Raw genomic sequence first — 288358 nt, forward strand, 5'->3', positions numbered from 1 at the left:
TTGAGTAAGAGCTGGCAGGTTTAGATGTGGAAGGGGATGTAGAATATGCTGCTCTATTTGTGTAGGAAAGTTTTGCTCGTTTAGACTCGCTGTCTTGGGATGTGCCAAGAAGTCCACAGTATGTTCCCGGTCTTCTCTCAGAGTCGGTCTAAAATGCAAACACACAAACAGATGCAGTCAGATGTCATGCATTTCTGGGTTGGTTACTAAACGGACTCCAAGATTCTTGGACTGTTCACATTGCAAAGATCTTTCAAATCGGATTTTTTGATAAAGTTGTTACATAAATATCAATGTATGAAAACATCACAACAAATGTCATACTTAATACACAATTATGTTGTGCTACTTTATAAAACTAAAAGAACATTGGACATCCAATCTTATATCTATGCTGTAGCATTAGACTTTCTCATGGTTTAAAATATACGTTATGCAATGTAATTATTATTATTATTTTTATAATAAAACCTCTTTATATAATTTACATATACATATAAAATTTATACACAAAATATTTACAAGTCTGCCTCGGTCCACACTGGCAGATTCTGTCCATGTTCGATCACAGGAAGATGACGAAGACAGAGAGACAGGAGTAGAGAGCTTCCAGTTGGAGTGACGACTTTCAGTTGAATTGTAACCTCTTGGCGAGCTCAGCAGACGGGAGCTCTAGAACAGACAGGAAACATGAGAAATGAACACAACCTGTGAACGTTAGAACATGGGACAGGAAGAGACGCAACAATTATGGAGTCATTCAACTACTGTTTGTTCTACATCATTAAAGAGATACATGGGCCAATATTCAGACTTAAACAGCCAAGCACAAAGCCTCTGCTAAAAGTTTTCTTCCTTCCTAAAGCATATGGGTGGTTTGCTGCATTGTTATGTTGAGAAAACCCCTGTGGCAAACTATATACAGATGAGCTGATGGTGGCTAACACGGTTTAATGTGCACCTCAACACTGACTAATGTGCACTTCAACACTGACTAATGTAGAGATGTAGCCAAGTTCTTAGATCTTCAAAACACACTCTGGGAGTCAAAAACAACACTGGAAGTTTCAGTAATTTTATCTAGCGAGACAGACCTTGACATGTTGATGAGATACACCAGGGCCAGGACTTTAGTGTGCACTATAAAAAGCCCAGTGAACCAAAGTAGTGTAACATGAAGACCTTTCCAGAGCCCCAGCAGTGCTGTGGAATATGAGATGCTAATAGAGATAGCACACTGATCTCCATAGTGCCTCTCTCATGCATCGAGAATCTTCATGAAGTTTTACTGACTGAAGGGGTGGAGAAAATCAACTTAGAGTAATGAGAGGAAGAGAAAGAGGAAAAAAGAAGGAAAGAAATCCCTCGGGTAAATATTTTACTGTATAATGAAATAAAATAAAACTATTACAATAATTAATAACACTAAATATTAAAATCAATATTATTATTGATAACCCCCAGAGACCCAGCATAACAGAACTGTAATTGCATAAAGCAATCAAATACCTAATTTTCACTAAATATGGGTAAAAAAAATGAATGTAACAGTAGCTGACACGCTGAAATGTATCTACAGTTCTGGTGGTGGTGGGGGGGGGGGGTTTGCATATTAACTCTTAGCTTACTAAATATTAAATCTCAGTCTGATAAAACAAAACAAAAAAACAAAAACAACAACAACAACACTGTTGGTGTGGGTTAAACGTTTGAAATATTACACAAATTATATAACCTGTATAAAACAGAAACTATAATGCATAAGTGACTGTAAAATATGCATCTGAGTGCAAGAGCAGCATTTTGAGATTTGCTACCGGCTACTGTTTTTGCTTGACCATCTGTCTATTTTAGTTTTTACACAAACCTGGCAACACTGACATTAGGCAAAAAGCCAGCCTACTCAATAACTGGTCCAAAAATAATCAGAATCTTTTCCAGCAATGACCATTTTGTCAAAGTCTCATTAATATTTTCTCATTCAACTAAAAAAAAAAAAAAAAAAAAAAAAAAAAAAAAACACACCACATTATATTTAAAATATGCTTGTTATAAAAATTACAGTATTTGATTAAGCTCAAAAAATGTACCTTCATTATTTTTCATGACTGTATCATTACTGGTTAAAATATTCAATTTTTCAAATATATGCGTGTTCTGAATTATTGTGAACAGACAACTGAGGTGACATTTTTGTATTTTGCAATGTTTTTCAAACTGTGTATCCAAATTTTGCCAAAACAGTTTTTAGAACTAATGGCTTCATAAAGACCGAGGCAGGAAAATTAATATCGATGCTTAGGTTTCTTATGGATACATATCATTGCCCCACATGCTTCCATTTCTAAAGGAAAGAGTCAAAGACATTTTCTGAGGTAATCAATACTAAACCACAGATGCTGATGACAGAGCTACAAAACCTGTACTGAACCCCAAACAGTCCTTTAACTATGCTGGGTTACATAGAAAAATAATGTGGATTTCTGAGTGATGGGTTGAACAGAAGGGGCTAACGATTCAGACATGGCAGTCCTCTACCGAGAGAGTCTTAAGCTGCACTACCTGTGGATGTGAATGCAAACACTGCGGAAATGAATGCATCACTGTAATACCTGATAGTCTGCGTCTAATTTGACGGACGCTTCTCTGCTAAAGCGATCTCTTCCCAAGACACTCCCTCTGCCATAGAGCCGACTCGCACTGAGCGCTGAAGATGAGGAGGAGAGGGAGGTGGATGATGACAGTGAGGAAGAGCTGGAGACTGCAAACGGAAACCGACGAGACTTCGAATCCATCTCTAAACTGCACCCTGAGAGACAGAGAGACACACACACAACGTTACAGCCGCACACCCATGACAGAACACCGCTAAATTCCATTTAAAAACAGGACTGGTAATGAGATGTTTCAGGTGTGTCCTTAGTCAAGCATTACAAGTAGCCTCCAGCAGTATGATGGTTTTAGAGACATAGTTCACCAAAAAATGAATGATTGTGTCATGTACTCACCGTCGCATTGTTCTAAACCTGTATGACCTACTTTCTTACTCCTTCAGACGCCATTCATCATAATTATGTTAAAGAACTATTAGCACATTTTTAAAGTTAAAGTTCATGCAGAAATTAACATTGTCATCATTTACTCACACAAATGATGCTCCCAAAGCCTGTAAGCCTTTTGTCAAGCTTTATATATTAAAAATATATTTTTAATATTAATAAATAGCTTACAGCACTCTCTTTATTTGAGGAACAGATTTGAATTTAGGCTTTTATTTACATATAAACACTGATCAACGCATTGAGCACACATCAAATATGGTAATGGTATGGTTGATGTGCATTAAGCAATGTCTATAAGTAAAAACCAAAATTATGTCTGTTCTTCAAAATGACTGGGTCTTTTGAAAAGACTTACACCGCTCAATTCATTTGGATTAGTTCTACAATCTCCATGTACTTTATTAAGTGAGCACATTTTGGTTGCAGGCTTTCAATGGATGGACCACAATTATGTATCACTTAAAAATAATTAATTATGGATTTAATGGGTTTAAAGGGATACTCCACCCCAAAATTAAAATTGTGTCATCAAGCACTTATCCCCATGTCATTACAAACTCATAAAAGCTCCGTTTGTCTTCGGGAACGCAATTAAAGATTTTTTTGGATGAAAACCGGGAGGCCTGTGACTGTCGCATAGACTGCCAAGTAAATAACAGTGTCAAGGTCCATAACAGGTATGAAAGTCGTCTTCAGAATACTCCATCTGCCATCAGACGTGCAATCTGAGTTATATGAAGTGAAGGGTACACATTTTGTAAGCAAAGAAAAAAAAAATAAAGAATTAATTAATTAGTTTGTCAACAGTCTCCTCTGTGTCTCCCCATATCACTGTATGCTGTGTATGATCTTCTGTATCATCTGTTCCACCTGTGTCTCTATGGAGAGACACACAGGTGACTGTTGACCCAACAAATTAAATGAAGTTATTGTTTTTTTCCCGTCACTTCATATAACCCAGATTGCACGTCTGATGGCAGATGGAGTATTCTGACGATGACTTTCATACCTTTTATGGACCTTGACACTTATTTACTTGGCAGTCTATGGGACAGTCACAGGCCTCACGATTTTCATTCAAAATTTCTTAAATTGTGTTCCGAAGGCGAACAGAGCTTTTATGGGTTTGGAACGACATGGGGGTAAGTGATTAATGACGACCAAAAAAAAAAAAAAAAAGGATTTTGGGGTGGAGTATCCTTTTAATGACATGGTGGTGAGTAAATGATGACATTTTAATTTTTGGGCAAATGATTCCACTTAAATAAGAAACTTTATCCTCCTGCGTTTCGTAAAAGAAAAGTCATAGGTTTTAAACATCATGAGGGTGAGTAAAAAGTCTACTTTTTTCCCCAATGACTTAACCTTCAAAATACTACAAGTATATATGAAAATGGCAAAAATGTGAATCTGAACTATGTTTTACAGCCATCAAGTGTAGAGGAAATGCACTGAAGAAAATGTCTTAAATGCCTGACATTACCAATAATCACTAACCCTTGGCATCCCAAAAGCCACTGGCACTGACACACAGACAGTATGGACCACCTCAACCTGTCGTTTTATATCATAACACACTTTCCTCCCCTCACAGCTTCCTAAACATCTTCCTACATGCACCCTTCATCAAGTCCTCTATAAATACCCACCCCTCTACAGTAGAGGATCAAAATAGCCCCTTCCTGCAATGAAAGCTCTCTGCTGTATGTCAAACTTTTTCCAAATCACATTTGCCAAGGTGAGAACACTGCTAAACTTAACCTGAAAGGCACCAAAGCCACTGCTTCGTTAGGTGTCAGACAGAAAAGGCGCAAATGAGAGAGAGGGGCTATTGCAGGCTTAAGCCTGTACTTGAAATATTACTAGTTTAGATACAGAATGTTGTTGAAACACATATATATAGTAGGCCTCAAAGTTTTTTTAGATGCATAAAGCAACAATTTTATTGCATCATATCATATGAAGTGTTGGCTTGCTGCATCTCTTGCATCATTTTAAACTTTCTTCTTGAATATCTGTTGCTGCTCTCTTCCATACAACAAACAGTGACGAGACCAAAAAAAAAACAAAAACAAAAACAGCACAGACTAACAACTTCTGCATTATGGCTCCAAAATATCTGGAATATATGACAGCTTTGTTTGAGGATGAGACCAAAATTTTGCCATGGCCACTTTTCATATTCATTTTATGAAAATGAAATGCGAAGAAGTGCTAGTGAACTTCTCCTTTTCTGTGTTTGACAGAAGTAAGAAAACTCATGGGTTTTCGAAAGACATGACTGAGGAAATAAGCATCCATTTTCTTTCAGGGGATTTTTTCATAGATAAACATTTGCAAAAGGTTCTTCTGCAAAGATGAATGACAAGCAAACAGAATGAGAAATACATGTAACATAGGGGGCGTGTATGTAACAAGGGGCAGACAACAAAAACACCCGTGTGAAACCCTGTGGCTTGATTTTGTTTCCCGATTATGCAACCAGTGCTGGAACATTTTGTTTTAAACCCAGGCTTGTACACTCAACAAAAATCACAAAACAGCACACTAATAAAATTAGACATTTTAAGTTAATGCCTCTCTGCAGCTTCCTCATCTTATGGTTTCTACATGTGTTGAGCACATATGTGCTCTTCCTTGATTCCATGTGCATCAGTTAGTACTTTCAAATATTTTAAGTGATTTGGTACAAAAGGGGTGCAAATTTTGACTATTTTGAAATAGTTTCGAGATTACACTTATGGTCCAAATTTTAGATAATAACAAATGACCTAATAAATGTCTCTCTGGCCTCCAGGCCACAGTGTCCAAGTCCTTTCTGTTGAAACTTGACAGGACACAAACAGCACAAAATTTCGACTGTAAAACCACAGCTGATGCATATCAACAAACGTGTGCGTTGTCAGTGATTTGCATGCTTTAGCTCAGCACAGCTCTCGGGTTACAAGCAGGTACAAAAAAACAAATGGCTCGCAGAGGAAGTAAACAATGAGTTATTTATCCTGTACAAACTCTTTTTTGCTCCAATGAAATCAGACGGATTTAACTCAATGCATTCAGAAAACCCCCGATCCCCCCCCCAAAGCATGGCCCAATGGCATTTCATGACACGCGCCACTGACCCGTTAAACTAGACGCTCTAGGTTTCATGTTGATCCCCAGGAGTCAGTCGCATTAATAAACCAGCACTCTGCCAGATGTCTAGGCCTTGTTTTTGTTAGCCAGGACACTTCGTAACCTACAACAGAATAAAGCTCGCTGGATAACAGAATGCAATTAAATCGTAAAGCGTTTTGTATTAACTCTCAGCAAACGCTTGCCGTTAAAACACACCAATGTTAAAATACTCCGATTAACATCACCCCAGTGTGAACTCACCTCTGATTTTCCGTCTCTCTGATTTTAATATTAATGGCGTCCGTGTGTTGATATAGAGGGTCACGTGGTTTAAAGTGTAAGCGGACACCCGCAGGAAACGCGTACGGTTGCGGCTGATTGTCAGCTGCTCCAGCCAATGAATGACAGTGTTACGAAATACGCCCCTCCCTCTTTTCTCTTTACCATTGATATGTTGCACGTAAATTACATAGATTATTGTCCATGGTAAATTATAGGTTGTAAAATTAGAGGTGCCTCTCGGACATCTCAGTTGGTATTATCCAGCAAGTTAGTATTTGCAGATGATGGAAAATATATAAATACAAATTAACTTCCATGAAACAGTTTACGTTTATTTTTACGTTTTAGTTAACTCATTTTGGTGTAGTATACAGAAATCTGTTAAAATAAGTGTTCAAGACCTATTTTAATATTTGTGAAAAAAATGTATTTCTTTGATGCACAAATGATCTTGGGGGAGATAATGTAGGCTAGCCTATAATTTGAAAACCCATTACATTTAAACTTATATCAAAACAAAATACAATAATATATATATATTAAATTCCATGTATATAAAGGTAGTCAAAATTTACTAATACTGAAAAAACAACTTCGGTGAAACCAGACACTACAGTACATTGACAGCATCAATAGACTGGTTAAAAAATAAAACATCTAGACTGGAAATATTAGTAAGCTTTATTTTTTTTAATTGTTTACACTTTACTCAGAATTTTGTCTACAGTCGTGGCCAAAAGTTTGAGAATTACATTAAATACAGGTCCTTCTCAAACAAATTAGCATATTGTGAAAATGTTCATTATTTTCCATAATGGAATGATAAAAATTTAACTTTCCATATATTTTAGCATTCAGTTGCACACCAACTGAAATATTTCAGGTCTTCTATTGTGTTTAATACTGATGATTTTGGCACACAGCTCATGGAAAACCCAAAATTCCTATCTCAAAAAATTAGCATATCCTGAAAAAGGTTCTCTAAACGAGCTATTAACTTAATCATTTGAATCAACTAACTAATTAAAAACACCTGCAAAAGATTCCTGAGGCTTGTTAAAAACTCCCAGCCTTGGTTCATTACTCCAAAACCGCAATCAGGGTAAGACTGCCTTCCGACCTGACTGACCTGTCCAGAAGGCCATCATTGACACCCTCAAGCGAGAGGGTAAGACACAGAAAGACATTTCTGAACGAATAGGCTGTTCCCAGAGTGCTGTATTCAAGGCACCTCAGTGGGAAGTCTGTGGGAAGGAAAAAGTGTGGCAAAAAATGCTGCCAACGAGAAGAGGTGATCCGGGGGACCCTGAGGAAGATTGTGGAGAAGGACCAATTTCCAGACCTTGGGGGACCTGCGGAAGCAGTGGACTGAGTCTGGGAGTAGAAACATCCAAAGCCACCGTGCACAGGCGTGTGGTTTTCAACCAAAAACAGCGGCAGAATCGCCTGACCTGGGCTACAGAGAAGCAGCACTGGACTGTTGCTCCAGTGGTACTCCAAAATACTTTTTGCGGATGGAAGCAAATTTTGCATGTCATTCGGAAATCAAGGTGCCAGAGTCTGGAGGAAGAAGACTGGGGAGAAGGAAATGCCAAAATGCCTGAAGTCCCGTGTCAAGTACCCACAGTCAGTGATGGTCTGGGGTGCCATGTCAGCTGCTGGTGTTGGTCCCACTGTGTTTTTATCAAGGGCACGGGTCAATGCAGCTAGCTATCAGGAGATTTTGGAGCACTTCATGCTTCCATCTGCTGAAAAGCTTTATGGAGATGAAGATTTCGTTTTTTAAGGCACGACCTGGCACCTTCTCACAGTGCCAAAACCACTGGTAAATGGTTTACTTACCATGGTATTACTGTGCTCAATTGGACTGCCAACTCTCCTGACCTGAACCCCATAGAGAATCTGTGGGATATGTGAAGAGAAAGTTGAGAGACGCAAGACCCAACACTCTGGATGTGAAGAGAAAGTTGAGAGACGCAAGTCCTGGGCCTCCATAACACCTCAGCAGTGCCACAGGCTGATTGCCTCCATGCCACGCCGCATTGAAGCAGTCATTTCTGCACAAAGGATTCCCGACCAAGTATTGAGTGCAATAACTGAACATAATATTTGAACGGTTGACTTTTTTTGTATTAAAAACACTTTTCTTTTATTGGTCGGATGAAATATGCTAATTTTTTTGAGATAGGAATTTTGGGTTTTCATGAGCTGTATGCCAAAATCATCATTTTAAAACAATAAAAGGACCTGAAATATTTCAGTTGGTGTGCAATGGAATCTAAAATATATGAAAGTTAATTTTTATCATACATTATGGAAATAATGAACTTTTTCACAATATGCTAATTTTTTGAGAAGGGCCTGTATTAGTTTTTGAAAAAGTTTTGCTGCTAAACTGCTTTTAGATCTTTGTTTCAGGTTGTTTCTTTCTGTGGTGTAATGAAATATAATTACAAGCACTTCATACGTTTCAAAGGCTTTTTATCGACAATTACATGACATTTATGCAAAGAGTACAGTATTTGCAGTGTTGGCCCTTTTTTTCAGGACCTCTGCAATTCGACTGGGCATGCTCTCAATCAACTTCTGGGCCAAATCCTGACTGATGGCAACCCATTATTTAATAATAACTTCTTGGAGTTTGTCAGAATTAGTTGGTTTTTGTTTGTCCACCTGCCTCTTGAGGATTGACCACAAGTTCTGCAATGGGATTAAGATCTGGGGAGTTTCCAGGCCATGGACCCAAAATTTCAACATTCTGGTCCCCGAGCCACTTAGTTATCACGTTTGCCTTATGGCACGCGTGCTCCCTCGTGCTGGAAAATGCATTGTTCTTCACACCAAACTGTTGTTGGAAGAAGTTGCTGTTGGAGGGTGTTTTGGTACCATTCTTTATTCATGGCTGTGGTTTTTGTGCAGAATTGTGAGTGAGCCCACTCCCTTGGATGAGAAGCAACCCCCACACATGAATGGTGTCAGGATGTTTTACCTGTTGGCATGACACAGGACTGATTGGTAGCGCGCTCACCTTTTCTTCTCCGGACAAGCCTTTTTTTCCAGATGCCCCCAAACAATCGGAAAGGGGCTTCAATCGGAGACTATGACTTTGCCCCAGTCCTCAGCATCCATTCACTATACTTTCTGCAGAAGATCAATCGTCCCTGATGTTGTTTTTTGGAGAGAAGTTGCTTCTTTGCTGCCCTTCTTGACACCAGGCCATCTTCCAAAAGTCTTCGCCTCACTGTGTGTGCAGATGCGCTCACACCTGCCTGCTGCCATTCCTGAGCAAGCTCGTGCACTGGTGGCACTCCGATCCCGCAGCTGAATCCTCTTTAGGAGACGATCCTGGCGCTTGCTGGACTTTCTTGGACGCCCTGAAGCCGTTCTCTTTACAAGAATTGAACCTCTTTCCCCTTGAAGTTTCTTGATGAACCTATAAATTGTTGATTTAGGGTGCAATCTTAGTAGCCACAATATCCTTGCCTGTGAAGCCTTTTTATGCAACACAATGATGGCTGCACGCATTTCTTTGCAGGTCAACCTGGTTAACAATGGAAGAACAATGATTTCAAAGCATCACCCTCCTTTTTAACATGTCAAGTCTGCCATTCTAACCCAATCAGCCTGACATAATGATCTCCAGCCTTGTGCTCGTCAACAATTCTCACCTGAGTTAACAAGATGATTACTGAAATGATCTCAGCAGGTCCTTTAATGACAGCACATGAAATGCTGTGGAAAGGTTTTTTTTGGATTAAGTTAATTTTCATGGCAAAGAAGGACTATGCAATTTCATCTGATCACTCTTCATAAACATTCTGGAGTATATGCAAATTGCTATTATAAAAACGTAAGCAGCAACTTTTCCAATTTCCAATATTTATGTAATTCTCACAAACTTTTGGCCACGACTGTTTATTTTTTTTAATTGTTTACACTTTACTCAGAATTTTGTTTTATGTTTTTCTGTTATTTATTAGTCATAGTGTTGTATAATGTTGTTCACTGAATAATTAATTTTATGTTGTAAAATAAGATAACTGCACTTTTTCTAGCAGCATTAAAATGTAAATAAAATTAAAATATCAATCCATTTAAACTGTACAATTTGAAACAAAATGGCATTTGTGATTAAAACCATTTAATTGTGGTTTTTATAATAGCTGCTTTCCGGCTGTTTTGTGTTTAATTGTCCAGTATTTGTTTTAGGAGACGGCATAATGCAGTCTGATACAGTAATAACCGCACCGTGTTCACTTGTGTTTGCTCACAGCCACATGGCATTTGTTTTATCACTGTGGTAATTAAAATATTGCGAAGTGTGATAATAAGACATTAATTTGAACAGCGCAAACAAAAATGTGTTGCTTTTACGAGTTGCAATGTCTTAAAATTTTACACTAACTATATTCATAAAGCTATTTGATTAACTGAGGCAAACACTTTGTCATTATGCACACAAGTTAGAAAGAAGCAAAAAAAAAATCAATTTCTGAGTCTGGGAAGACTATGATAGCTGATTACAAAATTGCGTTTCAATTGCATCCTCTTTTTGATTGAACAGTTTAAATTAATTAAACAGCATGCGGCTTTTGACTTTATTTCTTGAGAATATTACATTTAATTCTTTAATAATTGGGTCATTGATCATGGCCAGAGATAAGCTACTTAAGAACTACTTTATTTAATAACTGGTTTACTTTACAGAAGTCCCACCACTGTGTACTCAAATCCATTTTTAAAGAGCAGGATTGAGAGGAAACATCTTTAAAACAAATATAGAAAGATCTCTGCCACATCATGATTCGCACATATGGGAAGAGCGTTTTTTAGGAGAACAGATTTTACCCCTGCCTAACAGAGGAAGCGCTCTTCTTTCACTCTTAATCCTTACATGTGACAAAGGGCCCATAATGAAGAGGTCACCATCAGAACAAAGGACTGAAACACAAGCAACCACCCCCCCACCCGTGTTTGCCTTGTCCGTCTTGCTGTCATTTTGTTCGGCCTCCCACCAGTGGATGACTTGATTAAGGAAGGCTTTCTGACGGGTTTATGTTTGTGGAAAGAGGGAAGGAAGCACTGCCACAATGGGTGCCCGGCTGGTTGAAATCTTCGTATCTCTATCTTGTTTTAGAGCAAGGACACCAGCTTTCCGCCTCCCTGCTTTGATTTTTTTTGGTACTTTTAATCAAGCACAATAAATTTAAAGGGGCTGTTTCAGACTCCGCCATGCTTCTGTATTAAGGAAACGGAGTCTGCAGTCCACCAAATAAAACGTTCACAAGCTGAGTTTTCTTTTGTTTTACTCGGATAAGAAAAAACAACAGCGAAGTGATCACGGTGTAGAAGTCAGCAGCTTCAGACATGGGGCCCTGAAAGAAATGTCTGCCTCTCTTCCCCTCCCAGTATGTGTAATCACAAAGGACTGCCTGCAGACTCGTCTGCTTTTCCACCGTCCTCCGTTTCGCTCATCTCTAGTAGTCGCTTTCCCCCCCCCCCCACGCCTTCCCCCTGGTCCTCCAGCTCCTTTGCTTTTTGTTCCTTCCCCTACCAAGGTTCACAACACATGAACGCACCTCCAAGGGTGCATATGCTTTCACAACAGGACACAATGCCCACTTTCCAGAGTCAGCAAAGCAGCGCACAGACCCCAAAATAGAATTGGTTTGTGAGCAGAGTAGTTTTGTCTTGTCCTCCCCCATTCATGTTGACTGTCATACTCACTCACACGTACTTGTCCCTCAACATCTGACAAGAGACCTCGCTCTATTCTGAGCATCTGTTTTGGGTGCATTTTCACATCCGAACATGTCAGTCCTGTGAAATTAGTACGAGTTTCAGGGAGCCACTTTTGTTTTGCTCTAGCGTGATTGGCAATTTGGGATAATCAGAAGTGTCGCAATCCAAAACCGGCAAAAACACATGGTGTAGTTTTACTTTCGGTTTTGGAAAGAGTCACTGACGTTGAATATCCAGCACAAGTGCAATAATGTGGTGTATTCGCAGCTAATTTTTTCTCTTGATTAATGTAACATTGCTGGTGTAAACGATTCCTCATTCCTCCTTTTTTCCTTTTTTTTTCAAACTCTCGGCCTTTCCCATCGGAGTGCCTTGCGAAGATCATAGAGCTGACGGGAAAACTCCCTGTTCATTTGTTTATTATTTTCCCAATTCCTCCAGGTGTATAGTGGACTGCCTGTGATTATCCATTGCTCCACCCAAAACCACCCTGCTTGAGTGGGAGATGGATGGCTCATGGGGGATAAAAACCACACGGCTAAACACACACTCGCTGCATGTTGCTGGGGTGTTGAGAACGTGGCTATTATCGTGGTGTTGCTGATGGCCTAGTTTCGCATCATACTAAAAAGGAGGCTCCTCCGAATGTCTGACCGCCCCGCTTGTGCTCCTTAGAGCACAGACAGCAGTGAGGCGAATGACTAATTAAGCAGAACGTTGTTTTTGCATAACGTCAATGGTTGAATTCATAAACTGACAGTTGGGCGTGAAATTTAAAAATAGATGTCCCTGAGAAGGGAAAGAGTAGAACAAATGCAAGCGTTCAGTTGTCATTATTCAATTTTGGCGGTTTACCCGACAGACATAGAGGGGTAGGTCCCGCAGGAAGATTTTTGAACATGAGATCATTTAAAGAGTTTTTGTAGAAGGTGAAGAAGCCTGGGGACTGCCATTACAGCTTTGTTTCTTCTTCTGCTTCTCTTCGTTGGGGTTTTTCAGATGTCTGTCTTTGAAGGCGCACAACAAAAGCCCAATGCTATCGTTTTTTTTTCAAGTGATCTATCGTCACGACTGCTCCTTTTGCACATCTAAATTGATTCAATACACATTCCCTGTTTTCTATGCCCTTGCACACCGATGCTTGTGGCCATTAATAGGCTTTCCAATGACATTCGTAACAGCGCTATCCAGATGCGATATAAAAGCGCCGTGCTAGCATCATTCCATTGTTCCAGTTGAGCAGAATGTGTAAATTGAGAATCGCGAGTCACGGCCATGGGGAGAATCATTTAGGCACACTCCTTTAATTTCAGAATAATTTTCTTACAACTGTGTTGTCAGGGAAGGAGGCGTCATTTTTTCAAAAGGGAATTTAAAATTTTATGTTAAATATTTCCATTTAGCGCTTTGCACTGAAGGGCAGTATGAATCATTTAAATCGTCACCCCAAAAGGGTATTAAATAATATTAGATATCTTTACAAATGGAAGCGGGAACAGCCCGCTGAAAGCTAATCTATGGAAAATTGGATCAGCCGCAACAGGCTTCGTCCTCACCTGGTTTTTTCCCTCCTTTTTTTTTTTCCTTCCTTCCATCCATGAAAATGTACCTCTGTCGTTTTTTTTTTTTCACAGGATGGGAGTGTTGCAAAGGGTTGCTGACAGATCCTAGTTTTACTGATCCTGGTGATGCTCAATCGCCCCCCAAGCCCATTTTTCCCCCCCCCCCCCCCCTTTTTATTATCCTCCTAATGTTTTTTCCTCCTCTCTCCTTCCCTCTCCCCCAGGCGGCTGATGCACTGAGTTGATATATCATTGCTGAAGGAGCGAGGGGAAAATGTCAATTACGACTGTTTAAAAGTTGAACATTTAACTACTTGTACGGAATGTTGGAAAACCACTGCTGTAGTTTTATAACAGGGCCTGGTTGCGCTGAAGAGAACGAAAAGCGGATAATTTTTCCTCGGTTTTTTATTGGTCAGGTTAAGTTGAAACCCTGCTACAACTAACTAGAGCCACTCTCAAAATAAAATCTAAAAAGTACCCTTTCCCCTGCCAAACCAGCAGTGGCTTTAAAGAAAATGATAAAATGATGTATTTGTCTCCTAAATGGAGGAATTAAAAGCTTCTTTGTGCTGTTTCTCTTCCTCCTGACTCAGAACCCGTTAGGAATGATTGCATCTCTATGAGAATATACTCCCCATTTTTAAAGCCATGACTGGATTTGTTTTTTTTTCCCTCACCATTAATGACCCCTTCCTGGAAATGATGTGTGTGTGTGGCGAAGAGAGAGATGGGGAGCGCGAGCGAGCAAGAGAACAAGGCTGATGTCAGTGGTCTGTCACCCCCTGCAGTGTGGTTATCGCCCCGTGTGGTCTGCCACTCCATCACTTTCCTATCTGTTTACCTCATCGCCGCCATATTAAGACTTCCCCACACAGGGATGAATGCACCCTACAGTAAACAGCGGCAAAAATTAGTTAGCATCTGTTCGCATTCCTTTGCAGAAACTCTTACATCCATAGGGTCAAAAGGTGTGAAGAGGCATGTGCCGCCATTAGGGATAATGATGCTATACGCAACTAATAATCATGACTGGGGTGCAAAATTAATAGAAAATACTTTTTGCTGACATCGAAACCGCCTCTTGCAACATTAGTTGTTTATTTATTTACTTTTTAAATTAATAAAATACGTGGCTTCCATTTATCCCTTTTATACTGTCCTGTTTTATTGTGTTGCAGCTGTCAACTGCACCCGTCACCAAAAGTGATTTTCTTGACGTATTTTGTTGTTTCTGAGCGACTAATGCAGGGAATATTTCCACATGGGATTAGAGGACAGGAAAAAAAAACGTCTTCAATCCTAATAAATTTTCCACTAATGTAAAATGACTCCTCGAGTTATTTTTCTTCAGCAGACGGAAGCGTTTCATTTGAATCACCACACTTACAATAGAGCAAGGTCCAGACTAACATTCAGAACCATGTCAATTTCAACCAGGTAATGTTGCAGTTTCTGATAAATTAACCAGCAACTACAGAGTCAGATTTGGTTTCATTTTAGATCCTGGTTATGAATGATGTAATAATTTTGTAACCTGCTGAGGCTGCAGCACTGTAACATTAAGATGTTTATTTTAAAAGCCAAAATTACAGTTTATGTCTTCTGAAATATCACTAAACACACTTTCCATTGTTAATTAAAACTAAAACTGCTCCTCGCCTCTCTCTAAATATAGCGCTTAATCCTCGAGTAGGTTAGAAGAGACAGCCTCTGGCCCCCAGTTAAATATGAAAAATGGTTTTCATTGCTGACTGTCACATACAGGTGTGTGTGTATAATATCACACGAGACAGCCTGTATTTTAACTCGACTATGAACCCCATAATCAAGCAGCTGCTCGCTCTCTCATTTGGAGTCAGATATATTAAGAATGTTATGGCTGTATAAATTATAGTAAACATTTTAAAGGTCCAGTCTTTTATTTCATGGATACAACAGCAGCGCTGACAGAGGAACAACCGCTTGAATACCTAACAGAAAACATTTCTGGTTCACATCGGTGTTTGGCGAAGTGATTCTAGTCTAATATCAGTTTTCCTGACGTGAGCATCAGTTCCTGCAAAGTCAGTCGGGAGAAAAATGCTCTTTACTCTTTTTTTAAAACTGCTAATAGGCAAAAAAGCGAAGAAACTATTGTCTCTTTTGCACTGATTAGCTCTTTGCCTAGCGATTTTGATGCAAGACTAAGTGAGAGGATCACAATTCAATTAGTCCAGAAAGCAAAACCTTAAGGCCACCAATTGCGTAAAGACCCTATTTGAGTGTCTGGAGAGAAATTTGTGTCATTGGAAATTAAATGCTTTTGTGGCGCAGGAAAGTTAGTGTTGTTAATGGTAATTATGGAATGGGGTGTTCTGAATGATTAAGAATCTGTGTTGGAGAGAGAAAGAGAGGGGTGAGGAAGAAAAGAGGAGGGAAAAAAAAATCAATAGCTGGGCAGCACAGCTCCCCCGCTTTAGATGGACATCTCCTGTCTTTAATGCACCCTAATAGAAAAATAACATTAAATCAAATCGCCACATTAATTTGTATCCATGCATTTCTCGGGGGAGATCATTACTTTACCAATTATTTATCACTATAGGTTATTAATATCTTCTATCAAGCCTCTTAAGAAAAAAAAACAGTCCCATTGAAGAGACAGGCTGATGTTCCCTTACCACTTTCCCGACCCCCCGTCCCCTCCCCCTGCTGGCTTGCATTGCACTCATTGTACTTGTGCTTATTATGTTTCAAATGACCGAGGTAACGACTGACATTCTGGCTGCATGCAGAGAAGGCCCATCCTCTGGTTAATGACGCAAGCTCATAGTCCTAAGAGCCTCAGCTCCTCACCCACCCACCCCCCCGCCCCAACCCCCAACACACACACACAACACGAACACACAGGCTCTAATGAAGAACCACCAACACAATTACAAACCCCCATTGTGCCCGTACTTGCTGGAAGAGGGGAGGAGGTTAGACACATAGTCACGTCAAAGGGAGGATATTGTCCATCATGTGTGCGACACCACACACAAATATCACACAATTACTGTTTTCTTACTGTGGCCTGGGCGGGGTGTCTGATGATCACGATAAACATGGAACCGTATGCACACATGTTCAGACACCACGACTTGCACACCCATCGTCTCATCTTGTCCCTCCCACTCGACCTCTTCCTGGATCGCTGATCCCTGGAGGTCTGCCTGCCTGTCCGTGTCCCTCCATAAGCATCCCTTTGCCAGGCTTCATCTCGTACATGGTGAGTGAGGGGGTCAGAGAGGATCAATGAACTCATGCATAAATTGGTAAATGAATGTGTGTCCTCTGTACGCTCTGTTGCTTCCAAAAAGACCAGATGGTTGGGTTCCTCCTTTGAACAATTTCAAATTTAGTTTCAATTTACGCACATTAAAAATGACAGCAGTGTTTTTAGGCATAAAGTCACAAACGCTCTGCAATCCTAATCGGGAGTAGCTCATCAGTTTTAGTTACATGACTATAACACTAGTACTTTCTGACAACAGAGTAAGATTCCAATTATTAAAATGAAATGGCCCCTGACAAGAAGTGTTGCAATATACAACACGAGTGTTACATGTATAAACGTTAGATTTTCCAATGATTTTTTCTCCTCTTTAGTGTTTCAACTGTTTGTATATCCCTCATTATTAGGGTTATTATATAGATTAAGTTATCTAAAATTGTAAAGAGCAAAACAGTAAAATCAATTATTTTTTTTTTTCCAGGATAGTTGTCAAAGACCAACATTTTTATTGTTATTTTTAGGTTGACTTCCATGTATTAAAACAGACTACAACCCTTAAATAAAAGGGATAAAAGCTAAATAGATATAAACAAATAAAAAACGTGACTTAAAAAACATCAGATAAAACTAAAATGAAAATGCAAAACATAATGAAATCTAAAATATTAGAATAAAATAATATAGTTTCTATTATACTACAATAACACGATATTTTTATTGTAGTGAAATTACATAAACAAATAATATATATATAAAAAACAAAAATAAATAAAAAACAATGATTATATACAAAAATTTCGCGTAATTAAAATTTTGAAATGAAAATTAAGTGTGCACATAAACAGAAAACACAGTCTTAACATATATCTAGCATACATATCTTGTGACTCAGTAGAGAGTAGAAAACAGAGCTTTTCGCTTTATCACAAAAAGTAAAACCTCAATGCACGCAAGTCTAAACAAACATAAATCTGAAGCAAATGACGCTAAACTCCGAAGAGTTGCCCCACTCATTGCTCCTCTCTCAAAAAAAAATCCCCTCTGTTACCCCCCCTCTCCCACTAAGGAGTGGCGAGCAAGTCCCTCCTCGACCCCCCTTGTTGTTTGTTTTCTTGCTCAATGAAATAATGTGTCTCCCACCCCCCTTCATCCCTCCCCCCCCCATGCCACCCCCCAAGCCCCAGTCTAGGTCAGTATGGGCCCCCCCCTCAGGCCTGTTGCTGATTGTGTAGTGCAGCGGCAGGGACAAAAAGCACCACCATTAGGGCACAGATGGCTTTGTGCCTCGTGGTGCCCAGCTCGGCCTCCCGCTGCAAAGGGCCCATTCTGTCCGCAAAAAAAGCCTCTCACATCGCCCGCAAGTGTAATTTAAATGAGAGATCAATGAGCGTCATAAAGTAACAGTTTCCATATTATTCTGCCTTTTATTTTCTGTTCCTCCTGAGCATACTGGGGGCAGATCCATGGTTTTCTCTTTTCACCGTGAGCACAACATCGGCTCAAATGATGCCACTATCTTTTGGATTACAGGAATTCTGTTGTTCAAATCGTGAAATGTTATCACCTTAGTCTCACAAGAATCCTCCCTGATGATCTGAGGGGAAATAGGGTCATGATTAGCCGGTGTAATCCATACATCCACTGAAGTTAGTAGCTATTGAGTGGTAAACTGGAGACAAAGCAATCAAGTTTGATCAAGTAACTGTATCTTAAATTTTTTTCCATTTCACTGGACACCATATTATCAGATTTTCCACAGGCTATTGGTACATGATACATGTCTTTCACATTCATTTGCAAGCACAATCTCATTGACACGTGCAGCGTTGTTAACTTTTATCACACTCACGTGCCAATTTTGATAATTGATCACAAATCCTTGATTAAAAAAAAAAAATTCAGGCGAGTTTTCACAAAACACCTGTTGACTCTCATGCTCCTGATGCAAATATGGCTGTAATAATATCAATACAGACGAACTGAATGCACATTTCTAAAGTATCGTCTTTTTAAAAAAAAAAAACATAAGAGTAAGAGAGCAGAGGAGATGACATAACATAAAACACAACCTAAAGCGTTAAAAAAAACAACAGCCTTACACAAGCGTTTTCGGGCTCTCTTCGTCATTGACATGTTTTTTGTAAACAGTAGCGACAAGCAACGCTAAAAAAAAAAATACAGAGTGCAATGTGCATAAATCGGGGCACCTACACTCTTTTGCCGTGTTTCACGGCGAATAAAGTTTTATTATCGTTTAAGTATTGTTCAGCTAACGTCACCTTTGATTCCTTGAAGTGAGTGAGCAGAATAAACCCTGAAGGGAGCGCTCTCTTCAATCTGCTGTTCGTAACTAACTACACGGTACACACAAAACACACGCAGGTCGCACGTCACTCCGCTCACGGTCACTCACACACACCGAGACTTCAATTACTCGCCCAATTCACCGCCCTTCCCTCTCTTATCAATCTCCTTCTACACCGGCTCTCTCCAAAAGCAAATTTTGCACGATAAACCGTGGGGGGGGCAAACAAAAGAGCAACGTTACCTGAAGTGATACTTCGAACCCAAATTTCGAGGCGGTAATACGCGAAGTGTCAAGAACTACGGGTAAGTTTTGAATTTATTGCGAGCTGGATCAGTTATTTCATTTGGCGAATCAATGTGTTGTCGCGGGCTGGCTTGATTTCCTTAGCCGCGAGGGCATCGTAACTCGATAGTTTCTTTTCTTTAGGTTCGGAGCTACGCGTGGTCCCGCGATGCGTAAAAAGCGTTAAAAAAAACTTGTCAAAAGCATTTCAACGGCGTTGTTCGTGAAAAGCCGATCGAGAGAAATATTCCGATGCGACTGTGCGAAGTAGCGTCAGAAACTTTACCGAGTGGAACACAATGTTGGCGCGCGGGTGGGGTTGTGTACATTCATAATAGGAATCTGCCGTGGTGCGCCCTCTCCCACACGGTTCTGCATTAACGGATACGTTTTTTTAAGTAAACTGTTAGGGTGAACACTCCTTAAATTTTTCCAGACATTTCAAAAGAGCAAGCGCTTCCCCCTCGTTCGTTTTGGGTAGGTAAAAAATGGAATATTTTGATTTTGATAGGGCTTATTTTTAGAGGGCGATGCGGGAGAGGCAATTGGAGGAGCTTACGCTAACCTTTGGTTCTGGGTTAAAATGGTGCGGCTCTCCTATGAATGGCAAAAGCTAAACATCTACTTCATTGAGACAACATGATAAAAGCCAGTTTAATTTACCAAATCCTTTTATGAGGTAAAGCTGTTAAACGGCAGACGGATTTAGTATTTTCGATGGGAAATCGCCTGCTCGGGTCGGAGCGGGGCACGCTTGTGTTTGTAGGTTGGGAGCTTACGACGGTGCTCTTCTCTTGTTGTTGCTTCCCTAAAGAGCAGCAGCTGCCGACTGGCCCGAGTTGTTGAAATTTATCCTTTGGGGATATTACAATAATCCTCCATTTTTTTCTGCCCTCGAAACAACAAAGCCCGCGACACGCCATCTTGGTTAATGTGAACTGGCGGATCCGAGGGTTCTTAGGACTCGAGCCGGCACAGGTCGTGAAGGTAGCAGAAAGGGTTAGAAATGTCGTATGTGGTGGGCCCGGGTGACGTCATGTGAAGTTTAAGGTAAAATGTGAGGTATTCGCTACGAAGGCGTCCTAATTTATGGTTTCAACGTCGCTTGAACATTGCGTGGGCAAGTACCTGCTGCTTCGGTGAGTTTTTTGCTCTGTGGAATGACAACCGGATGATATGAATACATACAACACATTTGTACTGTATCGGTTTTGAGAATGGTTACAGCGCATGTATTACTGGATTCCGGTGTATGTAGCCGTGGAATGAATGGACAATCAGCGCGTAAAATGCTGTCATTTAGTGAGGCGAAACGCTTTATTTGGTCTTTTCTTTGTCTAAAATTAATATATATATTTTTAAGTTTAAAGTATTTCACAATTGACAGGAAAGCATTCTTATAGAATGTGATGTGATGATGAATCAGTTGAACTATGGTAGTTATCCCATCCATTTCAGAGATTTTTTTTTTTTTCCCTCGACATGACCCAGAATCGTATTTTGATCCTTTCAGACATATGCTACTTTGAGTTTGTCACATGAATTTATGGCCCACGTTAATAATTATGGTCTCACTGTAGGCATACAGTCATTTCCTCATTTAAAGACTTCAGATGTTGTATTTAGATTATGATAGGCAGATGTACTTTTTGTATAGAGCCTGTGTTTTATTTGTGCATGTACACACACAACACACAGTGTGGAGCTAAAGATCCTCAGTAAATTTGTAGTGGTTTGTGAATTGAACAGGTCCTCTCCACCGTATCAAAAAAAGCAAGTGTTACTTGATATTTGAAAGTTTCTTCTGTTATGCAAGTCAAGTAACTTTTTACAATTATTGGTCAGCCATGCAAAAAACCCACAGGCTCGCCATAGGGTTGGTTAAATGGCTGGACTGTGTCTAGTTTTTGTATCAGTAGTAGGCTCTGTCCTTCATCTAGTCCCAGTGCCCTATCCCCATTATGCATGGAGCAGGCTGTTGTTTTTACCGAATGCCTATCAGATGGGAGAAAGAAGTCAGTGTTTCCACCTCCCATCTCGTTGTCCTGAGTAGTGCTTCTGCTAAAGCTCATGAGGAGCAGGGGAGCAGATAATTTAGCCAAACATCCTGACGCGAGTGCTTTTCTCTTGTGGGAATGCCGGGCCTCTTCCTCCCTGTTCCCGATGCATCGCCTTGAGCAGCCTGTTTGTTTCATTGAACCGCTAAGAAGCCATTAGCGGTATCAGTGAATTGAAACTGAACAGTCTCACCCCACTCTTTTCTTCCATTATAAATGACTATTGTTGGATGTTTTTTTTTTTTCCTTTCTTTGTGAGCGTGTGTGTGTTTGTGTTTATTATAAGAACACAGAAGATCTCTTATATACTTGTGCTGTTTTTCTCTTTACCACGAATTAGAGAGAGCAAATCTGTCAGGGCCTGTTTGGGCTGTTTGGGGTTTGAAAGGATCTCACACTGTGCTCTCTCAAGCACACACCCAGAACGCTGGATGTCTGTAGTCTGCGAAGACAGAAAAAAAAACAGAACTTTGCTCGGGGTTAAAGTGTCAGCCCACACGTTTCTCTGTCCAGGATGTTTGTTGTTTTTCCGACAGGATATGGGTTAGGCTTGTGAGAAGATGTTCGTATCTAGGAATTAGTTTCATTTGGGATCTTTAGAAAGATCTAGTTTAAGCTCTGTTTGCATGTCTTTGTTGTGCGTACAAACAACAAATTATTGTGGTGTAATGAGCTGATTACGAGAAAATGGGGCTGTAAGAATGGGTCTCGACGTGCAGAAGCTGTCGAATGCAAGTTTAACTCAGGCCAATCCCAAATGCACATGAGTTTTGGGTTTATAATCACACTTCCTACAAAACCGGGTTGCTGATCAGTGTGGTTCATTTAAAGATGATTTGAATTTATTGGATGTTCCACTCATGCTGTTACATATGAATGACTGGAGAGCAGGTTAACACGCACAGCCCTGCCTGTGTCTCATAGTCTAAATGGCTCTATGGGGTTTCATGCTACATCTTATTGGATTAGATGATATTATAGTCAACTGCAGTGTATAACATTGTGCTTTCACTTTAACAACTTACTTGACACCTCTTTCTTGAAGATTACTTAGGCCTCGGTGTATGTTTTGGTAAATGAACCCTCGTATTTTTAGCATTGAATAAAACCCAAGTTCAGATTATTAAAACCTTTTTCTGATGATTTAAAGTTATAATGATAATACTAATATATATACGATATATATATATAGATATAATCTATAGTAATAATATATATCTGATATATATATATAATAGATATGGATATATATAGGATTTTGTATTGGCACACAAACACACAGCAAGGTGGACCATTTAAAAACATAGTTCTTTCCCTCAGCGTCATTCTAGGATACAGACACATTTGCAGATTGTTTTTCTTCTTTAGTGACAACCCATTGATTTAGGTTTTTAAACCTGCATCAATCATTGCGCCGTTAATGGCAAATTGATTTCAGTGAACGTTCCGGAGCACCCCCCCCCCCACCCCCCCCCTCGCCTCAGCCTAGAGTTTCTGGACAGTCCCGTTTGGATTTAACCGTTCTATAAAAAGTCAGAAGCAGCGGAGAAGTTCTCACCTGAATCAAAACACCTATCATTTAAAGGCTAGAATGGAAGCATGGGCTTGATTATACAAGTCTGTGGTGTGCCACGTGTGTGGCCCAGTAACTGGCCAAATGAATCAGCCCCGAATACTCTCTGCTGGAAGGTCAGCGGGGGGTGATGATTTGTTTTCCGAGCAGGTTGCGTCCTTGCACTCATAACGACTTGGCAAATCACCTTGTAAATACTGTACAGATACACTTCCCCGTGCTGCTTTGTGAGAAGACAGTTGGCATGCGCTAAACGTAACATGGATAAGTGCATCTCTATGCTGTGACTTACTGTAGGCTAATGATTTATTTTGTCGTTAGCAAACAGCTTTGATTGTAGAATTCCTCTCAAACAGTTGGCTCTTACATAATAGCGGGTTATGTGGGTTGGCTGTTTAGCATGAACATTAGCGCTTGGGAGACAACTTTTTGTGTCAGCAGAAGCGCAAGGTCAGTCGCGGCAGACGTGATAATTGTGTTCGCAAACATGATCTTCTTTACCTTTAGCCTGCTGTCCGTGGTAACGAGGCAGAGGAAGCCGGAGATTCGCGTTTCTGCAGGACAGTTTAAATGAATGGGGCCTTTTCTACCAGCAGCTGAAGGGGGTCCTACCAAACTGACTTTTGTTTTTCAGATAAACACAGAGAGGACGCAGGGCCCGAATTTCAGAGGCAGGCAATTAGCTGCTTTTTGGTTCAGCGTCCCTAGTGCCTCTGTTTATCATTCAATGTGAGAATATCCCTGATGAAACTCAAGGTTATTTTGTTGGGGCTGTCTGAGCGCTTGTTTTTCACAGACAAGGTGAAAGGGTTGATTTTTTTCCCTCAAGAAATGGCTTCATATTGAGACTTGAGAAAGAAAAAAATCTCCCTTGCTGTAACTTCACAGTAAGGGATTAAGCTTCGGGAAGTGTACGTTCATAATACATGTGTATCTTTTTCTGCCAGCACTCTTGCTGGTGTCATTAATCAACGAGGCTGCATCTTGTTGCTCGACACAGAGGGAAGGTGTCGTCCATTCTGCCACACACACGCCTGCTCTGTGCCCTATCTGTGGCCGTTGTTCTGCTTTCCATCTGCCCCCTTCTCTTTTTCTTTCAGATCTATCTCTCTCAGCTCCTCAATGAGGGTTTGAGTGCATTAGTGTTTCCCGGCAGAGGAGTATTCTGGAGAGATTGAGGGCTGTTTTTTTCACCCTGCGCCGCTTGTGTCTCCAAGTGTTGTTTGCCCTCCAGGAGACTGTCATGTTGCCTGTGTGCCGTGGGTTGCCACTGCGTGCTCCCAAGTTTTCCCCCCGCTGAGATAATGGAGCCCGCATTTGAAATGCCTAGTACGTTTGGCCCTATTTGGTTCTAGTACTTATCGCTATATATTTGAATCCAGAGTAGAAATAGCCATGATTTCAGGAATGGCTGGAATGACTGCTTCTCTTGTGGGAGAGGGCAGAAGGGAGGCTGGGTGGGATGTGGCGAGGAGCTGTGGGATGGGAGAGAATCTACTGCACTGTGACAGCTGCCTGCCGGACCACATGCAGTAATTTGACCCTCGCACACACATACTACGCACTCAAAGACATTCAGAGATTGTGCTCAAGCAGCCCCCTCTTATTTATTGATCTTGCTGCATTTAAAATCTGGTCACTGCAACCACAAAGCCTTTTCATATTGTAGCTGCGCTGGCAAAGAGCACCTCGGCACAGCAAGAATTTCGAAAATTTTAATTTGCGCAGAAAAGGCCCACGTAAATGACAAGGAATGAGATGGAGAGGAGACGAGAGACGACAGCAAAAGGATTATGAACAAATACGACATCGGTTTGAAACTCGTACACTGTGTACATGTGCTTTATAGAAAACCGAAGCCCCTTTTGGCTTTTGCCTAAGTTTGCTTGCTCTCACATTTTACATAATCTTTTTATTTAAGCTCTTTTAAGACATCAACATGGTTAGTAGCAGGCAGTGTTAGTGGTAGGACGACCAGCATTTAACCCTGACATGATGACACATGAAGAAGTAAGTTTTTGTTTTTAATTAAATAATCTAGCCTGGTGTTAAACTAGGTCTTGAACAGTATGACACAAACCACTGTTGGATTATCTGAGAGGTTTTTATAAAAAAGATCTCCAGATTGAGAGAGCTGATTAAGGGTTCTAATCTGCGATCGCTGTGAAGGTGCATCATGGTGTGTTCCTGGAAGTCGTACAGACATGGGATAAGGCACTGTTCAGCAGGCCTCATGCTCGCCGATCCGCAAACAAATGTGTGTGCGTGGTGTGTTTTGAGGGGGGGCGTCTGTCTCGTTCATTATCGAAATTAGGCTGAGGCTGCTTGTGTTTAAGGTTTGGAACGGACGGGTAATTCTTTGTTTAAATGAATGCAATCAGTTGAAGAGATAAGGTTAAGGACTGCAGGTTGATTTTAGGTAGCCAAAAGAGTGTTTGTGTCAGCAGATTGTTTCAGGTGAAAAAACAGGTCTGTGGTGCGGTTTTGTTTCACATGACACTCAAAAAATAGAGGAAAACACTGCATCTGCTTCTCTTTCTCTCAGTTTCTATCTCTCTGTATTATCTCGTTAGATGGGTAAAAAGCTGTGAAACCCGTTCTGTAATATGAGCATCAGTAAACTTGGCAATAGCAATAGAAGAAGCCTGATCCGAGGCCATGAAGAGCCTCTTGTTGAGTCCTTTGAGTGCTAGTGTGTGTATGATTGCGTTGAATGAACCTTTATGTTTGTGTCTGATGGCAAAGGATCATATTTGACGCATTTCTAGGCCGAAAGATGAAATGAACAGTAGAGTGAGCAGTGCATCCTTTTTTTGACCACGGTGTATGTGTGCAAGTGCTCTCTGTAAACACCGAAAGCCTTGTTTTGGCTCTTAGGGTTTTATCTGAGTGTGTGGGCGGTGGGTGTGCACATGCATACGGGTGACTTGTTCATCTATGTGTGTTTGTGTGTGTTGTAGAGATGGAAATATCCTTTGCTCCTGCAGGCTAGAATAAATCCTGTGTGAGAGCTGCCCTGGTGTTATCCAAACACTGCAGCTAATTAAGCGTGCAGCAGAGCAACAGCAATCTTTCATGAAAACAATGCCTTCAGTCTAGAGCTCATCTCACATTCCTTCAGTCATCTATCCAGCCATCACATTGACTTCAACGTTTACAGCTTCAAAACAATAACCCAACCTTCTCTCACATACTATTCCCACAATCCAAAATTACAGGCCCAACACTACACCTCAACATGCCACTTTTTACTGAACATCCCTACACAATGCTCAGTTTCACCACCTATAACCACATACACTTTAGCTCATTGGAGACAACAACGGAACACAGGCCCAACACATCACCAGATGGATCCAAACCCAACACTTGTCAACATGCCCACTTGAACAGAACATTCCCAACACAATGCTCAGTGCACCACCATAACCCCCAAAACAAATACAAACCACCACACAACCCTATACTTTAGCTCAAGGTCACTACCACCCAACACTACAGCTAAATATTGCTACCGGATGACCTGAACTAAACAGCCCAATACACCACTTGACTGAACATCCCAACAACATCTGAAACACACTATCACAACTCACACACCATTGCCCAACTTGCACCAGAGGCCAGTTGCATCAACTTAGCCACCACTTTTAAGACTGTGTTTTAAAGAAGTAGTTTTGACCAACAGACATTTTACCAAGGGGTTAATCAGTCTTACTTTGTCAATACAAATACGACCAATCTACCTTTTCATAACTGATTAGAAAAGTTATGACCAGTCTTGAAGAAAAATAATTAGATGACTAACTTTTTAAGACTAGCTAAACGGTTTTTTATGCAACTGGCCCCCTGATGATCCAACATGGCACTTGGACTGAAACATTCCACACAATGCTTAAAGCCCTATTTATTCTTCTGCGTCGAACCTACGCTGTAGCTACGCCGTATTGCTATGCTGTAGATGACGGCGTAGCCTGATGCACACCTCTCCAAAAATCTAACAGGCGTCAATGCTACGCAGACCGCTAGCGCTGTGATTGGTCTGCTAGAACCCCTCCCTCCATATGTACTTGAGTTTTATGTGTGTTTATGTGCACTTTAATATATTTTAATGTTACAAAACCTTCTTATATTAAATAAAACAAAGCAAAGCACAAGTGTCCTTATCTTTTATTATACTACATAGCATTATACATCAACTTTTTGTCCGTCACCAACAATGGTTGAATCTGCCCATGGTACAAGTCCTTGTGATGAAGTGAACAGAATGGCCATCCTTCTCTTGTTCAGTTGTTGTCTCCTTTTGTAGTTTAAATAATAATTTTTTGATAATTTTGTTTTATTGCATAATTTTGGCAGCCCACATGTTAGCTATAATGCGTCTCTGAGTAGGGCAGCTTCTCTCTTGGGCTTTTGTGGTGGGTACTGCGGGTTACACCAGCAACATGACCGTGGACACTGCATACTAGCGGTTTGCGTGTGTTACGGCATGTCGATGTGGAACGAGACGCAGAAGTATAAATGAAAACTTGACGCCATGAAACGAAGGCAGGAAGTATAAATCAACCTTAACACACCACCATAAACTTACAAACTTGCCCACCCAGATAGACCACTACCAAGATGACCTAATACTGCAGATCAACACACGTCCCCCCCACCTAAACACTTAAGCCCACACATACCACCCGGTGACCCAAAATAACAGCTCCATTCCACCACTTGACTGAACATCCCAACAAACACTGCTCAACACAAGCACCAACACAGCTCAACACTAATCTCTCACACAATCTCAGAAAAAACCAAATTACAACCCACCAAATGAGTCAACGTAACACAAACACTTGGACTAAACATCCAAGCACCATTACTTAAAGAATACATCTGAACTCCACACTGATTACCCTCCGCAACTACTCAATTCCTCACTCTTTTGTGAACATACCAAAAAGGCAGGTATCTAAAGCACACCCACGTACCACGCCAACACTCATAAACCCTATAGTAAAGCACCATGACCTTAAGCAACAGCTTAAGCCACTTCCCAAAACCCACACTACAGTTCAACACGCTGCTTGAATTGAACATCCCAGCTCCACCCTAACCAAACACTACACATCCAAACAGACCACTACATGACCCAGAACAACCAAGCTCAAAGTGCCATTTATAAACATACTCCAACACAATAGGCTCAAAAAGACTCTACCATAACCCATGACCCAAACAACCACAACTCAATCCCCACACATGACCCCAAATTATACCCTAGGCACTAAAGCCCAAGGAATAGGCCACCACAAAAAAGGAAAACTTTGTTCATTATTTACTAATCCCTCATGTTGTTCCACAACTGTATGACTTACTGTCTTGCTTTCGGAAAAATGTTGGGAAAACCAAATATTATATTGGTAGGACACTGGGGTGGGCGGCCACTGGCTACAATCATTTCTCATGAACTATGGGATCCACAGAAGAAGATTACAAGTCACACAGTCCCTTTAAAGTAACATTGCGGGTGAGGTAAATGATGACAGAAGATTACCCAGAAACAACAAACAGCAATCACCTTCTCAGCATATCAGACCATCATGTCACTAATTTTGTAAACGTTTGTTGTGACCAATATGTGTGTATATTGTTACTCGTGCCTATTACCCCTGGGGACCATCGTCAAAGTCACTGCATCTGTTTGGGACCAGCCATGCGTCCCCCTTGCAAAAAAAGTGCGTAGCCCCTAGCTCTTCTGCACCGACTCTCTTCCCATGTCATTACATGTAACATAACAGAGTACAGATACCTACCATGGGTGCATGTACAAAGTAGTGCGAGCCTTATGTTTGAATAGGGGGGCGGCTGGCTAAACATCATGCTGGCACAACCTAATAACGTTTCTTGTGTTGTTAGGAATAGTTCAAGAGTTTTGGACTGCATGTCATTTGTGATAAGATGCTACGCCGACACTTGGTTTCAGGTGTAAGTACATCCAGTGACTGATAGTAAAACACACACACACACCAAAATTATAGTGACCTGTTGTTCAAGAAACTGTGTCGAATCAAAGAAACTGCTGTTTTTGCTTCCCTTTTCCATTCACCGTGTGGTAATGTGCCAGTTTTTACTATTGTCATGTTTTGTAGTGTCATGTTTCAGAGGTTTATGATGACTATTGTACACCATTAAACAATTCCACTCCCACTTCGACCAACTGACTAGGGTGCTTGTGTGAATGTACAGGGTTCGCTTCATAGTCTCATTAAGTTTTTTTTTCTTCACGCTTCTATATTTGTACATTAGTCAAACATATTTTTCTGGGTTGTGAGATCTTTCACGGTGTGAATAGTGCATGAGTCTGTACAGCCAGTTTCTTCCAAACACTGGTACTATAATTGCTTGTAAAACCAAACAAACAATCATAAAATGTCTGTGTCACTATGTTCACTAATGCACTCTATTGTGACATTCACCATGTTTTGCTCACATATTTATGTGAACATACTGCGCTATTATCCCATCCTCATTAGTCATAGCAGAAGAAACATATTCCACAGGTTTGGTGTGGGAGTGCCAGTGTGGGGCGACGCTGGCCTTGGGGTGGTGCTGTCGCCCATGCTGTTGTAGCTGTGTGGTGTTGCGCGATGATTTGTACGACTGTGTAGTATTTGTCGCTAGACATTCCTCCAATCATTAGTCATCATCAACTCGCCCCCCCGCTGTTAGACGCAGTTTTAGTTGGCCCTTTCATATCGCACAGCTTCGTTGGGATTTATGGGGCTCTTATTCTTTTTCTGAACACTCGTGAACAATTCATTTCAAAGTGCATTGTTCTCTGAAAGCTTCTTGGTAAGGCTTGCATTTTTACAGGATTTTCACTCTTAAAACAACGCCTAACCTAATGTCAATACGCCTCTGATCATTTTCATCATTCATGCACTTGTGGTTTGTTTTTCGTGGTGCTACGGAGTGCCTAAAACATGTTTTCTGTTCCTGCCGTGTCTGGCACGATGACTGCAGAGCTTTCAGAAACTTTCGACCACATGTTCTACCTTTGTTTAAAAGCGCAACCATTTTCATGTGGAGACACCATGAGTGTTTCTCTCTCTCGTCTTTCTGTGCGCTCACTCTTGTTCTTGCCTTTTGCTTCCTCTGGTCTTCATTTCCAACCAGACTTCAAAGGTGAAGGAAATCGAGGATAGGAACCATGGGTTTTTGAATATTTAATTTGGCCTTATTGTCACGGAGTTGTGTTCATTGCACAGCATGATCCTGTGTTTACCACAAATGTAAAGCCAAATTACCGCAGTGTTTAGCAATCTGTTTTTCAAAGACGCATTGCTGTCCCGTCATTCTTGTGTTCCGAGAGAGCAAACTCTTTGTGTGTGTGTGCGTTGTGAAGCACGGTTCTTCCATATTAGCGTGTGAGTGGAGACCTCCCGCTCTGCCGGCGGCAGTTTAAGTTATAGCGCAACCCCACCTCTCTCTCAGATGGAGCTAATTGTCTTCTCCTGGTGGCCAGTTTCATGAGGAAGTGTTTACAGTCTAGAGGGGGTTTTTTTTTTTTTTTTTTTGCCCTCTGGATGGCCTAATGTTCTTTTTTTTTTCCCTCTGTATTTATCTTTTTCCTGCAATCCCTTCTCCTGGATAAACTCCAATCGGCCCTAATGGATGAAGAATAAGATTAATCAACAAGAGAGACAAGAGATCTGGTCCAAAGCGTTTTTTTTTTTTTTTTTTCAGTCACAGAACTCACACACAGATTCCATTTGTCAGCTTTCAGACTGGGCAGTGTAATATAGCGATAAAAGACTCGGCCCTGCAGCCACACTGAATCACAGCACAGAGATCACAGCTGAGGCAGAGAGATCAAGAGTAAGAGTCGAGAAAGCGAGAGAAAAGGAAAGAGAGAGTCTCGGTTGTGCTGTGTGTGTGCTCTCATATTGTTATGAAAAAGATGAATCTACTTCTATTTAGGACTCGAGTTTCCTGAAAATGGACGGGTGAGGACGATTCCACGGGGAGATAGATTGTCGGGGACTTGCCTGTGTTTTTCTGAAGGGCTGGAGCTAAAACGTCTGCAGTCGTGGTAAGCGTGCCTCCCTAAAGGACCGGTCTCCTCAGACAGGAAGTATCAACCTGGAGCAGAGGAAGAACAAAAAGGAACAAAAACCCTCCCCAATCTCGTCTTTTCTCCTTGCACACCATCCTCACACTGCGCACAGTTTGCAGGTCTATCCGAAGGGGGGTGCGTTATCATACATTCATCTAAATTCCTCCCCCTAGGCAAGTCAATAAAAATATGTAGCGTCAAGACGTTTTTTGATAGCTGGTCTACTCAGGATGGATGAAGTGTTGGGCTTTTGAGAGCTCAGGCTTTGAGCTACTATGCACAAATTCCGGCCTTCTTTGGGTTAAGTAGCGCTGTGTTATTGTGGGTAATGATCAGGCCGACGTATCATGTAGGAAACGATCAACCCCAACCAGTGCGCTCCTCCATTATCTCAAGACTTCGTCTCTCCGAGATGTCATTAGGGCTGAACTCCCCCCAACGTGTCCTTGGCCACTGCGGGGATGGAGCGCCTATCCAACTGTAGATGGATGAGTCGGATTTTGATTGCGGGACTGTGCGGGATGTGCTTGTCACAGCACAAGCCTGGCTCAAATGTGTAGCAAACAGTGGTAAACTGTTCCAGAGATCTAACTCTGCCCAGATGGAAATGTTTTTAAAGAACTAAAAAGAGGAACTAACTGCCCAGCCACAGATTAACTACTCGGAGTGCCGTCTTGCTGTTCGTTTGTGGTGGTAACTTTGTTTTAGTTTTTTTTTTCCTCATTTGTGCATGGTGGTTTTTTGTTTCTGAGGCAGTTGTGTGTATGTGCAACTTCTTATCTGTGCAGATTGGGGAGATTGGTCAAACCGAATCTGATTTGTGTGTCTGTTTCACCTTTGTGTCTCACTGCTGTGATGTTCCTGATAATACTTCTGCACACACACACCACACACACACACACACACACACACCACACACACACAACACACACACCACACCACACACACACACACACAAACAGACAGACACGCACACAAAAATGCTGTGAGACAAACTGGTAGCAGGCTGGTTTTATGCACAAAGACAGCATGTGTGCTTGGAAAAACGTACCCCACACACCCTGGGTTTTTAAAGCCTGTAATTCCAACAGGTTTAGCATAGAAAAAAAAAACGATGAACCGGGTGCGGGTATTGAGCATTCACACATTCATGTGTTTTTGCTTTGTTACTGTGTGGGCATGTGAAAAGGGGTTGTCAGTGTTTTTTGTGTATGTATGTGAGTGTTTTTCTAAGTTTTCCTAAAAACCTTATTGGAAAACCATCAGCAGCACAGGTTTGGGTGTACCACCATCACACCTAAAACAACACTGTATTACAAAAGCCGAAGCCGCTCATCGCTGAAACCTCAGTGAGCCATTGACTTTTCCCAAGTTGAGGCCGAAGCTTTATTATTAAGTGTAATTTAGGACAGTTTAACCTAACCTCAGATTTTTTTTTTTTTTTTTGCTTCTGTTTAGTGACCCCAATGTGCCCTTAAAAACACTTTACCTTTCTGTTTCTTTTTTCCCGGGTCTCATACAGGTGGACAAGCAGTGATGTCACACAGCTGAGGACAATTCCCACTCAGTGAGTATTTGTTCCATAATTCTTAGCAACCAGTTGGTCATCAAATTTTTTTTTTTTTAAAACCTTTGACTTTGCAGTTTGTTGCAAGACCAGTTTTCCAGTTTTGAAGTCATTTGTCACGGTTATGCACCTCTGTGTTTGTTTTTGGGTAATTGGATGCTGTACCACCGAAAAGGGTGGAACACAGATTCAGCCGATTTTAAACCTAATTTAATATCCATTCTTTAGGATGTGAGCCCCTCTTTCTCACCCCTACTCCTACCCAATTAGCTGAAACAAAGCTCTCCTAAGGCAGTTGTTAGGTTGACATTTCTTAAGTGTGCTTTGTTTTTTTGTAAAGATCTTTAATTTAGCAATTCATTTTCACAGCCCGAGGTCTCTCGAACGAACGGAACCGCAGCCGTGGAGAGAGTTTGTGCTTTGGAAACAAACAAATCAGCCGGGGTCTCTCTAATCTCCCTGTGTGGGCTCAGGCTAATTGGTATAGCGCGGATGCTGGTCGCTTAGGGTGTTTAGCGGTGATGCTAGGCAGGCGGGCAGGCCTCTCAGGGCTCTCTGCTCGGCTGAATCGTTTCATTCCCCAGCTCTCTGGTGGTTTCAGAGAGTGACAGAAATACAGGACGTTTCTTTCCACTCTCTCGCTGTCTCTCTTCACTCCCTCTCAATTCTCCTCTGTCTATACCACTAAACCAGTGACAAATGTAGAGTTTGAGTTCTGGAGGTGCTTAAAGACTGAGAGACGGACTTGCAGCTGGCCTCAGGTGAACATGCAGCTGTGTGTAGACCAAGTGCTTCCTCAGATGTGTTTTGTGTGTGTGAGAGGAGAGGGGGTGTGTGTCTGTGTGGTGGCTTACAGATGACTTTTATTAGAAAAGCGCTCCATTCACACTCCATAGGAAGCAATATTATATGGAAAAGAAATACAAGAATGGCAAGAAAGAGAGAATGGGATAGGGAAAAACAGAGAAAGACAGAGACAGACAGAAAGACGGGGCCATCTTAGCTCCTCAGGCAAAACCTACACATCACACTGCGGCCTCTCGCATTGGCAGCAGTCACTGCCCACCTAGCCTCAGCCATCAATAATGGTAATGGAAGCTCCATCCCGAGGTATTGATCTTCTGTGGAATTGTATGATGAAGGCGTGAAGGGTTCATCGCGTGCTCAACGGCTCTGCTCGTTTAGTGAAGGCGAAGAGAAGGGTCAGGATTTTAGCATGATCACACTAACATTCCTGTAGGTCGGACCTGTACAAGGCCATCCTGCTTTGAGGCACGCACCACCGGCATGTCCATTTAATGCCAGGCAATGGCCCCCTGGAGAAAAGAATTTGGAGAAAAGAAAACACTTGTTTTTGGGGCTGTCCAGTTTAACTACCTTCATTTACTACACATTAATTACAAAAAATAAGGTGTGTAAAAGAATTCGAGCACATTTTAATCATGCCCTCTAACTTACAGCAGCGTGCTTCATCATCAAACCGCATTAGCAGGCGGCAAAAAGAACAACAACTACTGTATGAAAACAGAGATGGCGTCTATAGTAGTGTTGTTTACTATAGTCGTAAGTTATAGCGTAAAATTGATTACAAAAAATAATAAATAAAATATAAAGAGATGAAACCTTACATTAATACAATAAGTATAATTTGAACTCCCTATTTTGCTTACATTTTTATGAAACCTAAAAAATAATAATGAATTAAAGCTAAACACCTTTTAGTTAATTGTGACTTATTTAGAACTGTGACAGATTTATAATTTACATAACATGCAACTACAATTCACTTACGATATTTTTTTTAATGATGTTGATGTGTTTTTGTTTTTTCACAGTGTTTATATCCAGGATGGCAAATTAAGGATATACTGGTTAAAAATTTTGAGATTCAAGAAAAGATGTCAAATAAGTTGCTTAAGAAAGTCTCTGCCAAGTTCATAAAAGTAATATAGTGTTTAACTGATAGTAGAAACTAAACAAAGGCATACTGAAGCCCTGCAAGAGTATCGTTTTGTATAGGTGATGCAAATTTTCCTTCTCATGGAAAAAAGAAAGGAACAAAAACAACACACGCTTGGACACCCAGAGGGAATTACAAAAGTTTTACTAGAGATGGAGAGAAATATCAACCAGTCTCTTTGGAGATGTTAAAATTGTAAAGTAAAAATCAGGTCTGTCAGGACACCCTATTGAGGGGAAAACACACACTTGCAAATCCTCTCCTTTTGTTCTGAAATGGAGGTATATAAGTTTGTAGTCACTGAAAATGCTGGAGGACTATAGTGGAAGTAGAGAGAACTGGCTCTTGCAATCTTGCCCCCCGGGGCAAACCAGCTATTTATTAGCCCACATGTTTACAAAAACCCTCTCTCTTCAAAGCAAACTTTCCTCCCATCCCAGTCCCACAGAGGGGGAAAAGTAGAATAAATAAAGCAGAGGAAATGTACATTTCTCTGCACAAAGTGGATATGAGTGCTGTTCAGTGTAACCAACTACTCTTTAGTATGAGTCGAGTTAGAGAAGAAGAAACCAAAAAAAGAAGCAATAAAAGCAAAGTAAGACAAAAAAGAGGGTGGTGAAGAAAGGGCAAAAAGAGGCAAGAGCGTGTGTGTGTAGAAAATACTATGATAGCATAGCAACTATCTTGACCAGGATCTGGCAGTGTCAGGGCTCACCTGGCATCATCTCTTTCTCTTTGTCCTGCGTCCCTAAGGGTATGGCTCATAGCTCATCACTTCCTGCTGGAGAGTTTCTTGAGCAGAAATCTATGTGTAGAGGGGGGTCTGGTTTTCATTGCGCTGGTGTTGTGCAAGTAGGAGTGTGGTCTGTAGCTTAATGCCTCAGCAGGCAAAACATGACCGGTTGTTTTGGTACAAATAATGCAGGCCTGCTTCGGATTCTGTGAATCGCGCGTGGTGTCGGTGAAAGGGTGTAATGTGACGGCCCCTGCCTGAACAGCTGCTGGGAACCCTCCAGATCCCTAGTTGAGAAGAGTTATACCTCATTGTACCAAAATTCTGGTACACAACACAACAGTAAAGGAGGAGAGTTTGAAATGGGGAAAACGGGTGCAAAAATCCAAGTGGTCTGTCAATTGGCCCCCTGTTTTGTTTTCGCTCGCTCATCTCTCTCCTCTCATCCGTCATCATGATTGTCCCGTCTGCTTGCCACTTGCAAGTTTACTGTTCCTTCTTGCCTTAAATATTTATGCTCGGTCAGGGATAACGTACAGCCGTCTGGCTGATTCGAACTGTCTCTTGAGGATACAGCACATAAAGACCCGAATTCTTCCATAAGGATGAGCGAAATAACATAGGACAGATCTGAGGCAGTTAAGTCATCAACGGTACCATCATAAAACTTAAGCTCCTATTATCTTGCATTACGTCGGTTGCCCTAAGTGTATTGTCATCTATGGCGTTTCATACACATACACACACAATACACATATGCAGGTTCTATGCAAGTGTGATAGACACTATTACATTGCTGTTTGTCATTGTGTTGAAATGTGGCATGTGCAATGACGTCCCATTAGCCCAAAAATAACAGGATAGAGAACATGTATGACGCTCTGTATCCATCCACTACTAGAAAGATAGATAAATGAATACAGAAACATAAAGATGGGCTTGAGAGAAGTGGGAGGAAACAGAGAGACGAAAAGGACTAAAAGAAGATCTTCCAGAAGGTCAGCATGCAACCGGGTGGCCATCTAAGGGAACGACATGGAGAGATCCGATTGAGTTTCACCCGCACACCGTTCCAGTGTAGAGTCCATTCCAATAATAACCACCCGATCCACAGCAGAAGCACTAAGACACTACACCGACAACCAGACTGACAAATAGTTGCACTGACTAAACTGAAGACAGCCACCAGAGGGCAGCACGAGGCCTCAATCTGATAGCAAATGTTTCTCGCTCACATTCTCCAGGATGATCCACTATTATCTTTCCTTGCCAGCACGCACTAATAGTATTTAACTTTTGGCGCCAACCCTAAGGCAGGTTTGTGCCTTTTGAATATAATGAAACTAACATACCTATTTGTTGATTGTTGGTGTGTAGACTCAACACGGTGGAACCATGTGGGAGTGTCACTTGTTGTGGTTACCATGTTTGTTGGAACTGCGGATAACTCAAAAACCCAAAACCTATCCAGATTTGCCGGTACCTGATGTTGCCGTAACACCTTCTGCCTAAAACAAGACAACGACAGTAAATTAATCTAAGAATCATAACCAGGCACTAAGCCTTTGAGGCCCTTCAGCGCAACTCGGCATAAAAGGAAAAGGGGAACCCCAGCGCTTTATCTGCACATGCTGCTTACATGAACACTATCTGTGAAACGGCTCGAAATTAACCAGCAGAGATCACCCTTCAGGCTCGGCTCCAACGCTCGGCCACTTAGGCCAATTCTAGAGCAAGTAACAGTTGAGTGATATAAACATACCACAGCAATTTGACATAATTTTCTTCTCCCTCATCGAGCTGTGGTAAACATGACCAACTGGTGCTTGCCGAGGACCATTGACTGGTCTTCCCTGAGATCGGCTTGTTCTCCCTGTAGAATCTCAATAGATAAACATGAAATGTCATTATTTAAATAATAGTTTTTTCAGTCATTCACCCCTATCCCCTAAAGATAAGCTGTGGTGGGGAGAGCCCGAAGGAAAACTTACGAAAAACTATCAGCGTTGAAATTGGCAGGATCACTCATATCCGCGCTGGAGATGCTATACTTACTACCACTGAATGTTGTAAGGTTATGTTTTTTTCAGGCACCTCTTCCAAAATTTTATCCAACGTTAAATACAATCTTCTCATGAACAATACACAATCGAAAAGTCATTAGACAATAATACATTTTAAAATGACACTCAACACTAGACCCTCAGAGACCTAAAGAGAGCCTATTACCGAAACCAGTTCCAGTTTAGACCCCTCTACAACCAGATTAAAAAAATAGGGGCCCATGAGATTCATGGCAAAAACAATATAATCAATGATCATCAAAAAAAAAAAAAGAAAACAAAATGCTAGAATCATCTGCACAGCTTAGGAATGTCTGGGACTTTTCCACAAATAAGGTTTATTTTAAGGGTAAATGGTGATGGAGGTTAACTTCAGAAAGTGAAATGTAATCACTCTTTTTTTCCAAGCGTTCGCGGTCTAAAACATTATCTGAGTTTGTTCATATTCTTTCTTATCATTATTGTAGAGGGTGTTGCAGTTTTTTTTACACCACAAGCTTCTTTCGCGCAGGACCACGTTGTAAACATCACAAACCCAGATAAAGGTAAAATTTTAATGTGAGGAAATAATGTTTTTTAAAACAACACAAAGCAATGAAACCACATTAGAGCTGCACACCCCATAAACACAATCAAGACTAGAAAAAAAAACTGTAAAAACCCCGGTTCATGGGAACACTGCAGACAGACTTATGTCTTTTTGAAAGGAGACTGAGACCAAAGGGGCTCAAGACCAAGTAGCCTTACAAGGCCCCAACTATAATATCTTTACATTTGTAAGTTAAGTGATTCTACAACTGGAGTTATTCCTCAGAACGTCTGACTTGTCGCCACGTTAGCCGTCATGTAATAGTCTAGGTGAATTATTTCCTAAACAGTAAGTAGGGTTTATTGTGTCATTGGGAAGACAAGAGGGGACGCTAAAAGCGGTGTGAGGACGGATGCGGAAGGAGTGAGCGCTGGATACTAATGACAAACAGAAGAAAGGCTGTGTGCTCCCGTACTACCTCTCTGCAGGGGGCTCACTCGCTCCTCTCTTTCGCGTTCTCTCCTTCATCTGCACCCTCTCGCTCACACAAGGATAAACTGTGTCAATGATGGACATTTTACACCGCAGTTGCACGCAAGGGAGTGTTGTGTGTGTGTGTGTGTGTATGAGCCCTCTTCATTCCTCTCCCCATCTCTGATTTTTTTTCCCTGCTCTCTTCCTTCATTTCTGCTCTGTGCTCATCTTCACTCCATCTCTCCTTCTCTCCGCTGTGTGTGGTTCAGCACAGATGCACCACCTCAAGGGAGCACACACACACAGAGGCCATTATTTATGCCTTTTTTTTGAAGGGCAAATATAAAAAGGAGTGGCTGTTGCTTTTCTGCCACAAATTTGACGTGCTGGCTGTGGTTCCAACACACACTTACGACTCTCTTACTGAACAGTAGCCATAAACTGTGTGTGTGTGTGTGGTGTGTGTTCAAGGCAAAAGCAGCATCACTGACCTGTTACATGGTTTACTCTGTAGGGTTTATGTTCCATTTAGAGTGTAAAAATGTGTGTGTACGAGGTGCGATTGAGGGGGTGTGTGTTTTTCGGAGGTCGGCTCGGGCGGGTGTTTTATCTCCTTCTCTCAGAGGAATCGAGCGGGCGGTTAAGGGCAGTTAGAGGGGCTCTTGGGGAGGTCGGGGGCCCTCAAAGAAGGTTAAAGAGATTCTATTGAATCTAACTGCCCCCCTTTTTCACACACCAAGATTTGATCCCTCATAAACACACCTTTTACACCAACCACACACTTTCTCACACCTATCTCATTCACACTCCTAGACATAAACTCACACACACACACACCCCATCCTAGAATAGCAGCCACCCGGGGGTCTCTCTCACCTCGACCCAGGGTATTTAGAGAGGAAACCCATGGAAGGCCCTGAGCTCAGAAACAGGTGCTGGGACAATCTGGATCCAAGGTGGTCCGGGGAGATTCTCAGAGCATATCAGGGGCTTTTTGTATTCTGGGTGTCCAGGGAGAGCTCATTACGCTGGGTGTGCGTTCACAGAACCTGCCTCACCTCTTGGAAATAGAGAGAGAGCTGTGATTCTGGACCTCAGGGAGGTCATTACAGAAAGAGAAGCTGAGATAGAGAAAAAAAAAAACAGGGAGAGAGGTGGGTATGGATGTCTTAGAAACATAAGCGATGAAGTTTGCTGATTCGTGCCTAGGGTGGAGGTCCTCGGAATGCGATTTTTGCAGCTTTTGTTTATAGTGATAGTGGAGAAAGGATGCACAGAAAGAAAGGAGCAGGATTGGCAAATGATGCCAGGTAGACTCAAAACCTGCACATCCACATGAGCACCGAAGCTTTATTGCTACATGCACCCAGACAGTAGTCAGATTGATGGCTCAATTTTCATGTTTAAACCCTCAATCAATCCAATTGATCTCAATCTGAATGAAAGGGGTGTTGTATGTCTGAAATATTCCGATCAATTGGAAAAAAAAGAGCATGTAAATGCTTGAATCCGTCTGACTTCTCAATTTGATTTAAAAATACCTTGTCACATTTCTTTTTAGATATGTGATCAAGATTAAAACACGTCAAGTAATTGCATATTTGTGGGACACGTTATCACAACAGCTTTCTTTTTTTTTGCTACACCATGGCACTGACTCGCACGGATGATGGTTTCAGAGCAACTTACAAATATTTGACCACTGGGTGACCAATCAGAATCAAGTATTTCAAACCGTATGATAGCGATAATTTAATGATAGCAAGTGATACACAAATTTGCTGATTTATTTCACACAACATTGACTCCAAAACATAAAAAAGTGCTATTTAGTCAAACTGTCAACAGTTCTTAGAAGTGACACAAGGTAGAACACCAACATGATTATCATTAAGAAATGGCAAATATCATCTGATTTATCTGTCTGTCATTTATCATGGTGGTGGTTTAGAGCGGTTGATACAACAACAGCGTTTCTTCTCCGTCATCCTCTGGTCATATCTATTGTTTACAGCTCACAAGGGTCTTGAGTGTCGGGGGGGGGAGGGACAGACGGTTTGGGGCGTGCAGATGGTCCAGGGAAGAGGGGGCATTGTGTCTGTGTGTGGTTGATGTGCAGGGAGATATTTAGTATTTATTGGTCTGTTCCAGAGGACCCAGCTGCTAGGTCATTCCCTGCTGGCACACTCTGAGAGGGAGAGAGATGGCGAAAGAAAATACAGAGAAAGAGGGGGCATTAGTGTAGATGTCGATGCGAGCAGAGAGGATTTAAAGCACAGAGAAGAGAAGAAAAGTGAAAAATCAGAGCTAGGATATGAGGGAGCGAGATGGAGAGGAAAAAAGGGAGGGAAGGAGTGGGAGAGAAAGGAAAAGAGAGGAGAAAAAAATGAGGGAGGGAAAGAGAGATAAGCAGCGAGCGAGTGAAATGTGTCCGCCGTGATCCATCAGCCCTGCAGCCACACTAATCACAGGTGGAATTCAGCGAGCTCTTTAAAACGCTGCCTCTCATTTCAAACCCTGCCCTCAGGCTCTCTGTGTGTGTGTTTAGAAGTGTGTCAAAATCTCTCCGCTTGCCCTATTTTGTGTCTGTTTGTGTGTGTATTCCACAGCATGTGTGTATGCGTGTTTTAAGAGAAAGACAGGGATCTCACGAGACAGTGCATGTAGGTTTGTGTGTATGCCTGAATATTTCTGCATGTGTGTGCACCTGTTTGTGTGTGTAAATCCCCCAGAGACGATATCTGGCTCAAACGGCTCCAGTGATCACAGATTGTGCCGTTACTCTGTGCGTGTGTGAGAGAGCAGAAAAGAGATGGAGCACAGAGGAGAGAGGTGTGAGTGTGAGTGTGTGTGTGTGGGGGGGGGAGAGAGGGCAGAGCGTCTTTGTGTCTCTACCTATCCCATCATCCCGTTCAGCTCAGCAGAGGTGACACCAAGGTGAGCGTGAGCGCTCTCCTCTCCTTCTCCATCACACCAGCACTGCCTCTTGCCCTCCCTCCCTCCTCTTCTTCTCTCTCTCATCTCCCCCTCTCTCTTGCGCGCTGTGCCTCTCTGCACGGCTCAGTGGCAGATGGAGGCTGTGTCAGCAGGGAGAAATGGCCATTCACACACTCCTTACACACACTCTCTTTCTCTCTTGCTCTATCGGGATACAATTTTTTGGACGATACGGATAGTTGATAATTAACTGATACTGAAAAATCTCTTACATTGGCAGATATTGATATTATCTGTCTCTTTATCCATCTCTCTATCTGTCCATCCATCTGTCTGTCTATCCACTCTCTCTACCTCCATTTATCTGTCTGTCTGTTCATCCGTCCATCTAACTCTATCTGTCTATTAGTGGTTGAACAAGTTTTTTAAAGTCGACTTTTATGTGATGAAAGTCGAGTCGAAGTCGACTAGTCACTGATGACGTCATTAATGAACAAATAATTCTGGAGCTGTGGCAAACACCTTGTGCCCAGCTATGGGATATGACACAGCACTGCCCACATGGCTATTGCTCTTATAACAGCTCATTTTTATCAGTTTCTTTTGTCTTTGGGTCGTTATATTTCTCACAGATTTTTGCTTGTTCTAAATCAGATACAGATAAAGTAGCATTACACTCATATGAATGCATTAGTGAGTAGGCTTCGGAACCAAGAACCGGTTCTTATTCAGAACCGTGAGCAATTTCTAAGTTTCTGTTCTGAAAACGGTTCTGGTGCGACACATGACCAAGCACTGTGAGCAGCCTTGTGCCGGTGTTCTGATGATTCAGCGTTTCCCGTAAAGGATGTCACAAACCAAATAACAGAAATGCCGCCCTGCCTCTTTAATTACTGAGCACATTGTTTCCAATGACGAGCACTCCACAGACTCGCCGCATCGTGTCTTTAACTGCCGAACACGTTTCCCACGACTGTACGCGCACTTGTGCCTTTGATAACTGTGCACATCATTTTGTCTGACTGTACCGGCAGCGCGCAGCACCTGCCTCCACTAAATAACATTATATTTGTCCCATATTGTCATTACTGACTTCAACTTGGACCACTAAATAAATAGACTGCTATTGTTATGTAAGTATGAGGGTTAGATTATTTAGTGTACAGGTCATTTCAAGAGTGATAAACAAAGTGATAGAAAAATATTTATTTTCATGCATTTTAAATGTTTAAAAAACGTGGAAACCACTCATTGCATCACACATCTCTCCTGACTGCATTATTATTTGTAAAAATAAGGGCTTTATGGAGTGTGTGTATACATGGTTATAAGTATAACAGTGTATATTTCATTAATTTAGGGAGATGAGCAAGTGCCTTAGTCCTCAAGGGACCAACCAGCTTATTCCTGCTTGAAAAGCAAAATGTTATTGATAGTGTAAAAAACATCAACTTTGAAGCACATGCTGAATGATAGCCTAGCTAGATAGACTAGCATTACTCAACATTACTTACTACCTTCCAGCAACACTACATTCAATGAAGGTAAAATAGTAAAAAACATAATTCATTTAAATGGAACTGGAATCGGAACCTAAACATTTGTATACTGTAATATATGTTGAATTTTGACATTGCCAACCTTTAAATTAAGTTTACAATAAGTAATAAACAGTATTGAGCATTGAGTAGTTGAGTATTGTGCATTTTTCCTTACCACTATTTTTTAATAGTTGTTTAATGATTTTAATGGAACCGGAACCGGAACCGGAAAATTTCTAACGATTCCCAACCCTATTAGTGAGAGCTATTTATTGCATGTGTGAATTAATTGTAGCTAGCAGCATCTCTCTACTAGTACTGAAGCTGTAGGATTTAGTTTATGAAGAAATATGTGCTTGAACTTTTCAGTTTCTAAGCTATTTTTACTGAGAAATCACAGAACAGTGTTTTAGTAAATAAATTTGATTCTGTGTGCTCGCGATCTGCGCTTGATGTACGCGCTATTGTCTGTAGCCTATGTGTGAGCGTTACAGTGCAGCAGCGCATAAGAACGGCGATTAACTTACCTGTACAATGAGCTGTTTAAAATGTGCATTTTCCCGTTTGATTTCGAGCATCCAGTAATATAATCACACATGTCTTGTGGAGTGCTTTCAGAGTATGCATTTATTTGTCATTTTAACCGTTTGAAAACGAAGCGTAAATGTGGAAGTCCTTCAGAGATTTATTATCCTGTTGCGCCCTCTATAGGGCCAGTGACTACTCGACATCAAGCTTAAAGCGTCATGGCAGAGCATTGAAGTCGACTAGTTGATTAGTTTGTTTTAATAAAATTACTTGTAATTAATAAAGATTATTAATTAAATGTTGTAGCAGATCAGAAATCAACCATTGGATGGATATCTGTTTAGTTCTTCTGAAACCTACAAATAAAGGTTATACTGTTTGAAATGGTAAAAATAAGACCCGACATCATCTGCCTTCAACGTCCAGTCAGACCAGTGCACTATATAGGTGGCTAATATCAATATTTTAACCATTACATATCGGTATCTGTCTTTCTGTTGGCTGCATATAATTAGTTGGTCTTTGTATTAGTTTTTGGCTTCTTTTTGGTTTAGCAAACATTAGTAGATACTGTCACATCTTTCTCAGTTACGTCACTACAGTCACAGCTTATCTGGGTCTGACCTCTTTGCACAGATGTGTGAGTGTGTCGCGCAGGTCAAGGAAGTAGAAATTGTGCGATCATCATTTTGTGTTAATACAGCTATTAAAACTCAAGGTGAGTGCAAGATAGAAAGGTCGGAAAGAGTGGGGGAGAGGGAGACTGAGGAGACGGCAGGAGGAACAAACGATGCACAAAGCGGGTGACAGCGCAAGCTGCTTTAATATGTATGTATTGCAGGTTGATGGTTGATTTCATTAGCAAATCTCATTGTTATGCATGAATTGTTCTCCTGCAGCAAAATGAATATTGCATTCACGCCGCCCGTAGGTTTGGACAAAAACGTTTGGATTTTTAACTGCAGCCTTAAGGAAAAAAACAAAACATGTTTTATGAGGTTTTCCCCTCCGTTTTCTCTCTAGATCCAATTGATGGCAATTAAAAGCATTTAGTGCGTTGTCATTCACTATAGATGAGGCCTTGCGTAGAGAAAGAGGGGTTAATAATGTGTTTGCCCCTGGTTTTGTGTCTCTGACATGTTTAATTTTAACCAAAAGCCCATCTTTGTCTTTCATTGTGCGTGTGTGTGTATGTGTGTGTGTTTTCCTCTTTCAGCTGGGTGTTTCTATGGAGGTAGTGTCTGGTGTATGTGTGTTTGAGATGGTGTGAAATAAGGGGCGTGTGATATTAGAGTGTGTTTTGTGTTAATGACAAGCCTCTATAACCAATCTCAGGTTGTATAACAGAACTTTTGAGCTGTGCTCAGTCTCTGGTGAGTATAGAGGTCTGTGTGTGTGTGTGTGTGTGTGTGTGTGTGTGTGTGTGTGTGTGTGTGTGTGTGTGTGTGTGTCTCAGAGGTATTAATAGCCTGACCAGGCACAGGAAAAAAATACTCATGTTTTTCCATCTGTTTTCACAGGAAACAGTCAGGACGGATTATCTCTTACACACACACACACACAAACTCTCTTTCTCTCTCTTTTTTCTCTTTGGGCTAATGATCTGATGGCTATTGCAGCACATCTCTGTTTTTCTATGTGGATTATGGAATTCAATCAAATATGATCGTTACACTTTCCATTCGGATATTCTGGTTTCTCTGTCATATTCATCAGAGTGATTCAGGGAAAAAATAAAATCATTTCTGGTCTGATATTTTCTGCAAATCTCAGTGAAGCTGATCAAACTGATGGAGGTCTGGAGTTCGTGGATCAAAAGCACATAACGGCCACACACACACACACACACACACACTCAAAACCACCATGTTATTTGCTTTCAGGCAAAACACATTTTTGTTTGAGAAATAAGAGAGAGCTCAGACTCTCGGCCACTCTGACTAAAGGTTAGTCACACACTCGAACAAATTCACAGGTGGGAATACAGAAAGGTGTGTGGAGATGACTGTTCACTGGTTGATTACAGGAAAGCTCAGCGTAAGCACATCCAAACAGACACATGAACAATGTGTGCACAGAAACAAACACACACACACACACACACACACACATGGGCTTCAAAGTCTGAGACCACAAGTAAAATGCTTCTATTTTGCATAAACTTTTTGAATCGAGTGAAAATGTTACTGAAATCACAGTTAATCACATATATCAATATTTACTGAGAACAATATTGATGCAGATTAATGCATTGAAAAGACATTACAAAAAGTGGCTTTAAAATTCATAATATAATTTTTGTTTACATAAGTCAATAACTGGCCCTGCATTCTGTCGTTCATTTTAATTGTTGGTTTTTGTACTTCCTGACGGACACCTTGCCATTTCATCACATCCTGTTGTTTTTAGGGTCTTGAGCAATGATTAACACATTTAAGATTTTTTTTAAAGATTTTAAAATTATATCATCATTATAATAACAAGAGTGAAAAGTTAAATTGTGAGAAAATTAACTGGAGTTTAATGAGAGCAGCACTAAAGCTGATGATCATGATTTGAGAATGATCCAAAGAGCATCTTGAGCTTCAGCGGAATCAAGAACATCTACACAAAGACATCAGTGTCACAAATTTGCTTCATTTTATTAATGATCTAGAAATAGCCTAGTGCAAAATCTAAATCTATCTTCATATGTTGTAATATATATATATATTTCCAGGTTTAAAAAAAATTCTGTATTTTCAGTGTGGTCTCAGACTTTTGGACTCCACTTTAATTACATAGACTCTCATTGGTCTATTGATATTTTTTGCAGAAAAGGCACAGATTGTGTCCAGCCATCTGCTACTGAAAGAGCACATGCTACAGTGTCTGTCAGTGCATGTGTTTTAGAGCTGAGTGGAGAGATAGAGAGAGAGAGACCTGTCACATGCAGCCACATTCAACAAACCCAAACAGTTTTGTTTCATATCATTAGAACAGTTAAGGAGATGATTTTTATTTTTATTTTTTAAAGTGATTGCCTGTTGCTAAATATGGAGTGTGTGTGTGTGTGTGTGTATAACGGTCTGTGCCATTAGTGTGTCTCTGTGTGAACAAATACACACACTTTCTCAGTTTCTCAGTGATTTGCAGCATTGTAGCAGTATACAGGAAGTGCAGAATCGACTTGCGGTCAATAGTGAAAGTAAATGTGTGTGTGTGTGTGTGTGTGTGTGTGTTTCGCAGGGGGTTGCTTTGCTGTACTAAGGGTGAAAAAAAAGCCAAATCAAACAAAACCATACCTTGGGGTAAGCTTAAAGTGACTGATTAGTAATAAATAATAAATTATGGTTACACTTTAGTTTGGGGACCAATTCTCACTATTAACTACTTTTAATGACTTCTGCCTCAATAAACTCCAAATTTGCTGTTTATTAATAGTTTGTAAGGTAGTTAAGTTTAGGTGTGGGGATCTAAAATATGATCATTCAGAATAAGATATTAATATGTGCTTTAAATATGTGCTAAGTATTAATAAACAGCCAATAGTAACATGCATGTTAATAAGCAACTAGTTAATAGTGAGAATTGGTATATGTATGAACAGTTTAAAATATAAAAGTCCTTGTTTAGGTTTGTGTGTGTGTGTGTGTGTGTGTGTGTGTGTACCTACTTAACCATATTTTGCGGACTAAACCTGAAAAATCTCTTTTTGGTCTTCATGTGTAAAAATAAAGTAAATAAAGTTTTTGTTTGTAAGTTGTAAAAATACAGAAAGTTTTCTGTTAGGGTTTGAGGAACGGTTAGGTTACAGTATTTTTAACTAGCTGTGTATAAAAACAATAGAGGTCTATGCAATGTCCCCATTTAGATAGATATGTGAAGGTGTGTGTGTGTGTGTGTGTGTGTGTGTGTGTGTGTGTGTGTGTAGCATTTCAAAGCCAGTCATTTTTTGTCAAATGTACGGAGACTAAACACTGTCACAATCAAAGCAGGAGACATGAATACCGTTGTAAGCTGTGTGTGTGTGTGTGTGTTTTTGTGAGATAGTCATGTGTCATGTTCTCTGATAACGTCTTGAAAGGATCAGCGCAAACAGAATGTTTAAACAGCGAGAGAATATTTACAGGTACATCTGTAAGACACACAGCTGCAACCGCTGTGCGTGTGATGGAGATGTGACTGTTTGGCTGTCAGGTGATTTAGGAGGCCATTAAGGACATAAACCATCAGCTAATTTTACCACCACAGTCTATTATATTCATTAAACTACATCAGGATGATTCAATCAAATGCATCAAACAGGTCCATCTGTGGAGAGGAGTGTGTGTGTTTTCTCTTCCCTCCCGCTGCTGTGGTTTTTCGTGAGGGTATCAGGTAATAGTATACTCTAAACTAACAGCAACCTGCGCTCTTCCCCTGATCTGATCATCTGTAATGGCAGACACACACTCACAGCTCTCAAAGATGGCCGCCTCCACGAGGATGACAGTGCGTTTGTTGTTCTCGCTCCGAGGAGATTGGAATGTCAGGATACGTGAGCCAAGCGAGAGAGAGGGAGAGAGAGACGGCTGTGTTTTCTCTCGCTCTGTATCTCTGCAGGCTGTCTTCCTGGTTGTGAGTGAGGCGTGAAGGATGTGTGCTGCCCCTCCCCTCCTTCTCCTCCTCTTCCTCCCGCCCCACACTCGCCTGATTGGCTAAAGGGACAGAAATGGAAACATTATTCGATTCAGTCTCCTCAGAGGTCAGCGACCTCTCTGAACGCTCTAAAGATTGAGCTCAGCATTTGGCTGTGGAACGGCTCAATGTTAATGAATGTTTAAAGACTAGCTAAAAAGCTCAGAGAGAGAGAGAGAGAGCTAGAGGGAGACAACAGAGTCCATGTTAAGTAAAGTGCAAAGAACCCTGGCTGTGTACGGAATGGAACGCAACCCTGCTGCTTACTAGATAATGCACAGCATACACTGTGTACTGTCTAATAACATTTAAAAAAATATACGAAACAGTAGTATTGTAATATTTATGAGAAATAAATAGCTCTGCTTGACTTTGGGGTGGGGGGGGGGGCTGTGCTGTGCTTTTGTGTAAGGCTACACAATTTGCAAAGTAAATAAATAATATTTGCTAAATAAAAATATTAAACAAAGACATTGAGCATATTGCATTGTAGGAAACAATACTCACTGTACTTTCCTGTATATTAAACATTTTGCCAAAAATATCTGGGTATTTCATGTGTATTTGCATACTATGCATGATATACTTACTGCATCCTGCAGAAATAGTAACGCTGTTCTGAACATGTCGATGTATCCTGTGAGCTTTGCAGGAGTCATGTTTAGTAACAGCTGATTGGAAAAGTACATTGCCTGGTTTAACCCCAGACAAGATGTTACATGTGTTACGTCTTCTAAAAGCAGAATAGAAACAAGCTTAATTCCTAGTACATAACACAGGAGCAGAAAAGTCCTGCTCTGTGGCCGTTTTACCCTTCAGCAAGGATCTTAACCCCAGGTTTCTCCAGTGGGACTGTGGCTGTAATTAGTGTACTGTAAGTCACTCTGGATAAAATAAGTCTGCTAAATACAACAACTTGGTATTTTATGCTTGCCCTTCAGGTTTGCTTCCATACCTCATTGGGGTGATGTGGAGTATAGGTTAAAGATCTGGGCTAGTAACCTAAAAGTCATAGGTTTGAACTCCTCAAGAGGTGATCCATGAGATATTTCCAGTGTAGCATTGGCGCCTAACCTCAGGTTTCTCCAGCGGGACTGTCCTTGTAATATGACTCATATCAACATTGCAAACTCTGCACTCTTTTAAGGTTCTTTATTGACATCTGTGGTTCAAAGGGGAACCTTTAACCTCCATGGAACCTTTACCTTCCACAAACGTTCTTTATAGTAGAAAAAGGTTCTTTAGATTTTTAAAATGTTCTTCACACTAAGAAAATTTTTTTAGGAACTGTTCTTTGGGGAACCAAATATGGATCTTCTGTGGCATCACTGGGAAACCCTTCTTTTGGAACATTTATTTTTCAGAATGTATGGGGTGGTGCCAGTGCAAAATCAAAGAGAAATAATGAGCTGTTTTCCATATAAATAGCAAGATGTGTCTTTTGACTACCATTTTGTCATATGCTGGGCAGTGGGCAAGTCTTTAAGCTATAGGAAAATAAAAAAATAAAACAATAATAGCCTAAATAAAGAGTTTCACTAATGTTCCCACGTCATTTTTATTGTGTATGACAATCAGAAATATTTACCCATTCATAATTCTTCACTAGATTGACTCACATGGTGAACTAATCAAGCGTCAATCAGTCAGTCAGCAGATCCTTGTTCACAAACGAAACGGCCCAGTTCATTCAGACTCGATCAGTGCTGCTCAGAGACAGAATCAAAATGGGCATATTTGTTTAGTAGGTCTAACCAATAAAATGTGCCTTTACAGCCTGTTTGCTAAAGTCAGTCTACATAGGCAAGAAAGCAGGGAGTGAACTAGAATGAATTGTTCACTTAAAAACACTTATTTGTAGGCTGTATAATCTTTTTTTTTTTTTTTTTTAAATTTTTTTTTTTTTTTTTTTTGCACATTAGATGTTCTATGTAAATTAATAAATAATAAAATCATCCTTCGATATACAAAACTTTTCATGTGGAGGGAAAAGTAGAGTATGATCTGAGGTGCATTGGTGTCTTAGACACTTTGGATTATAGTGTCTCCTAAATGGCTACTTTCCTGCAATGTGTCATATTCTGAGCATGTAAGAAAGCTGGCTATGGCTGGCCGGTTTTTTTTTTTGTGTTTTTTTTTTAAACATGGCCAGGGTTTAGAGCTCCTTATAGTCACCTCACATCACCAAGGATTGATTGTGAGCAGGATTTGTTTGGGGCAGGATTCGGTTCAGATTGGATTCATTCATTTGGAAACAGATAAAACAGGCCAATAGTAAGTGCTTGTGGTGCAGTCCACAGCAGAGAACGTCTGTTATGCCTCAAACTGAATTCTAAGTGTCTTGCTATCTCACATAGAGGAGCTTATCAAAACTGTGTAGATGGACACAATGTAAGAACACTGTGTGTGTGAGGGGCAACAATGTGTGTTTTAAAGAGTGTGTGAGCATTTTAGCTATTTGTTGTTTCCATTGTCACACGCAGCTGCTTCAAGGTTTATTCTCTCTTTTTCTCTCTTTCTCTCAAGCTCGAATTGGGTTCAGTGTCCACATCTGTGTGTGGCAGCTGTGAGGGACCTTGATTGGATGAAATGATCAGATGAGAGGGGGAGGACAGGGAAAGAGTATATAGAAGGAGGGATGAGGAGTAATCAGAGGGAACTCTGTCTGTTTCTTTTGATTTGTCTCTCACTGTTTCTCCCTTCAGATGAAGCTCAGTGTAAAATCATTTTTAGATTATACTGACCTCCCCGCCGGTTTATATTTGGCTCTTAAGGCCATTTAAGTTATTTTTCAAAAGAGAGAAACATTGTCAGAGCCATTTATTGGCTAGCATTTCCTGAATCTGTTGCACCTTCAGAGGCCATTTAAACATTGTCAGCACAAAAATGCATAATGTGAACAGTGGAATGAAAAAAAAAATACAGAAAAAGACATGAGATGTAAACACAATGGTCAAATATGTCCATCTACTGCATGCTTATATTAAAAATAATGGAAAATTAATGCAGTGGAATGCGTGTTTTGCATAAATGGCCCTTTATTCACTTTAGGGATGTCAGAAGTACCAGTACTTCTGTATTTTGCCCTAGGCCATGCGATGAGGGTCTTACAGGGCAAGGGAAGAGGAGGCTGACCCTTAATAACTTTTCCAATGTATATTAGTGACAGCTATAACGGATAAACTCAATAAACATTACAAAACTATATTAAAAAGTACAAGAAAAGAGTGCTTCTGTAATTCAGAAGTGGCCGAGTCTGATATGATGGATATGTGTAGGTTAAAGGTTACCAGTTAAAGTGTCACTCCCTCCATTGGTTTTTTTGTAACGAAATAAACTCGATAAACTTCACAACCAAGTCACACAGTCCGCTGTTTGAGCAAGAGTTCCCTGAGGACAATCTCTCTCCCAAGAGAGAGATAGACGGTCGGATTTCCGCTCGAGTTTGTTCAGATGCAGACCTTCACTTGTTAACTCTCTCGTATTTGAGCAGAAACAGCTTTCATGTTATCCCGCTCTGTGGTTTTTAGCTCTCGCAGGAGGACGTGGTGGATGCGGGCAGTGTGTTGCGCGGCCTAGATTTAGCGTGTTTGTGTGTTTACCTCGTCTGTGTGTGTTGTCTTACCTCTCCGTGTTATTGTTGGGGGCTGTGAGTCACTGGATGTTAATCATTTCCCACACGGGCAAAGTACACACACACTCACACAAGCAAACTGGCAGGATCAGCCGTGATTACTCCCTGCTACACAGGGCTAGTTTTATTAAGAGCGTGTTTACAGCCTGACTTTTAGTCATTAGTCTCTGCCTGTAAACACTTCAAAATCTCATAAACAAACAAAGAGTGATTGAACGGCTGTAAATTGTGTTAAAGTAGAAAATCTTTTTTTGGAGGAAGATTTGTAATCGGTCGAGGATTATTTTTAGCTACCATTAAACCAATGAAACAGTGTAATGCTAATGCTACCATGTTAACATTTGGTTAACAAACGTGTACAGGCAAAGAGCAGGTGCCAGTGAACCGGTGAGGGGCGCTTGAAGATCTCTCTCCTCCATGGCCCTCCGAGGGTTTCACACCGGAGGAGCTCCTTGTAATTAAAAGACAATTTTGTGAAATTGATTAGATTATGCTAATCAGGGGAGATAATATCTAGAGAAGACTGCGAGTGTGTTAGTGTGTGTATGAGTGGGTGGATAAGTGTGTGTGTGTGTGGATTTGAGTGATTATGAAGAGATGGCAGTCCGGTCGCCATTTCAAACCCCTGAATCCACCACACTTGTGTGTGTGTGTGTGTGTGTGTGTTTCTGGAGATCACGCTCACGCCGCCATTTCACACAGCTCCGCTTGGCTGTCTCTGCCGCTCCTGAAATGTCAGAGCGATGTTACCCTGGACTAGGCGTGAGGATATGACAGCTGGCTGCTCACCTGCTGCGTGTGTGTCTGCATGCTGGGTGCTTTCAACTGATCCGGTGCCTTTAATGCATTCCATCGCTGATAGATAATCTCTGTCTTGAATAAAAAATAAACAGAATCGGTGTCCAGGACAAATTGTTTGAGATGAGGCAGGTCATTGTTACAGTCTGACAATGGAATGGCCCATTAGATTCAAGCTCCCCAAGCTTACTGTCAGTGACCTTTGACCTACTGGATTCGGAAAAGGAACAGGCATTTTTCGCAGCAGCGGCCTTGATCAAAAAGTATTCATAGTTTTAGAGTTGTGTATAAGTAAACAACAAATAAATAAATAAGCAAAAATCATCTCATTAGATGCACCATGGGTGTCTTTACAACTTCACACACTCATACACTCACACACACACACACACACACACACACAGATTATGACTCATGCATGTTATCATAACGGCCTTGCCTATATTTGGCTGGCAAAGCCACATAAACTTCACATAATTGGCTTTCTGTTGGGAAGGAACGAGCCATGTGGAAGGCACTCGGAGAGAATGCATAAAGCTAAATGAAGACTATCTCTTTAAACGAACGCCTAATTATGCCATTACATTAACTAAAGAAAGAAGCTCTGTTCTAAAAAGAACAAGGAAAAACAAAGACAGCATTTTAGGTGGAGAGAGCGGTGGATGGAAAAGTCTGAGATCGAGAGAGTGAGAGAGATGGTGCCTTCAGGCTTTATTTAGCTGGGACAACTGAACATGAGCTCATTACACACAAATACACTGCGGCTACTACACCTCCAGCACCCAACTACACATTTAATATGATCTCTCTGTCTAGGCTTTTAGACCTTCTCCTTTAGCGTGATCTCTCCATCCAGATCAGCACATCTTCGATGAAGCTTTGAAGTAACTGATCGCCATAGCTCAGTTTTAAAACCCTTTCTGCCTTGCTATTTAATGTCTAAATACGCAGCTGCATTTTAACAGAAATGGAACCTCATAAGTAGCTGATTTGGACAAGTCTGTTCTCTTGGCTGCCATCCACTCTGAGGGAAAGTGTGTAAAAATTGTACCTTAAGGGCATTGCAGCTTGTCACCGAGGCAGTACCCTCTAAAGAACATCTTTGTACCATATTATCCCTGAAAGGTTCATCATGGTAGTAATTTAATACTACTAATATGCACCTTTTAGGGGTAGATAAGGTACAAAGTTGTACCTTTAAGTGTCCTGCAGTGATAAGCTGTTGTACCACTAAAGATACAATTTTAGCATTTTTTTTCTGACAGTGTGAATGGATAGCGCACCTCGGCACACAAATACAGCTAATATCTACTTGAATAGGGTAAGACTGAAATCTCTAAAACTATTTGTCAAATTTACTTATCAGCGATAAAATCATTTAACTGAATCACAAATTTAAATTCTCCAGTTCCAAAAACATAATTAATTAAAAGTACTGAATGTGTTTCAGGCTAGTCATACTAGTTAATGCACATGCACAATCTGTATGCTAGTATGTCTGGATTGTATTTATAACACACCTCGGAATACTTATAGAAAATATCATTTTTTTAACAGTTCTTTATAATATGCACTACAAACAAATTTGTACGCAGCTCTTTTCTTTATTTAGTGTTAGCAGGGTGCTAAGCACACAAACATTGGGTAAAAAGTCAAAGTCAAAATTTCTGTTGACTTATCTGCCATCTTTTTAGTGAACTTGTCACAATCCATCAGATACAGACTTCGGTATCTCGGCGGAAATAGTAGGTTATCAGATTAGGGTTTCCTTTTCACCTCCTGTCGTTTGAATACTATGAATTTTAAAATACTAATTTCACATAGCATTTTTCACCTACTATATGGAAGTAGACATATTTGCACACAAGTCTGTCAAGGCTGCACCTTTGATGCCTTAACATGCTGTCTAGGTAGGCAGCTTACTAGGTTTTGGAACAAAGCCTGTGTGTGTGTCAATGTTTAGGATTGAAAGATTTGGGCCAGTCCAGTCTGCTTTACCTCAACTCGATCCTGCTGTCCCACTCAAACACCCTGCCCACAGAAAAATCATGCAAGGAGCTATTCTCATCTTTTCTCGCTACGTTTCTGTCCTTTCCGCCCCTTCTTGCTCCTCTTTCCACTTTCTTTCCTGTCAGCTTCTCTTTCTTTCTCTGGAGAGAGAGGGGCTGATGCAAACGGGTGGGCTGCGGTGTAATCCAGGGCCTGGGAAGGTCTGCGGATCAAAATCCATGTTCTGTATCCTCCGCGTGTCCCTCGGCCTTGACGCCCCCCCCGACCCGCCTGCTCGCCTGCAGTCCTTGACGATGCCATCATACCCTCATAAATTCCAACTGCATCCTCCCTGACCCCGCGGCTGACTCCTCCCACACGCAGGATGATTGACAGCTCGCGGCAGACCCACTGATTCCATTTAGTCCTCCCAGATTAATCGCACATTCGCCTCGTGTGTACACGGTTTTTTTACATGCGTGTGGGATTCCTCACAGTTTCCACAGCTTAGCCCACCTTTGTTTTAAAGATCAGGCACAGTAACGGCGTAATCCAACGCCTGATTGTCGCCAGAGCTCTTGGTAATCGTAATCGCCTTGAAATATTGTTGCGGTTGTCGCCATGTGTTCATCCTGGCACTTGGAGAATTCTCTGGAAGGCTGCCGGTACAGTCGAACAGGCCCAGACTCTGAGATGGGCGGCAGGGAGTGTGTTTGGGTGCGCAGATGTGGGCCGTTTTTTAGACTGCTCTGTCTGAGGAGGTCACGGCTGAATAAAAGGATCATATGACAGGGGTGTGATGCACAGAGCGGAGGAGGAAACTTCAATGTGCGTTTTAAGCTAAAATTAGGCAGATGGTTAGACAGCTCTGGATTAGGTCTGGACGCCAGAGAGAGAGAAAGAGAGAGACAGGGTGTGAAAGAGAGCATGATAATATTTAAAACAAAAATTGCTCAAGCAGCCATAGTTCTTGTTTAATTTGCAACTCTGTCTGCCTGTCTCTGTGACTGTATTCCTCAATTAACACACACACACACACACACACACACACACACACACACACACACACACACACCCTAGAACAACACAAATGACTTGAGTAAATTGAACTCGACTGGTATTTAATTACATGAAGTGTCACTGTTTGTTTGTGTGTGTGTTTTGAGTTATAGACTAGAGGTTGTACTGAAAGAGTCTTAAGTTCACCTCTAGTTGACGCTTTGAGCCTGTGTTAACTAGTCAGGGCCACATGACCTCAGTGTCAGTTGTTTTATATGGTGACAGCAGGAGGAAAATTCCCCTGTCTGCAAACTTTGTCCCAGTGTTTTTGTGTTTTTATCTTTGTATGGTTACTTGTCCAAAGGTCTGGGACCATATTGAAAATCCAAGAAAAAAAAATTCCATTGCATTTGTTCCCCAATATCTAGATTACATATTTTAGTATTTTGGGGAAAAAAAGAAGAAGAGAAACAGATTTTGCATCAAATTTGTGAAATTTGTGGAAGGTCTGATTTTCTTTTATTGAGCAGGTAATTTTTTATTCAAATTTTTACTCATTGTGAAACTAATATTATAATTTGTAATAACTTTTTAAATTGAATTAGAAAAATGCTAAATCATGTTTTCACTTGTGGTCTGACTGTTGGACTCTACCTTATATGTGGAAAATGTGACAAAGAAGTGGAACTAGAGCAATTCTCATTCATTTTGTATGTTCACATACAAACAAAACTGTAGAGAACTGCTCCAAGATCCCTAACATAAACAAAAATGTCATGCAAAGAAACAGTTTTTAGCATTGTCTGCATTAATTGTACAATACAAATATATGCAAGCTTTCATGGTTCACCTTTCTAACTTTTCTGGATGACTATTGGACTAGTAAAGTCCCACTATTTTGCTCTGTTTTTCATTAATCACTTTGCTATTTTTATAGTGCATATTTTATTTTGTTAATGATACAAACATGGGATTTTATTATTATTATTATTATTATTATTATTATTATGTGTAGTCTACAGAAAAAAGTAAATAAATAAAAAAAACTTTAAAAACCTACGGTATCCTAGATCAGTGGTTCTTTTATGGGCCCACAGCAAACTTCCAAGGGGCCTGCAGAACGACTTAAATTCTAAATATAATATTTTTAGTAGTAGTAGTATTAATATTATTAGTTTTATATTAAAACTTAGTCAAACTTAATAAAAATACACACACACAAAAAAACATACAATTAAGATGTAAAATGAACTAGTATTGCAACCCTCCCAGCATCTGTTAATAAGATATAGTTAATTCTGTCCTAGATAGATACACTTAAAAGATGCTAGGAGATGTGAATGATTTGAGTTGCTCACATCACTCAATCTTTAGAAAGTTTGCAAATTACACCTTTTTATTTATTTATTTTATTTCTTTATTTTTACTCATTTTTGGCACTTGCCGTTTGTTAATGTAAGAGTGTGTAAGTGTGTACTTTGCAAGGACTGGAAACTTTTGGTGTAGTAGGACTGGCGTCTCAATGCATCGCCTCATACTCTCTCTCCCTCTTTCTTTTCTGAAAATGAATCTCTAATTTCACAGTTATCATCATAACCCCACAATGAATAATGCAAAGTTATTCAAAGAACCAATCTATAACTTATTAATTGCTGCCTTTTCTCATTCAATCTTCTCTCTTCCCACACTCTCTCTCTTTACTCCTCTCTCTCTTTACTCCTCTCTCTGTCTCTCTCTCCTTTTGCACACTTTTATTTGAGATGCCACTTCCATCACCCTTTCCATGTAGAAATGTGATGACTCTTGTGTTATAGTATTGACATGCTGATTTTACTCCCTTTTGAATGTTTAAATCATCCCTAGAGCTAGACACTGTCACACACACACACACACACACACACACACACGCGCACACACATAGTCTACAGGGAGAGTTGTTTTCTTAGCTGATGGTTGTTTTGCAGTGATCAATAGAAGATATTTCTGCTCTGTCCGATCTGAAACAGGAGATGGATTTTTCTCATCAGGTTTATGCTTTTGTCAATGTAAACACACACACACATACACATGTACAAACACAGGACATGAGGGGAGGGCAGAATGTGTGTTCCTCTTTTGCGGAGCTGTAAATCATGTTTATGATGGTAATACAGGTATAGATCAGTGTGTTGATGGAGAGAAGAATTGAAGTGATGAAGCTGTATGTAGTGTAATTATGTTTCTGTCTGTTTGTGTGCATATTGTAAATGTGAATGCGAGTGCATATATGAATGCGTTTTTGTCTGTGAAGACTTTTTGTTTGGAACATGTGTAACTTGCTGTGTGTCCATGAATGTGTTTGTGTGAATGTTAATGGAGACGGTACAGGGACATTGAGCATGTCACACACACATACACACATAGCGCTCTCTGTAATGGAGTGTCTAAATATATCCGGTTTTTGCCAGATCCGCTGCCTCCGGAGTGAATAAGAAATGGGCTTCAGTAAAGGACAGAATTTCTCTCTCACTCACACACACACACACACACACATTCACACTCTTTCTCGTCTTTCCCTCTAATGCTGTGTCGTCGGCATATCGCCGCTCACTTGCAGTGTGTGACAAACCTAGATCAGTAGTTTTTGTGAAAACTAAACGATCTAGTTTTGTTGGATCGCTTGTTTGTAGATGGGATGTAAGACACCTTCGCACACATTTATATTACAGCACAAACATATACACACACACATTGAACGTGCTGTGGCAAGCTAAACATCTAATGATCCTCAATGGTCCCACTGGGATCTTGTGGAGGTCAAAGAATGCTGGTGAATCCTGCGAGACTCTTTATGCTCCTCTGAACTGACCAATCAGCATGCACGTCTCATTGGTGGTCAGCCAGCTGATTATTTGTGCGTCAGACTCGTGTTTTGTAACAAGAGGTCATGCAGGAATGGAGCTCATAAATTAACATTGATCTTTTAGTTCATCGCAGACTGTAAATACTTTTTTTGTGTGGTTCCTAAACTTTGCCGATTGTCAAATGACTTGGTATAGAGAGAACAGGAAATGATGGGGTGAAGGGGGCAGATGGCATAGCTGGCTTTTTCAGTGCATCCGTGCAAGTGAGAAAGCGATTATGTACAAGCTCCAGAAATTTGATAAAGCCTGTATCAAGTAGCTGCAAGAGGAAATCGATTGCCTGAAATCGTTCAACATATTTATTTACACACTAATTTAAATGTACATATTTTCTCAGAGCCTTTGAATAGATTATTATAAAAATATATAATCTATTATAAAATAAACGTATAAATTTATTAGAAAAATATAAATGTATTTTCATAAATGTACTTATGTATTGAAAGATAATGCATATAATATTTCATAAAAATATAATTTATAAATAGTACAAAAATTTAAATTTAAAGTTTATATATTTTTCTGAAAGCCTTGCATAATAATATTATTATAAGTATTAGTAGTATTAGTAAATGTGCAGCATATTATATATAATTAAAACATTTAAACATACTTTTTTCATTGTAAAATTCTATTTATTTTAGTTTAAAATAAAATGTATATAATGATTTCTAATATTTGTAATTCAATTTTTCTTAATATATTTCAAAGCTTTTGTTTGCATAGCTGACATAGTAGAAGTGGCATAGAAGTAAACTGAATTCAAACTTCAATCATTCTTATGAGTACCACAGTTCAATGTGACAGCCCATATGTGGCACAACAAAACAGAACCTGTTTATTTGATCGATTTATAAGTTCTTAAACTCATAAATATCGTTTTACAAGGCAGAGGGCAGTGCTGTTATAGTAGTTCAGTGTGTGTGTTTGTGAAAAAAAAATTGAGAGATTGTGTGTGTGAATGGATCCGTCCCTGGCTTAGGGCTAAATGTAGCTGCTTTATATGCACTACAACAACCACAAGTGTGGGCGTGACCAGCAGCTTGTGTTTTGTGTGCGTGTGTGTCAGCACCAGCCGGCCTAAAGGAATGTGTGTGATGCTTTCCAGTTGACTTTGAGAAGACTGAGAGATCATGAGATCAGAACAAAGCATCCGCCATTTCACTGCATGACCGCTATGCTTATGAAGACAAGTTAATTCTTCCTTTAACATACACTTCAGAGTGCAAAATTTTAGGAGATGTTCGCTTGTAGGACAGCGGTGTGCATGCGTGTGTGTGTGTGTATGTGTGTGGACATCAGGTCTCATTTTGCATTGTTTGTGTGGCATTGTTTGGGCAGACGATCTGCTCGGTATATCTGGTGATCTGTGTTGCTGTGGAAGCGGATCTGGTAACTCCTCATTGGACCACAGAACAGCTCACGGATGAAAGGCCGAAGTATCCCAGCATGCAGCTTTCCACCATCTGTCACGGGCCCTTTGTTTGGGTGTGGGTTGAGCTGCTGGTCTCTGGTTACTCATAACACGCAAAGACACACACACATACACATTTTACAGCTTTGAATCACGTTCCCATCCTTTGAATTTCAACTCTCTGATACCGTGTAGCACAAGAGTAATGTTTGTTACGGTAGAAAGGTGCATTGACGTGATCAATGGCATCTGTCTCCTTGCGTTAGAATAAACCGGATGGTTTGGCTCACGATCAGAATTGTAGAATTTCCCGTTTTGCTCGAAAAGACACGGATTCACAGAGCCGTGGAGAAACTCACAGCTTTTAGCACTTGGAAATCAATTTTATCAGTCTGACCCTGCCGTCCTGCTTTTCTTAAAGACCTCTAGATTATTCATCGATGTGGCAGGACACACACACACACTTACACACACATAAAATCTAATACCCTCTCAATCACAACTGAGACGGCAGAAGAAAGAAAGGTGAATCCAGCACCTCTTTGTACAGGCCACCGCCCACATATCATCCACCCTCCCCTCCTTGATTTAGAGACTGGTGTTTTTAACACGACGCCACACATTCTCTCTTTCTCTCTCTCTGTGCATCCTGGGACGCTGACGGTGGTGTGACTGCCAGTGTCACCAAGCAACCGTGTCTTGCGACAGGCGAAGCCATCTCACGCTTCAGGAAAGCTGCTCCAGCCAATGGCGACGCAGCGCTGCGACCAATCAATGAGTCATAAGGGCCGGGGAGATGGATGCATTTGGACACTCGTTAACCACAATCTCACGCCCTTGTGAAAATAGCATGCGTTCCACGTGCTGTGTACTTACTGGTTGTAGGAATGAGCATTTATGCTGCTGCAGCTGGGAATTAGCAGCGATATGAGGTCAAAGGTCACTGTTCCCCCTGCCGCAGGTCAACGGGAAGGTGACGGGCCTGTGCTGAGCGTGCTCTGGTTGAGGAAAATGGAGTCTTTGTGTCGGTGTGGTTGCTGGCGCGCTCTGATTAGCACTGATCCTTGCTGACGACTCTGTTGGCAGATTAGCGTGGCTAGCATTGGCCATCTGTTACTATCGGCCATAACAAGTGAGAAGTGTGGGTCATGTGTGCGTTTGGAGACAGATATGAGGCATTATGAGTAACACACACACACACAGAATCTTAAATCACACACACACACTCTCCCAAACACAGCGACCTCAGCAGTATATTTCACTGCCTCAGGAGTGTATGATTGATTTTCAGGTTAAATTAAATAACACACAGCTTTATGTAGTGTCTCTCTCTGGAAGCACGTTCATGGGAATCTAGTTCGCGTTTCTCCCGGCTGGCTCGAGAACTGAAGGTGTCGTCCATATTGCATGGACTAAATGTATTCCGCAAAGCACCCGGATCGTGATTAGCATATGATTCACTCATTCGCAGGATCCGGGACCTGCTGTTTTTTCCAGCAATCTCATTGGCCGCATGCACCAAGTCAAATTAATTACGCAGCTCACGGAGATTATGATGCCTGCCTTCCAGTGCCACAGTGGAAGATGGCTAATTAGCTATAAAATCAGACTAATTCTGATGCTAAAGCTGTTTTAATTTCTGATAATTAAGTCAGGATTGGATCCTTAAATACCCTGGCATACCATTATTGCAGTAATCATGGTTGTTGTTATGAATTATTTTGAGACCCTCGTCTGTTAACGTTGATGTTTAAGGTAATCACGCTAAGTGAATAGCTGTAGAGAGGTAGATGATATAACCTATATACAGTACCATTCAAAAGTTTGAGGTCTGTAAGATTTTTTTTTTTAAAGAAATTGATGCATTTATTCAGCAAGGATACACTGAATTGATCAAAAGTGACATTAAAGACATTTATAATGCTACAAAATATTTTTTTTTTATTTTTTTTTTATTGCGGTTTTGTTCAAACTTTCTATTAATCAGTGAATCCTGAAAAAAAATCATCATGGTTTCCATAAATATAGTAAATATCACAACTGTTTTCAACAATGATAATAATAAGAAATACTTGAGCAGCAAAGCAGTATATTTAATAATTTTTTAAGTATCACAAGATGCTGAAGACTGAAGTAATGTCTGCTGAAAATTAAACTTTGCATCACAAGAATAAATTTCATTTAAAAAATGATCATAAATAAATAATTACATTAATTAAAATATATATGAAAAAATATGTATTTTAAATTGCAGTGATTTTTTTGCAGTATTACTACTTTCTACTGAAAATTCTGCCATCTCAGGAATAAATTAGTTTACAATATATTAAAATAAAAAACATTTTGAATTACTGATGTATTTTAAATTGTAATGTTATTTCACTATAGTATTGTTTTACTGTATTTTTGATCAAATAAATGCAGCCTTGATTAGCATAGACTTTCAAAAACATTACAAAATCTTACGACTCCAAACTTTTAAACAGTATCGTGCGTAATCTATAAATGTAACATTATTTGATTCAGACATATTACACTCTATTGAATGATACGATTTATTTTAAACATACAATTCAAAATGTATTTATATTTTATATCTTATGTGTGAGACATGGTTGTGCAATTTAGAAAACCTCCCCTTAGTCTTTTTCGCATTTTCTGTATGTGTTTCAGTAAATGAAGTGACTCGCAGTATCTCTTTTCACATTTTTATTACTGTGTCTGTGTTAGAATGTGTTATCTGATTGAATGTTCATTTGTGATTTACTTCTCAGCAGTTTCACCAAGATATATTCAAGCACTGTGTATAATTCAATCGTTGTTTTCCACTGAGCATTGTTTGGGTGTTTTTTTACGGCTGAATTTCAAGCTAGCATTCATTTAGAGTAACCTGCCATGAACTTGAATTGGCAGGGTCATGACCTGGTGACCTTTGACCTTTGGAGGCAAGGTATGAGTGAGGGGAAAATGGTCAGAAAGAGGAGATAGAGGGATGATCCAAAACACGAGGAAGCAACGGACAGGTGGAGCGAAAGAAAGGGGGATAACAACCGCAGTGGCAGATTGTGGCCTCTGCTGCTGTTTACGCCAATATTCAGACACTTTCATTATGTGTGTGTGTTAGTTTCGGCATTGCTCTCGGGCGAGAGTTGTTAGTTGATATTCCGTGGATGCTTCCATCTCTGAGATCTAATCGGTGTGTGTATGCATGTGTGTGTGTGTGTGTGTGTGTGTATGCATGTGTGTGTGTGTGTGTGTGTGTGTGTGTGTGTAGCAGAGATATACAAGAAGGAGAGCCACTCAGGGGACAGGCCACGAGTGTTTATATATAATGACAGAATAACAAAGCCATGTTTGCTACACCTTGGCGCTCTCTGCTGCTTCCCCCATCGAAATCTCCTCTTGACATTAGCATCCATGCGGACATGCGACCAAGCTCAAGATTTCCAAACACATAAAACGTTTAACTTGTCTTCAGCAGTCAGGTATTTTCTGCTTGAACATAGACGGTGTGCTTGAATCACACGCTAACGGCTGCGAATCGTATTTTCATGCATTTAAAGTATCTGCAGATATGGTATGTTTTGAGGAGGGAAAAATACATTCAAGAAGGCTTGTGGGGTTTTGTGTGTGTATACTGTATATGTTGGCTGCGTGTGACTGTCTTTAATATGCCTCTCTCCAAACTGTGAAATCTCCACAGAAACAGTTAAAGGCATAATTTGCCTGTTAAGCACATCAAGTGTGAGAATGCTTGTTTTACGCTGTGTAAAAATGACTGTGAATAGTCTTGTAAATCAGTGCACTGCTCACTTTGTGTGTGTGTGTGAAAGTGTGTGAGCCTGTGTCAGTCTCTCTTCTATCCTATTGAAGGGGGTCTCGACAGTGAATGAATGGTTAACTTGACAAGCCGAACAAACCCTCTGTCCAAACGGGACGTTAATGTGTGGTCCTGTAGAAATATGCTTGTGGGGCTGGTTCGTCTTGCGAGTAGACGTGTGTGTGTGTGTGTGTGTAGGAGACTGACTGGTGTTAAATAGAAATATTGTTCATGGCAAGTGAAATGTGAAAGGAAGAGTGGCAGGCCGTGTGTGCGTGCAAGAGCTTGCTCTAATTATCGATTGGATTGTGCTTGACAGATATGGAGTCTGGAGAACGGCTGGCCTCGCCTTCCACCACCCCGGCCTCCGTCCACACCGCCACCTCTGCATCAACATCTTCCTCCTCTTCCTCTTCCTCATCCACAGCAGCCTCCAATGCCAAGAGCAGCCTGAACCACGGAGCCACGGCCTTGCTTGGCACATGCGGTAAGAACTTGTGCTCGCACACACACACACACACACACTCTTTCATGCCCTGACGCAAGGGTTGCTTATTGTTGCAGTGTGAAAAGTGCTCAGTCAAAACTCACACACAGTCACACACCAGCACATTTCCACACACACCGCCTAGTGTGTCGCACAGGCACGCTTTGAGCCCGTCTCCAAGTTTAGACTGCGTGGTTGGCGGCAGATTGGAGACTGATGTCATCAGGGACCTCTCTTCCTGTTTGATGAAGCATCTTTTTTTCTCTTCTCTGAGTGACATGTGATAAAGCGCAAATCTTCTCTGCTGATTGAGTCTTGTCTGATAAGGCACAAGTGTTCACTTTCTCAGATTTTGTTCTGTTAATGGGATTGCTCTGCCAAAAATGAAAGTTCTGTCATCATTTACTGTTCCTCATGTCGTTCCAAACTCAAATTTATTTATTTTTTCCGGGGAACACAAAAGGAGATTTTTGCAGAGAGTCCAGACTATACTTTTTTTTGTAAATAGGACTGGGGCTGTAAAGAGCCAAACAATAAATAAATAAAAACATAAAAGCACCATAAAGTTAGTAATTATGACTCTATATTAAAAGGTTTGCTTTTAAAAATGTTTGCTTGGTATGTAATCTCAAGCAAGTACAGTTACATTTACAATATGTGATGTTATATATGCTCTATGTGTTATATATGAATAAAATCCTTAATTAATTCTGTTCATTATTAAACCAATTCATTCATTTGGATTACTTTTGCGATGTCTTTATGAACTTTTTGATGACTGAAAGTTATAGTTGTGTGAAATTTAAAGGGATTGACAAAAATGATAATAAAATATCAAAAATACTGTTGATTGAAGATGAACTAAAGCCTCATCGGTTTTGATTGACGTGAGGGTGAGTAAGTGACAGAATTAAATTTTTTAGTGCGCTATCCCTTTAAGTCATTTAAAGCCATACAATAGCTTTATGTGAGCAAGATGTGTGTTGATTTGACATCAGTGATATATTTGTTGTAGTTATGCAATCATGTTTAAATTTGATGTAATCATGAATAAGATTTGAGAGTTATGGTGGTGGAGAAGATTTTCAGCAGTTAATGACTTAAAAATAAGCAGATTTTCAGCAGTTAATGACTTTTCTTGCATTAAGTTAGCGCTAAAGCTGCATGAACATTCTTCAGAACTTTTCCTCTTGTGTTTCAAAATGGAATGAAAGTTATACAGATTTTGGAAATACAGTGTGAATAAATGAGGACAGAATGGACATTTTTTGCATGAAATACCCCTTGAAAGTTAGTGTTACGCAGTAGAGCTATTAGTTGAACAACATTTCTTAGTAACAAAGTGATAGGCTACTACTTTTTAAATAATTTTGCCTTGCATTAAAAAAACTGTTTTAGCAAGCTAGCAACACTGCCATGTTACATTTTATACCTGACATTATTTAAGAAATTGAGTCACATATCTGGTGGCTGTTTTGGATCAGAACTAGCAATGGCTGATTTGTAAATTAATCTCTTTTCAATGAATTGTTGAACAGCTTAACAAAATCGATTCACAATTCAGTCTGCATTGTTCAGCTCACTCACCCACTGAACTGTGAAAGGTTTCTCACTAAATAAATCAGTAATGGGATACAAAAAAACAACAAGAGTGCTGATGTAAAATTAAATGTTTACCCAAAATCAGTTAAAAACCCCATTTTTGGGTTACTTGTGGAGCTTGAAACCTTGCGTTTCACCAAAGAAAGAAAACACAGGTTTGAAATAATATTAGGGTAGGTAAATAAATGATGACGGAATTTTCATTTTTGGATGAACTTGTATATTAATCACTTTTCCAACTGTCCATAGTCTTTCTATCTGATAAAGCATCTCTTCTCCCTCCCTCTTGTGTTTTGTTCATTCTGTGGCGTAGTCAGGACTGAAGAAAGCCACCGACTTGCTCCTGTCGTAATTACCGACTTATTGTTCAGCATGTGAAAACACAGTCCAGGATTTAGCACTCACAGTTTTGGCTGCAAATTGAAAAGCTGCTGCATTAATGAATCTCAACCAATTAACTAGGCCTTTGTTAATACTGCTGTCATCTCACTCTCCACCCCCCTTCACATAAACACACGCACACACGTGAACGCACAGGCACAATAACACTTTCCCTCCATCCTTCCTGACACTCTTAAATATCCTCCTCTCCTCCATAAACTGTGAAGTTTGTAAGGCTCCACTGACTCTTTCCTGTTTGTAATTCGCTCTGTCTGCTCTGGTTTCGTTTTTGGCCCCGTGTCGTTTTCTGACGAGACTCTCATTAACAGTTGATATTCCACATGGCTTTCCACTCTTCTACTTCCTCACCAACCCGACAAGAAGAGTCACGGTGAAGGGAGACCCTTTGTTTTTGCTATTTTTCCCTTCAGAGCTTTGGATTTTTTGAATATGTAATTCCAGCTCCGGCTCATCTCTCTTGGAATTCAAGTACCCAGCAAAATTCGGGTTCAAGTACTCACCAACTCTTTGTTGTTCTGTTTTTACAGAAATAAAATTTAAAGCTCCAGTTTTAGTCAGAGCCGTGGCTTAGTGGTTACTGCAGATACTTCTGACAAGTTGAGCCCTGATGCTCATGTGAATAATGCAGGTTAAATTCTAGCTTCTAACATATAAACACTAAATCCTAAAAAAGTCTGTTTGTTTAGATGTAAACCGGCTTCAAAATAAAAATAAAAAAAACCCTAAAGTCACCATTCTCTGCCATTAAATTGGCAAGTGCGAACAGACATTTTTTGTGTGTGTTTTGAAATAAGTAATAAGCCTTTGGAACAACATTAAGGTTGAATTATAATTTATTGGAGTTTGCAATAAATAAGCAGCAGTCATAATTAAAGTAGTTTAAGGCCCTGTCCACACAAACGTGTTTTTTTTATGCGGTTTGGCCGCAGGTTTTTCTATGCGGTTTGGCCCTTCGTCCACATGCAAATGCAGTGCCGGGTCACTGAAACTGCACATTTTTGAAAACGCCTGCCAGGGTGTACATTTTCAAAAACTCCGGTTGTAGTGTTATCGTGTAGACAGCAAAACCAGAGTTTTTGGCTTGTGATGTCGGAGCCAGCGCTGTTATCTCCTCCTACTGGAAACTTTTTCAGGGTTCTGATTGGCCAACATGGCTTTAACGGTTGAGATTATATCGCCACCTGTTGGCTTGGCATGCTCTTGACAGTGCATCATAGCATGCGTCTGCCTTTTCATGTGGACAGAGATTTTTTTTTAAACGGAAGAAGGAAAAAAGTTTATAAAAATACCCGTGTACGTGTGGACATGGCCAGTTTAAATTATTATTGAGTACTGATTGATGTTCACTTGGATTTTTTCCTTATCGAGGGGAAATAACTTAATACTCTGTCATTTATGTAGTTGTATGGTAAAATGTATATTTTTATTTGTGTAGCGTTATGTTCCAAATAACTACAAAATATCATGGTTTGAAAAAGAAAGAGAACAACAGAATGCGCTGCTTGGTCTCCTCGAGAATCTTTCCGGCACATGCCACAAACATGAGCCACAGCGAATGATTGTCTTTTAAAAGGTTTCATTTAGATTATTTGACGTTAAATGCAACATATAAGTCACTTGGGAATAAATCACAGTAGGCTTATGTATCATGATAAAAAAGTGACTTTACAGTCTGTAATATATGGATGGGTATACCAAATTATTTCGCAGACCCCCTATCAATTTAAGAATCGCTGGTCTACACAGAAGAAAGCCCTGTCTATACTCTGCCCCGGTACGAGTTGTGTCAAGCTATTCATTAGTCTGTTTGTTTGATGAAAAAAGATGAAATGTAGTTGCAATAAATGTATTAACTGCAGCAGCAGAGGACTGTTATTCTGCTGCATGAAAACTGCGGAAGAACTGATGACAGCACGGTTTTGATCTTCAGCTGACCAATCAGCAGAAAGGGGCTATTAATTCCCGCCCAATTGTAGAAATTGAATATTCATGCTGTTTATTCATTTTTGTACGAAAAATGAATGAAAAACGAAACTTTAAGCTGAATTCTTGTTTTTTTTTTTTTTTTTTTACAAAAAACAAAGAACGTTTTCTAATTTTTCTACTTTCCATATTAAATAAAAAAAAAAACGAATGAACGAATGATTAATGGATTATGCAGGACTACTTGACCAGTCATCTAACTATTGATTCAATTGGTGGTGCTGATGTATATATATCATTTTTAAATTTGGATATTTTTAGTACTAACAATGCTTTTAACCATGCTATAAAACTAATTTCTTTTAGATGTTTAGTCTTTAAATTTAAAGCATCACTGCTATAACCAAACATGGATTCAAATATTTTGTTGCTATTTTTGATCATCTTGCAGTAATCTCATTGTTTTTTTGTTGTTGTTTTAAAAAACAGTGTCTAGACAAAATTAAGTTGACATTTTCTCTTTTTTTTTCTGCTTCACTGATGAACCTGAAACCATTATTCTGGGCATTCTAAAGACCCGTTAACAAGCTAGTTTGTCCAGTAACCCACTAAATAATTAAATTTGAAAACATGAAGTTTTCAGTTCCAAGAGTGCTGAGTTTCATAAAATAGGACTGGGACAGTTTGCATCACTCCACTTGTCTGTGATTGCTAGAATTCCAACACTTGATCCCGCTTTGTCCTCCTTTGGGATTATTTTTGTTGGCTGTGCAAAAATAAAATGGCCATATTGTGTCTGGTAGTTTTAGTTTATATAACGGTTTTATATAAAACAATATTTAATAAGCAAGATTGCTGTATTACTGAATATCACTATGGCTGTGATTATCTGTAATATTCGGTACAATAATCATTCCTGCTCATGTGATATAAAACTGGAAGAAATCCGAAAACAAAGAATGATCCATTTTAAAAAAAAAAGTGATTTACTTGGGTTAAACAGACAAGAGAACCTCGGTAATTCAGTCCTAGTTGAGCTGATTAACGTTCAGAATGAGACCATCCCTCGACAGGTTCTCACAGCGCTATCATTGCCGCTTTAAATGCAATTAACACTTTGTCCCACTAAATCACCGGCACACAAGCGTGCCAGAGCGATAGATGATGTTCAGGTCGAGAACGAGGTGCATCTGGGCTTAAACAGAGAATATTTTAACCTCTCACAGAACAAACGGTGGCCACATGTTCGCACTTTTTCTCGCCGTCCCCCACAGACACACAGACAATTAAGTCGGCTGTCAGATCTGTCTGTAGAAATGTGATTGATGCAAACGGAGGGCACATTAATCGGCTTCCGCCGCATCCCACATAAGAGAGCGAACGAGGAGACAGGTGGGGGAGGACAGTGCCGCTTTTCAAGATGGCTCGGTTTGTCAGAAGATGGAGAACATGGGAAGGTGTGTTGGTGGTGGGGTGGGGGACAAGCGAAGAAAGAGAGAGACGGTGAGAGAGAACGAAGGAGAAAGATAAAATAAGAAGGATATCAGGTAATCCGGTAATTCTGCTCTGCTCCTCTCAGAGGCTGATTTAATTATTGCCGGCTGAAAGCGCATTAATATGAAACTGGCGTTTCTGCCACTGTGTGTGTTTGTGTGTGTGTATGTGTGCCAGCAGGAGCGGATGATGGTCTTTGGGGGAATATTTCCTCTCATTTATCTTCACATCCGCCTCTCTCCTTCTCAAGCTTCTTCTTTTCGTCCTTTTTTCCTTCTTTTGACGCCACTGTCTATATCAGGACAAACCCACTTAACATACAGGCTGTACTGGATTTGTGTGTGTGAGAATTAAAAAGGACAGGCCTTAAGCTCGGGAACTGAAAGCTGTCTGTCATATTCTTTCTTCTCTCTTCCATTCTAGAGCCGTATTAAAGATATGTGACATGCTTAAATATTATCAGTGAAATGTAACATACTGTCTGTTAATGTTTGTACCTTGCTTCAAAATCAGTAAAATACCGTAACTAAGGTTTTGGTGGCAATGCTACTGTGCAACTGGCGTTTCATGGAATAGTAACCCAAACTGTCATCGTTTACTCACCCTCATGTCTTGTTTCTTCTGTGGAAGATAAATGGAGAAGTTTTGAGAAATGCTTACACTGGTGACCGGCGTTGTGTCAAGATGAAATGATGGCAAAGAATCATAAATGCAGTTGATATGGCACTATATTCCAAGTCTTTAGGTGCCATCACAGAATTTTGCAGGCAGGAAAAGCTCCATTTGTCTGTTGCCAATTTTTGTCATGTGAAGCACAGCTCACACAAAAGTTACTTTCAAAAAAGCAGCTTTCTGTTGTGCACACAAAATTCACAATTGCGTGAATTCCTAATGAAATGACTGGATTTTGTTCTTGAAAATTTGCAGAACAACAGTAAATATGAATGAAGGAACAGACTGAAATGTATATCAAATAGAGAATATGAGTTTTGACAGACAAGAAAGTAGTTTTTTACAGTACAGTAACAAAAACAGCTCGTTTTTAAGGGTCAGAGAGAGTGGAAAATGGCCATGCAAGACTAAATTATGACTGTTTTCTTGGACTTTTCAAATGGACAAACATTCTAAGTGGACTCCAGGGAAAAATGCTGCAAAAAATCTGCATGCAGCAGACAGTTCCTACAGTCTTCAAACATAAACAAGAGCAAAGGGAAGTCAAGGCCCTCTCCTTCTCTCTGTCTCTCCTGGAGTTATAGCTATCTGCAAAAATCCTGCATTTCCCATCATCACTTTTCTCTGTGTGTGTGTGTGAGAGAGAGCTGGCGCGGTGCTGCGCTGGCGGAACGGTGCGCTCAAGCCTTTCTTCTCTGTGCTCCCTAATGGAAATTGAATTTGCATGAAATATGCGGCTTAGAAATTACATGTGACTCCTGAAGGAGACAATGGGCAGCATCAGCGCTGCCAGAGGAGATCGATCCCAGAAAGGATGCAATCTGGATGATGATGACGACGACAATGATTAATATGAAGAGCTCTGTGTTTACATGTATACCGAGAGCCTATACAATGTCAAACAAGAGATTGAAGTGATTTATCGAACTCAGAGGGTGTTGTGATATCTTATAGAATATTGTGGAGATGCAAGAGCGCTTTGGGCGTCTTCTCTCCCACTTCTTCCTTGTTCTATCAAGCGGAGACTTTCATTTGGTCTGATCATAGTTATTAATCAAATACTGTCAGAAAGCCTGTGATTACATTAACATTAACAGCCATCAAACTGTCTCTCATTGAGTCTCTCACACACATTTACTTAGCGGCCTAAATGAAGACAAAACAGACTGTTGTGGGTTTTTTTGTAAATAATTATATAATTTTAATTTATTATTTAATTATAAATACAATAGACTCTCCCTACCCCTAAAAGAAAACTTTAAGCATTGTAGCTTAAAAAAAAAGATTGACTCATTTTTTAAGATGTCCCCAAATTAACCCAAGGGGAAGTTTTGCCATGTTTAGCTAACTTCTGGGAACATGCAGGGAAACCCCTCCATGTCTGCTCTCATGTAAATTACAGACAAACAATGCACAACAGAAATTGCTCATGCTGTCTCCTTTTTTGGACGTGCAAATATAAACGTCTCAGGCCTTTGTGGCTGAAAATGCAGCTTTATGAGCATTGCTCATAGTCATTTTTAAAATATGTGGCTTCAGGGTCTGAATCTGCACTACGAGGCTATAGGCGCGCACACAGAAAGCCATACACCATCCTGAACCTCTCTTTGATACACACACACAAGCCCACACACCTTGACAAAATGCTTTAAACACTCAGAACACATAGAAGCGCTCACTGAACTCTGAATCACTCAACACTCACTCTCGTTCTCATACAAATAACTTCCGTTCTATTCCTAGAGTGTCACTGGAGGTGGAGAGATTTATATTCTTACTACATTCAATGCAAAAAATAAAAATCTTAACCAGAATTTTTTACAAGTTTATTTTAGAAGCAAACTTTGGTACGATATTAATACTTACTGTATGTCATATAGAATATAATTAGTTTTTTGTTTATTTTTTCCCTACAGTGTGCCAAATATTTTTTTTTTTAAACATTAACTTTTAAAAATATTCTGGTTTGTATGGTTACCTAATTCTAAAAGTGTAATGGTTTTGTGTGTGTTTGATGGGGCAGGTCCTCTGTTTGGGATGACGGGCAGTGACCAGCCCTTCAGTGTCAGCTCAATGACCTCTGTGCCCAGCGCGTATCCGCTCATGGCCCACCCAGCCTTTGGTCTGCTATCACCGGCGACGGCCCGCCCAGAGTTTGGGGGTCTAGGAGGACTGGGGGTCTCTGCTGCCCTCGCAGCTCATCCACAACTAGGAGCCTTCACAGGTATGTGTGTGAACGAAAGCCTGATGACACAAAGTCCTATGTAACCAAATGACACAAAAGTATAAAATAAAAAAGACCATATTTAATAATTTTGGGTTTTTTTTGATTATTAAAGTTTTTTAATATCCAAAATAAAAGTTTTGTTTACATAATATATGTATGTGTACAGGGTATATTTATTATGTATATATAAATACACACACATAAATTATATATTTAGAAAATATTTACATGTATATACATTTATATATTTATATTCTTATATTTTATATTAAATATAAATATATTTAATATATTAAATATATATATTCTTTTTAAATATATACATGCATGTGTGTGTATTTATATATACATAATAAATATACACAGTATACACACATATATTATGTAAACAAAACTTTTATTTTGGATGTGATTAATCGTGATTAATCATTTGACAGCCCTACAAATAATATAATATAATATAATATAATATAATATAATATAATATAATATAATATAATATAATAACAGTATAACCATAATTCTGTAATAGCAACAACAGTAAACCATACGTATAACTATAATTCATAATTGCATTATTATTATTAATAATAATGACAATGTTTGTGGCCGTTTATTCATGACTGAAGCCCTGATGATGCCAAGCCTTATGTACCTAAATGACATAAAAGTGTAATATTCATAAACAATTTTAAGTAAAAAATTATATTCTAATAGTGTATGTAACAGTATAACAATAACTCTAATAATAGTATATTCTAATAAAAGTTATAATAGTAAATATTTATTTCAGTCCTGTCTCCTTTAGATTGTCTAACATAAAATTAGGAGGTGATTTACTCTTTCCTTTCTCAGAATGGTGGAGAGCAGCAGAAGCACATGGACGGAGTCATCCAGCCTTCTTCCCGCCTTTTCTAGGTCTGCCACCTATGTTTGCCCCGCCGCTGCACAACCACGACACCAATCCTTACACATCCAAGACACCCAGCAAGAGCAGTCAGGCCTCCAAAGGTATTACTCTGTAAAACCCTAATCTATATCTGCCTCCTGGAAATGTATGCTATCCCTTGGAGGCAGACTTAAAGTTAAACAAAAGTAATGCAGCAGTAATGTAGCCTTCAGGCTGGTGTGCTCATAGTAATCATCGCCTTGAGCAGTCGCCTCCAGTGCTGAATTCATAAGGAGATCTTCTGCAGTTTAAACTCCAGAAATCCATGACAAAGGCTAGTTGACATAGTATATATGTTGATGGAAATCTGTATTTGTTTCTGTAACTTGTAGCAAGAATTTGCATCGTTTAAAAGCATCTAATTTGGTTTATGTGAACTCTTTTGTGCGCAGGTGTGAACGGAGCTGTGAATGGTCGTTCACTGTCTCCATCTGCGGCTAAAGGAACGGTTTCGGCTTCTGCCTCCCCCTCCCCCGCGCTCCGGCCCCCTGAACACAGCCGGACACTCAACGCCAAAGCCCGCGACCGCAAGGCCAGTCACCATAGCAACAGCACAGGGGAGCTTCAGGAGAAACCCTCACAGAAACCTAAAGAGAAGGTACAACATCATGACATATGAGGGACGGACATGCAGTTTGCAGTCTAAACACACAAACACTTCTTGTACATGAGCAAATATTTAACTGTTTGTTGAATTCAGGAAAATTGACTCATGATTGACGTCTGTGCCAACCCATGCAGAAAGCCCGAAAGAAACAGGTAGAGGGGTCTGGCGTAAGCGAGAGTGAATCTGGATCATCGCTGGATACTGACAGCGATGGCGTGAGCAGCAGCGATATCGATGATCTTGGAGAGGAAGAAGATGATGATGATGAAGACGAAGATGAGCAGAGTAAAGACAGTGAGGAGTCGGACTCAGAAAAGGAGCGGCAGAAAAAAAAGAAAATGAAAGTAAGATGCTGCTCATATTAGCTTGTTACTATTACTGGGCAGGAAACCAAAAGGTTGCAGGTTCAAACCTTACCATTGCACCACTGAGTAAACCACTTAACCCCAGATTGCTCTAATGCATTGGAATGCACTTTTGAAAAAAGTAACATAACAGAGGTCACTCAAAAATATTTAGGCCTAAATTTAAGGTTTGTGGATTTGAATTGAATGTAAAATTTGTATTACATTATTTTAACATAAAATAAAATTTATGTAATGCATATTGGTCAGTCATGCATAAATAAAATGGTTTAAAAACAGGGAACATTTCTGTAATAGTACTAACAAACAGAATGAGTTTTACATAATAACCAGGTTTATATATTTATCATCAATAAATCAAATTTATTTCAATTTCAAACATTTTAACGAAATGAATATTGCTTGTCCAACAGATGGCCATATTTTAACCATGTTAATAATTTAACCACAATTAAGAATTATAATAATAATTTGACTAAATATAAATTGTCATGATTTTATTTGAGTGCAGAAATCTTACTCATTTAATTTATGTATGACTGACAAATATACATAACATTGTTTATATCTTTTTTGAATTTCTATGGAATTTAAAATGCAAGAATCTTAAAATAAGGCCTAAATAATTTTTGAGAGTGTCTTAAAGTTAGAGTAACAAAAACAATCTGTTTAATGCTGAGGGTCCATGAGAGTGACTGTTGACTGTTTTTAGTGTAAAAAACAAACAATAAAAACCTTAATCAACAAATGGCCTTCTCTCTGTCTTGTTTGCCCAGATTGTGACGCCAAACTCTGGGCTCAGTAAGAAGGAAAAGACCAGGCTGTTGGCAGCCAAAGACTTCCACAGAGGCCTGCCGGGCAGTGCACCCTCTCCTCCAGTGCACCTGCATCGCTCTCCACCTCCTCCAGGCCTGTCTCAACCCCCTCTGCTGTCTCTATCGGGCAGAGCCAGAGCCCGAGAAAGACCCCTCCACACCAGCATCATTCAGTCCACAGGCCTGGCTGCAGGCGCTAAACCATTAGCGCTAATCGGACAGTCACGTCGAGACCTTTCTCCTAAACATTCTCCCCAGCATCACACCTCCTCTCCAAAAAACACATCAGCCACTACCAAGCCCCTCACTTCCTCACCTCAGCCCCTCCCACTCTCTTTATGCTCCTCCCCCAAACCACTCTCAGTCCCCTCCCCTCCAAAACCCCTCCCCCTGTCTTCTTCCCCCAAACCTCCCCCTCTCACCCCTTCCCTCAAAGCGCAGTCTCAAGCTTCCTCCCAGAAGCCCCAATCTCCAGCGCTGGACGCTCTGACCAGCAGGAAGATTCTGGAAAGTTCTCTGGCACAAGTCACTGCTGACTACAGGCTGAAACAGGTGAGTAGACAGTCTGCCACGGTCTGGCAGGAGAAATGTGAGACTGTTCATCCTTGAAGTCCATACATTAATCTCGCTTTTCCCTCAAGGCCGGTGTCCACATTTTCATTTTCCAGAAAAGCAAACCAGCTAAAGCAAATTCTCCACAGTTTGTGTCCGTATCTTTTAAGCCAATTTAGGATTATCGCTTTTAGGGTGCTGTTGGTATTCAGGACATGTCTCTCCTTATTGACCAGCCTATTTGAAAAGGTCAGAGTAACGGAGAGGGAATGTGAGGGGGAGAGAGAATTATTTGTGTGTGTGTGTGTTTGTGAGTGTGTTGAAGACAGAAATGCAGAGAGAAGGACAGAAAGGACAGCTCCATTCTCTTATCAGTAGAACTGGCTTCCCTACTGTGTGGCTTTAGTTTGGTAAATGAAAGTGACAATGTGCATCGCTTTATTAGAATTACTGAAGCAAAACCAAAAGGCAATTAACTCCATGACTTCTTAAGGGTCCAGATTTCAGCAAATGAGTGTAATAAATGTGCCTTTTCCTCACCTCTTCTTTTGTTGCCTTGAAATTACTGTTGAACAGGGTTAATATAGTTTTTTCTTCTACTTGTAATTAACCAGAGTGGTTTTATTATTATGTTACAGTGAGGAACAGTTTCATAATATTTTAATTGTAATAGTGGTGCTTACTAAGGCAACTAACGATGTTACTCTTGTTCATACATGAGGATCTGGTGTGTGTGCTGTGTGAATGCTTCCTGAATACATGTGGCTGGTTGAGGTGCTTTTACTTTTCTAAGTGATCAGATTTTTGTCTGGTGGATAATAAAATGGCATTTAAAGAAAGTTCACCAAATTTTTTTTTTCTAAATACACGATTTTAATAATTGAACTGACTATGAAAGAATGGTTCATGATTTATGTATACAATAATTTTTTTTTACTTCATGTATACTTCAGTTTACAAAATGCCACAAGACAGATCTTCTGTGAAACTGCAGACTTCAGCTGCAAGCTTTCATTGATAATCTGACTCCATCCAATCAACAACCAACGGATAGAACCACTTTGATCTGGATCTCACTTTGAGTCCACAATAAGGGAAAAAAAACTTGATCTGTTGTTGTTTCTGTTACATACTTATGGAGTTTATTACAATGCTTCAGAATGCCATAGACACCTGGAGGTGGGCTTCTTGGCAACACTATCTAGAATTCCCAAGCAACCTCATAAAACAGCAGTTTTCTGAAGAAAATGCAAAAATGAAGTTTCAATTTATTATTCCAATACATTCATGTTCATGAGTCTGGAAACTATAATGGTACTATGAAGATTTCAAGTGTTTGTGCTGAGCGGTTGAAGGCAGGCAGAGTTTGAGCATTCCTTCTTTCTTAATGAATGTTGTGAAGCTGATAGAGTCATGGCCGTTCTGTTGTTCTCTGTTTCAGCGAGTCAAAGCAGCATTATGCTTACGCACACTCTTCCTCCACCAGCACTTAAGCCACATGACAACCAGCGCAATTACCACATCTCCACCTCTCCCTCTCTGCTGTTTTTCCCCTCTCTCTTTGTTTGTCAGTCAGTTTGGTGTTTCTTGCTCCTCTCGTCTTTGCTCTTAGTATACATATCTCCCTTTCTCTGAAGATGTGCTTTGTTCAAGGAAATCAAGTCCTGTTTCACTTGGATTCAAAAACAGTGTTCCCCCACAGCAGTACTGGCTGTAATATTGATTTTGAGAAATAGATTAATAGTATAAATAGATATAAAATAAAAGAAATATAAAAGAAATAAAAAGTGTTTTTTATTCACTTATATATCAGATGTACGCATACTCCCATGTGGAATGTTGATTTAAAAAGAAATGTTTGTTCCTCAGTGTTGTTATTGTTATAGCTGAGGTGTGTAGTTCACTATTCTCATTAAATTATATGTGCTAAAACTTTATATTTATAGCTATCATTAAAGTTATCATCATTGCTGTGAACAGCACTTTATATTAAAATAGAGGCATTTCAGTATCATTACTTCATCAGTCTTCAGTGTCACTTGATTAGTCAGAAATCATTATAATATGCTGATTTGGTGCTCAAGAAACATTTCTTATTATTTTTATTGTTGTTGATGTTTGTGTTTGTTTGTGGTTGTGCTTATTAATATTTTTTTGTGGAAACTGTGATGCTCTACCGTTCAGAAGTCTGTGGTAACAAAGATTTAAAAAAGACGAAGAAAAAAAAAGAAATAATTTTGATCAGCAAGAATGCAATAATTTGATCAAAAGTGACAACAAAGACATTTATAATATTACAAAAGATTTCTATTTTGAAATAAATGCTGTTCTTTTTGAACTTCCTATTCATCAAAGAAACTAAAATATTATCTAGCAAAAACTTTTTCAGCTTTGATAATAATAACCATTATTAATAATTCCGCAGCAATAATAACTGAGCACCAAATCTGTATATTTGAAGGATTTCTGTGACACTGAAGATGAAGTAATAGCTGCTGAATATTCAGCTTTCCCATCACAGGCATGATTTACATTTAAAAATATGAAATAATTTAAATTAAAATAAAAAGTTCCTTTAAACTGTAATATTTTACTTTTTTCACTTTCTTAATATTTTTTTATCATATAACTGAAAAATACTTGAATCTTTTCTATTAATGCAACTTAGAAACTTGTGCGCAGCTTTTTAGTGAATGAGACTGGATGAGATATAGACTTGTTTTAGTTTCTTTCCATCATCGTTCCCTTTGTTTTTCCTTCTGCAGTCTTTCCTGTCTCAGGACCAGACGTTTCCTCTCCAGTTAAAGAAACAGCAGAATCCATCTAAGATAAACAAGAAGGCGGAGGCACTCACGTCTTCTTCCTCATCTTCATCCTCCTCCTCCGCACTCCCTCTTAAGCTCAGCTCTAAAGTGTCAGGTAGGACCAAGCCCCCTGCAGTGCAAGGTGTGTCCTCCTCCAGTCTGCCTTTCTCTCATGGCCTGCTGGGTCTGGGCCAGCCTAACGGAGTCATCCAGAGCACCCAGGATGTGCCGTTGGCCCTCACCACCAAACCTTGCTCAGACGTGCCTGTCAATCTCAGTACGGGAGGCCGTAAGAGCCCCGCTTCCGCGTCTCCCACTCCTAACCGCACCCGTGAGCCCCGGAAGAGCAAGACTCCCAAAGCGTTAGAAGCCTGGAGGGGTTTATCCCAGAACCACCTGGTGCAGTCTCTGGTGGACCTGTTTCAACACAGCGGAGCTGATCAGAAGCTGCCCAGCAGCAAAGACTCAGATGACTCTGCTGAGGACGAAGACGATGAGGATGATGATGTGGAGGATGAAGAGGATGATGATGAAGAGGATTCAGATGACAGTCTCTCAGGTGAGATGCCTAAGGAGAGAGGTTTTATAAGTGCATTAAAGTAATAGATTGTTCAGAAATGAAAATTGGTTAATTATTTTCTCCCTCCAAACACATAGACATCCATGGAACACAAAAGAGAATTGTTTTGAGAATATCCTTGCTGCTCTTTTCCATATGATTAAAATGAATGAAAATTTATTTAAAAAAAAGACACCATAAATTATGAAAATAGTTCATGATATATATTCATGATTGTGGATGACAAGAATTTCATTGAATGATCCTGACTAATTCACTATCAAGTCAGAAAAATAAATATTTTATTTTATTTTATTTCATCTAAAATCCTGATGCCTGACAATATTTCATACTGAATATCATTGTGTTTTCACTAGGAAATGCATCAAGTTATGGAAGGATTGTTTTAAAGAATATCCTGCCACTCTTCCATATGATTAAATCAAATGAAAATTTATCAAAAATGACAAAAAATAAAATAAAAAATAAACCTCACCATGAAGTTCTGTGGAAATCGTTCACGGTATACAGTATAGTGGTGGATAATAAGAATTTTAGTTAATAATCCTCATAGTCAATATGAAGTCAGATCATTTTTATTTTATTTTATTTTATTGTGGTAGATAAGTATTTTTGTTAATCCTCATAGTCAGTATAAAGTCAGAAAAATTATATTTTATTTTATTGTGGTGGATAATAAGAATTTAAGTTAATAATCCTCATAGTCAGTATGAAGTCAGAGACATTTAATTTTATTGTGGATAATAAGAATTTTAGTTAATCCTCACAGTCAGTATGAAGTCAGAGAAATTTAATTTGATTTTATTTTATTATGGTGGATAATAATAATGTTAGTTAATGTTCATAGTCAGTATGAAGTCAGAGAAATATTATTTTATTTTATCCTGATCCAAAGAAATATTCCTTAAATTATTTCTTACTGAATATCATTTAATTTTTATTTCAAAATACACCACATTATTGAAATTAAATATGTTGCTATTGTGCTATTTCAGTTTCTCTTTAAAGGAATAGTCCACCTAAAAATGAAAATTCTGTCACCATTTACCCAACTTCCAAACCTGTATGACTTTCTTTTTTCTGCGTAACACAAAAGAAGATATTCTGAAGAATGTTTGTAACCAAACATTTTGTTTCCCAGTTGACTGCCATTGTATTTTTGTCCTTTCAATGTCAAGTCAATACGAACCACTGAAGTTGAGTAAATGATGACAGAATTTTCATTGTTGCGTGAACTATTCCTTTAATTTGGTTCATTGGTGCAGCCAATGACACAAGACGTGTCCTAATGATCAGTGCCATAAACACCGTCTCATGTCCTCTCCTGTCGCCTTTTATTTCTCAGAGTCAGACAGCAATTCAGACAGCGAGATGAACGGCTCAGAGGGTGGTAAAAAGAAGCGCAAGGATGGAGTCATGGAGATGGACACCGATGGAGAGAAGACTCCTCAGAAACTCAGCAAGGGGTTTTCCCATCTGAACTCCTCCACCAATCACGGCCTGTCTGACTGTCTGCCACTAAACCTCCAAGTCATTAAGCCTTCCAGTGTGGCCACGCCCACCGTTGTAAGCAGCTCCGGTGCCTTGACCTATCACAGCTCTCCCTCCTCATCGTACTCTGTTGGCACCTCTCCAGGTAACCACAGGCAACGTCATTACTAAACTACAACTGGATATGCTTGACACCTTCCTTTGGAGCTCTGTCAGTGTCAAAGTGTGCATGGGGTTGAATATGTGTCGTGTGTACGCATATGCCCTTCTGTTTGTGTATTTGTCTGTGTGCAAGCTAGTGTCTATTTTTAGAAAGATAAATGGTGGCGTCTGGCATCACTCGACTCCCTTTGTGCCTGTCTATTTGGGTGTGCGTCCTTGGACCTAGCCATTGTGTCTGAGCTCTGTTTGGCGTGTATTCCAGGAAAAAACCTAAACTGATTTAATATTAAACTCTTTCCACTAATTGTGTGTTTGGTTTATACAGGGTCAGGTTTAGGGTTAGGTAAATGTAGCTGGTAACGAGAGCTCTTTGTGTGGTGTCTGGGTTAACCCCGGTACCCATGTTTGCCTTAACCTGTTAGCTGAGGCACATCAACCACCTCTGTTTGGCTGACTTAATCTGTTTTTTCTTTCTGAAGCTAACAGAGACATTTGTTAAACAAAACACTCACAAATCCAGCAAACATGGCACACAAGTGCATCTGCTCTTGGACGGCGTTCAGCATCCCTCACCGCGATGGAATGAAACACTTTTTCTAATGAAGCCGAAGTGTGTCCGTTGAAAAGCGCGAGGAATCTGTAATAAGCTGAGAGAAGTTACTGTGATGATTTGTTTTTGGAGCATTATTTGAGCTGCTGAGAGATACGTTTAACTCCCGTTTTGTTTGCAGACTTCACTTCTCAAAAGGAGAGAGATGAGGGTGATGATTCTGTTAGTTTCTTCCTGTGGTTTTTGTTAGAAAAAAAATTGCTATTGCTATTACTCATATTTTGAACAACAACCTATCCCTAAGCATTCAGTTTGAGCATGTAGCTTATCTTGCATCGTTTGTGCAACAGACATGAATGATACCTCAAATCACGCCATTAGTTTGCTCTTATTTGATCAGATGTTTACCTGCCTAAAATGCAGGTACCATGTCAATCATTGCCTGTTCTCTCTTTTTAAAAAAAAAAATAATAATAATGGTACTGGTTTTGCGTACACTACTGTTCAAATGTTTTGTGGTTGGTAAGATTTTTATTAAAAGTTTTTGTCTCATACTCTTAAGGCTGCATTTATTTAATCAGAATACAGAAACATAATATTGTGAAGTATTGTAACAAATTAAAATAACTATTTAATGAGAGCTGATCTTATTTTTTTAATGTAATCTTTTCCTAAAGCTGAAAAAAAAATTGTACTAGCCCAAACTTTTAAACAGAAGTTTATGTAATATCGGTCAATAATGTATATTTATTTGTTGATGCACATTTGTCCTATTTCTACATGCAATTTCTTTTACTTTATTTCTTTTAACTCAATAATTTAATAACCATATTAAGCAAATCTTAGAATTATTAACCATTTTTCATACTGTACATTAGAATGATGGCTTAATTTACTTGATTTTAGTTTTTAAATGTTTAAATGTTTATTTATTTGAAAATACTTTATAATTTAAATCATTGCCATTTTTTAAAATCTTCCATTAGCATATGAAAATAATTAGCTTTTTCAGTATCGGCCGGAATTTTAATATCATTGAACCCCTAGTAACCACAATTCAGGATGCCTTAGCTACCTAATTGAAATGCCCTGGCATTTTAGAGGCAAGATTTATGCATGCAGGCACCATCAAAAGCAGAACAATTAAAAATCAAGGTTTATTTAATGTTGTTTGCTCATTATGTGAGTTGTAATTTGTAAGAGATGATGAAACGGTTTGCTTAAAGTTTGTGTGTGTATGTGTGTGTGTTATAATGTGTTTTGTCTGGCTGTTGTCTTGTCTCAGGCTCTGCGAAGAGAAAGCGAGTGATGAATGAAGATGATTTACGGATTCCGCTGGAAATGGGGTACGTTTAAATATGACACACGCTGGTGGCAGCATGACTCAACACCTGTTAACCACAGCTCTGCATTCTGTGCTTCTAAAGCAGCAGAGCACACAGTCTCATGCAAACATCGCATTAAAACTGCAGATGTTTAAATACTCTGCTCAAATCAGAATTCTTTGCTCTGTTATTACAAACCCATTCAAAAAAGTTAAGTAGCGGCAGCATTGCACTGTGATGGTGTAATGGCATTGTACTTACATGCTTTGAATGATTGTCATATTCACATTCATGATTTATATTCAACATATTTGCATGATATCATGGTATTATCAAGGTACGTGTGAATGCCACAGCAAAAAGAAAAAAGGTTTTTAGTCATTTCAAATCTGGGTAGGTGTTGTTTATGTTATTTAACATTTACACCTTATTTAAACTTGAAGAACCAACTTCCTATGATTTTTAAACATAATTTACTTGATTTTTATTATTTAGTTTGTTCTTGCCTGAAAAATAAGCTTCCTGCCTCCATGCCTTTAAATAATCAATCAATCAATCAAAGTACATGTATTACCATGCCCACTATCATATAAAATAAAATCAGTTTTAAAAATGGCATAAACATGAAATTATATTGCATAAAAATAAATGTTTTAGTTCATCAAGCAGTTTTTGAAAGTTTGTGCGAGTGTGTTGTATTATGCACTTCTTCTTCAATGTGTATGTTGTTGTTCTAGCTGGCAAAGAGAGACCAGGATGAAAACAGTGGGGGATCGGCTGCAGGGAGACGTTGCGTATTATGCCCCGTGTGGCAAGCGACTGCGACAGTACCCAGATGTTGTAAAGGTAACCTTTACCCGTCTTCCCTGCTGCCCCATGCTTAGACCCCCCAAAACGCTCAGGAAGCCTCACTCCCCACCCCTTTCCTCTCCCAGTGCACCATTAGCAGTTATTGGTGTAAGATCCAGCAGTTTATTTCAGTGATCTGGTCACTTTTAGCTAGCTGTGCACTGTTATGGCAAGTGTGCTAGGCTGCTTTCAGTTTGGTACCATTATAGTGCTAATGGCTCTCTGGATGTCCTGTCTGACAAAATCACTATTATTCTCTCTTCTGTAGTATCTGTCCAGATACGGAATAACTGACATCACACGTGATAATTTTAGCTTCAGTGCAAAAATAAGGGTTGGTGACTTCTATGAAGCCAGAGAAGGACCCCAGGTGAATGCCTTTGATCTCCTCTTTATCTTTTTTTTTTTCTCTCTCTGTCTCTCATATTCTTTCACTCTCCCTGTATCTCTCTTTCATCTTGAACAGGGCAGGGAATTTGATTGAACCCCGATAGCCTGAATTTCCCCTTTTAAACTAAAGGGAGTCTGTGCAATAATCAGCGCTCGTTGTTTCCACAGGGTGTTACTTCATGTTTTGTCTGTCATGTGTGTTGAAAGAGATTCTTTAGATTAAAGATACAGTGGAGCAAACGTTGGGACATTTTATTGATTAAAATGTAAATTTGACTCTTCTTATTTTTTGAATTTACTTCATTTCATGCTTTTTAATTCATTTGCTTAAATTGGATCTACAGTACATTGAGAATAACATTTCAGAATATTACCAGTTACTGATTATAGAGTTTATAGAGTTACATGATCATTAGTGATGTTAGGGAACCAGACTAAAATAGAAGTTTCTGTGTTTTACTGTCATCTTTATAAATCTGACACTCCTCTGTCCCCTGCTTCCCTCAGGGTCTGCAGTGGACTCTTCTGAAAGAGGAAGAGGTCATCCCCCATATCTTGGCCATGGAAGGTCGGCGAGGCCGTCCACCCAACTCTGAGCGGCAGTCGAGAGGCGGCAGCGAGGTTTCGGGCAGCCGGCGGCGAAAGGGCCGCCCCCCGAATCTAGGAGAGAGCGAATTCCCAAGTCCCTCCGAGGCCAAACTGCTGCGCAAGCTGGAGGCTCAGGGTAAAGTGCTTCTTTTTGACTTGTTCACCTCATTCATAGATATTAATGCATGTATTGATGGAAGAGATTTTTCTGATTTCATTGCAGAAATCGCCCGACAGGCGGCTCAGATGAAGCTCATGAGGAAACTAGAAAAACAGGCACTCGCACGGGCTGCCAAGGAGGCCCGCAAACAGCAAGGTACTCCAGGTTTATGAATATCACTCTATTACTCAGAATGGCATTCAGACAACTTGCTTAAGCCTCGTTCTATCTCTCATTCAGCTATTATGGCTGCAGAGGAGAGGAGGAAGCAAAAGGAACAGTTGAAGATTCTCAAACAGCAGGTGAGTTTGTGAAGGAAACCTGTTTTCAGCCAGTCTGAGGATCACTTGGTATGAGATTATAAGCGTTAATTCAGAACAGAGACGGCCGGTGCTTCTTTAAATGCACAGCAGCGCTTTCAATTAACAGACTTCCTCCTCCTCTCCTACCAGGAAAAGATAAAGCGCATTCAGCAAATCCGTATGGAGAAGGAACTCCGCGCACAGCAGATTCTCGAGGTACGGAGTGACTGCGGAAAGAAAATAATAAATTAAAAGAGTTGAAATAGGCTTAACATTCTTAAAATACACGCCACCCCCTTCAGTTCCTGTTTAACATGGAGCCCGGACCACAGCAGAATCACTCACCAGCATTTTGGGGCTCTGAGTTCTGCATAATTTTTGTCAGGACTAATGCTAAATTGGTTTTGGTGGACAGTTTTTGAATATTAAATTTGCTGCCTCCTGTGTTTCAAACCAGAGGTAAATTAGACCTAAAAGATTTTTTTCCATCAGACAATGGCAGTTCTTGCATAAGTAGCAGGAGGAAGACACTGTTTACTTTACTCTCCCAATTATAGAGGCTTCAAAAGTGTTTTAGCCGGACAAAATCAAATTGGAGCTGACACGCTTGGCAAGCCATTCTGAACAGGATTTCTTGCTGTTTGTAATTACGTATTTAAATTTTCAGCTAATTCGCCTTTGCTTTCTTTTTATATTGCCGTTGTCAGAGGCCGAGGTTTATTGAATAGTTTTGAAGATCTCGGGGATGATTCTGACACGGACTTAAAGAGAAAACATTCTCAGCCACTGACTCAGTGATCTGTAGCTAGAGAAAGCGCAACAATGGCAAGATGTGAGACAGAAGGGCTTTCCTGTTTGTGTGTGTGTGTGTGTGTGAATGTTTCGATGCCAACTCTCGCTTTTCCTCTCGCAGACACATCAATCAAAGTGTTAGTATAAGTTATAAATAAAACAGATGTTGGTTTAGCGTGTTTAATTTAGGTGTATACCCAGCATGGCAGCACTGGTCTGACCCAGACCTGTTTTGCATTGGCAGGCAAAGCGGAAAAAGAGACAGGAGGCTGCCAATGCCAAAATGTTGGAGGCGGAAAAGCGAATAAAGGTCAGTTTGTGAGTGAGAAGAGATGCTACACACCTACTCTTGCGCACTATGAATCATCGCCGTGGAAACTCCCCCCCACCACCACCACCACCCAAGAAAACTTCCCTTGCTCTCACCTACCCCGGCAAACCATTAACATTCCTCGGCCACAACAAAGGAGCAGAGCCTCTGTTTGACTGATGTCTGCCGGCCTGTGGGGGAAAATTAGCTTGACATCTGGATTTTTGCTGTTGTTGTTTAAAATGAAAAATGCACAGTGCATCTTTTTATGTCTTGTACACATGGGGCCCTCACTAGAATACACAACCTGCTCTAAATAGCCTCCCTTATTTAAATGAAGTTTTTTTTTTTTTTTTGTCGAGTGTTATGGCTTTTAGTCACGTCTGTTAACTTTGCAGCAATCTTGAATCAAACGTAGGCTTTTGAAATGCACAGAATTTCTTAGGGCAGTATGATGAAAGTGTTGTGCGATATAAATAATTTTATGTCACAACAGCATACCACGATCTAGTTATTTTGTGGAAAATTGCATAAAAATGGGCAGTGTGTGAGGTCATTTAGTTATTTATTAAGACATAAATGACTTTTAAATACCTTTACATTCTTTAAAAAGTAAATACATTTTTTTCAAAAAATCTAAAAATTAAAAAAACTATTTTTGTCTCTTTTTGGATCAATTGTATGTAGTATTGTAGAGTACTATATATGCCACCATACCACTCTATTCACTAGCACTTTCTAGCACTAGCACTAGTCTTTCTCTTAAGGGAAAATAAAACCAAAGTTAATGACTCATCTTGTTTGCAGGGACATGTAGGATTGTGTAGATGTTTGACTTGTTCTGTAAAACTCTTCATTTGATAACATGTTTAGGTAAAACATCACAGATATCTCGCATGACTTGGGTTACCATTTATATACAGATTACTGCATTCTTAGGCCTCATGGTTAGGACAGAAGACCCAGACAGGGTTCTGATTGATAGTGTCATTTTAGGCAGTCGTAATGAGTGTTTTGGTGTAGCATTGAATCGTTTTTATGTTTTGTGTTTGTAGGAAAAGGAGATGAGACGCCAACAGGCTGTTATTCTGAAGCACCAGGTCAGTCACCACTCTCATAAATAATAGGTCTCATAATGGCCATTTATATAGTAGTAGTAATTTTTGCTACAAAATGCAGGAGAAAGGGAGGCAAAGAGCATGTTTTTCTTGTAGAGTTCACAGTCACCATGTGAAACGCAGTGCATTATGGGTTAAAAAGTATGCTTTAATAGATTTGTTCAGTCTATGCCCATGTAAGAAGTGGCGAGTCTCATGTGGTTCTGTCTTTAACTTTCTGCTGATTCTCTTTGGTTAATTTCCATGCTTTTTGGGAGTGGGATCTGTCTCTTTGGGGTTACAGGCTGAAGTTTTGAGTTTGTTTATTTTTTTCTTTTCTTTTTAAATGACGCTGTGATTTTTTTTCTGTCTCATAATACTCTGCCAACTCTCTCTCTCAGGAGATGGAGAGGCATAGACTAGATATGGTATGGGTATGTTTCATCTTCTGTACATCTAACACTCGCATCGTGAATCCTGGTTGTGATATGATGTCATAGCAGCACATTTTTAAATGTAGCACTGGCTGCTGTCAAAACTACATTTTCCTTCTGCATGGCTTTTCAAGCAAAAAAAGAGAACAAAAGAAAAAACTGCATCGCCTACATCTGCTATGCGTGTCAATGAGAGAAAACCGGCTTTGATGCAGCAGGCCTGTGGCTTGTTTGTGTGTGTGTGTGTGTGTATGTGTGTAAGGTTGAGTGTGTGTGTGTTTGTGTCTGGAGCCTGTTGAGTACATACTCTCATTGGTGGAAAGTGCCACACACCCTCATTCCACATGTAAAGTCACCCCAATATTGTGTAGTATCATCATCGCTGTGAAAATGTGAGTGTTGGTGTGTATGTGTGTGTGTGTATGTATGTTGTGACAGACTCTTTGTCAAGATGTTGCATTTGCACTGAACTGATTGTCCTGCCTGTGAGGTCATCAGTACAGGTCAAAGGTCATTGTGCCTGACCAATGAGAGAATTTGAGGAAACTCACACTTCTCTCTGTTGTACATTCCATGCCATCTATGGGTCAGATATGAAGATTTCACACTAATTGGCTTTGTCCTTAAAGTCAACATGAGAGCATTCACAGCCCATTTTGTTTCCTTAATGTGATATTTTTCAGAGTAAAATATTTAACAAATTTGTGCAGCACTTAATTTTCCACTTCATTCAGTTAGGAATTGATTGGATTGTAAAAAAGACATTCCATACCAGAATGAAGCCAAACTTGAACACAAGTTTACTAAAAAAAAAAAAAAAAAGCAATCAATATTTTGGCTATTAGTTAGAGGTGCCCTCTGTAATTTTTAGGATTTACAGATAAAGAAATTAATAAAGAAATACTTTAAATTATTTTTAGATATATATTTATCAAGTACAATCACATAAGATAAAGGCTCTAGTCATATCAGTAATGCAATAAAACTGAGCCAAATACTGCTCACTTCATCTATGTTAAAGGGATAGTGAAAAAGTGAAAGTTAAGTAACGTTTGGAATTTGTGCTCTGCATTTAACCCATCCAAGTGCACACCAAAAAAAGTAGCGAACGCACACCCGGACATGGTAGGTGGAAGAAAGCGCTGGTTATTCACTCCTCTCACCTACAATTCCTGTCGGACCTGAGACTCGAACCCGCAACCTTTGGGTTACAAGTCCAACTCTTTAACCATTAGGCCCTGACTGCCCCCACACTAAAATAAAAATTCTGTCATTACTCACTCTCATGTTGCTCCAAACCCCTAAGGCCTTTGTTCATCTTTGGAAAACAAATTAAGACATTTTTGATGAAATCCGAGAGCTTTCTGACCCTGCATAGACAACAATGCAACTGACACGTTAAAGGCCCAGAAAGGTAGTAAGGACATCGTTAAAATAGTCCATGTGACATCAGTGGTTCAAGCTTAATTTAATTAAGTTATGAGAATACTTTGTTTTGCGCAAAGAAAACCGAAATAACTACTTGATTCAACAATTTCTTTTGTTCCTTGTCAGTCGAAATTGCAGTTGAACTACTGATGTCACATGGACTATTTTAACAATGTCCTTACTACCTTTCTTGGGCCTTGAACATTTCAGTTGCATTGTTGTCTATGCAGGGTCTGAAAGCTCATCAATAATATATTAATTTGTGATCCGAAGATGAACAAAGTTCTTACAGGTTTGAAACAACATGAGGGTGAGTAATTAATGACAGAATTACTATCCCTTTAGCACCCTTGTTTTTAAACAATTTCATTTGTAGATCTTCTAAGTTTGACTGCAAAGTGGTATCAGTAACTGAATACTCACGTTATGCTACATCCACACCACTAGATGTCAGTATTAATCCAAGACATTGGTAGCGCAACATAAACAACAAATCACTGAGTGCACATTTAACATTATCCAACAGTCTGTGAGTTCTAGGTAATCTCAGCCATAAATTAGTTATTTGCCAGTTTTACATTTTAAAGAAAGATACTAAGTAAGACCTGAAAAGTGTATTAAGAAAGTAAATAGGGTCCATTATGATTTCATGTTGACTTTAAATTCATAATAACAGTGACATAGCAACATGCTTCACTGTAAGGACAGGACATTGAGGCTGAGGGAAATCTGATGTATTTTCCCTTGTTAGCTTGTAACAGTAGCTACGCTAATCTAACTCAAGATGCACCAACAGCTTTCCTCCTCTGACCTGCCCATTACATCTGTGGCTTTTCTTTTCGCTCTTTTGTTCCCGTCTGATCAGCTGTAACACACGTTTTTGTGGCTGCCTCATCCTGGCCATAGCAATGTGTCCGTTTTACACCTACTTTTTTCTTTCTCTCTCTCTTTCTGTGCAACATGCTAAACCACGCTGATCAGTTTTATCGTCTGTCTCTGGCTTTTATATTTTGTTTGTTTTCTCTGTGTGGATCTGTATGCTCTGCTTTCCTCCACTGAACGATGGAATCATTCTGTCTTTTCAGGAGAGGGAGAGGAGAAGACAGCACGTTATGCTAATGAAAGCTGTGGAGGCTCGGAAAAAAGCTGAGGTGTGCAAAACGAAATAAATAAATAAAGGAACACTGTCCTTCACCACTCCGCTCTCCTCTCTGCACCTCAAAGCTTTCTTACATGTCACGTCTACCTGCTCTGCTACATTTCCTGAATGTGTCTCACCAAATAATTTGGATGTAGTTTGATAAATACCCTAAACTTTCCTCATTCTCCAAAAAACAAAGTTTTCTTGTAGAACATAATACCCTAATGTCAAACACGCCTGATGTGGCATCCAACTGGTTAGTAAAGTCTTTCTTCCACCCCGCAGGAGCGCGAACGCCTCAGGCAAGAGAAACGTGATGAGAAACGCCTCAACAAGGAGCGGAAAATGGAGCTCCGGAGGCTGGAGCTGGAGATGATCCGTGAGATGAAGAAACCCAATGAAGATATGTGTTTGACAGATCACAAGGTAATGGAACTGAATATCGTACGAGTTTTGCATCGTTTAAAAGTCAACTTTAACAATCATTTATGAAACCTTTATTTAGAATGCTTGTTTTTCTAAGATTATCTTTTCATTGATTAGCTATTAACATAAAGACTCATCCAATCAGAACTCTCAGAGGTATGATGTCATACACATAGCCTAAGCACTTCACAGTGAATTCACCTGAGACAGAATACTGCCACCTAGTGGTAACAAACATAGCTTTTTGATGAAGGTTAGTAGCTTATGAACTTAAATTTTGTTAATTCTTAAAATATAATGGCTGCTGTATAATTTCATTTATAAAGACCCACATTTACAGTGTGAAAAAATAATTATTGTCATACTGTAAAGACAACATGTTTCCATAATTAAGTGGCTTTTATATTGTAACTGTACTAAAAACAAAACAAATTATTATATCATTATCTAAAGCAGGGGTTTGTGATGGAACTGCAGGGGGTTCATGAGTTGATGAAAACCTTAATTATATCTTATGTAAATTTAAAATAAATAAATGGGGCTGCGCAATAATTGCGATATAACTTAGTGTGATTATAAAGTTAAAGGCTGGAATGTACTTAAATAACTAACAGTAATAATCTGATGTGCTGCGTGTTGCATGTAATGTGCATGTATTTATTATAATTATGAAGGTCAGTTTTTTTTGTTTTTTTTTAACTGTACAATTGTAATTTACAGCAGTAATATATTTTTGACTTCATTTTTTATAATTAGTTACTATTGCTACTGCTACTATGAATTATTATTATTATTATAACACCTAAGATGTGTTATAAGTAAATTGTTATAAGTGAATAGTTTTTATATAAATTTTTATTTATTATATATTTATTGATCTGAGTTAGAAAGGCCACAAACAAACAAATGTATGAATAAATAAAAAAATATTTACATGCTTAGTATGGTGGTTGTAATGGAATGAGAAGGAAATGTTGAATCACATGAACAAAATCATCTTGAAAGACATTTCTTTTGCATGATTTGTGTAAAAGAAGCAGACTTGATACTATTCTTGTCAGATTTCATTGCTCATTCGAAACATGATGTTTACAAACATTTTGTCTCACATGTCTCTCTATATTTCTCTGTCCCTCTATAGCCCCTTCCTGAGATTCCTCGTATCCATGGTCTGGTTCTTCCCGGGAGTGTGTTTGCGGACTGCCTGATGGTGGTGCAGTTCCTGCGGAGCTTTGGGAAGGTGTTGGGCATGGATCCCTCAGAATTGCCCACTCTGGGTATACTGCAGGAGGGACTGCTCAACCTGGGCAACAGCATGGGGCAAGTGCAGGACCTGTTGGTCCGGCTACTCTCTTCTGCTGTGTCCGACCCAGGATTGCCTCAAGGACACAGGGTGAGGAGGAAATGCCTGGAGGTTTCTTCAGTGTGATTGTCACTAGCATTAAGTGTACTTTAAGGCCTGTTTACACCTGCTATTAACATCTGTCTCAAGTGACCCGCTCACAAGTGCTCAGCAGGGACACATTTCTGTTTACATCTGGTATTAACATGCGTCTCCTGTGAGTGCTTGTGATCAAATTTAATCGAGGAAAGGGTCTCTGGTTTAATGAACACATAAATCACTTACTAAGTCAGTGTGCCACTGCATATGAATGATCTGTCGATCTTTGGTTAAAAGGGTTAGCAGAATTGCAACTGTTCCCTTTTCTCCATCAGGCTAAGTCTATATTGGGTGACCACCTGACCAATGTGGGTCTGAATCGGGACAATGTGTCTGAGGTTTTGCAACTGTACATGGAGGCTCACTGCTCTCAGACTGAGCTAGCTGATCTTACTCTGAGTCTGAGGACCAAGGCTTTTCAGGCCCACACGCCGGCTCAGAAAGCCGCTGTCCTGGCCTTCCTGGTACATGAGTTGTCCTGCAGTAAAAGCGTGGTCAGGTAAGAAACAATAAATTCCACTTATGTTTTCAGAGTTCAGCTGCAGTGATTCTTGATGACATGATTGATGTTTACATTGGTACAGAGCACAACTCTTATACAAGATGGCTTTTTTTTAGTTATCACAGTATATACATTACAGCACATTTTTTCAACCTTGATACAATAATACATGAACCATTAACCAATTTTTACGTCAAAAATTCAAAGTTGTTTTTATATATGCATAGACCATTAACTGAATAACATGTTAACAAGACCTTTTAAAATGAGGCAAATAAATATTGTTTACTTCAAACAATATATTTTTTGAGAAATATGTCACATCCCTTTTAACATTAATTCAAAATCAACTAATTGCACCTATGCAAGACATTCTCAAACTCAAATGATTCATGTTTGGACTACAGATTACATTATAAAAGTGATACATGCTTATAATCTGTCAGGCCTGCCTGGGCAATATGAAATATGCATCTTGAAATAATAGGGCATAAAGAGGCAGTGGAGAGGTCACACAGTGTGACGGTCACAGAGCTTTAAAGACTTGATGCATGTGAACACAGGAACCTCAGCTGCTTGAGTTCATCATGTGATATTATTATACATGTATATCTGGAATCTACTTAAACTAATAACAATTGGAAATTAAGTTAAAGCACTAAAATTAGTAACTGGGAATAAAAAGTAAAACTGAAAGAGGAAAAATTAAACCTTAAATTCATTTGAACAATTATTAATTATACTAAATAATTAAATTAATAGTTATAATACTAAAATAACACTGGTATCTACAGCAGTATAAAACTGTTTGTGTGTTTTTGCAGTGAGATTGACAAAAGCCTGGAGCACATGAACGTGCTGAGGAAGGACGAGTGTATTGTGGAGGGCAAATTGAAGAAGTGAGTATCAATACTTATGCCTGATTTATGCAAACATAATGGCTGTATTTCAGGACTTCTCTACCTAGAGACAGCATTTTCAGCTAGATGTTCAAACATTTGAATCTTACTTGGCATTAAACACAACCAATGTTTCCCTTTACTGACTGTAATAGCTGTGCATTGAATCCACATATCTTAGTTTTGTCACTGACTAATCAGAGTTTCTGCATATGTTCATGCAGAATGAAAACAATCTACGCTAAACGGACAGGGAAACGTGAAGCAATCACTGGAGGGGAGGAGCCTCAGGCTGCGGGCGGCTCCGCCATTGGTCACAAGCGCAAGAGGAAGGCTGGGGATAGTGATGACGATGATGATGAAGATGAGGACAGTGAGGATGCAGTGGATGATGATGAAGATGATGAGGAGGAAGAGGCTAAAAAGGGAAAAAAGGTGGAGACGTGTGATGAGGTAAAAGGCTTTCATTTTGAGTGCAGTTTTATACATTACATTTCATTACTTTAACTTTATTTAGCAGATCGAGCCTGAATATGTGTGTGTGTGTGTGTGTGTGTGTGTGTGTGTGTGTGTGTGTGTGTTAGGATGAGGGAGACCCAGCCACAAGTGTTGAAGAGCTGGAGAAACAGATTGAGAAGTTATCAAAGGTAAATTCAGATGTCATCATTTATTGCTGCATGATTTGGGGAATTTTTTTTTCCCTGATAAAATTCGTGATCGCAATTTAATATTTATTGATATATTATAATTTTTTTTTTTTAAAGGTTCAGGTTTACTGTTTACTTGTTTTTAGGGCCATGCAATTTCGTAATTATATATCAATATAACTATAAAATCTAAATAATGAAAATTATATTTTAATTATTATATTTATTATTATCATTATATTATTTATTGTTATTAATGAGAATTTGTTTAATTTTTTTAAACAAGTATTTTAGTTTTCTATAATTATAATGTAAAAATTTTTTTTATAAAAATTGTATTTATATTTTAAAAAACAAGTATATAAGAAAAATAGTACTACTACTAATAATAATGATTATAATTACAAGTAGAAATGTACAACTTATATTTATGTTTTAAACATTAAAGGAAAAAAGTTTTTATTTTGGAAGAAAAACGCAGGGAGCTCGTATAGCTTCTCATTTGCTGAAAACAGTTTATAAGTTTAGAATATGGTTGGCGCATTTTGTGTCTTAAATCTGCATTATAAAGGACCAAACTGAGAGCAGATATGGAAATTAGCCACTTCGAGACACTGTAAACACCAGATCATGAGCTGCTCGCGTGTAAATTAACACAGTGCCAAAATTCACTCTGAAACACGCAGTGCATATATTTATTTAAATAAATTGCAGCCTTTGTGATTTTTTAATTGCACAAATCCATATTGCAATTTCAATTAATTGTGCTGCCCTATTATAATTACATATATGGTCCCATAAAAATTTCTGTGTGAGTACAGCAGCAAAACCTGATCCGTCGGAAGCTGTTTGAGTCGTCTCACGCCCTGCGGTCCATGTCATACGGGCAGGACCGGTACCGCCGCAGATACTGGGTCCTCCCGCAGTGTGGAGGAGTTTACATAGAGGGGTTGGAGAGTGGAGAAGGTGAGTCTGTCTGCCCATCCCTCCATCCAGGAATGCATTTGCATACAGCCACACCATTAATTTTACACTAATTATGTTTTCCTTCTGTCTCTCATATAGGGGTCGAGGAATTGGAGAAAGAGCGTGAAAGGCTGAGAAACTTTCCAGTGCGGGTCAAAGAGGAGCCTAAGGAGGAAGTTCTGCAGCATCATCAGCATGACGAGATACAGGGGGCTGTGAAGGAGGAGGTGAAACAGGAGGAGGAGAAGCCCATCGATCCTGATAACGAGGCAAATAAAGAGATGCGCTCCTCCCCACTAAAAGACCAGCAGGAAACAGAGGTTGCAACCACGCCCCCTCAACCTCCAGAGCTCCACCCCTCACAAAGCCCTCAGTGTCAGGAACTGCCTCGTACACCTGTTGGGGCCAAGGGGCTCTGCCACACCCACAACGGCTGCCCGGCAACAGTCGCTATGGAAACTACATCAGCATCATCTCCAGCTCACTCTCCAACTACCTCCAAACTGACAGAGGCCAGCAGCCCGAGCGCAGAGCACACAATCCCTCCTCCTCTGCAGCTGGGCATCCCTGCGCACATCCTGCAGCCGCAGACTCAGCTCCTGGCCAACGACCAGCTGCTCAAGGTTCTCAGTGAGCGCAGCGGGCACTGGTTTAGCCTGCTGCCTCGCTCGCCCTGTGACGACACCTCCCTCATCCAGCCGTCGGCACACCCGCAGTCCTCACCCAGCAGCAACACCCCCAGCACACGGCCCAAAACGCCACCTCCACCATCTACCTCCTCTTCACACCATCACCTGCTTCCCCTTTCTGCGTCTGCAAGCCCTCTGAACTCCTCACCTGGTGGGATCAGCAACCTCAATTTGCAGGTAATTACCCATCCTACTTGAAATATATATTTCAGATTTACAGTGTCCAACATGATAAAGTGACAAGTCATAAATCTCTTTCAAGTTAATTAGCACTTTTGTCCTAACCAAGATATTTTGTAGTTGTTTGCATTCTATTTCTTTTACTTTAGGTTGCTCCGAGTCCACACACAGTGATATCTCAATGGTTCAAAATCTCGCTTCACATGGCTATATGAAATATGCCTAAGTGTGGTGATGATGTGAATTTTCGAACTTGTTCTGATTGGTTGTGATTGTTTAATGATGCACCAAACTGAAAATCTGGAACCAAAGATTCTGAAACTAAAAATGGCTATCAAATTGATGTTATAATAACATACAGTTAACTGATTGATGTTCTTTCTTTATGTGACTTTCTATAACATACAGACAGAAATGTAATATTGTTTAAATTAATGACTGTATTATAAAAAGTTATGCTTGTGTCACTGATCAAAGTAATGTAGCTTTAAACAAACTCAAGTCAGAATTATTAAATTAGAAAAATTATTAGATATTGAAAACATTATGCACCTGGAAGTAAAAAAAAAAAAAAATGTCTAATATTTATTCTGAATTGTGTGGCTCAAATCTAAATCAATGGATATAAATTTTTTTATGGTTTTTTTTTTGAATTGTGTGTAATCAAAGGCCCCTTGACTTTTCCAGTGGGACCACAGAACCAGTCATAAAGGTAAATTTTTCGAAATTGAGATTCATACATAATCTGAAAGCTGAATAAATAAGCTTTCCATTGATGTATGGTTTGTTAGGATAGGATACAACTATTTGAATATCTGGAATCTGAGGATGCAGAAAAATCTAAATACTGAGAAAATCGCCTTTAAAGTTTTCCAAAGGAAGTTCTTAACAATGCAAATTACTAATCAGAAATTAAGTTTTGATACATTAAGGGTAGGAAATTTACAAAATATCTTCATGAAACATGATCTTTACTTAATATCCTAATCATTTTTGGCATAAAAGAAAAATCAATAATTTTGACCAATACAATGTATTTTTGGCTATTGCTACCAATATACCTGTGCTGCTTATGACTGGTTTTGTGCTCCAGGGTCACAAATACAGGTTTTTCCAAACAGTTGTACAGTAGGTGAATTAAAATAGGAAATATCTTGATTTTAATGTTTGCTTTCTCTAATGTTTGGGAAGTCGTGGCCTAATAGTTAGAAAGTTTGACTCCTAGCCCTAAGGTTGTGGGTTCAAGTCTCGAGCCGGCAATACCACGACTGAGGTGCCCTTGAGAAAGGGTACCGAACCCCCAACTGCTCCCCGGGTGCCGCAGCATAAATGGCTGCCCACTGCTCCGGGTGTGTGTTCACGGTGTGTGTGTTCACTGCTGTGTGTGTGCACACTGGATGGGTTAAATGCAGAGCATGAATTCTGAGTATGGGTCACCATACTTGGCTGTATGTCACGTCACTCACTCACTCTTATTTTAAATCATTTTAAGTCATTTTGACATCCACTTGTAGGTTTGTTGAGGCCCCGTAGTGGGCCCCAGACCCCTAGTTGAGAAGCACTGATCTAAATAACATGGATGCTCATCATATATCTCATGCATTCTCATTATCTCCTCCCAGGTAAAGCCAGGTGGAACTCTGATTGGTTTACCTTTGGGCAATTGGTCCGGTGGGATCATCAGCCCCAATCTCCCCCTGTGCAGCAGCCCCCTGCACATGTACCCCTCAGTGGAGGGCAGCGCCAGCCCCCTGCTGGCACCCAGCGTCTCAACCAGCAAAAGTGGTTCTCCTGTTCCCACTGGGGAGAAGCTTACATCTGCTTCTTCTCCAATGGCACTGGACCTTCCTAGGAATCACGACCACCCTGAACCCCTGCCCATACCAGAGGGTGAGTGCAGTACCATCAACTAAATCACTCAGAAATCACGCAAACAAATGCTACTCCACCTAGCTGTTAAATAATAATGTTGCACTTTCAGTTTGTACTTTTCCCAACAACGAGTCATTAGTCAAGTTTTGTTTGCGGTTGTTGATGGAAATGTTTTTGTCTGATTGGCAGACATGCTGCTGGGCTGGTGGAAGGTGACAGACATGGAGGAGCTGAAAGCGTTAGTGAACGCTCTTCACAGCAGAGGCATCCGAGAGAGAGCCCTGCAGAAACAGCTGCAGAAAACTATGGAGCTCATCGCACAGACCTGTAACAAGAACCGAGAGGGTGAGTTGAATCATTATGAGATAGCACAATGTGCCTGTGTGTGTTTTATCTTACAGATTTAGCCATGGAAACAATTCAAGCTAACAAAGGCTGCCAGAGATTGTTTATTGATCACAAACCCATTTTAACATAATCTACCACATTTACCTAATTTGTCATTAAAATGATTGAAAAAAGACCTTCATACTGCATGTTTCTTTTAAGATGAAATCCAAGGAAGACTTATCACAAAACTAAATTTCATTAAATTTTTTATGTCTTTTTTATTGTTGATTTCTAAAATTTTAATTGTTGTAATCTTGATTGAGTTTTCTTTCTTCTATTAAACATGAAAGAAGATATTTTGAAAAATGTTGGTAACCAAACAGTTGACGGTTGCCATTGACTTCCATAATATGGAAATATATACTGTGGAAGTCAATGGCTACCGTCAACTGTTTGGTTAATAATTGTAGTAAATGATAACAGAGCTTATTATACATTATTTATACATTAAGTGATTATACATTAAGTACTGAATAATATTAATTAACACATATACTTGGTTTAGGGTTAATTGCATGTAATTATGCATAAACTACTGTTATAACTGATGTAAGAACAAGTAACAAGCGTACTGTAAAATAAAGTGTTTCCCAGTATATTTTTTAAAGAAAAGAATTGTGAGCACATTTCGGCAAATTCAGATTTGAGGTTAACTGATATAGAATGCAAATCCAATAAATCAGAATAACCACAATTTACTATCTGACTTGTATGCAGTCGTAAATAATATTCATAAAACACTCTCTAACGACTCAGCCGAGCATGCAGTTGTCAGAACGAGCTGAATTGTGCTGTGATGTGCTTTACGGGTGTGATCTCTCCTGGGGTCTTATGGCTGTCTTATTTTTTGTTTGCAGTGGCAGTTATGGAGGTCTCAGAGCTCGACGAGGGCCAGGTTTCCGTGGAGACGCTGCAGGAGTGGTGTGTGGAGGAGCAGGCCATGGAGACCGACATCGCTCTGCTGCAACAGGTGGAGGAGCTGGAGCGCAAAGTCACGTCTGCCAGCCTGCAGGTCAAAGTGAGCGTTTGTACAGCTTCCAGAAATGAATCAAATCGTTGTCATTTCTTCTACTAACCTATACCCCATAAACCTTTGCTTTTCAGGGCTGGACATATCCTGAACCACAGTCTGAAAGAGAGGACCTGGTCTATTATGAGCACAAGGCCCTCCCCAAGCCCCGCCCCGGGGCGGAGTCTCAGGAGGAGCGAAGCTCGGAGAAAGGCCTGATCCGTCGACCCAGCAATCCGCTGGACATCGCAGTGACGCGATTGGCAGAGCTGGAGCGTCACATCGAGAGAAGGTACCTGCGGAGCCCCTTAGGGACCACCATCCAGATCAAACTGGATAATGTGGGTACAGTCACTGTCCCCGCACCTGCTCCATCCACTAGCGCTGGAGGGGAAGGGTAGGTCATCCAGAATGCCAGCCTTCGTCTCTACTCCTCCTCATCCTCCCCCCCCCCTCTCTCTACTGGCTGGGGCTTCTCTGCTCGTCCGTCCATCCGTTCTCACCCTGGCTCCGGTTTCGAATTTTGGTTCTTGTGCTGTGTGTTTGATTTTTTTTTTTCTTCCTCTCGCTCCCTTGCCTGCACCTTTCCTGTTTTTGGCTGCATGGTTTTAATCAGCAGTGCACAGACGGAGTTCAGAAACATCAAAACTTGATTTGTTTTCTAATACTTCTAAGTGCATGGTAAACACAGCTCTCCGTCCTCATGTATGGCTGTGAAGTCATGCCACAGATTTGAATCACACTATACAGTCGTGTGTGTGTGTGTGTTTGTTTGTGTGTGCTGTTGAAAGCTCAGGGTCTCAGCCACTCAATTTGATATAGACATATTACAGGCTTGAAATAAACCCCCTCTCTAATCTGTGTGTTGTGTTTTTGTGTGTGTCGCAGGGGAGAGGAAGAGATTGCTCCGGGGATGAAGCTGTGGCGGAAGGCGCTGACTGAGGTACGCAGCTCCTCTCAGCTGGCTATGTGTCTGCAGCAGCTCCAGAAATCCATCGCCTGGGAGAGGTCCATCATGAAAGTGGTAAGTCATGTCATGCACAAGGGTTCACTTTTTTATGCATCTACAATATATGTTGCAGTTGTCAAACTTATATGCCTGTTTGTGTGTGCAGTACTGTCAGATGTGCCGAAAGGGTGATAATGAAGACCTGCTTTTGCTGTGTGACGGCTGTGATAAGGGCTGTCACACCTATTGCCACAAACCCAAGATAACCAACATCCCAGAGGGAGACTGGTACTGCCCTGCTTGCATCTCCAAGGTAACTACCTACAGTTCACATCATCATGAGTACAAGTTCTCATTTGCTGAGGGGCATGTCTCTGAGATGATGAGCTTATGTCTATATGTATGTCTGTTATTTATATATTAAAATTAAAATATATATATATATATATATATATATATATATATATATATATCCTGTAGCTCAAGTGGTAGAGCATTGCGTTACGAAGCGCAAGGTTGGGGGTTCGTTTGTCTGTGTGTATGTGTTAGGTAAAAATTCATAGCCTGAATCCACTGTAAGTCGCTTTAGATAAAAGCGTCTGCTAAATGCATATGCGTTATTTAGTTTAAGTTTGGTGTTTATTTTATTTATTTTTTTTTTTTTTTAAATTTAGTATATATTTTGATTTTTTTTTTTATTTTTATCATGTAAAATAACGCTTTTCTATTTTAATATATATTAGTATTTTGTTGATTTCTGTGATGCGAGGCTGAATTTTCAGCATAATTACTCTAGTCTTTAGTGTCACATGATCTTTCAGAAACCTTTCTAAAATGCTGATTTGGTGCTCTAGAAGTATTTCTTATTATCAGTGTTGAATGCAGTTGAGCTGCTTATGATATATTGTTTTATGGAAACTTTTTTTCATGAAAATAGAAAGTTATTTAAAATAGATTTTTTGGGGGCCTAAAAATCTATTAAAACACTCGCCTATTAAAAGGATTTGTATTGCATACCCATTTTTGCATTAATAATGATGCTGATGAGTTATAATTTATGTACTCTTGTACTGTGTTCATTGGCTTATTTGGAGTGTTATTAAGTGTATTCATATATGTTAATGTGTTTGGAAACATGTAACATAATGAACCTGTAAATCTGAACTAGTCCTGAACAATCTTTCAGGCAAGCGGTCAGTCACCTAAATCTAAGAAGACTCCGATTCGTGCACCACCAGCCACTGGAGGAAAAAAAGCAACAGAAGCAGCCAAGAAAAGCAAGAAGCAGGCTGAGACGTGTGAAGAAGAAGAAGCCACCAGCAGCAGCAACAACAGCACCCCAAAGAAAGCAGCCACCACCTCCACCCAGGCCAAGAAGAACACCTGCACCCCCCCAGCACCCAAACCAGACAGCCCTGCTTGTGTAAAAAGAGCCAAAACAGCCAGAGACAACAACCGGGACCTGGGCCTCTGCAGGTATCGCCCGCATTCTGTTACTCTCTGTGTGTATTCCTGGATTTCAGTGTTTGTTTTAATGCAGCTCTCATGTTTGTTTGTATTTCTCAGGATTCTGTTGGCTGAACTGGAACGTCATCAGGACGCCTGGCCCTTCCTCACACCAGTTAACCTCAAATCTGTCCCAGGGTACCGCAAAGTCATTAAAAAACCCATGGACTTCTCCACTATCCGTGAGAAACTCGTCAGCAGCCAGTAAGTGTCTCTCACTCGGTTTTGAAAAATGTGAAAAAGTAAAAGCTGGGAAGGTGGCATGAAATACTGGAAGATGAAAATAAACCAAAATTGAATTTGAATAATTATTGAATTTTTTAAAAAATATTGAAATGTTTTTATATGTATAATTAAGAGCATTTTATTTTGACAATTATTTTATGTATTAAGATTTTTATTAATGCTCTGGAATAAAATAAATAACTAAAATAAATATTGATAAGCATAAGTATAAATGTATAAATAAATACATGCACAAATAAATAAATAAATAAATACACAAAAAATATAGACTATACAACTGAACATACGTCCACATCAAGAAAATAACAGCAAATAAAATTTTCTCCATGTATCCTCAAATAAAATCCATTTATAAAAATTTAAATGCCAAAATTAACAATTTTCCCTTTTAATGTACCCTTTTAAGCCCTTTCCACCAAAATAAATGACTGAAATTGACATCAGATATTAATAAAAATAATAAAGCAAATAAATAAATGCTACACAAAAATGTAAACTTTATAAATGAACATAATATCCATGTCAATAAAATCACAATAAATATAGGTTACACTCTATGTATCCTTTAAAACATAAAAATTCCATTCATAAAAACTTAATTCTCTAAATAAACTATTTTCCTCTTAACAATACAAATAAAATATATTTAGCACCGTCTTCCATTATGTGTAGCACATACTTAACGTCAAAAAAAAACAACCTTGAAGTGTTTTATGATTCGTTAATAATAAGATGCAGATGCAGTAACTGATCCTTTCTTTTTTATTTCTTGTTCTTTAGATATCAGAATTTAGAAACGTTTATCATCGATGTCAACCTGGTGTTCGACAACTGCGAGAAGTTCAACGAGGACAACTCTGACATCGGCCGGGCCGGGCACAACATGAGGAAGTTCTTTGAGAAGCGGTGGACTGAGCTGCTAAAGCAGACTAACTGAGGTGGTCTCGGACCACCACGGGCTATCATTTCAAAGCTGCCACCGGGGCTCAAAAGCAGAGGAGTCGCACCTCTCTCTTCGACACAGAGCCTTCAGGACCAACCAATCCCACATCAACACCCAAAGAGACACAAGACAGCGGGTGTCTTTGTGCAATACCATTTCCTTCTAGAAAAGAGAAATCGCACTGAAATTTCAACCATCAGAGCTGTATAAGGAGAAAAATCCCTTTCCACTACTTGTAAATATCTTTTTATTTTGGTTTTGTATTTTTACTTTATCGTTAATATTATAGTGAATGTATTTAATTTTTTTAAATGATTATTTATGACTAAATAAAAGAAAGGTCCACTCTTCATTTTCTATGAAAAGGAAGAAACAGCAAAACTGCTTTTAATCTAATGGAATGTTTATTTGTTTGTGTTTTTCCTCTCCAAATATGAAACAAAGCCAAGAAAAAAAAAAAACTGTTTACACTGTTCTGTGCCATGTGGCATCAGAGTATTCAACCCTCTGAACGTGAACTAACGGCATCACTGTTACACACACACACACACACACACACACGCAGACAAGCAGGAGGCACCCATGTGTACATACTGTCTATTAATGTCAATATACTGAGTCTTGTTTGGAATGATGTGTACATATTGTTTCAGACATTGGATATTGTTTATGCCTTAGAACGTTTGTAGCAATTAATTTTAGTCTTAAAGTGATTAATAATATACATTTATTGTTTGTACAGTATATACATATCCTCTACAAAACACTGTGGTCTCCTTAATCTTAGTAGTGCCTGCCCTTCAGAACAGGGTATAGGGAAAATAATTAGTTTTCTTTTGTTTGTTTGGTTTCGTTTTTTCCCTTTTTTTGTAATGTTATAGTTTTCTTGTATACAACACATCAAGGCCTCCACTCAAAGGCATACTGTACGAAACTCATGTCTGAATCCACATGAAAGCTGTCGGAGTATTCTTCAGTATCCCTGGCCCCAGAGGCGCTCAGAGATGGACAGCAGGCGTTCTGTAAGCACCCGCGTGCGTCGTGGCCCACTGGAGGCAGCTAGAACAGAGTTTTTTTGTACCTGCGTCAGAGTACTTGAAGTTATTTTATTTAAAGATATTGTGGGAAACAAATGGTAGCGTTCTTTTTGTAGGAACATTATTTTTCACTAGTGTGTGTGTGTGTGTGTATGTGAGAGTGCGAGCGTGTGTTTGTGCGAGTGTGTGGATGTTTGGCACGGACTTATTAAAAGGATGTTTTTAAATCCAGACAGTGTCTAATGTGTTATTTTATTCCTTTACCCATGGGCAGTGGTCTCATTTTCTTTCATTTTACGGGTCATGTTATTAGTGAAAAATGCATTTTTAAATTAATATTTTACTAAATTAGTGCCTTTATTCACCATTTTTATTCAAGTGTTTAACCCATATATAGGCAGCAAGATTTTTTTGTAAAAAAAGGTTGAAAACAAATTGCCATTTTCCAACACAATAGGACTTAAATATTTAAGATTAAGATTCCTATTTTTTTTTTCTATTTTACTGTTTGTATCTTTTCATGAAAATAAGTATATATATATATATATATGTGTGTGTGTGTGTGTGTGTGTTTATGTATGTATATATGTGTATGTATATATGTATGTGTATATATGTGTATGTATATATATGTGTATATATATATATATATATATATATATATATAATTTCATAATGCTGTCTATATATATATATATATACACACACACACACACACATTTATTCCAATAAAGAAAATACAAGAAACAGAACTGCATTGAAATACAATAACTTAAAGGAAAGGGAGAAAAAACAACACCTCAACCAGTAAGAAAAATATCATAAGCCTAAAGAAACTTGTTATTCTAATTGTTATCAATGAGTTTAAGAGATTTAACAATTTAACAAGCAAAATCTCAGCAAGAAAGACATCAAATCTAAGAAACATCTTAAGAAATGTGATTGTATTTATAATGATTGAATTAAAATGTTAATTTGTACATAAAAATGAATATGGCTGCACATAATGTATAAGCAAATACACACATTTATGGCAGTCTGATAAAGTGACAAGACAAATACAGCGCAGTAAACAAAAAGCACGTGGACAAACTGGAAGTCACCTGACAGAACCAGGAAGTGTTCGCGAAAGGTACGTCACGTCTTCGAACACCGCTTACATTTGACATAAACAATAAAAATACGTAAAATATATTGAAATGTATTACTAGATTATTAAACATGATACTGAATAATTTCATAATGTTGTCTATGAGTGACCAAAGGTCTTACAACACATTTTTCGTCAGTTTAAACAACTTGCGAAACACGTTTGTAATATCAAGTGGTTTGTCTGTTTTGAATAATGTGTCAAACTCCAGCTTTTAGCGTTAGACTAAACGTGAATTCTGTTGTTTTGTCCGTTATGTAAGACACTTCCTCTTCCTGTGAATTTAAAGGGAACAGTCGGGCAACAAGACATGAACACAAACATGGTGTCTCTGATCTGCACCTTACAAAGTCATCGAGATGATGTGAACTGCTGCGCGTTCTCCGGCGCTCTGCTGGCCACCTGCTCCGCCGATAAGAGCATCTGCGTTTACTCCTCACGAGACTTCAGCGAGCTGCCCTTCTCCCCGCTGTCCGGACACGGCTACGGGGTGCACTGCTGCTGCTTCAGCGCCTGCGGGCAGTACCTGGCCTCCTGCTCCACCGATGCCACCACCGTGGTGTGGTCGATGGACTCCGGAGAGATCAAGGCCGTCCTGGAGCACCCGGGCCGGAGTCCGGTGAGGGTGTGCGCCTTCTCTCCAGACTCATCTTTCCTGGTGTCTGGAGGCTCCGATGGGACCATCGCACTGTGGGACTTTACCTCCAGGACCCTGCGCAGGTACATCAGCTTCCCATTATTGATCTACATATTCAATGAGATGAATAAATAAAAGTTGCAATAAATAAATGTCAAGTCAGGTCAACATATTAAGTGCTATATACAATATATACTGCTTCAAAACAGCGTCATAATAATTAGACAGCAAAATCAATGATGCAAACTCAAATTCAAGTTCTGCTCAAATTCAAGCAGCTCTTTAAAATAAGAAAATAGTGTCATGGAGCTCAAGTCAATTCAGTGTTGATTCAGTGTAAACTTCATGAATTTTGAATCCAGTTCAATTCAGATATAAGCAGCTGAATTATAAGAAAGCAACAGGAAAACTGTCATTATTCAGCTCAAGTCAGTTCAATGTTGATTTAGTTCAGTTCAGTAACAATGTTAATGTTGCAAGATTCGTCAATTATTAAACAAATTTGATTCAGCTGTCAAGCAATTCTACAGAAAACAACATCAGATTCATGTTGAGAGTAACGCATTGCAATACAGTACTTCTGTAGTTATTTTGGTGAAAGTAACTCAGAATAATGCAAAAGTAGTGTAACATTACAATTCAGAGACAGTAATATTGTAATATAAATAATTACTTTCAGTTACAGTAACTAATAGCATATAATGTATTACATAAACATAATGCAACTTGCCCAATACTGATCATCAGTGTCATCATCCAGCTCAATTCAGTACTTTTTTTTCCCCCAATAATGTCAGTGTAGTCAAATCAATATTTGTCGGTTCAGTATTATTTATAAATGTGGCAGTATTTAAATATGGCAATAAATGCATGTGGGAATAAAATGAAATAAAATAAAAACTTAAATCTAAATAAATACAGAAAATAAATAAATAAAGGGGAAAATAATATAAAAAATGCAATCAGTGAAATGTAATTATTATTGTTAAATAAATTATTAATAAATTATTGTTATAACTATGTTAATAATTATTGCATTTCATCAAGTAATATCTTTCTTTTCTCTAATTTCTGCAGGTTTGGGCCATTAAATGTTGTTGAAAATGTTGTTAAATACATAGTGAATCAAGCCATTCTTTTTGTATGATAGTGTTAGATTTAAGTCAGATTTATTTTGCACTGCACCAGATCAAACTGTTTGATTGACACTTGTGTATGTTGCTGTTTAGGACGGGGGCAGTGACTGACACCAGTATAGTGGCCTGCTCTTTCACTCCCTGCGGTCAGCTGTTCATCACCGGCTCCACATATGGTGACCTGCGGCTGTGGGACCTGAATATGAACCATCTCCATGCGGAGAAGAACGCCCATGACCTCGGGGTCTCCTGCTGTCAGTTTGCTCCCCAGATAATGAAAGGTACGATTCCTGGATGTCAGTTATTCCGACAAATTACAAAACATTACCTTGCTGTATCAGAAAAAACTTAAGTAATATTTGGACACACTCTCCTAAATGTAATTCATGTAAAGTCAGATACAGTTTAGTGAACTGATTTGTTTGCACAGTTCATACATAAACAGATTCACTGATCAAAAATGTCTTTATTTTAGCTAAATATTCAGTTGCTGCTGTTCATCATTTGTTTTTGACTGAACAATATTAATTATCATGTTTTTAGTTTAATTTATTATAAATTGTACATTTATATTTGGTTTAATGCTGTCACCCTAATTATAGTTATTTTTAATGAATAATTTTAATTAACAAGGGCACAGTGAATTGACTAAAAGTGACAGTGAATGTTACAAAGATTACTGTTTCAATTATTTTGAATTAAATAATCCTGAAAAAATGGTAAAATAAATTACCATTACATTTTCCTCAAAAATAATAATCAGCACAACTGCTGAAAAATCTATTTTGCCATAACATAAATAAATGACATTTATTTTTACAAAACTAAAAGAAACAATGAAAAGTTTTTTTTAAATTGTAGTAGTATTTCATATTACAGCTTTTACTGTATTTTTGATCAAATAAATAAAACCTTGCTTAGCATAAGAAACTTATTTTAAAAACATCAATCAATCAATAAAACCTCACTAACTGCAAACTTTTGAATGGTGTAGCTACTTCTGAAGTGTGGCTTAACTACTTCAAATTATGATCTTGTAGCTTTGGCTACCTGCAAAATAGTTTCAGAATAGCTTTTGTAACATTTCCACTAATGTATTCTTAGGATGAATCGCTTGTTAAATGTACAAAAGTAAACTATTAACTCTGTCTCTCTTTCACAGGAACAGATGGCTGCTTTCAGTTTCGGCTGGCCTCATGTGGACAGGACAGTCTTGTGAAGATATGGATTGTTTCTCTTTTGTCTGCTGCAGGTACCTCCATCTGATATATCCCCACCTGTGTCTTCTGTGTTTTTAGTGAGTGTTTTTGTGATTAATGATGTTTGTTGATCCACAGGCATTAAGATGCAGCTCGCTCATACTCTGACGGGTCAGTCTGCTCCAGTTCTGTCCTGTGCTTACTCTGCTGATGGACAGATGTTGGTGTCAGGGTCAGTAATGCACACACATACCCGCATAATTCCTTTTTTTAATTCAAAAAGTATTTTATCAACATTGAAAATGACAACCTTAAGTTAAAATGATCAGACCTTACTTTGCTTAGCATGCCACTAAAAATGCAAAGATCATAGGTTTGATTCCCAGGGAATGCATACATCGAAAAAAAATTAAAATAAAAATGCACAAGCTGCTTTGAATAAAAGCGTCTGCCAAATGCATACTTGTAAAAGAATGCTGATCCATTCCTTGCAGTTCCACTATTATCCGCCGGGTGGTGCTGTGTAATCACAGACATCAGCAGTGTGAACTGAAAACGTCATGATGGATGAGAGCTGGTTCTGAAGTCTGCTGGCCAGTAATCTCTGCTGAAACTGATTCTTAAAGGCCATAGAGGCTCGTCTGACTCATGCCTTTTAAATGTCACTCTCTCTTATCCCACAGATCGGTAGATAAGACCGTGACTGTGTATCAAGCTGTGAGTCTCATTTATATTTATCATATATTTCTGTCTAACCAATAAAAATAATAGATGATTGACAGCTTAGATGTCATTAGCATAATGTTTGTATTTATATTAACTAGTTGTTCTTTGCAGAATGAAGGTGTCTTACTCTACACACTTAACCAGCATGACAGGTGAGCTGCGAGTCATGATTTCTAAGGTCTGAACTCTGTGTAAGTCACTGAACCCTGTCGATCGGTCTCTCCCTGTTGGGCAGGTATGTGACGGCCTGTGCCTTTTCCCCCACGGCCCCTCTCATCGCCACCGGCTCCATGGACAAAACTGTCAATATCTGGAGGGTAGAGGACGGCAGCGGTGCTCGGGGTGGGTTCCTGGGCTTTGAAAACCGATTCAAACTGAATTACAATATAACATTTACAATGAATGTGTGTCATTCCTGCTATATAATACCTTTTAAACTCTGTAACCCTCTCAAAAAATATTTCTAGAAAAGGGCTTTTTTTTTAAAGAAAAATATGCTCTGGTTAAGCTCAGGCACAGCTTAATTTTAATAGTTTACAAAATTGTTTAGATAGATTTATATAATTATATGAAACAGAATGGAATGTTGCTAATACTTTCTTTAAAATGAAGTCACTTCCTGGAGGATGATGTCATTGAGGACATGTCTTTTGTTAAAGGGACAATTTTGGACAAAGAGGAAACGTATAAAATCATTGCCTATTAAAATATGTGTTTTTGATCAGAAATATAGAATAAAATAATGAAAACCCTGGAATATTTCTCAATAAATTGCCAGTGTAATTTGTTAAAAGGGATGTGGCAAAAACGGCAACATCTACTCAAAACAAAATAGTAAAATACTTTCAAATTTATTGCAGTTGATGTTTTTAATAAAAACTAATTGAGGTTCCCTGGTATTTAAAGGGACAGTTCACCCTAAACCAAAATTCTGTCATCATATACTCACCCTCACTTTCTTCCAAACCTGTATGCATTTATTTATTCTTCTCAAAAAAAAAAAAAAAAAAAAAAATATATATATATATATATATTTATTTATTCTTCTCAAAAAAAACAATGGGAACTGAAGCTATTTAGACACCAGCATTCTTCTAAATATCTTCTTGTATGTTTCACATAATTTATATTCTCATTAGTAAATGATGAGAAGCTTTATTTTGGGTTAGACTGTCCCTTTAATGATCTTAAAAAAAAAAAACCTATGAGTTTAAAATTTTATATAGTATATTAAATCATGTATGATGGGGTAAAAAAAAACTGTACTGCAGAGAAGGAATGACTCACACACAAACACACACGCACACAGGAAGTGCAAGTTCCTATTTGCTTTGGAAAATTCTTTTTCTGTTTTATTTGTTCTAAGAACGATAATAATGATTGTTTGTTCAACAAAATGATTGTTTGTATTTCTTCTTTTGTCATTTTCTCCTGTTTGATTCCTGAAACTGAAGGCAAATCTCTTCCTGGTGAGTGTGTTTTACACATTTTTATCATTTGTTTTGGCTGTAACTAGCAAACAGTATGCAAAAACTGGCGCTCAGGGCACAAAAAATAAACCTTCAACAAACAAACACTTGACGACAAAAATACAAACTGAGCAGTGTTAGCATTGTTCTGTTACACAGCTAAAGCTTGTGTTTACTGCTGTTACGGAGCTCAAGAGATACAAATAATATATTATAAACAAACCATAACCTAACTACGATGTCTTCTTGTAACCTGAAAACTGTCCCTGAATTCATGTTCCATTTTGCTTGTTCCCGTCTTCCTCTTTTCAGATGAAGCTGCTTCGGTTTCGAGCAGTGGAGGTGAGAGAAATCCAGACCATACAGTACACTAAAAAAAACATCCAAAAACAATTTTTATTTTATGAATAATTTTTACACCTGCAAGCTTTAGTGGGTAAAGAATCACACAACAGCACCAAGGTCATGGATTTGATCCACAGGGAACATATGTACTGATAAAAAAATACATACCTTGAATAGTAGCTTTTAAATAAAAGTGTTTGCAAAATGAATAAATGAAACTTCTGGGGGCCTTTTGTTAAGTAAATCACTCGCTATTGTTATCTGCATGAAATACTGCTGACCATGTTCAGTAATTACTCACCGTTATTCAAAAAGAGGTGTAGTATCCAACCGAATACACAAAGAAGAAGAATGAGATGTATTCTTCTCACGGCCTTCAGAAGTTTCTCTGGGGTGATGGATCACAGCTGCAGCCTTCAGTCCAAACACAGTGCACTCCGTGAGCTCTAGTGGGCTTTACATACTCTGACTGGTGTGGAGGAAAGCTGATGAGATCTGCATTATGAATAGCAAAATAACAGCTCTCATACACGAGGAAGTCAAAGTACTGCAAATGATCTGACTGCATCCTGAGCGGATACATGCTGTAGAACATTCCACCTCATGATTTATGCATTGGATGCAGTGTGAGACGTGTTGACCTGCAGTCTCATTAAGAATTCACTCTTCGTCTTCGGCTTAATTCATATTTTGCTGATACATTTCACATTGTTCATGATAAAAAAGGATTTTTTTTGTTTTTCAAAAGTGGTCTTTGTTTTTTCAAGTGGAAAAGCTTTAGTACAATTTGCAAGAAAATGTTTTAGTATAATTACGCTAAAAATGTCAAATAACAATTAAAATGTAATACATTTTTTCATGCAGCAATTTTTCAGTAATCAGTATTTTTTCTGTTTTTTTTTTATATATATATTTTGCAAATGCCATGAATTATTAATTCATATAATTCAAAGATTTATCAGGAGTGTCAAGACATGACAAGGTAGCATTATCTGATATTTTAAGATTTTTCTCATTATATCATCGGACAGTTCTCTCCCAAACATCCCAAATAATTAAAAATTAGTTTTAGTTCAGAAACTAAGAACGTGTTCATCACAGAATATGTGTATTCCCATCAATATAATATCAAGTCATATTTTTGGGCCTTTTATGCCTTTGTTAGAAAGGACAGTCTAGATGAGACAGGAAACAACAGGGAGACAGATAGAGAGAGATAAACTTTGCTTGCCCGAGGTGCAGCTGCATTATACTGTATGTCGAAGACTATTGCTACAACTCAGATTACATTTTATTAATGTATTTTTTAACTAAATTAATAGATGGGACAAAAAAAGTGCATGTCATTGAATATATCCAGGTAACATACATCCTGTTGCTATCTGTCAGGCAGGAAGTCGAGTGGACACTCCAGACTGATGGTGAGCGAATGGTCTGAGGAGGATGTGTTGGCATGGTTACGTGAGGAGGGGCTAGAGGCTGTGATTGACGTGTTTAAATCCAATAACATCGATGGAGAGGAGCTGCTCTCTCTCACCAAGGAAACCCTCAGCTCTGAGCTGCACATCGGTAAAATTACAGCCCACGTTACTCCAGATCTGTATTCATCTCTCATAACATGCTGTAGACTCTGGATTTACTCTACATATAAATTGCGTGTGTCTGTGTGTGTATATATATATATATATATATATATATACTGTCACAGGCAATTCTAGTAGCATTTTTCATCAATTAATTTAATAGGTTTTATTTTGGTTTTTAAAGGGAATTTGAACAGAATCACTGTTTCACGGCTGATCACTGAAACGGCCAGCGATTCACCAAACGAGCCGTTTAACATCAAATCTGCGCTGGATATTAATATCCAAAGTATAGTGAAAACACTATTAATTAGCACAGTAACAAGATCGGCAGTTTAAGACATTAACTTGTGAGCACAAAACACAAGATACTTCTCTTTTCAATATGAATGAGCCTTTATTAGATAAATCTAAGACATATAAACTAATCTAACAGATAAGCACACGCACTCACACATTCACACAAGTTGCAGGAGGATAGAAAGTTAGGAAAGGATGAGTTTAAAAGAATGAAAATGTGAAATCCCAAGTTTACAGCAATACGTGAAATTGCATAGACATGAACAACCATCAATCACTTAATTAACCCTCGCATTGAGTTCATCAATTAGGTTAAAATTATATTAGATAACACCAGTACAGATCAGAGTCTGGAGGTACGTTACTTGTGATGCCTGTTTAACGGGGTTCCCTTTGTTGTCGCTGAAAAGGGGGTTTCCCGAGGTTGCTGATTGGCTGGAAGTTCAGTAGTCGTTGAAGTGACGTCTTGGGAAGCCTGTGGTTGGGCGTTGGCTGACGATGCGGAGTTGTGGGCTGGTCGAAGTTTCAGACGGGCACTCGAGGTCAGACTCGGAGACACGACATTACAAAACTTAACTCAGAACACGAAACTCTTAAATGGAAAAGAAAAGAAACTAAAGTAAAAGAACAGAAGTAAAGTTTGACGAGACTAGGTGGTGTTTCTTCTCATCGTGGCTAAGTAGCAGCAGGCGTGCAGGCCGAAGCACGCTGGAACGGCGCTCGAAGAACGCTAAAAGTGATGACAAAGCATGACTAAAAGCTTAAACTACAAGCAAAGATAAAAGCCGGCATGACTGATAGCAAAAGCTAAACGAAAGCTCAAAGCTAAAAGCATAATTTGATGGTGTCCTGAGTATTTAAACTGGCCTTTTGGCCACACCTCAAATGTTGTCTTGACCAATTAGATATTGTCTTTTCTCGGGGTGTTGCATTGTTTGTCCCACCCATTCATAAATCATATGTTATCTTATCAAGCACATGGTCCGAATTTTCCCGCTCTTGCAGGGTATAATTTGGACATGATTCTTATAACAAGAATATGATACATTTGACAAATAACTGATGGTCAGAAACGTTTCAAGCAAGAAGATTCGAACACACACATACTAAACATGAATATGATCCCTTAAGCTATTCAAGAGTTATTTAAAAAGACGTACACAATAAGTGATTAGAAACATTATAATCAAATGTGTGGGTTCATGTATGATATGGAGTTACGCAATGGACTGGTATCCATTTAGAAGTCTTTTTTGAGTTCATTTCGGTGCATATATGCATTGGAAGGCATTCTCTGTGCCATTCTGGGGAGTAAGGATATGTCCTGTGAAGACCAGAGGGGTTAACAGGTCTCCTTAGGAATTTCAGTCTGGTTCTGCTATGTGGGGGGAAGTCAATCCAACGATCTTGTTTACTCTCATGGCTTTACATGTGAGGGTCAGACTGTCCATCTCTTCGATTACTTGCCCCAAATTAGACAATCTCTTCTTTGAACTGAAATTGTCAATAATTGTTCTAATGGTGTTAATGTTGAAAGCTGTTCTCTGAAAGAGTTGGTTGGTTATCAGACTGTGGTGCTAGGAGTTGATTTACAACATCCTGCCTTTCTGTGGAATTCGGCTCATGTTTCAACCAGGCTCCCGATCGAATCTTTAATTTGTCTGGTTCACGCTACAATATATATATATGTATATGTGTGTGTGTGTGTGTGTGTGTGTGTGTGTGTGTGTGTGTGTGTGTATATATGTATATACACACATACACACACAAAATTTAGTGTTGGACTTGGTGGAAATCACATCATAATAGTGTAGGAATGACCATAGCCTCTAAATGTTACCTCAGCTGATGTCGTGTCATGTCATGAGGAGTTATATAAAAGTAACATGGATTTTCCCATGTCTTTTATACATGACCTAACAGGAAGTCTTGATTGAGGTAGTTTTTTTTTTTAGGAAAAATCATGGAAAAAGTGGCCAACATTATGTGTAATCCTAGAGATTGTAGGGAATGTAAACATCAGATTTGTTGAGTTATGTAAAGCACTTGCCTGTGTGGCATCCAGGGAAGAGTTTGTGTGCATTAAAGCTGATTATTTCTGCTTTAGTCCTAAAACCAGCAGCTGTTTACATAAGAAATCCAATCCTAAATGTGCACTTCTGAAAATAAAGTAAAAAAGAAATCCCTGTCCAATTCACCATGACAGTAGAATTACCTCATTTCATTTAGCATGACATTTGAACAGACTTCACTTCATTTAATTTCTCTGCTGCCCACTGTGACATCAGGCCATTGTGTCTGCTTTTCTCAGTGCAGTCAGATGCAGATAAAGCAGTGGCATGTGGTGGGCTGCAATAATGAGAAGGCAATGTCCACTCTCCGAGTTTGAGTTTGATAATAAGTCCAATAGAAGGTCTTGTGCATGCACACAAAAGTAACTGTAGCTGAGGACCCAGTAAATAAGTCATTTACTGGTTTACAGGTAATTAGTGATTTATAAGTACTTATAAATCAAAATCAAGTATGTTTTCATAGCCTTCTTTGATCATATTTACAAAGGGTGCCGATATTTTTGGCCATGACTGTATTATAACTGTCGCAGACAAAAAAGCTGCATGTTTAATTTAACTGAGCTGTTAAATTTAAGTGTTTGTTAAACACAGATCGGCATTTATAGGGTTAGGGTTAGGTTATACATCATTTTGACATTAAATTTGATTAATGTAACAGAATTTTGTAATGTCCCAGTGCTTGGCTGTTATCATAGTCCTATGAGGACACTTGCTCTTCACCTTTATTTTGCTAATAAAAAATTAAAAGGTAACTTCTGACTTTTTTTTTTAAACTTAGAAATGCAAAAGAACAGATCTGCAAAATATAAACTCTCAATTCCTAAAAACAAAGTTCAAACTTGGGAGATGTATACTCGGAATTCAGCGAAATTGCATATTTGTTTTTGTTTTAAACTCATGCTCATTTATTTTTGCCATTGCCTGCTTACAATAATGTTAAAGAATTGCTGTTTGTGCTGCACATTATGTCTACATTAGTTCCAGTTTCAGCCCAGCATTTACAGAAAGAGTGGGACACTCTACTGAAATTGGAGGCCAAACCACCGCTGTTCTGTTAGCACAGATGTATTGATACCTGTCCCACTTTTCTGTAATTGTGTGGTGCTGAAGTGTTCTTGTGCTCTCTCAGAGTCTCTAGGCATGCGGAGTAAAGTCATGAAGAAGATTGAGGAGTTAAAAATGGCACCTGTCTCTAACGGCACTCCTGATGAGTACCTCTGTCCAATAACACGCGAGGTCATGAAGGACCCAGTGATCGCCGCCGGTGAGTGTCTGAGAGTCTGTTTACCTGCTTGACTGGGGATTTTGTTTCGAGTTGAAACATTTTCTTCTCGTTTTCCGCCTGCAGATGGCTATTCATATGAACGGGAGGCCATTGAGAGCTGGATCAACACGAAGAGCCGCACCAGCCCTATGACCAACCTACCCCTGCAGACCACTCTTCTGACACCCAACCGTACCCTCAAAATGGCCATTTTACGATGGACCACTTGTCAATGATTTCAGATAATAATGAGCCTAGAACAGATGTCTCTGTAGAACTGGATCACCATGGCACTGATTTGAGATCAGACTGGCTTTAAACATTAGCACGCTGTACATTTTAGCACTTTAACTTTTAACAGACTATAGTGATGTCTCAGCTCTTGACTTGAGCTCAAGTTCAGTCTTAATCCTGAAAGTGAGAGAGGTGTTCCATTAGATGTGATGGGAGCTTCATGCGATCCTCCATCTGCAAAGTGATGGTAGTTATGTCACAGGAAGACTGAAGAGCAGGTGGTTCATAATCAGGCTAAAACTACTAAATGCATATCCAGCATAACACAGCAGAGTGTTGAGTGGCCTTAAACATCTTAATAAATGTTTATCATCCCCTCTCTGCTCTATAGCGGACAGTTTGCTGGCATGATTATACTGTTTCTAGCACATAATTATAATCACAGTATTATGATTCCTCCTGCAGCTGTTCTCTATCTCTCATCGTGACTCACAGGTCTGAATATAGGTGAAATTCCTCAAGTGATTTAGTCTTATTTCATGAAATGATTTTAAGGATGAGCTATTAATCATTTAAAGGGGTTGTGTGTGTCAAATGATGTTGCTCATATGAAGTAGTTTACATGCTTAAAATCAGGTATACATTTATTAGTGGATGATCATTGTAGCCAGTTAAGTGACTGGATTTAAAGGGGTCATATGATGCGATTTCAAGTTTTCCTTTCTCTTTGGAGTGTTACAAGCTGTTCGTGTATAGATAAGATCCCTAAAGTTGCAAAGACTATAGTCTCAAACCCAAAGAGATATTCTTTATAAAAGCCCTCCTAAAACGCCTCGTTTAAACATGCCCCCACATCTCTATGTCACTGTGTTGGAAGATTTGCATAACACCGCCCAAATGTCCACGCATAGGAGTTACTTTGATTCTCGCTGTATTATTGTTGCTGCCACCACTGCCATGTCGTGGAGACGCTGTGTTTCGTTGTGAAAGCGAAACTACTTTGTTTGGCCTTCCAAAAGAGGGCACAACTAGAAATCAGTGGTTAAGTTGTATTTACAACACTGTTCCAGAACAGTTCATACCAAATATTTGTGTGTGTGCAACGCATTTAAGGGAGGACTGTTTCCAGAACCTACAATGCCGGCTCTTATGACTCACAACCTGTAAGTATGTTTTCATATTTAAAGACTTTGCCACTGATTATTCAAATTCGAGTTTTGAGCAGTGTAGAGTAGTGCTTGTTGTTTGTCGTTTCTCCAATCACAAATGAAGACATGGTTTTATGTTTACGCAACATGTAAAAATACAATATAAGTCATTATATTTAGCAAATATGTCCCCACTGGATGCAACAAATGCCTCGTTTGTAATGGGTTTAATTGGTTTTGTCTTGTCGCGCATAAACACATTGCATTACACCAAATACACAAAATAATGTTCTTTTTAGCAACGTCATATGACCCCTTTAAAGCTTCACTATGTAGCGTATGTATATGACTGCACTGATGACAGTCTGGACCTTTACCTACATGAGCTGGTGGGTGGTTCATGTTGGGATAAACCTGCTGTGAGACTGAAAGCCATACAGAAATAAATAAAATCAACCTGTTGTACAGCTGACTTTTGGCTTGTGATTTATTTTAATGTTAACTGATGGTGATACAGTACATTGTTTATCGTGACATCACGTGATACATTGTTGTTCATGTACAAGTTGTATGACATGTAACTTCCCACACAATTGTGCAACTGTATGATAAATCATGCATTTTATTTAAGAAGAGTGTTAAGTAATCAGATTTAGAAATAAATGAGAAAAAAAAATATTAGGGACTTTGGGATAGGCATTTGGCAAACCACTAAGCAACCATCTGCAGTCACAAGTACACACAATATCCAAGCAACCACATAATACATTAAGAACTAAGAAGTGCATACAATGGTTCTTTAGTTAGCATAGCATTGCTTTTCTTCATATACTTTAATTAGTCTATACCAATACCACCAAGGTTTTAAACACTTGCTTTGCCATCTATTGACATGATTCTGCATTATCGTCTCTGAGGTTTCTATAAATTACACTGATACTAGTGAGTTTTAGAGAGTGGGCTGCACTATTCGTTCCCTTATCTGTCCAAGAAGCAGCAGCAACTTGGGCATCACTACTCAGGATTTTTTCAGTCATCAAATCTTTCCACCTCGTGTATGGCTGTTTTTGCTCTTTTTTTTTTCTTTTTGTTTTTGTTGGTTTTTCTGTCTTCCGTCCTCTTCGGCTGTACATTCAGGAACTTATTCACCTGTTGTCTCCGCCGGTAAAGCACAATAATAAGCCTGTTCCAATGTCTAATTTTTTCTCTTATCACCAAACAACAGTTTCTGCTACTAGCTTACAGTTTTATAGTGGAAGTGAATGGGGGTTGACATGTTTTGCTCTGTCCTCTGCGCTTCCATATTCGTCACTTTTCACTGGAGCTTAATATCAGAAATATGGTGGGAATTAAGCTATTTTATCATTTTAAACAACAGAGTGTGATGGTAAAATAGAGATTACAACAAAAAAACAAAAGCTACAATCGCAAACCACTCAGCAGCATGGCAGAGAGGAACCGGATTTATTTACTTCGAACAGTATTTATAACATAACTCTTTGTAATTATTGTATTCGTCTGAAAGAATAAAGTCATATAACCTAAGGTGGCTTGAGGGTGAGTAAATCATGGGGTAATTTATATTTTGGGGTGAATTATCCCTTTAAATCTTTATGATCAATGCAGCCATTAAACGTTAAAGGGGTCATCGGATGCAAAATTCACTTTTACATGTTGTTTGAACATAAATGTGTGTTGGCAGTGTTTGTACACAGCCACTCTATAATGATAAAAATCCACCCAGTGGTTAATCTTATTCCATGAAATAATTTTTAGGATAAGCTATTAAAACCACCCAGTGTTTTTTTTTTTTTTAATCCCTATAAATAATGTCCCCTTTCTCAATCAGTAGCTTCTTGGCTGTGTGATGTCACACAGACCCAGGCCCCTCCCACGATTGTTGATTGACACTGGCGTTTTATCTTAGACCCGCCCTGAGTGAGCTATCATCAGTCTGCCATTGTTTCACCGCTGGAGCAGATGTAGACCAGAATGGCTCCTAAGCGATTGAGGTGTTCTGTTGTTGGATGTAATAATGAACATAGCAGTCATCATTTACTCACGACATCTGAGCCGCTGAAGACGCAGTAGATTACTTTTGTTTTAGAGAAGGGAATGTGGCTAAAGTAAACAGTCTCATTAGAACAGCTCATCACCTCATGGAAGAGAGGGGCGGGGTGAGAAGAGCTCATTAGCATTTAAAGAAACATGCACTAAAACGGCTTTCTGTGTGCAGAGCTGTTTTTGTCAGGGTAAAAAGGGTGTTGTTTTACACTACCATTGAGAAATTATAACCAATGTATGCTATAGACTTTTCATTAAGACCCTAAACTTGTGGAAAAAGGGCATCCGATGACCCCTTTATTAAGGACTGGCTCTTATTATAGTATTTTTTTTCTATAGTTGAGCAGTAACAGTCACTTTATAACTTTACAAAAATTGTAATAAACTAATAACTAAAGAAAGTCTTAAACTGGGGTTTATTGTATATGTTGCTGAAATATTCAAATACAATACATAACAGCCCTATACATGAAATTAATTGCAAATAATGTACATATGAAATAACATCTATGTCCTCATAGACACCTGAATATGGTTCACTAAAACATGCATGTAAACCTGGTCTCCTTTATACAGTTCATATCAATCTCACAATCATAGTGGTATTTCATAATATATAGCTGTGCAAAAATAACTAATATATAAAATATAATATTGTTTTAATCAAGACAACCAAGCCATAAATAAATTAGTCCAAACAGTGAGTAGTTCATGAATACAACATGCTTCTCCTCAAACACACACACACACACACACACACACACACACAGAGAATTGCCACCATTCAAACAGGAAATGTTTTTGAATACACACAGGACCGGTCCACAATCCTACTGTAAGAGACAGTGTTTAATCTTGGTAGATGTGCTATGTCCTTACTGAAGTCTAAAGTCAGGTCAGGTATCTTAATACATTATTAATAAATCATCTGTATCATATTTCAGCTCTTTTTTAATGTGCAGATGCAGCGTTGCGCATTTAAAATGTGCTTAAATACCTCGGAAGCTGTAGTTGTAAACAGAAATGCAAGGCAATCTTTTACTCGTGTGCGCTTTCCAGGAGCACACACACAAAATGCTTTAAATTTAGTCTTTAAAACGACTCAAATGACATTGGGTTTGTTGATGAAAACCGCAGCTCCTATATTAAAGACTGTAAATAACTGGTGCTTAATGTAAAGTATGAGTTCGTAGCTACACGTTGGACTCAATAAAGGAGCGTTTAGGTTTGATGGAACTGATCAGGATGGGGTTGTCCCGGGCCAGGCTGGCCTGCTTGTGCTTAGTGTCATTGTAGTGTTGCTGGATGGGGTTACTGTCCTTGTATCCAGATCCAGGATGAAACTTGTCTGGGAGAAACTCGGGTGTATGTGTGCTGTTATGGATGGGCTCCTGATAAGCGCTTGTTTTAGCGTATTGGAGGTCACTGGTCAGTCCCTGCGAGTGCGTGTTCATGACAGCACCTACATTGTGACCTGCAAGCCCTTCTGGCATAAGTCCTTGCCAGCCATAACTGGACACCAGGTTGCCATGATGGCCTTGCTGCTGCTGGAAACGTGCAGTCTTGTCAATGATGCCCATAAATGGGCGTGGCTTGTGCTCTGATTGCCTCGTACCACTGTCGGCACTCGCCACAGAATTGCGCATGCGGCTGGTTTCCGCCAGGTTTTTGCTGGAGGAGCTGGACACTCTCACGCTGCTGCTCCTGCAGAATTCCCCTCTTGGCTCAACACTGCTTTCGGCCTTCTCTGCATGACCAAACTGAGTGCTGCCCTCTCTGGTACCACTGAGTGGACCCCTCTCAACACTGCCAATGTCAATGCAGGGCCCTGCTCGGAGTGAGGCGGGCCGGTGGCGGCTGGGCATGGGGCTGGACCCGGCACTCTGGGGCGTCCTGCCCTCGGCATGAAGCGAGCTGCTATACTCTCGGTTTTTCATGCTTTGAGCCTGTCTGGACGGAAGACGCCTGTGGGCGGCCCGTCCGGGGGCAGCTGTGGAGACGGCAGACTGGGCATCTGATATCGCCAGGCCTAGAGAATCAGGCAAGGTACGGCTTTGATGCCAGCTCTCCTTCCTCTTCTCCTGCCGAGAGGATTCTTGCTCACACCGCTCCTCCTCCTCATCTGCCTGCAACATGTTTATGCTGAGGCTGTCTGGGCTTTTCTCCAAACTCTCAATGTCCTGGTCATCATCGTCATCGTCGTCATCTTCTTCCTCATCGTTGTCTTCCTCATGGTGTGAGGGGTTGCTGTGAGAGGTAGGGTGTTTAGAACCCTGTCGCTGTAGGTGTTGGCACTCTTCCTCCACACGTGCCAGCAGACGTCTGATCTCTCGGTTACTGGGGCACAGACGCGCCGCTTCATAAAGATCAGCCAGCGCAGCTGCAAACTGCCTGAAAAAGAGTGAAAAACAGAGGAACTGGTAAATAATTAATCATTATTATAAACTATATGCAGTAGATGGTATAGATATATGCTCTCTCTCTCTTTGAACCTAGTAAGCTGCCTCACTGTCTACTTCCTACACAGGAAGCAGCCTACATAAACAGGATCTGGAACCACAATGGAACTTTATAAATGACTAATGTAAGATTCTCTTCATAGGCAGCAGCTTTAAAACGACTGGTTAACATTCAACTCTGATTGACAATTATACATTGGCATGTGGAGAGGTTAACACTGGCCTGTGAGCAATAGTTTAATGGTCTGTTAGCACACATCAAGTAAACTTTTTAAATGGTCATAAATCCTAACCCAGCATAAAAAAGTGCTATTTAATACAAGTTCAATAGAACAGCATAGATAGAGCTCTCTTTATTAATTCACTTAATGTTGAGAAAGTAGACTTTGTGGAGGACTGTAATTAAATAATTTGGAAAGCTGTTACAGAAGAAGGTGTTCAGTGCAACTGGCTTAGTTAGCCAAGACTACATGATAATTCAATCTCAGAGTGATGAGAAGATACTGTATAGCCTGGGGACATAGTCATGGGTTCCTTATGTGCCATATAAATATTGTAGGACCCTGGGAACATGGGAATCACTCTGTCATACAGGCTGTTTTAATACGTTTTGGAGCTATAAATAGTAGAAAAGTGTGATTGACTGTGCTATTCAACAAAGCACACGGCTCAGATAAACCGCTGTGCATTACAAAGCAGATTTAAGGCAGTAGTGCTGTACTTGAGTGAATTGTATAAGTTTGTTCCGCTGTGCAACTAAGTGCATGACGGTTCCCATTTTGTTCTGGTGTATTTGTTGCTTTTAGCTTTCAGAAAAATGTTACAGCTGTAAGTTTTGGATGCCTGCAAAAATATGCAAAAATTTGTAAAGTGATTAAATGGGGAAAAAAACACTTCATAACAAATAGGTTATAACCCTGGTACTATAATAAAGCTCAAATACTTCACAAAAACTTTTTATAATGCGAATACAATAAATAACTTTAATACACTGAATTATAATGTTATGCATCTAAACATGGCTTATGAACAATCAGATAATTGGTCCAGCCTAAAGGGCTAGTTTACCCAAAAATGAAAATTTTGTCATTAATGACTCACCCTCATGTCGTTCCAAACCCGTAAGACATTTGTTCTTCTTCAGAACACAAATTAAGATATTTTTGATGAAATCCGAGAGCTTTCTGACCCTGCATAGACAACAATGCAACGGACACATTCAAGGCCCAGAAAAGTAGTAAGGACATGACATCAGTGGTTCAACCGCATTGTGCACAAAAAATATTTTTGTAGCTTTATAACAAACAAAACAAAAATAATAACTTTATTCAACAGTTTCTTCTCTTCTGTGTCAGTCTTCAATGTGTGTTCATGACAACGCATGCGTGCGATGCTCCTGATGCATGAGCCGGCGTTCAGCAGCATTGCACGCATGCATTATGGTGCTCTTGTAAATGCACTTCAAAGACTGACATTGAAGAGAAGAAATTGTTGAATAAAGTTATTTTTGTTTTCTTTGCGCACAAAGGTATTCTTGTAGCTTTATAACATTATGGTTGGACCACTGATGTCACAAAGAATATTTTAATGATGTACTTACAACCTTTCTGGGCCTCGAATGTGGCATTGCGTTGATGTCAATGGTGAATCAGTAAGCTCTCGGATTTCATCAAAAATATCTTAACTTGTATTCTGAAGATGAATGAAGGTCTTAGGAGTTTGGAACGACATGAGGGTGGGTCATTATGAATGGAATTTTAATTTTTGTGTGAAATTTATTTTTAATGTTATTTTAATTTACTGTATAAACTAGCTTTTTAAAACATTTTGTTCAAATAACAGAAATACATATTAGCAGTCCATGACACATTTCAAGTTTGATTACTTAGTAATCAGAGATGTCTAAATTCAGCACATGAATCAGACCAGTGACTCCTGTATTGCATTTTGTCCAATTTGCCAATTGGGTCAGACCGAGTGTTTAAAAAGTAATATACAAATTGAGAATTTTGTTGTGCTGTATGTTTAGTTTTGAAGAGAGACAGCACAAACAACCAAAGTAATTCTCTTTTATCAGAAACAATTCACATGTTCCAAGTCAGCATGAAGGTTCTTTACCTGCTGCTCCTTTTGGCTCTGGCACGTGCATAAAATGCCTCATAGGACTTAGGCTTGAGCTCGAGAGCCTTGGTGGCAAACTCCTCAGCCATGCCAAAATCCTGTCAGGAACAATTGGGAAAGGAAGAAGAGAGAGAATTTGAGTTACATGAAGAATGAACGGGGGGAAAAAATGAAGACCAAATATCAATCACGCAAGTTTTAACTCTTTGTCTTAATAGACCCATGAGAGTGGTTTGTGCACTCATGGCAGCACTGCTGCATTCTGGTAGTGATGTGTGCATACCAAAGGGCTGAATTTACTTGCTCACATTCTACCTCAGTCCTTCATTATGCTCAGGTGCATGAATCTGAAATCAGGAGACTCTCATTTAAATTCTGTCCTTGAGTCTGAGGTCAGAGTTTCAATGAAGAGCCATAACTGTCAGCCCTAATGATGCAATTTAAATGTTTAATAGTGGCATATCCTATTAAAATAACCATTAGAACTTCAGGTTGCCTGTGTAAGTAGGAAACACGTAGCAGGACACATAGTGACTCTCTCTTTATCTCTCTCTCACATTCACGTAATATGCTGCCTAATTGCACTCAAAACACTTCTCCTGAACCTAGGCAAACCATTACAATTATCCTGGAGGAGAAAATGAGTGTGCATGTGATCAGTATAAAATGCCTATAGCCATTTAATATACTTAATTCTGTTTGTTGAGGCACATAGAGATGTACTGTCATCCAACAATCGTTAGGGATGTTATTGAAGCCTTTAACCTCTATCTACTGAAGTTACACATATACTTTGGTTGACATACATTGGTTTTGCGGCGGCAGCGGGACAGGTTGAGATACAGGGAAACCCGGAGCTCCCTGAATGCCTTCAGGTCTTCCCCGAAACCTTCCCTCGGAAACTTCCTCAGTGCATACTGATACCTCTGAGCGGCTTCCTTCATCTTCCCTTTCTGAGAAAGAAGAAGAAAAAGGAATACATGAAAAAAAGAAAAAAATAATGCTTCAGAAAGTCTCCGAGAATCTTCATTGAAATTTACGGATCATAGTTTAAATGTGGTATTTCCAAGAACACACTGAAGTAACTACAGGTAAAACCATAGATGGCTCTTCAATACCATGGTTACTGTAGATCAATGCAATTGTGGTTTATGTAAAGTAAATCTAGCATTTGTTATTAAAAACAGTAGCCCAAACACTTCACAGACATTTTAAAAATGATATATGTATTTTTCAAAAAATAGACCTTATAAAGCAGGTTTCCCTCCTCCATGAGTCTCTGCAGAAGTATGATGAGGATGTCGGGTTTGGAGGTGGCCATGGCCCAGGCAGCATTACCTCAAGAGAGAGAGAGATGTCAGTCCTGACAGTCAATAACACACAGACCGACTCAGAGTATGACTTTCCTAATGCCTGTACCTGATCGTTCATAAGGAGATGTTCTGTAGCCTTTAGCAGTGATAGTGACAGCAGAACAGAAAGAAAGAAAAAGAAAGAAAGAGAAATAAAGCATAAAGAACAAATGCAAGGAAAACTCAAGAAGAATAGATGTGTATTGGAATTTGGAAGAAATATAAACTACCATTCAAAATTTGGGGTTGGTTTTTGAAAGAAGGCTGTTATGCTGAATTAATTTGATTAAAAATACAGTAAAAACAGTAATACTCTAAAATATTTTTGCAAACTGTTTTGTATTTTAATATAATTTAAAATATATTTATTCCTATGATGGCAAAGCTGAATTTTCAGCAGACATTACTACAGTCTTCGGTGTCACATAATACTTCAGAAATCATTCTTATGCTGATTTGGTTCTCAGCAAACATTACTTAATACTATCAGTACTAAAAGAGTTGTGCTGTTTAATATTTTGGTGTAAAAATGATTTTTTAAAAGACTCTTTAATGACTAAAGCTTTTCATTAATGTAAAGTATTAATGTTTTTTTTTTATTTAACTAACCCCAAACCTTTTAACGGTAGTGTATATACTGTTAAGCGATAAGGTATGAGAAACTGTGAATATATAGTAGCACAGTTATAAAAAATCAGTTTTAAAAAACTATATAAAGCAGTTTCATAAAGCAGATCCATCATGTGCAACCCTTCCAATTAACTATATAATTTATCACATGCAATCTATGGCTAATAGTTACACAGCTACTAGGCAAACTGGTGGTTTGCATAGCGGTTCTCACTATATCAGGTATTTTAGAACAGCTGAAATGGGAATTGCCCATTTAAAATAATGAAATAAAATGTTAAAACTGCAGAAGTGCCACGTCAGGCTTACTTTAGGACAACTACAGTAACTTAAGTATAAAAGTATTCATTGGCAGACTTTCTAAAACAAAACCTCTTGATATGGTTTGGATGAGAGTTTGACACAAAAAAATGGAACCTAGATCTTTTTGCTTGTTCTGCAGTATTATTGGTATAGCAAGGGGAAATGAGCAAGCAAAAAATTGCTAACCTCTACATTGCTCCTTTCTAGTGGCTAACTGGAAATATCAGCTAATGCTAATTTAAAACATGGGTCATTTTTCAGTGGTTATGGAGCTTGCTCACAAAAGTGGGAGATTTTTCTTTTCCCCAATCCACAAAGGAGCTTTTCTGAACCATGTCTAGTATGTAGAGAAGACATATCGCACCACAACGTCATTAAAATGCGTCTGGCAAAGTCATTGCCATCATCAACCCCAGACTGGCAGAGACAGTCTCCGTTTCAGATGTAATTAGACGTTTTTAAACTGGAGGGGGAATATGCTCTCCTAAGGTTTGCACTCTGTGACTTTGAGTAGAAAGCTGAGTGGACTTCGCTATAAAAGTCTTTGCCCTGACGCAGAGTGTGAATGACAGTCCCATACATCACCAGCGGCCTACTTAACTGTGGGCTAACAGTTCTGCACGGCTCTTCTGCGAATATGGCCTGGTTTCAATTGCATTTAGGACTCAGCAAAGGAACGCTGTGCTTTTACTCTCAGAGAAAAGGGGAGAACAAATGGAACTCGCTACATTCTAGATTTAGAACAGACAAGCCCCTCCTGAGAACTTGACAGTGGCGATCTAGATTCTAGAGGACGGCACATGAACCCAGGAGACATAAAAGAATGTATGTCATGATGTTCTGAGGTGAGACTCACCCAGTTTAGCCCCTTTCTTCAGCAGAGTGACCACAACTGAGGTGTTTCTGCTACCGATGGCCCGGTCCAGAGGTCTCATGCCGCTGTAGTCCATGTGTTCAATCGCCGCTCCGCACTCGACCAGGTAATGCACCTGAAAACAGATTGCTCAGATATGGACCTGGTATAATACTGAGATAAAAGTGTCCATGTGTGATTGTGTGTCCACACAGAGAAAGGTTATCTCGGCTTACTATGTCCGCGTCTCCGTAGAAAGCAGCCAGGTCCAGCGGGGTGCGCCCGTGCTTATCTGTGTGGTCAATCTGAGCTCCTCTCTCCACCAGAAACTCAACCACTTTCTTCTGCCCTTTCAAACACGCCCACCCGAGCGGGGTCAGACCTTCTTTATCCACTGCTGTCATACATGCTCCTACAATAAAAACACAATCCATATAGACTTTATTTGATAAAAAAAAAAGCTTGAGACACATACAGTGGATTGGGGAAAAATCAACACAAAGGCTCAAGATGCATTTTTTTAAAAGTTGAATTTTTAATTTGCACCACTTTTTACAACACCGTCACAGGTGAGATGCGGCAAAGATGCAAGTGCAATGGTCAAAGGTGTTCATCTAGCATGCATTTACATAGAAAAACATTGGAAAAGTAGTGTAGTAGAATGAAAAAACATTCTATGTGAGTTTACAAAAAAATAAGAAAAGATTTCACAGCAAAAACACAAGTATCATGACTTAAAGGTGGATATTTTACAGTTATACTAAAAGGAAATTAGATGACTAGGCATGTAGTAGATTCTGTACAATATTTTCAGCAATGTTTTGATAATGTTGATAATTGAGAAGCCTTAGAAATTGCATATTGAATACGATACAGTAGGTTTTATAGAGCTAAGCTAGATAAGGACATCCAAATCACTTTTACTGACCCTGTGAGAGCAAGAAGTCCACGGTCTCCAGGTGTCCCTCGCTTGCAGCCACCATCAGTAGAGAGCGACCATGTTTATCACTGCAATTCACATCTGCGCCACGCTGCAGAAACAACTCTGCAATCTAGAAAAGAGAGAAGAGAGAAGGAAAGAAAGTAAGAGAGATGACAGATGTCAATGTAAAATGACTTTTTTCTAAATAAAATGTTTTTGTTTTCTGTGTAATAGTGGGTCTTACCTTTGTGTGTCCATGTCGAACTGCATTAAAGGTGGGTGCCACCCCTCTGCGGTTAGTCTGCACTACACTGGCACCTTGGTCCAGCAGGAAAACACACCCCTCTAGTTTGCCCCGGCCAGCAGCAGCGGTTAGAGCTGGAGAAGATGTGCATGCTCATAATGATGATCTAAACAGCACAACAGACTCTATCGCTGGGAAATTATCACTGTGTCCGAATATGACCACTTCCCTACTATACAGACTGTGAACAGTATGTATGCTAAAACAGAGGTATGTCTGAATTCATAGTATTTGAAAAACAGTTGGATTCTGGAGTTTGCTCTCGATGGACACTTTACTATCCCATGAATCCATGGGAGAGGAGTTGTGAATAGCAACGAAGTGAGGCAACTGACGCACATCAGTCATGTGACAGCAACAATATGGCAGATAGATGTAGCATGTCCGAATTTTATTTATAATATTCACATTCATACTATAGAACATATTCTTTTAATGACTGCAAAGTAAGTTTTAAACCAAATGTAGTACGTACTAGACAGTATGCGATTATGGACACAGCTTCAATACTGCATTAAATAACAACTTTTACATGTCAATTATGTAATAGAACAATGACTCATAGTTGTTTTACACTAAGATATTAATTGTATTTTAACTACAGTGAAAGATGAGAATAATGACTGCAGTGTAATGTGGTGTATTTACAAACCTGTTTCACCCCACAAAGTATCATAACCGTCAATCTGCACCGAAAATTCATCATTGTTCAATGCAAGCATCCTTTTTACCACCTGTAAATACAAATTAATATGTGGGATTTAGTAAAAATGAATACAGTGATGATTCAAGATAGTATGTATTAAATATCTGGGTGTTAAGTGTGTTTGGGTTTAGTACCTAGCTTTACTTAAGGAAAAATACTGAATAATCAGAAAACCTCTAAATAAATAAATAAAAATAAATGTTCTATTATTATTATTTATCTATAGTGGTCTAATTCTAAATAACCTAATATAAAAACAGTATACAATAGTCTATGGTATATGCCTATTTTGATAGTTTGCTGTGTGTATGTGCGGTGTGGGGTATCCTGTGTGTAGAGTGTGTCTTCAATACCTGTGTGTGTCCCATGCTGGAGGCAGCGATCAGTGCCTGCTGCAGTGCCTTGTTTTTGAGGTCTGAACTCCACTCCTGCTCCACAAGATACTGCACAATCTCAGCATGACCCCGCAGAGCAGCGTGAACCAGTGCACACTGACCGCTCTTATCAGCATGATCCACCTAATGCACATAACAAACACATACTGTATGTACACAGTTCTACTTATAAACCTGCACTGAACACATTAATGATAATAAAAATAAATGAATTTCCTAATTACTTTCAGCTTTTAGAGCAGCAATCATCTAGTTTGTCATACTCCATTGTTAAAGCTGTCTTCTTATTGACAAGCTCCTGTTAATAAATAAGTGGTAAAGTTCCTGCAGTTCATCTGTAATACTTGCAGAAGGTAAAACTGAAGAGGAACACCTTGTACACAATACAGTACACTGTGTGCAAAAATGATTTAAAAATGTAACAAGATAAACTTTCCACAGTTTGAAAACAGCAGAATTGTTTATGTAACCAAAGTTACCAAAACACAAAATAACTACACTCTCTTTTTGTTGAGTTCAGTTTGATTGACTTTTACATGCACACTCTATGAAGTATTTAAACTTAATGGGAACAGCAGCATTTAATGACTGTCTTACTGTTAGAACATTTTCCCTCATTATAACAAAACAATAAAATAAAATCTTTTTTTCCATAAAAATGCATTTCCCATTACTATATATTGTGTTTTATTTTGTTATTATGATTCAATAAAATAAAATCTTTTTTTCCATATAACTTTTACTGAAAGACAGAGGTTTAGGTTTGAGTCTGTTGAAATGTTTGAATCATTTATAGCCGGTTTGTGTATTAAAAGGGGGGTCAACTGACCTTTGCCCCTTTTTTGCATAGTAAGGTGACAAGTGGCAGATGTCCAGCAGCTGAGGCATAACAGAGGGAGGTCATGCCGTTCTCTGACTGCCCATCCACTGGTGCCCCACACTCTAGGAGCAAAGCAGCCATCTCCAGGTGGCCCAGGTGAGACTGCACACACAGCACTGGTGCACTGTTCAACACCTCGGTACGATAACACACACTCGCCCCTCCCAGAATCAGCAACCGGGACACCTGGGGACAAAGGTAAGACTGGTGTTAACAAGAAATTAAGTAACTGGTTCAATTTTGAAGGTTCAATTATTAATTATTTAAACGGTTCAATCATTAACATACTTTAAAAATAATTTTCACAATGTATAGGCTCGATTACAGTTATTTACTCGCAATTTACAATAACTGATTTGATTTCAGCACTCAAACCTCACTTTACAATCTACAGCTTCAGTCTACAGAATCAATCTACATTCACGATCTACATTTTACATCTATTTCACATAATCAATCTATAGCCTCAATCTAGATGCAATCTCAGTTTACAGTCTACATCTTCAATCTATAGCCTCAATCTATAATTTCTAGGTTAAATCTACAGCCTATCTACATCTTCTACAATCTTAATCTAGAGGCTGTAGATTTTAGATTAAGGTCTGTAGTCGATTATAAATAGATATAAAACAACAGCTTCAATCTACAGCCTCAATCTATATCTTCAATCTACAACCCAAATCTATAATCTACAGCTTCAATTTGCATGTTTAACTTATAGCCTCATTGTATAGCTTCAGTTAACATCTTTAAATATTTATCTATAATCTACAGTTATAATTCAGCAGATTCAATCTATAGCTACAATCTACAGCATTAATCTATATGTGCAATCTACATACCAAAATCTGTATCTTCAATCCACAGCCTATATTTACAATTTACAAATGCAAGCAAATCAACAGCCAATCTGTCTTAATCTACAGTATGTATTCAATATACAGCTTCAGTCTATAATCTACAGCATTAATCTACACAGCCTACTGTATACGTACAATATACAGTTAAATCAATAGCTATCTATAGCATCAGTCCATTTTTTCAATATATGGACTCAATCTCAATCCCTCTACCACAGTTTCCTGCCCAGCATTTAAATATTCATTTTAATTTTTTCAGTAAGGATTTGTAATTTCTAATCACAAAACCAAACCACAAAATTGGTATATATTACACACATACATCTTAATTTTGTGAATGTGTGGTTGGGGGAATCCATCCATAACGTTACAAAATATAAATTTTTAGCCTTTCTGTGAAAATGACTTTACTGATTAACCGAACTCAGTCTACACTAGGTAATGAAGAACGCCAGGTATGAAGGATTTCAAAGAACAGCCTCTGATTCACAAAATGCACTGTCAAAAGCTGATAAGATTAGATGCAGTTGGGGTGTAATATTCTTAATATTCTGGAATAGCAATAGTAAATGCATTAATAGTGTATGTTCTCACTTCGATAATTCATATCAAGTATATAAATGGATATAAAGACATTGCAATAATTAAAGTAAAAAGTTTTATTATACTTAATAATAGATATTTTTATTTAAGGGTTGTGGTTTTTTGTTACTAAGTGCGTGACGCTCCTGCATGAACTCACAGTCGCCAGTTGTGGCAAAATGAACGCAACCTGGCATTATTTCTCTTTTGCGGACATGGGCAGTGTTGTAATGGAAGCTTGATTAAGATGCTGGACGAAACGAGAACACATTAAAAGCAAAGGAAGCAGAATCACATTTATTTATACAAACACAGCAGGAATTAATGAGCAGCTCTCCAGCCAAATGGCTGTCAAGGACGCTGGTGTGCACACATGGACTCAGAGTGACGCTCGTTTCATTAAAACTCCGTAGGAGAGGAAATTACAGGGAGAGCGGAGTCTAGACTGCAATTAACATACAAAAGATTTAATAAATAAATTTAGTCATTACGTAAGGCATTTTTCAGTAAGCCTCAGTTCTATGTGACTTATGAAATCTCGTTCATTGTGGATGACTCAGAACTCTGTAAGGCTATAGCTCTTCTTGTGCGGTTTAATGCGTCAGCCACAGTAATTGTTGGAGCCGTGTTCTACAATTCAGGAGTGCAAAGCAGTTGTTCATTTTTATTCTTTACTCAAGATTGACGCTGCTTTTTTCAAGTGATGGTCACATTGGCACATTGAGGATGAGTATGTGTTTGTTTTGTGTGTCTGCATATCCTCAAACCTTGACATTTGGTGTGTAGAGGTTTCTGAGGGAGGAAAGAGCTGCAGAGAGGCTGTCTGTACTGTAGCTTATCCACAATGGTTGCAGAATACTTGACGAAACCCCAGTTCTCTTACCGTGACCCTGAGGACAGAGGAGGAGAGGCAGGAAGAGTTAAAATACAGGTCACATCACTCTAACATAGAAGGATTTTGAGCATCTGAGTTTCCTACCTTGAATATGTGAGCTTTAAGAATGTGGTGGCCAAGCTCCATAGTTTGCTGGCGGTTAAGTTTTCCTTCTTGACGTGAAAGCATGAAGGCCATCAGAGCGTGGCCACTTCTGTACACCACACATCAATAACAATTCATCAAAAATCACCATCATAATGAACATCCTGATTCATCATAAAAGTGCCTCTCTTGAAAGGTCTCTTGAGTAGAGAATGGTTCCTTTTAAAGGTGGAAATATTTCCCTTCACTCTCTGATTAACACAGTCTAAATCAATGGAGTAACCATGTCTTAAATATTTCAAAGGGGACTTTTTTATGGTCTTTTTATTCAAAGGAATTATGTGAATAGAGGATTTAAATAAGTTTAAGAGAATAAAGATCGAGAAGAACAGTGAAAGAACAAGAATGATTTTTTTTTCCATTTTAATTATTTGCTAATAACATTTTTATTCACTCTTATCCGTGAGGTATTATGTGAAAAATTCAAAACATCAAAATGTTTCGTCTTGTCACATCCATTTATGAATGACATGATGAGTGTAAATGATTCAGCCAATATTTTCATCAAGAATCTGAAATTAGTAGTTGGGATCACTGGATATTACTGTTGGTCATTTAAAATGTCTATTATATGTTTAGCTACTTACGTCGTTCCATCTTGCGCACTTTCACTGTTAAAAACTAAAGCATCATGCTGGAATTCATGTTTGGTATCTGTGAACATTAAAGCCCGCCATCTTTGATTTTATTGGCTATCTCAGTCATTTTGACATTGAGTGTTGTTTGATTGCTGATGCAGAGCAGTATAAAAATGTAACTTAAAACTTTGTCATAACAACAAACAGAGAAGCATAAAAAATATCAAATATTGGGGAGGGACTTGTCCCCCTCAATGCTTCTAATGGTTACGGCCCTGGTCTAAATGGCCCTACAGATGCTTAATGTTGTCCTTATAGACAGCAAAGTTTTTTTTTTCTCTCTGAATCACAGTCCATGAACTTTTACTTTTATGAGTCCATGTTTGATCTGTGTTAAGTGAGTCACTCTTCAGTTTATAACAGTGATGAGGCCTTTTTAAATGAGAACACAGAGTAATGTGTGTGTGTTTAGGTGGAGAGATAATTGAAGTGTCTACAAAATGAAAGAGAACTACACAAGAGTAATTTCATGTTCAAAGGCTACACACACACACAAATGCATTTTAGTTACTCCCGTTCTGAACTCAATTAACAAACCAAAGAATTACATATAATAGATGGCTGACCTGCACAAATACTTCACATGCTTTGCCATGTGATTGCTAAGGTGTTCTGATCAGCTGTAGCACATTGCTATTAACTTTGTGTTTTGAGAAGTTTTGGTGGCATGACCCCCCCCCTCCAAACCAGTTAAAAGGTACTATTTGTAAAAGTTTTCATGCATTAATTGCTTTTTTATTGCCAAAGTGTGACAGGTTGTAATGGTGTCATTAATAACAAAGGTTTTCAGATCCTTGCATGTAGTATCTTTAAGCACAAACCTCTCTCCGCAGCTGATTCTAAAGATTGCATTAGTCAATTCACTTGCTAGTTTTAACATTGCTATTTGCTTGCAAAAATATTAAAGTAAGGAATAACTGACGACAGGCCATTAAATTATTAGAAAATAATGCACACCCGAGGTAGTGATGCATTATTTTCTAAGAATTCAATGGACCAAAGTCAATTATTCCACTTATACTACGATTACCACACCTTAAGACATAGATCATATGATATATTTCAAGGCATTTGTCCTGTTTTTGTAATTAAAATGCTATTGTGAGTAGGATTAATTTCTTCCGCATCTCATCCAACGCCACCATTGCTAATTCCAAAACATCATTTTAAACCTAGTAATGGAGGCTTGAGCCATTGATAGCAGCACAATAGGAACTACCAGCGATGTAAGTGTACTAGCAGTGATGTAAGTAATTAGCTAAAGGCATGATATACGAAACAGACACCTGCCATTTTTAAAAAGCCTTATAAACACAGAGTTTAAATATTCACAAAGTAACTCAACGAGCATAGAAAATAGCAACAAGATGGCCTGATGCCAAAGTCCAGGCACGTCTCTGTCCTCAATCCACCAGTTGTTGACGCTTTTGAATTCTGTGCTTTGGGTAGGGACACACCAAGCCGACGTCAAAGAACTAGCGCTGAGGAAAGCCAACTGTGCCATTGCCTTGCATTGCCTGTGTCTGGGCAAAAAAAGTTGCACTAGAACACACTAGACAGACTACAGCCAATGGCCAACTAGCATGTACAATCTGCACTTGCGGAAGACAACAGAACTCTGCCATACCAGCGGGTGGTAGTAGTCTGTATTCAGCATTCAAACAGGAAAACTGGAAGATCGAGAACAGTGGATACAGCACGCACCAATGGCGGACTTTCCTGGATCATGTTGATTAGCTGGTCTTTGACATCTTGATTTCATAAAGCCACTGTATTATAATGATCCTCTGGTCAAATGAGGTGACAAGAATGACAAGTGTCTGTGCATTTCATCTTTATTCCGTTTGCTTTTGTCAGTTCTGTTTTTTCTTGTGCACTCATTTGCTAAGCTGAAGAGCCAATCAGAGTTCTTTTTCTTTGCGACAGACTGCCGTCTATTCGAAAATCCAGAATTGGCTGAAAAGTGACTAGAGCCAATGGTGTGGAATACACCAAAAAAACTAAAGCTGACAGACACTCAAAAACCACCCGATACTGCCCAATGGCCAATCGTCAGCTTGGTGTGTCCCAGGCTCTAAATGACATTGCTGTCAGCCGGTTTATGTCACTTCAAAGTTTCTACTGCCTGTGAAAATGCAACCAGGAAAATTGTCCTAAGGGAAAAATGGTTGCTAGTTCCTATAACTACCCAGTGTGACAGCCCCTAATTTCATTCTTCTGCTGAATACAAAAGATGACATTTGAAAGAATGTGGGTAACCAAACAGTTGCTGGTCCCCAGTGACTTCCATAGTATTGAAAAGACGACTGTGGGAGTCTGCTATAGAAGAATAGAATGGAAATGATGACAAAATTTTCATTTTTGGGTGAACTATACCTCTAAGGTTGGCCAAGCTAGTTAAGACCTTCAGGAACACTTGATAGTTACAAACAGGTACGTTGTAGTAGAGTTGCAACTGAACTCTGCAGAAAGGTAGATTTCCAGAAAAAGGAGTGGGCTTTCCTACAGGAGATCTACTGCATTTCTATGCACTTTCTGGAAACTGGCAATGCAAAAATGGCAATGCGCTACAACTACTGTGAACACCTTAGCAACTTCATCTTTGCCTTAACAAGCACCAACAACTCCAAGCTGAACTACTCTTATTTGTGTCAGACAAAATGTCATCACTGCTTACCTTGGGTCGCAGAAAAAGTCAGTGCTCTCGCCATCCGCCCTCCATACAAGCCACTCCCTAAAGGAGGGGTGGCAGAACATGCGTGTTCTGTCTCGACGGCCAATCAGAAAGCAGGAAAGAGCGTCCATGCGCTGTTGGAAATCCTCCCATTCCAGCTCTCCTCTCATGGACCCGGCGTTTAGTGCCCGGAAGAGCTGTTCATCTGTTAGAGGGTGCAAAGATGCCAGAGCCACATTTAGCAGTGGCAATACTCGTTCAAATGCTGAGGCCGATGGGAATTTCATGTTGCACTGCAGCAGGTAGAGCTCAGACAGAGACACAGGTATAACCTTATAGCTGGAGCTTTTAATGACCAGGTGACCCTTCTCAAACAGGTCGAGGGTTAATTTTAAATAAAGATATGAGCCTTGGCTGCGGGCAACCAGGTGGGCGCTGAGTTTAGAGATGTTTGCCGGGTCGGCTTTGCCATTGATGGCAATGTTGCTGAGGATATCAGGGCTGTGGTCTATACGGTGCTGGATGTAGGAGTTGAGGTCAGAGGTTATATCCTTGTTGTCATGGAAGTCATCCATAGAGATGATGGGAAAGGGAAGGAGACTGGTGACTTCCTGTGATGATCAACAAAAAAGCCAATGCAAAGAGTTATAAAAATAAGTTCTTGAAAATTTACTCTTTGTATGTACTCTTTGATATGTTCATATGATTTTGAGAAACCTTTATACCTTTAAGAAAATTTAAAAAAAGACCTTTAAAATATACACTACTAATTTTTCATTTTAGAAAGAAGTCTCTTATACTTAAATTCTGCTTTTATCATATCAGAAATAAACAGTAATAACAGTAACAGTAATATTTCCAAGTATTATTACAACTGAAATCAACTGTTCTCTATTTGAATATATTTTAAAGTGTCATTTATTACTGTGATGGCAGAGCTGTTTTTCAGCAGTCATTACTCCAGTCTTCAGGGTCACTTGATGGTTCAGAAATCATTTGAATATGCTGATATGGAGCTCAAGAAACATTTCTTAATATTATCAATATTAAAAACAGTTTTTGCTGCAGCATGGTTTCCACAAAAATATTAAGCAGCAAAAACAGGAATACATTTTATTTTAAAACATAAAATTAGAAAATGTTTTTTCTAAACTGCAATATTTCACAATAGGGGCTTTCGCACCGCGTAGTTCTAGGAACTAGCCAGCAGGGTGGTTCCTAGAGAACCAATTTCTCCCTCGGGCCATTTTGTTGGTTGCATTAGCACCGGCAGCAGGAACTTTGAAGCAGCCGACAGCGTCGTCTTTATGCGCGTTATTTACATACGTCAATAACTGGTGAATGGAGAACAGCATGATCAGAGCTGTTTTTGTTGTGTGTTTTGGGTTTCGTGATAACGGAGATGGAATGTAAATCCACAATTTACGCGATTGAAAGAGGAAAAAGTTGGGCTAAGAGACGAAATCTCCTTTATGACAACTTGCAGTGTTACATATCGAGGCTGAGAAAAGAACACAACACTGCAGACAACAGGTAAATGCCATTATCGCTGTTTTCCATGTTTATGAAGTAAGTATTTTTACATGGCTTTTTAAAAATGCCAGGTAGCTGGTAGGGCTGTGCAATTAATCACATTCGATTGTTATGTGCATCTCGTCAGTAAAGCCAGTCCCGTGATTAGTAGTAAATCACCATCACCTGCTTTCAGACTGAGCAGCATTCACTACACAGAGCCGTAGTTCACTGACAAGCTAGGCGATATCGCGTTTGAAATCGAAAGCGATTAATTTACGATAATGAACGCGAAATTGCCTCATTGTCAGTGAACTACGGCTTTGTGTAGTGAATGCCACTCAATCTGAAAGCAGATGATGGTGATTTACTACTAATCGGGGACTGGCTTTACTGACTAGATGTGCATAACAATCAAATGCGATTAATTGCACAGCCCTAGTAGCCGGTGTTTCATATACATTTGGCCAATCAGAGTACACTTACGTCACTGGAAGTTCCTATAGAACTCTTTCAGACCCTACTCTGAAGTAGAAGCTAATTTAGTTCCTCCAAAAGGAGTTCCTAGAACTATAACTGTTCCTAGTTCCTGTGGTGCGAGCACGCCAAAAAGCAGGTTCTTCCGTCAATAGTTCTAGGAACTATGAAAGGTTCCTCTGGTGCGAAAGCCCCTAATATTACGGTTTTCATTGTATATTTGATCAAATAAATACAGCCTTGGTGAGCTTCTTTCAAAAACATTTCAAAATCTCAATTATTCCAAACTTTTGATCGGTACTGTATTTTTCAAGGTATTGTTTTAAATATAAACATCACAAATTGTTAACTTAGGTTTTTGGGGAGTCACACCACATGACATTTTACAATCTGAACTAACCTTCCCATGTGATAAAAAGGTCAAATTATCTGACATGTCTAAAAAGGCTTGACACACAGTCATGGGGGTCTGCAGGGGTCCTCCCTATGACATCATATTGATTGCACTACATGACTTTGATCAATAAATTATAAAACAAACAAAACTACACAAAATGGCCATTTTAATGTAATACAGCTTTCTGCCTGCTGCAATGGAAAGACATGCAATTAAATATGAAAAAAGGCTGGGATTTTAAGGGATGAAACTTCACTGGCTGTTCTGCACCACAGCACAAGAGTAACGACCACCATCAAAACTCCTATATTTTGAATAATTATAGTTCCTTTCAGATTACAGTTTTGTGCTGTAACCACTGACAACTGGCTGCCCTTGATGACTGCAAGAGGGAAAATTAATGAATACTACAAGGACCACAAAAGGCTGTTCATTTTTATCTTACTGCACATCCTCATCATCATCTGTATGCGAATCACGACAAATGTTTTCCAATCAAAACAACTGCAGGATTAATGTTGTAGAATAAACACCGGCAGCCTGGTTGTGTGGGTTGTCTGGCACTTTCAGGTCACTGCTCTGAGAAGTTGTGAGTGAGAGAAAAAGAGACAGTGTACGTGTGTGAAAAGTGTATAGGGACACGTGTAGCATCTGCTCCGTTGCATCACAGCCCTTATCCCCTCTTATATAAGCTTGGTTCCTGCAGCCCAGAGTCCAGCTCTGATCAGACATGGATTACACACACCCACCCTACAACACTAGCCACTGACCAGCATCCAAAACTCTCCACCGCAACCATACTGAAAACTCAAATCGCAAAAGGCACATCAGGACACTGAGCATTTTAAACCTTCTCAGTAGTCTTACCTACCACCAAAAAAAAAAGTCCATTCAAATTAAGGGTGCAGCCTATGCAAAAAAAAAAAAAAAAACCTTACCACTAGGTTGACCCTGATGGTCACAATCAGTTTAAGCCAAATAGGAAATTTAGAGATGATTTTGGTGACGAAAGATGCAATGGTGTCTCCATAGTCTGGTTTGTGGAACTCTGCCTCATTAAGACCGTCCACTAGGATGATGTAATCTTCTTCTGGAATCTTCCTCTCTGCAAAACACAACAGAAACACCATGGTTAGACAAACTAGAAGTCAAATGCAGGCCCTGAGTTTGTTAAGAGTTGGGCATTACGTGGGTGTGCTCAGGTTTTTCTTTTGTAAAGTTAACAGGAACAATGTGTACTGCTGAATTCATGTACTAGGTGATTGTAGAACACCCATAACAATAAAAACCTACATGCTGCTTTCTTTCACCATATGATGAGTAGGAAAAAGTACCAGCAGTCTGTAGTGAAACTCTCACTCTCATAGTTTTGAGTACTTGCCATTTGAATACCTTCAGAATACAATTTGTTGAAGGAATAATTCACATAAAAAATGAAAAATATTTCACATTTGCAGCTCAGCAGCACCTATTCACGTTCACTTTCTTTGTATAGAGTAAATTAAACTTTCTACCTAACATCTGCTTTTGAGAACAAAGTAAATCAGGTTTGGAACAGCATGAGGGTGAATAAATGATGGCACAATATTAATTTTGGGGTTAATTATTCCTTTGAAGTCGCAAACGTAATTACTTCCATAGTGTGGTGCTTCTGAAGTGAAATAACATCTTTGACAAGAAAAATAAAAGTAGGGGAGCACCTGATTTTATTGATCAACAATGGATTGCATCATGAAATGAGGGCATTCAATATCAGAATATAGAAAACCTGAATGCAATTCGGCATTCAATTCAGAAGACTGAAATACAGCTAATACCTACCTTTTAAGAAGCTTTTTTTACTGTAACATGGATGCTGAAGTGAAAGCATCTCCACATATACTAAAGTAACATTTATTTTTGAAATCTATCATTATTTGTTAATATTGCTGCAATAAAAAATATATATATTACACCCAGGCCATTAATCAGAATTAAATTACTACATTAAATATTGGTATAATTAAAGTACTGCTGCATTTACTACAACAGTAGCTTAAAACAATGCTTAATTAGTTGTTTGGCTATAAATGAATAATAAAATCAACTAATAGCTAGAGCAGCCTACTTTGACAACAGCCTCACAACCACATTTTGACCAAAGATTACATTAACTACTTTTTGGAAGAAAACACCCAACAAGTGACATCGAGTTAATTTAACTGCTTATCTTGTATGTCTAAAGTTTTTCTCTAATTTGCACACATGAAATATTCACCACAATATGCTACTAAATCAAAACATGACAAAAAATAGCAAATCATGCATGTATTATGATCAGAAATATTTGAACCCTGGTTTTCAAGTACATAGAGTAATGTTAATTTTACCCAACATAATTAAAATAAAGGCTGTTTTCTCTACTTTTCTCGATTATTTCTCTAATCTGATGTTACAAACCAGGAACACATTTTCTATCAAGAGTTCAGAGTGACAGTTCTATGTATTCATTTCCATACTCGAAATTTGCTCTAGCCTCATTCTCTAAAATTCCTGTTAAGTCCTTCATCTGTCGTTCCTTGTGATCCAAGCCGTTTCTGAGGACCATCTGTTCACATCCGTACTGGGCCAAATTAAATGAGGCAAGAGCGCTCTTCTCCCCCCACTACCCCTGAGTAAACATATTTAGTTTTTATGTGATGGTGTGATTAATGACAGTAGCATGTGATGCGTCTCACCTTTGCGAAGATGTGTGAGGGGCTCCAGGACTCCCTTACGAAAGGCGGCAGCAGGGTCCTGGACGCAGGAGCGTAAGCTGAGCAGGCTCTGCAGGTGCGTCTCTCTGAGCAAGAGCTCTCGATAAGCATTGAGGCGAGGAGCTCTGCACAGTAAAGCGGACACACTGTGCACAAACTCTGGGACCAGGCATGTGTATGTGTTATCAGCCTGACAATAGTGATAGGCCACCACCTACAAAAGAAGAAACAGATAAGAAAACATTGAAAGTGGGAGATTTGGACAGGTCCAAAAAGAGTTTTTCAAAGGGATTGTTCACTCAAAAATGTCATTGTTTACTACTCTTTTGGGTTCTATGGAATTAAATGGAGTAAAAGCTCTGGGCAGTGTTTCCTAAAAGCACTGTAATCAGTAGATAGACACAACTGACAACAATGGCCTTTATGATCTACTTTAGCTTACAATGCTTTCAGAAACACAGCATAGACTGGTGTAGTCAAGGCTGACAAAAAAAAAAAAATACCATAAATTACCATAAAAATGGTCCATGAGACTTGTGTGCTATATTATAAAGTCATGTGATGGCTTTGATGAGGAACAGATTGAAATTGATATTCACTGAAAATTTAAACATCTTTATGGCGCAATCATGAGGGTAGTAGAAATGGCTGTTTTATGAATGAATCACTCTTTTGAATCAAATCTTTTATTAATTTGTTGATCCATTTAACAACAATAATCTGAATGATTTCTTAATGAATCTGCATGATCCAGTTCAGTTCACACTTGATCCAATTGCAGCAGAGGGGAAGATTTTCAGTGAACAACGAATTACATTTCAGTCTGTTTTCACAAAATGTCATATGGATGACTTTTATAATAAATAATCCCCCTTCCTATCCTTCTTTCCTCACCAAGATTAAATAAACGTCATTAATGCGTCAATGTGGGTAGTCATGTGTTGAAATCGTTATCTTTGCAGAAGGTACAAGAGTCTATTTTGGAGCTTAGTTTAAATGCTCTTCCACTGGGGAGGAGATTTTAGGTTCTGAAAATTACTGCACTGTAGGTTTTCAAAGCACATGGAGCTCTTTTATCTCTTTTATCTTTCATCGTGATCAAGGAAAATCTGATTCCTCATGATATAACCCCTTTAAGATTTGTTTGAATATCATGAGTCCCAAATCGTTCTGAAGTACCAGAGAATCCAAGCTTCTGAACAGAAGTGAGAATGAAATCGTGGCCTGAAACGACTTTCTCCTGACAGATGGCTGATTAAAAAGACGTGACTAGAAGACTTAACAGAGAAGGTTCAGGTCCAGAGGTAAATGGAAAACGCGTACGTACTGGCACACGGCAAAGTGTTGAATATGCATGTGGCACGCAGTTTGCCTCTGTCATGGAATGACACATCTAAAACGTCACACAATACATCATGTGTATTTATAAATAAACATGAGAGCTGCTCAGTGGAATCTTTTTATTTAGCTGTAAACAGTTTTGAAGAGCTTCCATTTTTAAAAAAGGGTCTATTGTCTGGAAGTGGGCGTTATTAAAGTTCATGTGTTTTGGATGCGTGTCCCGAAGCCCATTCAAATAAACAATAATTATATATGTAATATAATTAGAACATTATTCACATAATTAAGGGAAGCAATTAATTAAAGTGCAGATCAAATCTAACCAGCGACTACAGTGGCCATTCCAGTCTGCTTCAGAGATGGGAATCTCTTTACTGATTTAATATTCCTTTTCCTCTGAATGAAATGCCAGTAAGTATTACTTGACTATCAACTGTTATTTACCCAAACAAATAAATAATGCATAAAGATAAAGATTTTTTCTGAAGGTTTTGAAAAGTCTCTTATGCTCACCAAGGCTACATGTTTATTATTTTTAAAATGCAGTAAAACAGTAATGTTGTGAAATATTATTACAATTTAAAATGTATGTTTTTCAATGTTAATATATTATGTATTAATAGAATTTATCTCTTACTCCAAAGTTGAATTTTCAGCAGCCATTACTCCAGTCTTCAGTGTTACACGTTCCTTCAAAAATCATGATAAGCTAATTTGGTGTAAAATTTCCTATTATTGTCTAATGTTGAAAACTATTGTTACATAATAGTTTTGCTAAAAATAATAAATTTTTCTTTAAGATTCTTTGATAAATGAAAAAAAAAAACACCATTTATTTGAAATATGAATCTTTTGTAACATTATGCATGTCTTTACTGTCACTTTTGTCATCATTTCTAAATAAAAGCACTAATATATACATCTTACTGACTTGGAACAGTAGCATTGTAGAAGTCATTTACCTTCAGTAATGGCATTCAGGTAAGACAATTGCTGTGAAAAATGTAAATACCACAAACAGATACAGATATTCCTAGATGTAGACGATATCAGATTTCTTAGAGGAAGGTTGAGTTTGTTAGAAAAAAACAATGCAATTTGCTCTTTATTATTCACAGAGGTTCTAACCTAACTTCCTCAGTGAAAACTAATCCTGTCCAAATGGATGTAAAGTGTGTACCTTGCTAGCCAGGCGTTTGACTGCCCCCTCTCTGTGCCGGTGTGTGTCTGGGGTCGGGGGGCAGCTGTTGCTGTGAAGGGGACTCTGTGAGGGGGGGTTCAGCTGATTGATTTGATGAGCATCAGCCCCTCGATCTACAACACAAACACACACAATTCCTCTATTATTTTACATAAACTCAATGAATATAGGTATTGCAGCAAGTCTTAAAATCTGAGATACTAACACATCATCTCAGTCTAAGTTTACATATCCAACAAAAGCCTTGAGTCTATGTGATCCAGCACATGTTTAAATTTCTACTTTTGTTTCAATTTTTTTCATATAGTTTTGCAATGACATGAGGGTGAGTAAATACAAAATGTTAAACTATTCCTAAAGGGACATCTTACTCTGGGGTGTAGCTTCAGGGCTGTTGGAAGCAATCTGTCTCATTCGTCCACCATGACAGCTGAGAGCCACCAGCCGTGAGATCACTGCTGTCTTTCCGAAACCGACATTACCTATGATGACAGCCCCTCTACCCTCACCGGCATCTCCTCCCCCCATAAGCACCTCCTCCAGCCGCTGAAACAGCCAATCGCGACCCACAAACACTCCATCCATAGAGACGCTGGGCACCTCAAACAGCAGGGGTTTGAGCATGATGTCCACTGGTTTGTAGGGCGTCAGACGAGCTGCAGGATTCAAACAAAACAGGTGTTAAAGGAATAGTTCACCCAAAAAAGAAAATAACCCCATGATTTATGCCTGGAGCTGTGTGGAGTACTTTTTATGATGGATTTATGCACTTCATTTTGCTTCAAAATCTTGACCACTATTCACTGCCATTATAAAGCTTGGAAGAGCCAGAACATTTTTTTTATTTCACTTTGATTGTATTCGTCTTAAAGAAGAAAGTCATATACACCTACAGTAGGACGACTTGAGGGTGAGTAAATCATGGGGTAACTCACACAGGCAAATCAATGCAGGACATCATTTAAATGAAATGAGAATGAACTGGCCTTGAATTGCTTGAATTGAAAACATAAAATGAAGCCCAAATGTACAGTATTAATAAAAGTTACTGTAGTGTTTACATTTAATTTGGCAACTGTTGTAGAAGTTATCAGCACCTTTAGTTTCTTGACTGCGACCCCCTGTATGAGCTCCATGCCACTGTAAACGCATGGAGGAGCGCTGGGGAGCGTTCCTCTGTTCATCCAGATACCGTAGCTCCTCCAGTTTAGTACTGCTAGTGGCTGCAGGGAGACAGACAGAATGAGAGAAGAAGAGTCATTTAGGGTTGTGTTTGGCTCACAGACAGCAGAGAGATTACATGCCACCTCTGTGATCTCTATGAAGAACAAACACAATCTGCTGCTGTGTGTGGAGGAACACGTGTATCCAACACCCCCACCCATCCCGATTCACACACACACACACACACACACACACACACACACACACACACACACACACACACACACACACACACACACACACACACACAGCGTTTAGAGATGGAAAAACACACAAAATAAGTATATGGGGAGAGTGAGGGAAGCTGTTCTACTTATTACTTCCTCTAGGCAAGGAAAAAAAGGAAAATTAATAGTCTTAAATATGTTTCAGGATGTCTGGTATACACTGCATTAATAAGAAAGCATCCATTACATAAAAATATGACTTAATATACTTGTCCAATGACAACCAGCAAGGAAAAGGTTTGATATTCAGAATACTTGGATTCAGAAAATCAATTTCCATCATTTTTGGAGAAAATCTTTTTTGTTTGTACACCCTTCCACTAGGCTGGTACCATATAGGTACGACTTTATAGATTTTGAGTACTAACATGTACCTGTAAAGTACCAATATGTACCCTTTAGGTTGTACCTTTTGAAAGGTTACCACCCCAGTTGTACCTTTTTTTCTGAAAATGTATTACCCAATCATAATTCCATTTATTCATTCAATCCATCAATGGCTCATTTCATTCATCTTTTTCATTGCCCACCACACTACACCCCTCCCATTTCACTCATCCCCGTACAATCTCCTTTCCTGTCCCATAATCTAATCTGCTTGAAACCCATAATCTCTGAAAACGGGCATAAACACAGGGATGATAATTGTCATTTGTCACGTTGCATTCATTTGTGAGGGACTTAAATGTGAAATCATGATCCAGCCCTTTAAAGCTGCACAAATAGAAATACATTAGCTTCCTTTTTCACCGCTCTGTAGGACAAAGATCACCACAGACAGTCACTTGGCAAGATATTTTGCTTTGTTGGAGTCATTCTGTATATCTGACAGCAATTTCCCTATTTAGCTTTACAGCAAGAGGAAATCAAAGCCACCCGCTTGCAGAGCTTTCCACAAGCCGCAGGAGGAGAGGCAGCCAGGCGATATAGTGCACTGAGATTTTTCCTTCCCTTTCCACATTACCGTGTTTAGGAAACAAGAAACAAACACACACACAAACACAGACAACCAGCTGCAAACCCTTATACTAGCTAGCTTGAAGAAGCAAATATACCATTCAAAATTTGAGGTCAGTAAGTTAGGTCAGTTTTTCTTCAAAGAAATTAACCTTATTCAGCAAGAATGTATTAAACTGATCAAAAGTTACAGTAAAAATATTTACATTGTAGCAAAAAAAAAAAAAAACTATTTCCAAAAAAATGCTGTTCATTGATCTTTGTATTCATCAAAGAATCCAGAAAAAATGGGTGCCACTTTATAATAAGGTTTTATTAGTTAACGTTAGTCAATATATTAGTTAGCATGAACTAACAATGAACAACGCATATGTTCAGCATTACCTAATCATTGTTAATGTTAACTTACGCATATACTAATGTGTTAGTTAATGCATTAGTTATCATGAACTAACAATGAACAAAGCCACTGTTCAAGATTACTTAATTTTTTGTTAATGTTAACTTACAAATATACTAATGCATTTCTTCACATTAAAAACTTAATTAGTTAACGTTGGTTAATGTATTAGTTAACATGAACTAACAATGAACCATGCCTGTAAATAGCTTTATTTAATGTTTTTTTTTATTTTTTGTTTTTATTACATTTACTGTATATAATTTAAAAAAATGAAAAAGTGAAAGTGAAACTACATGTTTCTACATTACATGAAGCAAAACATTTCAAAAGGTTTTTTTGTTTTCATTTTGATGATTAAAGCTTACAGCTCATGAAAGTCAAAAATCCAGTATTTAGTGTCATTACATGACCATCCCTACAGTGTAAATTCCAGGTATCTCTTGTTCTTTGAAACCACAATAATGGGGAAAACTGCTGACTTGGTAATGGTCCAGAAGACCATCACGGACACCCTCCACAAAGAGGGTAAGTCACAAAAGGTCATTACTGAAAGGGGTGGCTGTTCACAGAGTGCTGTATCAAAGCATATTACGTGTAAAGTTGACTGGAAGGAAGAAATTGGGTAGGAAAAGGTGCAAAAGCAACAGGGATGACCGCAAGCTTGAGAATACTGTCAAGCAAAGCTGATTCAAACACTTGGGAGTGCTTCACAAGTAGTGGGCTGAAGCTGGAGTCTATCAAGCTGGAGTGCATCAAGAATCACCACACTCAGACGTCTTCAGGAAAAGGGATACCAAACATCTTACCTGGGCTAAGGAGAAAAAGAACTGGACTTGCTCAGTGGTCCAAAGTCCTCTTTTTAGATAAAAATGAATTTTGCATTTCATTTGGAAATCAAGGTCTAGAGTCTGGAGGAAGAATAGAGAGGCACAGAATCCAAACTGCTTGAAGTCCAGTGTGAAGTTTCCGAGTCAGTGATTATTTGGGGTGCCGTGACGTCTGCTGGTGTTGCTCCATTGTGTTTTATGAAGTTCAAAGTCAATGCAGCCGTCTACCAGGAGATTTTGAAGCACTTTATGCTTCCATCTGCTGACAAGCTTTATGGAGATGCTGATTTCCTTTTCCAGCAGGACTTTAGAACCTGCCCACGGTGCCAAAACTACTTCCTTTTATGTAAAGCACTTTGAATTACCATTGTCTATGAAATGTGCTATATAAATAAACTTGCCTTGCCTACTGAGTAATAATAATTAACTACATTTACTTACTATATGGTTAGGGTTAGGATTAGGGTTTGTCCCATGTCAAAAGTTTTGAAAAGTTTATTTTCCAAAGTACATATACAAAATAATAGTATTTTGCTAACATACTTTTAAAATAATGCTTTTATAGTTTAATGCAGTGACATTTTAGCGGTTCACTAAGTGACTGATTCAGTCAGTTTATTCAAATAGAAACTTTTGAGTTTAAGAGTGTTTCTGAGTAATTCATTACAAAAACACTACTAAGAGTCATTCGTTTGTGAATCCAGCAAAGCCAAAGCAGCAGAAAGAAATACTGTCTTCATATTATTTTGCTGTACACAGCATTTTTATCTAATCTCATCTCAATTTCTTGAAGCACTTTGCCACAGATTCAGCAGGGGTGGAATGATGAACAATGGTGCAAAAAACACTAAGGTACTAAACTCCTCATCCAAATTCTATAATACAGTGATAAATAATACATTCATTACTCACCTGCCACAGAATTTGGCCGTGGCATAACCAAAGAAGTGCTGTGGTACGTGACTGGTCCATCCACAGGTGATGTCACGACGGGTGCTGCCCCTCCTGTGGTGCTTGTCCTCACCTGGGCTTCACCAGATACCGCAGGCTCCTCTAGGGTGATGGGAGTGCAGGGCGGATGAGCGCTACGTCCGCTCTCACCCCTTACACCCGCACCGCCTTCTTTCGCCCACTCCAGACTAGAGCCACAGCGCTCCTCATTCTCGCTGGAACTGGTGACTGTTGCTGCAGGATGGAGAAAGAGAGAGATGAAGGTGAATGAGGTATGGGGGGAGGGGCCAGATATTAATGGGAAGGACACAAGAGGAGAGAACGCCACAGAAGGTCAAGCCAGAACATCACGGAAAAGAAAACAGGAATTAACCATCAAAGGCAGTTTTGGAGAGACGGTCAACAAACAATGATCTTAGAGTTTAAAGACATAAAATAAAACTCGTTCAGGTAATTGCTGTCAGACATTTTGCTTTAATGCAGCTGTCGTTGACCTTTCTTTGCTGCAACCAAAAGAAAAACACTATTTTGGGCTTTAGAAAAACCTACTGATGTCCTACTTCAAAAAACCTCCGGCAGACCTGAAATAAAGACACAACGCTGTCCCAGTTTTGATAGAGCGTATCTTAGACTCATGAACATTAACAGCATGGGCAAACAAAACACTTCAATAAAGTTAAACAATAAACAGCTTTAATAAGTCGGTCTCAGGAAGTCTAGCGATTGCTTCCTGTCTTCCTTAATTAGTCCTGGTGCTGTTTTTTGGTGGTGCAGAAAAGTTAGTCGTGCATAAACATACACACCTCTGTCAGTATCTCCAAATGTGCTGTAACATGTTAGAGATGCCAAAAACTCATAAACAGCACGGAGAAACAGAAGAAAAGCAGAAGGCGCATCGGGGAGTGAAATTGATCGTTTATAAGTGGACCAGTCATGGCCAAATGGATAGAGAGTCAGACTTGTAACGCGAAGGTTGCGGGTTCGAGTCTCAGGTCCGGATGGGATTGTTGGTGGGGGGAGTGAATGATCAGCGCGCTCTCTCCACCTTCAATACCACAACTGAGGTGAGATCCGTGAGCAAGGCACCCCCAACTGCTTCCCAGGTGCCACAGCATTGGTTACCCATTGTGTGTGTGCGTGTGTGTTTGTTCACTCCTCACTGCTGTGTGTGTGCACTTGGATGGGTTAAATGCAGAGCACAAATTCCAAGTATGGGACACCTATGTTCTTTCCTTTCCTTATAAAATAAGTAAAGAACATTTACTATTAATTCACTCCTCAAGTACTCTACACACTGAACTATTTAAACAAACCAATCACAATTCAGCAGTTTTATGGAGTAATTTAGACTGGAGATGAACATTTACTGTACTTGTTGACAATTATGACAACTGGCAATGAAAACATACCAAACAATAAGATTTGAGGTTATGGAGTTGCTGCAACTATACATATAAAAGCATTTGGTAACATTAATGCATTTAAAGTTGTTTTGCCAGCTAAAGGAAACTCCACACAAAATTTAAAATTCTCTTACCATTTATTAACGCTCATGCCATCCCAGATGTATACACGTTCTTTCATCCAGTGAATACAAACAATGATTTTTAAAAAATATTCAGTCAGGGTTGTATCCACTGCACATGACATTTGTATTTTGTTAGGGTTGTGTATTGTGTATTTTTCTTTTGGAAGTTTGTTTTTGTTTTTTAAGTCGTGTATATCTGGGATTGCATAAGGATGAGCAAATGATGAAAGAATTAAAAAAATTTGGTGAAGTATCCTATTAATCGCCAGGTTTAAAACAGGCATTGGAGACTGAAGTGTACTGCTGTCTTTCCACTCAAAAAATCCTGAAAACTACTCTAAATGTTTGGAGCTCACAAACTACTTGAATTAATCATAAGGCATGATTAGCGAGCTGTTTGCAAAAAATATTCCACAAAAAACACACTTTTGAAACAAATACCTTTTTATTAAACAAAACATAGTTCCATCAAATGATGAAAAACACAACACTTCATGGACTTTATCTTCCCTTTTATGCCAGCATTCTTCCAGCTCAACTTCGAATATTAAATACTACCAAACAAAAAACACAAATGACTTGAATTGAGTTAAATGTCATTTCTGTAATTTCAGCAATAAAAATGAAAAATGAAACAATGTATTGAACATTTTCTCTTGTGCTTCTGACAGCTGGATGGCGGACCAGCTTTTAATTCAGCCCGACAGATATGCTTTCACGCTTGGCTTGAATAGACCATTCATCAGTGAGTTGTTTCTCTTTTCGTTTTGTGTTCAATGTGAAAGAGCCTTAACTCTGAAATTATCGACAAAAAGTTTGTATGGAGCCTATATGCTATAAGTAACTTGTTTAATACCATGGAAAATGGTAGCAAATAAAAGTGGACTTTGAGATAAAAGGAGGACTTTGGAGGGAGGCAGATGTTACCTATGATCCCGCTGTCCTTGCTCTCCAGGGTGGAGCTGGGTGTGGTGATGATGGTGGAGGTGGCAGTGGAGCAGGTGCTGGAGCAGATGACAGGAGCCCTGCTGTTGGAGGAGGTCTCAGGTAAGGTGGAACAGGGGCTCTCAGCACTGGGAGACGCTGTACTGCTGGTCAGAGTGGAGCAGGGACTCACGCCTTGACTGGACACTATACACTACAGAATGAGAGAGAGAGAGAGAGTTAGAGGAATGAAGCAAAATAAGCAAACAGAAGAAACAGAAGAAATAAATAAATAAACACTGCACGAAGGAAAAAAGAGACAGGGGAGGAAAAGCAAAAAGGGAGCGAGGAGATAAAGTGATAGAACTGTTAAACTCAGCTCTTATGTCCATACAAGGGCAAGGCCAAAAATACTCCAAGCCCTCCAGTCTGCTTTTGTTCCAATATAAGCAACCAATAAGATGCTTTTAGAACCAGATTCAACTCTGCAATGGCGACAGTAACCAACACACAGACAAACATACATCCGCATTTTACCAGTGTTTACACTGGCAATACTTTAGTTAGCGATAAAGAGTGAAGAAAATCTGAAAATCTGATAAAACAAGCCAACAAATAAAGATGAAGAGAAAAAAAGAACAAAAACAACTGTTGGATTTAATGTTTATGGCTTTGAGACCTAAATGTTTCTTAATGCTGGTCTTATTGTAAAAAAAATCCATCTGTGATGACAACCTTCCACAATTGAATTAAGTCAAGATGGAAAAAATTAAGTCCAATTCTACATTTTCTTCCGAAATACATCACATTACAGAAATAAAATGGGGTGCAAACAGTTTCATGTTGACTTTAAAACTGTGGTTCTCAACCTTTTTAAACCAAAATTAAATGTTCTTCAATACAAGCTTTAGCCATTTCATCTAATATTTTTGTTTTAGCAGTTTAATTCAGTTATAGAGTTAAATTTTTTATTAATGTATTAATTTAAATAATTTGACATCATCCATTGGCCCTTGGAAGTTTGCTGAGGGCCCACCCAAGTTGAGAACTAATGCTTTAAAAGAGCTGAATGCAGATTAACCCAAAGAACTAGCATAATGCCTACCTGCTGCATATCTGAAAGAAGTGCTTACATAGCATAAACCAACAGACTTAAGATTTCTGCTTGAATTTTATTTTAATACTGTACAGAGTACATCAAATCCTAGATACTACTCTGTCCTCTCCTCTTACCTCTCTCCGCACTCTATATAGGTCAGGGAGAGTAATGGTGTGCGTGTGTGTGTGTGTGTGTGTGTGTGTGTGTGTGTGTGTGTGTGTGTGTGTGTGTGTGTGAGGGGAATCAGTGTACCGGAGCCCTGGTCCCCAGAGAACTGTTGCCTGCCAGCCGCTCACCAATGAAAGATTCTCATCTCTCTCCACACACACAAACACACATCAGAGTAAAGCAGAGCTCAAGCTTTCAGGTAGAGCTTCATGCACCTGTTCAATAATTTCTTCAGTGCTGCAATAGCGTTAGATGAGGGTGCATAAGAGGGACACTGTTGCTCCACCTGCATCATTCGTTTTCCCGCGGAGAAACTGCATTGCTCACCATCAGCAACATCTCCAGGGTGCTTCTCCACATCAAGATGGTTTCTACCCTTATAAAGCGGCTGTGCACGTACAAGGCAGCAAACACGCAGAAACCAGCATTCATACTTAATGCGTTGCATTTGAAAAGCCAGAAGGGAAAATCAGAAACTGGCCAATCAGAAAGCAGCTTCTCATCTGTGATAATACATGACTGATGAAGCATGTTTGTGGATGAATTCAGCAACTAGTAGCTTTGTGTGCAGCAATCCATAAAAAAACACTATGTAAGCCTCTTAAGAGCAACTCAGATCCCAGATATATGCCTCAAAACCTCTGTATGATGTATCTACATTATGATGATGTGGACAAACCAACACAAATATCTTTAACATTAGAAACAAATAGAAAAAGACACTGAATGAAAATCAAAGCCAGAGTTTAGTAATCAGGAACTAGTACATTACAGCTATAGACTGACACAACAAAGCACAAATCTAAGCTGTCACACACAAGTAAATAAATACATAAATTAATAAAATCTTGGTTTTATTATGGGTGTTGAAGTTTGCCTACCTTTTTGAAAGGCCTTTTTCTCTAGTCATGTAGCACCAACTCAAAAAACCTGTGCTTCTACTGCAAAGTTTTATTAAAAGCCAATCTCGCCAGCAGTGAAGAGTGCAAACAACCTTTTTTTTTTTTAAGTGGAATTTAAAACCAAGCTCTTCCAGTAGTGTGTCTGGAGTAGAAGTGTGATTCTGAAGGCAGAACAGCTCCAGCAGTGTAATCGATATCTCTGATAAATGACCTCTGGTATCTAAGGCTGATTGGGTGTAACCTGACTGAAAAGGAAATTCCGAAGCCGTTTCCTGTTTCAGTGACATGATGCAGCAGGCAGGTTGTTTGTGTATCAGAATGCATGTCTTGTCAGAGTTTGGGTGTTTAGATCTGTAGGGTTCATGCTTACCTGCTTCTCCTCCATGTTTGTTTGTGATGAGGTGGGGATGGCGTCTCCCAGCAGGAAGCCCAACCGTGTCATGAGCTCCTGGACAGCTGGGGAGGAGCCAGACTCAGCCGGCGAGAGCAGCTCTGCACACACATACACAAAGGTTAGAGGGGGATGCACACAATAAGCCCACACCCAAAAGCAACATGCCTACAGGTACCCAAACACACAAAGGATGCTTTCACATTGACAATACATCTACCACGTTTATATTCAAACCCTACATTCAGTCTAATTACATATTCAACTCTATTCCTCCAGGACATATGGCAAATCAGTCCTAACTCACCAAGATCCAAAGGACTGGTGTGGCACTTCCTGTGCTCTGCTTTCCTCTCCTCTCGCTGCCTTTCACAGTCTCCTCTGCTCTCTCGCAATCTGCGTCCCTCGCTCTCACATCTCTCTCTCGCAACTGTCCTCTCTCTTTCAGTCTCAATCCCTCCCTCTCTCCCCCTCCTCTCTGTTGCTCTGTATCTCTCGCTCTGTAGTACAACACACAGTCTTTACAGTGCTCCGCACAGCTTCAAAAAGCCTAGGTTTGAGATGCGGTTATTATGACAACCAAGTTTCCATCCATTCTTAGGCTGTGTGTGCGTGTGAGACATTGAGGACAGGGTGTGAATGTGAATGAGCAGAGATCGTGCTCGCTGCAATCACTGGGCTAGTACAACTGACTAGACACACACACACACACACACACACACACACGTTCATTCATTCTCTCTCCTTCTCACGTGCACCGACACCATCCCACAATTCTGCATTGCCAGACATAAAAAGAAACATTCATTCTACATTATATTGACATTTTAGGGATTTCATTCAGTGATGTTCATTGAGTTGTGTTGATGTTTTTTTTGGTTTTTCTTTAAGTGATTTTATTTTATTTTTGTTGATATTAGGTTTTTTTTAATGTAAAGGGGGCAATTTGGTTGGGGGGAAAATATTAACCAATAATATTATAGATTGACAGATTTCCAGCAGAATATTGTTTCACTCAGGAATACTTGACATTAAGAACATTAAATACAATGTGAATGTCAATAAAATGAAAATCTGTAAGATTTACTGAACCAACTGTAAAAAAGTAATATATTTAAAATACATTAGTTCAAATCTATTAACATTTTTACTGACATATAGCTTGAGACTTACTGATATAAAATGATAATTAAACTATATTTGGAGTAATCCACATTTCTTAATATTAAGCCTAAAATGTGTCTTAATGTTACTATTGATGAGGATATCTGTCTTTAAATGCAAGATATTTAAAGTGTACCTAAAATATACTTGCAGTAGTCAATCTTTAGCACAATCAAATACAATTCAGTATATCTTTAGTTGGACTTCAGCACTACATCCACACAATTAAAGTGCATTTTGTAGAAAATTAGTTTTAAAGGGATATTTCACCCAAAAATGAAAATTTGATGTTTATCTGCTAACCCACAGGGCATCCAAGATGCAGGTGACTTTGTTTCTTCAGTAGAACACAAATTATGATTTTTTTACCTTCAGCCATTGCAGTCCCTCAACCTACAGTGCTTGTCAATGGTCACAGAATCTAAGAGAGAAAAAAAAAAAAAAAAAAACAAACAAACATGCACAAAAATCCAAATTAAACCCTGCGGCCACAAACCACAAGAAGAAGATGCATGCTGCTGTGAAGCGCGTTCACAAGAGTTCTAACAGTTCGGACATTGTGTGAATCAGAGGTAAAAAAAAAACAATATAAATATTGTTCAGTTTCTTGCACAGACCGATCGTTTTGTGTCTTTACACATCAATGCATCGTCATGAGCTGCAGGATTTAATTTGGATTTTTCTGTGCATGCTTTTTTTTCTCTCATAGATTCTGTGACCAATGACAAGCACTGTAGACTGAGAGACTGCAATGGCTGAAGTTAAAAAAAAAAATCATAATTTGTGTTCTACTGAAGAAACAAAGTCACCTACATATTGGATGCCCTGGGGGTAAGCAGATAAACATAACATTTTCTGCAGGTGCTTTACTAACAATGTGCAAATTAAAGAACACAGTGCAACATCTCATTTACATATCGACCAACGCACTATATCAAGTGCAGGGCAAATTAGTCGCAAATAACGAATAAAGAAATAAAAGTAAAAAATGAAGGGTTGAAGGAAGTTTTGATCAACCCGGTATTACGTGACTCCTAGTTGAGGTTTCAAAGTTGTCTTTTATTTCCTGAAGCAAATTCAAAATAACATGGCTTGGCAAACAATATGTTCGGATGTGTTCTTCTGGCATTCAAAATAAATTAATATGTGTGGAAAAAATCCTCACCCTTCTACCACATGCTCTCTGTTCTCAAATAATGGGGTAAATGCCAGTAATTTAGTAAAACGCGTTGCATGATTCATTTGAATACTCTCCTCTCATAACTTTTGTGTCTGAAAGGGAAAGTCCTACAAATGCATATTCAATAAGGTCAGGTGCAAAAATAACTGTCCACGCCTTTTCAGTGCTAATTCGTCACTGCACGTCTTTAGTAAAACCTGACAGTACAATTTTAACACTAAAAGGCGGTTTGCACTGGCGCAAGCTGTTTGTAAAACTGGCCCTTAAAGTACAAATGCAGGGAATTTTATTAACTACATAAATATGCAAAAGTATTTGTTGTATATTTCACATTGAATTAATGTATTTCAAATACATTTTGGTAAAATTTATTTTTCACTAGTGAACACACTTATACATGCTAATGGCACAGCTGTATTTTCAGCAGCCATTACTCCAGCCTTCAGTGTCAAATGATCCTTCAGAAATCATTCTAATATGCTGGTTTGGTGCTCAAGAAACATTTTGTATTATTATCAATATTAAAAAACAGCTTTAATGTGGCTGCTAAAGTTTCATTTTCAAGTTTCATTGATGGTAGTACATTAGTTTTCACCTTGCAACTGCAAATAGCCCACTTTCAACTCTCATTCATATGCTGTTCTCTTTGTAATTTTCTTCAACCATTTTGTTGTCTACTATAGGTGAAAATCTGATCGCTAAGAGTAATAGTGTAAAAGCACCACTCTCCACCACATGCAAAGCCATCTGAGGTATCATTTATGTCTGTAGCGCAATGTGTGCAATAAGTTGTCAACGTTCAATACTTAGAGGTAAGGGTCTTGCAAGTCAATACAAGCTACAGTAGTGATGGTTGCCTGTTCTTTTTTTGTTGACATATTTTCTACTGAAACAAGAAGTTATGTAGGAAATTTCAAAGGGCTATAATTTCTTGAATGAATCATCCATTGAATACATAATGAGTTTAATAAATAGCCTAACTAATTGACTCACTAGATACATTCAGTTTTAAAAAATAATTTCAGTATTATATTATTTTTAAAACATTAATCTCATAGCATCATTGAAACAACTGCAGTGTAAATACATCTAAATGCTGCTCTAAATGCTTTAAAGCCCCCTCTGTGGTGCAAAAATAGATTTTGTAGATACTGATATCATTTGATTGGTAACTTTATTCCAATTAAACTTATAGATTAAAATGTAAGAATTTGACAAAAAGCACAAACGAAATGCCACAAAACTCTAATTGATATCAATTAGCTAACTGATACCTATAAACAAAAGCACAATTAAACAAATATGTGGTCAGTTATATTTACACAATAACGATACATATATGAGCAAGGCAGTCGTGTGTAGCATCTGAGGGGGTGACAGGGCAACAGGCCACAGTTCATTAGCATACTGCAGTCCGTCAGCAACACCCTCTCCTGCTCCCTCCCTCCCTTGTTAACATCTCCTGCCATCAATCCTGCTTTACACAAATCACTTCACGATCGATTGACACTGCTGGTCAGGTAGTGTTGTTTTTGCTTTCGACTGACGGCAGATTTCACATACAAACCTCAGGCAGAATCCGTATTTAATACATTGTTTATAAAACATTTATTAACATGCAATGAAATGCGCCATTTGCACAACTGTCCTCTGGGTCTACATTCGAAGGCATATAAAAGCATATTAATCTAGATAAATGTTCCCTAATTAAACAATTTATTCTGCTTTTCTTCACATACAGTACAGACAGTATGACAGTGAAATGAAGGTGGATTGTTTCGAAGCACATTTCCGGTGGTCTACAAGTCTGCAGCAAGCTCCTCTCAGCTGGTCTCCAGTTGATCTATGTTTGCCAAAGGACACAGACCTCCCAACAAGTTCACACATTTCACTCCCCTTTTGCTTGAGGACTACATACACCGAACCATTTCCACCACACACACTCACAGAGAGTTAGACATGGCTTGTTTTTGCAGAGCACTCAAGCAGTATTGGTGCCTTCTCATTTTGGCAGGCCAAAAGTCTAGAAGTCTAGTAACACTTGTGCGTGCGTGTGTGTGTGTGTGAGAGAGTGAGTGTGAAAATCACTTCAGAACTGTTGCCAAATTCCCACTTGATTGTTTGAGTGAGTTGCGTAAATCTAAACTCTAAATGTGTGATGTACGGCAAACTGAAATAAACCTGTGTAATGAAGTTGATGTCATAGAAAGACAAGCAGCAACACCATTTATAGCATCAGATGTTACTAATTAAAAAATAAAAAATTATATGCACATTTTCTCAAACATTTCAAGCCAAGTACCATGTTTGTTAAAACCAGAACATCCAAGTACCACCAAAGCTCTCTTTATGACTTCAGCACTGATTAAACTGAGGTCATAATATTGGACTGCATTTAAAAACTGCGAGCAACATACACCACATATGTTGATTAGTATCAGCAATCCTGTAGATAAATCATGCAAGAGCATCCACAATGTGTTGAATTGCATTTTGCAAATATGTGGAAGGACCTTACACTCATAGAACACACATTTAAAACATTTATATTTATATTTATAAGCAAAGAAATATTTCAAGCAAAGAAAGGCGGTGTATCTTTTATTCTCGTTGTAGTATTGTTGTTGCCGCCGCCACCATATCATATAGACACTGTGTGTTTAGTTGTGAAAGCGAAACTACTTTGTTTGGCCTTCCAAAAGAGGACGATATCTGCTTCGTCATGCCTGGAGCTGATCCGTGCTGGTCGCTGAGGAAATACATCAACTTTGCACTGTGGATTGCAGGATCGGCTTTCACCGTGGATGAAGCAGAGTCCAGCCCAGGGTCGTCACATGTGGTTGCTGCAAGCCCAAAAGACACTCCTTCGTCGAATCCGCCGGCCGCACCATTCTCAAGCCTGCACGCCTCTGCTCACTCAAGCCGGCCTCTGCTCACTCTAGGCCTCCGCTTACACACGCGGTGTGTGACACTGTTTCGTTGAGAAAGCGAAACTACTTTTTTTGGCCTTCCAAAAGAGGAGACGACTAGAAATCATGTTTATATCACGTTTATAATGGGGTTTAATGTTTATGTCTCGTTGCTCCGGCTGGTGAGGGCATTACAATATGTTAAGGGGCGTAACATTTCAGTCACACGCTTGAGGTATTCAGCCAATCACAACGCACTGGATAGCTGGCAAATCACAGCACACCTTGCTTTTCAGACCGATGAGTTTTGTAAAAATCAATGCGTTTCAAAAGGCAGGACATGGAGGAGAAACAATAACGTACAGTATGTGGAAAATAAATAAAATAAATTATAGACAGATAGAAAGACAGACAGACAGACAGACTTTGTTATTTTCATAAGGCAGGACATGGAGGTGAATACATGCATACATGCATTCACACTATTAATAGTGTATTAGAATTAAAATAAATAGATACATTTTGGTAACACGCTAAATCATGCTATTAAGTAGTTGCTCATTAGCATGCATATTACTAGCATACTGGCTTTAGTACTTATAAAGCACATATTCTATATGACCATATTCTACATCTTTAATCCTACCCAATACCTAGATTTAACAACTACCTTACCAACTATTAATAAGCAGTAATTAGGAGTTTACTGAGGCAAAAGTCACAGTTAATAGTGAGAACTGGACCTTAAAATAAAGTGCGACCAAAATTTTTAAAAGTAGCAATGAAGAGGTTGAAAATTTACCTTACAAATTTATTCTGATTATGAGTTATTAGTCAATAGATATAACAGTGTATATAAAACTGGTTAAAACTGTGGCTCAGTGATCATAAATAATTTTGCTTGTATGTTTAGAAGCACATTGAGATGTTCAGTCACGTTAATACGTTTCATATGTAGCTATTTAGTGACTTCAGGATATGGAATTATTTAAAGAAAAAAAAACTGGAAGGACAATTGTTAAATCGAGGTCGACTGATGTATCAGTTTTGCAGATCAACCGGCACCGATAGTTGATTACAGGAACAATCGGTTATCGGCAAAAATCCATGCCGATAGTTTTTCTGGGTTGCGTCCTTGCTGGAGCGGCTGAGAAGGGTCTGTTTTTATTATACAGTGCAAGAGCGGCCTCTAGTGGTTGAAATCACTGAGAGCATGTGCTATTTTATTTAGACACGTGACGCTGCACGCTGAACAGTGTGAGAAACTTCAGACCCAGATTTTTCATTTGCAGCTGACAGAAAATCCTGCCGTGCCACAGAGTGGCATTCACATAGTTTTCCATTAAATTACATTATATTCGCCCCGAATCATTGTTAATGTACATAATGAATTGTATATTGAGCATTTTCATCGAAACGTTGGTCTTTCTGTGGCTCTTATAAAGTTTATGCTTAATTTATAGAGCTATAATATAGATCGCTCTTTCCGTTTGCTCTGTTTTTTTAAACACTGAACTTCAAACTTATCTATGGAATGTCACGGAATGTCAAGGGATTGGTCAAATTTTGAAAGAATTAATCAAAAGTAGGTCATTACACTTAAATCAAATCGCGATATGGACTAATCTGTGTAACTATTAAGCCTTAAAAGTCAATTTAAATATAAATCCTGCATGTTCTGCGTGACTCTAATGAATGGCACAGATGCGAGGTTTCATTTATACTGAAGCACGTGTGACGCTCGCAGTGATTTCAGCTTCTGTTGTCTCTCTAAATGAAGACGTAAACACATGAACAACATCTCCAGAATTACTCAGAGAGCTTTCATGAGCTTCTGACTGTTTGAATTGAGGAAAACTAGCCTCATATCACATACACAGAATGTAAAGGTAATCACGGCAACCCGTCAGAATAAAAGTCCAGTCTATTTTTTAGTAGAATGTACATAGCCTACTACTAATACTAAAATGAAACAAACGTTATTTTTTAAGGAGTAATCACACAACATTTCTTCCATGTTTTAATTTTAATAGTACATCCCCTTTGTTTGCCAAAAAATGTTTGCTTAATTTTCAGTAATTAAAAGATAAAAGAAATTAATGTTTCATGCCTTGATTTGATGATAACCAGAAAAATTTTTATACACAACACTGAATTTTTGAGGGAAAAAAAAATCATAAGGCTTCTTTAAGAAAAAAAAAGAATAAATTAAGTTGTTTTATGCATTCATATAATTAGACATTTCAAAACATTTCATAGGGCCCTAAACATGTAATTTTTGTTAAACTTTTATTAAATTGATGTGAAAATGTATAAGTTTCATGGTTTTAATTAATTAGACTTGCTTTTTGATGAAAAAACTTTAACTATTAAAACGGAGTGGAGAAAAATTAAAACGGAAAAAAAACCAAATCCAGAAAAATTCAAACGGAAATAACATAATTGGGAAAAAATAAAACAGAATTTAGAAAAATTTAAATGGATTTTGTGGTAATTTCAATATTTACTATTACTATTATTATTACTTTTATTATTTTTATTATTATTAGTACTAATAGTATTTTTTTTTTTTTTTTTAATAAATAAAGCACTATTTTAGTTTTTGTTCAGTATGCATTTTAAAAACTAGCGGTTAATTAATCGTTATCGGCCAGTGGGGTCCAACCTAGCTATCGGTATCAGCAAAATCCACTATCGGTCAACCTCTAATTGTTAAGTAACATTTTCTTGTAATGTAGGTAGATTTTAATATTGAATAAAAAGATAATAAATTATATCATTGTGTGACACTATGCAGTTTGTATAGACATCAGCCATGTCAACAATATTTAAAGTCCGTGTAAAGCAATATTTGTATTGCACTACAGTATTCTTTATATTGTTAGGATAACAAAAAAAAGTATACAAAATAATATTTTTAAGACATATTCACAAAAACGTTATTTGTGAATACAAAAATGATTCTTCTGCGACAAGCTACTTTTAAAACCTTTATTTCAAAGAGTGCATTATAAGGACTTGTGTTTTTTCAGTACCAGATTTTAAAAGGTATAATTATCCATCTTTCATGCTGTGCATTTTAACAATGTTATGTCTAAATTCTCTTGTAGCACTATTTTTAAGTATATCTTATTTAAAATAAAAATGTTGGCATTAAAATTTCTTTATTTTTAGCACTGTATTTCCAGTCACATTGGGCCCCTGAATAAATATGGTTTGAGAACCAGGTAATGAATCAGATACTGGGGTAAATCAAACAATTCCTCCAAATTCCAGTCTCTATTTCTATCCTGTCTCTCAGACTATGAATCGACCATAATCTCACTGGTCTCATTCGGCCCGTCATTTTCATTCTCTAGACGCTGAAATCTATTTGCATGCTAAAAAGCTCAGAAACACCATTCCCCTCCCCCCGTCCACACTTCCATCTCCACTCCATCCCTTTTCACTTTTATTGAGTTGTTCTTGTTCTTACAGATTTATTAAAAAAGCAAATAGCTTTAGAGTACACAAACTCATGCTTTTATAACAATTTTGATTGGGAGCATGTGCACGTATGTGAAAGAAAAACAGTGAAAGATCCTCAAAAGGACAGACAGTGAGAGATATGAGAGAGGGAGAGGTCTGTATCTATGTATGGAGGAGTGTGAAAAAAGAGGGGGAGTAGAGAAGAGGACGATGGACACAGAGCAAGAGAGCGATAGAGAGAGAGTAAGAGACAGAGTGAAAGAAAATACAGTAGCCACGGCGAGGAGAGCATGTGTCACTCAGAGAGAGAGAGAGAGACAGACAGGGTGGAGGTCTGGAGTTCCACACACAGCTCTGAGGGGTCCAGCATTAGTAAATACACAATTAAGTAAGAACTAAACTGACTATTAGGTTCTATATCTTCAAATGCAATGTTAAAAGTAAAGAGAAACTAAGATGCACTCAAGTAAGATGCTTTAAAACACAATCCTTTCCCTTTACAATGCTTCTAACTTGCATGACATGTTTCACTGGCCACCAAATATAATTAGCTGTAGCTTTTTAATGACCCTTGTTGCATCAGAACAAACCTTAAGAACTGAGATGTGCTGAATTTTATCATGAGACCAGAGGGACAAATTCTTCCAGAGTGATCTTTAGTGCTTTGGCTGCCACCTAAATGAACTTAGACACACAAATGCACGTCTTGCTAATATGATAATGAATAAGACAAACCACTTAACTAACAAATGGTAAAAGGCCACATGAGAGGATCAGAAAAACATTTACACCTTAAAATTGAATGCTGGAACCCTTCCTGATGAACATCAGCAGCTATGTACTAACTATAATGCTAAAATTAACTGAACATGTGATGAACATTCACTCTGTCCTCACAGTCTCTAGCAGCCAGTGCTTAGTCATAATCGTTATTTGTCAAAAATAAATGTTTATATGCCACACAAATTTAAGATCCTTTCAGATCAGTTTAGACAATGAGTAGCCTTTTTATCTCAGCACTTATTAATAAAACTGTCATCAAACTTTGATTACAGGTTTTTCAAAGCAATCCCACACAAGGGTAATAACAGCCTATATCTTGTTGCTCTAACTTTGATGTTATCCCAGTGCCAAAATTTCAAATTAAACATTTTCCTACAAACACTGACAGCAACTGCACCCACGAATCCTTACAACTTTTTGTTGTAAATGTTACATTTAATTTATTAATTACAGCATGTGCATGCCAGAATGTGTGATGTCGTGATACGAAGTAGCAAAAACAAGTGATTCATTCAATAAATCACTGGTGACATTAATCTTATTTGTTAATTTTATATATTTATATAAAGCATGCACGCCTCCATGCTAGCAATTGTTTGAGCGAATGCAAACTTGCCATTAAAAGAAGGACCCATTAAACTTTACTGCATTTGCTTTGGCCAAGCATCTATTTCAGATGGCCATAGCAACTGGCATAAGTCAACCTGGCCGAGTCTGGTGATTTTTTTCGGTCAAACGAGTCAAAGTTTTTCCTGTAAAATAACATCTAAATTACAGCCTTGTCGATCCAAGGTTTATTTTTGCAGCTAATGGCTGAAACACATGTAATGGGGAGAAAGCATGGATCAGGAAAGCAACGGGCAGCGGTATGGCGTAAACGGCGGGATGCGGTGTGGTATTATCGGCCTGTGATGAGAGATCTGTGCTGGGTAAATCATTAGTGCTCATTAGAACTGAATCATGGAGATTATGCTCTGAAGAGATCAGTGGAAAATGCTGGTCATGGCTCAAAGAGAACAGACACAATGTTGCCATAGAGACTTGACAGCTCAATCAAACGAAACCCTGCAACTCTAATATTCAAGAGCTTAGCATTCGTCCACACTATAGGATATGTTTTTTAGAACGTGTCTAAGGCTAAGACTGAGTAAATTTGAGTATTGCTTCGTATCTTGTTCAAAATGTGGATGCTGACTGTACTATTATACCAAACTATACATGACATTGCACTTGTCACTGGTCTCTGACTGTCAACCTTGTACCTGTGTTACCTTTCGTTCTTTTAAATTAGCAATTTCCTAGGCAACTAGGCATAGGAAACAAATAAGCTAGTATCTTCCTATGTAACAAGATTTTCAAAGGTTTACACCACCTGAATTAAATTTCAAATAATAATGGATAAGAATCTGACCACTAGCCAATAAATATTTTCATGTCATGGTCAATATTCCAATTTTTTTTTATATACCTACACTAATATATATAGGCAGTGACAAATTTTGTGTTTAGCAAAGTTTGCTGCTTCAGTATTTGTAAATTATTTTTCCACATATTTTTATGGTATACTGAAAATTTTAAAGGCTTTTATTGGCAAAAATATATAATGAGTCAATATTTAGAGTGCTGATCCTTGTTCTTCATAACCTCTGCAATTCCCTCTGGCATGCTGGATATTATTTTCTGGGCCAAATCCTGACTGATGGCGATCCATTCTAGCTTACTTAGTTTTCAGAGTTGATCATAATTTGTGGGCTTTTGCTTGACCACTTGCCTTTTGAGGACTGACCACAGGTTGAGATCCGGGGAGTTGCCTGGCCACGGATCCAGAATTTCAATGTAATGATCTTGGAGCCACTTCATCACTCTTGCTTTGTGACATGGTGCTCCATCATGCTGGAAAGTGCATGGATCATCTCCAAACTGCTCATGGATCGTTGGAAGAAGTCACTCTTGCAGAACGTTTTGATACCATTCTTTATTCATGGCAGTGTTTTTTTCTGGCAGAATTATGAGAGAGCCCACACCCTTGGTTAAAAAGCAACCCCACAAATGGATGGTCTCAGGATGCTTCACTGTTTGCCCAACACAGGACTAATGGTAGAATTCACCTTTTCTTCTCTGAACAATTGATTTTCCAGATGTCCCAAACAGTGGGAAGGAAGCCTCATCAGAGAAAATAACTTGTAACATTTGTTGGAGAGAAGTGGCTTTTTTTGCTGCCCTTCTTGACACCAGGTTGTTGTCCAAAAGTCTTGGCCTCACTGTGCATGCAGATGGTCTCACACCAACCTGCTGTCACTCCTGAGCAAGCTCTGCACTGCTGGTGATACGATTCCATAGCTGACTCCTCAGGAGGAGACGGTACTGGCGCTTGCTGGACACTTTGGGACGCCCTAAAGACTTCTTCACTGCAGTCAAACCTCCCTCCTTGAAGTTCTTGATGAGCCAGTAAATAGTTCTTTCAGGTGCAATATTCTTTGTAGTAATTTCCTTGCATGTGAGGCCATTTTGATGCAAAACAATAATATGTTTCTTTGGTGGTAACCATTGCTAACACAAGGATTGGAAGCGCTTCTTCCCTCCTTTTATAGCAATAAGTCTGCTCTTACAATCTATTTAGTATGATAGTGATTTTATCGGACTAGTACTCATTCACATGTGCTGCTGATATGACTAGTCAATTAATGATGAAATAAGATGATAAATCTTAGTCCCGCCTTTTACTTTGAGATTGATCTGAAGTTCAATGCAGATTTAAAATAAGAAATAATTGACTGATACTGTTTTTGAAACCAAGTTTTCGCACAACTACAGGAAACACTGCATCCAACAATGCACCCAAAGTGAAATGATGAAAAAAAAAAGTTAATTTAACGAAATAAAATAAAAGCATGTAAATCTACCCAAATACGGTTATCTAATAAGTGTCCTATTCTTTGTACTAAACTCCTGAAACATTGGTGTCTGTTTGTATATGATATGACGATAGTTCTCTTCTGAACTGCACCTTCACTTCCATTTTACTTTTCAGTCTCTTTATTTTGCCAATATATATATGTCTCTCACATGACTTTAATACTCAAGATTTAAAAAAACTATACTTTCTAAATTGCCTCTAGGTCAAAATTACTACAATAATAACTACATCATTACATTATCTTTATAGAAAAATCTGAATACTAAACATGATTCATATTTTCCCTTACAAAAATTAACCATGATTTTATCATAGTAAAAGTACAGTAACCATGTTTTTTTTTTTTTGGCAAATGGATTACCATTTGTATTTATTTTTACTACAAATTCCATGGATGGTTAGTGTGGTCACCATGTTTTAAGAACCATTGTCTTTGGATTTATAGTAAAATTTATCATTAATTTTCGTAAGGGTTGTGTTGTCTGCCCTAGCTCCACCTTAACCTATTATAAAACAATATGATTATTTGTCTAAATTACTGTAACTTTACAATAGATAACAATGATGTCCTTTAGACTAATATACAGTATTTTGAGTGATGACTGATGAGCAATGGGCTGCCACTGATTAAGTAAACGAAGACAAAACTACAATAGCATAGGTTTATTTACAGATGAAACTGACCTTCACTTGAAATTCTGAACAGTAGTTTTGCTTCTCTACTCCACCTGGGCTCTTCCACTCCATTCTCAAATCTCACAATTAAAAACCCAAACGTTGGCTGATATATGGAAATGCTTTAAAAAAAAAAAAAAGTAATATATAGCCTATATGGTATCAATATTGTGCATCACAAATTACTGTAGGTTCCATGCAAACACAGCTAGTGTGAACGTCCCTTAATGCACAAAACATGTTTCAGGCATCTCGAGTTTGAGTCACTGCTTGCGGACCTTCCCATATTAGCACTTCCGGTTCCATTGTCCTGCAGTCAGGTTTTATTTTATTAAATTTTTTTTATGGGTTTTTGGTCAAATGCCAGACTTTTTTTTGTTGACAACAAACATTATTTTCTGCAATAATCCAAAAGCCAATGGAAAAATAATCAGTTGTCACAGTCATGCAAGAATGCATGTTATGCATTGACAACAGGAATGTACACTTGCAATGCATGTCCAACATTTTCATCTGCATTACTTGCGTAGAGCATGTTTCTGGCCTAAGAGTTTACAAAGGAAGTGGACTAATACCAACAACTCAGCTGATTTCAAATCAACCCAAGTAACCGTACACTCACCCTCTATTTATAGAGAAAGAACAGAGATCAGGAGAAAATATCCAGCATTTGTGAGAAACACTCCAATCCACTAGATGTAATTACATCACAGAATGAAATCATTCAATCTACACAGCACTATGCCCAATCACAGGTGGATGTGCTGGCAGCTGTAATGACATCACAAAGGTTTTTTTTTTGGTCCTTTCAGGAAACAGTAAATGAGCACAGAGAGATGATAATTGCCTTTTACACAGGAAGAGTCAGACTCTAATGCACTTCATAGTCATCTGTTTTGGAGGCAAGCAGTGGGTGTATTTCTAAAGTCCGGTTTACTCATTCTCCCATGATTCTCGGTTCTTTGATCTGGAAAGAAAAGCTGTGTGACCCAGAGTCCATTTTGAGCTCAGCTTGTAGTCCACACAGGTATGGAGGGAGAGGAGGAAAACATTTATAGAACAGCTGTCAGGACAATGAACCTTGAGCTGAAAGTCAAAGTTATCCGGGCCATCACTGACATGGGGATCATTGATCAGGTTCATCCAGAGTGGGCCACCGCATCTGGTGAATTATCACGATTAGAATTAGAGATCATCAAACGGGTGGAGGTGGGACTGCTCCATAACTAATATTTTGTAGATGCACCAATATTCTAGATGTATAAAATTAGTGGAAGGCCAAAGCAACCATAATGACTGCCTGAAATAGAATAGAGGTGTCTAGGGAGAGGGTCCAAAAATAAACAAATGACTTTTAATTAGGGGACATTTGTTAATGTGTCATCTGTGTAATTCTGCATGTGTTTGTGTCCACAAATGTGAAAACAACTGCTGTCTAGATGGCAATATCTGCATGTGTGTTTGCATTTACAGTGGGGAGCAAACGTTTAAGACTACACAGAATCTGGGATCTCAAACATTTGGAATTCAATTTTATGTGTGAATACATCTAACAAGCATTTTGTGACCTTTTCTTTGTGTGCCCACCTGTAACCCTCCAGATTTCACACATATTCCAATTAAATTTTACAATGCAGAGCTGAAATCTGCCATCTAACTGGCTTCCACAGCATCACATCACCAAAAATGACAGACTGAGTAATTCACTGAGCGCACCAACACATACAAGCACAGGTCAGCATTCTACAGAGAAAATGAATTGCAAGTAGGAGAAAAGATTGGCGCTAGAAGACAGAAGTTTACCAAGTAAAAAAGAGGGAGGGAGGAATGCGGTTTAATGGACTGCTGGATTTACTGAACTCTCAGCTGTAAATTCATGTAACTCCCCACATCTTAAAAACACCATCCCTCAGCTTACGACAAGGGCAAATTTCACTCAAAGACTGTGGGGACTTTCCATCGACTTCTATGGTTTTTATATTGAGGTAATGATATTTAATATCCCCTTTACTTAACCCTCAAACAAACATTTTCATTAAGGAAGCATTATTTATTCATAAAACGTAGGTTATGTCTGGTTATCTCTTTACTATCCTAGTGAGGACATCTGGTACCCACAACATAACAAAACCTGACCCACAGATAAAAATCAATGAAACTACAAATGCAAACATTCATTAAAAAAGAATGCATTTCATAACAGACCGACTGGTGCACACACACACACTCACAGAAGTACTCACCAGTATTGTTCTTCTTCCTGTTCTTCAGAGCACAGGTGACAGGATCTCCAGAAACACAAGGATTCTCCACATATTTTGGTGTCCTGACTGAACCTGCAGACAGAGCGAAAATGAGAGAAAGACCGGAGCAAAGAGAGTGGGAGAAAGAGAGAGAGAGGGAGGAGAAAGAGAGTGAGAGAGACACACATATACACAGACACACACACACATACAGAGACAGTTAAGTCTTTCCAGATGGGATTTTAAAACTGGCGATCTGAATCTCTGGGCAGAGCTGCATGTGGATCTGCTTGTGAGTGAGTGTGTGTGTGTGTGTGTGTGTGTGTGTGTAACAGTTGTGATCGGCTGTCCTGTACTCCCAGAGAGATTCCAGTATAAATGAGTCGTCTGTAATGATTTTAATCACCCTGAACAGTTCCTCCTGTGTCTGCTGAGTCAGATTCAAGCTTTATTGGCTTGATTGTATACAATTTTGCCAAAGCATAAAAGTACTTAGATTAGAGAAATAGACAATAAATAACTAACATGTTTTTCAGTGTTTTTGAAAGTCTCTTATGCACACCAAGGCTGCATTTATTTGATCAAAAATGCAGTAAAATTGGCAATATTGTAGATTAGTATTGCAATTTTAAATAACTGTTTTGTATTTGAATATATTTGAATGTGTAATATATTCTTGTGATGGCAAAGCTGAATTTTCAGCATTCATTACTCCAGTCTCCAGTTTCACATAACACTTCAGAAATCAGTCTAATTTGGTGCTCAAGAAACATTTTTTTTTTTTATCATTAGTGTTTAAAACAGTTTTTGTGGAAAACTTGATATAATAAATACAAGAGTCTTACATGAATCAACACCATTTATTTTAAATGGATATTTTTGTTACAGTGTAAATGTTTTTATTGCACTTTTGATCATTTTAATGCATCCATGCTGAAAAAAATGTATTAGTTTCTTCTGGCCCCAATCTATAATAATAGTTTATTATTTGGTCTACAATACTAGACCGAATTCTATATAAAACAATGAAATAAAACTGAGAACACAGTCTCAGGGTTACTTCAGCACACAAACCACTAGCTGAATCAGCTCATTCACAGCCCTGACTCATCTGCAAGAATATTTGTTCCATTTAACTTCACAGCGGTTCCTCATACAAAGCCTCAAACATCAGAAAGAAGCCTGAAATGAGAATAAAGACATCTCTACTGGCGCACAGATTTGGAAGTAATATTCGGGGCTGTAGCAACTGACGCATCTTTCACACTTTCAGAAATTAAGTTCATCCCTACCCACTTGTCAGGAAAAAAATCATTATATTTTAAGAGCTTTGTTTTGATGAGCCAAAAAACTAAAAATAGGCACCCAACGTAAAATGATGAAAAAGCAGATGCACTTCCAAAAATTAGTTTGGACTTTGTTTGGGCAATGTGTCACCTCGAATTTTCAGACTCTTCTTGAACCTCTGGTACTATTACATTACACAGTTAATGATTGTTTGAAGGAAAACAATAGTGTAGGATCTGAGAGATTAGGGCTGTAGGAACAAATCAATGTAGGTTTGACTCAGGACTATTAGCGCAGTCACAACTCTAACACTACTACATTCTGGAGTTTGGCAGTTAACAACAGGTTGCCTGATTTGTAACTTTCAGTGCAATGCTTTGGATGAAAAGTGTTTGCTACAAGGTAACTAAAAGGTAACTAAAAAGGTTTGGTCTGTGATGGGCTTTCACTCAGTTTTAAAATCAACACAGTGTTCGCAGAGTAGTCTCCAGGTGCAACAGTATTTACAGAGAAAAACATGTGACACTGACTTAAATATATGAATGACGTAATTGAAAACGCAAATTTCATTATGAATTTTATTTTTTTTTAAAGACACTTTTTTCCCCCTTTGGAATAATGTGAATTAATTGTGCAGAACAAGACTAAGAAAGGTTATTTTAGGTTCATGTTAAAGTGGTGTGTACTGCCACCTACAGGAACACGCACAGAAATGCTTCTATTATTACTTTATATAGGAAATGCTTACTGCAGGAGAGAAATAGATGCTTTTTGGGAAATGTAATGACAGATCATAAAAAAAAAATATTATGAAAAGATTGTGATTGTTATTAATTGCTACTTAAACATCAGAATGGAATGGATCTAACAAAAAAATAATACTCTAATACTAATCTTAATCTAAATCAAGTTTTTGATTCATTTCTCAGTTTTTCTCCAAATGCGTTCTGTAAAGCACTCTAATTAAGAACAGCTTTAATTCAGCAGCTCATAGGGCTGACGTGGTTATGATCACACAACCTGAGGTGCAAGACTGTGGGAAGAACAATCGCCAAACGTTGCCAGAATACTGAGTGAGCTCCTGCCAAGTGTTTCTCTTGCCATGTGATTGGCATCTCTCAGCTCAGCTAGCAGTGTGAATCAGCACAGAGCAACCAATACCACAATGATAACGTAATGCATTTTACATGATATATATGATAGTTTCATTCATCAGTACTCAAATAATCTAAAGCAGCTACCAAAATACACAGTTTATCTAATCACACATTTGGAAAAGATTGCATTTTATCTAAGATTTTACATCAGAATACATGTTTTATAATGGGATTCCTTCCTAGGGGCCAGTTTGATAAACAAAGCAGTTAGTAGTTAGTCAAGCTAGTAGTTAGTCAAGGGGGTAACTAGTCTTACTTTGCAGAGGAGTTTCATTACATTACATACCTTTTAATGTTTTTATTGTCTTTAATTTTATATATATATATATATATATATATATATATATATATATATATATATATATATATATATATATATATATATATATATATATATATATAAAATCTAACTTGCATAAAATCAAACAAATAATTATTTATATTAACTACATACTGTATAATATTGTGATACTATCAGTTTCTTTCAATAAAATTGTGAAAACAAGCAACAGAGTTACAGGAGGAAATATAAAGTGGGGCCTTTGAATGGCTTTTGAGTCAAAAAAGTTGAGAAACATTGGCCTACACTGTGAAGTCGGCACCAATAGATGGCACAGTTTGTGCATTACATAAATCACAGCTGCAGAACATCTTAAAGAGGACAAACCATAGCACTGTAAACTTGACTGATGTGTCTACTGTATATGATATACAGCATTATCCTTGTACCATAAATACCATTTGGATAGTAACCAAAGAGCCAGACGTTTCTATCCCTTTTTCTATTATTGTAAATATATATTTACTTTTTTATCTTTAATGTTATCTCACATTGTAAAAACGCATTTTTCATCAGCTCTGAATGGATGTGTAGTGTATGTAATGTGAAACCTGAAATTGCTTGAATGATACAAGTGACAACCAAAGGTCTTAAAAATGCATAGTCTGTGATAAGTGAAGCATAATATTGCATATTATATGATAATATCACAATGATGTGTATTAATCAGCTGAGTATTAATGTATTAAAAGTACCAATGTATGAATGAGTTCAGCATTTATTCAAACTGTCAATATCGCACACTCCTAGTAAGTACATTTAAAAAGTGACTGTTATGTACCTGGTGACTTGTTGGACCGGACAGGAGAAAGATAGGGTTGGCGGGGAGGGAGAAGCGGGGAGGAAGGGAGGGAGACAGACACTCCTCTGGTCAAACTCGGCCTCAGCATCTCCTCTGCAGGGTACGGCTGTACTGGCAGCGGCCCACTCCCATGATTCTGAACACCCACAATCTCCTCTTCCTGAACTCTGTGATGGAAACTGGGGCTGAGGGATTGACTTCCTAAGCAAAAATAAGAAAGACAAGAATATATATTTGTTTTGGCCTCTCTTTTGAACACTTGATTAGAATTATATCTGCATTTTGCATGCAAATAATTTAGCACTTTTTAAACAAAGCCAAACTTGCGAGTTCAGAATCCTGTGCCAGTGATCCATTCAACCGGAGTCACTTCTACAGCCACAATAACAAACACTGAACATTTAGAATGCTTTAAGTCTCTTTTACTCTCAAACTCTTGAATTCGATTCATTGAGCACTGAAGAGAACTAAAAAAAAAAAAAATTCTGTATGCTTTCCAGTTGGATGTCAGAAATCCAATTAGCTAGGTATCATTACCTATGGCTTTCTGTATCCAAGCCTTCAAAACCACCATAAAAACATACAGACAAACTACTAAGACTGTCTCATGGCCAACAGTAACATTATACATCTTTCTCCTCCTATAATAAGCCCTTTCGAAGAAAGCGGAGAATAATTTAAGCTCTTTTAACATTCCAAACTAAACATACAAGACCTAAAATTCCTCTCACCGCAACAGGGTTTAGTGCTGATCTTTACTGCCAAAACGAAGCTGGTTTTAAACAAAAAGCCAACAGAATGCAGATTTTCACAGGACAACCCACCATATTATGTAGAGGACATCCCTGCGGTCATTTTGGAGGAAGACTGATTAAAGAGACCAAAAATGTAAAACCACTTTGGTGTAAATGAAACAAACAAAATAAATAAATAAATAAACAGGCTGACAGTAATTCACAGCTTTACTGAAAACTTGCATTGTTTTTGAAATTAATGAACAGAATATGCATAAAATCAATATGCTTTGTTAAAATATTTATAAGTGTTTTTCAAGCATAGCTATGCTAATAAATTATACTCCAGAAAAAGTTTCAGTTGTTTCCATTTTTTTTTTTTTTGCATTTTTGTTTTAAAAAAAAAGGAAATGATTTTCAGGATTCAAATGATACTTGACCACAGGGTAAGGTTTCACTCCAGTAAGGAGGCTATATGTAACATTGGCCATAGGGTGGAAAATGTGCTGGCATGGCTTTCTTCTTCCCTTTTATTGCAGATTTGTGGTCAGTCGCCTCTTAACACAGCCCAGCAAATCAAGTCTGACTAATGACAGTCTACTCCAGAGAGCTCTGATATAATTACAGCCCTGCATTCATAACACTGAGGCCTGACCAAAACACCAACCAGAGACTCCATTCATCAGACATCAAATATTTATCAGAATATAAATTCAGTCGAAATGAGGGTTTGGAGCTGGACGGAGGATTTGCTGAATCCTATATTTAGTCAAATGTGGACAGACCGAACCAGACAGAAAAAACATTCATGCCGCTGTAAATGGACTCTTAATGTACATGTGGAGTAAATCAGGTATGCTGGCGTTTTGGAATCATCATAAGAATGTGGCTTAAATCAGGTACGCTGGAGTTCAGCAACACCATCAGAAAAAGTTAATGATTGAAGTGACGACTGCTCAACTTCTGAAGGAAATTAAGTAAAAGAACACATGGACAGGGATAGAAACATACAGTAGAGGAAAACAAAGACAATAAACCTTAACTCCAGATGGTAGCAACTCTTCTTCACACAAACAGGAAGTTAAAAAGATCACCACAGGCAAGGACAGATGTAGGATGACAACAACGAGGAAGGAAGGGAAACAAATCCCATTTCAAATAAATGCCGTTCTCTGAACTTTCAACTCATTCGTCAAGGTTTTCACAAACATATTAAGCAACGGTTTTCAACATTGATACTAATAAGAAATGTTTCTTGAGCACCAAATTAACATGTTAGGATGATTTCTCTGATGTGACACTGAAGACTGGAATAATGGCTGCTGAGAATTTAAAATAAACACTTATAAACTTATTATAAAGTTTTTACTGCATTTTGGTCAAATAAATGTCTAGGTGAGCATAAGACACTTTTCAAAAACAAAGATCTTAGAAACCAATGTGCAATAGTGTTAAGTTTCCAGTTTCCATGTCCAAAAGTACGGATTTTAAAAGTTGAAACCTGAAGATAAACAATTTTAGTTCTTTATTTTAGTTTTTTGGAAAAATTTAAGAAATGACAAAAATAAGAAATATTTTAGAATTTGGTCTATTTCTAGGTCACTAATTAAAAAATGAAAAGCATTTCACTTAAATCGTTATCCATAATTTAGCACAAAAAGCACAACTTTTAAACAGTACTGTATACACCAAGAACAGATTGGGTGATGACTAATATAATGCAAACCCTTAAAGAGAAAGAAATGGTTGACAAGCGTATTTGTCCCTAATCAAAACATGCAAAACCACAGATGGACGACATCATCTTGGAGTTATTAGCCAGATAAAATCAATCATCCCCAACCTACAGCAACTTTAGCTGTTACATGACTCAGCATCCTTTTGTAATTTAGCCTCACTTTCATCTCTTGCTCCCAAATTTTCAATTTCAGTTCTCCTATATCCTGATTCTCTTCCTGATGGTAGAATTCTAAAGGTTGCTGACTCCAGAACTCAGACACTGTAGCACATGCCTGTTGTGTTACCTGACATGCAGGCCATGGTATATCTGTCAGATTAGTGCACATTCTGACTGATCACCACTGGAACTTCTTAGGCATTTCAAAGAATGTTATGCATGATTAGCTCACTCATCTGAGAGTGTGGCCAGCTGTGTTTCTGGTAATGAGATTAGGCCTTAAGTTACTGGAATTCAAACCTACAATCTCAGAGAAGATCATTACCAAGTAATATGCTACAGTAGCAGTTTTTAATTAGCTAACATTTTTTAAATTAACTTGAAAAAAGGCAAATTATATTTTGACTGGCCTATTTTTATGGTTAAAGACCTGGGAAAATGACCAAAAGGTTTCAATTTTACTACAAGTTAAAATTTAGAGTGAGAAAGATTTTTGATTTTGTTATTGAAATTAATCATTTTATTCAAAAAGGACACAATAATATGATTTAAAGTGACAAACATTTATAATGATCTGAAAGATTTTTATTTCAAATAAATGCAGTTCAAGAATCCTGAAGAAAAAAAAAGAGAAAAAAAGTTACCTGAGCACTAAGTCAGAATATTAGAATGATTTCTGAAGGATCGTGTGACACTGAAGACTGGAATAATGTATGCATAAAAATCTTACCGACCCCAAACATCTGAATCATGACTGCACAATACTTACAGAACACACAAGTCATATGGACTGTTTTTGGGAGATTTTGTGTCCATTTCAGAGCTTAACATCTTATGTTCCTGTTCACTTTTCTTGTATGGAAAAGAGCAGCCTGGACAATCTGGAAATTAACTCCTTTTAAGTTCCACAAAAGGAAGCAAGTCATTCACATTTGTAATGCAGGAGAGAAAATACCACAATTTTCAATTTTGGGTTTGCAATAACTGAGAAAGTATTAACTGAGCAAATTTATCTAGCTAAAACTACTTCATTTAAATTCACAATTAAAATCTGGCTGCACGCGTGTTTTTAATAGGTGGACAGACAATAATCTTGTGTGTCTTTAGAAACAATCTGACTCTGCAAAATAACATGAGTAGCCCCTGCTGAGTAAGGAGAAACTGGACACCAGAGCAGCTGAGATAACAAGAGAACCCTTCAGAAACAAGTGCGCGCACACACACACACACTACTGGCCTCAAAACATAAACCTTACCCTGACACACACAATGCAGATGGATCATCTTTCTGAATGTCACTCTACTCCTAGAGATTTATACCTGAGGACAGTGAAAACTCACGCCACGTTGTAAACTCAACATCTCAGGCCAGAGTCATGCTGTATCACTCTGCACTGTAACCCAGCATCAAACAGACCCTGTTTTTAAGCTAAATCCTTTGTGATCCGACCTTTACAAGGCCTCAGTTCAAAGGCAGGAGAATACTTCAATCTGATATTCCAAATGAAAAAGGGTCAATCCATGAAAGCAGAAATCCCCACCAAAGGGATTAAAGAGTTCAAATCCACAAAAAAAGGGAGAGAGAGAAAAAAAATAAAACAGAAAAAAACTTAAATGAGACAATAAAACAGCAGTCCTCAATGATAAACTGATTTTAGAATGTTTTGGCCCATCACTGGTGTCAGTTCTACTGGATGGGAAAAAAAGTGCATGTGATATCCAAAGTTGAGACGCTGAGGCTGTATTACAGAAACATCCTCACTCAGAATCTAATTGCTGGAATGCACTACAGGACTTTTAAAATCTAAACAGATTTTAAAACACTAGGCATCATAAACTTGCGGACTTTGTAACAGTTCCAGAGAAAAATCTCGGAATTACACACTAACTCATGACAAGAAGACTCATGACGAATGAAAACTAAGTATTATAAATCGGCTCAAAATATCAATCAATCAATCAATAAAAATCAGAGTCTGTGACCACTATGTCGGCTCAGATCTACAACCTGGCTCCGACTTTTGGCAAAAAATTTGGGCAAAAGACTTTTTGGGGCAAACATTTGGGTAAAAGTTGTATAGTGTATACCAAGCTTTAGTACTATAACTAACCATGGTAATTTTACTTAAGAAATAGAACTTTTTTTTCAAAACTTTAATCAAGAATAAGATAAGAAATTTATACAGCCAAGTTATACAGCCTTAGGTTCCATGGTTAGACATCTGAGCTGCTTATAGGTTTCAATCCCACAAAGGGATCCATTAGTCATCTCCACTGTGCCACTGAGCAAGACAAATCCAATAAGGTATCCATCCATTTAAAATGTTTTTGAAAACGTTCGTCAAATGACTACTTACCAAAATCTGTGACTCAATCGTTCTGTACTTCCAAGATAGCATTTTAGGGTTGTAATATATCTTTTAGATATAAAATTTAAATGCAGCACTGCATGCACTGTATATATACTTCACTGAAAAGGCAATCCTAGAATGCCTAGTAAATTTTATGGCAAATTACTGATTCCATATGGAGTCACGGAAATGTCAATTCTAAATGTCATTCAGTAGCGCAGAGTATCAAAAAAGATGTCAATTTATAAAAATCGACTCTTATTCAATATTTATGTGTGCTCATATTTTTGTTTTGTGTCAATTGCTTAGCAACATGCAAATGTCAAATTGTATTGTAATCAATTGTGAGTCAAGTCTTCTGTGTGCCATTTCTGTACAGCATTCCAAATCAATCAAGTATGAGGTTCCAAATCATTTAGGCTGCTGCATTAGAAGGATGCTGCTTATGAAGTGAATAGACAGCAAGGCAGCTCACTAAGTTTTTGAATATAAACATGCATAGCTATTTGCTAGTCATGTGTGTCTCACTACATTTTACAGTTTTTCTCAATTGCTCTAAAATCTATAAATCCATAAAATAATATTCAGACACACACAAAATGTAAATTCAGTTATTTGTTAACCAAATTTAATTCCATAACAAGTATGAATTTAATGGAACATGTATTTTGAAAAACATCCTGGCTTCTTGTTTTAATGTAATAAAAGTGAATGGGGACTGGGTTGGTCAAGCTACGAAATAGTCCACATTATATTTTACAGTTTTTATCTCAATTGCTCTAAAATCTACAGTATAAATATCCTAAACCATAAGACCATTTTAAATTTAAACCTTTTTCTAAAAACATTAAACATTCCTGTGATTCACACAAGATTCAAATCTGTTAATTTTTGTTCTTCTTGTATTTCCACAAAACAGTACACATAATTTCGGCATTTTACACCAAGCTCTCAATGTGCCAAATTGTTCTTACACCAGTCAAAACCACAGGACAAATTTATTATCTTGGGATACAAACAATGCAAAAAAGTGCTTAAATTAGAGGAAGAGTACAAGGACAAAAATGGAGGAAGAGGAGGGGGATGTAGGCCAATGAAATTGTTGGTTTCTGATGAGCTCTGTCCCACTGTAGTTGACTATGAAAGGTATACATCTGAAAGACATCAGTATGAGCAGAAAAATGTTTCTCGCCATGGTAGGATGTTTTTGAGACACTTATTAGACACAGTGGCTTTTCAATATTTCATAAGCACTGAATTAGCATATTAGAATGATTTCTAATGACTTGGTTTGATAAAAAAAAATAAAAAATAATAGTATTTCAAATCAAATAAATGCAGCCTTAGCAAGGGAGCATATGAGACTTCTTTCAAAAACAGTAAAAAAAAAAAAAAAATTAAAAAAAAAGTTTTTTAAAAGTACATCCCCAAACTTTTGCATGGTACAGGAGTACAGTATATCAGTTGCTGGTACCCATGTCATTTGAAGGCAAAGTTTAATTTATATTAAAGATAAATTAGTTTCAAACAGCATTTGATTTGGTCTTAAACGTTTGTAAAATTGAGTTGTTGCATTTAAAAAAAAATATGTTAAACAGTAGCTTTTAGGAAATGTGTCTTTTGAGAAAAACTGTACATAATCACATGTATGCAGCTTTCTGAAATCCAGTTTCCTCAAACACTAATGGCAACAGATTTGACTGAACAAAACTTGTCATATTTGACACCAGACAGGTTTCTCATGACCTCACTATGTGTGTATCTGGTGCTCATTACTACTTTCACAACTGAGAACAGAGCTTCCAGGCAGATGATCAGCCACAAAAAGTAGCACTGTAGAGTGTAAGAGTGGCGTCTGATCTGTCATGTGTGCTGGATAACTCTCTCCACCCCCCTGCAGCTAACATAAGGTGTCGTAAATACTTCATGAGCAATATGTCTCTTAGAGGACACACAAGTGTTGTCTCTAACCGACAGAGACTTCGTTGGCTGTCAGCATGAAAACCGGAGGGAGTTCACCGATGTTAGTAGAGCAGATTTGCACATCAGAGAATGAACAAAGTGACAATCAACTACATTTAAGAGAGGAGGATATACAAGGGAAATATTTGCAGTCTCCTGACTTAGAAAGAAGACATTGAGTTAGATTAGCAGATGAAAAGTTTCTTGTATGTGGGTCAGGTAGTGTTTGTTTGGCAGTTCTCAAACTTGTCTTGACATACTTAAGTGAGTGAGTGGAGCAGAGATGAATGAGGTTAATTGGAACACGGCTCCATTGAGAGGCTCCTTTGGGAGAGAGGTATCGGGCCAGCGATGGTGCTGAATTCAGCAAGCAGCTGAGCTGAGCGGATACAAGGGCAATCTTGTGGAACTGGGTGTCATGGTAACATGACATCATTAATTAAGTAACTCTTATTTGTTGCAGTGGTTGACGTTTCAAGAGAGTGACGTAAGTGAGAAAGCACAGAGACTCTCAAAGGCATATTCACACAAAATTGAAAAGTCAGTTATTTCCTCTCATGTCTTTCCATAGCTCATATGACTTTCGTGGAACACAAAAATTAAAATTTTTGAAGAATATGCTGGCCCCTTGTCTTAATATAATGAAAGTGAATGGGGAACTGGCTCAATGAAGCTACAAAATTACACAAAAAAGTACTATAAAAGCAGTCCACATTATTTATATTTTGAGTCTTCTGAAGTTATGTGATGATTTTGTGATGACCAGACCAAAAGGTATGCCATTATTTAATCAAAATAATAAAGAACTTTTATTTCTTCCCTTAGCTCTCCTGGATGCTTTAATAAGAAAAGTAAAGTTTGTGATTCCTGACATCCAAGTTGGGAAAGAATAACTTTTTAGAGTCTTTTTTATTTCAGTTAATCGATTGCCCCAGTTTGATTGCTTCAAAATTTATTTATGAATCTGACTCCTCACAAGAGCCCACCAGAAAATCGAATTTTCAGTGAAAAGAGAAAATTTTGGCCTATTTATAAAGCAAGTATTACATGCTTTTTGAGAGTTCAAATCTCCATTCATTGTTCAAAATTCCTTCTTTTGTGTTCCATAAAAAATATATTACACACAAAGCAAAATTACATATTAATAAATGACAATTTTGCATGTGTATATATATATATACATACACATATACACACACACTTGGGTAGGGCTGGGCAATAATTTGATAATGGCAAATCTCACAATATAATTTTCCCTTGATAAAACTATATGAAGAGTTTGATAAATGTTTGATGTTTATGCACCAAAAGTGCATAAATGCCATATGGACTGTTTATCCGCTCAGATCAAAGTTCAAACTGCCGGGCAGTTGGGATGGGCGATACCACTTATTTTGTTTTTTGATATGATACCGATACTTTTAAAGGCCAGTATCATCGATATCGATACGATACTTCTAAACTAAACTTTTAAATTATAAAATGTATTAAAATTGTACTAAGAGTAAAATGGGTAATGATATCCACTAAACTTTATATTTGAAACACATTTTAACATTCAATATGCCTTAATTGCAAATTATTAGGTTATATTTTTGTTTACACATGGTTAAAATGTTTACTGTAGTGGTAACCATGGAAATCTACAAATACTATAGTTGAACTTCAATCACTTTAGTAAAACCATGGTTCATGTTCCTAAGGGACTGCCAGCGACTGGCTGTTGCACGCATAAAAGGCAACCTTTTTATTCTGACAGCTACGATTTATACTAACATTACAGAATAGAACATGATCAATATAAACTTTTAACGTTCAATTTACATAAATGTAATTGCACAAACTATGTAGGCTACTATTTCAGTTTATTTTTTGTGAAATAACTCAAACATGTTTTTTCTGTCCTCTGATAAGCATTGTTCTGGGCTGCCGTTCCTTGTTGCCAAAAGCATTTTTTTTTTATTCTTTTTGGTTTTTGGCGGTGTGTGTGATTTATTTGATTTTTTTGTTTAGTCTTTTGATTTTTTTTTGTTTTTAGTTCAGAAAATAGTTCTATCCTTTCCTATTGAGATTTAGTTTAGTCCCACCCCCCTTAGTCACTGTTGCTCCGTCGGACAAACAAACGGAGCTGCTCACTGTCTCACAATGACAGCTGTCAGTGTGAAAACCTTGTCTCACAATGTTTTTGCACAATTTAGGACACAGAATGGCCACCATTCAAGTGGGAATTAAATATTCCGTGGAGGGAAATATAAAAGATTTTAAAATAAATATGGTGGGTAACTCGAAACGAGGGTTTACAGATCACAATGCAAGCGGAAGAATTCTCATGTTACGGACGTGACGATCGTGGATGACAACATCCCAGAGCAACACTGTTCATGTACCGCAGAGTGCGATTAAATTAATGTACATTTAACCAGTTTAGTATGCAGTGGGACTGAAATGTAGACCTCCGTTTGTGTGTTTTTGACTTACACTATACATGATGTGAGAACAGTTCGCTATTTAGGTTTGTAATAGCATGGACTCACTAACTTTAACGTTAGCTAGTCTCAGCCAGAGATACCTTGCTGAAATGCAAGATGACATTAAAGTTCTGCTTGAGCAAATTAAAATTGTAACTTGATGAGAGTATGACAACCAGAAAATGAATGTTTTTGTCTTCATCAGGATTGGGGGTGAATGCTTAGGGACATTTTGCTCTGTTTTGTTTGGGTAACGTGACATACAGCCAAGTATGATGACCCATACTCAGAATTCGTGCTCTGCATTTAACCCATCCAAAGTCCAGACACACAGCAGTGAACACACACACACCGTGAATACACACCTGGAGCACACCTGGGTTTAGGAAATGTAATAAAATAAATTCTATTGCCCATCCTCTCAGGACACCTGGATTCAGTGTTACAATTACCACAGGCACATCGTTTTTTTTCAATTTTTTTTGGGTAATGTATTTAAATAAGTTGTGTTCTTATGATCTTCTAATGTTTCTCTATGGCGCTGAAACCTAAAGATGTCATAGTTCTGCTCCCCGAGCAACAGATACTCGACTGCCATTGGCTCATCTGTGTTCGGGGGGAGGTGCTTAACGATAGGTCAATTATTCTCTAACATAGGTTATTCGTCCAATTCAATGCATATTGTACACATTAATTTTTTTTTTTAAAAACAAAATCACTGGTAAGTAAAATACCTTAGTATCGATATTTTTTATTTGAATATCAGTACCAATATATATATCGATACTTCAGGATCGATATGCCCATCCCTACCACACGGCGCGAGCTGCATTAAGCAGTGCTGTTAGATCCAGTGTGAAGCGCTTGTATTCAGCAATGAACACAAATGACTCTGTGATTTAAACTAGTTAAAATCCTAAAAAACAGGAGAAACACTGTGTGCGACTAGACAGTCAGAAGGCTTTTCAATCTACATGTCGCCATCATTTACCATGGATTTATTGTAGTAACTCTCACTGCACTAGTGTTGGGCGATATGGTCATTTTTCAAATCGTCAGCCCGTGAGATCGACGATACACGATATTATCTTGCATGGATGGAGCAAGAGAGAGACTCTCTGTACTTATCATAGCATAACTATTTGGTAACATACTGATAAACTAACGTTAAATATAAAAATACTATATTTAAAACAGCAAGTTCATATATAGTTGGACACAACTGTCATACCGCGCGTCCTGTGACAAATTTGCCGCATTTGCGCATGGAAGTTATCAGTCTAAATCAAAAGTGAAAATCTGTAGTTGATTTGTTTTTTTGATTTAAAGTTTAACACTAAATATTGGACATAAAGAACAATTTAAATATAAAGTATTTAAAACAGGTAAATTCATATATTTGGAGTAAAGTTAAATTGAACGGATGCATCAGTCATACAGAGCTTCGGACCGTGCACCCCATGACGAGCCCGAAGCAACCCCAACAGAAATGAATGAGATGCATTCTAATATAACTGTGGCCTTAAACTCAGTTAGTGAGGGCTCGTTTAAAATTTGTACATATATAGGCCATTCAGATTACTTGTTAAAGTGCAATGAAATACCTTATATCTGCAGACGATGTAGGCCACGTCTGTTTGTGCTTGGAGACTCCTTCACCGGCTCTAATCCTCATTTGCACGCGTTTGTGTAAAATGCGGTGCTGAGGTGAAATAGCGAGGCAATTTGATAGCCGAATTATAATAGGCCGCAAAATAAAAATAATAATAATAATAATTATTATTAATACATTAATACGAGAATGAGCCTAATATCGTCTTGACTATCGACAAAAACATCTGCTATCGTCGATATCTCTGACTATCGTCGATACACGATACTATCATCTATCGGCACAACCCTACACTGCACCATGGTATTGTGGTAGAAATGTGGGATATTAACACTGAATTTAATTACAGGAGTAATGGTATATAATTATAGTATGTATTTGTGATTAAGTTATAGCATGTTTGCATTTATACTAAATGTTTTTAGACTACTGTTTTTCATACAAATAGGCTACCTAAAAACCATACGGTTATATTTTTACCATGGTATTAAGGTGCTATATGTGTGGTTTTTATAGTGTTTATCATGATTTAAATGTACTGTATGCTACTGTGGGAGACCAATGCTTAATTAAAAAAAAAAAATACATTTGGTCAGAATAAATTTAACCATATAAAACTGAGGTTGCTACAGATGTTTTACAGATGTTACTGATTTTGATAATAAACAAAAATTTACCTCTGCATCCTAACTCAATCTACTATCAAATGTGCATTCCTAAGAGACAAAAAAAGTGATATTATTATTAATATTATCAGGCAACCTAAACCGGTTTCTTGATTTGAAACAATATCACTCATTGGAACATGCAGAAACTAAGAATTATTATTTTTTTTTTATTTAGATTTTAATTTTGTTAAGGAAAATGTATTAGTTTCTACAACTTTCACTTTGGAGCAAAAATCTGGCTTTAAGCTTGAAAGAAATAAAGATTTGACATTAATTGTGATAATTATCGACTGATGTGAAAAAATGTATTGTGATAATTTTTTTGCCCATATCGCCCAGCCCTACATTTGGGTGACTATAATTCTATAAAATCATTTAATACAATTGTGAAATTATAATTTTAGATAATTTTCAATAAGTCACAGCCTGAGCTGGAATAAAAAAAAAATAAAAAAATAAAAAAAAACTTCATCTCATTTGGCCAATCCCAGCCAGCTCTATAAATCTATTTGGAGGCCATAAGCCAATTATGCAATTAAATTAAGCATACACACAACAGCCTACAGCAAAGTACAGTTCAAAAGGTTTCAGCAACAGTTTATTAAAATCATTTTCCTTTCTTCTGGGAATAAAGCCGCTTACCTGCGTCTCTTTTGCCAGTTCTTCCTCCTCCCTCTCGCCCTTTCTTCAGCACTCCCTTAAACATGGTACAGTTCCCACTTTTCCCGCAGTCCTTTGTTCCTGCAGAGACACACATTTATTGAAGAAGTGCACACTGTTAGCAACTGATCAAGGAAAAAGATCTGGTCAATAATACCACAATGCTTTGGACGAGTAACTTAAACAAGTCACCAACAACTTGACAACACAATGAAAAACAAAACTCCCTATTCATTTTATGTATGTGTGGAGTTGCCACCTCGTGACGGGAGGAACTGTTTGATGAAATTCCCACATTCCACTTCTAATTAACGCTCTGCTGCCTGGTCTTAGGCATATAAACAAATAAAGAAAGAAACAGTGAGTGCCAGCGGTACCCACACACTGTAAACTGTTGCACGCCACTCACATAATCCATTAAATGTGAAATAAAAATACATTTAACAGCTTAAACTGAAGAAAAACTGAAAGACCTTAGTAGGCAAGGAAAGACCAGTTGCTATAAACCACTCAAAATAAGAGGGGACTAGTGTGCCATTGTACTTCATGAGTCCATTGCATGTGTCCACACTGACACGTCTTTCAGACAATAGCAGGAAATACCAGTCCGTCTACCAAACCTCCACTTGGTTCTAAAATAGAAGAATGGACCTGTCTGCTTATCTGGGTATCCAGGCCTGCAGACTGGTCTCACAGTGACAGGCAGGTCAGAGGTGGATATTTGCTCATTAGGAGACACAAGAAGAGTGTCCATTCCAGGGTGCTGTTGGAATCCAGCTGTAGATGTTTAACTGTCCTTTTACAACTAAACTACTACTCAGTGGATCAAGGCATTTCACCATACACTGAACGTCAGAACTGGAAGTGACAGATCTTTTCCATATTGTGATGCACATCCAAGTGAAAATGTTGGGTGAGGTCTTGGTTCTGTGCATTAGTTTTTCACTGGATTTCGAGATGTGGACGTGGCACTCAAAATTAGAGGTACATGAATGAAAGTTTGTAGGGGTGAGGTTTAAGAGGACTAAATGACTGGAGAAGATCTGCATACGTTAGGATAAATCTGTCCTACATTTGGATTAAAAAATGATGAACTAAACGAAAACAAACAAAAAAATATATAATATATATACAACAGATGAATTTTCATTTCATGAAGACATTAAACAATGTTTCAGACTTGCACTTGTGAAACGGCAATCAATTTTATGGGTGTTGTATTATAACGTCTTCTCCAAAACAGGTAATGCCCAACATATTACAGTGAAAAAGCTATAGAGTGTGAAACAACACAGTTACAACACACTGAAACAACAAGTTTAGCAACCGACAACCAATCATAAAATAATGCCTGCCTCATTAAATAGTTTTGCACAGCACTGTTTTGTACAATCATAAAAATCTAACTTCCAAGTCTGAGGAAAATGTCAATAAATCATTAAAGTGTCAAACAGCAATACTAAATGCATTAACTGGTGTCTGTTAGATCTGTATTTGTCCACTCAGTGCTTTTAACCCAACTTACTACAATGAGAGATAATCACTTGTCTAAGGCCTCGTTTACACTGCAGGTCTTGATGCCCAGTTTTTATTTGTTGCCTATATCCGATTTTTTGTGTTTACACTTGCTATACCACCTTAAATGAAAAACAAGTTATTTTTACATTTGATTATTTAAGTGTTCATTACAAATAATTGATTATTAAAACTACAAAAGCAGTTCAATAAAGTGCAGCGAGTGATTCCTTTTCTTTTGTTGTTAGATTAACTATTATGATAATGATACAGACGTCCTATACAGTAACGCACGGATCTAATATAATGTTACACATCAGATGTTTCCCCCAACAGTTCCCTAAGTATTCACTTAAGACATAGCAGATGATGTTTGCGTGAATTCTGAAATACTGTAATTCTGTATATGTGTGTAGGCTATTTATCGGGATCGCACGCCGTCAGAAGCGCCGTTATATGCGCGCACTTCTGATGACAGTCAGCGTGAGTGGAGAAAAGGTAGCTACTGTAACGTTAATCCTCTCAGAAAATGTACAAATAAAGATAACTTTAGATGTTTAATTAGTACTTGGAGCATTTTCCCCCTTTTTTTGTCTGTAGCTCAAAACAGCCCGTGCAAATTTACACTCGTTTTGCCTGCACAGGTCACATATGACGTCATTAAACTGCGGAGAAGTACCAAATTGTCGCAGTTTTAATGATGTACAGAACGCAGTACCTCAGAAAATCTGATCTGCCTGTTTACATGACAGTCGCATTGGCACATATCTGGTTTATATCCGATTTATTTCCACATATGAATGAGGAATGCTAAGCAAATAAATAATTGTTAGAGGTTACTTCGCCATTGTTAATAAGCGGATAATGAATGTGGATTTGCGCAGCTTGTCAGTTAACTGTGTAGTAACAGCTGCTCTATGTGAAATCAGCACCTGATGGAATTTACCGCTGATTAGAGAACCGGCTTTACTGACAAGATGCGCATTAATTATCAGCCGATATTTATCGTGCACCCCTAATATTTATATATATATATATACACACACAGAACACTCTGGCTGAGTGCTTGATAGTTTCACTACTCTGTCTTTAAAGTGCAATATTCCTATAGTGGAATGTATACACACACACACACACACACACACACAGACACACACTACCTAATAGTTGATTCTATTGCCAAAGTGTGGGTAGAGAGTTGCGACCTCATAAATATGCAAATAATATATTTATTTTCAAACATATACAGTATAAAACTGTGATACAGTGTGTCAAAACCTGGGATTAATTTATAACTAATGATTTAAATAATAACCCAGGGTAAAGTATGAACAGAATGAGACATTAACCCAGGGTCATTTTTAAGCTTTTGAACCATGTTGTTGAAAAGCCCAAATGAGTGATGGACTCACTAATACTTTGTTTCCTGCCTAAACAATCCTTTTCTTGGAACACCACAGAAAAGCAGAAAAAGGAAACAGAGTAGCTGTAGGCAGCATGCAATATATTTTTGTGGAAAAATGACTTGGGAGTTATTAAGACATGGGTCTGACTGTTGGTTTGGACTTAAAAACGGTCACCATCAGCTCTTTTATACAGCGCAACCAATTTTGCTGATTCTTTCCCTCAGCCACAGGACTGCTGGCCACAGCCAACCAGAGGCAATCAAATAAAAAAAGAACAACAAATGAGAGGAAATAAAACCATATAAGGGTATATATGAAATTATTAATTAAAGCAGCACATTATGCCTTATAAGTGATGCATCTCAGTTGTACTATAATTTGTAACAGTTTTAGAGACAAACCCTGGGAGATTAGTTTGCATTCTGTTTAATGATAAAATTAATTGTCGTCAAGCCTTAAAGGCAGCACTGATTCAATAGATTCAATACTAATTGCCTGGATTAAAAGGAGCCAAATCCTGTCATTCAGACACATGGTTTTGAATCTCATTTTCTCATCAGCCATCATTCTCTTTCATATACACTGGCACATGTGCACCCCAGGAACATGAAGCAGGGTCACACAAATATGTGCAAAATGGAATTCATAACGCCTGGCTTGGCTAGTCAATTCACTGTTACAAGTGATATCAACAATGGTCGTTCTACTTTTAAAGTCACCGATTTCTGTTTCAGAAGCTAAAAAAGACCAGAACAAATCATCCCTGAGCGTGACTGAAAATCTAATTACAGACTCCAGAAAAGTGCATTAGAGCTTCACCATAGTGTGTTTGCCAGAGTTGGAACCAAGCAACTGGAAAGCTCTGGTTTGACCACCGCTGGCCCACCACCGTGAATAACGTTTTAAGTTGTACTTTCTAGTAATAGGCAGGTTTCTGTGGGCCATGACTGCAGCCTAAATGCAAGTTTAATTGGATGAAAGCTGAGATGTATCAGAGGGTGGAGGGCAAAATAGAAAACGACAAGAAATAAGGTGGCAACTGGGTTGGATGCTGATGGATGAAAGCAAAACATGACTAAAAAAAGAAAAAAGTATAGGAAACAGAGAAAACCATGCATTCAGGAAAACGCTACAGTACATTTAGTCTCATAACGCTGTAGAGTTTAAGTGCTATAGTATATGAAAATATAAAAAAGCTGAATGGGAATTTTTCATTCGAATGAGACATTCAGAAATACATTCGCAGCACAAATGAACGACTCGTCTTAGGGGTTTCAGAATTGACGGTGCTCATTCAGTGAGCGGGAAATGAGGACATCTTTTCTAAATAGGTTTTATGGCTGAAACCTAAGGGAAAATGGCCTTGTTTCCTTTTATGGACAATCTGGCCTAAATCTCCTCCCCACTTAACCATTTGAATAAGACATATGACACATGGGGGGTCTTATACAAATGTGCAGCCCTCGCATCAAAAGCTGTCAAGCTTTTCAGGCCTAACAAGAGCAGATCTTTAGACAGAAGGTTACTGGTTAGTGGTTTTGTGAGCAGTTATGCAAGAACTAGTTTCCATGATCTTCCAGAAGAAGAGTTCTAGTACACAATTGTCAGATTCATTCATTTCCACGATAAGCAGTGAGAGGGTGAATCTCACCAAGAGGTGTGCAGGTCATAATTCACTCCAAAATCAAACAAAAACAAATGAGAAATATTATGAAGTTTAAATCTTATCAGTCATCAGCTAACCCCTGCATTTTTTAATATTTTATTTTTTATATGACAATAATATTAAATCAGCTATTGTTGAATATATAGCAGTGGACAGATATTTCTGTCTATTTTAATCATCAGTGAGCACCAATTTAAAGAGATAACAATAGCTTATGGCAAATATTTAACACTTTAAGAATACTTTTCCTTTAAAAGTGCACATCAAATACATTAGTTTTTAGTGCTTTGCCATTTTTCTTTTTTAAACCACGTATAATAGAATTATAATATCAGTCATTTAACAGCATCCTTAAAGCTTCTTTCATGTGACATTTGTTTTTTAATCTATGTTTGGTATATTTTATATATTATGGTAGCATTTGTTGTCCTTCAATCTATTTATAAAACATTTATTATTTTTCAAATGAAATAATTTTATTGATTAATAATTGTAAAAAGACAACACCAAAGGTATTACTATAATTGCAAGGCAAAAAATGTTCTTAGTTGTCCTAAAAAGTGACAAGGTGAATCATTCAAAGGGTCTTAATAAATAATTGTACACATTCTCTTTATGCTCTTTATAATCATAAAATATGATTTCCTATTTTTTATTTTCAAATGTGATCTTAACATTTCTTAAAAAATTTCACAAGATTAATCTGGAAACTTTTAACTGAAGAAGAGTGACCATAATTTCAAGGCTCAAGTGACTATAGAGTATATAACACAAATGAGGAGACAATATTCCCTGAGCCACCATGACATCTGTTTTTTAAATTCTACCTAACATGACATCATGGTGCATCATCCTGATGAAATGCGTAGACCAATGAAACTTAGAGTAGATCTGATGATCTATAACTCTGGTAATTTCGACATCTGAAGTACATTAAACACTGTGAGGCAATTTTTCCTATTTCAGAACCCACTTCAATACAGCCACAAACCAAAGTTAAATCTTGCCATTGACATACTGTGTGTTGAAGAAAAAGAGAATAATGTTCAAAAGTGTCTCTTTGAATCTTTCTGGATGGCAGTGAGTGTAACAACCACACTTCATTTCACTAACCTATAGACACCCTGTGGGCATTAACCATTCCACCCTTTCACTCCAGCTCTTTTCAGGTCAAACATTAGCTCATTCTCTCCCGCTGAGTTAAACATGGCCAATTAAACCATTAGTCTGCCATAAAAACACTGGAGTGACTCAAGGAACAGCAGGACCGTGCAAGCCTGTACTTCAATTAATGAGTAAACATGGGAAATGCTCTAAAGGTGTTGACAGGGAGATGGAAAACTAGTGTTCATGACGTCCAAACAAATACTATAGCATAGAGAGCATGTATCACTTACTGGATCTCTTCTGAACTCACAGAGGGAATAATGACACTGATTAAATTAGGAGTTTATGATTTTTCCAGTCAGAACTACTTCTGTGGCACTCTCTCTTCAGCTGCCAGAATTCTCTGTGTGAAAACAAACATTCCTTTTTGTTTTTTTTTATGACTTTGCAAGTCACAGGCTTCTGAGGAACTGTGGAAGACATCCAGTGATGCATGTTCACCACAGTTCAGCAATGATGTTATGTTCTTATTTAAAAAAAAAAAAAAATGCACATAATTTTACCATAATAGTCATTTTGAACATAATAAACAAGAATCATAAAGTTCATATAAAACACACAATGTGCAAATCAAGCTATTTTTGATTACAGGACTTTTTTGTATCTTTCAAGTTCAACATTATAGAGTGCATTAGTGTCTGCCCACTTTTTCAGTGGTGCTGGTTCCGGAATAAATATTTTCACTCCTTTATCCCACAGGAATTTCAAAAAAGCCTTTGTTAAGGTGTTTAAAGCCACCAGCAACAACAAATCACAACATTACAAACTTCTATGTAAAAATTATTTTAATACATTTAAATTAATAATTTTACTACCATGCACTAGTGCATTTTCATTTTAAAAACGAATAACTTTTGCTACTGTCGTTTATACTACTCCAACATTTTTGCCCCTTCGAAAATGAAGACTTTTGAAAACGCTGCAGACCCCCTTTTAGTTTAAAACTCCAGGGTTGCATTCCAGTGTAAAAGGACCAAAACTGTGACTTTTGAAAATGATGGCGTGGCTGCCCACATTTGCTCTGCGTATCCTTGATGACCGTGTAAACAATATCATCATGCTCATTGCTATACCCATAAATATGTATAGGTAGATTCCCCATTCGACCGCTCCAAGCATGCAGGTGCATCCACCATCTAAATAACAGGGAATCTACTTATACATATCTATGGTTGTATCTGCATGAAAGGTCATGTGACATGCGTTTTAGGTAGTGGTCAACCTATATATCGGCCAATATTTGCCATTTTTAAAATATCGGCATCGGCCAACAAGCTTTTCTGCTTGGTCGATGTGTTCGAGGGGGGACTTTTATGTTGACAGTGCTGAGAAAGGCAGCACCTAAGAACATAGTGCTCACACTCTCCCTTTTGGTCGCTGTCATTTTTAACTGTTCTGTCTAATATGGATAGAAATCTGTCTAATAATCAGATAGAATGGTTAAACTAAAGTATTAACGTATACAAAAAATATTATAACGATTGCTTTTATATTATTATTAACAGAAAGGCAAACATTATAATACTTTCTCGTTTGCCGTCAACATTAAGCAAATACGCATTTATATCATTTAAACAAATCTTTTAATGGCTAATGAACATTTAATTTCACAAACCTTGCAAACTTAGTCGAATCCAGCTGTGAGATCTTGTGAAGTGTGCATTTTTATCCTGCATGATCGCGTGTTCTCTGTGTGACAGTCAGTCCATGTGAATTTGCCTACTGTCATAATCATGTCATTTTCCCTGTGTGCTGTATGTAAAATGAGTGTTAACCTGGCTTTATTTTGAAAATGATTTCCAATGCACACAAACTTCCAAGAATACTGAGTGCCCTGTTGGTTACAGTTTACTTCCTTTTTAATTCTATTTTTATTAAATATTTAAAGTACAAGTATGTTTATTTTACAAATTCATTTTTAATCCATTGTCAAAGGATTTCAAATTTCTTAAATATTACTAAAAAATTTGTAAAAAAAAAAAAATAATATTAATAATTATATCGGCTTTATATAGGCTATCGGCCCCCCTGCTTTCCAAGATATCGGCATCAGTTTTCAAAAAACATATATCGGTTGACCACTAGTTTTAGGTTATATTGTGTGGACAGCGATAGTTTCTGAAACGCAGTAAAAAGGATTGTTTTCATTTTTAAATGCTGTTTTATCTAAAAGGCACTAGTGTAAACAGGCCATAAGCAAGGATTAGGCCATAGTTAAATTAGCACATTCAAGTAATTTTTATAAATGTGCCTTAGAAAAAAAAAAAAAAAAAACATTACTGGTGTACATCTTGACTCTTGAGACAAAAAGGCACTGATATATTTTAAGATCAGTCAGTGCAAGTTTCTTTCTATTGAAAAAGGTCAGACTTTTTAGTCTTGGACTAGGCTTAAGCCTTGTCTGTGAAACCGGAGGTTAATATGATAAATTGCCAATTAAGAAATATAGATGATGTATGTGTTACTTTCTTAATGTTTCAAACAAAATGTTTTCTTGGTAATATTTTCTATATTATTTCAAATGATTTTCCTATATGTGCTCAATTTCACATTCCTGTTTTTTACATTTTTTTTTTAGTAACTCTAACATCATCTTCCAGTAAATTACAACATTTTTGTGGCAAAAACATGTTTTTTTATTAATAAATAATATTTATCAATTAATTTGCTACCTATATAAGATAAATTTATCATACATAAATGTAAATTTAATTTTAAAGGCAGAAGTTCAACAATACCTACAATAATATTACATTTTTAATTTAATTTAATTTAATTTTTAAAATAAGAAGGCTGTACAATTTTTGAGTTAATATTTGTGAACATTTAAATGTTTTTGTTTAACTTTTCTATTTGCACTTTTATTTCTGTCTTTACATTTGATATTATTTATTTTTTTGTGGTTTTGTATATCCTTATTTACCCTCTGGCTACTATTTGTAAATGTTTACATTTAACAAATTTAACAAAAAAAAAAATTAACAAAAAAAATAGTTTATTTGAAGCAAAAATGTATTTGAAAATTGGACAAAAAGACAAAGGTACAAGACTGTGTACTTAACGGCTATAGTGAGGAAAAAAGTACAATACCGGGAAGCATTGCAAATGGCATAGCCAAATTAAAATCAATAGTAAAACATAAAACCATTCATTTTAAATTGTTGAATAGACCTCATGTAGCCCCACCCCTTTTCAGTGCTGTGCTCATTGTCTTCTAACTTCCATTTGTATTTCCACAGCGTGTAGGTAAGGTCTTACGAATTTATGAATTAAATGCTTGTTTTAAAATCTTAAATTAATTTATCCCCGTTTACTGACATTTGTTATGACATCCACTTCAAACATTACAATGCACATGATCATTTTTGTTACCTCTGCAATAAGTAAATCCACTTCGCCAGCTAATTACTCATCAATAATTCATGCTGTATATAGAGCTAATGCAAAAACAGAGGTTTAAAGACAAAATTCTAAAGGTGGCCGCGCAATTGTTTCTCTGAAGCATAAGGTCTATACACATAAAAACTGGGGGAATTATCTGTACAGCATCATGGGTAATGTAGTTTTCACCACAAATTTAAACTATTAAACAATTATTTTAAAAAAATAATTTGAAATAATGCAAACAGATAGCGTCACCAAAAACATACCATCGATTAAGAATCTCTGGGTTCACAACAGGTCTGTAAGTCATTGTTAAAAATCTGTTTCCCTATAGAGAAAAAAACTGACTGCTGCAATCTATTGTGAAGCAATGGCTTTATAACCAGATTTTCAGTCATATGCTCCATCAAGTAACAGTTATTTTGTCCTAAGTGAAGATGGCACAAATTACTGCAAGTATTGTGACCCCTCCACTGTTATGGAAACAGTGCTAGGAATGCTCACAGTTGAAGTACAAGACACTAAAGAAACCGTAAGGATTAAGCAGCAGGATAAGGACAATATCTTCTTTCACGAAAACCCACAAAGCATGTAGTCCATGCTCTTGCTTTTGCAAAATTCAATATAATTCGATAGGGTTCAACAGAGCATGCAACAACAGATTCAGTGATCAGAACAATGGCAGTAAGTTTTAAAAATGAAATCCTATTCTGCTTACCGCAAGCGATCTGATTACTTTCTGGCCGAGGGCAGCAATAACAGATGTCTACTGAACTGAAAACATTAACTAACGGAATCAAGAGGCTTCAGGGTACAGTGTGGAAAGCAGACAAGAAATGCAAGAGTTTAATGATAAGCAGGCATGGAGGAATGGCCACAGTCTTGGTTCAGCTGACCTTTACAAATGCAAGAACAAACACATTCCATTACTTTGTCAAATCTAGTGTAACATGTGTGCATGGTGTGTGTGTGTGTGTATATACACCTGTTCAGTGTCAGTTGGCTCATGACCCTGCCTGGAAAGTCTTGGGTACCTCACATTTTTCCCTAAAATGTGCATGTGTATAAAGAGGGAAAAAAAACTCTCAGGCTTTAGGTGTTGAGTTAAAGGTCCAAAGTTCCTAACTGTAAGTATTTGCAGCACAAAATCCACATGTGATGCCTACCTCAAGTCTAGTGCAGTATTGTGGCTAAATAAAATTCAAGCAGCTGTTACATACTTCGTGTGCAAAACAGAAAATAGTACTGGCTTGGCTGACTAATAATAGAAAGGCAAACAAATATGAATCAGGATTGCAAACTACTGAACTGGTTTTGTGTACAAATTCTGATCAGTGTTGCACGTGACAACTGAAATATTACAGCATGACAGAGCACTCAATCACTAATGTTGAGTCTGAAAAGGTAAATATGATATGTCCAACAAAGGACGCTTATAAAACAACTGTGAAAAAAATAACGCAACTGGTAACATACTCTGAAACACGCATGTTTGATACATCAGTTACACGAACGCGCCTCTGTGTAGCAACTTGCAAAGGTTATCCGTTATTACATTGTTTCATGTACAAACTATATCAGATTTAAAGTATGTAGAAAACATACCTGTTTTAAGAGAGATACCGCTGAGTCTCCGCCTGACACATGTGTTTCCCGTCCAGTATAAGTTTATAACTTGAGTGAGGGAGCGAGTGATTGAGGGAGGGCGCGCGCTCCCTCAGCTCCTCCCTCTCGCGATTCCCTCAGAAAAACATATAGACTGTGAAAAAAACTGCGCGGTAAACTGGCACACTCCCACCGCTTTGACTGAGAAAAGTCTGTTCACATGGACAGTAAAATACTCTCTTTCCTTAAAGCATATTAGTATTTTAAATAAATAAAACATAAAATCAAAAAAATGTAAATTAAATCATAAAATCAGTCTTAAAGGAGTAGTTCACTTTCAGAATGAAAATTCTGTCGTCATTTACTCACCCCCCGTTTGTTCCAAACCTGCATGAGTTTCTTTCTTCTGTTCTTCATGTACTGACTTCCATGGTATTTTTTTTTATTTTTCCTACTATGGAAGTCAATGGTGCTCATCAACTGTTCGGATCCCAACATTTTTTTAAAATATATTCTTTTGTGTTCAACAGAAGAAAGAAACTCATACAGGTTTGGAACAAGAGGGGGGTGAGTAAATGATGACAGGATCCTTTAAGAGGTGTCTGATACTCCATCAAATACCTTAAAGGGATAGTTCACCCAAAAATACTAATTCTTTCATTAATTACTCACCCTCAAGTCATTCCAAACTCGTGAGACCATTGTTCATCTACGGAACACAAATTAAGATATTTATGATGAAATCAGAGAGCTTTTTGGCCCTTCATAGACAGCAACACAATAACTGACACATTCAAGGCCCAGAAAGGTAGTAAAAACATTGTTAAAACAGTCCATGTGACATCAGGGGTTCAACCTTATTGTAATGAAGCTACATGTCAGTCTTCACTGCACATTCAGGACAGTACTACAAGGCATGCCAGTGCATTATGGTTGAACCGCTGATATTTTAACAATGTATGTATTACCGTTCTTGGCCTTAAAGGTTTTAGTTGCATTGCTGTCTATGCAGGGCCAGAAAGCTCTCATATTTCATCAAAAAAAAAAAAAAAAAAAAAATCTTAATTTGTATTCCGGAGATCAAACTATTTTCTTGAAAATGTATATTTTTAAATGTTTCCCATAAATCCTCAATTTCCTGTTCCAGTGTTTTTTTTTTTTTTTTTTTTTTTTTTTTTTTTAACAATTTGGCTACATCATCTTCCAGGAAGTGACATCATTTTTGGTGGAGAAAATCACAATGAACAATATTAAGTTTTTAAAAAAAAGGACTAACTTACTGTTAAGCAAGTTATAATTTATAAAAAGTGTATGAACTTAACCAGAGCACGTTTCTGATTACACCACAAGCATGTTAATTTTTTCTTTTTTTGTAGTTGAGAATGACTCTTTTGTTCATCTGATACAGTGGAGCAGGAACTGACCGCTTATAAATCTGTGCTGACAGAACATGATATAGAAGTAATAACTCACCAGGAAGAAGAAAATAAACATACTGATATGTATCAAGGGTTTTCACTCCCTCAAACCACTAGTCCATAACATCTGTCCTGTTATAGCTGCTGAAATAGTATGGTGCTGCTCCATATATGTGAAGTATAATCGACTCTTCAGCGTCCCCGTGTGGCTATCAATGGAACATCTTACTCGTTAATATTGCAAGGACTTCACTTGTTAATAGCTTAGGGCCACTGCCTGCTATTATGCACTCCAGTGTTACAAATCTGGGTGTCATTTCTGATTCTGAATGGAAATTTGATAAGCATATTAATGTTGTAGGAACAAATAGCTTCTTCCAAATGAAAGCGATTGCAAAGGGTTATTTTCTGATAGAATGTTTTAACAACTTGTAGTGTGAAAACCACTTGAAAATAAAACTGAATTTATGGTAGATGAATAAACAACATAATCCAACATCAAATATAAAAAAAAAAAAACAAATGTTATCTTTATTACATCTAAATATAATGATAGTAATAACTTTTGCCTCCATAAGGTCTCTTACATATACACACAGTTCTACATAGCGATTTATCATGGCACAGTTTTTTGTGCTTAGTAGCACAGATCACGGTTGTACACTAAACTGACGTAGTTGTACAAGACTCCATGGAACATACATTAATCTTTACATTAATTAGGTTACAGCAATGAGACCAGACAAAATGACGTTTTTGTTTTCCAATGCACAGAACATTATTATTAGTGTTTCTTTTTTTTCTTTTACACTGCTATTATTTCTTTATTAGCCATTTCAGCCAAATATGTAATTTAGTTACACCTTTTCATCTGGCTCAAAATCTGAGGTGACTATAATAACATGCCATTAAAAAAATATGAAAAATCAAATCATGAAAAGATGGTTCAAGTTCTCAGACCTTAAACACAATTTACTGTTTAAAAACAGCAGATACTGAAAAGTAAAGTCTTTGGCTCACACTCAATCCCAGGTCAAACTAATTCAAGTTAATTTAATTGAGCATTTAATCTGTCATTTATGTACACACACACAAACGCACAAACATCCAAATGAAAAAATGAATGTCGCTGCACAGGCTTGTTTGCGCACACAAAACAAATTCAATTTGTCGAATGATAATGAACCAGTCACTTCATATGCAACAGCTTGTCCATACAATGCTCTTGGAATCCACTGACCCAGATATGTCTTAAGGAGTAACACCTCTTTGCAATATTCTATCTATGGCTACACGTTACATGAACAAATACGCACACATGAACATGCCTACACCCATGAGTCAGGTGAGGCCGGGTAGGGCTGAGTTCTGTATGAAGGCCTGCGTGTGGTGGAGTAGAAGTCCACGTAGTTGGTATTGGGCTTGAGCACCTGCCTCTCGCTCACCACGGGATAACGAACCGGCTCGTCCAGGTACGCATCCTCGTAGCCCATCGGAGATGACAGGTACATTCCAAAAGTGTCATAGGTGCTTTGATTTCCCTCCTCCGGGTAGTAGAGCCGGCCATGCTAAAAGAGCAGACAAAAAGAGTGCCTTTTTGATCATTTGGATGAAAAATCATTAGTGACTTTTTTTTCTTAATTTGCAGTGACTTTATCTGATTTTTTTTTTATTATATATATATATTATATATATATATATATATATATATATATATAAAGGATAATACTTTGTCTTTATTGTCTCTTTCTCTTTCTTTCTTTTTTTGTAGAAAGACTATAATACTATTTATTATAGTATTATATTGAAGTTATTTATTATTCAGGTTCTTATTTTATTTTAGCATAATCGAGACACTATTAAATAAATATTACTATTAAATATTTTGGTGTATATTTTTTAAAATATATTTTCTGTTTTTATCAAATTTTTTTGTTTTAGTAATTTTGTTGAGCATTTTGTCATTTTTATTAGTTTTTGTTTTTTAAACATGTCTACATATGTTTTTATCCAAATTAGATTTAGTTATTTATTTGAGTACATCAAGTTAAATGCAAAATGTTGATGAAGCTATGAAACAAGTTTTAGTTTTTTTTTTTAAATATTTCAGTTATTAACTGAAGAATAACTATTACCATCATGATAACCCCATACTAAAATCATCTTATCCTATATTTTATGTCAGAAGTAGATCTCAAATTGTCAGTCTTTTTATGTTTGTACAGTAAACAATATTTCAAAGCCTAATATTCATAGAAATATCAGCATTAAAGATTTAAAAGTTTGTAACAAAAATTATCACATGCAATTTGTCTCTTCAGACCAATGTGTAAAATAAAATCTGTCGCATTGATGGTTTATCATGCATATTAAAATGTTTATCACACAGATATTTCGTGTTGGTGTGAACAGGCCTTTACATCTTTATATTTACAGTGTGCTATTACTAAATTTATAAGTCTTACAAAAAGTGAATCTTTTGCCTTAAATCTTAAAAAAGAAAAAGAAAAAAAAAAGAATACTAAACCCAGATGCTTTTCACCACAGATTATTTGGGGGCAATGATCACGGAATAAACCCAATGGATTACGTAAACTTCATCTGTTGGGATTAGACGCATTAAAATCATTTACAGTAGACATATGGCATCTGGGTTCAGCCGGCCTCAGATTCAGCAATTTCTTCCTGCTTCCTTCCTTTCTTCACCTCACCTGTGATCTGCGGGACTCCTCGGTTGAAGGAGACGGATAGGAACTGATAAAATAAGCAGACTGCTTTCCAGACCCTGAACATAGATGAACACAAATATTAAAACACAATTTCTATCATAAGAACAGAATGAATAATTTTCTATTTACCTGGTATAGTTATAATCATCCATGTTTTCTAATAATGTGACATTTAAAGGTGTTGTATTTGTATTTTATATAAATGTACAGTCTGTGGTGAAGATCTAATTCTGTGCAGACCACAGTTAGGGCGGAGAGCGGGGCTGAGCGTTAGATGGGCGGAAATGGTTCATCAGCCCAACAGGCCTAATGAAGACCTGACACATTCTGAATCACAGCCACATAATCAGAGCCTCCAGGCCAAAGTATCACCAATCAATAAAGAGATACTACGGAGGTCAAGTGCTCTTAAATGAATGACCATTATAGCTTCCGACCAGACAGGGGAATAAAACTGATTGCTCTATTAGTTGAAGAGAGCATGGGTGAAATATCTATTAGCACATCAGTCCAGCTTCTTAATTCACAGACAGATTCTTCTGTTGATTTCCAAGAGTGATGTACCATAAGACTATGCTGCATATGTCTGAATAAAGCTGAATATTTAGGAAGTAATAATGTACAGTATATAATGGGACTTTGATTGAATCTTGACAAGGACTGTGAGGTGTGTGGTGAGGTGACGTTTATTGATTAATATTGCTTTTCCCTGACTGCACAGCACTGATAACCATCAGCAGAAAAGTCAATTCAGAAATATGTTTTCAAATCAGAAAATGTTATTACATTTTGACGGAAACAAGAATTGAGCACAATTAGGAGCTTTGAATATTTTTGGGGTTTTTTTGTCTGTTATAAAGCGGACAGAGGACTCCAGGAAAGCTCACCTGTATACTGACTTGTGTTTCTGTTGGCGTCTCCATAATAATTATGAAGTTGCATAGACGACTGGGTCCTCCGCTGATTTAAGCGATGACCTCTTATACCCAACATTGCAGGGGAAGAGGTGGCACTACCTCCTAAATGTAGAGAAAAAAAATCTAATAACGATAAACAATACACCAATGCAGAGTACAAGAAAAGAAGAAAAAAAAGAAGAAAAAAATAAACAGAGAATAAAATAAAACAACCAATTAATAAATATTAATATCAGTATTTATAAGAAGTGAGTAATTTCTCTGTAGCTTCTACAGAATTATATTTCCTACAATTCCTTGCTGTTGTAAAGGCCCACCTGATTGGATAACAGGTGACATCTGCACGTTGCTGGTTGGCAGAGTAGGTTGGGAACGGTAGCGGTCTCGTTCCAGTGTTGACACTGGGGTGATAAAGTGGTTCTGGTTCCATCCATCCTGATGAACCACAGAACACACAGTTCCTGTTTACATCTACTCTTATTATCCATCTCAGGTGATGCAATTACAAAAGATTAACCAAGAGTATACCAAAATAATTCAATTTTAAGTCATTTTGTCTGATTTATTTCTTTTATATTATGTTTTTTTTTTATTTTTTTTTTAGTTTTCGTTTGTTTTTCTAGTTTTTTCAAAGTCATGTCGAATAGATCGAATTGAATGCACATTCATGAACAAAACCACAAATTCGCAATTACAAGTGGAAAAACTAAAACCTTCAAGCTAAAATGAATTTATAAATATATATATTTTAGTGCTGTCAAACGATTAATCATGATTAATCACATCCAAAATAAAAGTTTTTATAATATACTTAAAAAGTTTACATAATATATGTATGTGTACTGTGTATATTTATTACATATATATAAACACACATACAGTATATATATTGAAAATATTTAAATGTATATACATTTATATATTTATATTCTTAGATTTTATATTACACATAAATATATTTTATATATAAAATATTTTTTTTTTTAAATATATACATGCATGTGTTTGTATTTATATATACATTATAAATATACACAGTATACACACATATATTATGTAAACAAAAACTTTTATTTTGGATGTGATTAATCGTTTGACAGCACTAATATATTTACAACAAAACTAAGCTGAATGTATAAAATATGATAGAAAATATAACAATTTGATTTACAGAACCTTCATTAACTTAAATAAAAACATAAAAAAGCAGAACACACATTAAGTGCATTTCTATTCATTATGTTTTAGAAATAGAGTTAAAAAATCTTGCTGAATTTTATGTAGAAATAGTACATCACCATTTTGATCCCTCCAAATTGACTTGAACACACCTGACATCATAATTACGACTTCTAAGCTCACAAATACAAACTTCACAGATGGACTCGAATGCATCTTATTTCCTGTTAGTCAGCATGGTTACTGATTATGTTCAACACCTTTTTTGTGTTTGGTTGCTTGTATATATTGCCCTGTTTGCCTCTTAATTTGTCGGTTATCGATTATGTTATGGTGCTAAGAATTCTTTGCTATTGCTATTGGTCTTTGCTATTATTGATAAGCTTTTGTTTTTGTAAATAAAAGTCTACCGCTATATATTTCTCACTTAAAAACAAGACAAAAATATTGATTGTGGACATATTTGCAGTGCACACTCATATTTTTCGCTGTGTGCTTTTGATTGGATCCCACAGAATGAATGTCACAAGAACATCAGGGTCCCTCACCACAGAGTAGAGAACATGTACCTTTTTGTAGAAGGCACGCAGATCTCTGTACTGCCACAGAGTGTTGAGCACCTGAGCTGCTGCCTTGACCACCTTCATGGAGTACCTGCCACAGAGAACAAGATATTATTCTAGACATACCAGGACAATCAAAAAAAAAAAAAAAAGATTTCATTATGAAACTTCAAACGGCCCTATAAAAGAGGTATGCACCTCTCCCCACGTCCTCTGCTGATTGTAACCAGTTTGTCGATGCCGCCCGTCTGGGCGAGAGCACGGGCGTTCTCCATATTCCTGCTGGTGACCTCGTGCAACGCGCAGCAGACCGCCGCCACCGTCTCATCTGACAGCAGGGATGGCCCATTGCCAGGGAGACGGGTCACTAGGTCCCGCATGGCGTATTTTCCTATCAAAGCAACCGAATTCAGGAAACATTTATTTTAGAAGATGCAATGCAGTTTTTAAAGGTCACATAAAACTGACATATAATAAAAATGGAATGTAAAGAGTTCATAGCAATAAGTATGAGTGACTGACCAATGAGCTCCTTGTTCCTGGCGTCCAGAGCCATGTTCCGTAGAGCAGTGGCCACAGAGCAGACCACCCTGTCATTATCCATTCTTAGTAGCTCCACCAGTATGGGCAAACCCTTCTCTTTACGTACAGCAGCACGGATGTAGGCCGCAAACTGAATGGTGAAAGAGAGAGAAAAAGGTTGTTCTCTTTAAGTAAAGCAAAAATTTGCACTGCACAATTTTAAAAACAGTGATGGAATCAAGACACTGTGTCTAGGTATCTAGTCTACTCCTAACTTAAAAAGCATTTCCAAAATAAAGGACGCAAATGAAGGAAAGAAAACAAAAAATGTTTGTTTATTTGTTAGCTTGATTCTGAGTTTGGTTTTGGTAAAGTGTTTTTTTTTTTTTTTTTTTTTTTTTTGTGGAGGTATTATTCTTCATCCAGCAGATTATTGTGTTATTATTATTATTTTCTATTTTGAACACTGTGGCTGTATAATTCAGTTTATGTTGTAGTGACCACAAGCAGCTTACCCTCCAGGTTCCGGCGGAGAGATTCTGCAGAGACCCAGCCGCCCCTTCCAGCGTGGCTGGGTTTGAGCTCTCTGCCAGCAGAGTGAGGTATGGTTTTACCACAGATGGATGCCACAGCATCTCTGCCCCCTTTGGACTTCCAGAAAATCCTGGAATAGGCCCCACACCATCCCACTGCATCACAGGATCACACAAATAGTGATAGGTTTTATATGCCGGTATCAAATTTTCATGTGACGGTTAATTGCGAATGCTGTTATCACGGTATGTGGTATTATCACGATATTGAAATTTAGTTGCAAAAAAGTGTTGTCAGAATACAGTATAACAGGTTTAATAATTTTTTTCCTATAGCAAAAATAACTTAACATTTAAATAAAATAAAGCAATACATAAAACAATGTATAAAGTTAACAATTTTACACAGATTAAAGTGCAAAAGAATTATAAAGACCAATAGTTATCATTTTACATTTAGATCTCATTCATTAACCTTAGTTATTGCATTAACATTCACAATGAGAAATAACTACATTTGCTACAAAAGTTATTAATCTTTGTTAAAAAAAAATACAACTCTTAGTTCATGTTAGCTCATTAAATAACACAGTTGCAACTCTTGATTTTAACAATGTGTTAGTAAATAGGCCTGTTGGATTTATGATTAATGAATGTTTAAAAGATTTTTTTCTTTGGCAGTTTCTGTCATCTAATGAAGCCCTAATGTTACAGTAAGTGTGACAGAACAATAAAGAATCAAAACATTGTCAAACAATATCTAGGGCATGTTGTAGTCCAGATTAAAATGTAAAAAAGTTTGAAAATAAATAGCCTACCAAGTCTAATATTTAAGTATTTGGTGTAGTGATGAACACTGTAGCGAATACACAAATCTGAATGCTGTTTAAATAATTTAAATACGTTTCAGGAGAAAGATGTTGGTGAAGCTGATTTGTTTATGGCTATTTATACGTTTCAGTAACACTGTAGCAAACACAAAGTCAGAGAGTGAATGTGCACTTGGCTTTCATTCAGAGCATCTCTCAGCACTCCATCATGGGCTGCTCATCCGTGCTGGTTTACATCAAAGTACACAGGCGTATTTGACTCAGCATACAGCAATGTTGTGGACTGTGACCAGTCGATGGGGAAAATATTCTTAAAATGCATTCAAAAAATCGAAATAATTATTAATAAGTAATTATTCTGTATTTTGAAGTGCCCACAATATCATGCATTTTCATTATCATGATATATTGCATTAACGACATGTCTACTTTCTGTAGTAACAAAAAAAAAAAGGTTTCTGTAAACAAATATGTAAATATGAAAATATATCATTCATTTTCATTTTTTATTTATTAATTTATTATTAGTATATTTTTAGTAATATTATTTATTATTATATAATCATTTTAAAATAAAATAAAACTAGAAAAATAATATCATAGGCTACTCTCAAAAACTTTTAGAGCTGAGCTTTTTTAAAACTTTTAGAGTTTCATGGCTTTTCCATAACATTTTAAAGATTTAATTAATTCCCATGATTTCCAGAGCTAGAAATACCAATTTTAAAATGTACTAATGTTTCCAGGTTTTCCATGACTATTTGCTGAAAAACAATTCTTTTAAATGTACAGCTTTTGGTGCCTTGCTCTTATAAATCATCTGCTGGCTTGTGCAAAGCTATTTGCAAAATGAATTTCTCTTTCCAACAATCCCAAATCATTTGATAACTGAGCACAAAAGCAGAGTCCAAGCTCATTTAATTTAGTGATAGATTACCTGCTGATCCTGCCAGGACCGCTTCTTCTTCTTCTTCCTGAGCCCCCAGCAGCTGTAGTCGGCCTGTTTACTGGAGGTGTCAGGGCCCAGGAGTGTGTCAAGATCCTGGGTTCCCATCAGCCGAGACGGAGGCATCTCCAGCTCAAGACGGTATGACAGGTTCCTCAAAGTGCACACACAGTTTTCCACAATCTAACAACACAGAAAAAGAGAAAAAGGGTGAGGAAAGAAATATATAATATTTTGGAGATCGACAGTCCCAATCCTCATTATACCGTCCTGGATATTTTTCAAAAATCACAATAACAATGTTCAATTTTAGAAATAACAATCGCTTTTATATTTCTTATAATAACGATCAATACTAATTATTTAAAATAAATGTCACAAAAATATTTAAAATATATTTTTGGATTCCTCTTCCTTTTTCAGGAAGCATTTCAATGCTTCCTGTTCCAGCAGATGGCAAGCCAAGACTAAGATTTCGTCAAGAAAAAAATAACCAAAGCTGCACAGTGCTGATCTCCACCACTAGAGGCGCTCAACATTTTTTGGCCCTTCAAGGAGTGGCACAGAAAACATGTAACACCTTTTTATAAGCATCATGAGCCTCTGCCAGTCCCCAGCTGTCATCAGATATACAGACTGAAAATTAGTCAAATATGTGGCAAGAATGTATCAAACATGTTCCAAATATTACCAACAATATATAGACTGTTGTACATCAGAACTGGATGGTTTCATTTATATTTTTTATGCAATCCCAAGAATATCTCTAACCTTGCTGTCATAATCAGAGGTGTTTACACAGGTTTTGATTATATAGAGAAGGGAATCTATCAGCCCTTCACAGCACCGCATCTGCCTTCTGGCTTCTTCTCCAGCTGAGCTCAGGTTCCTGAGACAAACACACAATCATGCGGTCAACAATACAATGGTTATCTGATTTAGATAAAAACAGTCATTCTCACTTGGAAATATAAAGAGTGATGCTGCTACTACCAGTGATGTGCAAAACTATATATTACAAAAATCAACTAGTCAGCAGGTTAGCTAATTGACTATTGATTAATTGATCTTAACAGGAAGCCCTGTATAATTAGGCCGGTACAAATTTACATGAGGCATACCTGAGGCAGCCGGTGGTGTTCCTCAGGACCAAAGATGAGTGCAGTTTGAGTTTCTGGTCCTCTCGCTGAGGGGCCGCACCCCACCCGGAGTGAGGGATAATGACCGTGTTAGTAAGTGGTCCGAGAGCGTCCCGGGTGATCGTCATCTTCACAGAGTCACATGACGACAGGTTCCACAACACTCCTGTCAAGGCATGACCCCAAAAACATAGTATATAACATATAAAATGCAACAGTATTAATAATTATTTTAGGTAATTTTATTAAATTCATGTGTTAAAATGAAGTTAAATGTAACAATGATGGACTAATAAATTATTTTGTGATTAAATTTTGCCAATGGCATAGTTTAAATTCTTTAGCTAAATGCTTTTTAGAATTTGTTTATAAAATTAAAATATGCCATTAAGCCGTTTACAGTTAAACTGCTTAAAAATAATTAAAATAAAACATTTTAGGTGAACTATTTAGGTCTAATAAGTAATTTAACACACTTGATGATTTCACATAGCTCATTAGAAAAACGGAGAGACACATTCAGAGGCGTGTAATAAAACTGTAAAAAGGCAGTGGGAGTGTAACAAAAAATCCTGCAGATAGAATTCATTAACACAAAACAGTCCCTGTGGTTGTGAGTATGTGTGTGAGCAGAAAGAGCTCTATCTTTGCTGAACAAACCTGCTGCCGCTGTTTGAGAAATGACAGTAAAATACACTGTATGCATCAAGAAAACTGCTTGGGAGAGTAAAATTTCCCCGTATCTATCTAGCAATACTTAGTATATCCAGCTTGGAGAGAATGTGTGTGTGCGTGCAAGTTTGTGTCAGCTCAGCTTTTAATCAAATATTTTGTCCCTCCACATTAATCACAGCCACGAGTTCCACTGACTGTAATCTCTGATCTGAGCTTCACAGCGCAAACTGATCTCACCACAGGAGCGGAAGAAAGCGAGTTGGAAAGAGTGAGACAGAGGAACAGAGAGGGAGTGAAAAAGCACAAGAAAGACTCTCTTATGGCACTCAGTCATGTGACCCCACACACCCACTCACCGGTTACGAGCTCTCGCACTTCAGTGTCTGGAGTTTTTCTCAACAGACGAACCAAAGCAGGGATTCCACCGGAATTCCTCACACACACTTTATTATCGTCGGTGGCTTTTCCATACACTAGGTTCCGCAGAGCTCCGCAAGCGTTCCGCTGTACTTCCAGGGTTTTGTGGTCAAGCAGATCCACCAGGTGTCGGATGCCCCCGAGTCGACACACCTGAAAACATACAGTAAGAGAGTGCAAGTGTTCACATTTATATTTCCAAGGTGTGCTTTTCTGTCTGTTTATGCAGACTGCAAATACAAACTAACTAAAAGCAGATACATTTTTTAGTATCATGCTAGTAATTGAACTTCTATTTCAAACACTGTACATATATCACATTGTTTTGCAAAAACAGTTCTTGAAACATTACATTAGTGTCTAAACAAACTCATTCACTGGTTCGAGTTTGTACATAGAAGCCCCTACTTCTTACTTCTTTTATTGAATTTATTAAACACTGTTGTTCATTTATGATTTCAAATTGTAGAATTAGCATGTTAAATCAGCTTTTTGTTTAATGCTAATTAAGATCCCCACTGTTTCGGTGTCACAGAAATAATACTCGGATTATAAAAGTCAACTGCAGAATTACATTTATTTTATATATATTAACTAGCTGTGAAGATCAGTGAAGACTAATTCAAGTTTTTAATTCATTTTAACTAAAAATTATTCATTAAAGTTTTGGGGTTGGTAGTATTTTTTAATGCTTAAGTCTCTTATTCTCATAAAGGCTGCATTTATTTGATCAAACACAGTAAAAAATGTTTTCTGTTTTAATATTTTTTTAAATAAAATTTATTCCAGTGATGGTAAAGCTGAATTTTCAGCAGCTAGTACTCCAGTCTTAAGTGTCACATGATCATTGGTTCAAGTAACAGCATTTGCTATTTTATTATTCTAAAATAAACTTGCATCATTATATTACTGTCATCATCACTGGCCTTTGCCTTTAAATGAAAAAAAAAAACATTTTTCAGACCCCAAACATTTGAATAGTAGTTTAAAATGTACAGTTATTATTAATATTAATGCCTCATCCTGCTCTACACAGATTTATGTCCAAGATTTTTGTCCAACCAAATGTGCATAAAGCATTTATATAATGCTTTTTTTCTCTCTTAATGGCTAGGCTTTTGCTTAAGCTTAAGCTACAAAAAGTCAACTGTATTTGAAAAGAACAGAAGACATAAATAGGAAGTGCCTATTTGTATGGCGCGCGTGTGTGTGTGTAACCATACCTCTGCCTTGATGCGGTTGTCTCCATAGCAGAGGTGCTGTATATACGCTGCAGCATTGGCCTGGACAGAAGGGAAATGATGCTGCAGCATTCGGATTACCTCTGACAGCTCGGGGTCTCTCCAGGCAAACTCCCTAACCCCCCCACAGGCACAGAGAAAACAGATGTCAAACACACATACAAATCTGAAAAACGGCCACATTTGACAAATAAATGTTTGCAGATTTGAATAAAATATACATAATTACTTGTGTTTACATGTTGCATCAGGACAAATAACTAGCCGCATAAATAAAAACAAAAAAATCAGTCCAGCTTCTATTTCTTCCAGTCGCATTTCTCATTAAAATATGCACTCCAAATGTGAATGAGCACTCAAGCGATCTGGTTTACATTTTCTGACTTTTTCTGTTTGCAAAATAAACATGCCCAGAAATATGATTACAAAGCAACATACGCACAAAAGTAGTGGAGTCTCAACAAATCAAATAAGTTGGAATAATGCAGCAAAGAGGGAAGATACATGCTGGGTTTCATTAACAAGCAAAGTTTCCACGTTTTAAATGTCAGTGACTTCAAATGTGGCCCTAAATCATTTTTGAAGCTTAATGCAATGTTTTTGGAATCACTGGGTTCAGCTCTTTACCTGGGATCTTTGTGAAGACTGTCTATGGAAGGCGAGCGTGTGACGGCATTGTCGAGGGCAGCTGCATGTCTGGTGTAGTTCGGGTCGGATTGGCGGTAATGGGCGGTACGATAGGTGTCAGAGTGCGTTGCTATGGAGCCCATTGAGAACAACCCTCGCTGGTACCTCAGAGTGCTGCACTGACTAGTGGTCCTTTGTAAAGTACCAAACCCTGAGTGAGAGAGTGAGCAGTGCAGACATTGTTAAGATTAACACTGTGGAAATGTCAGAACTCATTCACTGAGTTTGCATAGATAGCAGTGGTGCATGAAGGACATTCGTCACATACCTGTATTGTTTCTGGAGCTAGCACTCTGGGAGCCGTGCGTGGGGCTCTGGTATAGAGGGTTCTGGAAGGTTCTGTCTTCATAGATTGGTGTGACGTGGCAGTCAGGGGAGCGGGCATCTTGGCCCAACTGGCTGTTCTGACTATAAGAGGTTTGCAAGCCTAGATGAAGATCAGAGATTTAAAATCGTGCCATTTTAGTAAATTTATTGAAGGTTTTTAACATTTTTTTTTTTTTGTTTTACTTAAATATGTCTAAATGGTTTTTATTTAGTTTTAGCAACCAGCTGAAATATATATATATATATATTTTTTTAAGTCTTATTTCAGGTCATGTTTATTATATTTCAAGTAGTGCTGTCAAACAATTAATCGCGATTAATCGCATCCAAAATACAATATTAGGTTTACATAATATATGTATGTGTGGGTACTGTGTGTGTGTGTGTGTGTGTGTGTGTATATATATATATTTATATAAAATCAAGCAGCAAAAACAGTTTTTACCATTGATAATAATAAGAAATATTACTTGAGCACCAAATCAGCACACAATAGAATGATTCCTGAAGGATCATGTGACACTGAAGAATGGATTAATGATGCTGAAAATGTATAATGTATATTTCTAAATATATTACAACAGAAAGCAATTCCTTTAAATTGCAATATTTCCCAATACTAATTTTTATACAGGTGCATCTTGATAAATTATAATGTCATGGAAAAGTTCATTTATTTCAGTAATTTATATCTAATTTTGTGAATCTTGTGTTTTATATATTTTATGTGCACAGAGTGAAGTAGTTTAAGTCTTTGGTTCTTTTAATTGTGATGATTTTGGCTCACATTTAACAAAAACCCACCAATTTAATCTCAACAAATTAGGATATGGTGACATGACAATCAGCTATCAACTCAAAACACCTGCAAAGGTTTCCTGATCCTTTAAAATGGTCTCTCAGTTTGGTTCACTAGGCTACACAATCATGGGGAAGACTGCTGATCTGACAGTTGTCCAGAAGACAATTATTGTCACCCTTAACAAGGAGGGTAAGCCACAAACATTCATTGCCAAAGAAGCTGGCTGTTCACAGAGTGCTGTATCCAAGCATGTTAACAGAAAGTTGAGTGGAAGGAAAAAGTGTGGAAGAAAAAGATGCACAACCAACCGAGAGAACCGCAGCCTTATGAGGACTGTCAAGAAAAATCGATTCAAGAATTTGAGTGGACTGCACAAGAAATGGACTGAGGCTGGGGTCAAGGCATCAAGAGCCACCACACACAGACGTGTCAAGGAATTTGGCTTCAGTTGTCGTATTCCTCTTGTTAAGCCACTCCTGAATGACAGACAACGTCAGAGACGTCTTACCTGGGCTAGGGAGAAGAAGAACTGGACTGTTGCCCAGTGGTCCAAAGTCCTCTTTTTAGATGAGAGCAAGTTTTGTATTTCATTTGGAAACCAAGGTCCTAGAGTCTGGAGGAAGGGTGGAGAAGCTCATAGCCCAAGTTGCTTGAAGTCCAGTGTTAAGTTTCCACAGTCTGTGATGATTTAGGTGTAATGTCATCTGCTGGTGTTGGTCCATTGTGTTTTTTGAAAACCAAAGTCACTGCACCTGTTTACCAAGAAATTTTGGAGCACTTCAGTCTTCCTTCTGCTGACCAGCTTTTTGAAGATGCTGATTTCATTTTCCAGCAGGATTTGGCACCTGCCCACACTGCCAGAAGCACCAAAAGTTGGTTAAATGACCATAGTGTTGGTGTACTTGACTGGTCAGCAAACTCACCAGACCTGAACCCCATAGAGAATTTATGGGGTGTTGTCAAGAGGAAAATCATCACAATTAAAAGAACCAAAGACTTAAACTACTTCAGTCTGTGTGCATTGAATTTATTTAATACACAAGTTTCACAATTTAAGTTGAATTACTGAAATAACTTTTCCCCGACATTCTAATTTATTGAGATGCACCTGTATACTATTAATACCATTATTTTGAATCAAATAAATGTAACCATGCTAAAAATAATAGACTTGTCAAAATAATAGCATAATAGACATACTAGGCTTATCATAAACTTAAAAATAATCTTAACTAATCAAAACTTTTGACCAGTATCCTGCATCAATAGCTCTCAAATCTTCACATGGAGATGCAAGTTGTATTTTATAAAAACAATCTGTTGTAATTAACCACTCCACTGGACTTTCACACCTTCAGATGTATCTGTGAGAGATAATGACCTTGAACAAGAACGAGGCATATACTGCAGAAGCTAAGAGCGTGAGCTAAAAACAGTTTTTCTACTGAAAGAAGGCACTACGTTGTGTTGCTGTTAGTGACGTGAATGTCAGTTTGCCTGACACAATCAGAGATACACATACAATTAATTGTGCAATTTAGATGAATTAGCCAGAGGTTTCAGCCTTTCTCCCACACGATTTCATTGCAAACTGGATACAATAGATTTGCTCATGAACGCCTACCCAAAATTGCATTCCCAATTACCCAACTCTTGTAGCATAATTACTGAATCTACTGACAAACCTTGTGAATGCTTGTACTGACATTGTACTGCATGCTCATTAGTGTATAATAGTTTTAAGAGCTGTAGGGCATGTATAACCACACAACCTTGTGAGACTGACATTCACAACCAGAGCTTTCAGTGGAACTCATCTGACCACAATCTAATCAAAACCTGGCAGACAAACTTTGATCACTGCCTTCAAATTGTCATCAGACTATCTTCAGATATTCCAATCAGAATTGATAGGCATATATTGACCAGTTTGATTAATTAGGCAATATTTGCCCATTGTGAGATAATTGCATCAGCTGATAACCAAACTTACTTGATCTACAATGTTAGCTTTGTTGGCAAAAAATCTTATCTGCCTGTATGCATGTATTTGTACATCAATTTTTGTTCTGCAGCACCATGGGGGGGAAAATCTTAGGGCATTTTCTAATGGCAAGAACAGTATTCATGGGCTGCAAGCAAAAACAATGCAACCAGTGTAAAATCCGGTTGTTTTTAGTGAATCAAAAACATACAGTGAAGCCTGGTTCCTCAGACGAATGACTCTTTTATGTCGGCCCTTTTCATGAATTTCAAAAACGAACCAGTCTGACAGAATTAAATGCTGTAGAATTTACAACACTTGCAAAGAGATTTCATTAGTAAGCTGGACACAGACAATAAACCAAAATGATTCAAAATCAAATTAAATCTAAATCTAGAGCTTGAGCATCAGAATCTCAAAACCCTGGTACAGTGTTAATACTAGTACGGTACTGAATGATTATTATAGTCAGATACTCTAGTATTTCCGTGGTCCAAGGGGCTTAGTTATACTATTGTACTTCATGTTCAAAAGAATAAGCAAATATCCCTACTCTGCCTTTATACTATGACTGAATGTTGAGTTAATGTAACATTAGCATTGACATTAAAGACAACTCTTAAAGAACTTTCCTTACATGTCAATCAGACACCAGAAATATAATAAAGCAAAGTATGAACCGAACCAAGCTACACAGCTCACTGGTTTGGAACAGCCATGCAGAATTCTGTGAGTTTGTCTTTCATAAACTTTTTATCACTTCATGCATCTCCAAATTCGGCAATAGTTCTTTCTGTAGGGCCTGGAGTTAAAAGCGTAGTTTTCAAAGGTTTTACACCATGCATGATCTACAGAGAAACACGGCATAAATGGGGCAGTGGGGCACATCTGAGAAAGTCTCCCACAGAGCCAGAATGTGAGATTATCATCGGAGTAATCCTACAAAACACTAGAGCACACAAGCATAAAGATATGTGCACACACACACATTTACAATCAATATCCATACAGCTCCGGTTTCATGTGGATGTTTATTGCAGATGGAATTGAGACTGTAAAATGATTTTGAAACAATATACTATACAAGCCCTATATTAATGCATCTCAGCACTTTCAATTCACAAACTCATATTCGCACACAGCATCTTGTAATCAGAGGGTTATGATTATTCAGGTAGGAGCAATTACTACGCTCCTTTTTTGCACTTTTATGAGAACCAATTTGTGTCAGTCTCTCTGAGTTTATGTCCAGAGATATGTGAAGTTTTCTTTCTGTGGCTCTTATAATTGAGATTTTAATAGACAGCATACATTATGTTATAGACTAAACTGTGAAATGCTTAATGTATTCTTCACAGTTTTTTCAGAGTTTTGAAAATTCACCTCACGAGAGGATTTTCAGGAAAGAAATACCTTCTTAAGCCAGGGAAGATTTTATAATGCAAACCAAACACACACCGATAAGCGACAGCATTACTAATCCTTGTATAATATAGTGCATATACAACGCTAAGAAAGTTTCACACATATTCAAATCTCTGTCCTCAAATCCATAACTTTTCAAGAGTGGTGCAGAAATTGCGTTTGATAGAGTTCTGGTTTGGTCAGGATAAAAGAGCAAATCGTTTTATGGATTTAAATTTTATGGAAAAAACACACTCCAGAAAATTGTTGGTTGCTTCAAGCCAAGTTTGGGATTAGTACGTTTTTTGAATGTTTTTAGAAGAAATCTTTTATTCTCACATCTTACGCATTTTAATTAATACTTAAAATACAATACAAACAGTAATTGTGTGTAATGTACTTTTTTTTTCTTCACTGTCACATTATCCTTCAAATCATTCTAACATGCTGATTTGGTGCTCAATAAACTTTTTTTTACTCTTATCAAAACTGAAAAATATTGTGCTGCTCAACATTTCAGTGGAAACCATAATAAAATGTTTGATGAATAGAAAGTTCAAAAGAACTTTCAAAATCTTTTATAACATTATAAAAAATGTATTCACTTAACAAAAAATGAAATCTTACTGACCCCAAACCTATCACAAGTAGTAGAAAAACTCCTAACCTTAATAAAAATAGGACAGTTTGTGTGTGTAACCCACCTGTAAGGCTATCCGGTCTTGAAAGGACCATCCTCTCAAAGATGTCATAGGCCCGAGACCCAAAGGAAGAGTGAGTGCTGTCATATGCATGTGTATCGTGCTTCCCCAGGGTCCCGTACTGCTGAGGCTGAGCAGTCATACCGGCCCGCAGGAGCGTTGGTGATCCAGACTCTGACCCCGTCCCATTTCCATGCCGTCCCAAGTAGCTGGAGTGCACTGGCTCGGGAGCATGGCTGGAGGCCGGAGGCAAGGTGGTGCCAGGAAATATACTAGGTAGAGGACGGGGCTCTGAGACTATAGGTGAGCCATAGGGGCTTCCGAGGGAAGTACGCAGAGGCTGGCGAGACGCAGGCGGGGACGGGGTGTAGAGTGGGGACGGGGCACGAGAGGGAACAGAACTGACACGCCTCATGACACGGCCACTGCTGCCCACCTGAAAAACAGATTACACACAATCAAACACTAAAAAGAACCAACATCCATACACACTACTGTACACTGTGATAATACAGTTATTACTGAAATATTCAAATGGTATTTTATTTTTAAAAATACTGTACAATGAAGGATACATCAGGATTGAAATCAGCTAAGGACAAAAAAGGAAAGAAAACTTAAAAGTACCCTTCTATGGGCTCCATGTACGGACATTTCCACATTTAGCCTCAAAATTAAGCACAAAATTAAATCTTAAGGAAGGGTCACACAGGAGGACAAAGCAATTATGATATGATCCACCTTTACACAACACGTTTTTAAAACTTCAGGAACTTATTCATAAGTTTTAACAGAATAAAACAATATGCATAATACACTATAATACACAAGATAATTTACTAAATAACAATATGTAATTAGTTATTATAATACATTTCACAGAACAAGACTAAACACTATACTGAGGTTTATGTGTCTCGACTTTTGCTTTCAAACGTGAAGCTTAGAGAGCTTTTATTTTGGCGAAAAAGAGGATGTCCTTAAAGCTTTTAGTTTTATTGACAAACACGATTCTCATGACTAATTTGGGAAGATTTGTGTTCCCAATGCATGTTATAAGCGACTCAAAATCACAGCTCTTGCAGATGTGGAGGTCGTTGAAACGGCAATCCTCTCTAAAAACACCGGATAGTCGCGTGTAGTCAAACGCAGCGCCGCGCTTCACTCTCAAATATGCAGCGCGTCAGACTACATATTTCTGTAATTACAGTGTGTGCGATCTGATAATCGAACTAGATGGCGGGGAACATCGTTTAATTTTATTGCAAACTCATTTGCCACTGGGCTGCTGAAGTGTCTGAGACGCAAAGGGTGTCCCGCACACAGCCGATAGATGGCGCCTCTAGCTCTTGCAGCGCTGCCGGAAGCAGTCCATGCATGCAATATGTTTGAAAACGCAGCACATTACAGTTTGTTTAGTGATTGTTTAAGATCATTCCGACTTCTCAGGTAGGAAAAAAAATAACTGAAAAATCCTTAATAAAACTGCACATATATAATTTGAATTTAATGACATCTAAAAAAGCCGTATAACCTATGCAAAGTTAAATTAAGCAATTTATCTCTTTATGTTTTGTGTTCATACCTGTGCTGAGGCCTGTCCTTCAGCCCTGGAACTCATGGCGAGGGTGGGGCTTCCATTGGGGGCGGAGCTTGTCGACTGAGACCTCCCTTCCGATCGCCTGGGCGTCACGGTGTTACTATAGTAACCACTCACCTCCTGATATCCACTATCCGAATACGAATTCATTTGAGTAGAGCTGCGTGAGTTTGGCGCAGACCCTGAGTCAAGGAAACAGCAAGGCACACCAGAAAAATACTGAGAGATAGACAACATATTTTATGCTCAGAAATGGTAAAACAATTCTATTTGAACTATGGATTTCTAGGTTAAATACAGCCTAAGCTCTATCAATAGAAACTGTGACATGATGTCGATTAATTAATGACGACCCGTGTTTCACTTTGTAAAAATGCATGAGACACATTTACGTTACTTTCGTACTACTACCGACGAAGAACATAAACAGTTTTTACCAATAACTGGAGCAATTGATCGTTCATGTGCAGCTTTATTATATAAACAGTCATTTATGTCTCATATTAATCTAGACAGAAAAAAACCATGTTCGTTAGCGTTAGCATCGCTGCTGCTTGTATATTTTAAGTACATAGCGCGATGTTTTTAGAGGCTGCACTGCCATCTATCGACGTAGTTCAGTACGATCGTCTCTCAGTTCTAAATTAAATTAAAAAGTCATTAATTCCCTTACCTGTCCATAAAATCATTCCACTCGGTGTAGGCTGTACCTACGTTTGCGTTCGTTTTTGTACTTGTCGTTCTTTCTGGCTTCGGCTGTAAAGGTAACATTCTGAATTTCCAGTGTTCCATTGTCTAAATTTCGCTTTTGCGTCACCAAACACTACGCTACCAGCGTGTCCACAGCCAATGAGCGCGAGGATAGGTTATTTCAACATGACGATCACTGAAAAGGGTGACCCGCACCATGTATAATTAAAACACTTTTATATAAAGTTATTATGAGTACAGTGAGTGTACACCACTGAAATTACAAAACATAATTTTTTCTTAATATGTTTACATTTTAAGACGAGAACCAGGCTATTTAATGCTCCTTTAAAATGTAATCAAACATTATTTTCTGCAAGAAAAAGAGGACAACATTCACTGCTTTTAATGTATTTATTTGTACTTTGATACTGACTGTTTAGTTAAATAATTATTTGAAACGCTTGAAAAGTAATGTTTACCTAATTGAAAATTAACTGAAGGCTGCATGCTATTGTTTTATTTTGATTGTTTTATAATGAGATTGATATTTAATTATTTAGTTTGCTCAGTGAGAGTTATCATATTTAAAGGGTACTGGTATAATCTACTTACATCTTGGTACTGTAAAAGCCCTAATATACACAGTAAATCTCTTAAAGTAGAAGCCTACCAGGCTAGCTGTAGATCACATTAAGTATAACCATAGCATCTTAACACCAGAAGTGTTTCCTGACCAAAAGCTGAGATGCCATGGTACTGGATGTAATAGTAATTATACAGTACTCCAGTCAAAAGTATTTAAAAAGGTGAAAATGTTTATTTATTTATTTCCAGTCCTTCAAGCAGCTAGAAATTATTTGCTTTCTACACTGTGTGAACAGTAATAAAAATACAACTTCTGTACATGTGAAAGTACTGTTTGCATGGAGCAAACTTCATCAACAAGTATTACATCAGAAAAACATAACCAGACGTTCATCCACCTTTAAAAGTGGTCTGCTTCAAAAGGATTACAAAATGTAATTAGCTTATGAAATGCAAGTGCATCCCAGCTAGGTTTCCAATGTAGGTGTATAAAGACTTTTTACTGTTACAAGGAAGCATTAAATGCATCTAAAAATGACAGTGAGGACATTTACAATGTTACAAAAGATTTGTATTTCAAATAAATGTTGTTCTTTTGAACTTTAATAACAAATCAGCATATTAGAAAGATTTATGAAGAATCATGTGGCACTGAAGACTGGAGTAATGGCTGCTGATAATTCAGCCTTGCTTTGTCTCCATACTGAATTGAAATTGTAATTTCACAGTATTACTGATTTTACTGTATTTTCATCAAATAAACACAGCCTTTGTGAGAATAAGAGACATGATAAAAACATCCTCTTAACAGTAGTGTATAAACTGAGACACACTATTTTCTGTGGTAATCAACAGTAGGCCACAGATGCTGCCCATAGATCTTTAGCTGTATTCAACTTGGAAAATTGCATAAAGGCATCATGCATATAAACTGTTGACATAGAAGTGACAGAAGGCAATATGGAATGTGAATGAACAGACCCTCACTTTCACGCAGGGAGATCTGTTCCAATTCAGGAGAGTAAAGTAACCCCTGACCTCTGACCCCAAATGTGGGCGAGGAGCAACCATCCGACGGCTTAGACACACCTGCACCTGAGGATTCTGATGACCAAATGGTTAACACACTGTAAGCAGGTTTAAGTATTTGAGAAAATGATCAAGATAGAGTTACCTTTATCCCTTGACACACTTAGACGGAGCATTAACCTAAAATATGCCATAATTTAGCCAAAATAATAGCCGTTGACAGAATATGTAAAATGTTTTCCGATTTTCACAGATAAAAAAATAAGGTGTCTGGTCTATTGTGTTTCCATACTTTAAAGACATTCTCACAGTAAGAGATGACAATAGGAACTAAAACTGAAGAAAAGGGTAGAAAACAGTTTTAGCTGCCCTCTGAGGATTTGGAGAGAGAAAAAGAGATTTCAAATGTAGTTCAGTGGAATAATTCATGGGATATTGTTCATAAGGTTGAGTGACCAGATCACAAGACCACAGCGTCTGATGTCTTTTTTTAGAGCAGAATAAAAAGAAAAAAGCCCAGAAGAATCCACAACACATGCTTGTCAAGAGTGAAAGAGTTCTTGGCATGGTTCTTGTGCTATCAATGTTACATTAAAAATACCAAATATTACAATTTGGGATACTGTAACTAAACCATAAGACATTGAGAAAAGATAGGTCAGGAAAATATTTACACTCAATTACATGTCCTCTAAATGCTTCAGAGTATCCTTGAGTACAAAACTCAGCCAGCTCAACCTTCTTAGAGTCATTGTTCCAAGCTAGACTATGTGATCTGTGCTGTATGTATGTGACTGCAGTGCTGTCTAAAATGTCATAGTTCTGCTTACTCTTATTTTCAACAGGTGACAAGAAAAAATAACAAGCAGGAAGAGAACAAGACAAAAATACCTGCAGATCTCCACAGAAGAGACTTCTCAGAAGAGCTGGAAAAAATGACGAGAAAAGACAAAAGATTAAATGAGAGGAGAAAAATGTCACACAACGGTGCACAAAGCATCTGAGGCATTTTATGAAACGAGTGCCTTTTTCAGTTTAAGTTGATTTAACTAACTTTTAAAAAAACAGATCAATATTGTGTTTAAGTAGTAATATATTATGGCATTAAATAATTTTAATATATGTAATAATTATGCCTTCAGAAAAGTAACACAGTCGACAGTTTTACAGATTTACAGACAAAGAGACAGATTTTTAGTGGTATTAACAATTTCCAATTATCACTTGCTTGCTATGAAAATTATGCTAACAGGGTGGACATTTTACGATCACCTCCACTGATAAACCTAACGAAACATACAGTAAGATAAATTGATACTAAAACACTATAAGCTTTAAAGGTGTATTCATGTTCTCTCCATTGGGTAAGCACTATAAAAATGTGGTTCACTGTCTAATTTTATACTATACTAATATTGTATCTACACAACGAAAGCCAGTGAGCGCAAAGATTCTCTTAAGATGTTTGCTCGAACCATGTCATTTCAACATGGCACAATATACTGAGGTGGGTGACTCACACCTTGTATAATTAAAACACTTTGTATAGAAAACATTTATGAGTAGTCTTCATCTAATGTGAATCTATACCATGACTCAGATGACTATTCACAAAAACACAATTTATTTCTTAATGTGTAAAACTTGGCACCAAACTATTGAACTGACCCTCAGGCCATCCAAGATGTAGATGAGTTTGTTTCTTCATCAGAACAGATTTGGAGAAATGTATTTGCTCAGTGGATCCTCTGCAGTGAATGGGTGCCGTGAGAATGAGAGTACAAACAGCTTGTAAAAACCTCCCAATGTGAATGTCTCAATGATGTGAGTCCATAATCCACAATAATGCTTCCCTGCAGTGAAAAAAATCCATCCTATCACATCAAAATCCACAACATATTTCTTCTTTTTCACTTGTAAACAGTGCTTGATCTGTGCATATTTCTCTCTTAATTCAGACAAGATGACTCTTTCACTGGAAAAAGCATATTACGGATAGAGGACTCGTATTTTAGCCAAAATCAACAGTTTGACGTTAAAAGCACAATTTTATGCTACACAATATGTGGATTACACATATCATGTGGATTACTTCTTTCAGCTGGTCCTGAACTCTCATTCTGACGGAACCCATTCAATGCAGAGGATCCATTGGTGAGCAAGTACTATAATGCTAAATTTCTCCAAATCTGTTTCAATGAAGAATTGTGGGATGATCAGTTGGATTTTAACAGAGATTTAACTCAGCATTAATGAACACTATCAGTCTTAACAACATTTGTAAAGATGAAGACCCATCTATAGTACATTTTGGATGGCCTGAGGGTTAGTACATTTTTAACTAGCTAGTCCTTTCACTTAAAACTACATCTGTACAGTATATAGAAAGAGTAAATACAATAAACGAACTTTTGTTTTCCTGGTCAAAAAGGCATCCTCGTAACAAAAGACAATAAAAAATAAATATTAAAAAATATAGACAATTAAAATAAATGTACTGTTGTTTTGTTGATGTGTTAGTAAATCACAGTGAACTGTGCATGTCTAAAATTTGGCATCAGCTATTTCTATTTCTAGTTATTTTTCACACGTTTAGGAGAAACACAAATGGCATCCGTTTTGTAGAATGGCCCATCTCATCTTCCAATAAGTCAATGAAAAGCAAAAAGATCCGCTCCATTTGCCCAGCATTAGGAAACCATTACAAGTGAACATCAATCACATTGTTACAGTCCACTGACTGTCGCGTTCATCACTCTGACACACATTTTAAAAATCCTGTCCGGTTAATGACAAGAAATGAACATACTTGTGCATTTTGTAGGAACTGAAGAAGAGCAAAATGACAGAATGTGGTATTAGGAGTTCAGGTTGAATTAATGACAGAATGTAGACGCCACTGTCTTAAAACAGCAGAAGGGTGTCTGCTAATGTCTGCCAAAAAGCGACACTGTCTGCAAAGGAGGGGTCAAAGGACACCGGTCATCAGTGTACAGCGACAGCTGAAAGGGGGCACAGTGGGGACAGCAGGAATGCTACACAGAGAAAGGTTAAAGGTAATAGGGTGCATGGTAGCAAGAATGCACACATGGACCTTCTTCAAGCAAAAAAAGGAAAAAATGTCCTGTATACTGTGGCAAAACAGCACAAGCCATCTGTAAAAACAGAACAGACACTCCTTCACAGATGAGAAGAACAAACAGGGCAGCTGACATGTGCATGCACACATACAGACACAAAGAGTTCACTGTGCCAAAGCAAGAGATGTACTTCAGCTTAACCAGATTGAATATAAATCTTTCTGAAGTGTTGGTTGTAGCAAACATCTCTGATTTATCAAGAGCACTCTTTCCATGACATTCATTAAACGAGAAACTTTCAAAATACCCTAAAGCTTGAATGTGTTTACTGTAAATTGACAAACACCCACTTTCCATAAAAGTAATTATTCAGTGAGGAAAGAGAGACAACAGTTTGCGCTTCGCTGCACACTTGTCCTTCATACTGACACACAGCATGAGAAACAGAACAGCGAGTGCTGTGTTTCTGTACAGTATGTACACAGACTACATATACTGTACAGCTAAATGTGTTTCACGTGTAGGCAGGGGCATAAGAATGATCCATTTATGTGTGGAGGGAGGAGGGTTTAAATGCATAGTTGCCACGGATACACTCATATGAGATACGTTTGAATGCTTTAAAATAATATAATTAAAGTGCAATAATTAAGCCTCTTCCTAAAACCTCCTTGTAAAAATTACGCAGCAAAGTATATTTTTGATGTTCATTTTATTTTGTTATTTTATTAATGAAACATTTCATCCTAAAATTAAAAATTGCATGATTCTGTGGAACACAAAAAATGATGTTTAGCAGAATGTTCAAGCTGTTCAGTTACATACAACAAAACTGAACTGAGGGTTATTACCGTTAACTAAAAATAAAATCAAAACTAAAACTAAAACCAATAATATAAAATAAATGTTAACTAAAATAAAAGAAACCATAAAAAAAATTAGACTTACATTATTTCAGTTGCCAAGGCATAATTCATCGTTTTCTTTTAGTATACCTAAAAATACTAGTTTAGTACTAAAATAATTACAACTAAAACTGAAATAAAAATTAAGAAGAACTATTTAGACACATCGGGAAAAAAAAACATTAAAAATGATAAAAACACAACAAAATTAAAATTAATTAAAATTAAAAAAGAAAAAAAATCTGTGTTCCACTGAAGGTAAGTCAAATGAAAACACAATTTTCATTTCCTTCAGTACTGCCACTGCTAACTAAAACTGTTAAAAACCACATCAGCAACAGTGATCAAATATTTACAATCATGCGCATGTTTTGAGAGGAAAAACATGCTGAGCAGGCCTCATGGTAATAACGAGAAAGCAGCACAGATGTTCATAAATATATTCTGCCATCATTTACTCCAAACTTGTATGAACAAGGCAAGCTAAAACCCATGATGTTTGGCATCACTGATGTTAAACCTGGTTATGCGTCTCAAGGCACCATATTTGAATCTATAGGAACACAGATTCAAGAGCAACAGCAAAAGAGATAGGATTTAAGTCTGTTCTCCACACAAAGCTATTGCAGAGTGTACAAAATGTCATACGGGCTACTTTTAAAACACTTTTACTTTCAATATATGAAAATAACATAATTTGGAAATCAAAAGTCATATAGTATGAGGAATAGTAAATGTACAGCATGTTTAAATGAGCTTTAAAAATAAATTGCACTCACAGAAAACATGATTTGTTTTACCTGTCACTTGGAGCATCTGGAGACTCCGCCCCCAACCTGCATCGCTCCAGTTGATTGGCCACAATCTGTCTCTCTTCTTCAAGTTCTCTGGTAAGCCGTTCAAACTGAAGCTCCTTCAGAAAGACAGGAGGGACAAAAGTGTCACCACCGCTGCCTTCTACCATCAAAAACATATCCATCATGTGTAGGCAGTACACACATCATACCCGTTTCCAGTTACAACATTAATTTAGCTTCAAAATCCATTGTCTTTAAATCCTGTCTCTTCTCAGCTTCCATCCTGTCTCGCTGCTCTTTGCTTCTGAATTTGTGACCTCTTCCCCTCCTTTTGCCTCAGTCTCTCTGTGTGTGTGCAATGCATGTGTGTTTGTTTATGTGTGTGTGTGTGTGCGGAAGGCGAGAAGGCTGCACTGTTGGCCTGCCTCTCTGTGATAGAAACAGACTCGTTGATGCAGCTGCCCTTAAAGGAGACACACTCTCTCACACACACACATATAAAAAGCCCACATTGCTGTTGTACTGATTATAGTATTCTGAAGAGAAAAAATATCACTTTGTTGTGTCACTGCATATTTTCATGATTGCTTGCCATTGTTAGACTGCAACGAAATGATTCTGGAGCATTATATCTGCTCTGAAATAGATATTATATTCTGAAAGTATTGCAGGTTTCAAGCCGGCAAGCACTATAAGAGGTTGCAATTAATGTAGCCAGTGAAAAGGAGAGATTATTGAGTGTTGTTCTCCAGGCGAGATAAGTCAGGCAATGGCTATCTGCCTTGTGCCATGCTGTGAGCTACCAGCTGTACCAGGCCTCTTCTATTCAACCTATTGTTCAGAGTGACAATACTTGCCTATGTCCTGATTCTGTCCAAGAGGAGCACAAAGAAATGACAAGACTTGACCACACAAATCACTGCAATCACACACACACAATGCAATGAAATCTATGCAGCAGTTTCTGGTGTGCTATTGAACATGTTAAGCCTGGTAATGGGACAATCAGTTATATTTGAACAGAGACTCACAGCGTTAATGAACGCTATCAGCATTAACAAGAACTGTAATGATTAAGCTAACAGTTTAATTAGTCGTTTTCATGACACTGAACTGTGAAACAGATTAGAAGTCAGAAGAGTCAGATCTGATGTAAGAAAACATGTAAATAATAATTTTGTTCTTAACCAAACTTGCCTGGTAAAATAAAATGATGAACTATACACATATATAATTAAAAATATAAAAAAAAATAAGATAAATAAAATTAAATAATCTAAATTTAAAACTAGACTTTATCAGCTTGTTTCTAAACAAAATAATATAAGATAGAATCATACATTTGTAATAAAATAAAATATACAATAAAAACTAACAAAGATTTGTAATAAAATAAAATTGGTAACTAAAAACTAGCCTTCAAATTCAGTGTAAACCTACATTGAATACGAATCTTGTTTTTAAACTGATAAATTAAAATATATGATAAAAAACTCAAACTGATTATAAAATAAAATAGGTAACTAAAAACCAGCCCTCAAATTCAGCGTAAACCTACGCTAAGAATCTTGTTTTTAAACAAATTGGCTGATAAATGAAAATATATAATAAAAAAACTCAAATAAATTTGTTATAAAAAATAAAATAATAAAATGTCCTCAAAGCCAGCTTTCCCCACCCAGGAATTGATAATGCAAATATTACTCTTGACTAATGAGCAGAAGGTTGACTTAATACATCTACAATCTGTGGCCACTCATGTTTGAGCTGCTATTCAGATTACAGTTACCCTCCAGCAGGCACTGGCAGATGGAAACAGTGCGGCATACCTGCTCTTTAACAGAGGCCAGCAGGTTGGTGGTGGTGGCATCAGTCGCCATGTTGTTGTTGTTGGATCTTCCCTCACCACTCAGCACCTCCCTTTCCTCCACAGGGCTTTGCCTTGGAGTAGGCATTCCCTCTGCACACAGGAACACACAACATACAGCTATTATCATTTAAATGCAGTGCCACTGATACACTAGTATTATATTGCTTTGCAAATATATTTCAATCCCCTACCATTTATTTAGATATCATGAACCTTAATAGTTTTGAAGACCAGACTATTACAGTTGTTGAGTTTACTGGTCAACCGTTATGGATTTTAATGGCCGAAGCTGATACTGATGTCACAAACTACTAACAAACATTTGGGGCCAGTGAGATTTTGTTTTGTTTTTTACTTTTGTTCAGAAAACACACATTAAATGATTTAAAAATGACAACTGATACTTTTAGAATATTACAAAAGATTTCTATTTTCAATGAAATGCTGCTCTTTTATCAAAGCATTTGCAAATAAGCAAATTATTCTGATTCTTTTTAAAGATTATGTGACACTGAAGACTGGAGTAATGCCTGCTGAAAATTCAGCTTTTTCACATCACAGGAAAAACACTAGAAGGATGCAGATACTCTTAAATAGGCAAAATATTGGTTGGCTAATTGGCCTGGCTGATATATACTGTAAGTGAAGGTGACTTTCTTAAAGTCAACATAAAACAATAATCGGTACCCATTTTACTTCTAATGTGACAGAGCTTGATGTTATCCATCTGGAATTAATTGGATCTTAAAAGCAGGCAAGCACTTTTAAGGAGGCTGGAATGTAGAAGCTGAAGGTCAAGTTCATCCTCAAGAGCATCTTGACATATCATCATTTACAATTTGATGGAATATTTGAAAGACAAACATTTTTCTTTTTTGAATAATGTGAACTGGTGAATTGTGCAGAAGGACCAGGAACATGTATAAAGCAAGCAAACAGGGATTTAACTTTTCATTTCATGTTGATGGTGTACCAGAAAACTGCATGGAAATCTTTGTCCTATTCACTTTTATTAGAATGGCACAGAAAGCCTGGAGTTCTTGGCAGCATTATGGCAGGGCAACAAGGGAAGTATTCCAATGTGTGTTCCAGCATCCCAGCATGCAACAGCATGACAAGACAACCTGTTCCCTTCCCTTCCCCCAACTGACAGCAAAAAATAGTATGATCAGCAGATGCACTCTTTTTTCATCATCCTGGATGGCTTTAATGCCTTTAAGATAGAAACAATAGCATCTTCTGCTTGGTCTAGCTTCATTTTTATGTAGAAGCACATCATGCAAAAAGCAGTGATTTTGAAGAGCAGAATTTTGATAGGATGTTCTGCAGTACTAAGATTAGACAGGATGAGATTAGATAATGAAATAAGATTAGAGGAACAAAAGTATAATTTCAAAATTGCCTTGTCGACTAATCGGTTTTAAGGGACCTCTGCTTTCAGTTCACCCTACCCTGATCATATGTGCTCATGGCGCAAGATTCTCAAAAAACAGTACACATGACTGCACTTTAGAGCTGCACAATTGGGATCTTATTCCTATAAATGATAATGATTCGGAAATGTCTATTAACACTCTGATATGCCACCACTAATCCAGAAAGAGCTGTTGTCGCTTGTATGTATAAAACAGCTTCACAGTGTTTTCAACCACACAATATCTTTATTTGTACTGTATGTTAGAAACATTCACATAATATGTCATAATTCACATAATAATGCCAACTTTGTATTTTCCCCCAGTGACTACAATGTCTAGTTTGACACATCATTCCCAGTTCCCACCTTTTATTTGCTGCATTTTTTAAAAAAGGCAAAGAACATTTTTGACAAAATGGTAAGTGGTAAATTATTATTTTGTTTAGTAGCCTAATGCTTTTTGTAAATTGCTGAAATATAGATTCTATTCAGACTCATAAGAGAATATAGTAGGGGAACTATGACGTCACTTTGTAGGCGGATCGGCTGTCACACTTGTTCCCTCAACAAAAAGCCAATAAGATTTTTCCATTGGCTTTTGCATTATCGCAAAAAAATAAGCTCTGCGTTCAATCATTTACACGTTTTGTCCATCAAGATAATCTTCACAAAATAATATAACTTTGATGAATTTTGAAGCCTAAATAAAAGCACCAGAACTTAAATGCTAAACTAATGCTATAAACGAACTACAGCACCACGGTCGCTCGCCTTCAACGTCACCACCACCATGCTCCCGACAACTTTTTCAAACTTATTTTTAACACGTTCAGTGTTCAATGGATTAATCTTAATCCACGCTACATGAACCTTTTCATATAAACTGGAATAAATACAAAACTAGAGCCTTAAAAATTCAGACTAAAACTGAAATGAGATATTAGTAATAAATCGAATAGTGAAAAAAATTAAATAATCATAACTAAAAGACATATGAAAGCACATATTTCTGTACATTTCAAAACAAGGTGCATTAAAACTCAATAAATCCATGATTAATATAAATATTTTCATTAAAAAAGTGTCTTCACGTACTATTCAATAAAATTCTGGTACATTTAATCTATTAGATAACAGCAGAGTGAGCGAGTTTTTGGATATGGTAAGATGAAGCTTATTTTAGTGAATAAAGTACCACATTTCAGCTTTCATTTTGTTAGGGTGGCTAACATCACACAAAATGTTATTTTATCCTTGTCTCTAAAAAATCCTCAATCTTTCTTCTTTCTAACAGCTTCATGTGGCAATAAACATTTAATTTTAATGTGGCTTTAAGCACTATGCATCATTAAAGTTTCACTTTTACCGTGACTAAGCCGGTAAATGTGGTGTTTACATGGAATAATCGTAATATAAGTTTACTTTACGGTACAAACCCAGAGTCTTTGAATCAGTAAGCAAAAAGACGAGCATCTTTCATCTGAAGACTTGTGTTGCATTTCGGGGCAAAGCAAAAAACCTTGTCGAAAAAACAATATAAAATGCGGGAAACTATTAATTGGTTATTCTATACTTAATTGTACTATAAATTAAACTACGACTGGAAAATACTGTAAATTGATAAACTGTCTGGCGTGATGACGTTATATGTCTCAGACAGCGTCTGTAGTCCCACTTAACAACTTTTTAGCAACCATCTTTTTTAAGAAATGTAACAGTTTAAAAAAATCACGAGTGGGGTGTACCTGGTGTGCTTTATGTCGCAGAATAAAACGTGAAAGTATCTTGAACTTGTGTGAACCACGGACCTTATTTCAGGGGATTTAATCAAACTCCCATTAAAAAAAAACACTGACTCTGGGATGATGGAACCGGAAGTGCTAAAATGCTAACTCACTTCCGGGTTTTTCCCTACAAAGTGATGTCATAGTTCCACCACTCTATGATATCTGTTCTAAGCCATTATAATAGTGATTCACAATTTATCCAGAATATGCAGATCTACTTTAATGGGAATGGATTTGAAAGCAAAACAAGAAAGGGTTTACTGTAAATGGTTAAAGCCCAGCACTCTAATTAAAGTAAAAAATATTTCAAATAAGAAAAAACAAACTATAGTCACACTCACAAATCAACTAGTCATCGATCCCTAACTAAAATGCACATAATTGTGTGTATAAACGCATATTAAAACATTTTAGAAAAGGCAACCTCTTGAGCATGACCAGGCAGTCAATGCAAACACTTGCACACTTATTCATTAACAAATAAGCCGGATGTTTATGTGCAATAGTGATATCCAATTCTTGAGTCTGTGTGAGCCTGCCACCTGAGATTTGCAATGAACAAATATGACTACACCACAATACACTAGGTGCCTCTCACAAGACCATTGCTGAACCAAACAACTTAATTAAACTTACAGGCGGAGCTTTTTGGTCAGGTCTGACTCAATGGTCATGGTCTGCAAATGCATCCTCCCTCTATGTTCTAAACAACAATGGCATCTATTCACGCGTGATTTTGTTACCACGTATTTGTCATTATGCAACATAAGCTTGAGCTCCAGGATGTTTGCCTGAGGTTATGGATTACAAGTAATAATGTTGTAAATAATGTTCAGATTCTTGCACAGACTGATCGTTTCACTTCATATATTGTCAGTGGCCACAAATATTAATTTTGTGCTTCCTATATTGGCTTTTTTGACTCTTAAAGTGACGGCACCTGCAGACTTACCTACTGTATTATGAATAACCAAGGACCATGGTTTCAGCTAAAAAATCATCTTTAGTGTTCTATGAAGAAAGAAAGCCATTATCTTCGATGGCCAGAATATTTTCAATTTTTGGGTGAACTATTTAGGGGAACTAGTGAATACAATGTAATAATCAGTTATTTGCTTTTGCTTTGTTTGACATAACATATCAGCATAACATACACTGAATTGTTAGAAATATATTTGGCCGAAGTAGTCGTGTGATGACGTAAAAGAACCAAAGAAGCTTTTTTAAGCTTTTTTTTTTTTTTTTAACAAAGGAACTGGTTCACGGAAAAGAATCTTGCAAAACACACACATCCATACATAATCCAATGACTTAAAGCTTATAGACTGCATAAATGGCAGTAGCCTGCCCCACTGTGCTGGCATTTACAAGAATAAAATCCGAAATCCACTTAAGAAGTCCTTAAAATCCCCACCCACCTCCACAGTGGATTTACCAGGAGTCTGCTGTCAGTCAGAGCACCAGGTTTATATTCAGATGAGACGAGAGGAGGGGAACAAGCAAACCATCCTATTAACCGTGATGACCAAGAAACAGTAATAAACTGTTACTTATTGGAGTCAAATGACTTTGTGTACCACCACCACTTACGTCTGTCAGAGAGATCATTCTGTCACTTCTAATGAATAGCGAAACTCTGCCTTGGTTATTTCAAATGCACATACACACACAAAAGTCCCTGGGATGCTTTTTCGTACCATGTAACATGACAATGCAGTGTAAAGACAGCCCGGGTCTCTGAGGAACATGTCTTACTGCATCATGATGCATTGTCCCTGCAATCTTTACATACTGTAATTGTAGAATGCTCAAAGCAAATCACTGCACAGCAGCAATTATGGTGCACAGCAGCAAACCTGCATTCAATCTAAACTCTGGTCAATATGATGAGGCAGCTAAAACTGCAACCACACTGCCATTACAGTCCAAACAGATTCAGACTTTTTCTAATAATTCTTGAATTATTAGAGCAGGAGCTGAGAGCAAGGATATAGAGGGATGCTCAATTATGCATAAAGAAAAGTGTCTAAAAGATGGTCCAGCCTGAGTCCCAGTGACAGCATCTATCAGTCATAATGGAGACCAGCCTACTTCACAGGCTGTGGGATACTGGACTGTAGGATGCCATAACACATGTCATCAAGGATTCTAATTAATGTGACTAAATAATGCAACATGCATTGCATTGCCCAGGTTAGAAGATGATGAACAGATGAATAAAATGCGCCATGCAGGGATGATGATGGACCTGAGATGATGATGGGAGGTGTAGTTATGTCGATTAGAGGTGGAAGCGACACTACACCTGCTCAAGTTATTCAATTTATGCATTAAACAATGCCATCAATTATGTAAGCATAACTATAGTACAACTGCATATATTCTGCACAGTTGACACTGCAATGAAGAAAGGCAGATGGAATGAGCTTTAAAGCAGGCATCGACAGAAATGCAAACCGTTTCTCCGCTTGTGCACTGACCACCGCGTTTATTACAGCTCAGTTTTGAAAATGACTGAAGGAGAGATGCACGAAATCTGCCGATAAATGATAAGCAGCGATGAATTCCCGCCGCCAGCGCGCGCCAGATGTTAGCAACGCTTCAGTGGAGCTGCGCGAAATCACCAGTACTTACCGCAAAACCGCCGAGATGCAAATTATTCGCGGAGACCGATAAATCCATTTGTAACGGAATCACTAGATGACATTCTTTCCGAAGGTGTTTTCACGCGATGAACGGGCGGCTCCGGCTGGGTCTCACGCGCTTCCATGGGCAAGAGGGTCAGAGCGCGTGACGTAGACGATCCACATAGAGAGATGCCGTTTCAGGGCATTTAAATGTGTTGCCATGTAGTCGAACAGGAGTTCATTAAAAAAATATGGAGTTCCTATCGAAGTACGTAAAAAAAAAAGACGGTTACGGAGCGTAAAAAACAAGCCCTAAATGGTCACACGAGTGAAACATCTGCTTATAGTACGCATTAACGCCCACAAATTGGTTACTTTGAATTGCTTGATATATGTGTTTAGTCTTCTATTGGTTGGATTTATAAGTATTAGGGTTTAACAAAGTCCACATAACTTTGGGGAAGACTAGCCGGCGCATCATAAATATTTTGTATGATGATAAAAACAGGATTTTCTTAAGGCTTTTTTTTTTTCGAAATGAACATTAGGCAACATTGCCATCGTGTGGATAAAAGGGCATCTCCCATTGGGAGTGATCTAAGTGCTTCTGTCAGATGATATAACATCTTTCACTGCCCGATCAAATTATATTAGCCTCAGCCTGTATTAGGTAGCCTGTATAAGGATTTATCTGTAAATAAATAATAATAATAGTTAAAATAATAATAATAATAATAATAGGCTTTGCAATTATTTTAGCTATTTACTAAACACAAATGGCAGTGTAGGAAAAAAGAGAAACATTTCCCACGCATTACGTAATAACAGGTATGCAAAATACCGGTTCTGCCAGATGGAGCACCAATGCTTTTTGAGCTTAGTTCAGGAATCCTTATGCTTTACCCATCAGGTGTTTGGACATCATCATTTAGCTTAAAGGAGAGCCTCTTCTCATGTTCTGCCAACTAGTCACACACACTGAGTCTTGGACCTGTTAGAAGCCAGCCAAAGTCCAGCATTCAGGGCTGTTATGAGAACCTGTGGGGCTATTAGTGTTTTTCAGGCGTCTCGTCGGTCACACTGTCCATATCTTGAATTTCAAGTCAATATTAATCTATCCAAAAGGGCAGTGGATCCCAGTGTTAAGCATATAAAATATGCACACTGTGTCACAGTATGCCACTGAAGAGTTTATTAAAATAGTGAAATTATATATTTGGTTGTATTGCAGTACAAACTTTTCAGCTTCTGAGAATGTCCGCATCTGGCATTTAGCAGATGTTTAACATTATGTGACTTGTAGACTGAAAGTTAAATGCCCAAGTCATAGGGTGGTATATTATATGACTGAGCAGGGCTGTCATCAGTAACTGTCTCTGATGCTGGGTCGGGTCGACTCTACAGTTTCTGCTTGTTTTGATTTTAAAATTGAACATCTTGTGGTCAGAAACTCCTGTTTCTTATCTCCTCTGGACTCTGGTTTCTTCTTAATGAGTGCTTCACTTATCTTATTTCAAACATAAACTATCATTTAAAAGTTTGGGTTCAGTAAGATTTGTTGTTTTTAAAAGAAATGATCATTTTCAGTGGCAGTAAAGACATTTATGTTACAAAAGATTTGTATTTCAACATCAAGGATTAGGATCGCGTGACAGGGAAGACTGGAATACTGGCTGCTGAAAATTCAGCTTTGCAATCACAGGAATAAATCACATCTTAAAATGTATTAAAGTAGAACAATTATTTTAAACTGTAATCATATTTCACAATGTAACTGTTTTTGTTTTTAATCAAATAAATGCAACCTTGTTGAGGCTTATTTTAAAAACGTATTTTCATATTATATTGAAATATTATTACTGTTGTTGTGTTTAATTGTTATCTAATTTTCATTGTTTAGTTTTTAATTTTTTTTTTGTTTTTTATATACTTTTATTATTGAATTTCTTTGATGAATTATTAGTGTTGTTTTCTGAAACAACTGTAAATCTGTAGAGATAACAGTGCATTCAACCTGTGAAACTTGCCTCTGAAACAATGACTACAAACAGCAAGCATTTTATGCACATGCAAATTTATTCAGTCATCATTTATAGATATGAACTGACAGCAAGTGTAAACATTGTTTTCAGAAGGAAGAAACATTAAATTATACAGCGTAGAACACCAAAACAACTGAATCTCTGATTATTATTTACTATCACATCAATACTAACAACAACAGACATTCACAATCCCGAACTCCCTTAACCCCCTTCCTCTTCTCAAATCTTTACCAACGGCATCTCCTCACTTCATATAATCATTTATTGTAAGGTTACCTTCTTGTGTGCTCATCATGCGCTCAACTAGCTAACTACTGGGCCGTAAGAACACTTAAAAGTGTTCAAACCAGAGACTTAGTGTAATGTATACAACAGCCATGCAAAGTGTAGTAAGAGTTTGCAGCTTACACATTTTGTCATATCCAATGTGAGACAATTTGAGGTGAGAAACAGCTGTTTAACGTGGCATAGATATATCCTATCTGTCTATGTGTATGCTATCTTTAGTTTTCTTAAGGTTTTGGCACATTATTGCACCATGATCACTAATGTGCAAGTGAAGAATGAAAAGTATGAAAATCAGCCCCTTGGTATCAATGCTTCACACATCTAAGATGTATTTTGTGTTGCATAAACCCTGTAGTTTTCATTTAGGGACTTACAAATATTCCTTCCATCTAGCGGTATAGTTATCCTGATCACAAGCACCACAGATATGTGAGCATAACGCAAACAAGTCATTTAGATAAAGATGCAAATGAGAACAATCAGATGACTAAAAAGTGTTTTTGCAGAAAGCAGAGAGTGGGTGGTTGATGCAAAGGAGCTAGTGGATACGAGAGAGCAACAATTCATGAAGAAGGGTTTTAGGGGACATCATTTTTATTCCAGTTCCTCCTCTGGTGCAATGGTGCTGGTCTGCTCAGAGGTAATGCCTAAAATATCAAAGGCACACAAGTTAGATTTACAATTATAGAAATAATTTGACATGCTTTATGAATTGCATACCAAGCAACACTGCAGCTGCCTCCTATAGTGTATGTGGTTAACGCAACCCAAAACTCATGATGTTATAATAAAAAACAGGAAGTCTCACTTGAAGCATCATCATCATTGAGAGATTTATTCTCTTCTTTTGCTTAGCATAAACATAACATAAGTTTTTGGATGTTTTCTGTGGGGGTGCCGCCTTCTTCTCATGGGAACTGTAATGACAATTATCAAATACTTTTACACTAAATACATTTCAGGAATTGAAAAAATTGTTCTTATTGTGAATCTGGAAAATAATGTAGAAGTTAAAAATTTTGATATAATAAAGAGACATACATCTTTTTGAACTTGTTGGCTTCCCCAATCTCTTTTTGGCTTAGGGAGAGCTTCTGCATCTCCGATGCAGCATGGTTTACATTCTGTGTAAGGAAATAAGATGTTTATAATTTCAGGATTAAACAAAATTATTCACAATTTAATTTAATGGTGTAAAACGCTACTAATGAAACTGATTAATTCAAAATTCACAATAAATAATTCCAACCAATAAAAAATAAAATTCACAAATGCATCATTAATACAAAGAAAGATGAGATGCATGAAGGCAGAATAATAAATGACTAAAATGCAGTAAGATGATTCAATTTCCTGTGTAAAAGATGAAAATGATAGCGCACGAAGTGAGAACCACAGATCTAATGCTACAGGGTACAGAGCCACAGCAACAGTCATTTCAGTCAATGTTCTAAAAGAACCACTTCTTTATAGTTAAATTTGTCAAACTGGTTTTTACATTTGAAAGTCTTTGTTCAGTAACCTTAGTACTTTAAATTATCTGCTTTCAAAGTATGCAACCCTAACTTGACTGCAGCAAATGAGTATTTTGTCTTTACAACTAAATAGCCACATAGCAAACAATTTTAACAAAAATTTGTATGCCTGAAGAGTCACCATGAAAACAGAAGATACACTATATTGACTACTTCAGTCATTTCCATGAGTACAAATCTTCATGTTAAAGCATATAATGATATTCTAGGGAAATGTGTGCTTCTAATTTTATAGCAACAGTTTGGAGAGGAACCTTTTCTATTCTAACATGACAATGCATCTTTATATAAGGCAAGGTTCAAAAAGAAATTATTGATTTAGTCAGTGTGGAAGAACTTGACTGGTCTGCAGAAAGTAAAGTCCTAATCCCAGCAGAACACCTCTGGTGTGACTTCAATTGCAGAGCTTGAGCCAGAAACCAAACACCAATGACTTGTACACATGGGTAGAGTCATTTTAGACATTTCCAAAGCTGGTGCCACAGAGATGGAAATACAATTTTTATTATGTTTCCATCTATAGTCTTGGAAGTGCCTTTTTCTGTTCTAAAGAAGGGGTGTCCCAATACTTTTGTCCATTTGTGACCCTGGAGCACAAAACCATTCTTAAGTCGCTGGGGTATATTTGTAGCAATAGCCAACAATACATTGTATGTGTCAAAATTAGCTATTTTTATTTTATGCCAAAACAAATTAGGATATTAAGGTTGTGCTCCATGAAGACATTTTGTAAATTTCCTACTGTAAGTATATCAAAACTTAATTTTTGATTAGTAATATGAATTCATAAGAACTTTATTTGGACAACTTTAAAAGTGATTTTCTCAATATTTAAATATTTTTTTTTTTTTGCACTCTCAGATTCCAGATTTTCAAATAGTTGTATCTCAAGGAAAATTTTGTCCTATCCTAACATTATTCATTCAGCTTTCATGAAAAAAAAAATGGACCCTTATGACTGGTTTTGTGGTCCGGGGTCACATATAGTGTAACTTACAAAAGTCTTATGGGAGAACATGGTCTGACCATATCTTTATCCAAAGTGTTCATGTCAACCATTAAAGAAAATAAAAACAGAATCAAGACAATGGAAAACAAAAACAGCATGCAGCTTGGAGTTTTTTCTCAAATGATTCAAGTGAAGAAGATTTCTTCACTGATATGGTTTTGCAGGCGCATGGCAAAAAATAAAGATGGCAGATGAAAGATTGTTTGTAATATGGCAACAATTATGGGAGGTTTAAATAAGTGATGGCTATCGCGGTCTTTGCTGATCCATTCACCTTTTTACCAGAATCCCAGGCTGAACAGTTATCAGTTCCAAAAGGGGGTTCCAAGTGCCCTTTAGACTTGCCGTTTCCATCAGGGGTAGTTGCTTCACTGCTGCTGTAAGCATAAGATGACAATATGCAAGAAGAGCAATATTAATCGATAGAGGACTCAGTTTGAAGTTAAAAACATCTGAATTGTTAATTTCTTTATTACAAACATGCAGTTTTTTTTTTCAAGAGATTTTTTTTTGTTGTGTGGGGGAGTGTGTATCTAATGAATTATTGTGATTTTTTTAAAAAAATTTTATCAGCTGTTTGAACTCCCATTCTTACGGCATCCATTCATTGTAGTGGATCCATTGGTTGAACGACAGATGTATTGCTAAATCTGTTCTGAAGAATGAACAAACTCGTCTACAACTTGGATGGCCTGAATTCCTTTAAATTCCAGAAGTAATCGACACATTCATAGCATCTTTTTCCAGCCAAATAATTTGTAATAAACTGAGATGATGTCTTATAATCTGTCTAGGATCATTCTTTTAATCAGAAAGATGTATTTCCGAAGCCTTTGGCTTCATTTATTATTTCTGTACAAAACAACACCTTATGGGCTGACGAATTCTCACCTCTCTTGATCATCAGGTGTGCCAGAGAACCAATTAGAAGCTTTGTAGGAACTATTAGATTTAGTTTCCACAGGGTCATCATGGCTCAGCAAACCTATGGGAGAAATGAAAGATAAGCAGGGCATAATTAAAATGAATCAAATCAAATCTACTCTCGCTATTTGAGCTATTTCTTTAAGGATTTTTTGTGTTTATCAAGCTGATTTCACTTTTAGTAATCCAGTTTTGTGTAAAAATGTCTTACCTTTTGGTACTTGTATCAAACAATAAGTCACAAAATACTTAAAGGTGTTAACTTTGTTTTAACTATGTTTTCAGAGGTGTATAAAGACCATACTTAATGAACCGTTATGTTTTTATTACCTTAGATTGAGCTATTTTTATCTACATACACCGCGGGTCCCCTTACATGGAAGTCGCCACCATGTTTCTACAGTAGCCCTAAACGGACAAACTGTTCTACAGAGCGCGTTTCGTCACTTTGTTGTTCTTGTGAATAAAACACTGACACAATGAATAACAAGTACATTAACATTTGCAATAACATCCATTTATTGACTAATTAAGTAAATATAATTCCTTAATTTACCTTTGTAAAGAAATCTCATTGCTCTCAGCTGTCTTTACCGTCGACATCTTTACACGTGTCGGCCACTGCAGCTTCTCTAAAGGGTGGGGTGAGCGCAGGACTGAGCCCGTGGTTGCATTTTGCAACCTCTCCACTAGATGCCGATAGAATTTACACACTGCACCTTTAAAGATCACTTTGTATTCTATACTAAACATTTGTGCAAAAGCAGCATGTCATTCTAAACATATGTACTTCACTTAGTTTCTTTAATAAATAGTGAGACAAGTGCATAAGATGCTATTCTGAACATATCCTAAATCATGGCAAAGCTGAAGATACATTTGAAAACAACACATTCAAGTGTGACACAATTACCCCTCTGTCCTCCTTGTTTTGCAAGTTTAACATAATCCGAGTCAGTGGCCTGAATTCCTACGCGTCTTCCTCCTTTAGTTTTTTCTTCAGGAGTGGTGTCAGCAGTCGCAGATAAACCCGGAATCTGTGATGAGGGTCCAACAACTCCATTTGGACTAGCAAGGTTAGCTGTTCTCACACCTACAATGCAATTGTAATATTTGCACAATTATTTGCCTTAATCAAAAAATATTTGCGAAAACAATATGCATGTGTATTATGTGACAGCAATGTAGGCCTAAGGTGTTCTGTAAAGAAGATAACAGTATAATGCGTTTCTCTACCTGGCTTTGTCCGGCGATAGTTGGGCTCGGCAGCCATGACTGGTGTCTTAGTGGTCAGTGGTGGTTTGATAGCTCTGGAATTGCAGAAAGACCTTACCATTAATTCCAAATAAAAGGTCAGCCGAACTATTGTCCTTTAACGCGTGCTTAAATTATCCAATGAAACCGCGAATTAAATCACCGCGTCATTGTCAGCTCGACATATTGAGCACTGATCGTTTTTTCTTTGTGTAGACAGCCGTGTATCTACAGCTAACTTACCAAAGCGAATAAATGTATCTATTACCGATCATGTTTTTAAAACACTGTGCTTATTTTAGCTGTTTCTCTTAGGATTTTCTTGTTTATCATTTAGTTCTCGAGTCAACCTTGTCGCCTAGTAACAAAAGCAGCATCAGGACCACAATCATCATCTGTACAAGACAAGCCAATTATCAGTGCAGGTTTTAAAAATAGAACTCACAGACATTGCAGATAAAAACAACATTGGAAGCAGAATTCAAATAAGAAATTACATCGCTACTGATATACCTGAGGCCACGAAAAGATGTGGAAAAGACAAAGCTTACGTCGTGTTAAGCAGCGCACAGAAGGGTGGACGCCTAGATTCCTCTTCTTCATCAGATTGAACTGCGCACTGAATCCAGAGACGCCTTTCCTGCCACCTACTGGATCGGGAATGATCTTCAAGAAGCTTGGAAACACCAAAGACTATCTCCTCCACGCGGCCCACAGCACAGTTTTGACAAACGCAAGGATTTGCATGTCATGTAGTATATCATTCAGAAGCAGGGATTAGCCAATATAGTTTTTATAAATCATTTATTATTAACATTTCTTTATTTAATTGTTTGTTTGTTTGTGTGAAGACAGTTAAAATATCAAGGGCCAAATTACTCAAAATTAAATAATTACATAAATGTTGAAATATATAAATAAATCATTAAATACATAATTAAATACATATAGGCTATAAATGCATAAATAAATGCATAAATATTAATTAATTAATGAATTTGTTTATTTATTTATTTATTTATTCATTCATTCATTTATTTTATGCACGTCCCGACAACCATAACCTTGAAAATGAAATGTGGAAGAAATAAATAAACAAATGAATAAATGAATGAATGAATATTTACGCATTTAATTATTTAAATATGTATTTAACCATTTATTCATATATTTCAATATTTAGTAATTTGGCCATACTGTTCATCTTCATCAATTCTTTATTTCTGTTTTAATTTATACGGAAGTAATTTTCTGAAGACATTCTGTCTTTTTATTTTATTCTTTTATTATTTTGCTTTACTGTATTGTATTTTAAAATGAAAGTGTATTAAAATCTGCTATTCATCTTTATTAATTCTCTGTTTCTATTTTAATGTACAAAAAGCATTTTCTGACAATTTTAAATAAATTAATTTAACGATAAAAAATGAATAGCACATATACAATTTCATTATGAGAAATGTGGAAGCAAAATATTATGCAAAAAAAAAATTAAATTTAACAATCTAATTTTCATTTTTATCATACCTGTACAATTTTTTTTTTTTTTTTTTTTTTAATTGGCAGAAAATGTCATGTGGGTCTACGTTTTGTTTGTTTTAGAGGTGATTTTAAACATGATTCTCCATAAATGTGCGCTGACACAGCCTTACAGTAAAATCATTCTGTAGTTTGTAGTGAAGCCCCGGGGACTTTACTGTGGTCATGTGACGTGACATCCGTTCAGAGCAGAGGCGTGCATAAAAACCAGAGAGTGACGTTCTCAGCAGCAGAGATGCCAGCACACACTCTGAAGATGACAGCATCTGTTCAATACATAAGAAAACTGCTGGGGAAAAGCAGCAGTGCGACAAGCAACCTGTTGAACAGTGGACACAAAACACAGAAGAACACTACTGATTATAAAACCATCAGGAATAAAGATGGAAAAAGTCATAAAAGAAACGTAAGTGACTTTTTTTTTCGTATTTGCTTTATTTCTGACATGTTTATTATGTTTATTTTGTTTGATGTTTAAAATGATTTGATAATTCTCTAGTAATATTCTGCTGAACATGCAGGTGTAGATGTAAATAACATATTAACCTACTAAACTGCTTAATAATTAATTAATTGTTAATAATTAACAATGTGGAATGTTATTTTGTAGGTAGTGCAATTCCAAGACAACACAACAGAGCAGTATACACGGTAAAAAACATATTAAGTTGGATCTTAAGCTTGTCAACCCACATGCACACCTCAAATTCGGTATGACTCTCTCTTGCTCATGTCTCTTGGTTAACAGGAAAAGTGTCATTTTAAGAAGAAAAGAAAATGAAACTTTTGGGTTTGACATCCAGGTAACCTCATTATCCACCCACCCTCTCTCTCTCACACTCTTCTTTTTTCTCCATTCATTCAAGCATTACGTGCCTGCTTGAGGGCTTATTATCTGTCAGGGGATAATTGGATTTTGGATGATGAATTGATTGGGTCTTTACTCCTTGTCCATAGACAAGCAGTGTTGAGAGATGCATCAGTACTGAGCAGGATTTGGGCTCGTGTGTGTGTTGGGTGAAGGAGAACAGTCTGGCAGAGAGCAGTGGCTTAATGACAGGTGAGTTATCAAGACACCTGCTCACTTCTGTTGAGCACCAGTGTCATTCCTACTTACTAAAATCTCTTTGTCTCTCACCTCAGGTGATGTTATTATAACGATCAACAGTGTGAATATTGCTGGATTCACTCAGCAGCAGATCAACAATCTGGTTCAAAAGTCCTCCACCTTAATGTAAGACTCAGCTCTATTGTCTATGTTACCTTTTTGATGATTAATGTAGGCTACAGTTATACAATGTATTTTCAACAGAGAAAATATAATAAAAATGCTACAGTAAAAAACTGTTAGTTTGTTCACTGAATTATTTTTATTTTAATTGTTTGCGAGGAAAAAATATGAATTAGCGTAATTTATGGTTAATATTTCATTAGATATAACAGGTCACTACATGCATACATACACACACACATACCTTTTTATTCAGGTTTTATATTATTATTATTTTTGTTGTTGTTATTATTATTAAGTATTCTAATGTCATTTTTAATAAGAAAAGTAGGTCACATTTTTATTAATGGTTCCTGATTGATTATATTTCATTAAAAAAGTTTAATTCTGTGTTTATTGTATTGCAACTTTTTTTTATAATATTACAATATGTGTATTAATACTTCCTTAATAAAGTAGAAGTTTAATAAACTATTAGTATTATTGTTATTTTGTAATAAGCTCAATGAACCAGTCAAAACCCTGTCTAACCCTAGTTTTTATTGTAAGTGATGCTTGATCTGAATATATATTTTTTTGTCTTGTCTTTTGTTGACTGTAGGATGGAGATTATCAGAGGTGTTACAGAAAAGCAGAGACAACTGCTTAGCAAGCTTTATCTTCTGCAGGTGATTTTCTTCAAAATATTGAACATTTCTTAGTAGCATCAGTGCCCTAATTATGTATCTTTAAAACACTGCATAATCATTGTTCTTCTGTTTTGCGTAACTTGTGTATCAGTAGATATTTACGGTAATGCTGTTGTATATTGCGCAACTGTGAATCGTGAACAAAACAGGATTTCTTCATGCTTAACAGGTTTTTTTCTTTCTCTGTGTTTCCCCCTCACATTTACACCACACTACAGAAACAGTTTACAGAGAAAAGTGAAGAGCTTCAGACACTCATCGCAGAGGAAGTGCGTCTGACAGGAGGTGTGTGTTAATGTGTGTTTGTGTGTGAGAGAAGATTTAAGACAGAGAAGGTGTGGGCATAAACTACCCACAAGTGAAAAACATCATTTCCCCATAAAGCCACGCTCTGCCCTCAGGATGCTAACAAAAGCATCAGAAGATCTGTGCGTGTGTGTGGGCGGCATGTGGGGAGCGTCTGTGCTTATATGTAGAAATTCTGCTTTTACAGGAAGAAACTTTGCTGACAATTCTAGATACTCTTCTGATATTAAACTACATCAAGTCTACACTATAAAAAATGTTATGCCAGTTCATATAAAATGTGTTTCATGTAGTAACAACTAAATTAACTGGTTTATTCAAGTACAATGAATACCCAGTGATGCCTTAAAAGAACAATTTTTGGTTCCATAGTGTGAAGAACATTTGATAATTTAAAGGATCTTTTGCCACTATAGGGAAAGGTTCCATAGATGTTAAAGGTCCTTCGTGAAACATAGATGTCAGAGTGTGCATCAATAGTAACTTTTAAGGGAATAACATGTTAAAAAGTATTAACATAGTATTACATATAGCATAATACTTTATAATGAATAATAATAATGTGTACTAAACAAAACTGAAAATAGCACCAAATGAAATATTTTCAGTTAAAACCGGTTTTCATTTCAGTAACACAATAACACAAACACTTTAGTGCCAGTAAATTAAAACAATCTGTTCCTGTTTTCAGGTGGTGTGGAAAACATCCAGAAGTTAAATGTCCTTCCTGCAGGATCCTCTGCGAACCTTTGCTAACAGTGTGGAAAGAGAGTTTTTTTCCCACTTCTAATACAATCAAACACACCTAATCAAGGTTGTGGGCTTCACTGGAAAAGTACAGGCTAGTGCATTACAACAGGGTTGAAACTAAGCTCTCTGGTAAAGTAGATTGTGCATCTTGTGCTCCTGAGCCATTTTAAAGTTAGTCCAGGGAAACAAATCCTGGCCATATGCTCAAGGAGACCCCATAAGAGACCCTGTTCAGACAGCAGGCGGCATATTTTCTGTATTTTTAAACTCAGTGCTACATAGTGGTTTGAATTAGTGAGTGAAAAGCTAAACATTTAACTATTTATTTGAATCATACTGCATTTTGTATTATCTCTACTGTATTTGTGTATTCTACACTATTAAGCAGTCATTTTTATTGTCAGTTTATTTCATTTTAACTAATTTATATTTTGTCTAAATGTGTTTTGTGTATTCATGTACGAAGTTCTCTAATATTTATATCATTTCCATATTTATATAATGCCTCTTTAATAAACTTTTATAACAAACTGATGTTTTGGTGCTTTGTAGCACAGGCTAGTTCTGCTTTGGGCTGTTTCTCACTGTACACTTAATCTTGCTGAATGTGGTTTGCATAAGTTGATTTGTCTGCTGTTTGCTTCTGCTGAACACGTAGGTTTCCCAGATATCATCTCAGTCAGTGGTAAAACACCAGATGCAGTTCTCATTCACCACATAGATCTTAAACATGGCAGGAAATGACACGTCATTGACAGTAGATCCGGTATCACAGACAAACCATAGCGTTCTCATCACTTTTATAATACTTGATTGACAGAATAATTAATGCCTCATTTTGTGTTCAACCCCTTTGAGACCTAATTTTTAGCTTCTTAAAAGACCTTGAAGAATATCTTTACAGTACTGAATGGCACTCACACAAAGCTCAAACAAACTGATGTAAACACAAGTAAGATTTTGTTAATTTCTTAGATAACCCTGGGAATGTTCATCTAATCACAGATTAGAGTTATTGAGGTCTTGCTTATTATGTGTAAGATTTTAGTATATAGTTATTTTGTTTGTTCAAATACAGTTTAATTTTTTTAATGTGTACTGTGATTGATTGTTATAAGTCATTTCATAATTGCTTCTAGTGGTTAACTGAAATATGGTGAAAGTGTTTATAGTAAAAATATTATTTTAAAATAAAACACATTTAATGTCATTTCTATTGAAACATGTACGTCATGTATTCAAATATATTTGTAATAAATGAAAATATGTCATTTTAAATGTAATAATAAGAAACAATCTACAGTTATACAGGTGCATCTCAATAAATTAGAATGTCATGGAAAAGTTCATTTATTTTGGTAATTCAGCTCAAATTGTGAAACTTGTGTATTAAATAAATTCAATGCACACAGACTGAAGTAGTTTAAGTCTTTGGTTCTTTTAATTGTGATTATTTTGGCTCACATTTAACAAAAACCCACCAATTCACTATCTCCACCAATTAGAATACTTCATAAGACCAATAAAAAAACATTTTTAGTGAATTGTTGGCCTTCTGGAAAGTATGTTCATTTACTGTACATGTACTCAATACATAGATTCTCTGACTGACATAGATTGGGGTTCAGGTCTGGTGAGTTTGCTGGCCAGTCAAGCACAAAAAAAAAAAAAAAAAAAAATAAAAAAATACCTGGCTACGTGTTCTGTACTAGACTAACTGAGACTTGTCATGGCACTTGTATACTGTTGTTGTTCTCTTGTTGGTCTGATTGCTTCTATTGTTCTCATTTGTAAGTCGCTTTGAATAAAAGCGTCTGCTGAATGATTAAATGTAAAATGATTAAATGCACACCAACACCATGGTCATTTAACCAACTTTTGGTGCTTTTGGCAGTGTGGGCAGGTGCCAAATCCTGCTGGAAAATGAAATCAGCATCTTCAAAAAGCTGGTCAGCAGAACGAAGCATGAAGAGCTCCAAAATTTCTTGGTAAACAGGTGCAGTGACTTTGGTTTTCAAAAAACACAATGGACCAACACCAGCAGATGACATTGCACCCCAAATCATCACAGACTGTGGAAACTTAACACTGCACTTCAAGCAACTTGGGCTATGAGCTTCTCCACCCTTCAAATGAAATACAAAACTTGCTCTCATCTGAAAAGAGGACTTTGGACCACTGGGCAACAGTCCAGTTCTTCTTCTCCTTAGCCCAGGTAAGATACCTCTGACATTGCCTGTGGTTCAGGAGTGGCTTAACAAGAGGAATACGACAACTGTAGCCAAATTCCTTGACACGTCTGAGTGTGGTGGCTCTTGATGCCTTGACCCCAGCCTCAGTCCATTCCTTTTGAAGTTCACTCAAATTCTTGAATCGATTTTTCTTGACAATCCTCATAAGGCTGCGGTTCTCTCGGTTGGTTGTGCATCTTTTTCTTCCACACTTTTTCCTTCCACTCAACTTTCTGTTAACATGCTTGGATACAGCACTCTGTGAACAGCCAGCTTCTTTGGCAATGAATGTTTGTGGCTTACCCTCCTTGTTAAGGGTGTCAATAATTGTCTTCTGGACAACTGTCAAATCAGCAGTCTTCCCCATGATTGTGTAGCCTAGTGAACCAAACTGAGAGACCATTTTGAAGGATCAGGAAACCTTTGCAGGTGTTTTGAGTTGATTAGCTGAGTGGCATGTCACCATATTCTAATTTGTTGAGGTGTGAATTGGTGGGTTTTTGTTAAATGTGAGCCAAAATAATCACAATTAAAAGAACCAAAGACTTAAACTACTTCTGTGTGCACTGAATTTATTTAATACACGAGTTTCACAATTTGAGTTGAATTATTGAAATAAATGAACTTTTCCACGACATTCTAATTTATTGAGATGCACCTGTAATTATAAATGAGTAGTCAAGACATCAAATCCTTTAAAGCACAACAAAAGATAATGATTTACCTTTTAATTTGGCTTTATTACAATGTGCACTTTTTAAAGGGGAGAAACATGAAAGTTTTCTCTCTTTAAGTACATTTATGTGGCCTTTTTTTATTATTATAAACCTATATAAAGTTCACTACAAGCACACATTCAGTACAATTAGGCACACTTCTTTTTCACAAGGGAAAATAGAAACCTGCTTCCCACAAACAGGTTGACTATTTAGCATCTCCAGGAATGTTGGACTGTGAAAATACAATATCCACCTGACAGAAAGCCTGTTACACTTATGTAAGTCTAGGAAAACAAAACTTTGCTGTAGAAGAATGCCAAGACATCAAAAGAAGCTGGTGCCACTTTTTGAACTGAATGTCCTCTCTTTATGAGCCCATTAATCCCACAATCCCATGCTCACACCCAGAAATAGAAGCCAGTAAACACTGTTCTCCAAACAATGATGATGAAATGAGAATGGGAATGAGAATGAGGCTGCGTCACCCAGTGCCAGTAGATTCCACTGAGTCGTGAAGGGAGTGACACAGACACAGCCATGCACAGACTGCTCACCACAAGAGACTACTTCTGAGCATCCTTCTCCTTCTTCAAGATCTCCTCTCCTTCCCAAACTGCAGGAACCAGAGACAAGAACAAGAACAAGAACAAGAACAAGAACAAGAACAAGAACAAGAACAAGAACAAGGTAAGATGCATTATTGAGCAAGTACAGTGAGGTTTTAGAGTTTGCGTCAGTGCGGTGGTTGGTTTCTAAGTTTGTACTATCAATGCAAATCTTCTTCATAGACTAGTCATTGGTTTTGATGAAGGTATAAGTAAACTTTTCACATTCAGATGGTTTGGTTTACTTCTTCAAAGTGCTTAAGTTGGGTTATGTTGAGGAAAAACTCATTTTGGTTAGACAACCATAAAGAGAACAGCAATGATACTTTCAAAATGTAAACTGCAAGATGTCTAGACATGGTTACTTGGACAGATATTCTCGCTTTCCTGTATTTATGTAATCATACGGCACTTTTTCCCATTTCTTTCACGTTATGTAAGACCTATCATTGTTGAAATATACAGGAAGAATCATGTACTTGCAATTCTCATTCCAGCAGTTGGTCACTTTGTTTAGTCAAATCAAATTAAAATTCCTCAAAACAACTTTGCATCTTTTGCCAAGTCTCATCCTTTCCTTTCGAGAACTTACCAAAAGTCTTTTCCTAATTTGGACATGACTAACCATCATGTTGAGTGAAAGCACTGTCATCTGAATACCATATCAGGTAAACTGATGAAATTAGAGCACAGTCATTCGTTAATTATCATATTAATACAGAAACCAGTCATTACAGGCATGTTATATCTCGTCAGTTTGGTGGTTTTGGGATAAATGGACTGGAACTCAAACTTAGAATTTGTCTCTTTTTCTTTATAAATTTACAACTGCCGAAATCTCAGCACAGGAAGTGACATCAATGGAGCCGAACGACAAGGACACATTGGAAGCTGAGAAACAGCAAATGAATGGTCAAACAGCAGAAGCACTTCAAGAGATGACGACACCCAAAGAGCCAGCCAATACAAGTGAGAATAATTCAGATACAAATGAACAAGAAAATAATGAAGAAGAAACAATTGTGAGTAATGGAGATGAAGAGGAAAATACAAATGAAGAAATAGAAAAAGATGAAGAGGAGGATGAATTGGGTGATGGTTTCCAGCCTTCGGTTGAGATGTCAATCCGGCTATTTGAAAAGGACAAAGGGGAAATCACCCGCCCTAATAGCATGTACAACACTGTCAGCTACAAGAAGATTAAGAGAGGAAACACAAAGCAGAGAATAGATGAGTTTGAGTTCATACTGGATGTATAACAGTGAATGTATGTTTTCATGTGGTTCCTTCAAAAGTATGTGATTGTTAAACAAAGGCTTAACACATGCTCACACACAATCAATCACATGAACAGTATTTTCTGACAACTTCATTTCAGCCTATATCACATTTTTGTAGAGATCAGTAGTTGTAGAAATCACATTTTGTAGAAGCTTCAAGACAACTGCCTCATCTCTGACTGATTTGAAGTAACCCCTCATTTGGCAGCGAGCTGGAAAAACAACATTTATTTGTCTACAAATTAGATATTTTCATTCATGAATGCTCCTTCAAATGACACGCAGTCTGTCTGACTAATGCAGGCCTGATCTCTACTGTGTAAGTAGTTGCCAAATCAACATTGATGAATTACTGGAAGAGCTTACAGTTACATTAGCATACAGTATGAAGGGCATTATTGTATTCCTGTTTCTAATGTAAATCTACAAGTTTCTAATGTTGTATTTATGGTTTCATGGCTTTGTAAATCATGCTCACATATTTTAAAACACAGCAATAGACATAAAAGCAGTTTATCATTTCTATATTCAGATTTGTATATGTAATGTCTGCAAACTGTGATTATATCTTTGGACAATTAGTAATTTTCATTGTTTTCTATACATAATGACATAATGTTACTTAATATCTGCCATACTAGAAACTGCATTCATGTAATCTGTAATAGTTCTTGAATTCATGTAAAAGTTGTCATGGCTTTCTTTTTCTCTGACTACACAAAATGAATATATATATATATTTTTCATCTGGTGAGTTCAAATAAAATCTGTGCAATAACTGGCTTAAATTGTCTGTAAATATCTTACCAAGTTGAGACAACACATTTACATGTTTTTATATATAATATAATATAATATAATATAATATAATATAATATAAAATAATATAATATAATATAATAATTTCCTCACCACTAGATGGCAACATTGTTTTGTCTTGATATAAAAGGTGAGGAAAGCGGTTTGCATGACGACTACATTCTCAAACTACATTTCTGTTAATGGGTAAAAACGTCTTCATTTGAACTTTGAACATATCCGTGATCACACGTTTTTATTCTAAACAAAATCCTGACTGTTATGTGTCCTGTTATGCATAGTTGTAGAATTGAAACATTCATCATCAACTAAAGATAATAAATAGACATGGATTTAAAAAAAAAAATAACAATATACAACAACCCTTTATAAACCAGGCTAATATAAAACCAGAATAAAACGACAACTTGGATAATAAAACTCTGACACGACAAGGAAGACCAACAAATTGTTTACTGTTGTTTAACTAATCATTTTTACGTGGCAACTAATTTATGTATAATCTATGTAATGAGATATTTACTGCAGTAATTAGTTTAATTTGGGTGTTTATGTTTATTTATATCTTTGTGTTTCTGGCCTCTCTCTAATGGCTCATTGGGAGTCTGTGTGGGTTTGGTGTTGTTTCCTCTGTTAACTTTATAAATGCTTGAACTTTACATTACAAATCTCATTAATTGCTTTTTATTTGAAGGCAGTTTATGAATATCACTTCCATTCCTCCAGCCACATCACCTGCTGCTGGCTGAGTGTAAAGTACTACAGGTTACATTAATGTTTTCATAATTCTGCTGGAGGTTTATTTAGGCAAAAGAGACTGGGCTTTAGGCCTGGCTTGTTTGAGTCAGGTCCGGGCCTCATTTGAATGGTTACAAATGTCATGCTGCCATGGCAACGGGAGGTTTGTGACTGTTGTGGTGCAGCCTCCCTGGGCTGGGGGTCGGAAGGCACTTCCTGGGCAGCACACATCCCCCGTGGTTTAGGCTCGTAATTGACCTTTCCTGACAGAGCCGTGCGGCTTTTCATTCTCCCTTTCTCTGTCCCTTTTCTACTGTTTCCTCTTTCTTTCTGGTTTTGTTGCTCTCACTCTTTCTGTCTGCCCAGAGAGCAGGTTGCATCACGGTGGGCTGAAATGCCACGATTGACCCGGGGCTTTTACGTAGCTCTTTCAGACTTCCTCTGGCTCTCTTTGCCTGCTTGAGACATGTTTACGCAGTAAGGACCATGTGCTTGTCTGCTAGTTTCGTGTCAGATAAAAAAGAAACAAGCTTCTCATGGGTTGCAACTTTTGAAGTATGACGTATTACACTCAAATATTTGGATACTGAAGCCAGACTGAAATTTGTCAATTTTATTGGATTAAACAGCATAAAAACGAAACAAAACATCAGACTAGGATTAGGTAGCATTTAATTATTTATAAAAAAAAAAAAAAAAAAAAAAAAAAAAAAAAAAATTTTCTTATGGTAGGCTTTAAATTCTAAAACCATATATACTGCCCTATGGAAAAAAAAAAATCCATTGTTATCGTGATCTAAAACCAAAATTATATAAAGTATTTTCATTACTTGAAACTAAATAAATGTTAAAATAAATACAATTAAATATTTTAAAAATTTAACTTTTTATTCCAGCTAGTTGCCATTTTCGTTTAGTTCAACTTGATGGATATAATAATAAAACTAAAATAGCTGAAACTCAATAAACTAAAATGAATAAATAAAGATGAATAACAATATATTTAAAAAAAATTAAAACTATTACAAATTATTAAATCACACAACAAAATTACTAAAACATGAAAACAGGAAATATAAAAATAAAATCTAATTAAAAATATAATCAAAATCTATAATAGTGTATCAGTGATGCTAAAATAACACTGATAAATCCATGGAAAAGCCAAATGCAAAGTAGCTTCAAAAAGGTCATAATAATAATAATATTATTAATAATAATAATAATAGTAAATGAAATAAATAAATAATTAACATTTACAGAATTTGACATTACTGTTTCATGCTGCTTTCTAAAGGCTAGTCAGAATTCATATTTGTGAAATTAATCACAAATTATTTTAATATTTTCAGGTTTGTACATTTAACAGTATGCTAATGGGGGTAGAAAAAAGTTGTACTATATTAATAGAAATAAGAAATGATTTATATTGTATATATGTCATATGAAAATATATAAAATTGTCTACATTTATGCCAATTTCATTATTATTATTATTATTTTTCATTGTATTGGCAGTTATAAATGAGCACTTTGAGGGTTGCCTGTGTTTGAAGTGTCTAAAAGTGTCCAAATAGTTTTGAGGCCACTGTATGAATGAGATAAATCTATCAGTGTGTAAAAACAATTTTTGTAACAATAGCCTACTGAATGCCAGTTCCGTATTTAATGTGCGGATGAATCCACAGATGCTGACATGTTCAACATCTTCGTTCTAACAGATCTGTGGATGATGTACAGAATAAATGATGATTTGAGAGCAGGAGGTCGCCTCGGAAGTGTGAGTCATCCGTCAGTGTTTGTGTGCTGTGAGAGCGGCCCACTGTGGCCTGACTCTACGGCAGACATTCATGAAGCCCCCTCACGCCATGATCGCTCCACAATGACAGCTTTGTGAAGGATGGAAGAGAGCTGCTGTGGAAAATATTCAAGACATTGAGAGAAAGAGAGAGACAATGAGAGAAAAAGAGGAGCTATCAAAGTGTTTAGTTCACAAAGCCTGCGAGTGTTCCAGCTCCACTGGAAACTTTCAGTCGTTCAGTTGAGTTTAAAGGGGGTGAGAGACAAATAGAAACTCGCGTCTTGTGGTAAACATGGGGTGGGGTCAGGAGGGGTCACTGTTCTCTGTGCATTCAGTGAGTGGGTGAGATGGGTTTCTGGAGGCCTGTTCCGCTGTCCATTCTCTCTTCAGGTCAACTCCAGAGACCAGTGGCGTCACAGTGGCTCACAACGGACATGCCATGACAGAAAGCACAGGAACTGATGACGTCTCACATCGTTTAGGGGGAATTCTGAGTGAAATAGCCATCTGAAAATACTAATTTCTTACATTATACACACATAATACAGAATTTCTTTGCATGGTGGTGTTGTTTCCTGCACAAAAGCTCAACAGTTTCAAAAGAAGTCAGAAGTCAGAAAGAGCTTTATTACCAAGCATGTTTACACACACAAGGAATTTGAATTATCAACTTAAAGGTGGGGTATGTATTTTTTCAAAAATGCTTTAGAAAACTGAGTCATGTAGAGTACCAAGACAAACTTGTAGCCAATCAGCAGTAAGGGGTGTGTTTACTCATGATGGGGAGGAGAGAGCGCTCAGTGCACAGGACGGACATTAGCCGAGCCGAGCGATGACAGAATGATAGAGATGGCGGATAAAAACAAACCAAAAAACGTCTGCGGAACAAAAGAAGGCTTAAGATAAGGCAAGAAGTAGGACCCGTGTAAATATCAGATCAGCTTTCGAGCGCTGGAGAGAACTCAATAGTGGGAAGACCTGCGATTGGAGGCTGAGGTTGCTTTGTTTCTTCTCGATAGGTGAGTAACATTGGTTTTGCTTTGTTTCACAGAACTAATATATGCTGTTAAAACACATATATGCATTTTAAAACACACAGTACTACCAAAACACATTCGACCTGTATAGTAAAACACATTGCTTTCCCTTGATGACATTATACCCCTGAGCCGGCTGGCACAGCAGATTCCACCATAATCGTTGCCTGGGTTGTGCACGTAAGTGTGGCGGAGCTATCAAAATAGGGGCGAGACCCTTTTGGAGTAGGGGTGTGTTTGTTTTGGTGATTTGAAATATCAACATTGGCTACCAGAAATCACTTACCCCACCTTTAAAAAGACTCAAACTTCAATTTTTTATATCTGTAATATTAGATTAAATTAAGAATCAATAACAACAACAACAACAACAACAACAGTAAGAATTATTATTATTATTAAGCAAGAAACAGAAGAAAACCATACAGTAATATAGCTAAATCAATAGATACATGCATTTATATAAGACACACATTTATATAAGCTGTTTAATTTGAATTATTAATAATTGTAATATTTAATAAAAATGGTGACAATAAAATATGATGATGATTAAAAAAGAAGAAATAGAAAAAGGTGACAATAAAATATGATGATGATTATAAAGAAGAAATAGAAAATATAAGAAATAAATTAGATAGATAGATAGATAGATAGATAGATAGATAGATAGATAGATAGATAGATAGATAGATACAGTAGATTTACCTAAGACTCTATAAAAAATAATAAATTCAATTATTAATAATAATATTTTAAAATGTTAACATTTCCTATATTATTTATTTTTTATATTTTAGCACCAATAATAATTATTTATAATATTATATGTTAAATAAAAAATAGGATATTAAAGTAGAAAAATAAATAGAATAAAAAAAAACATACATTCATACATACATGCATACATAGTGCCTTTATCATACAGTGCTTTTACAGAATGGATTTTTCTAGTCTATTATATAATTTTCCAAAATATTGAGAGAGCGAGAAAAGAGAAACAAAGAAAGAGAGAGATGTACATATATAAAGAGAGAGAGAGCAGGGAGAAGGGAATTAGAAAGGGTGACCCCAGAAGAGTGGAGGTCACAAGAGGTTTTCCTGGTGAGTAGTCCTTTGGAGTCTCTTTAGCTTTGAGTGACAGGCATCCATTGTGATGGCTGTGAACCGCTGCACTCTGGTTTCTGTCCATTCTTATCACCAAACCAGGGCCGGTCTGAAGAGATGGCTGTTCGCAATCCGTAGAATAAGGATGGCTTTCCACCACAAATGACCACCGAGTCGTTTGTGTCCATCCAGGAGGGAGAGGTTGAACGTAGAGGAAGTGCGATTGTACTGGCCACACAATGCACAGGTGCTTGATAAATGCTCTGAGAAGACACGGACAGCGGACAGCCTGACGTGGGGGGTGGGGAAGAGTTTATGCAGGGAGCAAGTCGGGTTTCCCAAAGGACGGCATTTTAATTTCTAATTCATTAATCTCCCCTGTGCAGCCATCCTGCTTTGTGGAAAACGAAGACCAGTATAAGATTCACCTGACTGGCTCAAGTCAAGGTCACAAGGTATGAAATCAGAGATATACTAAGGCACCTAATTCTCATCTAAGAGAGAGAACGGTCCACAAAAGTAGTCATATCTAAAATCAGCCGCATGAGGGAAATTGCTAAATAAACATAATGTCTTAAGGAAATTGCAGGTCATTAGAAACTAATCTTTAGATCTTTTTCATGTGTGATATAAATAGTAAAGTGTGTTTTGTTCAAAATCCCTTTCAAAAAAACGACGTGAAAAGAGTATGTCTGAATTCACATTATTCGTAAAATAGTAGGGAAAAAGTACCTGGATGACCTGCTAGGCCTACTTCTGGATAGAGTTGAGTCTTTACTATCTCATGAGGCCATGGATTTGTGAATGGCAGGGAAACAACACAACTGACACTGGTAGGTCACATGAAAATGTCAAGCCACTCATGCTACATACTACTTTCATACATTTATTTATACTACACACATTAATACTATAGGACAGACTTTTTTAATGGTTGCAAAGTACTTATTCGTTTTTTTGGACACAACCAGTATTGATTCATAATAATAGCATGACCAATGACACCTTTTTTTATCTTAGCTGACAGAATATCGTACACACATATTTTTGTACTTATAAAAGAGTTTTAATACAGAAAATCTACATCATGTCAAAAATGCATAAAAACTATACAAAGGTCAGTTCACATCTAATTTTTGCATGCCATTTGTCTATATACCAATGCACAAAAATGCATTAAAAAGTTTTGCATTGACAGCATCCAATTCTGAACGTTCACGTTTGTTTGACTCTGAACAGATGCATTAACAGCCATTAATTAAGAATTATAGATCATTTCTAAACTATTTTCGCACCAAACATAGCATATGTACATCTGCAAGATTTCTGTTAAAGATCGCTTCATCTGGAAAGCATCTGCTACAAACACATCTTTAAGATGTCAGTTTTACATACATTCTAAATCATAAACATCTTAAAAACATTTTCTAAATGTCTATTTGATGTCTAACAGGAAACGTCATAGAGATCTTCTTCCAGATGTAAACATGCACTTGAAATAATATAGACCTCTCTGAGATGATTGTGTGCTTATCAGGGTTGTCTTGGTGTAAACAGTCAATGGAAATTTCCCATCATACAAGAAAAGCGAAAGTGTGTTGCTCAGTGCTTTTGGTAGTATAATGGTTCTCACAGATTCTCTCTCTCTCTCACACACAGTGTGGTTATAGCGTACACCTTTGTGGGTGTACAATAATTCCTATTTGGGATAGAAATCAAGACAATATTCCATATTCCCACTGTTGTCTGAGGGACTGTAGAGTATTATGATCTGTCTGCCTGGAGGCAGAGAAATGGTCAGGGAAAATGGTGACAAAAGAGATGCTAAAACACAGAGAGCCTACTGTTTATAGTCACTTTCCCCACACACACAGAAACAAACAAAACAAGAGAGACTAGGGAGACAGACAAAAGAATCAGCTCAAGGAATGGTGGGAATTTTTTTCTGCCGAAGACTTAAAGAATGGGAATAGTGATTTCTCATGTGCTAAAAGAAAGAAGCAGAAATTAGAGCGCTGTGAGATGGGAAAGAGGCCACTTCACTTCATTGGTCTTGCTGCTGCTAGATTCAGGGATTCATATGTAACTTCTCTGTTCTATCTCTACCCAGACAATGCAACCTCACATCACAAAAGCAATCGGATCATCATCAAATTAAGAGTGAATCATTATTTCACCATCCATCTTGCTGTTTTCATAATTTTGGCTGATGGGAATACCTGAAGAGAGATTCGGTCCAGGATTACAGATGACTCTGAGTTGATTGGGAACTGTACTTCAGTGGTCAATGTTCCGCTCTTAAGATAAATCCGCCATTCCCTCAGCATCATTCCTCTCACATTCTCTAATTAGTTTTCAGTATGCTAGAAGAAAATGGATTATCACCTAATATCTCCTCTCAAAAATTACAATATGATTTAAACAGGTCTCTATCTTTGACAAAGAGGAAAAAGTTAATGTTAGACCAACATGCAACTGTTTATTGGGCTCTCAGTATTTTCTCAGTTGCTTTTACAATAATAATAATCAACAACAAAATTGACCCAATATATTATTTAACTTTTTATTACAACAAAACCACATTGAAATAACTAGAGAAGTTATAAGACAGATATCATGTTTAAGCATCTGAAAACAATGAATGATGATAAAAATCCCCCTTTTAATGAATAAAATGAATTTACTCATGTGGTCCTCAAGATACAGGAAAATGAGGCAGAAGTGCAATGAAAGTACCTAAAGTTATTTCCTATCATTTTAGATGATCAGAATGTAACTATGACAGAGGTTTCTAAAAGTATGGCTTCGTATAAAAAAGCTTAATTTGCCCCACTGGGTAAGATGCACCATCTGGGTGACCATCTGAATGAATCTGATTCAAACTCATGTGAAATTTTGAAGATAATAACAAAAACTAATCAAAACAAAAAAATAATCAAATTTCCTTTTACAAGCTCTCCTAATTCTCCTCTTAAAGCTAACTTAAAGAACATAAAACCAACCAAATTAAGTTTAAATTTCAGTCTTTAATAGTTTGCATTTCTGAAACCATATGTTGAACACCAATTTTACAATTTTGCTTTGACAAGCCAAAAACTGTTAAAATAAATGGGTGCCTTCCACTTCTCCTGTCCGGCAGAAATGATGGATGGTCCCAAAATACATGGTCACATGGTAGTAAAAGTGTACAGTTGCCAAGATACAGGGGCGGGTCAACTTACCCCACTCTCCCTATATTTAACTGGTTTTGAGATCAGTATACAAATGAAGACTTGTCAGTTCACGTCAAACATAAGCTTAGGCTCTGACCACAGTTTCAGTGATAACACAGTGTCTGCTGCTCTGGGTCAGTGGGTGGCATCATCTCTTCAGCAGCCTCAGCTGGATCCTAATGGTGTTTGGCACTTTTGGCACTTTAGACTTTTAGAAAAATAAGTCTCCTGAAATGCACTTTTCACACTCTCACTAGTTCATTTAATTTGCATGCATCACTTTTTTTATTTAATTTATTTATTTATTTATTTAAGTTATGAAAATTTTCATCACAGGATCATTTTAACCAGATCCCAAATAATAATAATAATAAAAACTTAATGAAAGATCATTTAAAAATGATAATCATTTTCACACAAAATATAAAATAGGTAAGTACTAGATCAGATAATTATACAAAAACAATACATATGTTAATTTTACAGATTAATTTTAAAAGTAATAATTCATGTTTTTAAAATCAAATTTTTATAGAATCTGGGACAAGGTTAAACAATATTCTATACATAAAAGGCATTTAACAAGTAGATGATGAAATAATAAAGACATGATGAAATGTTTCCAAGACAGATTTCCACTCACTTGTGATTTTATCCTTCTTTTATGCTTTTTATGTATATTTATTAATTTATCTGTCTAACATTTTTATAGGAGCACTTCCAATATTTATATCACACCCCATATTTATTGCTGCTACCATACAAAGAAATAAAATGCTAAGTTTGATTTATAACATTTTCCTTCTGAAATCTTCTTGCACTAGCCTTCTTCCTCAACTTCTTTGTCAGATTTTTAGGGGAATTTTTGTTTGCCGGTGCCTGAGATTGTTGAGGATGTGGTATTTACCATATTTACACACCACAGTGCTCATCTCTGCCCGGGCCTCTGGGTGGCATTTAAACCCCTACGTCCTTCAGTATTAAATCGTCCTCTGTCCTTCATGAAGGACCTGAGGGACAGATCCATCCTGGACCTCTCATTTCTCTGTCATTTTCCTCTTAATTACTTCCTATACATGCCTGTTTGTAATATCCACCTTGTCCTCTGTTCAGTTTGTTAGGAAAAGACCCTCACTTTAATCTGTACACTTTTAGGATTTCTTGCACCACATAAGACTATATAATACCCAGGTGATGATTATTTTAACCTAATGTACACCATTTGTTGTCTTCTCTTCACATGGTATTTTTCAGACGCCTTCATTATAGCTCGTCTCTTTCATAAGAGATCATTGGATGACTCATTGATTATCCTTAGGACACAGAAGCCATAAAGCAGTGTGGTCAGAATTGTTACAACTGAACGCTGAACTCTGAGAAAGTTTACATGTTTAATGAGCCATGAACATGTGAGTGGATGCGTGTGGTGTGAGGATTTTTGTTTTAACGGCGCTGTTTGCAAAGGCTTGATAAAAACCCTTCATCCAGCACGTTTTGAGCAAGTCAAAAGCCAGCAAGAGAAAACAGGTGTAATAAGTCTCTTAAATGCGTGTATTTGCAGGTTGCTATGGCAGCTCCAGCTCACGCTCTTTTGTGCTGGTAATTTTTTTTATAAAGGCACAGCCTAACAACTCTAGACTGAGGGGTAATCATTAATTGAATGAATGAATAAATGAACAAATAAGGTTTTGTAAAAATATACATTGTGTGTATAATTAGTCATAGGCTGTTTAATTTAAATATTGTATGTGTTTTTGTAGCACATTGTATGTGAAGATGAAACGAAATTTTATTTTTACCTCATTATTACTACTACTTATAATTTAGAAATGTGCTATAAATTATTATTTACAAATAAAAACTGTTTAATTTCTCTTGATTTTATTTATTTTGCACCAGTTTTGAAATGTATTACCATCAATCATAACAAAATCATAGTGTCAGTCATAACTCATTTAGGTTCTCAGTGAAAAAATTGCTAATAAATATTACTTTATTCTCCATCATATTTAAAATTTCTTTTAAATTCCTTTGATTCCAGTGTGTGTATGTGTGTGTGTGTGTGTGTGTGTGTGTGCGCATTTTGTATGTGTTTTTTTGTGTATATGGGGGAGGTGATCTTGCACAGAGATCAGGTTAATGAGGATGTTAATATAAACATAATGGACATTTCCCACAGGAAACAATGTCCTGTTGTTCCGGACATGAAAATTAAGGCATTGTGGGGTTGCGGATGAGTCAATTAGTAGAATTTGAAACTGTACTTACATTGTCATCACACAATAAAAATGTGCCAATAATTTTCATAAGTTTGGCAGGACCTTTCAGCGATGTTTATTCATATTTCTACAACAGTCTGAACTGTTCTGGAAAATGCTGTCAAATCCAAAAGGCATGCTGCATGTCTTTAAACAGAGAAAGTAAAAACAGAAAGGTTTTGGCACTGAAAGCATAGAGGCTATTAACAAGTGTGCTCAAGAGCTGTTATCACAAGGATGAGAGATCTATTAGCAAGTGCTTGTTTGTGGTGATGCAGCTTTTTATTTGAAAATGAGGACTGCAGTGATTGAATTGGATCAGGCAGGCTAAGATAGACCAACAAAAAAACTGAAGACAAATAGCAAAACTATTAACAAAAATGCTCCTGGTGTTTTTCAGGCAGACTATTTATAATCAATTATCAGTTGTCATTGGAATCAGAATTTGTACAATGAATATTCATGGGAGTATGCGACAGCACGGCCGTGTAAAACGATTCTTTGTGCTCGCAGCACTGCAGCCTTATTGTTGGGTTTTTGGCCTTTCGCAGTACAACATGTAAGGAAATGTGCTCTGTAAGTGATAGTGAGTTAGCACTCCTTCCTCCTAATCAGCCCCCAGCTCACCTCTTCCTACCAGGATATAATCCTGAGCAGCCCACCCCCAAATCCCCTTTATAAAACCTAATTAAATCATGCTAATGCCCATATTCCCTGGATATGACTGGCTTGGCAGATTTGAAACCAGCCAATTATGGGGTTAATCAGACCCTTGGTAATAAAGTTTCCATTTCTCCTTTACATTTGAAATGAAGCCAGAATCCTGAATTGGAGAGTGTATATTTATAAGGTCTGATTTGCACATTTCCGCAACCACCGTTGCTATTGAGATTGTTACAACCCCCAAAAAATATTTATATCATCCAATATGTGTTATTCAAAGTCTGATAGGTAAATTATTATATTCCCCTTCTCATTCTCGAATTTGCGGTTAGATCCATAGTTGAATCATTGTGTCCAAAATGTTACATTTGCAACATTTGAAGTACTCAAGAAGTAAGGAGACAAAACAGTCTTGATTGGAAATCATGGGTTCAGGCCACAAATGATTGCTGCATCAAAGCATTTCTAATACTATGTTATTATTCTTATTGTAACGTAGATATTCCAACAGATGCCTATCCAGATTTTGGGAAGGATGATTTTTTTTTTCTCCTTATCTTTTCAGATGTATCTGTCCTTTGAGTGATTGGAGCATGTACAGATGACAACGGCTGTTACCCTCCTCATCACACACACACACACACACACACACACACACACACACACACACACACACACACACACACACACACACACACGACAGATCCACTCACAGAGAGTGACAGACTGAGAGGAGAGCATTGTCACATCTCTTCTAAGAGTTTCTGATCTAAAGATGTCACTTAAAACCTAAAAAGAACAAGAAAAGTGACAGATTTTTATCGAAAAAATAATTTTTTTTTTGTCTTTGACATATCAGATCTATTTCTCAGAACCTAGCCTACTCTGAAAGATACAAAGTCCTGTTCCTGCACATGTGAGCTGATCGGATGTGAAACTCTCAGCTTGAAGTCTTGTTTTTTTGAGTCTGGTACAACAGAGAGAGAAAGACAGGCAGAATTGTGAGGGGGGCTCTTCTTTACTGCACACCCTAATGAGAGCTTCCCTGTTTAATTAATGTCTCAAGAATATTAATTCTGACCAAATCAATTAAGTAGCGGGTTAAGTAGGGGTGGTTTTTCTCAAAGCTATTCCCTGTGTAAAAGGAAACAAACACAAACAGGAGAGTGAGCCGGATGCTTATTATTGTGCATGCATCATTACACCAGGCCTTGCGTTCCCTGCTGACTCTGGCTAATTCTAATTAAGACTAATGAAAGTCTCATTTATGAGAAAGCCGAGACAGGTATGCAAACATTCAGGGTGGCTATGGCTCGCATGATAATGACCTCAGTACCACTTGTTAATTTAAGACCTGCCTCCTTAGCAATTAGGCTGCCTGACACACCACAGTTCTCTCTCTCTCTCTCTCTCTCTCTCTCTCTCTCTCTCTCTCTCTCTCTCTCTCTCTCTCTCTCTTTCTCTCTGTGTGTGTGTGTGTGTGTGTATGGGTGACTGGATGAAGCCTGAGATCTTTATTCTGTTTCCCCAGTCACACACCTAAAATCCTAATGATCCAACTGAGAAACAGACAATATTTGATCTCTCTCACTCACTCACTCACTCACTCACTCACTCACACACACACACACACATACACACACCTTGGCCTGTATTGCATAATCTTGGCATAAGCTACGTAGATAAGAACAACACTTTGTGCATTAAGAAAATAAATAAATCCACATTACAATGGAAGAATGTGATATTGTCCCAAGTATTTTTGCACGGTGTTTGTTTAACGTCATGTAACTGTGCAGCCCGTATGTTTTTTTCTTTCTTTCTTTTTCTGAGTCTAGATATCGTTAAAGCCACGAATCACAACACGCCTCTATCCGGTTCTCCTGGTGTCACCCGCGCAGTGAGTTCCCTCCTTCGCTTATTATTCCAGTCATTATGGTCAAACGTCGCTAATAATAGTAATGGTGATAATGCATGTCGTGACACACTTATGGTTCTCGATGCCCACATTAATGGCGCCTAGTTTGACAGCCCGTTTCTTAAGCGTGTTTCATAATCAACCCATTCGGGCTAGTTGCCAATAGCATAACTATGGTTTGAGTCAAAATTCTAGTTTTATGCTTATTTTATACAGCAAAATTTTTGAATGTTTTGTATGTTGGGTTCAAACAACATATTTTTGCTGTTTTACCAATTGTTGTTTCATGACAGTTTTGCTGAAAAGCCATTAATGTTTAGAGATTTGAGTTCTGATTGCAGAAACTGTTTCATGTAGCAAAGAAATATAATCAAATCAGTCAATAAACAACAGGATCACATACAGTAATAACTTATAATGTGACAACATGCCCGGCTGAGAGTTCAGCTTGTGTCATAAGAGTTTCATCTATTGCCAAATGGAAATATTTCATAGCTTTTATGTGCTAGTATGGCTAGAACTACTATACACTGACAAAATCAGAATATGTATTTATTTTTTATTTTATTTTTTTTAATTGCATACCATAAATAAGGAAATGAGGCATGCTGATATTTGATTATGAACTTTTTAAGTTATTATTTTTATTACATTTTTGTTTTTTTCATCATATCCTCTTTAGTTTGTACACAGATGGTTTGTCAATGGCTTTGCACTGGTATTATTTTCAGACCCCAAGTGAATTGCTTTAATATCAGCAGAGCTGGCAATATAAAAGACCTTCGCATTTATGAGTTGTAGTCTGCAATCTGCTCCCTTAAGCCTCCAAATATCTCCGGTCTGTTCTTGTAAAAAAAAAAAAAAAAACTACTTTACACAGCTATACATTTCCTAAAGGCCTTTACTGTATGCAGTTTCACAATCTTATGAATATTATAATCACTGTCACATCTCCTCAGTGTGGTCATATTCTTTAGTGAACTCCTCTCTTCTGATGTCTTATCCTGCAGGTTTCATTACATCCGTCCTAATCCTCTCACACACTTGCCACAACACAGGGCACCGGGTCGCATGTCAGCCAGATTTGTACCAGATTATTCTCCACAATTAATGGCTGCTCGGGCTGGAGGGGTCAGCGAAAGTAGACAACCCCGCAAAGCTACGGCAAACACTGAAAATTAGGAGCAGAGGACTTTAACGCTGTCATTCATATCTCCAGATGACCTTTAGTGAGGCTTCGTTTCTTCTCCTCTATTTGCAGGAACTGGAGGAAAAGGTCTAATTGGTTTTTCATCCCTTTTTTAAGGCTGGAAAGTGCTGTCAGCAGGGTCAGTCAGTGTCTTTGTAGGTAGACAACATGCAGGACTTTTCTCATGGTCACCGAGTGTTGATGATGACCAGTATACCTCTGTCCCGTCCTGGAATTACTAAACTGGGAACAAAGTCTATTAGATGCTGTTATTTTCATATTAACATGACGGGGTCTAAACTAAGTTAATCATGTTTATGTTAGTTAGGTTTTTAAAAGGTGACAAAGATTTGAAAATATGTTAAAAAAGACATGAAAGAAGACATTTTTCAATTGGTTTATATGAATTTATTTGACTACCAGTCAAAAGTTTAGAAACAATTAATCATTAATTGATAAATGTTTAATGTTAAAGCCTCTTTTGCTCACCAAGGCTGCATTTTTTTCTAACAAAAAATACAGTAAAAAGTATTGATACTGATACTGTTTTACATGGGAATATATTCTAAAATATCCCAGTATTCATATTATTCCTATAATTTATTCCTGTGATGGAAGCTGAATTTTCAGCATCATTACTCCAGTCTTCAGTGTCACATGATCCTTAAGAAATACTTCTAATATGCTCATTTGCTGCTCAAGAAACATTTCTTATTATTATCAATGTTAAATATTATCAAACAATGATACATAGCATTAAAAATGTGGGGCTACACATGATTTAAAATAATAATAATAAACAAACTTATTATTATTTATAATTATTATTAATATTATTACTTATAGTTAAAAATAATAAAAGTTCAACAAAGATGCATTAAATTGCTCAAAAGCAAAAGTGAATAAGTAATCAGATTCTTTGAATATTCTATTAATTAAAAAATCCTGAAAATTTTTTTTTTTAATATATTATATTAAGAAACATTATATATAATTGGGCAACAAAATAACTGATTATTATATACAGAATGAACATGTTAGAATGATTTCTGAAGGATCATGTGACACTAAAGACTGCTTTGCCATCAAAGGAATCAATTACATTTTAAAATATAATAAATTGTAAATTACGATTATAATAATATCTTAAATATACTATATTTTTGGCTATATAAATTGTGCCTTGGTCAGTAAAAGAGACTTGTTTCAAAAAACATTTAAAAAATCACAGTTATGCCAAATTTTGACCAGTTGTGTATTAGCATAAGACCATCACCTGAGTATGTGGTGTATGTGGATATCAATGCATTGGAGTAAGGTATGTGTGTGTGCGTGTGTGTCAGCAGCACTGTATGCAGTGTGGGGGTGTGCCCGGCTATTGGGATTGTTGACAATTGACCTTTAGTGCAGTCAGTGTGCTTTCAGCTGCATACAGAGAAACGGCATGACAGCACACTGTCTCTACTCGGGATGCCAAAGCCTCTGTGAGCATGTGAGTGAATGTGTGTGTGTATGTGCGTGTAAGAGGTTAGGTCAGGAAAATATTGGGTAACCAAGGAATATGATATATCAGAAATCAAAACTGTTTAAATGTGTTCATTAATATTTTAAACTGCATAAAATCCATACAGTTCATACAAATTGGAAAGTACATTCTAAAATAAAATTGTCAGAATTTTCAGAAGCTCTCAAATCCCATTTGTTTGCATGCATATCACTGAACAAAAATGTCAAATCTAGTAATATCTGGCAATAGTAAACTACCATGGTAAACATGGTAAACCAAGTTACATAATGCAGTAAAGATACTTGGCGTACTCATGCATGTTCAGGAATCCATGCATCAAGATGTCAGTGATGACAAACCATTGGTTCTTACATTGCAAATTTTGCAATGCAATTTTTAAATGCTAATTAGATTTGTTTTCAATATTAATTACTATTTTTACGCACTGCAAAGAATCCATTTGGGAGTCAGAGATAATATATAATATATTTCAGTCTGTTCTTTATACAAAGCCATTATAGGGTTTCAAAAGACTTTGTAAGTCGCATGAACTACTTTTATTGTGGCTTTCTTGTGCTTGACAGCCTCTGATAACTGCATGCTTTTTTAATGAAAAAGCATCCTGCAAAATATCCTGCTTGTCACAACATAAGGGCAAATCAATGATTTTAATTGTAATGATTTTACTTAAGTGATACACAATACCGTTCAACATTTTTTAATATTTTAAAAGTCTCTTTTATTTATTTGAGCAAATAAATAAATACATTTTACAATTATTTAATTAATTTAAATTATATATATATATATATATATATATATGAGAGAGAGAGAGAGAGAGAGAGAGAGAGAGAGAAATTTGATATTGTAAAGTATTATTATTGTAAAGTTAAATTAAAATTTCTATTTTAATATATTTTATTCCTGTGATGGCAAAGCTCAGCACCCGTTACTGCAGTAACACATGATCCTTCAGAAATCATTCTAATATGCTGATTTGGTGCTTAGGAAACATTTCTTCTTATTATCAGTGTTGAAAATAGTTCCTCAGTGCTGCTTAATAAAACAGGGATACATTTTTTTTTTCAGGATCAGAAGAACAGCATTTATTTGAAACATAACTTTTGTAAAATTATAAATGTCTTTACTTTCACTTTAGAGCAATATAATGTCCTTGCTGAATTGAAGTATTAATTTTTCTTTCTTTCTTTAAAAAAATGCGGAAACCTTTGAACGGTAGTGTAACACCTTGAATTTAAAAAACGTATTAATTTTCCTTACAATTCTTAATTAAGTTACCATATCTCAAATATTTACATACTAAATACTATGAATATTATATTCTGTTAATATTTGAAACATCTTTAATTGACCCCATCAGAAATGTCACACTTAATTTGTCAACATTATATTTTTGCTATGTTTTGTGGATATATACAGTTTATAAAATCACCTCTAAACAAAAAACTGTATCTACATTGTAATGGAATAATCTTTTCTCTCTCTCCCTCCAGTGTCACAGTATACATGGGTCTGATGACTGTCTGACTCATCAGCCTCAAACCAATAGGCACACATATCCATTCACATCGCTACAAAAACAAAACAGAGATCTTGCATTGATAACAGAGCAACACAAAGATGTCTCTAGCAAAATCTTGGAAAGAATTGCAAATTCTTCCACATCCCACAACTCTTTGTTTCATTGTTGTGCTGTGCATCACCTCGTTGGCATGCGGACAAAGGGAATCCTCCACTCACTGCCAGTAACAGAGCACCTCCGCAGTCACAGTACACTGTCAGTAAAATACAGGACACAAGGAACCAATAGCTTTTGGGCTTACTGTATAATTATCAACATGTGGGTGTTTGGGACAGCTTTGCTAAAAGTCCACGATTCTATCATGTAACATTTTAGCATACTGTTGAAAAAATTTCATGCAAGTGTTATTTAAAAGTGAAATCTGAATCAGAAGAGAAATATACACAGATCATAATTTATAGGTGAAAACAGTCTAAGACAGTTCTAAATAAATATGTAGGAAGTGTTATAATGGATCATGGATCCATTTGTGAGCAAGCGATTTAATGCAAAATGTATCCAGATCTGATAAGATGAAGGAACAAACTTATCTACATCATGGAAGACCTGAATATAAGTCAGTTTTCAGCAAATTTTTATTTTTGGGAGAACTGTTACTGTAATGTTATTGTATTATGATCACTAGTTTTTCAGCTTTGGCCCATCTATTACCTCAAAGGAACAGTCTCCTCATTTACTCACCTACTCACTCACTACATGTCATTTAGGCATTTCTTATTTTCCTTTGGATCACAATATATATATATATTTATATATATATATATATATATATATATATATATATATATATATATATATATATATATATATATATATATATATTTCAAAGAACATTGGTAACCAAATAGTTTTGGTTCCCATTGATATTGGTTTTTGTCCATACATTACTAGAGGTGTGACTCAGGGCTCAGCTTTGGGCCCTCTTCTGTTTATTATTTATCTATTGTCTTTAAGACAAATTTTCCGTAAATTTGGTATAAATTTTAACAGTTGTGCTGATGACACCCAGCTCTGTATGTCTTCAAGCCTCATTCAACATTATCACATTCCTCTCTTTTGCTTTGTTTACCTGTAATTAAATCATGGGTTGCATTTAAAAGTGAGAATACTGAAATTATTTTTAATAGATACTAAATTAAACCTGCAAAGTTTTACATTGACTATCAATAATTCTCTTATCTCACTTTATCTTTTAAGGCACCTATAAATAATATTACTCGGTCGGCATATTATCATTTACGAAATAGTAATCGTCTTTGACCATCGCTTTCTGCTAAAAGTACTGCTGTCCTTATACATGCATTAGTTACATCTCGTATTGACTATTATAATTCTCTTCTCAGTGGTGTTTCACAGAAACTTTACAAACTTCAAATGGTCCAGAATACAGCTGCTCATATCGTACACAAACACCACTGATTAAGCATATTTCTCCAGTTTTAAGGCAACTCCCATCAGTTTCCAGGAAGATTTCAGATTCAGTTTGAGATTTTCATGTATAAAGCTCTTCACATTTGTGTGAACGCCTTCATGTGTATTCACCTACCCGATCTCTCAGATTTTCTGCTTCGGTGACTAGTTGTACCATCTGTATGTTTGACTACCATGAGCTTTCAGTTGTAGGGCTCAGAGTCTTTGGAATACCTATACCTCATTTTTTAGATTAGCATTTTCTGATTGATATAGTTTTCAGTGCATTATTGTGCACTGTTTTTTCCTTTCTTTTAATTTATTGTTTATTTATCTTATTATTTGTAAGTTGTCCTTGAGTGTCTTGAAAAGTGCCCATAAATAAAAAGAATAATTATTTATTATTAATAGGAACTGAAACAGTTTGGTTACCAACATAATATCTTCTTTTATGTTTCATCAAAGAAAGTAAGTCATACAGGTTTGGAATGACTTAAGGGTGAATAAATAACAAAATTTTAATTTTTGACTGGACTATCCCTTTAAGGTGCTTTACCAGGACCTCTGCTTAATATGCATTCAGTGTAATTATATCGGATTCACAGGGCTATTCAGACACCATCTGAAATGAGGATAAGACAGACCTGGGATGTTAGTTTAATTGCATTTTGCTAGGTGCTGATCACACTGGAATGGGCAGCACTCATCTCACACTGTGAAAGAGTCTACAGCTACAGGGATTATTAGGCAGGCGCATGACGAGATGCCCTGCTACTGAAAGACCCTTCTGGCCCATACACCTATTAATCAGCTATATTCCAGAGTAATACGTTGATCAGGCCTATAGTGGTGGCTTTAGAGTCAATTAGTTGAAATCTTCCTTCAAAATGAATGGCTGGGGGAAGGAAACACTGTATGTGCATGCATACATGAGAAGGAGACATGACAAGCCTTAACTGGCACAAACGTTATGTGAGAAATATGAAGTCATTGAGCATAAGGGGAGTCCCTCACAAAATAATGGCACGTCCAAACAATGCAGAAGGCAACCAGATACATTTAATTACAGAATTGTGTTTCTCAGGCTTTGCAGATTGATTTCCTATGCTTTTTTTCATACAATAATGAATTTCTTTCAATCAGGATCAGGCTGAAATTACATCTCGTTGGGACAAACAATAATTTAGTTCAACTGCTTCTGCTCTCATGTGCAAAAGCAGACAGTTCCCCTCTTACTCCATCATTGTTTTCAAACCTGACAATCTCAATGACAGTCTTTATGGTCTTCTTTTAGCTTTAAAAAAACAAATATATCATGACAGACTTAAATTCTGAGCAGTCTCATTTTACAAAATACATTTCTTTTTAGATCATTAAGCTTAAAGCATCCAAGTTAAAAGCAGTTTCCATCTGCTGAAAGTATGAACATAAATAAACTGATTATAAAAATACATAAACATGTTAAACCACAAAAATACAGTCAAGAAAAAGATTGCACTCTTTTAGTGTGTGTCAGACTGTGCGTTTCGACATGCAAAGTTCATTAAGTGTCTTTTTAAAGTTGGAGTTCACCCAAAGATGAAAATTGTGTTATCATTATGTCGTTTCAAACCTGTATGACTGTCTTTTTTCTGTGAAGCATACAATATATTTAAAGCCTTTATGTAAAATGCATTATAAAGGATTATTAAAGGGTATAATGCATTATAATTATTGATAATGTGTGTGTAAATAATTATAACCGAATTAAAAATGCATAGTCTAACAATGAATAGATAAGTGTTATAATGTATTAACTGTGGTTACAATTATTCATGAGATTGTACAATGCATTATAAGGTGCATTACAAAGCATAATTAATGCTACTGAACTACGTTTATAATGCATTATACATAATGGCTTTAGTAAAGTGTTACTGACTGAATATATATATATATATATATATATATATATATATATATATATATATATATATATATATATATATATATTTTTTTTTTTTTTTTTTTTTCAGTTTTCAACACGATGGAAGTCAACTGTAACTAAAATTGTTGGGTTACACATATTCTTTTATACATGTATCATCTTTTATGTTCTGCAGAAGAAAGAAGCCATTTAGGTTTGGAACAACATGAGTAGTAGTAGATGGTAACAGAATTTTAATTTTTGAATGAACTATCCCATTAAGAAGCAAGGCACATATAGTACATTACCTGCTATGCTCTACATCAAGTTTACAGTTATAATAGTCCCTTATTATTTCATGATAAATGGATAATCAATAACTTTTACAGGCAAGGCTTTATAGGAAACACACTGAAGTGGAGTTTCAATTGTTCATGAATTTGAATAAGGGATGAAATGTTTTAATTTCATCATAATTTGTAATAACCCTCCTGTTGAACCAGAGCCAATGAAAAGTCTAAAAACACTGAAAACAACCCGTTTAAGACAAACTAAAATAACTCATCTGTTTACAGTAATACATTACTTAAAAACAAGACAGGATTTATCAAAAGTATGAAGGAAATTATAGATTTTGAATAAATACCTTATCAGAAAATTAAAAATTATGTGAAATGATTAAAATAATACAACAAAAAAACAACACATTTCATCACTGTAATTCAGAACAGTAACAATTAAGCAGTATGCAGTGTAAATCGGCGTGCTTCACATATAGTGTATTGTTTAGCTCGGAAGACACTAAGAGCCCTTGAATTTCACCTCACTGTGCTCAGGAGCAAATAATCTGCATTAATAAAATGGCACAACAGAAAGCAAACCGGATAAAGCTGCTCAGAGAAACATTAAAGAGACAATCTATTCATGCTTACCAGGTCACACAACATGGCACTGCATGCATTAGATAAAAATATAGACTCTAGAATACGCTTTGAAATATTTTTTAAGAATATATTCTGCTCTAATAATATATTTTTTCATTAAAATCAATTTAAATAAGCATGCTAAAATATAAGTTAAACAGAAAAAGATTGTAGTCAATGGCAGCCAGCTGGTTGGGTGAGTTAATGACTTGAGAGGATGTGCTTGTGATCTGACCAGCGTGGGCACAGCGGTCACCGCTTTTTGGTGTTTATCCAACTTTGTGGTGGGAGCTGTTGTCTGGTGGATGTTTTGGTTAGTTGGGATTTAAACACCGCCTCCACTGCGGTCAACCGAGACAGGTCTTCTCAGATCCAACCCCTCCTCGACCGTCTTCATCAGGATAGCCAGACGACTGTCAGAGATTTGGCCTCTCTGGACTGCGCTCATGAGCTGAACCAATCAGAGAGCAAAACAGATGCATAATCACTACCTAGCTTAATGGTTACAGCCACATTTTTTGCATGACTAAAGCTTCAGAGGCACAACTTAAGATACCAATGATAATTTTTATTTCTGATTTGAAATACACTACCATTTGAAAGTTTGGGATCAATTTTTTTTGTTTGTTTTTGAATTTTCTTATGCACACTAAGGATGAATTTCTTTGTTCAAAAATATAGAAAACCTTTAGTATTCTAAATATCATTACAATTTAAAGAAAAATGTTTTTATTTAAAATATTTTAAAATGCTGTTTATTTCTGTGGTGGCAAAGCTGAGTTTATATTAGCCATTATTCCAGTCTTTAGTGTCACATGATCCTTCAGAAATATTCTGATTTGATACTCAAGAAACTTTTTATTCTTATTATTAGAAATGCTAAAAACAGTTTGTTAATTCTTTGAATAGAAAGTTCAAAAGAACAGCCTTTATTTAAAATAAAATAAATTGTAATATTATGAATATCTTTACTGTCACTTTTTGATCAGTTTAAAGCTTCCTTGCTGAATAAAAGTATTAATTTCTTAAAAAAAAAAAATGGCCCCAAACTTTTGAATGACAGTGCTAATGTTCATCAAATGTAAACTTGAACCACTGCTTTCCTGCATTTAAATAACTGGAACTAGTTGTCCACAGGCATTAGCAATATTGCCGCAAAGTGAGCTGACCTGACCTGAACTGACTTAGGTTAAAGCCTGGTCTAGTAATTTAAAGGTTACTGGTCCAAACCCCAGAAAGGTTATTACTTTAACACCTTTCTCCTGACCCATATATGGTAATCTAGTTCATGCTTCATTATAGTAAAAAGTACAGAAAAAGTGGTGCTCATTATTAATTAACTGAAACTCTAGAGACACCAGATCTACTTTATACTCATTCTGATGTAGGTATGACATTTCAGAGGGACTAATCGCTGTGAACCAGTCGGCTTATGACAAAACATAGATGTACTGACATGAAGATAACAAGCACTTTTAATTTTGAGGTTTTCACACCTACAACTACAAATTCTACCAGAGTGACACCAAGACAAGCGTTAGTCTATAAATAGCTGTTCATACCTGCAAGAACTCATCCAGTTCCACCTGCCCGTTTTTGTTGAGGTCCACCTCGTTGAGGATCTCATGAAGTGCGTTCTCATCAATCTGAATGCTGAGTTTCTGAAAGAACACGAATCAGTTATAGAATCAGTAACTAAGAGACATTAAACGAAAATGTTAAGGACTACACATAAACCGGAGACAATGAAAGCTAATAAGCAATTTACGAGGGAAATTATTTAAAATCTTATTCTTTGGTAATACAAACACGATTCGATCTCTGCCCATCACTTCTTTTACTTAGCACCTCAGAATACATTTTTTAAAATATTTAAAACCATTTTTAATGTTAAGATTGTTTGACAAACTAAGACATTTAAAGGGATAGTTCACCCAAAAATGTAAAATTCTCATGTCGTTTCAAAACTGTATGAGAAGAAAATTTTTTCTAAGAATGTTGGTAACTAAACTACTGATAGTAGCCACTGACTTACATAGTGTTTTATTCCATACTATGGAAGTCAACCATCAACCGTTTGGTTACAACATTCTTCAAAATATCTTCTTTTGGGTTCAGCAGAAGAAAGAAACTCATACAGGTTTGGAACAACATGAGGGTGAGTAAACAATGACAGAATTTTCATTTTCGGGTGAACTAGCCCTTTAAGTACAGGTCATCTTGCAGTTTAATTGCACGCCTTGAGACAAATTAAAAAATAATGAACATTGATTAAAATTAAGTAACATAGATAAAAAGTCCCCTCATCTCTGCATATCAGTGGCAACTTGGCCTACCCTGATGAAAGTTAGCCAACCGCATAAGAGGTAATTTTCTGTATACTGTAAGTCTTATCTGTATATATAAAACACTGAGCAGAGAAAGGGTGGAAAATGGTCAAGAAAAACTAAAGCAATTTACAGTGGAAGCTCAGTTGTAATTGTGAAAGATTATAACTCACCTCTAGCACTTGCTGGACATCCACTGTTGTGATAAAGCCTTTACTCTCCTTATCAAACTTGTAAAAGCGCTTCTTATACCTGTCATAATAATCATAATAATGATAATATTAGAAAAGTGAGAGATGTAGGATCTTGTACACTTAAACTCACACACTCATCTTATACCTTGCTATCTCTTGGGCAGTGAGTGAGATCTCTGTTGTCTTGCTGAGCTGCTCAGAGCGAGCTTTATAACCCATCTCCAGATGCAGAAATTTCTTTGCTCCCCCCAGCTCTTCCTGTAGACAAACAAAACCAAAAACACAATCAGTAACTTAAGGTTAGAAACAAGTGAATAAAATTTCATTTTAATAAATTATTTATTTTCCTGATCATAACAGCGGCACATTTAAGCACATGTTTTGTAGCAACCTTTGTAGTATAATGCATGGTTTGCAAATTGGCTGTTACTAAAGAAGGGGGAAGTTAAAACTATTGGACCCAACAGAAAGTTGTAAATAAAACAAAGATAATTGGAGCATGTTTTATAAGAAAATACTGGTTGTAGCTTCCAGTAGATACTGATATTCAGATTCAAAAGTGTTTCATGCAGCAGAAACACAGCAACATAAACATTCCTGCATTGCACAGGCTGAGAATACTGGCTTGCCTTTGCAGAGCTGTGATATGCCTGCGCTGAATCGAGGCTCCCAGCAGAGCATTGTGTCTGTGTCCGTGCATGTGTTTGGTGGGTGTGGTGCACCTGCATTGTTAGCCGATTTGAGCCCTGAACTCGTGGGAACTGAACAGTATCAAAGCTGCACAGTGATCGGTGCTATTATTAGTGCTTCTGTTTATCAGACAGGAAACCTACGACCAGCGTGCAAAAGCTAGAGTAACTCTATCACCCCCTTACAAACGCACTACACGCACACTTTCAAACACTCCTCCGAGCACAGACGTAACAGCCATAGTCATCTTGAGGAGTTGTGCTGGGCGTTTATTGTACAACTGAATTGCGATCTTATCGTGGAGAGAAGACTCCTTGTTAAAAAGACTATTTAAGAGTCAATTTAACAATAGCTGAGGCCTATTATTAGCTGTTACCTAAATTAACCTGGCTGAGACCTTTAGCTTTCGGTCAGGACAAAAAAGCGGTGTTAAGGGCAAGGGTAATAGGTTTGCACAAATGATAAATTCAATAAATCAAGTATTGAACTAAAATGTTCTCATGAATCTGAATTGTGATTTGAATTCACATGCACACTAATGTGAACTTAAAGTGAATTCTGCTTTTATTTCAATTAAAAAAAATAGAAAAAGAAACACTGTCAATCTGTGTTGTAAAGAAATAAGCCATGAGTTAAATGACATACTTTCTTTTTTTGCTCAGTCCACTGCAGTTCTTTTCCCATGATCTCAACAATAAGTGGCAAAGCCTCATCTGCAGCCTGCACGTTCAGAAAGCCCAGTCGAGTTCGGCGCGCAATCACATCGATGGCTGTACATGCGTACTCCTTTACAGCATACTGCACCTAAATCCAGACAGAAAACATCACTCTCATTTTCATTTAAGTCAGTTTAACAGAGATGGTTTGGAGGACAACCAAACATTCATGTATTTTTAGGTTGACTGAATAACATTATATTTTAAAATATAAAGTTTAGATTTCAACCCAGCAGTGAATTTTGCATATATTTACAATTTTGACACTATTTGAACCATTGCTGAACTCAGCCTCTCAAGAAACTATAGAAAGAAAAACTTGAGATTTCAAGGAACAGCATTTTTTTATTTCACTGTTTATTCAGTGTGACATTCCAAAAGAGCAATGTAAAATGAACAGTAAAAACTGTGGAGACTACACTTCAGAATCAAAATGGAATCAACTGTAAAGATAAAAGTAATGAAAACAGATGATATTGGTGTAAACGTGCAGAACGCTTCCTAAAGTTTGCACAAAATTGCATTGAAATTCATGTTGGATGGAAGATTTAGGAGTATTTAGGAGTTAAGCACATATTAATGACACCACAATGTTGTTAAGTCAAGTCACCGTTATTTAATATAACACTTTTTACAATGCAGATTGTGTCAAAGCAGCTTTACAGTATTAAAAAAGGGAAATAGTGTGTCGAAATAGTGTGCCATTCTCCTCTGGCCAGACGACACCAGCAGTTTAATTCTAGGTTGCAACAAAGCCACATTGTGCAGAGGACTCATGTTGTAATAAGGTATAAAATATGATAATGTTGTACAATTATGATAGAATATAAAAATTCCATTTACAGCACCTTGATAAATTGAAATACCTGATGCTCATTTGATTTTTCATCATTTTGTCGAAGCAGTGTTAAAAATAAAGAAACCTTTGCTATCTTCCTCCAAACAAAGTGATCTGAACACACATAATGTTGCAATTACGACTTTCCAACTTTTTAACACAACTTCCCAGGATGACTTGAATGCACCATTACATTATTAAAGGGATAGTTCAACCAAAAATAAAAATTCTGTCAATAATTATTCACCCTCATGTTGTTCCAAACCTGTAAGACTTTCATTCATCTTCAGAACACAAATTAAGATATAACAAAAATACAGACACAGGAACCGGCGTTCTGATGTAGAATCCTGATATGCTGCACCTTGTTTACAAGCAGAGGAATGCACATGTATGCGTTGTGAATGGCGGCGGAGACTGACATGGAAGAAAATAAATTGTTGATTTAAGTCTTTTTTTTTTCTTTGTGCACAAAATTCTCGTAGTTTCATAAAATTACATTTGAAAGACTGATTTAACATGGACTATTTTAATGATGTCCTTCCTTACTACCTTTCTGGGCTTTGAATGTGGTAGTTGCATTGCTGTCTATACAGGGTCAGAAAGCTCACGGATTTCATCAAAAATATCCTAATTTCTGTTCTGAAGATTAATGAAGGGCTTATGGGTTTGAAATGACATGAGAGTTAGTAAATAATGACAGAATTTTCCTTTTTGGGTGAACTCTGGGTTGCCAGGTTTTCGCGATAAAACCCACCCAATTGCTACTCAAAACACATTCCAGGGGGTAAAATATCACGTTATTGTGGTTGCTTCAACCCACGGACATGAAAAACAACCCATGGCAACAGTGTTAAAGTAGCCCAATGCCTTGGCAACTAATACTTGGCAAAGCTGGGTGAACTGTCACTTTAAGAAGCAAAAGCTAGTCAAAGAAAATGGCTGAGATCAACAGTTGCTAAGTTAGGATTGGTCAGTAACGTTTTAAAGGCAGGGTTCAACAAATGGTACACAGCAATATAACTGTCAGTATTATAATTTCAGAGTCCTCACCTCACTCTCTATGTAGGGAAATTCAGACACAAGGCGTTTCCCCACTATAGGCCATCTCTTGCCTGTCACCTGGGCCATTTTGGCCACTTCAAATGCTCTTCCTCCATAGGTGGCTGCTAGGTGCTGAGCAACCTGTGAATTCAGAAAATAAACATGTTATTCCTTAGCGATGTAACCATTATTAACAAGACTGGTAAGTTTCATGATTCAACTTTCTTTCCCTATGTAGGAAACCCACTGCAAAGCAAGATTTTAAACATTCACTTAGACTGTAGAGATGTTTTCTTTACAAGCTTATGAACACCTTTCCTTCATTAAGCATTCAGACAAATAAACACGGCCCCGTTTTCTTTTATATCTCTCACCAAAGGTCAAGTGCTGTCAAAAATATCTGCATGCTGACCTTTTTAAATATGCTGGCAAAACAACATCCATGGTAGCGCTTCGGCTCCATCAAGCTCTCACGCTTCCAAACAAGGGGTTGCCAGACTTTCACTCCCCCACAGGATCATGGGGGACTGAACGTTATGGAGCAGCTGAACCTGCTCCAAAGAGCTCTGTCTGGCAGAATGCATAAGTAGTTAGGTTTCGAAACCCACCTCGTTTTCCAAGCCGTAGTCTTGAACCAAGCGAATGTACAGGGTGGGGGTCCAGTCCTTCCCACCATCCAGCATCAGACCGACCGTCCTGCTGGGACCGGCTGAGAGGTTATGAGCCTTTATAGCTGCATCAAGAGTCTCTTCAGCCATAGAACGATAGGTTGTCCACTTCCCACCTAGAGTTGACAGAGTGCTGTGAAATCTTTACACAACCTCAGTGGAACAGTTACCCTAGTGACCAATTCCTCATTTCAAAACCTCAACTCCTCATTACAAAAAAAAAGTTTGTTTATATTAAGATTTAATATTTTGATATTTGTATTTATTGTTTTTACTTATTATACATTTTTTGTCTTTAATTTGTATACTACTATTCAAAAGTTTGGAGTAAGTACTTTTTAAAAGACATTAAAACTCATATTCAGTACAGATGCATTAAATGACACAAAAAAAACTACTTTAAATAAATACTGTGGTTTTGAACTTTTTTTTTATCCTGAAAAAAGAAAGAAAGTATTTTTGTGTATTTTCACAAAAATATTAAGCAACACATCATTGATATTAAGAAGCAGGACTGGGAAAAAAACAATATAAAATGTTTTCTTAAAATGTGATTTAAAAAATATAAACATATATTTGTAATATAAATAATGACATAAATAAAAAATATTATTATTAATAGTATTAAAATTATTATTATTTTGGATTTTGTATTGCATTTTTAATCAAACCAATGCAGCCATGGTGAGCATAAGAGCCTTCTTTCAAAACCATGAAAAATTTAATATTGTACAAAATTAAATTAAACCATTTTATGAAAGAAAATATCGGAAAAATGGAGACCAAGGCGCAAGTTAGTGGCACTGACCCGCAATGGTGATGAGTCCGCTGTCGCTGATGTTGACGACGTGGTTACGACAGATGGACTGAGTGTCTTTGGAATTGGGGTCGGTGACCAGCGGACGAATGCCACTCCAGGCCGCCAGGACATCACCCCGCCGCACTGAGAACCAAAGAAACCAGAGACGCTGACAATCTCTGACAGCTGAAGTGTGTGTGGAGCGTATCTGATTGACAGGACTGCAATAGTCTATGTGATTGTATTTATGCAGTGCCCTGTTTACAGCTACATCCATAACTGTTCATACATAAAAATGACAGTGATGTCTGCATTAAAAGCTATTTTGTTTGATAAATGACCAAGCGGGGAACATGGGAAGCGAGATTGTCTGAAAAACTTGAGTTGCTTTGTTAAACCAACAAACCGTTACTGGAACATCATGTATGAGTCCAGAGTCAATTTCCCTATTGTGGTGACATCTCAAGCATTAATTATTAAGAGGGAGTTGTGTATCGATCTGCGGTACACCTGCCACTGTAATATGCAGGTTGATATTTCTGAATGGGGGGAAAAACAGAGACAGCACTCTCATTATCAAAGGGCATCTCTGAAACATTTATGACAAGGCTAGGGAGCTCTGCAGACAGCAGACTGTGGAGACCAATAACACACACACACACACACACACACACCTCCAGTCTAAATGAACCTCAGCAATAGACCGCTGGGCCGTCAATGCATTCAAGTAATCTAATTCTCAAGAGAAGAATTCAGTCCATTTTCATGCTGTGGAATGCACTCGAAGTTCTCGAAGGGTCACAATCACCACACGCAATATATTGGCCACCATATTGGTATAGTTTGTTTTCATTTTTAAAACTACCGAATTAGGCTGAAAATGGAAGATAATAATTTTACTTTTGCATATCCTTTTATCCACAACAACTTACACCATTTCCTAACTTGACACAAACATTTCAACAAGCAGTTTGTCTGCCCATTTTGAACTTGATAATGGGATGTGAAGTGACAACTGATCACAAAACACAGTTAATCAAAAGATATCTCTATGTTTGTGAACTCTCTTGGAATGCACTGCAGATGAAGGCTAGAAGACAGTCTTTCTTCATTCATGTCTGATGATCAATATACATGAGTAGAGGTACCAGTGACTTTTCGGTGTGGGCGGGGCTTCCCACATGACAAATCAAAATTAAATTAAGCCAAGCTTCTAAAAAAAAGTAATATAGTTTGTGACAGCAGCAGCTGCTCAGGACAAAAACTGACACATATGAGCTACTCTTCAGCACTTATCAGTTTATTTATAGATGGATATGTATATTTCAGGATTTTATTATTCTATGAATTCCCTGGGAGTTCTGTTTTATTTTTAGTGCAGCCCTACATTAAACAGGCCAGAGTTTTCTAATCTCTCTGTTCATGTCATGCAATCACACACAGTATCTGTACTGGAGGAACAAACAACAAGATCTTGCCCGTTGCTCCTACGTTGTCATTGTGACAAATCTCCCACAGCCAAATCCCTTTAGCTGCCTTCACTAGACCCGAGTCCAGTCCAGCCTCAACCCTCCATCTAGGCAAGGTCTCTGTGTCATTCCTCCATCGCTTATTCTCCATTATCTGCTTTATTCACACTCTCACACAACCCTTCCAGGTCAACAGAGTCGCTTGGTTGCTCATTCATGCCCGGAACAAAGCAGAAGACACCCAGACATACGGCAGCCATCACATTGCGGTTTATGAGCACACGTAATGTTAATAAAAGTCGAAAAGCTGAAAGACACATGCATTGCTGGATGAGATAACGAGACTCAACAAACTCTTAACGACTTGCCTAACAATCAGAGAAAGGGGGAAGCATTTTTTTTTGCGAAGGAAAATTAGTTATGAAGCTAATCAATCAAGCAATCAAGCCTGCATCCACAGCGCTTTGAACAATTAGAGGGCTGCGCTCAAAAATCAATACCTCCGCTTTCAAAGGAAGATGCTTGGAATAGTTATCAGTCCCAACTAGTAGTTACTAGACTCAACACAACCAATACAAGCCATTCTGTCTATACTGCTGTCTGTCTGTTCGTTAACAAGCATGCAGAAATAAACTATTTTCATCTTTCATAATTAAGTTCGTTATTGAAAAATGTTGGTCTAAAACATTTAGGCAGAAATCACCCATTCATACACTACTGTTCAAATGTTTAAGATCAGTACGTTTTTTTTTTAAAGAAATTAATACTTTTATTTAGCACATGAAATTGATCAAAATTGACAGTAAAGATTTTTACATTGTTAAACAAAATTTCTATTCAAAATAAACTCAGCTTTGCCATCATAATAATATTTTATATTACAAAAATCTATTAAAGTGCATTAAATAAATTAAACAGTTATTTTGCTATTACATTTATTTTTTTATATATCAAATAAATGCATCATTGGTGATCATAAGAGACTTTTTTCCAAAAACATAAAAAATTAAATTAAAAAAAATCTTACAGACCCCAAACATTTGAATGATAGGGCATATATAGATTTCGTCACTTTCTGCAAAGTGTTTGCTTTAAAAAAAATCTTTATCTAACCATCCTCATTTTGAGAAAATCTGGTATGACTTTTCCACATAAACAAAAAATGATTTGTCAAAATGTCAATGCTTTTCCATAAAAAAAAAAAAAAAAAAAAAAAAAAAAAACATTTGGTTACCATGAACTGTTTCTACACGTGTTCTTCTACCATTGTGAACAGAACAGTACTATAGTATTGGAAGCATTTCCTGCATTTCCTGCATTTCCTGTTTCTCTATTCAGCAGGACTACTGAATCTACAGCAAGAACCAGGAGCGCCGGACGTAGTAATGATGGAACAGAGTTACAGGGGCCCTTGGGTGGTGGGGGCAGACCAGAATGCATTTTCAACCAAGGGGGATCCCAGAAACCCTGGCAAGAACTATACAGTGCAACCAGTGTAATACAAACCATTCCTGAATGAAGGAATGAGTCTTCTTCAGTTAATCAAAACAATACAATGCAAACAATATAATACAGACTTGAGGGCAATAACTGCCACCTCTAAAGGTAATACAGCTACACAATGTTGTAAATAACATTCAGTTTCTTGCACAGACTGATTCTTTTGCTTCATAAGATCGCAATATATTGTCAGAAGCCATTGGTATTCTTTTTTTTGATGACTGATATGCTTTTTTGACTCTCAAAGTGACTGTAGCTGTTGACTAGCATTTTATAAATCAACAAGGCTTGGTAAGCATAAGTGACTTCCTTCAAAAACATTAAGATATCTAACAAGTTCTAAAAGTATTATAGGAACTGGAATAGTTAAGAACAATTGTCATATACAATATAACCTACCAAATCGTTAAAAAATGTCTTGTTTTGCATAGGGCACAAAGTGAACCAGGACTTTAGGGGTGTGTAGAATCAATGGGCCAATTTTACTAAACAGGGCAAATTAGTGTAGAGTGCAATTCCAAAACAGTGCTGATGGTTGTGGACATTTCTGCAGGTGATTTACTAACAAAGCACAAATTTAAGAACATAGACGCAACATCTCATTCCATATTGACCAACACAATCTACCAAGTGCAGCACAAATTAGTGTAAGGATATGTTTGGATTTGGATAATGTGTTCTTCTGGCATTCTAAATAAATTAATTTGTGTGGAAAAATCCTCTCCGCTCTCTGTTCTCTGCGGTGCCTCCTCCTAGCAACAACAAATGCAGCCATTTCAAGCGCAAAATAGTTTAAGACATGCTTTTTTGGGGCGTTAAATAATGGCGCAAATACCAGTTATCTGATGAGCGCAAACGTTAGCAAATCACATTGCGTGATTCATTTTAATACTCTCCTCCCATAAATTTTGCATCTGAAAGGGAAACTTGTACAGACCTTTTCAGCGCAAATTCTTCACTGCACATCTTTAGTAAATCCTTACAGTATTATTTTAACGCCAAAAGACAGTTTGCGCTAAATCTGTCCCGATGTGTACTATTGCATTTTTAATAAGATTATAAGTTTTTCTGTTTGCTCTAAGTGTAGCAACATATTTTATTCGAAAAACTTTCAAAAGAAAAAAGTATAGACAGGGTAGTATTACCTTCTACATCAGGGCTGAGGTAGTGGCGTACTTCGCTCAGGATAAAGTTGATGTCGTCCTCCAATGGGATGGGATGGGCTGTGACTACAGTGGGCGTGTCTGTTGTGCCGGCGATAGTCATCTTCTCCCAGGGCAGGAAGAATATGACACGGCCATCACTGGTGGCGGGGTCTAACAGCCCCATGTTGTCCGGGCTGTAATTGGTAGGAAGAGTACATGTACGTATGTAATGTCTCCATACACTGTTAACACCATAAAAATACACTTGAGGAGAAAAAGGTACAATATGATTGAAGGATTCGGGAAAGTACCTGTAATATCCAGGGATGACAATGTGCACTCCTGCACTAGGCTGGCAGATGTTGGCAGTTTTCTGGTTGTCCATTTTGCGCAGGGAGTCAGTGAAGGGGCCGGTAGCGTTAATGACACATTTGGCACGAACGTCAAACTCCTGCCCTGTGAACGGCAGAGGTGTTACTCTAACTCAATGCGGCTGACCGCAGAGATCATTTGCTGAGGATAGAAGACAAATCTGTTCATAAAAGTATTATGAGCAGAAAATTTAAAGGGGTTACTGAAAGGTGATTTGTTAGTGCTGGGTTGTGTGTAAATGAAACTTTAAAAGAAAGAAAAGTTTTTAAAAATAATGCATAGATTTTATCTTGTCTTAAGTTGCAGTCACATTTACCATTGTTCAAATTTTTGTATGCAAAATCTGTTTATTTCAATAGAAATACACGCAATAGAAAATTCGTACAAGGAAAAAAGATTTCCATGCTTACATTTCACAATCTGTTTAAGCTGATTACACAGATTCACTGAACGCTGCTTGGTTTGAAAGTGACTTCTGTGTAAGCTGTTGAGCATTCATAACAATATTCTTTCTCAAAAGTTATACTGAAATGGTAGCTTTCTGTCACTAAAAAAATTAATTTAGTTTTCGATCTGGGCATATCTTACCTGTGATTATATCTCGGCAGTGGGCTCCACAAACTTTCACTTGGCCTGTTTTTGGGTCTGGTTTCTTTAGCAGATGAACCACCTCTGTGTAGTTAGCAATAGCAGCACCATGACGGGCCGCTGTAAGAGCAATGGCCAGGTTCATACGGGAGTCATTGTGCTGTCCTGAAAAAAGCCAGAGCAGAATGTGTCACATATACACTGCTGTTCAAAAGTTTGGGATCAAGAAGATTTTGAATGTTTTTTAATGGAGTCTCTTGTGCTCATCAAGGCTGTATTTATTTGATCAAAAATCCAGAAAAAAAAAAATTATAATGTGAGATATTATTTCAATTTCTAATATTGGTTTTCTGTTTTAATATACTTTAAAATGTAATTTATTTCTGTGATCAAAGCTGAATTTTTAGCATTATTACTCCAGTATTCAGTGTCACATCAGAAATCATTCTAATGTCCTGAATTATTATCAGTGCTGGAAACAGTTGTGCTGCTTAATGTTTTTTTTTTTGTTTTTTTGGAAACTGATACTTTTTTCTGGATTCTTTTATGAAAAAAAAAATTAAAAAGAACAGCATTTATTTGAAAAATGTACATTTTTTCTAACACTATGAGTCTTTACTAGCACTGTTCATCCATTTAACACATCCTTACTGAATAAAAGTTTTCATTACTTTCAAAAAAAGAAAGAAAAAAAATGTACTGACTTTTGATAGGTAGTGTATATATTAATACAAGATTTACATTTTGAATAAATGCTGTTTTTATATATATATACATGAATTAATCCTGCAAAAAGTACCATAGGTTCCAAAAACAACATGAAGCAGCACAACTGTTTCTAACATTGATTATAAATCAGCATATTAGAATGATTTCTGAAGGATCATGTGACACTGAAGACTGTAGTAATGATGCTGAAAATTCAGCTTTGTATCACAGCAATAAATTATATTTATCATTAAGTATATTGAAATAATATTTCACAAAATAACAGGGTTATTTTCTGTATTTTTGGTCAAATAAATACAGCCTTGATGAGCACAAGAAACTTCAGTAAATTTTTTTTTAAAATCTTACTGATCCCCAAATATATATATATATATATATATATATATATATATATATATTTACAGTTTTTAAAAATGAGTACATCTCCAAAATAAGTTTTTTGGGAGGTACAAATTCATTCCCAAAACATGGTTAAGTAGGTACACAATGTTTTTCTGTACATGTCGAAGGCCACTGCACCCAGTCAAGACTCGCTTCATGATTGCAGTGTTTGAAGTGGCGCGACGGTGTTCAATATTGTTACAGGGCCTTTTGAGGCATTTAAACTATTTCAGACACATTTGAAACATGAATTACAGGAAACCTTGAAGCCAATGCGATATCACTCTATTACGACAATGAAAGAGCTACTAGATAAAAAAAAAACATAAAAATTAAAAGCCTGTGTTCCGGGTCTGTGTTCTCGATGCTAAAGAATCAGAGGGATAGGTAACCCACGTAAGCATGTCTAATGCTAACACATGCTCAGGGCAACTCCACCAGACAATAAAATAATAACACAGGCAGGAAGCCTGTTTAAAGGGCACACTTCTCAAAGCATAATGTGCGGTGAAGGCACCAGCATGCTTTGTTAGAGATCCCATGAACCTGGGTTTGCCTCAGCGCTCATGGCTGTGCACTCAAATCAAAATACCCATGTAGAGAAGGATAATACAAACATATACATGTTGGAATATTGTTAATATCATGTAAGAGGACAAATCACAGCTCACACGGAAAGCTGTGTCCTGCAGCAGTAGACACGAAACGCTTGGTTGAGCTTGAATGTTTATTAGAGTACAGCTTGCAGGTATGGCAAAAAGAGCAGGGCTTTTGTGCTGCAAGCGGAATTCTAATGAAATAAAGAAATCGCGACATTACAAATGACTGAAAATGCAGATAAGGGAGTTTTAGCGTCAGATTAGATTAATAAAAAAAAGACCTACGGAAAGAATGAATGACATATCATAGCAGAGAAGGGAAGTGACGGGCGGCCGTGCATGTGGATGAGATAGTGAAAGAAAGAAAGGGAGAGAGGACTCAAGGAGGATGAGGGACAGGAAGAGAAGAAGCGAGAGAGTGCGATACGAGTAGGAGAAAGAGAGAGGGAGAGGGAGAGAAATAGAGGGAGGCAAATAGCGACAGGCAGACTGCGATCTCCAGCGGAGAAGGTCAGATTCGGAAATGTCACGGCCGTGATTGTTCCAGATTGAATAATTGGAGAGAAAAGCCGGCTGACAACCCAGGGGAAGGAGGGATGGTGGGGGGGGGGGGGGACGGACGTGGGGAGAAGAAGGAATAAAACCTCTAAACTGTCATTACAATCGCCGGTTTCAATTCTCTACACACATACATACGCAAATGAAGACGCTTTTTAACGCAGTCACTGGCGGCACGTAAACACGGCGCGGCAGGGAACAGAGCATCCAGACGTCTCTTTGCCTCTGTTTCTCCCACAGATGGACACGATGTGACAGATCGCTGCTCAGATAGCCGCCGCGCTCCCCCTGAATATAAGTTGCCCGCGCACCCTGCGAGGGACAGTGTGTATCAACGCGGGCCAAATGTAGTTTGACAGGAAGCACTGGAAGGCAGGGTTGGTGGGTGGGGCTTGTGCTGCCACGGAGGGGACCTTGAGTAAAGGGGACACATTCTGCACACCCAGACTAACCAGGAACATATGGAAGTTTTGCCTGGTGGCAGCCTCGGGCGGCGCAGGGCACAGACGGGGCAACAGAGACACGGGCACAACGAGTTCGGCCGCAACAGCCGCTGGCGGTTTTACAAAGATTATGCAGGAATGTCACAGAGACAAATGAGATCGCACTTATTGGCACATAAAACCGCAAATCACACTAGTACATGTTTTATTGATAACAAATCATTGTTCTCAGTGACAAACAAGATTATTATTTTTTTATACTGTATAAAAAACAAATATCTCTGTCCACAGGCTTGGTATATTACTAGCACAAAAAAAAAAAAAGTTAGGAATGTTTCTTTGGCACCAAATGAATAGAATCATGTGACACTGAAGATTGGAGTAACATTCAGCATTGCCATCACAGGACTAAATTACATTTTAAAATGCACAAAAAAATTTACCTGTAATGATATTTCAATGTTACCATTTTAATGAATAATAATGAAATAATAATCTAATAAACAATTTCATTCATTTATAGAATTTAAAATTGATTATTGGATAAAAGAGATGAGAAAGAAAAAGAAAATGTGCATAGCTGCAGATCATACGCAAGACTTAAACCTTAGATTCGCTCCTGCTCACCATCATAGTAGACAATGGCTCCCACGAGTTTGTCTTTCTTCAGCATCGGGAAGAGCTCCAGTGCTTTGCTCTTGCTCAGGACATAGCTGCTCTTCAGACACTGTGATCCGGCAACCAGGTCGTACATTTTAATGCCGGCCCAGTAATACGGCAGCTGCCACCACCTGTGGAGAACATCAACAGCCCCTGTCACTACTGAATTCAAAAATGAATTCACCAAACATATTCACTGCACAATCTGCATTAAAATATTCTAACATATTTTGAGTACCCTGGTGAAAAAGAAAAACCAGCCCAAACTAAATGGTTTGCTGGTCTTAATTGTTTTTTATAAAGAGGCAACTAGTTAGCAGGGTATATTACTTTTAAAATAGATATGTTTGTACATGGACAGAATTATATTTGTCCAAGTACCACTAAGTTTTATAGCACCTTGTGACATATTTGTTTTAAGTTAAAAAAAAAAAAAATCTGACAGGCAAATGATGTAATCTTGAGGTTTCTCATTTCTATGACCCTTTCACACTTCTCCGGCTGCTTTAAATATCAGTGCAAGGCATAAATGCCACGAGTAATTAGTAATGATGATGGTAAAGACAGGAAGATCCTTTAAAAACCCAGAATGACAAGGGGCAGAGACTGAGGAGGCGAGAGGTCCAGCATTGATCCACAGAATATTCGAACCCCACCTGCTGCAGGTGTCCATAAAAAAGATTCAATGCCATTTCTGTGAACTTATCAATGGATTTAAATACAAAAAAAAACTGTCTTTTATGAAACTAGGATGTTTCTCTTTAACTCTCTCATGTCTAAATCCCATAGTTTCATTCCTTTTTTATTTATTTTTCCCTTTCAGTGGTCAGTGTTTTTATTGTAGTACTGTATTGTTTTATTGTGTATTGTGATTAGATAAAAACAGTTTTTCTTACTTGTAAACAGGAAGCATTATAGGTAAAGGTGCAGACAGGTGGGGAGCGATGTTCAGCAGATTGGCACGTTCATGAAGAGCCTCTTTCACCATCATGTACTAAGAAAGAAGAATTAAAACTGTCTGGCTCCAGAGGATTACTGTTTATATATATTCAGGGAAAATCTGAATTTTAGATTTTGCATTCATGTAAATTTATGTTCCAAAACGAAACTTGAAATTGTCTTTAATTAATCTTAACCAAAGATGTTAATTTACTCAAGTAAAAAAAAAAAAATTATCCAAATTATCCTAAATTAGAGGCTTTATTTGACAGCAAATATTGATAGATGCAATTAATATAAATGCGATCTTGCATTTCAAGGTCATTAAGCTCTCTGTTAAATCATATTTCAAATAAGCATTTTTAAAATTACATTAAGTTGGCCAACAACCAATTCTGACTGCAGTCAGTTTGAGTTTAAAATTTTGGAGTGCTTCTATTTCCAATAATCGATATATCGATAATAGATAACTTATTGAAACAGTTGATGGTCAAGCTACTGTAAGTGTTGTTTATTCATCCTCCACAATGATACTTCATATCTGCAGTATCCTACTTAACGTTTGTGCTTTTCTCTGTCTGTCTGATGTGTTTAAAATGTCACAGTGGTGGCGTAAGCGGCCTTGCAATCCTTCTTCTAAATATTAGGGGCAAATAGGGAAAAATGGGGCCTTTACCTGCTCATAATCTAGTTTCATGATGGCTTTCTGCAGATAGCGGACTCCGCCGTGAATGAGCTTGGTGCTTCTGCTGCTGGTGCCCGATGAAAAATCGCTTCGTTCTACCAGGGCGGTCTTCAGATCTGGACGAGGGGGCAGAAAGACAGGTAAGGAATGGATTAGACAATGCACTGGCATTTCAAGACCTTATGAGGCCAAATATTTAGACTGCAGTTGCTGTCATTTACATATGGCTTTCTCCACTTTCTGTAATATCACAACATGCTTATTGCACCCAGGCACATTCTGCCTGGCCTCCCAGGTGGAAACCAACATCTAATGAGAGTAAAACATCAAAGTCTAATATAAATCATCACATTTAAGAAAGTAAATTAACACTAAAAATGCATACAGGGCAAATGTATTATTGGACTGAAACTGACCTGCACAATAAACACACTCATTCAAAGTCTCTATCAGTAAAAACTGCAAAACTTTGTCAAAAAAAAGAAAAAGAAAAAAAAGAGAGAGATTACATACTCCGTGTGACAGCATCTAAGGCACATCCCGAGCCTGTGGCTCCACCGCCCACCACCAAGACATCAAACTCCTCTGTGTTTCGTAGTGTTGAAAGCTGCTCCTCTCTTGTTGGGAGAGCATCATTAAACGGCACCTTTAGCTCACCCTGTGCTTCAACGTATGCTAGCTGAGCCTGAACATATCCAGCAGGTACAAAACGGAGAAAAGAACATAAGAGGACACTGTGGTCAAAGACATTACAATAAGCTTTAGGCTCTTTAAAGATGCAATCCAGAACTGATATTACATAAGCTTGTAACATGCATGTAAAATTACAATATTGCACAATTCTGAGATCCCCTTTATTGTTATGCAAGTTGTCATTGCTGAATCTAGATCAAAACATAAGGCTTTTATTCATTCTGGATTGATCTTTAAAATAATAATAATAATAATAAATTAAATAAAAAAAAAATTATTTAGATTAAAGAAGACAAGGAAACATGTCTATAAATTTACTAGAGAAACACTGAACATGCACTTTTCATAATTATCACTCACATCAAGACGACAGAATATATTTCATGAAACATTATGTTAGTCAGCATGCCAAGACATAGGAATTAAGCAGAATGCATAATTGTTCATTTTTTCAAAGTTCTAGTTCAGTTAGTTCTAGGTTACAATGCTAGTTTTATTTTCAAGGGAGTTAAACTAAAAAATTTAATAAATAAAAATTAGCATTCATGACATGGTCACTCTTTATGGCAACTGGCACTGTAACCTTTCATATTATAACAACAGACAGCAATATGTGATATTTTATACTTAAGCTTGATATCAGTTTCGGAATTTAAACTAAATCAACTTTTCTTTTCAATAGCTTTTTTTCTTGAAGAAGTTTTCTTATGAAGTCAAACAGAGTGAATGAACAGCTGCCAATCTATCGGTCGCATGAAGGCAAAAAAACACAAAATTCAAATGAAGAGAAAACAAGCCTGGGCAAAGCTAGGTGTTGTTAGCATTTGGCCTAAATGATTACATCAATCTGCCGCCAAAAGCCCATAGGGTCCATTTGACTTGCAAATGACCAAATGAGCCCAGACATTTGCAATTTAGACAGTAATAGCATGTAAAAACAAGATTCAGTAATTAGTGTCTATTTCCAAGGACAGACATATTTAAAACATC

The 288358-nt window shown here is 37.5% G+C and overlaps 7 protein-coding genes, 1 long non-coding RNA gene and 1 pseudogene across 36 annotated transcripts in view; 4 read left to right on the forward strand and 5 right to left on the reverse strand.

Annotated features, from left to right (window-relative positions):
- Positions 1-6492, reverse strand: part of LOC109069687 (E3 ubiquitin-protein ligase MARCHF7-like) — a 20840-nt gene extending 14348 nt beyond the window's left edge. For both annotated transcript variants that reach the window (XM_042725510.1, XM_042725511.1), the window contains exons 1-4: positions 6441-6492; positions 2613-2809; positions 523-672; positions 1-148 (exon numbers count right to left, since the gene is read on the reverse strand). The exon at positions 1-148 is cut by the window's left edge and continues 9 nt beyond it. In XM_042725510.1, coding sequence (XP_042581444.1) covers positions 1-148; positions 523-672; positions 2613-2795 — 481 coding nt within the window. In that variant the 5' untranslated portion in view covers positions 2796-2809; positions 6441-6492. The remainder of the gene's footprint in view (positions 149-522; positions 673-2612; positions 2810-6440) is intronic.
- A 57675-nt stretch (positions 6493-64167) lies between these two features.
- On the forward strand, positions 64168-104333 carry LOC109091758 (bromodomain adjacent to zinc finger domain protein 2B-like). Of its 16 annotated transcripts, none has more exons than XM_042725516.1 (36): positions 64168-64389; positions 72506-72706; positions 73538-73720; positions 74051-74256; positions 74400-74609; positions 75407-75997; positions 78763-79360; positions 80727-81017; positions 82870-82930; positions 83647-83755; positions 84027-84128; positions 84656-84872; positions 84960-85052; positions 85137-85198; positions 85349-85414; positions 86235-86300; positions 87356-87400; positions 87799-87831; positions 90345-90410; positions 90686-90826; positions 91968-92219; positions 92543-92766; positions 93594-93668; positions 93893-94121; positions 94253-94315; positions 95137-95281; positions 95381-96147; positions 97773-98040; positions 98212-98367; positions 99270-99424; positions 99517-99818; positions 100310-100445; positions 100537-100683; positions 101557-101846; positions 101937-102080; positions 102903-104333. In XM_042725516.1, exons 1-36 carry the CDS (start codon positions 64224-64226, stop codon positions 103057-103059), a joined length of 7017 nt encoding a protein of 2338 aa, XP_042581450.1. In that variant the 5' UTR covers positions 64168-64223; the 3' UTR covers positions 103060-104333. The 16 variants fall into 16 exon arrangements, with proteins under 16 accessions (XP_042581450.1, XP_042581448.1, XP_042581458.1 ...); XM_042725514.1 differs by having other exon boundaries at positions 64170-64389; positions 99270-99430; XM_042725524.1 differs by having other exon boundaries at positions 64170-64389; positions 99270-99430; positions 99517-99713.
- Positions 104334-105132: 799 nt separating this feature from the next.
- LOC109093701 (WD repeat, SAM and U-box domain-containing protein 1-like) lies at positions 105133-117023 on the forward strand. 2 transcript variants are annotated; one of them, XM_042725531.1, is made up of 13 exons: positions 105133-105234; positions 105542-105972; positions 107119-107306; positions 108188-108277; positions 108363-108456; positions 108908-108941; positions 109062-109102; positions 109186-109292; positions 110405-110419; positions 110732-110761; positions 112154-112333; positions 115849-115983; positions 116068-117023. In XM_042725531.1, exons 2-13 carry the CDS (start codon positions 105563-105565, stop codon positions 116217-116219), a joined length of 1476 nt encoding a protein of 491 aa, XP_042581465.1. In that variant the 5' UTR covers positions 105133-105234; positions 105542-105562; the 3' UTR covers positions 116220-117023. The 2 variants fall into 2 exon arrangements, with proteins under 2 accessions (XP_042581465.1, XP_042581466.1); XM_042725532.1 differs by lacking the exon at positions 105133-105234 and having other exon boundaries at positions 105335-105972.
- A 1426-nt stretch (positions 117024-118449) lies between these two features.
- Positions 118450-195661, reverse strand: LOC109057847 (protein TANC1-like). Of its 3 annotated transcripts, XM_042725534.1 has the most exons (27): positions 195432-195625; positions 184671-184769; positions 172316-172537; positions 168751-168843; positions 153391-153512; positions 150855-151065; positions 148361-148633; positions 144908-145033; positions 144182-144466; positions 143790-143923; positions 141251-141482; positions 139472-139638; positions 136151-136758; positions 132776-132884; positions 132564-132686; positions 130304-130540; positions 129433-129597; positions 129026-129107; positions 128314-128447; positions 128076-128199; positions 127384-127559; positions 127151-127283; positions 125429-125458; positions 125256-125347; positions 124816-124962; positions 124007-124107; positions 118450-121820 (listed from the first exon to the last, which is right to left on the reverse strand). In XM_042725534.1, exons 2-27 carry the CDS (start codon positions 184732-184734, stop codon positions 120623-120625), a joined length of 5388 nt encoding a protein of 1795 aa, XP_042581468.1. In that variant the 5' UTR covers positions 184735-184769; positions 195432-195625; the 3' UTR covers positions 118450-120622. The 3 variants fall into 3 exon arrangements, with proteins under 3 accessions (XP_042581468.1, XP_042581469.1, XP_042581470.1); XM_042725535.1 differs by lacking the exon at positions 125429-125458 and having other exon boundaries at positions 195432-195620; XM_042725536.1 differs by lacking the exons at positions 118450-121820; positions 125429-125458 and having other exon boundaries at positions 124003-124107; positions 195432-195661.
- Positions 195662-197357: 1696 nt separating this feature from the next.
- LOC109090208 (plakophilin-4-like) lies at positions 197358-231163 on the reverse strand. 8 transcript variants are annotated; one of them, XM_042725537.1, is made up of 22 exons: positions 230843-231163; positions 224964-225094; positions 223138-223250; positions 219244-219278; positions 218305-218427; positions 216031-216227; positions 214449-214881; positions 209496-209654; positions 209168-209378; positions 208523-208664; positions 207239-207452; positions 206190-206373; positions 205840-205957; positions 205060-205251; positions 203275-203448; positions 202760-202910; positions 202436-202628; positions 202244-202328; positions 200813-200930; positions 200466-200618; positions 199561-199634; positions 197358-198417 (listed from the first exon to the last, which is right to left on the reverse strand). In XM_042725537.1, exons 2-22 carry the CDS (start codon positions 225087-225089, stop codon positions 198178-198180), a joined length of 3435 nt encoding a protein of 1144 aa, XP_042581471.1. In that variant the 5' UTR covers positions 225090-225094; positions 230843-231163; the 3' UTR covers positions 197358-198177. The 8 variants fall into 8 exon arrangements, with proteins under 8 accessions (XP_042581471.1, XP_042581472.1, XP_042581474.1 ...); XM_042725538.1 differs by having other exon boundaries at positions 218311-218427; positions 230843-231162; XM_042725540.1 differs by having other exon boundaries at positions 200466-200597; positions 230843-231159.
- On the forward strand, positions 216186-218966 carry LOC122137648. The gene is made up of 2 exons (XR_006154989.1): positions 216186-216300; positions 218321-218966. It is a non-coding gene; the product is annotated as an uncharacterized LOC122137648 (long non-coding RNA).
- A 1727-nt stretch (positions 231164-232890) lies between the features above and the next one.
- LOC109093719 lies at positions 232891-238588 on the reverse strand (annotated as a pseudogene).
- A 1047-nt stretch (positions 238589-239635) lies between these two features.
- Positions 239636-243423, forward strand: LOC109093758 (cytohesin-interacting protein-like). The gene is made up of 8 exons (XM_019107443.2): positions 239636-239835; positions 240040-240080; positions 240178-240232; positions 240387-240489; positions 240573-240663; positions 241262-241328; positions 241568-241634; positions 242347-243423. Exons 1-8 carry the CDS (start codon positions 239665-239667, stop codon positions 242409-242411), a joined length of 660 nt encoding a protein of 219 aa, XP_018962988.2. The 5' UTR covers positions 239636-239664; the 3' UTR covers positions 242412-243423.
- A 25219-nt stretch (positions 243424-268642) lies between these two features.
- Positions 268643-288358, reverse strand: part of LOC109092030 (glycerol-3-phosphate dehydrogenase, mitochondrial-like) — a 22762-nt gene continuing 3046 nt past the window's right edge. For all 3 annotated transcript variants that reach the window (XM_042725547.1, XM_042725546.1, XM_042725548.1), the window contains 15 exons: positions 287189-287360; positions 286667-286791; positions 285948-286045; positions 285019-285182; positions 281682-281846; positions 281033-281177; positions 280722-280915; positions 276617-276751; positions 275749-275924; positions 275150-275281; positions 273188-273346; positions 271998-272110; positions 271832-271910; positions 270894-270992; positions 268643-269782 (listed from right to left, as the gene is read on the reverse strand). In XM_042725547.1, the coding sequence (XP_042581481.1) occupies positions 269657-269782; positions 270894-270992; positions 271832-271910; positions 271998-272110; positions 273188-273346; positions 275150-275281; positions 275749-275924; positions 276617-276751; positions 280722-280915; positions 281033-281177; positions 281682-281846; positions 285019-285182; positions 285948-286045; positions 286667-286791; positions 287189-287360 (2082 nt within the window). In that variant the 3' untranslated portion in view covers positions 268643-269656. The remainder of the gene's footprint in view (positions 269783-270893; positions 270993-271831; positions 271911-271997; positions 272111-273187; positions 273347-275149; positions 275282-275748; positions 275925-276616; positions 276752-280721; positions 280916-281032; positions 281178-281681; positions 281847-285018; positions 285183-285947; positions 286046-286666; positions 286792-287188; positions 287361-288358) is intronic.

The sequence above is a fragment of the Cyprinus carpio genome, chromosome B6, assembly GCF_018340385.1.
Source record: "Cyprinus carpio isolate SPL01 chromosome B6, ASM1834038v1, whole genome shotgun sequence".
NCBI classification, from domain to species: Eukaryota; Metazoa; Chordata; class Actinopteri; order Cypriniformes; family Cyprinidae; genus Cyprinus; species Cyprinus carpio.

Bases quoted from the DNA above. Each gene is read 5' to 3' on its own strand.
- LOC109091758 (XM_042725514.1), top strand. From the start codon at position 64,224: ATGGAGTCTGGAGAACGGCTGGCCTCGCCTTCCACCACCCCGGCCTCC. The intron at 87,401-87,798 runs GTCAGTCACCAC...TCTCTCTCTCAG, and splicing joins CTGTTATTCTGAAGCACCAG to GAGATGGAGAGGCATAGACT. The intron at 99,819-100,309 runs GTAGGTCATCCA...TGTGTGTCGCAG, and splicing joins ACTAGCGCTGGAGGGGAAGG to GGGAGAGGAAGAGATTGCTC.
- LOC109093701 (XM_042725531.1), top strand. From the start codon at position 105,563: ATGAACACAAACATGGTGTCTCTGATCTGCACCTTACAAAGTCATCGA. The intron at 108,942-109,061 runs GTGAGTCTCATT...TGTTCTTTGCAG, and splicing joins CCGTGACTGTGTATCAAGCT to AATGAAGGTGTCTTACTCTA. The intron at 115,984-116,067 runs GTGAGTGTCTGA...TTCCGCCTGCAG, and splicing joins GGACCCAGTGATCGCCGCCG to ATGGCTATTCATATGAACGG.
- LOC109057847 (XM_042725534.1), bottom strand. From the start codon at position 184,734: ATGTTTAAGGGAGTGCTGAAGAAAGGGCGAGAGGGAGGAGGAAGAACT. The intron at 168,844-172,315 runs GTACATAACAGT...CTCTGTCTGCAG, and splicing joins CCGGTCCAACAAGTCACCAG to GTTCAGTCAGGACACCAAAA. The intron at 151,066-153,390 runs GTAAGCATGAAC...CTCATTCTGTAG, and splicing joins CAAACATGGAGGAGAAGCAG to TGTATAGTGTCCAGTCAAGG.
- LOC109090208 (XM_042725537.1), bottom strand. From the start codon at position 225,089: ATGCCTACTCCAAGGCAAAGCCCTGTGGAGGAAAGGGAGGTGCTGAGT. The intron at 223,251-224,963 runs GTATGCCGCACT...GTCTTTCTGAAG, and splicing joins TGGCCTCTGTTAAAGAGCAG to GAGCTTCAGTTTGAACGGCT. The intron at 202,329-202,435 runs GTGCATACCTCT...TCTCTGTGGCAG, and splicing joins AGCAGAGGACGTGGGGAGAG to GTACTCCATGAAGGTGGTCA.
- LOC109093758 (XM_019107443.2), top strand. From the start codon at position 239,665: ATGCCAGCACACACTCTGAAGATGACAGCATCTGTTCAATACATAAGA. The intron at 239,836-240,039 runs GTAAGTGACTTT...GTTATTTTGTAG, and splicing joins GAAAAAGTCATAAAAGAAAC to GTAGTGCAATTCCAAGACAA. The intron at 241,329-241,567 runs GTGATTTTCTTC...ACCACACTACAG, and splicing joins GCAAGCTTTATCTTCTGCAG to AAACAGTTTACAGAGAAAAG.